The following is a 282,041-nucleotide window of genomic DNA, read 5'->3' as shown; positions in this document are numbered from 1 at the left end:
GGAGAGGGATACGTTACCAGGAAATGGGGATGTTTTGTAGAACCCAAAGGTAGGATTTGCAGCCAGGCCCCTTGTGGGACTAACACTGGGTATCTTGTGCTGGCTTCCCTTCATGGGTCTGCTCCTGTCACTGTCTTTTCATAGTGGCTTTTTCTGGCTTAGCTATTGTGTGGAATAAAGTGACCATCTAGTTCTTGTTCTCTGAGACTCACACATTCCTTGGCACTACTACGTGCTACATATTTTTGTTGTTTCTCTGTTGATACTCTTCTCACTTAATTTTCCCAGCATCCCCATCCTCAGTGAGTAAGGATAATAGGGCCATTGCAATGAACACCTCAGAAAATTCATTCATTCAGTTTAACAGATATACCTTCATTGTGAGATGCTGTTTGTTGCATTTTTTTCTTGATAAAAGTTCTTTCTTTTGTGAAGTGTTGATTTTGATGTTTGTGCAAATGTCTGTATGTGGCAAAATTGCTGTTTGGAGTTCCCTCCCAGTTTTTTATTTTTCAGTGGTTTATGAAATGTCGAAGTATGGAGTCACCACGTCTGCCCCTCACTCTGCTGCCCGGTTCCCTTAGGATTGAGTTTTTCCACTCGTATCTCCCATTCTTCTTTATAGCCTCCTTGTTTTGAGACTCCTGGCACCATACAGGGGAGTTCTCCATTTCCTCTGAGCACAGCACTTGGGAGACCAAGGTCTGATGCCTCAGAGTCCAATCCTAGCTCTACTCCTTGTCAGCTGTGTGTTCCTGGGCAAAGTACTGAACCCCTCTGTGCCTTAATTTTCTTTTTAGAATTTTTTATTTCTTTATACCCATGCCAGTGCAGAAAAGTGCCTCAATTTTCTCATGGGTAAAATGGGACAATAGGTGGCAAAAAAGGCTTACCTTTGTTTCATTGCACTTTGCTTTACTGCACCTAGCACTTACTGTATTTTTAGAAGTTGAATGTTTGTGGCAACCCTGAATTGAGCAAGTCTGTCCCAACCATTTTTCCAACAGCATGTGCTCACTTTTTGTCTGTGTCACATTTTGGTAATTCTTGCAGTATTTCAAATGTTTTTTATTCATATTATATCTATTGCGGTGATCTGTGATCACTGATCTTTGATGTTACTGTTGTAATTGCTATGAGGCACCGTGAACTGCACCATGTAAGACAGCTTTATCAATAAATGTTATGTTTTCTGACTGCTCCACTTACTGGCCATTCCCTCTCTGTCTCTCTCCTTGGGCTTCCGTATTCTCTGAGATACAACAATATGCAGTCAAGTCAATTAATAACCCTGAAATGGAAGCCAGATGCGCCTAATCCCAGCTACTCTGGAGGCTGAGATGGGAGGATTGCTTCAGGCTAGGAGTTCGAGACCAGCCTGGGCATCATAATAAGCCTCCATCTCTTTCACTTTTTGAATAAGCTATAACTCATATGCTGTGTTTTGCAAAAATCTTAAGAAGTCCATTCACTGAGGCCGGGTGTGGCGGCTTATGCCTGTAATCCCAGCACTTTGGGAGGCTGAGGCAGGTGGATCTCCTGAGGTCAGGAGTTCGAGACCAGCCTGGCCAACATGGCGAAATCCTGTCTCTACTAAAAATATGAAACAATTAGCCAGGCGTGGTGGTGCACACCTGTAGTCCCAGCTACTCGGGGGGCTGAGGCAGGAGAATCGCTTAAACTCAGGAGGCGGAGCTTGCAGTGAGCCGAGATCGTGCCACTGCACTCCAGCCTAGGCGACAAAAGGAGACTCTGTCTCAAAAAAAAAAAAAAAAAAGACAGAAGTCCATTCACTGAATTTTTGCTTATGTATATACCAAAGTAACTGCCACCTACATCAATACATAGGCGATCTCCAGCTCCTCATCAGGGTTTTATGCCCTCGATAGCCTCTTTAATTCTATTTGCTCGTATTTAGACTTCAAGAGCGCAGATTGGTTGGCTGTTGTTGAACTGCACAGTGCATATCTGTCTTTTGATCATCACATCTGTGTTATTCTTTTCACGTGTTTATATGCAGTCGGAGTTGATTCATTCTCAGTATGTTGTATTTTCTCATTGTATGTGAAACTGCCATTCATTTGTCCATTACTCTGCTGATGGATGTTCCTGTTGTTTTCAGTTTTTGGATATTATGAAGGATGTTGCTGAGAGTATTATTGTTCATATTTTCTGGTGGATGTAAATACTGGTTTCTGAATTTTCTGTTAACAGTAAATTCTGTTAGAATATACTCTAATGTGTGTACACATCAGGTCATGGAGTAGGTTGTATATTCAGCTTTCTTTTTTTCTTTATTATCTTTCGTAGAGATGGGGTCTCACTGTGTTGCCCAGGCTCATCTTGAACTCGTGGCCTGCACTGATCTCCCCTCCTTGGCCTCCCAAAGTGCTGGGATTATAGGCATGAGCTACCCTGTGTGGCCATGTTCAGCTTTAAAAGAAACTGCCCAGCAGTTCTGCAGAATGTACCATTTCACTTTCTGACCATGATGGACATGGGAAAGCTTCCAGTGCTCCACGTCTTCATCATCACTTGATAACATTGTTCCCTTTTGGGAGGTCTAGGCAGGCAGATCACTTGAGGTCAGGAGTTACCAGCCTGGCCATCATGGTGAAACTCCATCTCTACTAAAAATAAAAAAATTAGCTGGGTGTGGTGGCAGGTGCCTATAATCCCAGCTACTCAGGAGGATGAGGTAGGAGAATCGCTTGAGCCTGGGAGGTGGAGGTTGCAGTGAGCCAAGATCACACCACTGTACTCCGGACTGGATGACAGAGCGAGACCCCATCTCAAAAAAACAAACAAACAAAAAAACATCATTTCATTTTACTGTTTGAGTCCCTGTGGTAGGTTTCTCTGTATCACAGCACAGAAACCATTGTAAGGTCACTCCTTTCATTCCTAATTTTCAAATACAACAGTGACCGTAATGATAACTGATGATGGCCCACAATTTACCGATCTCTTATGTACTGTCTAGCACTGTGCCAAGTACTTTATAGAAATTTTCCCCTTTTTTAAGAGACAGGATCTTGCTCTGTCACCCAGGCTGGAGTGCAGTGGCACCATCGTAGCTTACTGTAGCCTTAAACTCCTGGGCTCAAGCAATTCTGCAAAGTAGCTGGAACTACAGGCTCACGCTACAATGTCTGGCTAATTTATTTATTTTTTTGTAGAGACGGGGTATTGCTATATTGCCCAGGCTACTCTTGAACTCTGGGCCTCAAGCAATTCTTCTGCCTTAGCCTCCCAAAAGTAACGGGATTACAGGCATGAGCCACTGTGCCCAGCCAAGAATTTTCCTATTTTAACCGTCATCACACCCTGTGAGACAGAATCTGAGAGTTTCTGTTTTTCAGATGAGGAAGTGGAGACTAGGATCAACTAAATCATTTCTCTGACATCAGCTGATTTGGTGCAGGCAAGATTTGAACTGAGATGTTCTGACTCCAGAGCTACACTCTTAACCTCCCTTTAGTATGAACTCACAATTCAGCACAGTTTTCCTATTTTGTGCTTCAGTATTGGGCCCTCTTAGATTCTTCTTTTCTATTCTCTCTGGACTTTGGTTCTCTTCTTACTCTGATCTTCACTTCTATGTTGGCTTCATGAGTTATCTCATAGCCAATCCTTGTTACTCTTAAATACTCTCCAAGGCTAATCCACACATTCTTTTTATTTATTATTACTATTTTTTTTAAGAGATGGGATCTGGCTATGTTGCCCAGGCTGGTCTCGAACTCCTGGGCTCAGCTTCCTGAGTAGCCAGGATTACAGGCAGTACCTTTCAGATTGTGTCTTTTTCTAGTGTTTTCAAGTTATTGTTTCTCAGGGTTGTATTGAATTTCTGCATCAGTTTTGAGAGAATTGATAACTTTATATTATCAATTTCTTCATTCAGGTAGATCTTTATTGTCTTGATATAAAGTTTTATTATTTTCTTTTTTTTTTTTTTTGTCTTTAGACGGAGTCTCACTGTCTCCCAGGCAGAAGTGCAGTGGCGCGATCTCGGCTCACTGCAAACTCCACCTCCCAGGTTCACGCCATTCTCCTGCCTCAGCCTTCCGAGTAGCTGGGACTACAGGCACCCACCACCACGCCCGGCAAATTTTTTGTACTTTTAGTAGAGACAGGGTTTCACCGTGTTAGCCAGGATGGTCTCGATCTCCTGACCTCGTGATCTGCCAGCCTCGGCCTCCCAAAGTGCTGGGATTACAGGCGTGAGTCACTGTGCCTGGCAGAAGTTTTATTATTTTCTTCTTTCAAGATCCAGTTGTTTGTTAGCCTTTTCGCCTATTTTTCACCCTGACACAGTGGATTCTATATGTCTACCAGGATTCTGTTCACCCTCTGTCCTAGGAGCTCTGTCCTAGGAGTAGCCGTGGCCATCCCTGGCTGTCCCTGAGGCAGAATCTTGAGCATCAGCTTCCTCTCTGCCCCTTCCTGTCACTGAATCCTGACCAGCCTTAACTTCTCATGGGGCTGCCTCCTCTCTGCAGTCCCCTAGATTCGCTGAAGACTCTGTGTCTTTGTATATTCTATGTCCTAAGGCTAATATGTGCTTCTCACTTTAAGCTCATGAAGCATCCTCTGGGAAGCTTCCTTGGCCTCTTCCTGTGCCTGCCCCATTTAGGCTACATTAAGTGCCCCTTCCCTGGCCTCCTGTAGTACCTTGACATGTTCTTGAGCAAGCTCACCATACAGTGTCATCATTATGTTGTCCACCTAGTCTCATCTTGACTGTGAGTAGGGATCTCTATTCCAGTCTGTACTCTGCTTGAGCTTCTCCCCCTGGGTTTCTCTTTAAAAATTTCAAGAGTTGGCCAGGCACGGTGGGTCACGTCTATAATCCCAGCACTTTGGAGGCAGAGGTGGGCGGATTACTTGAGCCCAGGAGTTCGAGACCAGCTTGGGCAACATGGTGAAACCCCATCTCTTTAAAAAAAAAAAATACAAAAAATTTAGCCAGGTGGGGTGGTTCACGCCTGTAATTCTAGCATTTTGGAAGGCCAAGGTGGACAGATTACCTGAGGTCAGGAGTTCCAGACCAATCTGGCCAACATGGTGAGACCCTATCTCTAAAAATACAAAAAAATGAGCCCAGCATGGTGGCGCACACCCGTAATCCCAGCCACTCGGGAGGCTAATTCAGGAGAGTCGCTTGAACCCAGGAGGTAGAAGTTGCAGTGAGCTGAGATCATGCCACTGCGCTCCACCCTAGGCAACAGAGTGAAATTCCATCTAAAAAAACAAAAACACAAACAAAAAAGCCAGGCGTGGTGGCATATGCCTGTAGTCCAGCTACCTTGGAAGCTGAGGAGGGTGGATCCCGGGTGATCCGCCTCAACCTCCCAAACCAAAGTGCTGGGATTTTAGGCGTGAGCCACCGCGCCTGGCCTTTTTTTGAGATGGGTTTCCCTCTGTCACCCAGGCTGGAGTGTAGTGGCTCAGTCTTGGCTCACTGCAGCCTCCGCCTCCCAGGTTCAAGCGATTCTTCTGTCTCAACCTCCCAAGTAGCTGGGATTATAGGCACCTGCCGCCAAGCCTGGCCAATTTTTGTATGTTTAGTAGACATGGGGTTTCACCATGTTGGCCAGGCTGGTCTCGAACTCCTGACCTCAAGTGATCCACCTGCCTCAGCCTCCCAAAGTGCTGGGATTACAGGCATCAGACACTGTACCCAGCCCATCAAATCATAGCTATTTTCAAATGATCACTATTTTCATCTTACTGTTCTCACCAAAATGGTGGTTTCATTTCTTCTATACTATCTTAATAAGCTCTTTTGTGTATTGTATTCCCTTCAGGTGACAGCACAAAACCTGAGACTGTAGAACCTATCCCTTCTCACCTGGCCTTGCCTGAGGAAGTCTCACTCCAGGAACAGCTGGCACACGGAGTCCCAGGATACTCCTATTTTGGGCAGACCATGGATCAGGATGGGCCATCTGAAATGCAGGAATACTTTCTGAGACCGGGGACAGACCCACAGAGTGAGAATCTCCATGGGAAAATGAGCCTTGAAAATGAAGGTTTGGCGACAGCTGATGGTATATGTTCAATGATGATACAGAACCAAGTCTCACCAGAAGATGCTCTTTATGGATTTGACTCATACGGACCAGTTACAGATTCCTTGATTCACGAAGGGGAAAATTCCTATAAATTTGAGGAAATGTTTAATGAGAATTGCTTCCTTGTTCAGCATGAGCAGATTCTCCCTCGTGTGAAGCCCTATGATTGCCCAGAATGTGGGAAAGCCTTCGGCAAGAGCAAACACCTCCTTCAGCATCACATCATCCATACTGGGGAGAAGCCCTATAAATGCATGGAGTGTGGGAAAGACTTCAACCGCAGGTCACACCTCACACGGCACCAGCGGACTCACAATGGAGATAAGCCCTTTGTGTGCAGCGAATGTGGAAGGACCTTCAACCGCGGGTCACACCTTACACGGCACCAGCGGGTTCACAGTGGAGAGAAGCCTTTTGTGTGCAATGAATGTGGAAAGGCCTTTACCTACCGCTCCAATTATGTTTTGCATAACAAGAGCCACAATGAGAAAAAACCCTTCTCATGCAGCGAATGTGGAAAAGGCTTTTATGAGAGTACAGCCCTCATTCAACACTTCTTTATCCATACTGGGGAGAGGCCCTTTAAGTGCCTTGAGTGTGGGAAGGCCTTCAACTGCAGGTCACACCTCAAGCAGCATGAGCGGATTCACACTGGTGAGAAGCCCTTTGTGTGCAGTCAATGTGGAAAGGCCTTCACCCACTACTCCACCTATGTCTTGCATGAAAGAGCCCACACTGGAGAAAAGCCTTTTGAGTGCAAAGAATGTGGGAAAGCCTTTAGCATTCGAAAAGACCTCATTCGACACTTCAACATCCACACTGGAGAGAAGCCCTATGAGTGTTTACAGTGTGGAAAGGCTTTTACCCGCATGTCAGGGCTCACAAGGCACCAGTGGATTCATACTGGAGAGAAGCCCTACGTATGCATCCAATGTGGGAAAGCCTTTTGTCGGACCACAAACCTCATTCGACACTTCAGCATCCACACTGGAGAGAAGCCCTATGAGTGCGTGGAGTGCGGGAAGGCCTTCAACCGCAGGTCACCCCTCACAAGGCACCAGCGGATTCACACCGCAGAGAAGTCCCATGAACGCATCCAGAGCGGGAACGTTTCTTGCGAGAGCACAGATCTCGTTCAACACTCCATCATCCAGACTGAGAGTAGCCCAGTGAGTGCAGTGAATATGGAAACGCCTTCAATTGCCGCTCATTCCTCCTCACTCGACATCAACGGATTCATCCTGGGAGAAACCCTACCATTGTAACACATGTGGGAAGACCTTTTACACACTTCAGTCAACATCCACAAATTCCTGTTAGGGAAAGAGTTTTTGAATATCACCACTTGAAGAAAATCTGTGGTGAGAGGAAACATCGTACTATCTGGTCATTCATACTGAAGAGAAGCTTCATAAGCATCATCTCTGTGTGAAAACCTGTTTTAGATAATCATTTGTCATCTAAACAATTATGTTAGAAATTGACACAGCCAAGAGTCTTATTCTACATCTGATAATTCGCCCATGAGAGAGACCCAGTGGTTATTGTGCACTTAGGAAAACCTTCAGCCACATCTTTCTTGTTAGTTTACAGTGAAATGTTATCTCAGGGACATTCAAGCAAAGGAGGAGGAGTCATAGGGAAGAGAAAGAAATGGAAGCACAGCTTCTTTCAGACTTCCCTGACAAGCCCATGGCAATTTGTCATCTCCTCATTATTTTATTTGGGAGAGGAAAATGTTTCAGAAACAAAAGAGCCTCATCCCCTTTATTTTCCCTGTGTATACATTCACTGCTGCCCAGTGCTGTAGACAAATGGTTTGTTTGAAAACATTTTGTGAAAGCCTACTTTGTTCCACAGCATTGTCTCCACTCTTGAGGAGCAGAAGCATATATCTTTATGAGAAAGATGGAGGCTTGAGTTATGAAATACTTTGACATTTAAGGAGATAAAGATGTACATATGAATGGGCACATTTTACTGCACACTTCAAACGCTTTGATTTTTTAAAAAAATTGTTTCTTCATGTGTCTTTAACCACCCGGTACACATACTTTTTTCTTGATCTGGATCTACTTGTAAATTTGTTTTTCTTTATTTTTCTGCGGGATGGAGATGATATTGTAGCTGTTTGTACATAATGTAATCCAGGGAATCCTAGTTCTTCCCTCTGATTGTGGTTTCTCAGCTTCTTTACTCCTCTTTAGAGAGAGTAAATAGTTAAAAGTTCACCTCAGCAATTTTCTAGAGGACATTTGGAACCAAAAATGAAATAAGACATGTAGCTAAATTAAAGGATTATGATAAACTCAGAAAATAAACACAAAGAAGGAATCTCATTTTTCAGTCTTACAGAAGATTGTGTGTAGGCTGACTATAAAGTGACTGGAATTTTAACAGGTGAACCTGCATGTGTATATGCAGGTAGTTGTCACTATGGATTTAGTCCAGTCATAGTAATTAATATGTTTAATCAGAATATTTTGGAATTTCTCTTTTGGTATTCTTTTTGTTTCTTTTATTGTTTTTAATTGACACATGTTTATGGGGTTCGGTGTGATATTTCAATATATGTGTGCTAAGAGTAATGATCAGGGTAATAAGCATATCCATCTCCTCAAGCATTTATCATTTCTTTGTGTTTAGCAACATTCACAGTCTGCTTTTCTAGCTATTTGAAAATATATAAAATGTATTGCCAATTGTACTCATTCTGCAGTGCCACAGAACACTACAGCTTATTGAAATGGAATCTCACTTGCTGTAATTTTGTATTTGTTAACCAATCTCTGTCTGCCTCCCTGCTATCCTTCCCAGCCTCTGGTTACCACCATTCTACTCAACTTTTTATGCTTCCATATGAGTAGAAACAGAGAGTATTTATCTTTCTGTGCCTAGCTTATTTCACTTAATGTCTTTCAAGCTCATTCATGTTGCTGTGAATGACAGGTTTATTTTTCATGGCTGAGTAGTATTCCATTGTGTATATATGCCATGTTTTCTTTCTTCAATCATCTGATAATGGACACTTAGATTGATTTCTTAGCTATTATGAATAGTGCTTCAATAAACATAGGAGTGTAGATCTCTCTTTGACATATGAATTTTTTTTTTCTTGGATATATGCCCAGTAGTGACATAGATCACTACCAGTGGATCATATGGTAGTTGTATTTTTAACTTTTGTTTATTTTTAATTTTTTAAAATGGGGTCTTGCTGTGTTATTCAGGCTGGTCTCAGACTCTTGGCCTCAAGCAGTCCTCCACCTCAGCCTCCTGAGTAGCTGGGAGTACAGGCACACACCACCATGCCTGGCTGTAGTTTTAGATTTTTGAGGAACATCCATACTGTTTTCCATATGGCTGTACTAATTAGCATTCCTGTCAGCCATATATAAGAGTTTCCCCTTTTCCATGTTCTCAGCAGCATTTTTTATTTTTTATCTTTGGTAATAGCCATCCTAACTAAGGTGAAATTATATCTCATTTTGGTTTTGATTTGCATTTCCATGTTTAGCGATGTTGAGCATTTTTTCATATACTTGGCCATTTGTATGTCTCCTTTTGAGGAATGTCTATTCACCTTACCCATTTTAAAATCAGATTTTCTATTATTATTATTATTATTTTTTTTTTTTTGCTATTGAGTTCCTGGTGTATTCTGGATATTAATCCCTTTCAGATGAATAGTTTGCAAATATTTTATCCCACTCTGCTAGTTGTCTCTTCATTCTGTTTCCTTTGCTGTGCAGAAGTTTTTTAGTTTAATGTAATCCCTTTATTTGTGCTTTTGTTACCTTGATTTTTAGGTCATCATAAAATTTTTGCTCAGACCAATATCCTGAAGCATTTCCCCTATGTTTTCTTCTAGTAGTTGCATAGTTTTTGCTCTTACATTTAAGCTTTTAAACCATTTTTAGTTGATTATCCTGAGAGCATAGATTCAAATTGCCCTAAAAATACATTCCCAATTTTTGTTTTTGCTTTTAAATTATTTTTTAGAGACATGGTCTCACATTGCCCAGCTTGGTCCTGAACTCCTGGACTAGAGTCAGCCTCAACTCAGACTTCTGAGTAGCTAGGATTACAGGTATGAGCCAGCATACTTGGTGTTTTGAGTTGATTTTTGTATATGGTGAGAGATGAATCTAGTTTCATTCTTTTGCATATGAATATCCAGTGTCCCAGCACCATTTATTGAAGAGACTATCCTCTTCCCAGTGAATGTTCTTTGTGCCTTTGTTAGAAATCAGTTGGCTGTAAATGGGATTTATTCCTGGGCTCTCTGTTTTGTTCCATTGGTCTGTGTGGTTTTTGAAAAATACCTGTACCATGCTGTATTGTTTACCATCACTTTGTAGTATATTTCAAGGTCAGGTAGTGTGAACAAAACTCCCATTTTGTTCTTTTTGCTTAGGATTGCTTTGGATATTCAGTATCTTTTGTGATATCATGAATTTTAGGATTACTCTTTCTATTTCTGTGAAAAATGTCATTGATATTTTGTTAGAGAGTGCATTGAATCTGTAGATCATTTGAGGTAGTATGTTCATTTTCTTCCATAAGCTATCTCTTACAGGAAAGTATGTTCATTTTTATAATATTAACCATTCTAATCCATGACCATGGGATGTTTTTCCATTTTTATGTGTGTCCTCTTTGATTTACTTCATCAGTGTTATATAGTTTTCCTTGTATTCTTATATTATTTTTGTTGAAGTATTATAAATGGGATGGCTTTCTTGATTTATTTTTCAGCTAATTCATTGTTGGTATGTAGAAATGCTGCTGATTTTTGCATGTTGATTTTATATCCTGCAACTTCAGTGAATTTATCAGTCCTAAGAGTTTTTTAGTGCCACTTTTGGAGTTTAGGGTTTTCTATATATTTGATCCTGTCATGTGCATACAGGGATAATTTGACTTCATCCTTTCTGATTTGCATGCCCTTTATTTCTTTGTCTTGCCTGATACCTCTGTCTCAGATTTTTTGTACTTTTGTTAAATAGAAGATGTGAAAGTGGGCATACTTGTTTTGTTTCAGATTATAGAGGGAAAGCTTTCAGCTCTTTCCCATTAAGAATGATGTTAGCTGTGGTATGTTATTTATTTCCTTTATTATGTTGAGGTACGTTCGTTCTTTTTTTTTTTTTTCAGACAGAGTCTCACTGTGTTGCCCAGGCTGGAGTGCACTGGTGTGATCTCAGCTCACTGCAAGCTCCGCCTTCCAGGTTCACACCATTCTCCTGCCTCAGCCTTCCGAGTAGCTGGGACTACAGGCGCCCACCACTACACCTGGCTAATTTTTTGTATTTTTAGTAGAGATGGGGTTTCACCATGTTAGCCAGGATGGTCTCGATCTCCTGACCTCGTGATCCACCCGCCTCGGCCTCCCAAAGTGCTGGGATTACAGGTGTGAGCCACCACACCCGGCCCGTTCTTTCTATTATTATGTGTAATTTGTTAAGAGTTTTCATCATGAAGGGATATTGAATGTTACCAGAGGCTTTTTCTCCATCTATGGAGATGATCACATTTTTTGTTCTTCATTCTGTTGATGTATCATGTTTGTTGTTTTGTGTATGTTGAACCATTGTTGCATCCCTGGAATGAATTCCACTTGGTCATGGTAAACAGTCTTTTTGATGTACTTTTAGATTTGGTTGGCTAGTATTTTGCTGAGGAGTTTTGCATTTATGTTCATCAGGAATAATTGGCCTGTAGTTTTCTTTTGCATGTATGTGTCCTTGTCTGGTGCTTGTGTCATGGTAATGCTGGCTTGTGGAATGAGTTTAGAATAATTCCCTCCTCTTCATTATTCTGGGAAAGTTTCAGAAGAATTCATATTTAATTCTTCTAAAATGTTTGGTAGAATTCAGCTGTGAAGCCATCAGATCATGGACTTTCCTTTGATGGGTGACTTTTTATGACTGATTAAATCTTGTTACTCAGAATTGGTCAGTTCAAGTTTTCTGTTTCTTCTTGGTTCAATCCTCATGGGTTATATGTGTCTAGGAATTTATTTTCTGTAGGTTTTCCAAATTTTTGGTTTGTAGTTGTTCATAATAGTCTCTAATGACTCTGTATTTTTGTGGTATCAGTTACAGTGTCATTTTTGTGTGCATTGATTTTGAGTCTTTTCTCTTGGTTAGTCTAATGGTTTCTTATCTTTTCAGAAAGCGAACTTCTCATTTTGTTGATCCTTTGAATTTTTTTTTAAGTCTCAGTTTTATTTATTACTATTCTAATCTTTGTTATTTCTTTCCTTGTAATTTTGGGTTTGATTTGTTCTTTTCTAGTTCCTTGAGAAGCATTGTTAGAATTTTTTTTTTTTTTTTTTAAGAGACAGGGTCTTACTCTGTTACCTAGGCTAGAGTGCAATGGCACAATCAACTCAAACTCCTGGGCTCAAGTGATCCTCACACCTCAGTTTTGAACTCTTGGGCTCAAGCAGTTCTCCCACCTCTGCCTCCAGAATAGCTAGGACTACTGGTATGCGCTATCAAGACCAACTAATTTAATTTAATTTAATTTTTTTTAAGAGATAGGGTCTGGCTATATGACCTCGGCTGGTCTTGAACTCCCAGCATCAAGTAGTCCTCCTACCTTGGCCTCCCAAAGCACTGGGATTACAGGTGTGAGCCACCATGCCCAGCCAGATCTTTATTGTTTTTGATGTAGGTGTTTATTGCTATATACTTTCCTCTTAAAACTGCTCTTGCTGCATCCCATACATTTTTATATGTTGTGTTTCTATTTTCACTTATTTTAAGACATTTAAATTTTTTTTCTTAATTTCTTCATTACCCATTGGTCATTCAGAATCATGTTATTTAATTTCCATTTATTTTTACTGTTTTAAAAATTCCTCTTGTTATTGACTTCTAGGTTTATTTCATTGTGATCAGAAAGGTACCTGATGTGATTTTAATTCTTTTAATTTTTGTGATTTGTTTTGTGGTTTAACATGTGGCCTCTCCTTGAAAATATTGTATGTGCTTATGGAAAAAAAATATGTATTCTGTAGCTGTTGGATGAAAAGATCTGTCAGTGTCTTTTAAGTCCATTTGGTCTAAAGTCAGTTTAAACTTGGTGTTTCTTCATTGATTTTCTATGTATATGATCTGTCCATTGTTGAAAGTGGGGTGTTGAAGTCCCCAAGTATTATTGTATTAGAGTCTGTCTTCCCCTTTAGATCGAATAATATTTGCCTTGCATATCTGGGTGCTCTGATATTGGGTGCATATATATTTACAATTGTTGTATCCTCTTCCTGATTTCATCCCTACTGTGTTTGATACAAGTCTCTTATCATAAGTATAGCTACTCCTTATATAGTCATGATTTAAAAAAAAATGGTGGTTAAAAAAAATGGTGGTTAAAAAAAAAAAGAAAAAAAGAAAAAAAATGTATAGCTACTCCTGCTTGCTTTTGGTTTCCATTTGCATGGAATATACTCTTCTCTTCCTTTGCTTTCAGTCTATTTGTGTCTTTTTTTTTTTTTTCAGACAGAGTCTCACTCTGTCACCCACGGTGGAGTGCAGTGGCGCTATCTTGGCTCAGTGCAACCTCTGCCTCCTGGGTTTAAGCATTTCTCCTGCCTCAGCCTCCCGAGTAGCTGGGACTACAGGTGCGTGCCACCACGCCCAGCTAATATTTGTATTTTTAGTAGAGATGGGGTTTCACTATGTTGGCCAGGCTGGTCTCCAACTGACCTCAGGTGATCCACCCGCCTTAGCTTCCCAAAATGCTGGGATTACAGGTGTGAGCCACTGCGCCTGGCCGTATTTGTGTCTTTAGAGGTGAAGTGAGTTTCTTGTAGGTAGCATATAGTTGGGTCATTTTAAAAATCCATTTAACTAGTATATATCTTTTAAGGTAGGAATGTAATCACCTCAAGGTTATTATTTTTAGGTGAAGACTCCTTTCATTTTGTGGTTTTCAGAATGTTTTGTATATCTTTTGTTCTTTTCTTCATTTCTTATTTTTTATCATTGTGTTTTGGTGGTTTTCTGTAGTGATAAGATTTGATTTTTTTTCTCTTTTTTCTTTGCCTGTCTGCTCTACCAGTGAATCTTATACTTTTATGTGGTTACATAATGATTATTGTCTTCTTATTTCCAGATATTGCATTCCCTTGATCATTTCTTGAAAGGCTGGTGTAGTGGTGATAAATTCCCTTAACTTTTACTTGCCTGAGACACACTTTATTTCTACCTAACTTCTCTCTCTTTTTTTTTTTTAAATGAAGTCTTGCTCTATTGCCCAGGCTGGAGTGAAGTGGCATGATCTTGACTCACTGCATCCTCCACCTCCCAGGTTCAAGTGATTCTCCTGTCTCAGCCTCTGGAGCATCTGGGATTATAAGCGCATGTAACCACGCCTGGTTAATTTTTGTATTTTTGTAGAGATGGGGTTTCACCATGTTGGCCAGGCTGGTCTTGAACTCCTGATCTCAAGTAATTTGCCCCCCTCAGCATCCCAAAGTACTGGGATTATAGGCATGAACCACTGTGCCTGGCTATTTCTACCCAGTTTCTGATCGATTGGTTTGCTGTGTGTAGGATTTTTTACTGATATTTTTTCTTTTCTTTCAGAATTTTGGATATGTCATCCTATTTTTTCTTGGCCTGTGAGGTTTCTGCTGTTAGTCTAATGAAGATTCCCTTATATGTGACTTGATGCTTTTCTTTTTTTTTTTTTTTTTTTTTTTTTTTTTTTTGAGACAGAGTCTCACTCTGTTGCCCAGGCTGGAGTGCAGTGGCCGGATCTCAGCTCACTGCAAGCTCCGCCTCCCGGGTTCACGCCATTCTCCTGCCTCAGCCTCCCGAGTAGCTGGGACTACAGGCGCCCGCCACCTCGCCCGGCTAGTTTTTTGTATTTTTTAGTAGAGACGGGGTTTCACCGGGTTAGCCAGGATGGTCTCGATCTCCTGACCTCGTGATCCACCTGTCTCAGCCTCCCAAAGTGCTGGGATTACAGGCTTGAGCCACCGCGACTTGATGCTTTTCTAGTGGTGCTTTTAGATTTTTCTCTTTGTCTTTGACTTTTGTCAGTTCAAATATAACGTGCCTTGGAGATGACCTTTTTGGGGATCTTTGAGCTTTCTGGATCTGAATGTCCATATCTCTCGCAAGACTTGGGAAGTTTTTAGCTATTATTTCATTGCCTTTTTCGTTTTTTTAATGTTTTATTTTTAGTCTTGCTATGATCTCCTTAGCAGCTATTTCATTAAATGTATTTTATTTTATCTTATTTTATTTTATTTTATTTTATTTTACTTTAATTTTTTTTGAGACAGAGACTCGCACTGTCACCCAGGTTGGAGTGCAATGATGTGATCTTGGCTTACTGCACCCTCCGCCTCCTGGGTTCATGTGATTCTCTTGCCTCAGCCTCCCAAGTAGCTGGGATTACAGGCACTCACCACCACATCTGGCTAAATTTTTGTATTTCTGGTAGGGACGGAGTTTCACCATGTTGCACAGGCTGGTCTGAAACTCCTGACCTCAGGTGATCCACCCTCCTCAGCCTCCCAAAGTGCCCAGCCTATTATTTTCTATGCCTTTTGTCATCTTTTTGCCTTCTGGAACTCTGATAATATGAAATTTTTTTCCCTTGATGTTATCTAATAAGTCTTGTAGGCTTTCTTCACTTCTTGTCATTCTTACTTATTCTTCTCTGACTGGGTAATTCCAAACAAACTCTATCTATCTTTTGCTTGAGTAAGTCTGCTATTGATGCTCTCTATTGTACCTTATATTTTATTCTTAAATTCCTCAGCTGCAGGATTCCTGTTTGGTGGTTTTAAAATATTTCTTAAATTTCTCATTCATGTTATGAATTGTTTTTCTGATTTTACTAAATTATCTTTCTATATTATCTTGTATCTTATTGAGGGTTTTTTTTTCCTTTTTTCTTTTTTTGAGACAGAGTGTCGCTCTGTCACCTAGGCTGGAGTGCAGTGGCGTGATCTTGGCTCACAACAATCTTTGCCTTCCAGGTTCAAGTGATTCTCCTGCCTCAGCCTCCCGAGTAGCTGGGACTACATGTGTGCGCCACCACGCCCAGTTAATTTTTGTATTTTTAGTAGAGGCAGGGTTTCACTATGTTGGCCAGGCTGGTCTTGAACTCCTGACCTCAAGTGACTCACCCACCTTGGTCTTCTAAAGTGCTGGGATTACAGGTGTGAGCCACTGCACCCGGCCTTACTGAGTTTTTAAAAGATCATTATTTTGAATTCCTTTTTGCTAATTGGTAGATTTCCTTCTAGTTTGTTACTGGAGAGTTACTCTGTTCCTTTCATGGTGACACATTTCCTTGCTTTTTCATGTTTCTTCCGTCCCTGCATTGATGTCTGTGCATCTGGTGGAACTATGGCCTCTTCCCATTTTTCTACAGTCACTTTCATAGAGGCTTTCACCTGCAGTCGGTCCTTACTGTGCTAGTTGAGATGGGTGTAGTAACTGTGTTTCCAGATAGGTTTTGAAATGGTGTAGTCTTTGTTCAGCTTTATCAACAGTATTCAATGTTGGCAGTAACTTTGCCTCAGTGGCCTAGGTTGTAAGTTTGTAGCAGTGGTGGTACAAGTTGTTAATGGCAAGGGCTTTTTGGAGTCCTCCTGTTTTCATTTGCCCCCAAATGAAGTTACTTAGTCATGAAGATACTACTTGCTGTCAAGTATGATACGGCCTATAGGCAGGTACAGTGACTCTGGGTTCCAGGTGCAGGTGTTCAGGGCAGCTGTGGGTCTGGGGTTCTAGGCTCAGCATCTGATGAACCTATTGTGGCCCCTGGGTTTTGAGCTATAGGTTTGCTTCATGTGGTAGAATTGGAGGTAGGTTTACCACAGAGCCAGGATCTGTGATTCTGATGTACGACCTAGCAGCTTGGGCCCAAAGGGCCAGGTTGTAGCTTTAATTTTGTTTCTGGCTGGCAGGGCACAGCACAGGCCCAAACTAGGGAAGAAGTGGTGCTTTGGAGTATTGGGCCAAGGAAGCAGAATACAGCTGCAGTTTGGTAATCTGAGCCATTCAGGCTCATTGGCAACTCAGGTTTCTGGCACAGCACAGTTTTTGTTTGGGCCTTGGGCAATAGGGAGCAGCCCAGTGATGACTCAACTCCCCAGGGAGAGAACTGTCTCAGCAACTCATACAGGGTGTTAGTCCAGCCCCCTGGCAGCTGGTTATCCAACTAGCTCCCTGAAGTGAGCACTAGAGTTGTTTGGCCTGTAGTGTGGGGTGTCTCATTTCATGCCCTGCTTTGTTTCCCTGGAATGTGAGGTCCCATGCCAGCTCAGCCCAGTATTGCATAGCTACTCAGTTTGGGCAAGGCACTGCATCCCCAGGGGGTAATGTGCCTCTTCAGCTCAGGTCTGGGGTGTGTGACCTTAGGCTGGCCCAGGCATCATTTTCCTGGGATGCAGGAAGCTGCTTCAGATTAGGTACTGGGCTGTGTGTCTGCTTGGGATGGCCAAGACGCTGTTACCTGGTAGGCAGGGTGCTGCTTCAGCTTAGGCACTGGGGAGGCATGACTGCTCTCGATGGCCCAAGTACTGTTTTCCCAGGAGGCAAGGTACTGCTTCAGCTCAGGTACAGAGGGGTGTGACTGCTCTGGATGGTCAATGCACTGTTTTCCCAGGATGCCTGGCATTGCTTCAGCTCTGGCCTAGAGGGGCAGGATGCAGCAGCAACTGGGAGGGGTAGGTGGAGGAGCTACGCCAAGGCATCCTTTCCTCAGGAGGCAGGGTGCAGCTTCAGTTCAGGTCCCTGGAAGCAGGGCAGTTTTGGGAGAAGTAGACTGAGAGAGGTAGATGGTGAGAGGTGGATGTTGGAGATCTGCCAAAGCATTGTTTTCCCAGGAGAGAGTGCACAGCTTCAGCGCTAGTCTAAGTTGACAGGATGCAGCCTAGTATAGGGACTTGAGGGGTAGGTGGAGCAGCTCTGCCACTGCGTGGCCCTACATGGGAAGGTGGAAAAGCTGCTTGTAGATGTTGGGCCACCAGGTAGGGGTGGTTGGTGATGGCTAATCTAAGGGATGAAGGGGTACCATTGGCACTCACCCCTGGAACCAGACGGAACTCCAGTAGTTCCCAGGTAACAGCACAGTAGCTCTGTGGGCCACAGGGGGCAAGACAGTGTCAGCTCCTTCCTCAGGAGCACAGCTGTGTGGACTCCAGGTGGGTCCCTCAGCTAAGCTTAGTGCCTGTGAAGGCTGTAGGGGACCCCAGTGGTGAGGACTATAGGTGTCCAAGGTGGTGATGGACGCTGCTAGTATGCTGTTGCTCACTTTTTCCACGTACAGAGAAATTCCTTCTGGTTTTCAGCTGATCTTGGCTGGGGGATGGAGTTGTGGAGGCCAGTTGTTTTCTTCCATTCTCTTGGCTATCCTGAGTTTCTGTGCTCACCAGAGTTTTTGTTATTCCTTTGACATATTCTGGTGCTTTTCTTTAGTTATTTGCATTAAAATGTAGTTGTTTATTTGTTATTTTGGCTGTGTGGGGGTGGGGAGGAGAACAGCATTTACAGACTGCTAATCTGCCTTCTTGCTGAAGTCACTCTCTTGCTACAGATATTTGGTTGGAAACATTTTCATTTGTATTCTGTAAATAACTAGGAGTAGAATTGCTGTGTCATATGATACATGCATATTTACCTGTATAGGAAACTGCCAAGTTGTTTTCCAAAATGGCTGTACCATTTTGATTTCTCACTAGTATTTTGTGGGAGCTCCTCTCTTGCATCTTTGTCAGCACTTGGTTTTGTTATACTTTAAGTTTTTCAATTTAACAGATATGTAGAGGTGTCTCATTGTGGATTTAAATTCCATTGCTGAAATGACTACTGATATTGAGCATTTTTTCATATGTTCATTGTTCATATATCTTTAGTTATCTGTCCAATTCTTTTTTTTTTTTTTTTTTTTTTCTTTTTTTCTTGAGATGGAGTTTCGTTCTTGTTGCCCAGACGGAGTTTCATTCTTGTTGCCCAGGCTGGAGTGCAATGGCGAGATCTCAGCTCACCGCAACCTCTGCCTCCTAGCTTCAAGCAATTCTCCTGCCTCAGCCTCCCAAGTAACTGGGATTACAGGCCCCCACCACCATGCCCAGCTAATTTTTTGTATTTTTTGTAGAGAGGTTTCACCATGTTGGCCAGGCTGGTCTTGAACTCCTGACCTCAAGTGATCCGCCCACCTCAGCCTCCCAAAGTGCTGGGATTACAGGCATGAGCCACTGCACCATACCCTATCTGTCCAAATCTTTTGTTCCATTTTAAACTGTTTTTTCTTCTTAACATTGAATTTTAAGAATTCATTTTATCTTTTAATATTCTGAATGCTAGTTATTTGTCTGATACATGTTTTGCAAACCATTTATTTGTATTTGGTTTTCTTTTTATCTTAGCAGTGTATCCTGAAGAGTAGTTTTAAAGTTTGATATAATCCAAAATATTTTGGTTGTTTGTGTTCTTTGGTATCCTATTTTTGTTGTTGTTGTTTTATAGATATGGGGGTGTCAGTATGTTGCCCAGGCTGGTCTTGATCTGAACTCAAGTGATCCTCCCACCTTGGCCTCCCATCCTTGTCTACCTAATTAGGCTTTGTGTAAGTCAGTGTTGCAAAGCTTTGACATCTGTTCGAGTTAATGTTTATATATGGTGTTACTTAAGGGTTTCACATTAAATTTAAACATCTTTATATTTTATAACCAAACAAGTCACGTTGGGGCATACTCATTAGGAATGAGTGCTTTCTTACACCAAAATACATGTATACAAAGATTTAAAATTGGCCGGGCACGGTGGCTCACGCCTGTAATTCCAGTACTTTGGGAGGCTGAGGTGGGTGGATCATGAGGTCAGGAGATCAAGACCATCCTGGCTAACACGGTGAAACCCCGTCGCTACTAAAAAATACAAAAAATTAGCCGGGCGTAGTGGCAGGCGCCTGTAGTCCCAGCTACTTGGGAGGCTGAGGCAGGAGAATGGCGTGAACCCGGGAGGCAGAGCTTGCAGTGAGCCGAGATCGTACCACTGCACTCTGGCTTGGGTGACAGAGCAAAGACTCCGTCTCTAGGAAGAAAAAAAAAAAAAAGCAAAAAAACACTTTTATAATAACAACTAAATAGTTCAATTGACAGTCATTTGTAAGATGTTTAAGTAAATTGTGAAACAGTAAGTAAATGGAGGAAAACAAACTAATTAAAACCGCTGCTTTTATCCAACAAGATGGATGAATTTCCCAGGAAAGAATGCTTGAGTTCAGGCCTGTTCAAGTCCCAACCTGTTTGTGGTTTGAGGTTGCTCTCTGCCTCATAGAGCAAAGTGGAGAGTTTATCTTCTGGGAAGACAAAGTTTTCTTCTTCTCTGAAAAAGTTTCCTACATAGTTGGCTTTGGCATTTGCAAGGAATGAAAGGTCAGGGATTGAGGCCTCATGAGTCTGGATTTCTAGCTGAGGCTGAGAGAAAAGGTAGTGATTGTAACCAGAAAATCCAGAGTGGGTGTAGTTACCTCCAGAACTCATCACTTTAAAAAAAAAAAAAATTTTTTTTTTGAACTGACACACTTGAGGCTTTTTTTTTTTTTTTGAGATGGGGTCTTGCTCTGTCCCCCAGGCTAGAGTGCAGTGGTGCAATCATAGCTCACTGTAGCCTTGGCCTCCCAGCCTAAGCAATCCTCCTGCCTCAACCTCCCCTAGTAACTGAGACCACAGGCGCATGCCACCATGGTTGGCTAATTTTAAAATTTTTTGTAGAGACGAGGTCTCTACAAAAGAGACTTATGTTCCCCAGCCTGATCTTGAATTACTCAGGAGGGCTCAAGTGATCCTCCTGCCTCAGCTTTCCAAAGTGTTGGATTACAGGCATGAGCCACTGTGCCTGGCCAGGGCTCATCACTGTTACCTCCGCCTGGGTTTCACAGTGGTCATGGAAATAGATTCGTTAATAATAACAAATATATAGTCTCCCTCTCAAAGAAACCTTGAGTGGTAGTGATACACCAGATACACAGTAGGAAATACTGTAGAATTATGTTGTTCATAACCAAACATCACACATGAGGATAAAAGACAAAATAACGGTCACATTTATGCAGTATTAACTGAGAGAGGGCAAATTTGTGCCTGAGAAGCTATTGGGAATGTTCTCTCTCTTTGCATTACTAGGAATTACATGGGAAACGCATGTAGACAGTCTTCTGGCTATTAAGATTTGTCCACTTAATCTTTACTTATACATGGATGAAAAATGGGAAAACATGATAAATGTAATAAAGTAATACACTCAGCCCTGCCCCTTGATTATAAAATAGAACAAAATCAGCATGCCCGCCATGAGACTGCCAGATTGCCAATTCCATCCTCCACTTCAGAGGATGCCACCATCCAGAATTTTGCCTTACTCATTTTGCTTTCACCTTAAATGTGTATTACTAATAGTAGCTTTACATTTCTGGCTGATTTAAAAATTGATATAAATAATGCTGTAGAGATGCTTTTTTGTATTAATTGGATACACTGTTATTCTTACAGATGTCTGAATATACCTTTCTAATTATCTTTTTAAAATAATACATTAAATGATACTGCTTTAGAATTCATGAACTGCATCTCATGAGAATATGTAGAGATGACATTGTGGGCATGTAAAGTAAAACTTCAGGTTGAATATCCCATGATAATTTAAAAACAACAAAACTGTGTGGTGAATAATAGAACTTGAGCACTTTAAGGCACCATAGGGACCCCTTCAATGTAATGATGACAATGCCGAGGTGCAGAGAAGTCAGGTAATTAGCCCAAGCCCCTACTCTAAGGGCAGACCCTATCTTCCTAATTTGTCAGAAGACTTCCTATTATACTGCTTATAAAAAGTCCTATGAAATTGGTATTGTCATTATTTTACAAATAAAATATTCTTCAATTTTTGTTTCTGCTATGCATGGGTTACTTAGTATTTTATAATTTGAATTTCAAGCATATTAAAAAATCAAACAGGTATCTAGGCTGAGCATGGTGGCTCAAGCCTGTAATCTCAACATTTTGGGAGGCTGAGGCAAGAGGATCACTTGAGGCCAGGAGTTCAAGGTATCTTTTGTTGATCTCTACACTGATTGTATTCTCTCTTTTATTCTATGAAAGTTAAAGATTTTTTTCTGATACTACATATTGTCAGTTTTTTTAATACTCAGTTTGTGTTTTAAAAGAAAACATTCGGCACCTGATGTCTGCTGTTCTGTATGTATCTATCAGTCCAGATTTGACCATTATGTTATATGAATCTAACAGAACCTCATCAATGTTATACCTGCCTTTTTCAAATCGTTACTGAGATAGCTAATATTAAAATATCCTGGTTTGTCTGTATATTTCTTTACTCTCATTATACTAAATTTTTTTTAATGTAATTTGAATTGATGTTAAAAATTGTATACAGGCCGGGCGCAGTGGCTCACACCTATAATCACAGCATGTTGGAAGTCTTATGCAGGAGGATTGCCGGAGGTCAGGAATTTGAGACCAGCCTGGGCAACATAGTGAAACTCTTCATCTTTATAAAAAGTAATACTAAAATTTTTAAAAGTGTATAAACGGTGTTTTCTTCCTTATTCCTACTTGTCAGATACAAATATACATTTTTGTGTGTTTGTGTTTAGTAGTTATAAGTATACATTTTTCATTCTATTTCATATATTTCTATGACATTATATCTTAGATGTGTAATTTATGAACTATTACTGGATTATTTTAATCCATTAAAATTACTATTCACACATTCTGTATTCAATTCATGTGATAGCTAATATATTTGGTTTTAAATGCATCTTATTTTGTGGTTTTCTTCTGGGCTGTTTTTTGTGCTTTAAAAAATGTATAGATTACTAACACTCTTAATTTTCTTTTAGTTTGAAATGTATATACTCATTTTATTCATTAGTCTAAGATAAGAATTATAACACTTCTCTAACCTATTATAGAATTGTTAATACCTTTACCCTTCTCTTGAACACATCAAAGGATGTCATTGTGTGTTAGTATTAGAGTATAGCATTTCTATTATTCTGCTAAATTAGGAGATACTGTTCATGTTGTATAGAGATAATAAGTAATTGTATTGATCTGCAGATGCATCCATCTCTTGGATTCTTATTCCTTCTACCACTGCAGACCTTTCACCTGTAATCACTTTCCTTTGGCCTTAAGGATAACTTTTAGAGTTACTTTTCTACTAAATTTCCAATTTTTGACCAGATATAATCTTATTTTGTGCTTTTCCTGAAAAATACTGTTGTTGTGGATAGAAATCTGGGTTGACCATGTCATTCCACTGTGTCCCTGGCCTCCTGTATATTGGATGTGAATGGAGACAATTTATATTGTGTTTATAGTTTTCCTGTGCTATTGGAACAGTATTTGAATCTGATGCAAAGGACAACACACCCTAGAGATTGTAACAGTGAGATGAACCCAGTGATTGGATGAGGTTTTGAGTTGCTGGAATAATGGAGTTACAGTGTACAATGCATAAGCAACATAATAAATTATGTATCTGGTGAACAAATGGATGAATTGTGCCATGAACTGGTTAGATGCTTACCTGCATGTCACAGAAGGTTTTCACTTGCAAGGAGGGTGGGAAATACTTCTTGGTCAACTCTCAACTTGTGCAGCATCAGGCCCCTTTCAGTGGGGAAGAGCCACACAGGAGCAATGAGAGTGGGAAGGCTTTTCACACTAGACAAAGGGATTCCAAGTACAGCAATTATGGGAAAGCCTTTTGCCACAAATACATACTTTTTCAGCATCAGAAAACCCATGCTGGAGTAAACCCTTATGAGTGCAGTCAGTGCTGGGATGCCTTTAATAACAGCTAACATTGTATAGTTACACAAGAGAATTCACAGCAAAGCTGTGCCTTATGAGTGCAGTGAATATGGGAAATTAATTGGCTCCAGCTCTAACGTCCATATACACCAAACAGTTCACACAGGATCAAGGCTTTAAAAGTGTGTTGGCCAGGTATGGTGGCTCACATCTGTAATCCCAGCACTTTGGGAGGCTGAGGCAGGTGGATCACACGGTCAGGAGTTCGAGACCAGCCTGGCCAACATAGTGAAACCCCGTCTCTACTAAAAAAACTACAAAAATTAGCTGGGCATGGTGGCACACACCTGTAGTCCCAGCTACTCAGGAGGCTGAGGCAGGAGAATCGCTTGAACCCAGGAGGCAGAGGTTGCAGTGAGCCAAGATCACGCCACTGCTCCCCAGCCTGGGCAACAGAACGAGACTCCATCTCAAAAAAAAGAAAAAAAGTGCTGAATGTGAGAAAGCCTCTATCATTAGACCTCATCTTGTTTAGCACCAGAGAATTCATAGTGGAGAAGACCTTATGAGTACAGATCACGTGGCAAGTTCTTTATAAAGACACATTTGTTGAGTACCAGGAAGTCCACACTGGAAAAATGTCTTCTCAGTGTGGTAAATGTGAGGAATTCTAAAGCCACAATTCCTACTATGGTTAGGCTTTGTGTCCCCACCCAAATCTCATCTTGAATTGTAATCTCCATAATCCCCAGTGACCAGGGTGGGACCTGGTGGGTGGTGATTAGATCATGGGGGCAGTTTCCCCTATGCCATCGTATAGTGAGTTCTCACAAGATCTGATGGAGTTTTTTGTTGTTGTTGTTTGTTTTGAGATGGAATCTTGCTCTGTTGGCCAGGCTGGAGTGTAGTGGCACAATCTTGGCTCACTGCAACCTCCGCTTCCTGGGTTCAAGTGATTTTCCTGCCTCAGCCTCCCGAGTAGCTGGGACTACAGGTATGCACCACCACCCTCAGCTAATTTTTGTATTTTTAGTAGAGACGGGGTTTTGCCATGTTGACCAGGCTGGTCTCGAACTCCTGACCTCAGGTGATCCACCCATCTCAGCCTCCCAAAGTGCTAGCATTACAGGCATGAGCCACCGCACCCCTCAATCTGATGGTTTTATAAGGGGCTCTTTCCTATTCGCTTGTTCGTCTTTCACCTGCCTCCATGTAAGACGTGTCTTTGCTTCTCTCTTGCCTTCTGCCATGATTTTAAGTTTCCTGAGGCCTCCCCAGCTATGCAGAACTGTAAGTCAATTAAACCTCTTTCCTTTATAAATTACCCAGACTCAGGTATGTCTTTATAGCAGTGTGAGAATGGAGTAATGGACTATCTTATATCAGAGAATTCACGGTGGAACAAGATCTTATGTGTTCAGGAAATGTGGGAAAGCAGAAGCTCCTACCTTGCTTGGCCAAATGAAAGTCAACCAGAAAAAGGCCTTTTGTAGCAGATAAAAGAAAGCATACAGTGAAGGCCTAACCTCATTAGGCATCAGAAAATTTACATTGGAGAGAGGCCTTAAGAGTTGATGGAATGTGCTCATTGTTTAACATGGCATGATCCTAAGAGAAAATCTCAGAGTAACCTTTGAGAGGGAGCTCTAAGCCAGGATTTGAACCTCAGACATATCTGCATTCACACTGTAGAGATTACTTACAACTGCATGAGTGATCAGAAACAAATGGGGTCCTCATCTCTTTCCTCAGTGGATTCAGTGTGGGTATGATCCAACTGCTGCCTAAAAGATCAGAGCTGGGGCCTGTTGTGGATTTCCAGAGGTCCCCATCCTTAATAAATAGTGTTGACCCCACATGGTAGCTGAGATGGATTTCTCCAACCAGCTTCCCAATCCACCAACCTTAGATATGCCCACCTCATGATGTTCTCATTTGTGCAGAGATAAGTGCCATAGTGTTTAACCCTTCAATCTGTTCTGTTCATTGTGTGTGACTGAGAAAAGAAGGGCTTTGCTAGCAGGGACCGCCAACTTTATGTGCCTCAGAGTGGACAGCAGGATGGTAGAGAGTAGCTCTAAGTCTAGTTTGGCCTGTTTTGCAATGCTGCCCAACGTCTCTTAGGGAAAACTGTAGGACATTGTGAGACTGAGCTTGTGACCTCGATATCAGGATCTCTGTGAGCCCTAAGGTCACCCTTATGAGGGAGTAGTTGGTGTAACAACCTCCAGTGCTCCTACAAACAGCATGAGTTGAGCCCTTTTTTCCCAGAAGATGTGTCATATTCCATCAATTCTGTTGAGGGGTGGCTGTCTCCTAGGACCTCTATGCAGAGGACATTTCCCCTGAAGTCTAAAATCTGGTAGGCATGTAAGACCTACAGGGGCTAAGTAGGAAACAGATACAGAAACACTACATACAGAAACACCGGATAGTAGGGAGTAGTGGAGACTGGGAAACTAGAAGGTATGTGTGTACTCTAAAGGGGGATACACAAATTTAATGTAACTATGACCCTGTGATGAGGGCGTACAGAAATTCTCAGGACCTGCTGAGCTCATTTTCTCCTATGGCAGAGACCAGTGTGAGAGCAAACAATCTGAAAGTTTGTGAATTCCTGTACTTCCTTGGGCTGTTGATATGTTAGTCATCACTGAACAGGCAGGCACCCCAGGACTGACAAAAGAGAGCTTGTAGTCCATGATGCATCTTTTGTGACCCAGCCAGCATGTGGGAAGTGATGGCCTTCATTGCTTTCTAGTTTTTACTGCCACTGAAGGAGGGCTGACTCAAGATACGGGAAGAGGGAGAGGGTTGAATAAATACAGGACTGATTGATTCAGATTTTTATGTGGAAACTTTTTTTCTTAACATATTAATGATATATAATTGGCATTCAATAAACTACCCATATTGAAATTGTATAATTTGATAAATTTTGACATGTATACACATGTCAGAAGTTTCCTCATGCCCCTTACTAATCTCTTATTCTCCAATTCTTTATCCCCATGTGACCATTGATTTAATGACACTATACATTAGTTGGCATTTTCTAAAATTTTATATAAATGTAATCATATGGTATGTGTTTATGTTTTGTCTTTCAGTAAACTGTTTCTTTTTAGATTTAGAGGGTACAAGTGCAGTTTTGTTATAGGGATATATTATGTACTGGTGAAGTCTGGGCTTTTAGTGTGACTGTCACCCAAATAGTGTACACTGCACCCAATAGACAATTTCTCATTTTTCACCTTTTTTTCCCTTGTTTTGTGGGTTTATTTTCAACTTTTATTTTAAGCTCAGGAGGTCCATGTGCAGGCTTGTTACATGGGTAAATTGCATGTCACTGGGGTTTGATGTACAAATGATTTTGTCACCCAGGTAGTGAGCATAGTACCCAATAGGAAGTGTTTATGTTTTTTGTTTTTCCCTTATCCATCTCCCACACTCACCCCGCAAGTAGGCCCCGGTGGCTATTTTTCCCATCTTTGTGTTTGTGTTCCCATTGTCTACCTCCCACTTATAAGTGAGAAGATGCAGTATTTGGTTTTCTGTTCCTGCATTAATTCATTTCTAATAATAGCCTCCAGCTCCATCCCTGTTGCTGCAAAGGACATGATTTTTTTTATGGTTGCATACGTACCATTTTCTTTATTCATTTCACTGTTGATGGGCATCTAGGTTGATTCACATCTTTGCTATTGTGAATAGTGCTGCAATGAACATACAGGTGCATGTGTCTTTTTGGTGGAATGATTTATATCCCTTTGGGTACCTACCCAATAATGGGATTGCTGGCTCACATGGAAGGTCTGTTTTAAGTTCTTTGAAAAACCTCCAAACTGCCTTCCACAATAGCTGCACTAATTTACTTTCCCAGCAGCAGTGTATAAGCATTCCCTTCTCTCCACAACCTTGCCAGTATCTGTTACTTTTTCACTTTAAAACAACCATTCTGACTGATGTGAGATGGCATCTCATTGTGGTTTGATTTACATTTCTCTAATCATTAGTGATGCTGAAACTTTTTTTCATATGCCCGTTGGCCACATGTATGTCTTCTTATGAGAAATGTCTGTTTATGTCCTTGGCTCAATTTTTAAAATAAGATTGGTTTTTGTTCTGTTTGTTACTTTGCTTAAGTTCCTTATAGATTCTGAATATTAGATTTATGTCCTTGGCTCAATTTTTAAAATAAGATTGGTTTTTGTTCTGTTTGTTACTTTGCTTAAGTTCCTTATAGATTCTGAATATTAGACCTTGTCAGATGTACAGGCTGTGAATATTTTCTCCTATTCTGTATGCTGTTTACTCTGTTGATGGTTTATTTCTCTGTACACTTCAGTTTAATTAGGTCCCATCTGTCTGTTTTTCCTTTGTTTCAATTGCTTTCAGAGACTTTGTCATGAAATCTTTGCCAAGGCCTGTGTCCAGAATGATATTTTGTAGGTTTCTTCAAAGGTTTTTTACAGATTTAGGTCATACATTTAAGTCTTTAATCCATTTTGAGCTGATTTTTGTGTATGATGAAAGGAAGGGGTCCAGTTTCAGTCTTCTGCATATGGCCAACCAGTTATCCCAGGATCATTTATTGAATAACAGTCCTTTCCCCATTACTTGTTATTGCTTACTTTGTCAAAGATCAGATGTTTGGAGATGTGTGGCTTTATTTCTGGGTTCTTTATTCTGTTCTAGTCGTGTATGTGTCTGTTTTTGTGTCAGTATCATGCTGTTTTGGTGACTGTAGCCTTTAAGTATAGTTTGAAGTTGGGTACTGTGGTGCCTCCAGTTTTGTTCTTTTTGCTTAGGATTGCCTTGGCTATTTGGACTGTTTTTTGGTTCCATGTGATTTTTACAATATTTTTTTTTCTGATTCTGTAAAAAATGACATTGGTAAAGTGATGAAATAGCACTGAATCTGTATATTGCTTTGGGCAGTATGGCTATTTTAACAATATTGTTTCTTTTTATCCATGAGCATGAAATGTTTTTCCTTTTTTTTTTTTGAGACGGAGTCTGGCTCTGTCACCCAGGCTGGAGTGCAGTGGCCGGATCTCTGCTCACCGCAAGCTCCTCCTCCCGGGTTTACGCCATTCTCCTGCCTCAGCCTCCGGAGTAGCTGGGACTACAGGCGCCCGCCACCTCGCCCGGCTAGTTTTTTGTACTTTTTAGTAGAGACGGGGTTTCACCGTGTTAGCCAGGATGGTCTCGATCTCCTGACCTCATGATCCGCCCGTCTCGGCCTCCCAAAGTGCTGGGATTACAGGCTTGAGCCACCGCGCCCGGCCATGTTTTTCCATTTGTTTGGGTCATCTCTGATTTCTTTCAGCGGTGTTTTGTAATTCTTGTTGTAGAGATCTTTCCACTCCCTGGTTAGCTTTATTACTAGGTATTTTATTCTTTTTCTGGATTATTGTGTATGGGATTGCATTCTTGATTTGGCTCTCAGACTGGACATTCGCTGTACATTATTGGTGCATAGAAATGCTGATTTTTGTACATTGATTTTATATACTAAAGCTTTACTGAAGTTATCAGTTCTAGGAGCTTTTATGCAGAGACTATGGGGTTTTCTAAGTATAGAATCATATCCTCTGCAAAGAGGGATAGTTTGACTTCCTCTCTTCCTATTTGGATGCCTTTTATTTCATTCTCTTGCCTGATTACTCTGGCTGGGACTTCCAGTACTATGTTGAATAGGAGTGGTAAGAGTGAGTACCATTGTCTTGTTCTGGTTCCCAAGGAAAATGCTTCTGGCTTTTGCCTGTCTGGTATGAATTTAGCTGTGAGTTTGTTATAAATGGCTTTTGTTGTTGTTGTTTTGAGACAGGGTCTTGCTCTGTCGCCCAGGCTGGAATGCAGTGATGTAATCACAGCTCATTGCAACCTCTGCCCTCTTCAGCTCAAGTGCCTCCCACCTCAGCCTCTCGAGCAGCTGAGACTACAGGTGTATGCCATCACATCTGGCTAGTTTTTGTGCATTTTGTAGGAACAGGGTTTTGCTATGTTGCCCAGGCTTGTCTCCGCCTCCCAAAGTGCTGGCATTATAGGTGTGAGACACTGCACCTGGCCCGTAGATGGCTCTTATTATTTTGAGGTCCGTTTCTTCAGTGCCTAGTTTGTTGAGGGTTGGAAGTGTTGTTAAATTTTATTGAAAGCCTTCTGTGCATCTATTGAGATAACCATGTGGTTTTTGTTTGTCCTGTTTATGTGATGAATCACATTTCTTGATTTGCATATGTTGAGCCAACTTTGCATGCCAGATATAAAGCCTGCTTGAGTGTGGTGATGGTGGTGGATTAGCTTTCTGATGTGCTGTTGGATTCAGTTAACTAGTATTTTCTTGAGAATTTTGCATTTATGTTTATCAGGGATACTGGCCTAACATTTTCTTTTATCATTTTGCTTCTGCCAGGTTTTGGTATCAGGATGATGCTGGCCTCACAGAATAAGTTAGGCAGTAGTCCCTCCTCCTTGATTTTTTGGAATAATTTCAGTAGGATTAGTACCAGGTCGTTTTACATCTGGTAGAATATGGCTGTGAATCCATCTGGTACAGGGCTTTTTCTGGTTGGTAGCTTTTTAATTACTGATTCAATTTCAGAACTCATTATTGGTCTGTTCAGGGTTTCAATTTCTTCCTGGTTCAATCTTAGGAGGTTGTATGTTTCAAGGAATGTATCCATTTCTTCTAGGTTTTTTAGTTTGTATGCATAGAGGTATTCTTAATAGTCTCTGAGAGAATTTTGTATTTCTGTGGGGTAGGTGGTAATGTCATCTTTAACATTTCTGATTGTGTTTACTTGCATCTTCTTTTTTTCTTTATTAATCTAGCTAGTGGGCTACCAGTGTTGTTTATTCTTCTGAAAAACCAACTTACGGTTTTTGATCTTTGTATAGATTTTCACATCTATTTTATTCAGTTCAACTCTGATATTGGTTTTTTTGTTGTTGTTGTTGTTGTTGTTGTTTTTCCTGCTGCTTTCCTTTCTTTTGGGGTTTTTTTTTTTTCTTTTAGTTCCTCTAGGTGTGATGTTATTTTGTTAACTTGAGATTTATCTAACTTCTCGATGTAGGCATTTTGCACTATAAACTTTCAATACTGCTTTAGCTGTGTCCCAAAGATTCTGGTACGTTGTATCTCTGTTTTCATTCGTTTTAAGGAATTTTTTTATTTGTCTTGATTTCATTCTTTACCCAAAACATATTCAGGAGAAGATGTTTAATTTCCATGTAATCGTATGGTTTTGAGAGCTCTTCTAGGTATTGACTTCTATTTTTACTGTGCTATAGTCTGAGAGTGTGGTTAGTGTGACTTTTTTTCGTTGTTGAGAAGGAGTCTTGCTCTGTTGCCCAGGCTGGAGTGCAGTGGCAAGATCTCCACTCACTGCAAGCTCTGCCTCCCAGGTTCATGCTATTCTCCTGCCTCAGCCTCCTGAGTAGCTGGGACTACAGGTGCCCGCCACCACACCGGCTAATTTTTTGTATTTTTTAGTAGAGACAGGGTTTCACCATGTTAGCCAGGATGGTCTTGATCTCCTGGCCTCGTGATCCACCCGCCTCAGCCTCCCAAAGTGCTGGGATTACAGGAGTGAGCTACCGCACCCGGTGACTTTTTTTTTTTAATTGTTGAGTATTGCTTTATGGCCAAGTATGTGATTGATCTTAGAATATGTGACATGTGCAGATGAGAAGAATGTATATTCTGTGGTTGTTGGGTATTCTGTAGATTTCTGTAAGGTTTATTTGGTCAAATGTCCAGTTTAGCTTCCAAATATCTTTGTTAGCTTTCTGCCTTGATGAAGAATCTAACACTGTCAGTGGGGTGTTGAAGTCGCCTGCTATTATTGTCTGGTTGTCTAAGTCTTGTTGTAGGTCTCTAAGAACTTGTTTTATGAATATGGGTGCTCCAGTGTTTGGCGTATATGTATTTGGGATAGTTAAGTCTTGTTGAATTGAATCATTTATCACTATGTGATGCCCTTCTTTGCCTTTTTTTGATCATTGTTGGTTTAAAGTCTGTTTTGTGTGAAATAGCAATCCCTGTTCTTTTTTTTCCCCCATTTGCTTGATCTTTCTCCATCTTTTTACTTTGTGCCTATGGGTTTCATTGCATGTGAGGTGTGTCTAATGTAAAGAGAGTACAGAGTTGGGTCTCATTTCTTTTTCCAACTTGCCACTTTGTGCCTTCTAAGCAGGGCATTTAGCCTATTTACATTCAAGGTCAATAGTGGTAAGTGAGGATTTGATCCTGTCATTATGTTGTTAGCTGGTTGTTATGTGGACTTTATTGTATGGTTGGTTTGTAGTATTGGCAGGATATGTGCTTAAGTTGTTTCTGTGGTGGCAGATATTCATCTTTTGCTCCCAGGTTTAGCACTGTTTTAAGGACTTCTTGTAAGGGAAGTCTGGTAGTATCAAATTCCCTTAACATTTGTTTGTCTGAAAAATATTTTATTTATCCTTCACTTATGAAGTTTAGTTTGCCTGGGCATTAAATTCTTGGTTCAACTTTCTTTCTTTTAAAAATGCTGAGTATAGGCCCCCAGTCTCTTCCAGCTTGTAAAGTTTCTGAAAGGTCCACTGTTAGCCTGATGGGGCTCCCTTTGTAGGTAACCTGTCACTTCTCTCTAGCTGCCTTTAATATTTTTCTTTTGTATTGACCTTGGAGAATCTGATGACTATGTGTCTTGGTGATGGTCATCTTGTATAAAATCATCTCACCTCACAGGGATTCTCTGAATGTCCTGAATTTGCATGTCAACCTCTCTAGTGTGGCTGGGGAAATGTTCATAGACAGTACCATCAAATATGTTTTCCAGGTTCCTTGTTGTCTCTCCATCTCTTTCTGGAATGCCAATGTGTTATAGGTTTGGTCTTTTTATATATCCCATATTTCTTGTAGGTTTTATTCACTTTTTAAAATTCTTTTTTCTTTATTTTTTTTCTGTTGCATTGGTTCGAAGGAGTAGTGTTTGAGCTCTGAGATTATTTTCCAAGCTTATTCTAGTCTGTTATTAGTGCTTCTGATTACATTGTGAAATTGCAATTGCTGTAGTTAATTTCTTATTTCCAGAAGTTCAGTCTGACTCTTTTTCTTTTTTTTTCTTTTTTTTTTTTTTTTTTGAGACAGGGTTTTGCTCTGTTGCACAGGCTGGAGTGCAGGGGCATGACCTTGGGTCACTGCAACCCCCATCTCCTGTCTCCTGGGTCCAAGGGACTTGTGCCTCAGCCTCCCGAGTAGCTGGGATTACAGGTGCCTGCCACCACACCCGGTTAATTTCTGTATTTATAGTAGAGATAGGGTTTCACCATGTTGGTCAGGCTAGTTTTGAACTCCTGACCTCAAGTGATCCACCTGCCTCAGCCTCCCAAAGTGCTGGGATTACAGGTGTGAGCCACCGTGCCCGGCCCAGTTTGGTTCTTTCTTAATATGGTAATGTTATATTTAAATGCTTGGATTGCTTTATTGGTTTCCTTGGATTTTTCCTTCCTTGCCATCCAGACTCTGAATTCTGTCATTTCAGCCATTTAAGCATGGTTACAAACCATCACTGGAGAGCTAATGCAGTCATTTGGAGACTTTTAGAGTTGCCAGAAATCTTGCACTGGTTCTTTCCCATCTGTGTGGGCTGATGTTCCTTGACTCTTTGAAGTTGCTGTCCTTTGGATGGGGCTTTCTGCTTTTATATTATTTGATGCCGTTGGGGGTTTTACTGTGGTATAAGTTGGGTTTAGTTGAATGGTTTCAATTATGGGTGCTCTCACAGGCCAAGGCTCAGCTGAGCACTCCTGAGCTGCATGCTGTAAACCTGCGGAGTGGGGACTAAGCCCTTGGCTTTGTTCTCTGGCTGCTTGGGGTGAAGCACCTGCTGTGCTGGAGGGGCTGAGGTGTTCTCTGTTTGCTGGCAAAAGTGCTCCAGCAGAACACTGTGGGGACTGCAGAGAGTGCACTGTGGCTGAGGGATGGGGAGGCCACAGGCAAGTGTGCACACTTGGGCAGTGCAGGGGGGCTACCTGCAAGTGTGTGCCAATGGGGTGGCATGGCCGTGGTGTGGGTGAGTGCAGCACCATGGTGTGAGGGGTCCCGACAATGCCTCCCATCTTTTTTAATTTCGTCTATTATGCCACTATTTCCATATGTATACATCATTTAGCTACCACTTATAAGTGATAACACGCAGTATCTGACTTTCTGTTTCTGAGTTATTTCACTTAAGAGAATGGCCCCCAGTTCCAGCCATGTTGCTGCAAAAGCCATGATTTTTTTTAAATGACTGAGTATTATTCCATGGTGTGTGTGTGTGTATATATATATATTTATCACATTTTCTTTATCCAATCATCTGTCAATGGACACTTAGGTTGATTCGATGACTTTGCTACTGTGAATAGTGCTACACTAAGCATGTAAGCACAGGCATCTTTTTGATATAATGGTTTATTTTCCTTTAAGTAGATACCCAATAGTGGAATTGCCAGATCAAATTACAGTTCTATTTTTAGTTATTTGATAAGTCTCCATACTGTTTTCCATAGAGGCTGTACTAATTTACATGCCCACCAATAGTGTATAAGCATTCCCTTTTCCCTGCATCCACACCATCTGTTGGTTTTTTACTTTTTAATAATAGCCATTCTGATCAGTATAAGATGGCATCTCAGTGTCTTTATGTGGTGTGTTTTCTCTCATCATCTCTCTCCATAACCTCAAACTCCTGAGCTCAAGCAATCCTCTTGTTTCAGCCTCCCATTGACCACTGTCTGGGACTACACGTGTATGCCATCATGCCTTGCTCTTTTTTTTTTTTTTTTTAATAGATATAAGTAAGATCTTACTATATTGCCCAGGCTGGTCTCAAACTCCTGACGTCAAGCAATTATTTTGTGTTGGCATCCCAAAGCACTGAGATTACATGAGCTACCTCCCTAAAAGAGGGAAAGTGAGCCAGAAGTTCTGGGCCCAGCCCATGATCTGAATCGGGGCGAATATCCCCGCCTCCTGACCTCAATTTTCCTAAGCTAGAAAGGACCTTTCGACCCTCCGACTTGTGCCCGTAGTAAAGCGGCGGCCCTAAGACGCCGCGGGGGTCTTTGTGCGCACTTACATGGAGTCAGCTGTGCTTGGTGAGTTCCCACACCCGGTAGATGTGAGGAAAAAACTGCCTTACTCAGAAGGCGTCGTCCCTTGCGTCCGCCGGAGACTCTGGGCCCACGACAGGGACAGGGGCATTTTCTGCGGGCCCGGGCGGCGAAGGCGGGACTTCCGCTTCTTGGCGTGACGTCATCTCCGTGAGCCGGGTTGGCGCTGAAACAGTGTGGGGCTTGGACCGCTGGGTGGGCGCGCCCAGAGGCCTGAGTAGGGAAGGGTAATGAGGCTGTTACGCCCCTTCTCCGCGTCTTGGCGGGAGCCTGACCCCCCACTTGTTCCCTAACGGGGTGTTCCGCCGGCTCCAGCCGGGGCCTAGGCCTCCACAGCCGCCCTCCGTCTCCTCAGCCCCGACGCTGCGCCCGCTTTGTGCGCATTTTTCTCTGGGGAAACTGAGGCTCTGAGTGCGAAAGTCAGCCGAGGTCGCCCCACCCAGGACAGAGAAGGGTTGGGGTCGACTGAGCCGCGGCATTCCCGGGCCCCGCTAGGGCTGCAGGGTCCCAGGATGGCAGCCTCGGCGCAGGTGAGTGGACGAGGTTTCGGCCTTGCTGCTGCTCTGCTACTTCTGGAGGCCTCCTGGGCAGGCGGAAGCCAAGACAGCCACGGGATTTTTCTTTGTCGCCGTCGTTTATTTAAGAGAAGTGGCCGTAGCTTGTCACTTCTTTTATCCGCAGTCCTGCAACAGTGTTGGCCTCCGACAGGTGCTCAGTCCTTGGTAGAAGTATGAATGATGCTTCCTTCCAGGTCTCTAATCACACTTCCCCTAAATCCAGCCTCCTCTGCTGCCTGCCAGCCCCTACCCCATCCACCTGGCCAACCACCCCTGACCTTGTCTCTCCATTTTTCCCTGGTCCTTTGCTGTTCAGAGTCACCAACCTGACCGTGCAGTCCTCTTCCATTTTCCAGCCTTTCTCTTTGCACTTCCCTTTACCTCGAACACTGCCCCTATAACTTCGCAGGGCCTTCCTCTCACATCCTTCTGGCCTCTGTCCAAATGTCACCTATTTGGAGGTGCCTTTTTTGGCAATTCCGGTTGAAGTGGCGCGTTACACACTTGCCCAGAGTCTGGCATTTTTGTATAGGGAATCTGACGATATTTAAAAAGCTTGCTGTTTGAGTTTGTCTAGGATATTATGTGAACAAAGAGAAAAGAAATAATTGCAAAGAGTGACAGCTGATCATCAAGAGTCCAATCATCAAGGCTAATTGGCAGGCATTATTTAACCCTCAGCTCATTTAATCCTGAACTCCTTAGAATTAGGTTCTCTTGTCATCACTGTTTTACACAAGAGCAGCTTGAGGCTCACACAGGTTCAATTACCTGCCTTACATCACTGTAGTTCTTAAGTATCAGAAACGAACAACTGGTATGTCTACCGTCACAGCCTGTGTTTTTACCCTCTTCTTTGCCCGCAATGGTTAGGGAGGCCTGGGATGATACCTAAAGTAAACTTTGCAAGGTGAGCAGGCCTCCTTCTAGCAGGTGGTCTTGGGTAATGGGAGTCATGGCATTTCATACTAGTGGAACTGTGTGGACTAAAAAAGAAAAAAAATGGTATATTGGTGGTTTAAGGGGACCCGTGTGGCTTCCGCAGTGGTTTCCTGAGTGGTTTTCTCCTATACTCTTGGGACACAAGATTTTGTGGTCTTTTGCTAGATGTGCCTTCCTCCTTAGCCAGGACAGACATCATAGCCAGTCAGGGGCCCATGTTCTGACTCTTGTTCCTTGCTCCTGAAGTAACCTGACCTCAGGGATACTTGCTGGTAGGACTCAAACAGGAAAAGGTAGTGATAGCTTGTTGTGGATTCTTCCTGTGAGAATGGGCATCTGTGAGGCCCAGAAGTAGTCTCCAAGGAAGCAGATGCAGGTCCAGGCCCTGCCACTTTTGAGGCAGGTGCCACCACCTCAGGTGACTCTTCTGTGAGGTAGGTGATTATGACTATGCTGCTCTGCCCATGTCCATGAAAATATTTTCAAGTGGCTAACGCCAGCACAGTGGCATGTGTCTGTAGTTCCAGCTTGGGAGGCTAAGGCAGGAGGACCATGAGTTCAAACCCAGCCTGGGCAAAATAGACCCTGTCTCAAAAAAAAAAAAAAAAAAAACCTGAAAATATTTTCAGAATGCCTCAAATGGATGTATTTCAATGTTTCCCATCCTCATTAACTGTGCATTAACTTTGCTAATGAAGGAGTGTCAGGTTGCATGATGAGCATATAGACCATAGGGCCCTGGGTTCAAATTCTGTTTCTTCTGATAAGACATGTGACTTTGGGTAGACTAGTAGAGGTCCTGGACCTCAAGTCTCTGAGTGTGACGTGGAGATGATGTTGGTGAACTCAGGGGCTGTGGCCCTTTGCCTTAATGTTTCCTTTACAGCTTTTCTTCAGCTCTTTTGACTATTCTTGGTGAAGTGGAAAACCCTGCTGTATTGACCTGGACATCAAAGCTCAGATAAATGAAATGAGATTTCCAAGGTCACTTAGCAGGCTTGTGTTGATTTCAGGAATTTGGTTTTAAACCTCAGGAGTCTGGCTCCTGAGCTGGGGACTTTTAGTCACTTGACCATGGCATGTAAAACCATTAGCATGAGGCAGGCTCACAGGCAGGATCAGTAAGACTCAGGTGCTGTTGTTATTACTGCTACTGGTGTTATTGTTTGTTATTATTCTTTCCCATTCCTCTGATGTCCCAGCACACTGACTGTCTGTGCCTCTCACTCCACTTAGGATTGTCCCAACCTTATTTCTGTGTCAAGTGTCTTCCTGCGTAGCTTCTCTCTCTTCACTGCTGTAATTTTTTTTTTTTTTTTTTTTTTGAGACGGAGTCTCGCTCTGTCACCCAGGCTGGAGTGCAGTGGCACAATCTTGGCTCACTGCAAGCTCTCCCTTACGGGTTCACGCCGTTCTCCTGCCTCAGCCTCCTGAGTAGCTGGGACTACAGGTGCCCGCCACTACGCCCAGCTAATTTTTTTTGTATTTTTAGTAGAGACGGGGTTTCACCATGTTAGCCAGGATGATCTCGATCTCCTGACCTCGTAATCTGCCCGTCTCAGCCTCCCAAAGTGCTGGGATTACAGGCGTGAGCCACTGCGCCTGGCCGACACTGCTGTAATTTATCCAAGGCAGTGTCCACATTCCCCTTATGCCTGGCACAGATCATGGCCCTCTGGAGATGCTTGGTGATTGGATTCTTGCGTCACTGTGCATCTTTTGCAGTGCTGGAGTGACAAGTTCTAATTGTATTCCACAGTTCCAAGGAAAACACTACTATCTCTGTTTAATTTTCCAGGTGTCTGTGACCTTTGAGGATGTGGCTGTGACATTCACCCAGGAGGAGTGGGGACAGTTGGATGCAGCCCAGAGAACCTTGTATCAGGAGGTGATGCTGGAGACCTATGGGCTTCTCATGTCTCTGGGTAAGGCCCCTTCTGATCCAGTCCTCACTTAGGATTGAGTTCTCCTACTCATATTCCCCTCTCTCCTCCACAGCCTACTTGTTCTGAGGCTTCTGGCACCACACAGGGGTGTTCAGCATTTGCTCTGAGTGTAGCACTTGGGAGACCAGGGTCTGGTGTCCAGGAGTCCACTCCCATCTCCACTGCTTATGATCCTTGTGTTCCTGGGCAAGTTAATGAATCCCTCTGTGCCTCAATTTTTCTCATGAATAAAAAGGGCCAGGCCAGGCACAGTGGCTCACTCCTGTAATCCCAGCACTTTGGGAGGCCACGGCGGATAAATCAGGAGGTCAGGAGTTTGAGACCACCCTGGGCAACATGGTGAAACCCCGTCTCTACTAAAAGTACAAAAAATTAGCCGGGTGTGGTGGCGGGTGCCTGTAATCCCAGCTACTCGGGAGGCTGAGGCAGGAGAATCACTTGAACCCGGGAGGCGGAGGCTGCAGTGAGCCGAGATCGCATCACTGCACTCCAGCCCCGGCGACAGTGTGAGAGAGACTCCATCTGAAAAAAAGGGGGGGGGGGGGGCAATATAGTATTTATTTCATAGGGCTAGTGTGAGGGCAAATGGTTCAGTACAGTGTGTTGTGGTAGGTGGGTGCAGGTTAGCAGTTGTGACCCCTGTTGCTGTCAGTGTTGTTACTGCTCTCTAAATTATTATCCTCATAATCAGCAGGATCACACTTGGACTCAGCATTTTTTGGAACAACTTTGTATAGTTCTGTGGTTAAATTGGCCAGATGCTTTTGATGACTCAACTCAGGTATCCATTTTAGCTTGGCCATTCGCCATTTCCCAGATTTTGGCAATCAGTTTCTCTGCCTGAACCTCGATTTCTTCATCTATAATGTGGTCCTGATTGCAGTACATTCTTAATGTGCATCCTGTGAAGAAATCCTAAAATTGAATTTTTCATGCTGGGCCCATAGGAGTAGCAATGTAATGCTTTGCTTAGAATGTAAAAAAAAGCCTTAGATCAGTGAAGAAACTTACCTTTCTCCTGAATGGAGATTCATTATCTCAAATATGTTATTTCTTTTCTAAACTAATGCCTAAATTTAATTCAGTGTTTATAAAATACAATGCATTTAAATTGCTTGGCATATTTGCTAGGTTATAGTTACATTGTATAAATATCAGTTATTGACTTACTATTAGGAGTAAAGTTCTATGGCAGGGTGGCATATTGATTAACAACTTGGATTCGAGAGCCACAGCAGGAAAGTCTCTCCAAGAAGTGACATTTGAGCTGAGACCCAAAGAGTGAGTTAATTAGAAGGAACAGGAGAGAGGAACAAGTAGTATCCTAAGTAGGCAGGCCGGCGTGTGCAAAGGCCCTGAGGTGGTGGTGAGCATGATCCTGAAAAAGCTGAAGGAAGGTCTGATTCACCTTTTCCACTTCACTGTCATTGAACTCAGTGCCAGGCACATAGCAAAAATGAGTGAACATTTGCTTAGAGATGATTGATGAATCCCACCTTGTGTTTTTGTGGGTCCTACTGCCTTGCCATTAACTTCTCTATAGAGTACTTATGTATTTTACCCCCTTATATGTTGAAAAGTTTTGGGCTATATGTGCAGATCAGCTCATACAGTATTAACCCTGAAGGAAATATATTATCTCACAGAATAAGCTTAGTGGTAAGGCTGGCTTCTGGGTTGGTGGGTGTCAAGCCAGTTGTCTTTCTTTGCTCCCACTTTCTTTTTTATTTTTTGGAGACAGGGTCTCACTCTGTAACCCAGGCTGGAGTGCAGCGATGCGATCTCAGCTCATTGCAACCTCGGCCTTCTGGGCTCAAGTAATCCTCCTACCTCAGTCTGCTAAGTAGCTGAGACCACAGGTGCATGACACCACGTGCAGCTAATTTTTGCATTTTTAGTAGAGATGGGGTTTCACCATGTTGCCCAGGCTGGTCTCAGACTCCTAAAGTGTTGAGATTACAAGCGTGAGCCCCTGTGCCCAGCCTCTTTGCTCTCTTCTCTTGGTAAGGTTTTTAGGCAGGTTCCCTCACAGAATTCCCAGGATGCTGCATGGCAGCAGGAGTGGCAGCCTCCCTCATTTAGCCCTTCCTGGAATGAAGGCTTTCTCTCTCTTTGGAGTGGCTGGTATAGGTCACCTGCCTACCTCAGAGTACAGATGATCAGGGTTGCCATTTGCAAGATGATGGAGACCAGGGCTTTTCTACCTGCCATGGGGACTAATTATAAAATCCCTTCAGAAAATTTGTCTGAACAGGGTTGAGATTTTTGTAGGATGGAGATTAAAAGTAATTGGTACTGTCACACAGCCAGCACTACTGCTTACAGTCTTTGGGGCCTAATGAAGATGGTTTTTTGTTGTTGTTGTTGTTTTTTTTTTTTTTTTTGAAACGGAGTTTCGCTCTTGTTGCCCAGGCTGGAGTGCAGTGGCGTGATCTCAGCTCACTGCAACCTCCGCCTCCCTGGTTCACCCTCCCGAGTAGCTGGGATTACAGGCGCCCGCCACCACACCTGGCTAATTTTTTGTATTTTTAGTAGAGATGGGGTTTCACCATGTTGGGCAAGCTGATCTTGAACTCCTGACCTCAGGTGATCCACCTGCCTTGGCCTGCCAAAGTGCTGGGATTACAAGCATGACCCACTGTGCCCAGCCAGTTGGGGTTTTTGTAGTTGTTTTATGGTCACAGTTTAACATTTTCTTTGCTTAGCTGAGAATAGCTTCATTCCATGGTCTTCCCCATCCTGAAGTCCCAGAACAGATTGAGAGGTTTCTTTCTTCTAACCTAACTCCCTGTGTCCTCTTTCGTTCTCCATGCACAGGCTGTCCTTTGTTCGAACCAGAGCTGATCTACCAGTTGGATTGCAGAGAGGAGCTATGGATTGTTAAGAAAGACCTCTCTTGGCCGGGCGCGGTGGCTCAAGCCTGTAATCCCAGCACTTTGGGAGGCCGAGACGGGCGGATCACGAGGTCAGGAGATCGAGACCATCCTGGCTAACACGGTGAAACCCCGTCTCTACTAAGAAATACAAAAAACTAGCCAGGCGAGGTGGCGGGCACCTGTAGTCCCAGCTACTCGGGAGGCTGAGGCCGGAGAATGGCGTGAACCCGGGAGGCGGAGCTTGCAGTGAGCTGAGATCCGGCCACTGCACTCCAGCCTGGGCTACAGAGCGAGACTCCGTCTCAAAAAAAAAAAAAAAAAAAGAAAGACCTCTCACAAAGCTCCTATCCAGGTAGGAGCCAGCAGCTGGGAAGGTGGGGATCATGGCAGCTTGCACATGGAAAAGTGAACACTGCCTCTGAATTTTGCGGGCAGTCTTATTGTGGTCTCTCTGGGTGCTTGGGATCCATGGAGCCTCTTTTTTTTGTTTTTTTTTTTCCTCAGACAGGGTCTCACTCTCTCACTCAGGCTGGAGTACGGTGGTGTGATCATAGCTCATGGCAGCCTCAACCTCCTGGGCTCAAGGGATTCTGCCACCTCAGCCTCCCGGGTAGCTGAGACTATAGGCATGTGCACCATGCCTGGCTGAGTATTTAAAATTTTTTATTGAGATGGTCTTGTTATGTTGCTGAGGCAGGTCTCAAACACCTGGGCTCAAGCTCTCCTGCCTCAGCCTTCGAAAATGCTGAGCCACCAAGCCTGGCCTCTTACATCTTAAATTTTTTTTTTTTTTTTTTTTTTTTTTTTTGGAGACGGAGTCTCGCTCTATCACCCAGGCTGGAGTGCAGTGGCCGGATCTCGGCTCACTGCAAGCTCCGCCTCCCGGGTTTACGCCATTCTCCTGCCTCAGCCTCCCGAGTAGCCGGGACTACAGGCGCCCGCCACCTCGCCCGGCTAGTTTTTTGTATTTTTTAGTAGAGACGGGGTTTCACCGTGTTAGCCAGGATGGTCTCGATCTCCTGACCTCGTGATCCGCCCGTCTCGGCCTCCCAAAGTGCTGGGATTACAGGCTTGAGCCACCGCGCCCGGCCACATCTTAAATTTAAGTACTTCCAAGTTAGGTCCCAGATGTATATACTTCACTAACCTATAATAAAAAATTATGACTAACATGTATTTATTTTTTACTCAGTGCCTTGCTCTCTGCCAGACATAGTATATGTAGTGTTTCACTTCATCTTCACTATAGTCCTATAAGGCAGACTCTATTTTTGGCCCAATTTTTTTTTTTCCCCTGAGATGGAGTCTCTCACTGTTGCCCTGGCAGGAGTACAATGGCACGATCTCAGCTCGCTACAACCTCCGTCTCCCGGGTTCAAGTGGTTCTCCTACCTCAGCCTCCCGGGTAGCTGGGATTACAGGCATGTGCCACCATGCCCGGCTAATTTTGTATTTTTAGTAGAGACGGGGTTTCTCCATTTTGGTCAGACTGTTCTCAAACTCCTGACCTTAGGTGATCCACCTGCCTCAGCCTCCCAAAGTGCTGGGATTACAGGCATGAACCACTGTCCCTGGCCTTTGTTTCTTCTATAATGCCATCTCTAATAAGCCTTTTTGTGTATTGTATTCCTTCCAGGTGACAACACAAAACCCAAGACCACAGAGCCTACCTTTTTCCACCTGGCCTTGCCTGAGGAAGTCTTACTCCAGGAACGACTGACACAGGGAGTCTCAAAGGACTCCCATTTAGGGCAAGCCAAGGATCAAGATGGGCCATCTGAAATGCAAGAAGTCCACTCGAAAGTAGGGATAGACTCCCAGGGGGAGAAGCTCCTGGAGAAAATGAGTTCTGAACGTGATGGTTTGGGGTCAGATGATGGTATATGTACAAGGATTACACAAAAACAAGTTTCAACAGAAGATGATCTCTATGAATGGGATTCACATGGACCAGTTACAGATTCCTTGATTCGTGAAGAGAAAAATTCCTATAAATGTGAGGAATGCGGGAAAGTGTTTAAAAAGAATTCCCTCCTTGTTCAACATGAACGGATTCACTCTCGAGTGAAGCCCTATGAATGCACAGAGTGTGGGAAAACCTTTAGCAAGAGCACTCATCTTCTTCAGCACCACATCATCCACACCGGGGAGAAGCCCTATAAGTGCATGGAGTGTGGAAAGGCTTTTAACCGCAGGTCACACCTCACACGGCACCAGCGGATTCACAGTGGAGAGAAGCCTTACAAGTGCAGTGAATGCGGAAAGGCCTTCACCCACCGTTCCACTTTCGTCTTGCATAACAGGAGCCACACTGGAGAAAAACCCTTTGTGTGCAAAGAGTGTGGCAAAGCCTTTCGAGATAGGCCAGGTTTCATTCGACACTACATCATCCACACGGGAGAGAAGCCCTACGAGTGCATTGAGTGTGGGAAGGCCTTCAACCGCCGGTCATACCTCACGTGGCACCAGCAGATTCACACTGGAGTGAAACCCTTCGAATGCAACGAGTGTGGAAAAGCCTTTTGTGAGAGTGCAGACCTCATTCAGCACCACATCATCCACACCGGGGAGAAGCCGTATAAGTGCATGGAGTGTGGGAAGGCCTTCAACCGCCGGTCACACCTCAAGCAGCACCAGCGGATTCACACTGGGGAGAAGCCTTATGAATGCAGTGAATGTGGAAAGGCCTTCACCCACTACTCCACTTTTGTCTTGCATAAAAGGACTCACACTGGAGAAAAACCCTATGAATGCAAAGAATGTGGAAAAGCCTTTAGTGATAGGGCAGACCTCATTCGACACTTCAGCATCCACACTGGAGAGAAACCCTATGAGTGCGTGGAGTGTGGGAAAGCCTTCAACCGCAGCTCACACCTTACGAGGCACCAACAGATTCACACTGGAGAGAAACCCTATGAATGCATCCAGTGTGGGAAGGCCTTTTGCCGGAGTGCAAACCTTATTCGACACGCCATCATTCACACTGGAGAGAAGCCGTATGAATGCAGTGAGTGTGGAAAGGCTTTTAATCGCAGCTCCTCCCTCACACATCATCAACGGATTCATACTGGGAGAAACCCTACCATGGTGACAGATGTGGGAAGACCTTTTATGACTGCACAGACTTCAGTCAACATCCACGAACTTTTATTAGGGAAAGAGTTTTTGAATATCACCACTGAAGAAAATCTGTGGTGAAAGGAACATCTTACCATCTGGCCATTCATAATGAAGAGAAACTTCATAAGCATCCTGTCTTTGAGAAAACCTGTCATAGATTATCATTTGTCATCTGAACAATCATGTTAGAAATTGAAGCAGCCTGGGGTCTTATTCTCCATCTGAGAATTCACCCATGAGAGAGACCCAGTGGTTACTATGCACTTAGGAAAACCTTCAGCCACATCTTTCTTCTTAATTTACAGTGACATATTATCTCAGGGATATTTAAACAAAGGAGAAGGAGATATAGGGAAGAGGAATAAAACACAGCTTCTTTTAGACTTGTCTGACAAGCCTATGGCAATTTGTCATCCCTTTTTTATTTTATTTGGGAGAGGGAAATGTTTCAGAAACAAAAAATCTCATCCCCTTTATTTTTCCTCTGTGTACGTTCACTGCTGCCCAGTGTCTGAACAGTGAGACGAACGAGGGTTTGAAAACATTTGGTGAAAGCTTGCCTAGTCCTGCAACATTCTTCACTCTTGAGGTGTAGGAGCATACATCTTTATAAAAAATATGGAGGCTTGAGTTATGAAACACTTTTATAAGGAGATAAGGAAGTACATATGTTTGGACACATTGTCCACTTCAGATGCTTGTTTAAAAAAACTGTTTCACCAGATGTCTTTACCCAATACACACACTGTTTCTTGATGTGGGTTTACTTTTTTTTTTTTTTTTAAAGTTTTCCTGGGATAGGGATGATAGTGTAATTGTTCGTGCACAGAGTAATCCTGGGCATCTTAGTTTTTTTCCTATGATTGTGGTTTCTCAGCTTCTTTACCTCTCCTTTGAGAGAGTTAGGTCCACCTCAGTTTTCTAAAGGTCAGATTAAGGCCCCCAGAAAATACAGTATGTAGCTGAATTCATTTAAAAGATCGTGATAATCTCAGAAAAACAAACACATAGAAGGAATGTCATTTTTAATCTTTTTAAACAGTGTGTGAAAATTCTCTTTAACTGGAATTTTAACACATAAGCCAGCATGCATATATGTAGATATGTGTGACTTTCACAGTTGTCACCATGGACTTAGGCTTGATTAAAATGATATACATTTAGAGCATTTTGGAATTCCTTTTTGATAACATTTTTAAGACTACATTTTGAGCCACATGTGATAGTATTACCTCATATTAAAAATGTATATTGTACAGTAGTAAAAATAATCATGTATTCACTTTGAACTCCTCAAAGCCTTATTTATTTATTTACTTACTTGGTTTAGGAGCAGAAGTTTAATAGGCAAAAGAAAGAGAAAGGAGGCCGGGCGTGGTGGCTCACGCCTGTAATCCCAGCACTTTGGGAGGCCGAGGCAGGCGGATCACGAGGTCAGGAGATTGAAATCATCCTGGCTAACTCGGTGAAACCCTGTCTCTACTAAAAATACAAAAAATTAGCCGGGCGCGGTGGCGGGGCCGGCTGCTCTGGAGGCTGAGGCATGAGAACGGGGTGAACCTGGGAGGCGAAGCTTGCAGTGAGCCGAGATCATGCCACTCACTCCAGCCTAGGGGACAAAGCGAGACGCTGTCTCAAAAAAAAAAAAAAAAGGAGACTAGCTCTCTGCTATGAGAGAGAGGGGTGTCCTAGTGGGACTTCCCTCTTCAGAGCCTTTTCTTTTTTTTTTTTTTTTTTTTTTTTTTTGAGACAGAGTTTTGCTCTTGTTACTCAGGCTGGAGTGCAATGGCACAATCTTGGCTCACTGCAACCTCTGCCTCCTGGGTTCAAGCAATTCTCCTGCCTCAGCTTCCCCGAGTAGCTGGGATTACAGGCATGTGCCACCACGCCCGGCTAATTTTTTATTTTTAGTAGAGATGGGGTTTCTCCGTTTTGGTCAGGCTGGTCTCAAACTCCTGACAGGTAATCGCGTGCCTTGGCCTCCCAAAGTGCTGGGATTACAGGCGTGAGGCACTGCGCGCAGCCCTCAGAGTCTTTTAATGACCACATGCATAGTTTTCTGTTATAGGCAAAACCATTTTGTATTGCATTAATTCATGTCATTATTTTGAAGACCTCTCTTGGTCCTTTTTTTTTTTTTCTTTTTGAGACAGAGTCTCGCTCTGTCGCCCAGGCTGGAGTGCAGTGGCCGGATCTCAGCTCACTGCAAGCTCCGCCTCCCGGGTTCCCACCATTCTCCTGCCTCAGCCTCCGAGTAGCTGGGACTACAGGCGCCGCAACCGCGCCCGGCTAATTTTTTGTATTTTTAGTAGAGACGGGGTTTCACCGTGGTCTCGATCTCCTGACCTTGTGATCCGCCCGCCTCGACCTCCCAAAGTGCTGGGATTACAGGCGTGAGCCACCGCACCTGGCCGGTCCTTTTTTTTTTTAATTGAGATGGAGTCTCGCTCTGTTGTCCAGGCTGGAGTGCAGTGGCGAGATCTCAGCTCGCTGCAGCCTTTGCCTTCTGGGTTCAAGTGATTCTCCTGCCTCAGCCTCCCAAGTAGCTGGGACTACGGGTGCGTGCCACCACACCCAGCTAATTTTTGTATTTTTAGTAGAGATGGGATTTCACCATGTTGGCCAGGATGGTCTCCATCTCTTGACCTTGTGATCTGCCTGCCTCAGCCTTCGAAAGTATTGGGATTATAGGCGTGGGCCACTGCGCCCGGCCCTCCTTGTCCTTTTTATGTCATGTCTAAGAACTCCACACCAGGTTTTAGGTCCTTAATATTTTCTATCGTATTTCCTCTTACAAATCTTATCTTCTACATTTGAATCTGATCCATGTTAATGTTCGTATTACAGTATGAACCGTAGTTGAGTGTCTTTTGTTGTTGCCCATGAATTTTTTTAAGCTCCGTTTGTTGAAAAGACTATTCTGTGTCTATTGAACAGCTTTTACATGGTAGCAAAAAGTTATTTAAGTATATTCATATTGGTATATTTCTGGGTTCTCTATGTTATGCCACTAGTCTTTGAGCCTAAACCTATGCCAGTACCACTCTATTTTGATTACTGTTGCTAGCTAGTAAATTTTAAAATAGGGTAAACTTATTCCTCACTCTTTGTTCTTTTTAAAAATTGATTTGGCCGGGCACGGTGGCTCAAGCCTGTAATCCCAGCACTTTGGGAGGCCGAGACGGGCGGATCACGAGGTCAGGAGATCGAGACCATCCTGGCGAACACGGTGAAACCCCGTCTCTACTAAAAAATACAAAAAAACTAGCCGGGCGAGGTGGCGGGCGCCTGTAGTCCCAGCTACTCGGGAGGCTGAGGCAGGAGAATGGCGTGAACCCGGGAGGTGGAGCTTGCAGTGAGCTGAGATCCGGCCAGTGCACTCCAGCCTGGGCGACAGAGCCAGACTCCATCTCAAAAAAAAAAAAAAAAAATTGATTTGAGGCCGGGCGCGGTGACTCATGCCTGTAATCCCAACACTTTCGGAGGCCGAGGTGGGCAGATCACGTGAGGTCATAAGTTCAAGACCAGCCTGGCCAACATGGTGAAACCTCATCTCTTAAAAAATTACAAAACCTAGCCAGGCAAGGTGGCAGGTGCTTGTAATCCCAGCTGCTTGGGAGGCTGAGGCAGAAGAATTGTTTGAACCCGGGAGGCGGAGGTTGCATTGAGCCGAGATGGTGCCACTGCGCTCCAGCCTGGGTGACAGAACAAGACTCTGTCTCAAAAAATAAATAATAAAAATAAAAAATAAAAATTGATTTGGCTTTCATATCAGTTTTTTCCTTTGGCTTTGCATATATATTGCATGTTTGTCTCTATGAAATATGTTGCTGGGATTTTGATATAAATTACCTTAAATCTAAAGATCATTTTGGTGGGAATTGACATCTTGTTGAGTCTTGCAGTTCATGAATATGGCACGTCCCTCTGTTTATTGAGGTTCTTCTTGATTTATTTCATAAGCGTTTGTAATGTTCCAGCTTATAGATTATGAACACATTTTACAAATCTAGACAGTTTCTTAGGGGGCCATTATATGTTGTATTGAGTTTTATTTTTATTTTTTATTTTTTTGAGATGGGTCTCGCTCTGTCGCCCAGGCTGGAGTGCAGTGGCACAATCTCGGCTCACTGCAAGCTCCGCCTCCCGGGTTCACGCCATTCTCCTGCCTCAGCCTCCCATGTAGCTGGGACTATAGGCACCCGCCACCACGCCCGGCTCATTTTTTGTATTTTTAGTAGAGACGGGGTTTCACCGTGTTAGCCAGGATGGTCTCGATCTCCTGACCCCGTAATCCGCCCGTCTCAGCCTCCCAAAGTGCTGGGATTACAGGCGTGAGCCACCGCGCCCAGCCTGTATTGAGTTTTAAATTTCAGTTTGCACTTGGTACTTGCAAATTATAGAGAAATATATAAATTATAATTTTTGTATGTATACTGTGACTTTGCTGAAGTCAGTAGTTCTAGCAATATTTTTTGATAGCTTTCTTAGGATTTTCTTTCTTATAAATATTAATGTTATTAGCAAACATCTTATTTCTTATTTCTCTTTTTTTGAGACTCTTGCTCTGTCACCTAAGCTGGAGTACAGTGGTGCCATCTTGGCTCACTGCAACCTCTGCTTCTCGGGTTCAAGCACTTTTTACCCTCAGCCTCTTGAGTAGCTGGGATTACCGGCACACTCCACTATACCCAACTAATTTTTGTATATTTTGTAGAGATGAGGTTTCACCATGTTGCCAGACTGGTCTCAAACTCCTGAGCTCAAGTGAGTCTCCTGCCTCAGCCTCCCAAAGTGCTGGAATTATAGGCATGAGCCACCACTCCTGGCCCAAACATCTTACTTCACCTTCCCAATCTATATTACTTTTATTTCCTTTTCTTGTGTTTATTGCACTAACTGGAACTTCCAGTGTGATTTTGAATAGAAGTGGTGAAAGAGGACGTACTTGCCTTTTTCTTGATGTTTGGGAGAAAGCATTCTGTGTAGATCGTGAAGTATGATACCTGTAGACTTTTATGTACGTGTTCTTTAGAAAGTCTCCCTTCTGAGTTGCTGAGGGCTTTTATTGTGAATGGGCATTTAATTTGCCAAATGGTTTTCCCCCTTCAATTGATATGATCATGTAATTTTTCTTCTTTAGCCTGTTAGGATGGATTGCTTTAACTGATTTTAGAAATTTTTGTTGTTTTTTTTTTTTTTTTTTTTTTTTTTTTTTTGAGACGGAGTCTTGCTCTGTCACCCGGGCTGGAGTGCGGTGGCCGGATCTCAGCTCACTGCAAGCTCCTCCTCCCGGGTTTACGCCATTCTCCTGCCTCAGCCTCCCGAGTACCTGGGACTACAGGCGCCCGCCACCTCGCCCGGCTAGTTTTTTGTATTGTTTTAGTAGAGACGGGGTTTCACCTTGTTAGCCAGGATGGTCTCGATCTCCTGACCTCGTGATCCGCCCGTCTCGGCCTCCCAAAGTGCTGGGATTACAGGCTTGAGCCACCGCGCCCGGCCTTTGTTGTTTTTTTAAGACCAAGTCTCACTCTTTCACCAAGGCTGGAGTGCAGTGATATAATCTCAGCTCACTGCAACCTCCGCCTCCCAGGTTCAAGTAATTCTCTTGCCTCAGCCTCCCGAGTAGCTGAAACTATAGGCGTACACCACCATGCCCAGCTAATTTTTGTATTTTTAGTAGAGGTGGGGTTTCACCATGTTGGCCAGGCTAGTCTCGAACTCCCAACCTCAAGGGATCCGCCCACCTCAGCCTCCCAAAGTACTGGAATTACAGGCGTGAGCCACCGTGCCCAGCCGATTTTTGAATGTAGGCCAGCCTTGCACTCCTGGAATAAACCCCATCAGGTCATAGATTATAATTTTTTTCTTTTTTTTTTTTTTGAGATGAAGTCTCCCTCTGTCAACCAGGCTGGAGTACAGTGGCACAATCTCAGCTCGCTGCAACCTCCGCTTCCCAGGTTCAAGCGATTCTCCTGCTTCAGCCTCCCAAATAGCTTGGACTGCAGTCACGTGCCACCACGCCTGGCTAATTGGAATATGATTTCTTTTAATTACAACATTCCATTTGCTAGTATTTTACTGAGAAATTTTGTATCTGAAATCATGAGTATTCCATCTGGCCAAATAATGTGGCTGGAATTTCCCCAAAAGTGGCAGAGGGGTTCCCACAAGGGACTGTTTCAAAAAGTCCTGAGATAAGACCTGTTGGAATTCCAAAGAAAGGAGCATAAAACACCAGGGTAATCAGTTCAAATCATTTCTTGGAGGAACTTTCATATGGGGTTGGGGGGCTGCAGTGTGTCCTTGTGTTGGACAGCAAACAAACAAAAAGCTCTACTTGCGTATGTCTGCGATGAGAAGTTTGGGTTATAAAGAGTATTTGAGGGTGTAAGGAACTTGGCTCAGATGCAGGGCCAGTTTCTACATGCTTAGCAACATGTTGGATCGCTCAGTATTTCGGGCAACAATGTAACTTTGTCAGTGCCTGGGCATTCCATTCCCTAGCTTACATTTAAGCCTGCAGGGAAGACACACAATTGGTCTGGGGTCACAGAGCTGTCGAGGCACCTTGCATTTTCTAGGTCAGGACACAGAAAACAGGGGAGTTGGGGACCACGACAATGAGCAATACTGGTCAGTAGTTTTATTTATCTGATTTTGGTGTTTGGACTAATACTGGCCTCCCAAAATAAATTGAGAAGTTTTCTTCCAGTGCCACCCCGGTTTTATTTGCATGACATTTGGTAGAATTGGTGTCATTTCTTTTAAGTATTTGATAGAATTTTTCGGTGAAACCATTTAAGTCTGGAGGTTTCTCTTGTGGAAGATTTGAATTACATAGTCAGTCAACTTAATAGGTACTCCAAGTATTTCATATGGGGTGGGTTTTGATAGACTATTCTTTTTGAGAAATTGTTTCATTTAATCTAAGTTTTCTAATTTAAATTTGTGGAGTTATTTATTTGAAGCATTCCCTTATTATTCCCTTCATGACAGAAGGTTCTGTAGTTGTATCCTTTGTTTTATTCCTAATAGTGGTTATGTGTCTTCTTTCTTTATCGTTGTTCATCTTAGATGTTTATAAATTTTATTGACTATTTCAAAGAACCAGTTTTCTGTGTCATTGATTTTCTATGTGTTCTGTCTTTGATTTCTATTCTGATCATCATTATTTTCTTTTTCTGCTTGTTTTGGTTGTTTATTGCTGTTTGTAGTTTCTTGAGGTGGGAGCTTAGATTATCATTACTTTATTCTAATGTAAGCATGTAGTTTTATAAGCTAAACTCAGCACTGTTTGATCTCCATCTTACATTTTCCTATATTGTAATTATATTTTCATTCAGCTTAACTATTTCTTGATTCCATTTAAGGAATTATCTGTGATACATGGGTTATTTAAAGTGTGCTCTTTCAGCCAGGCGCGGTGGCTCATGCCTGTAACCCTAGCACTTTGGGAGGCTGAGGCAGGCAGATCACGAGGTCAAGAGACGGAGACCATCCTGGCCAACATGGTGAAACCCCATCTCTACTAAAAATACAAAAATTAGCTGGGCGTGCTGGTATGCTTCTGTAATCCCAGCTACTCGGAAGGCTGAGACAGAAGAATCGCTTGAACCCGGGAGGTGGAGGGTGCAGTGAGCTGAGATCGCACCACTGCACTCCAGCCGGGCGACAGAGCAAGATTCCGTCTCAAAAAAAGAAAAGAAAAGAAAAAGAAAAAGAAAAAAAGAAGTGTGCTCTTTCATTCCCAAGTATTTAAAATATTCCTGTTATCATTTTGTTATTTTTAGTTTCACATTTGGCCTGAGAACAAGCTCATTTAATTTGAAAACATTTGTATTTGTTGAAGTTTGTTTTGGGCCCATAAACAAGAAACCCATAAACAACATGCTTATTGAGTATTCCGCAGGTACTTGTAAAAAGGATGTATATTCTGGTGTTGTTTGGTAAAATATTCTGTGTTTATGGATCCTGTTGATTAATGATGTTATTCAGACTTTCTATATTTTCCTTATTTTTTGTCTAATATTTTGCTAAAAGAAGAATGCTAAAAGAAGTCTCCAACTATAATTGTGGAATTTTTAATTTGTCCTTTCAGTTCTATCACTTTTTCCTTCATATATTTGAATGTTCTCTTGTTCGGTGCATATGCATTTATGATTATTATATATTCTTCATGTATTGACCCTCTTATCATTATGAAACTTTCTTCTTTGACCATTTTGATTTTCTGAGCTCTGAAGTATATTTTCTCTTATACTAATACAAGATATAACTGCTGCATTGTTAAAAGTTAACGTTTGAGGCCCAGCGCGGTGGCTTACATCTGTAATCCCAGCACTTTGGGAGGCCGAGGCGGGCGGATCACTAGGTCAGGAGATCGAGACCATCCTGGCTAACATGGTGAAACCCCGTCTCTACTAAAAATACAAAAAATTAGCCGGGCGTGGTGGCAGGTGCCTGTAGTCCCAGCTACTCAGGAGGCTGAGGCAGGAGAATGGCATGAACTCGGGAGGTGGAGCTTGCAGTGAGCCAAGATGGTGCCACTGTACTCCAGCCTGGGTGACAGAGCAAAGACCCCATCTCAAAAAAAAAGAAAAGAAAAAGTTAATGTTTGCATGGCTTATCTTTGTCCATTTCTTTTATTTTCAACCTGCCTACATCATTATATTTGCAGTAAATTTTATGTAGACAATATATAGTTGGGTCTTGCTCTTTTTCTTTTCACTTTGAAAATCTCTCTTACTTGGTATATTAAACCATTTATCTTTAAAGTGGCTATTGATACATGTTGCGCTAAATCTATCATTTTTTTCCTTTGTTTTTCTTTTTTTTTTTTTTTTTCTTGAGACAGAGTCTTGCTCTGTTGCCCAGGCTCCAGTACAGTGGTGTGATCTTGGCTCACTGCAACCTCCACTTCCTGGGTTCAAGCAATTCTCCTGCCTCAGCCTCCTGAGTAGCTGGGATGACAGGCATGTGCCACCACGCCTGGCTAATTTTTGTATTTTTTAGTAGAGATGGGTTTCGCCATGTTGGCTAGGCAGGTCTTGAACTCTTGACCTCAGGTGATCCGCCCACCTCGGCCTCCCAAAGTGCTGGGTTTACAGGCGTAGGCCACCACGCCTGGCCTCTTTTTCCTTTTTTTTTTTTTTTTTTTTTTTTTTCTGTTTTGGTTTGGTTTGATTTTGGGCATATTTTATTTTCTTGCCTTTTTCTGGATACCTGTACAATTTTAAGAATTCAGTTTTGATTTGTCTGTAGTGTTTTTTAAATTCCTAATTTAACAGCAAGCTCATCTTTAATATAGTGGGGTGTTTTTTTAGTGTATTTCTTGGTATAATTATTTTAGTGGTTACTTTATGTATTAAATGCTTTTATGTAACTTAGTCACAATCTGCTGGTTGTCAACATTACAGCAATTTGAGTGATTTGTAGAAATGTTACTTTTATTAGATGTCCTTATACTCTTTTTTTTTTTTTTTTTTTTTTTTTTGAGATGGAGTCTCGTTCTGTCACCGGCTGGAGCACAGTGGTGCAATCTCAGCTCACTGCAACTTCCACCTCCCAGATTCAAGAGATTCTCCTGCCTCAGCCTCCCAGTAACTGGGACTACAGGTGCTTGCCACTACACCCAGCTAATTTTTGTATTTTTAGTAGAAATGGGGTTTCACCATGTTGGCCAGGATGATCTTGATCTCCTGAGCTCATGATCTGCCCACCTCGGCCTCCCAAAGTGCTGGCATTACAGGCGTGAGCCACTGCGCCCGGCCCCATTATTCTTTTAATACAATTGTCTTAAGCGTTTGCCCTCCACGTGCTGTGCACCATATTGAATGATGTTATAATTTCTGCTTCTGTTGTCAAACCTATTTATTTGAAATCTCTAGTCCTATGTCATAATGTCAAACTTTGTTGAAAGGACAAGAATAGTCTCTTGGCCTGTATTTCGTACCCTTTCCATTGTTCTTCCATCTTGAAGCCTCCTTCTACCATTTTCTTTGCGTGTAGAGAACTTCCTGTAGCCATTCTTTTAGAACAAGTCTACTTGTGACAAATATTCTTTTTTTATTTTATCTGAGAATATCTTTATTTATTGATTCTTGAAGGAAATTTTTTGTGTGGTATAGGATTCATGGTTGACAAGTCTTTTCTTTTGGAAAACTTGAAAAACATTGCAGCAATTCCTGTGGCCTCTGGTTTTAAATGAGAAATCTGCTTCCATTTGAACTGTTGTTCTCCTTTACTAATGTGTCATTTCTTTCTAGCTGCTTTTAAAATGTTTGTCTTTAGTCTTCAGAAATGCGATTATGATGTGCCCTGGTGTGGAATTTTTTTGTGTTTATCCTGTTTCGTGATTGTTCAGGTTTTCAAGGCTTTAGGTGTATGCCTTCTGCCAAATTTGGGAAATGTTTGGCCTTTATTTCTTCAAATATTTTTATGCCCACTCCCTTCCCGCTTTTTGCAACTCAGAAAAACTGAGTGGGGTCTTTATTTTAATTGTTCCAAATGTTAGGTCTCTATTTTAACTGTTCCAAATGTCCTTGAAGCTCTCTTCTTTTAAGTTTTGTGCTCTTGATCTGTCTTTGGAGAGGGCTGCAGGGAGTGGAGTGCTAACAACTCTCACTACTTGCCTTGAGATGAGGTATCCTGGAAGTGAAAGTCTAATGCCAACCGGCATTGCCTTGCACTGCTTCCTCCTGCCTTGCTACTGGGTGGGGGTGGGAGTTTGACTCTGCTGCTGTGCAAAGGGAGGGAGCATGTAGGCTCTTTTAATCAGGTTGTTTAAAAGTGGGCCAAAGGGGAGGTGGAGCTTTTAAACTGGCAACAGTCAAATGTCACATATAAAAAATGGAGTCAGATTGGCCGGGCGCGGTGGCTCAAGCCTGTAATCCCAGCACTTTGGGAGGCCGAGACGGGCGGATCACGAGGTCAGGAGATCGAGACCATCCTGGCTAACACAGTGAAACCCCGTCTCTACTAAAAATACAAGAAAATTAGCCGGGCGCAGTGGCGGGCGCCTGTAGTCCCAGCTACTCGGGAGGCTGAGGCAGGAGAATGGCGTAAACCCGGGAGGCGGAGCTTGCAGTGAGCCGAGATCGCGCCACTGCACTCCAGCCTGGGGCACAGAGCAAGACTCCGTCTCAAAAAAAAAAAAAAAAAAAAAATGGAGTCAGAGGCCAGGCACGGTGGCTCACACCTGTAATCCCAGCACTTTGGGAGACCAAGGAGGAAGGACTGCTTCAGGCCAGGAGTTCAAGACAGGCACGGTGGCTCACGTCTGTAATCCCAGCACTTTGGGAGGCCGAGACGAGCAGATCACGAGGTCAGGAGATCGAGACCATCCTGGCTAACATGGTGAAACCTCGTCTCTACTAAAAGTACAAAAAAAAAAATTAGCCGGGCGTGGTGGCAGGCACCTGTAGTCCCAGCTACTCAGGAGGCTGAGGCAGGAGAATGATGTAAACCCAGGAGGTGGAGCTTGCAGTGAGTTGAGATCATGCCACTGCACTCCAGCCTGGGTGACAGAGCTAGACTCCGTCTCAAAAAAAAAAAAAAAAAAGCTTGGCCAATGTAGCAAAACTCTGTCTCTACTAAAATACAAAAACTTAGCTGGTCATGGTGGTGCGTGCCTGTAGTCCCGGCTACTCGGGAGGCTGAGGCACAAGAATCGCTTAAACCCGGAGGCGGAGGCTGCAGTGAGCCGAGAATGTGCCACTGCACTCCAGCGTGGGCGACACAGTGAGACTCTGTCTTTAAAAAAAGAAAAAAAAAAATGGAATCAGACTCTTGTACTTTTGGTTGGCTGAAAAATAGGGAAAAAAAACCTCAGCCTTATTTATAGACGGATTATCCTGATGTTTGGAGTAAGCTGCGAATAGACTGATACATGACATCCTGCCTTGAGTGGTTGTAATGTAGAGAGACCCTCTCCGTGGCCTGAAGTTGGACCAGTACAAGTGGGCATTACCTTTGTGTTGGGAGAAGTGCCCTGAAGTAAAGATATATGTGTATTTTTGTGGGAAATGGCTTATCTCCTTGTTCGGAAGCATCGCAGATCAGTGACAAGTATATATAGAACAAGGGCACGAAATTACTGGAGCGGGCAAAGCGAATGGATATTTATGTCCCATGTCAGAACCTATAAAAAGAAACCCACTGCAGAAGAGGGGAGGGGAACCTACTAGTTAAGGTTAACCAGGCTCAGTCCTCAGCCATCCCAATCCTTGCACTCTAGGGATATAAACATAGTCACCAAGGTGTTAGGGATGGAGGGTTTGTGTTTGTATTTTTTTTTTTTTTTTTTTTTGAGACAGAGTCTTGCTCTGTCACCAGGCTGTAGTGCAGTGGCACGATCTCACTCACTGCAACCTGGGATTACAGGTGTGAGTCACCGTGCCTGGCCACTAATAAAGTTTTATTGTGCCCGCTCTTCCATCTCACTGCCTCATTTTCACTCCTGTGCATCCTGAGTGCATATCTCGATAAACTCCCTGTACTCCATTAATCATCTCACAGTTTACTGCCATAGAATATCAAAAGTAAGAAATTATTTCTATTAATGAACACCCAATTTTCACACTTTCCTCTCTCTCTTCTGTAGATTGTCACTTCATACTCATTTTCTGAAATATCTTCTCCCTCTTTTTGCCCCATTCTGTGGCACTCACCATGCAAAGCTCTAAACCTAGGTTGGACATTAGTCCGACATTTTCTGAGGTGACCCAGGCTGTTTGGAAGTTCTGGGAAAAACCTTCACCCTACAGACCTCTCAGACCTCTTCCCATCCCTCAGTGAACTAAAATCTCTGGAGGATCCAGTTTCTCAGATGCCCAGTATTTTCTAGCCTTGTCATTGCCAGTTTTGGGGGGAAACCATTCATCCACACCGATTAAAGGAATGTCAGATGAGGTTTTCTGTTAGTCTTCCTAAATTGTGGCAGCCAGTGTCTCCCCATGAGTTCCGTGCAAACCCCACATGGCTCTGTACACCTTTCTCTTTGCAAAATTAATATTTTCAGTATATAAAATTATATGTCAGATGTATGGTTGTCTTTCCTAAATCTGTACCCCCTTCCCTATGTTTTCATTTACTATAAAGGAAGTTCAAATTTTGTATTATTTTCTTGCATGTTTTCTTTATATATCATTCTTTTTTTTTTTTTTGGACAGGTCTAGGGGAATATCTAAGGTGTAGTCTTGAATTATCTCTAAGTTTAAATATTCTATTAATTTTTTGCCTTATTTATTTATTTATTTATTTATTTATTTATTTTATTTTATTTTTTTTTTGAGACAGAGTCTTGCTGTAGAGCCCAGACTGGAGTGCAGTGGCCAGATCTCAGCTCACTGCAAGCTCCGCCTCCCGGGTTGACTCCATTCTCCTGCCTCAGCCTCCCGAGTAGCTGGGACTACAGGCGCTCACCTCCACGCCCAGCTAATTTTTTGTATTTTTAGTAGAGATGGGGTTTCACCATATTAGCCAGGATGCTCTCGATCTCCTGACCTCGTGATCCACCCGCCTCGGCCTCCCAAAGTGCTGGGATTACACGCATGAGCCACCGCGCCCAGCCAAGTTAAAGAGATTTTTGATGGTCCTGGCTATCTGTTCTCAGTTTTGTTCATATTCTGTTTGTGCTAAAACGTGCTACAATTGGTGTCTGTTACGTTATATGGATTTATCAGGCCAAATGTGTTCATCGTGATGTGTGAATCCAACAGAACTGTACCAATGTTACGGCTGCCTTTTTGATATTATTACTGAGATAATGAATATTAAAGCAGACTGGTCTGTTTAGAGATTTAACCCTTTATTCTCATTATACTAAAATTGTTTTATGTAATTTGAATTCATGTTTAAAATGATAAAGTATGTTTTCCTGCTGATGTTTTCTCCCTTATTTCTATGTGTCAGATACAAATCTGCATTTTTTGTGTGTTTGTGTTTAATAATTACAGGTATGTATTTTCTAGACTTCGACTTAATATATTTATATGACCTTATACCTTAGATATGTAAGCTATGAACCAATTATTACTGGATATTTTTAACTCATCAAAAATTACTGTCTACTTATTCAATAATTTATTCCATGTTCTTTTCATGTGATAGCTAATATATTTGGGCTTAAATGCATCTTCTTATTTTGTGCTTAACTTTTCTTCAGTTTTGTTTCTTGTGCTTTCTTTTAAAAACATGTATAGATTATTAATATTAATTTTCCTTTTAATTTGGAATGTATACACTCATTTTGTTAGTCTTTAAGCTGAAAATTATTGCACATGTATTTAACACATCAGGGTATAGAGTTATTAATACCTTTACCCTCCTCTTGGATAATATAAGGCAGGTTATCATGTAGTGGTATTGAGGCATAGTAATTCTGTTGTTCTACTCAACAAGGGGATATTGTTCATGTTTTATACAGATAATGAATAATTGTATTGATCCACAGATGCATTCCTTATATCATGCAGATCTTCTACCTGGAATCACTTTTCTTTTGCCTTAAATATAACCTTTGGGTTATATTTTACCTTCTTACCTAAAATTTTCATTTTTTACTTCATATGGTCTTATTTTATACTCTTTCTTGAAAAACACTATTGCTGTGAATAGAAATCTAGGTTTGCACTTATTTCTTCAGTAACTTCACCATATCCTTCCACTACATCCATGAGTCACTGTATACTGGATGTGAATGGAGACAATTTATATTGTGACTATAGTTTTTCTGTGCTATAGAAACAAAATTTGAATCTGATGCAAAGGAAAATACACCCTAGAGATTGTAACAGTGATATGGGCTCAGTGATTGGAGGATACTGAGTTGTGGGAATAATGAAGGAGTGACAGGGTAGAATGCATAGTAGAAATAATAAAATCTATATCTGGTGAACAAATGGATGGATTGTGCCATGAATTGGCTAGATGCTAACTAATCACATTTTCATTTGTTTGTTTGTTTCTGAACACCTGGGGGGAAAGCATGTTCCAGCTTTCCTTACACTTAATTTGGGGCCATGTGAATGAGCTGTGGACAATGGAATATGGGCAGAAGTGATTGTGAAATTGTGTCTTAATTGTGTTTTCATTTGTGCAGCATTCTAGAGATGTCTTCAGTGGTTCCCTTTTTCATACCTTCCCAAAATTTAGTGGTCCCATGGGAGCTGCAGGTTCAGGTGATGGGTTGATGGTGATGGTGTTTTGTTTTCGTTTTTGTTTTTGATACAGAGTTTTGCTCTTATCGCCCAGGCTGGAATGCAATGGCACGATCTCAGCTCACTGCAACCTCCGCCTCCTGGGTTCAAGCGGTTCTCCTGCCTCAGCCTCCCAAGTAGCTGGGATTACAGGGGCCCAGCACCATGCCCTGTTAATTTTTGTATTTTTAATAGAGACAGGGCTTCACCACATTGGCCAGGCTGCTTTTGAACTCCTGACCTCAGGTGATCCACCCACCTCAGCCTCTCAAAGTGCTGGGATTACAGGCATGAGCCACTGTGCCCAGGGGTGATGGTGAGATTTTTGTTTTTGTTTTTTGTTTTTTGTTTTGTTTTGTTTTTGCTTTTTTGGAGACAACAAGAGTTTCACTCTTGTTGCCCAGGCTGGAGTGCAATGGTGTGATCTCCACGCACCACAACCTCAGCCTCCTGGGTCCAAGCAATTCTCCTGCCTCAACCTCCCGAGTAGCTGGGATTACAGGCGTATGCCACCACACCCAGATAATTTTGTACTTTTAGTAGACACGGGGTTTCTCCATGTCTACATTTTGGTCAGGCTGGTCTCAAACTCCCAACCTCAGGTGATCTGCCCGCCTCGGCCTCCCAAAGTGCTGGGATTAAAGCCGCGAGCCACCACACCCAGCCGGTGATGTTTTGATGAGGACAGGACATTACCTATGTCTCTTAGTTTCAGGCACGACCCTCTCATGATCAAGTTTGTGATTGAATCTACTTGCTTGAGTGCCAGAAGGAAGAACAAGAGGTAGAGAGGCAGGTTTTGGTTACTGTGAATTAAAGATGAATAAGGAAGTGTCCTCTAAAGTCACAAACTTGAAACTGGATGAACTCTACCATCCACTTAGGTCCGAGGACAATTAGTCCTGCTATTTCCAAAATTTGAATCTTCTTTTTAAAATTTTAGTATTACAGACAGGGTCTTGCTCTGTTGCTCAGGCTAGAGTACAGTGGCGGGATCATAGCTCATAGCAGCTTTGAACTCCTAGACTCAAGCCATTCTCCCCAGCCTCCCGAGTAACTGGGACTACAGTCCCAAAATTTGAATCTTGTGGCCTGTAATAATGAGTCTCAAGTAGCATGCCTACCTATGGTTTTAGGAACACTTTTTCTGAACTGTTTAAGAAATAACCCAAATGTGTGCTTTCATGTAAAACCTTTAATCATACCTATGAGGCTAGCTGCTGAGTTAGGGTGTCATTGTATTTTATGTTTTGATAAATGCCAAGGATCCTGCTGAGGCTTAGCCTCCCACAGAGTATATGTGAAAGCATTTTGATGTTAATGCTAATGACAATAATAACAATAGTTCTTTTTAAAATTGAATACAATGGGATAACACTTTTTATGTACATTCCTATGAGGAGCAAAGTAGTATTTCCCATTTTAGTCACGGTATTGCCACGGATGCTGCATCCCATCCCTAGAGTTCCTGATTCAGTAGGGCCTGTGTCAGGCCACAGAGCCTGCATCTCTATCAAGTTCTCAGGTTATGAAGATGCTACTGGTCTAGGGACCACAACTTTGTAACCACTGAATTAAAGGCCCGTTTATTAATGTTACTGCCTGGTAGCTCCTGGAGCAAAATACTGAATTTATTTTTCATTTTAAATCTTGGACCCCAGCTCTGGGACAGGTGAAGGGGTGAGCCCAGGGCCACGCAGGAAAATCAGGAACGAATCTTCCCTGCCTCCAATAGCCACAGAAATGTGAGTACTCTGAGGTAAGGACCCCTGTGGTTGGAACCTTGGAACTTTACTTCCCCAATATTTCCTAGCGGTGCCACTTAACTTTACCCACAGAGAACCGAACAGGCACAAGCGCGTGGGAACATATGGGACTTTACCCAGAATTCCATTGCTTGCACTTTCTCACGAAGGTCTGAGCCAACGATAACTCAGGAGAGGATCGTTTCCTGTGGTATCAGGGAGGGACTTCCGGTTTCCCTTGGAAATAACTTTCTATGGTTGTATTTTCCGCTCCGGCCATGTGGTCCGTACAGCTATCCCAAGGTGCCCTCTCTGGGATGCTGGAGAAAGATCGAGAGCCCCAGCCCCGTCTCTGTCTCCCTGAGACTCAGCGTTCCAGACTGGCTCAGGTGGCCTGGCACCTCAGGTTTGCTGTGAGCCCTCCAGGAACATGCGTGCTCCGGTCCTGCATGGTCCCGTACCCACACTACGTTGCCATAGCCCCCCAAGCCGTGGCCTGAGCCTTGTACGCTTTTTTTTTTTTTTTTTTTGTTACAGAGCCTCACCCTGTCACAGGGGCTGGAGTGCAGTGGCTGATCTTGGATCACTGCAATCTCCACCTCCTGGGTTCAAGCGATTCCCCTGCCTGGCTAACACAGTGAAACCCCGTCTCTACTGAAAATACAAAAAATTAGCCGGGCATGGTGGTGGGCGCCTGTAGTCCCAGCTACTTGGGAGGCTGAGGCAGGAGAATGGTGTGAACTGAGGAGGCAGAGCTTGCAGTGAGAGGAGGCGGAGCTTGCAGTGAGCCAAGGTCATGCCAGTGCACTCCAGCCTGGGCGACAGAGCAAGACTCCATCTCCAAAAAAAAAAAAAAAAAAAAAAGATATATTGTAGTACCATCATTTGAAAAAAATATTACATTTTTAACTGTCTTTTGTGATGCAGGAGTTATTCAGTATCTTGTAACTTAATTTCCAAATGCTTCTTTTTATATTTTCCATGTATCTCTCTTATTGATTCGTATCTTGATAGCATCCTGTGTCTTATTTCACTCCATGTGAATTGAAGATACTTTTTAGTCATCTATATTGATAGTTCTGTAAATATTCAGTTGTACTAAATATAAGCATCCTATATTTGTATTTATTAGGCCAGAATTATCAATCTTGGCGTGAGAATTCACTAGAACTTTAACAATTTTATATTGGTTGTTTCTACTAATTGCTGAGATAACAGACATAAAAATGTTCAACATATTCATAGATTTATGTCTTTATCCTTTTTAAAATTGTTGCTTTATGTAATACAAGTCAGCATTATACATTACATACAGTTCAAAATATAATTTCTTGGTGATCGTTTCTTTCTTCTTTGTTTTCTTTCTTGCTTTTTGTTGTTGTTGTTGTTGAGATGGAGTTTAGCTCTTGTCACCCAGTCTGGAGTGCAATGGCATGATCTCTCGGCTCACTGCAACCTCCGCCTGCTGGGTTCAAGCTATTCTCTCCTCTCAGCCTCCTGAGTAGCTGGGACTACAGGCACCCACCACCACGCCTGGCTACTTTTGTATTTTTAGTGGAGACAGGGTTTCACCATGTTGGCCAGGCTGGTCTCCAACTCCTGATTCGCCTGCTTTGGCCTGCCAAACTGCTGGGATTACAGGCATGAGCCACCGCGCTTGGCCAGCAATTGTTTCTTTAATACTGATATTTTCTGATATAAATTTTCGTTTTCATGTGTTGATTCTTTGTTGTATGAAATATATTTTTCCCAAAGCTGTTTCATATGGTTTTCTAATATTATACTCTAGAAGTGTTTCTTGTATCCATACTACTGTTGGATTTTTTTTTTTTTTTTTTTTTTAGTGAGAGACAGTCTTACTGTGTCACCCAGGCTGGAGTGCCGTGACACCATCAAAACTCTCTGCAACCTTGGCTCAAGTCATCATCTTGGCTTAGCCTCCTAGGTAGCTAGGATTACAGGCTTATGCCACCACACCCTGCTATTACTCTTTTTTTTTTTTTTTTTTTTTTTTTTGGTAGAGATGGGGCCTGGCTATGTGGCTTAGGCTGATCTATTAATAGAATTCCTGACCTCAAGCAATTCTCTTGCTTCAGCCTCCCACATTGCAGAAATTATAGGCATGAGCCACTGTGCCTGGCCTTTTGGAAATTTTTAGCACATCAAAACTTACTAACTGCTAATTTGAGAATTTATTCCATACTCATTTCATGAGATAGCTGATATATTTGGGTTTATATAGATCCTCTGGTTGTGTGTGTGCTTTTCTTTGCCTTACTCATTGTGTGTACTTTATTTTTTCTTTATTTTTTTTAATGTTTTATTTCTTTACATCTCCATTTTTCTTCAAATTTGTAAGATATATGCTCTGATTCAGTTAATGTTTAAGCTTTAAAACAGTTATTTAATACATTATAGAGTTAATGTATTTGCTCTCCTCAAGAAATATAAGAAATTTGTACATTCGTTAATTTGCCCATATCAGTTTATATAGTATTGAGGATATGCATGGTAATTCCACCATTCTGTTTCCAGAAGTAAGTATTAATCTTTTATTTTATTATTTATTTATTTATTTATTTTTTATTATTTATTTATTTTGAGATGGAGTCTCACTCTGTTGCCCAGGTTGGAGTGCAGTGGCACAATCTCGGCTCACTGCAACCTCTCCTTCCCGGGTTCAAGTGATTCTCCTCCCTCAGCTTCCTGAGTAGCTGGGATTGCAGGCACACACCACCACGCCTGGCTAATTTTTGTACTTTTAGTAGAGACGGGGTTTCACCATGTTAAGCAGTCTGGTCTCGAACTCCTGAGCTTGTGATCCGCCCACCTTGGCCTCCCAAAGTGCTGGGATTACAGGCGTGAGCCACCATGCCTGGCAGTATTAATATTTTATAATGAGTGGTCTCATTAATCCACAGATGCACCCCTGTCTCAGATCCTCATTTCTTCTGTCATCACAGACCATTCACCTGGGATCACTTTCCTTCAACCTTAACAAGGATCTTAAAAGTTTTATTTTATGCCAGTTATTTTTATCCATTAAATTTCTCATTTTGGGCTTTAAATTCTTGTTTCAGTTCTTCTTAGTCAGTGCATTTGTTGTGCATAGAAATCTGTTGGCAGTTATATCTGTAACTGCTTCAGTATGTTATTCCATTGTGTCCCTGACACCTAAATTTATATTGGCTTTGAGTGGAGACAGATAATTTATATTATACATATATAATTATGTATGTGTGTATATAAATTATATATGCATATATGTGTATATATAAATTATGTGTGTATATATTTTTCTTTAAATAAAATATGAATTATTTCTATGTCATCTCATAAAATAAACCAGGTTATAAAATTTTAACTACAGTGACACCTAAGTGGACAGTGGAGTTAAAAACTAAGAAGAGCAATTAGTCTTAATAGTTCTGTGTTTTGAATCATATGGCCTATAAGAATGTGTCTTCTGGACGATAGACCTACCTGTAGTTTATGAAACCCTCTTGCATGTGATTTTTTTCAATTAAATGAGTCTAGTGATATATAGCTGTGTTTTTGTGCAAAAATTATAACCATTACTGAGCCGGGCGCCGTGGCTCACACTGTAATCCCAGCACTTTGGGAGGCCAAGGCTGGCGGATCACCTGAGGTCAGGAGTTTGAGAACAGTCTGACCAACATGGAGAAACCTCATCTCTACTAAAAATACAAAATTAGTCAGGCGCGGTGGTGTACACTTGTAATCCCAGCTACTCGGGAGGCTGAGGCAGGAGAATCACTTGAACCTGGGAGGCCGAGGTTGCAGTGAGCCGAGATCGCGCCATTGCACTTCAGCCTGGGCGATAAGAGCGAAACTGTCTCAAAAAAAAAAAAAAAAAAAAATTATAACTATTACCTATGATGCTACTTGATGAGTGAGGGAATAATTATACTTTTGTTGTTGTTGTTTTGTTTTTTGTTTTTTTTTGAGACCGAGTCTTGCTCTGTCGCCCAGGCTGGAGTGCAGTGGCTCGATCTCACCTCACTGCAAGCTCTGCCTCCCGGGTTCACACCATTCTCCTGCCTCAGCCTCCCGAGTAGCCGGGACTACAGGCGCCCGCCACGTCGCCTGGCTAGTTTTTTGTATTTTTTAGTAGAGACGGGGTTTCACCGTGTTAGCCAGGATGGTCTCCATCTCTTGACCTCGTGATGCGCCCACCTCGGCCTCCCAAAGTGCTGGGATTACAGGCATGAGCCACCGCGCCTGGCTGTACTTTGGTTTTGTTTTGTTTTTTTCAAAATCACCACTGATCCTGAAAAAGTGGATCTTTATCTTTCTAAAACAGTGTGTGTGAGAACCTTGTGTTGAGCAAGACTGATAGTAGCTTGTATGTATTTAGCACGATGTGCCAGCCCCAGTGTTAAGTACTTTTTACCTCACTTTCCATGTTTCCAATGAGGTTGGCTGTAGTATTTTTCATCTGACTGATTTTTGTTTGTTTTTTTGGCTAATGACTTCTAAAGACCTCCAGTTCCTGAACTCGAGCTAGGGTCCCATCCCCAGAGTTTATCAGAAGGTGTAGGTTGGGTCCAAGAATTTTCAGTTTTTATAAGTTCATAGTGAAGCTGATGCTGTAAAACCACGTATCAAATTGGGAATCAATGAATTAGAAGAGGCTCACGTTTTCGCCACGTTACGTGCAAGCTCCTCCGCTTTTCACCATGAAGTGCCCTGTGGCCTCACCAGAAGCAGATACCAGCACCATGCTTCCTGTACAGCCAGCAGAAAGGTAGCCAATTACATCTCTTTTCTTTATATGTTAAAAAAAACTAGAAGGACATTCAAGGTTTTACAAAAAGGTCCACAAACGAAATACAGACATCGTTCAATTTATTAATACGTTTCAATCCCCAAATCTGAGAGACGTGAAGCAGGTCTCCCAGGGCCTCAGAAGCAGGAGGATTAAAGAATGGGTCTCTTGCTGGCGACTTCGGTGCCGTGGCCTTGTCCCAGGTGGCCATGGAAATCAGGGTGCATACCCTTTAAAAGCAGCTTTGGCCTCCGAGACAGCGTTTTCCCAGTCTTTCTTCCCCTCCCTGCGCAACGCCTCTTGGTGGACATCCGGGAGAACCCGAAAGTCGCTCGTTGCCTGGTTGGATGCAGAGTACAAACTACATTACCCAGAAATCTGTGCCCAGCGCATTGGTAGCCGGAGTGCAGCCAATGACAGCCCAGAAACTGGGTGTTTCCTGCTGCTCGGGGAGGCGGGGCGAGACTTCTGGCGTCGCCGTCGTGACGTATTTTTCCTTTGCCCGGTCTGTGTATTCTGGTTGTGAAGGCTGAGTCCTAGATGGGGTCGCCTTTCTACTCGGCTCTCGCGGAACCTAGCAAGGAAAGACAGTGAAGGCTGCAGGACCTTCCTCCGCACTTTTGTTACAGTCCATGACCCCTGTCGTGGGAAGGGCGGTCTCTTGCGGAGGTGTCTGCCGGGGCTGGGCTCTTACCGAGGCCTCCACACACGCCCTCTTGTCCTTGTCTCCGCCGGAGGCAGCCGCCTTAGTCTTGTGAGCGTTTTTACACCGGATGGACTGAGACTCGCAGTGCTACACTCAGCCCGAGGGCGTCCAGCGCGGTGGAGGCGTGGGGTTTCGGCTGAGCCCACAGGGCACAGCCCGTTCACCCCTTTCTCACGTTCACCTGCTTCTCATGGCAGCGGCGGTGCTGATGGACCGGGTTCAGGTGAGTGGGGGAATCCCTCAAGTGCACACCGGCCTGGTTGTGTGTCCTGCGATGTTCGCTGTCATCGCGCACTTGTCTTGACCACCCTGGAGGGTGGTCACTGTCGCATTATGTGGAGGGGTTCCGCCCCCCCTTATCTATGGCATAAAGTATGGAACGGACTCGAAGGCGCAGGGCAGTTCGTACAAATGCATGCATGAAGATGAGAATGAGTTTGGAGAGTTCCGGGAACCGTCTGTGCCTGGTGAGAACAGGGACTGGGAGTCAGAGGTGGGACTGGGAGTCAGAGGTAGGCCTGGAATGGCAGCCCGAGGAGCTGGTCCTCTCTTCTAAGGGTGCTGGGAGTCATGCAAGGTTTGGTGCAGAGAAGGGAGGTCCTCTGACGCAGTTCTTAAAAGGCTTCCTCTGGCTGCAGGGTGGGTAGACTGGGGAATATAGGATAGAAGGGAAGATCAAGATGGAGTCTACTGAAATAGTCCAGGTGAGCGTTGATGATGTGGGCCAGAGTGGTGGCAGCAGAGGTTAGAGAATGTATGGGTTTTGTATGTATTTTATAAGTAAGGCTGACCAGATTCTCTGATGAGACATAGTAATGATATCCTGGGATTCTTCACATGTCTCTCTTCACTTGAGACTGGGGGCGGTGAATGGAGGTCATTTCTAGTTTAGTGTCCTGAATCTGGGCCATGAGTTGTATGGAGTTATGTGGAGAAGTCACCACCTGGCGACCAATGGGATGAGTACTGGAAAAGTATATCAGACCCAGGAACAGGTACGCTCAAATGCTTGTAGGATTGAGTTGGGAGCGCTCAGGGGACCTCAGGTCTTAATTACCTTTGTTGGAAACAGATATCAGAGGAAGGAGTGAGGCAGGAATGGCTGGTTGAGGAGCTGGACCCCTGTCCTGAGCGTGGTAAAAGTCGTGGGAGATTTGGAGCAGAGGAGGGAGATGATCTGACTTGGATTTTAACAAGCTCTCTCTGGCTTTCAGGTTGAGAACAGACTGTGAGCATGAGGGAGGAGCTACTGCAGTAGTGTTGATAGTATCTGGTCTAGAGGGGTGGCTGTGGAGGTGAGAGAAGTTGGTAAATTTTCTGTTTGTTAAGTAGGGTGATTGGAATTTTTGATGTGAAGGGTGAAAGAGAGAAGAGAGTCGTGGATGACCCTAAGGTTGGTTGGTTTTTGCTGTAGCTGGTAAAATTATGGAAATGCCATCAACTGAGATGGAGAAGCTGGCAGCAGGTATGATTTTTAGTGGTTGTATCAGGAATTAGGCTTCGGTCATGTTTAGGTTAAGAGGTCTCTTGTCGGCCGGGCATGGTGGCTCACATCTGTAATCCCAGCACTTTGGGAGGCTGAGGCAGGTGGATCACGAGGTCAGGAGATCGAGATCGTCCTGGCTAACACGGTGAAACCCCGTCTCTACTTAAAAAAAAAAAAAGAAAAGAAATTAGCTGGGCATGGTGGTGGGCGCCTGTAGTCCCAGCCACTCAGGAGGCTGAGACAGGAGAATGGCGTAAGTAAACCCGGGAGGTGGAGCTTGCAGTGAGCCTAGATCGCGCTACTACACTCCAGCCTGGGCCACAGAGCAGTGAGACTCCATCTCAAAAAAAAAGAAAAAAAAAGAGATCTCAGTAGACATCTTAGTTGAGGCCCCAAGAAGACACACAGGATTTTAGTTCTGGGGAAGGGTTCTGTTGAAGAAGCTGAAAAAAATGGTGGCCAGTGTGTGGAGTGGGATGGGGTATCTTCAAGTCATGGTGGTAATGCTGTTATTGAGTAAGAAAGTTGAAACTGGAGACTGAGAGAAAACCGGGTCTGTTGCTTAGGCACCTGGGCGGCAGTGGTGGATAGTGTGAAGACACCAGCCCTTCCTGGACACCGCACGCAGAGTGGGATGGGGGAGGAGAGATGTCATGGAGGTGCCTATGGCATGGACCAGTGGTGTTCGGGATCTCAGATGTGAGGAAGGTGTAGTCCAAAGAGTAATGTGCGCTTTGGGAGGAGTGTGAACCGATGGCCTTAAGAATCTAGTATAGGCAGCTCATGGGAGAAGATGGAGCTGAAGTTTGGTTGTGTTTAGAGGCATTGTCTGGACAACACCAGGAGAACTGGTTGGTAGGAGAGTGTTTGGGACCCTTCACACCAGACCCAGAGTTGAAACAGCATCTGTCTGCACACTTGCCTGGTTCTGCTCTGGGCTGGACACCGTGGGGAGAGGGACATGAGGAGAGAGCAGATATAGTGGTGCCAAGGTCTGTATCTCCTCTTAGTTGGGAGGCTGGGGAGGCGAGGGACTAAAGGGTGGGTGTGTGAGTGTATAGACTAGGGAGGAGGGAGTTCTGGGGAGAGATGCCGAATGTGGACTCAACCATACTCATCATGGCAGAGTTGTGTGACCTTCGAGGATGTGTTCGTGTACTTCTCTCGGGAGGAGTGGGAACTCCTTGAGGAGGCACAGAGATTCCTGTACCGTGATGTGATGCTGGAGAACTTTGCACTTGTGGCCACACTAGGTAAGTCTGTGTTTTAGTTGTCTAATGCTACATGGCAAATTATCCCATAGCTTAGTAACTTCAAACAATAAAAATTAATTATCTCTCCAGTTTCAGTGCACTGGGAATCTGGTCAGAGCATTTTTTGTTGTTTATTATTTTGAGGGTTTTTTTTTTTTTTTTTCTAGACAAAGTCTCACTCTGTCACCCAGGCTGCAGTGCAGTATTGTGATCGTGGTTCATTGCAGCCTTAAACTCTTGGGCTCAAGTGATCCCCCCACCTCAGCCTCCTAAGTAGCTGGTACTATAGGTGCATGCCACCAGTCCCAGCTATTTTTACTTTTTGCAGAGATAAGGTCTTGCACCTCTTTGTCTAGGTTCTCCCCTCATCCTCTGGATGACATTTCCTGGGGCCTGACTGTGCCAGAAATTTCAGGAGCTGACACAATCACTTCTTGTGGTGATGACAGGGCTGTCCTGGTACATCTTCCTTGGAGAGTATTTTTTCTAAACAGTCTGTTTTCTCTGTGGAGTGGGCCTACCTGCGCCACTCACCTGCCCTTTGTTTGCTTTACAGCTTTCATTTTCCCAGTCCCATGCAGTTGCCCAGTTGGAGAGGGGCAGAAAACCTTGGGTGCCTGACAGGGCAGACACCACTGCAGCCACAGTGAAGGAGACCTACAGAGGGCCTGGCCCTGCTGAATGGGAGCTGGAAGAGGGTGTCTGTTATGGTTGGGTTCAAATCGAACCTTCAACTTGTTTTATGTTTGTCAGTGTTTTGTTGCCAAGGCCCATAGTGATTCTTCACATCTACTTTTCTTTCCTCATTCTTGGCACTTTTCCCATTTGTCATTTCTCACCTGTCTTCCATCCTTTGGGTGTTTTCCCACTTTTTTGGCCTCCATGTTTCACTTCCTCTCTTCAACACTAGCTTACTTTAATGTGTTATGAGTTTTGCTCATTAAATAGTCCTTGAGAACTAGCTACTTACTTGGAGTCAGATTTTCCTGGGCATGGACACACCCATTTGCACAGAGCTCACTTGACACCAGCAGCTAAGGCCCTGCTGAAACCCTCTTGCAGAGAAATCAGCTAGAGGCTTAACCTCTACTCCCGGTCCTGTATGCCATTGTGTTTAGGTCTTTACCCCGTAGTTAGGGTTCCTCCATTCTGTGATCTGTACAGGCCCTGTACTGACAACCAACCCTTCTTTACACTGCTCCTGGCTCTCTTGTCCTGCCAACAAGCCAGTGGACTCGCATTGGTGTTAGATACACATTTGTGACGGGGCTGCGGCCTCCCACCACAGTCAGCGTGCACTTCACCAGCATCGTTTTGCTTTCAGGTTTTTGGTGTGAAACAGAAAATGAGGAGGCACCTTCTGAGCAGAGTGTTTCTGTAGAAGGAGTATCACAGGTCAGGACTGCTGAGCCAGGTCTCTTCCAGAAAGCACACCCGTGTGAGATGTGTGACCCACTCTTGAAAGACATTTTGCACCTGGCTGAACACCAGGAATCACACCCTACACAGAAACTGTGCACACGTGGGCCGTGTAGGAGAAGATTCTCATCCAGTGCAGACTTTTACCAGCACCAGAAGCAACATAATAGAGAGAATTGCTTCAGAGGGGATGATGGAGGGGCCTCATTTGTGAAGAGCTGTACAGTTTGCATGTTAGGGAGATCCTTTACCTGCAGGGAGGAAGGGATGGACTTACCAGACAGCTCTGGCCTCTTCCAGCACCAGACCACTTACAATAGGATGAGTCCATGCAGAAGGACTGAATGCATGGAGTCTTTCTCACACAGCTCCAGTCTCGGGCAACGCCAAGGAGACTATGATGGACAGATGCTCCTCAGTTGTGGTGATGAAGGAAAAGCCTTCCTGGACACCTTTACTCTTCTTGACAGCCAGATAACTCATCCTGAGGTGAGACCCTTTAGATGCCTACCATGTGGAAATGTGTTCAAGGAGAAATCAGCTCTTATTAATCACAAAAAAATCCACAGTGGAGAAACATCTCATGTGTGTAAGGAGTGTGGAAAAGCCTTCATTCACTTGCACCACCTAAAAATGCACCAGAAATTCCACACTGGGAAAAGACATTATACATGCAGCGAATGTGGGAAGGCCTTCAGCCGCAAGGACACACTTGTTCAGCACCAGAGAGTTCACACTGGAGAAAGATCTTATGACTGCAGTGAATGTGGAAAAGCCTACAGCAGAAGCTCCCACCTGGTTCAGCACCAGAGAATCCACACAGGAGAAAGGCCCTATAAGTGCAATGAATGTGGAAAAGCCTTTAGCCGTAAAGACACACTTGTTCAGCACCAGAGATTTCATACTGGAGAAAGGCCTTACGAGTGCAGTGAATGTGGAAAGTTCTTTAGCCAAAGCTCCCACCTTATTGAACACTGGAGAATTCATACTGGGGCAAGGCCTTATGAATGCATAGAATGTGGAAAATTCTTCAGCCATAACTCTAGCCTCATTAAACATCGGCGAGTCCACACAGGAGCAAGGTCCTATGTGTGCAGCAAATGTGGGAAGGCCTTTGGCTGCAAAGACACACTTGTTCAGCACCAGATAATTCACACTGGAGCAAGGCCTTACGAGTGCAGTGAATGTGGGAAGGCCTTCAGCCGTAAAGACACACTTGTGCAACACCAAAAAATCCACACTGGAGAAAGGCCTTATGAGTGTGGTGAATGTGGCAAATTCTTTAGCCATAGCTCCAACCTTATTGTACACCAGAGAATTCACACTGGAGCAAAGCCTTATGAGTGCAATGAATGTGGGAAATGCTTTAGCCACAACTCCAGCCTTATTCTGCACCAGAGAGTTCACACAGGAGCAAGGCCTTATGTGTGTAGCGAATGTGGGAAGGCTTACATTAGCAGCTCCCACCTTGTTCAACACAAGAAAGTTCACACTGGAGCAAGACCTTATGAGTGCAGCGAATGTGGGAAATTCTTTAGCCGTAACTCTGGCCTCATTCTACACCAGAGGGTTCACACTGGAGAAAAGCCTTATGTATGCAGTGAATGTGGGAAAGCCTACAGCAGAAGCTCCCATCTTGTTCGTCACCGGAAAGCTCACACTGGAGAAAGACCTCATGAGTGCACCAGTTTTGGTGACCCTTTAGCTGCATCTCTTAAACTTGTTTAACACCAGAAAATTCACACAAAGAAAAAGGCCTTATGAATGCAGAAAATATGTCATCTTCTTGGTCATCCTCATAGGATTCACACCAGAGCAATGCTCTGTGAGTACCCTTTGTGAGAGAACCATCAGCGGATGAGCATTGTATATTCATTCCACCCTGGGGAGATTCCTGATAAGCACCACATATGTGGGAAGCTTTCATGAGGCGTGTTGCACTTTCTAACTGTCTAGGGTTCTTGTTGGAATTATATCACTGCCAGTGCCTGTGGCGGAAGCCATCTTATTGCTACCAGCTGTATGTATCAGTCACTCCATTTTGCTCAGGAAAGGCAGACTTCTGTGCTTTCTTTCCTGTTCCCTGCAGATAATCATGAGTATTTTCAAGGACCGCGCCCCCCCCCCCCACACCTAACCTTCCACCATTGAGGGTCCTCATCTTTTCCCTCATGATTAGGTTCTGAGCAAACATGATCTAGCTCTGGCTAAAAGGACCTGAGCTAGGGTCTGCTGGGATTTCCTGACAAAATTTTGTCAGGAAACGTGATAGCTGTGACTTACTTGTCTTATTGCCAAATCGCCCAAATTTGGAACTGCTTGTCCCATGCTGCTCTAGTTTAGACAGTGATAAAGGCCTGTTGTGGCAGCCTTTACTCTTGGGGATTTTGTTACTGTGTAGAGTAGATTGAGAAAAGAATTGGGTTCTGTCATGAAGGGAGTAACACCTTTTGTGGGTACCACCTTTATGTGCCTCAGAGGGTATCAAAGGATGGCAGAAGACAGCTCTCAGTCTAGTTTGACCTAATTTACACCATTGCCCTAGGCCTGCTGGAAAGACTAAAAAAAATTTTGTGCCTAACTTTGTGGCCTGGCTGCCAGGATTTCCTGTGAGCCCAATGAGGGCATAGTTGGTGTGAAAATCTCCTGTGCTTTTAGAAGCACCATAAGTTGGGTCCCTTGACTGTCACGTACTCCCCAGCACTGTTGAGGGATTGCTGTTTTCTGTACCTGTACAGGATCAAGTCCCTGATATCCAGAATCCCATAGGCAAGTGACATTGACTGTAAGACCTCTAGGGCAATGTGAAAATCATGATTGGTACATAAACACTGAGAAAATGGAGTGGGGATGACTGTGGCAAACCAAAGGAGACTCAAACATTCTAGAGGGGCATCCACAAATATTGGTGCAGTTATGATGGTGTGGGATGGGGGTGCATAGAAATTCTCAGTACCTTCAGACATCTGTATCTCCTGTGGCCAAGGCCACTGTCAGAGGAAATAATCTAAATGTGGATTCCTGTGTCTCCCTGGGCAGTTGACCTTACAGCCATCACTGCACAGACAGGAACCTCAGCAGTGACAGAAGAGAGATCCATGGATGGGTCTTCTCTGACTCAGCCAGCGTCCCTAGTGACTGAGGTGGACACAGACTTCATTGCTCACCAATTTTTAGCAACATTGAGGCAGGGCTCACTCTCCTAAATTGTAGGGAAAGGAGTATGGTAGAGCCAAAATAGTTGACATCTAATTTTCCTAGTGGAACAGTATATATAGATTTTAATGAGGAACATTTATTTAACAGCTTTATGGAGGTATGATTAACATGCAATAAACTGCATATACGTAAAGTGTAAAATGTGCTATGTTTCAGCATGTGTATACACCTATGAAACCACCACAATCAAGATATCCAACACAACAAAAGATTGTCCCTTTATAATCCTGTGTCTTTTCTCATCTTGTTTTCCACAATTCACAAGCAACAGCAAACATTTTCTATAATTTTATAAATGAAACCATATGGTGTGTACTTTTTAGGGGGTGGGGCTCTGACTTTTTCAGTAAACATAACTATTTTAAGGTTAATCCATTATCTTGTTGCATGAATCAATTGTTTACTCATTTGTATTGCTAAGTAGTATTTCATTGTATACCACAAGTTTTCTTTTTTGTCAACTTAATTGTTACGGATGTTTGGGTAACTTTCAGATTTTGGCTACTACAAATAAACCTCTGAAGATTCGTGTACAAGTTATGGCTGAATGATATTCCGTTCTATAAATATACCTCAGTTTCTTTATCCATTTACTTATTGAAGGACAGTTGCTTTCAAGTTTTGGCAGTTATGAATAAATCTACTACATATTTGTATAGTTTTTCTGTAGACATGTTTTCAACTCATTTGGATACATGCCAAGGAGTGCAATTTTCTCTGTCATATAGTATGTTTAGTCTTGTAAGAAACTGCCAGGCTGTCCTCCAAAGTGGCTGTACCATTTTCATTTTATTATTATTATTATTTTTTGAGACAGAGTCTCGCTCTGTCGCCCAGGCTGGAGTGCAGTGGCATAATCTCGGCTCACTGCAACCTCTACCTATTTTAGTAGACACAAGTTTTTGCCACGTTGGTCAGGCTGGTCTCGAACTCCTGACCTCAAGTGATCACCCTCCTTGGCCTCCCAAAGTGCTGGGATAACGGGGGTGAGCCACTGTGACGGGCTGTGGCTGTACCATTTTTGCATCCAATTAACAATGAATGAACATTCCTCTTGCATCTCATCCTAGTCAGCATTTGGCATTTTCAGCATTTTGGATTTTAAAATGCCATTCAAATAGGTGTGTAGTGGTATGCCATTGTTGCTTTAATTTGCAATTCCCTAATAACACACAATGAATATCTTCTTTTTTAAGGCAGGGTTTCTTTTTTAAAGGCAGGGTTGTTTTGTTTTGTTTTGAAATGTACTGGGATTACAGGCATGAGTCACTGTGCCCAGCCTGACTGCGGTTTTTTTTTTATATGAGTTTCACACATCTGAGTAAGCGGCTTGCAGACAGAGAAGTTAACAACTTTGGCTGTCAGTTCGTACCTGTGATTTGTGAATACCAAAAAGACAAATACAGAATCTAAGAAAACACATAACAGTCCTGTATACACACGGCAGCTGGCAGCCCTATTCCCAGTGTGTCCCATGTACCTACCATTGACCTGAAACCCAGTTCATACATGCTAATTGAGCATTTTATAGAGCAGTAAATACACATCATCACACAGCTTCCCTATTCATATTCATTTTTATTTTTATTTTTTGAGACGGAGTCTCGCACTGTCACCCAGGCTGGAGTACAGTGGCGCTATCTCTGCTCACTGCAACTTCCGCCTCCTGGGTTCAAATGATTCTCCTGCCTCAGCCTCCCAAGTAGCTGGGATTATAGGCACCCACCACCATGCCTGGCTAATTTTTGTATTTTTAGTAGAGACAGGGTTTCACTATGTTGGCCAGGCCAGTCTTGAACTCCTGACCTTGTGATCTGCCCACCTTGGCCTCCCAAAGTGCTGGGATTACAGGCGTGAGCCACCGCACCCGGCCTTCATTTTTATTTTTTGACAAGTCTTTCCATTTATTATCTTTACTTATCCCTCCAAACAGTTAATAAGCAATGTTTTCAAGTATGAAAAAAGAATTATGGATAGGAGACAGAAGCATAATGTGTCCAAGGTTCCAGCACAGCCAGTCTCAACTTCATTCTTTGACTTCTTAGACTTTTGCTCAAACTTCACTGTAAGCTTGCTTTTTTCCCCCTTCACATGTCACAGATTTCTGTAGGACTATTTCTGCCACTTTTTTTGAATAGCAATATAATCATTGTTAGTCCAAACTGCACTGTCCTGTAAGCCCTCTGCCATTTCACAGACCTCGGTCAGAATGAAGCATTCCACGGAGTGAGGGCCTTGAGAAACATCCTGACCAACTGCCTGACTTTCTTATCACATCCTGCTGGGAAAAGGTCCAACGGAAGTCACTATCACACCCTGCCGGAAAAAAGGCCAAACTGCCTCAGGAACATCTTATGAACATCCTTCAGCCGGGCGCAGTGGCTCATGCCTGTAATCCCAGCAATTTTGGAGGCCGCAGCGGGCGGATGGCCTGACCAACATGGTGAAACCCTATCTCTACTAAAAATACAAAAAAATTAGCCCGGCGTGGTAAAGCCAGCTACTCAGGAGGCTGAAGCAGAAGAATCGCTTGAACTCCGGAAAGCGGAGGTTGCAGTGGGCCGAGATCATGCCATTGCACTGAAGCCTGGGTGAAAAGAGCAAGACTCCTCAAAAAACAAACAAACAAACAAAAACCCCACCATCCTCCTGGGCAGCAAGCCATACCCTCCCACCGCCCCCACCCCACCCCACCCCTTACCCCTCTCACCCAGACCTATAATTGCCCCAGCCTATAAGCGGTGGTGAGTTCTGGCAGTAAGCTAGTTCTCTCCATTGCAGGTCTAGTGCTGGACATAAAACCTGCATTGCTGTAGAGCTGCCAACTCTCTGCCTTTCTTTAACCCTCGCCTTCCCTTCAAAACCTAACAATCATTATTAATAGATTTCTGTAATTTTCATTTTACAAGTATTTTCACAATTTCAACTCCCTGTAGAACGATAACTCACTTCTCAGGAAGGAAATAGTCTTAGCCAAGCGTGGTGGAGGGCGCCTGTACTCCCAGCTACTCGGGAGGCTGAGGCAGGAGAATTGCTTGAACCTGGGAGGTGGAGGTTGCAGTGAGCCAAGATCGCGCCACTGCACTGCAGCCTGGGCGACAGAGTGAGACTCTGTGTTTTTATTGGGGATAATACGTGCCCTATGTACATATGCTCCAACTGTGGAATGGCACAAAATGTCCTGTCAGGAAATGGCATGTATCAGTCACTCTCATTTTCAGATAGGATTGAGACTTTTAAAATAAATGTAAAATATTTCAGACATGAAGTAATAAGTATTAATTTTTTTTTCTTTTTTTTTTTTTTGTGAGACCGAGTCTCACTCTGTCGCCCAGGCTGGAGTCCAGTGGCGCCATCTCGGCTCACTGCAAGCTCCGCCTCCCGGGTTCACGCCATTCTCCTGCCTCAGCCTCCCGAGTAGCTGAGACTACAGGCGCCCGCCACCTCGCCCGGCTAACTTTTTTGCATTTTTAGTAGAGTCGGGGTTTCACCGTGTTAGCCAGGATGGTCTCGATTTCCTGACCTCGTGACCCACCCGCCTCGGCCTCCCAAAGTGCTGGGATTCCAGGTGTGAGCCACCGCGCCCGGCCAGTAATAAGTATTATTAGAATAAAAGCATTGCACTCTTGGTAGGAACGCAATCACTGACTGTACAGACAGTAATGATGTTTTCTTTTGGATCCAGAGGCACAGCTTCACCCTTTCAATCTACGTCGATATCTCCTGTCATCTTTTGTGCAAATTCCCAGCCATGTAGTCTGTCTTTGTTCTCTTGGACCAAGCATATTGAAGCTTAATAAACAGAAGTCAAAGCTTAACTGTATGTGTATTTGAAAAGCAACATATGGCTGAGAGGCATGAGTAGACACAGAGTGCCTTTATGGTATGGGGTGTCCCTTTGGTGGGTGTAGCCATTGGGAACTTGCTGTGCTTCACAATCCGATATCATAGGTCCCTCATATTTCTGTGAGTATCCTAGACGTTACTTCAAGAAAATCTGATTATGTCGCCTTTAAGAGCAACCCAAGCCCCGTCCTGTCTTTGGAGTCCGGCACTCCGTTTACCAGCTCCCCTGACGGTGCCACTGAGCCTCTACCCGCCATATAAAGCCTGACCAACGCTCTAAGGCAAGTCCAGAAGCGGGGTCGAAACTTCATAACCCAGAAGACACTGCGGTTCTCGGAGGCGCAACTGACCCAATAAAGGTACAGGAAGGAATGTGTGCGTGCGTGCGTGCGTGCGTGCGTGCGCATCGTCGGAGGGCGGGACTTCCGGCGTCCTCCGCGGTAGTTGATTTGGTTCTCTCTGGTGTTTTCACTAGCTCCGGCCTTTGGCGCTCTATGACGTCACCGAAGTGACGGAGCGGAAAAGCGCGAGAAGCGGCTGGGTTCCCTCGGCGCAGAGGCGGTAGTGACACAGGCGCAACTGACAGTGGCAGAGGCTCAGCTGATAAGGACTGGGGACAGCGGTGTCCTTGTCTTGCCTTTGTCGCTCCCGCCCCTCTCTTCCCTGGCTGGGCTGGCGGAGTCCGCGCCGAAGAATCTAAGGTGGGTGCCCCACCCCAGGCCCCCCAACTCCGCCCGACCCCTCCTTCCAGTGCTGAAGCCCACAGAAGGGGCCCTGCCGGTCAGGCCCCTTGTCCCGAAGAGGGTGGCGTTCCTGTGTGGGGTCCCCGTATCAGCTGGTTTGATGCAGCCCCAGAGCTCCCCTTCGGGGACCTCAGGTTCAGGGCATGGAGGCGCTGCCGAGTGGGCCGCGTCGGGGAGCCCGGAGTGTGTGTTTTCTGCGGGAAAGAGAGGGTTTTGTGAATTCTCTCTTGGAATGGCAACCTGAGCAGCCAGTAACCATGGAAGGTTGTCAAGGGAGGACCAGTCGGAGGGGGCAGGTACAGAGTTAGAACGAGCAGGGTAGGCCATTGACACAGAGACCGAGAAGAGGCCACTGCAGTGGATCCCAGAGACTGCACCAGAGCCATGGTAGAAGAGGGGCTATGTGATGGGATTCTGGATAGACCTGGAAGATAGAGTCAACAGGTTTTCCTGCTGTATCAGATGTGTCCGTGAGCAAAAATAGGGAGTGAAGGGCCAATTTTTTTTTTTTTTTTTTTTTTTTTTTTTCTATTTTGCCTGAACATCTGAAAGAATGAAGTTGGGGAAATCAGCAGCATGAGGAGTAGGTTTCATGGAGAAGATCATGGGTTGCAGTTTGGCCAGTGTCATTCTCAGGCGTCTCAAGTGGAAAATGTCACATGGGTAGGGGGACAGAAAGGTCTGAAGTCTACAGAAGAGAGCTGGTGTAGTTTCTTCAAAAGAATAGAGGGTGGCCGGGCGCGGTGTCTCCTGCTGGTAATCCCAGCACTTTGGGAGGCCGAGGCGGGCGGATCACGAGGTCAGGCATTCAAGACCAGCCTGACCAACATGGTGAAACCCCATCTCTACTAAAAATACAAAAACTAGCCAGGCGTGGTGGCGCGTGCCTGTCATCCCAGCTACTCGGGAGGTTGAGGCAGGAGAATTGCTTGAACCCGGGAGGTGGAGGTTGCAGTGAGCCAAGATCGCTCCACTGCACTCCAGCCTGGGCGACAGAGCAAGACTCTGTGTCAAAAAAGGTGCAGAGCGCGGGTCTCTTCCGCGGAAACTGACATTGCGTTTCCGTTGTCGGCCTCCCGCTGCAGGAGCGATATATTGAAGACCATGTCTGGGAGCTTCTACTTTGTAATTGTTGGTCACCATGATAATCCAGTTTTTGAAATGGAGTTTTTGCCAGCTGGGAAGGCAGAATCCAAAGACGACCATCGTCATCTGAACCAGTTCATAGCTCATGCTGCTCTCGACCTCGTAGATGAGAACATGTGGCTGTCGAACAACATGTACTTGAAAACTGTGGACAAGTTCAACGAGTGGTTTGTGTCAGCATTTCTCACCGCCGGGCATATGAGGTTTATTATGCTTCATGACATAAGACAAGAAGATGGAATAAAGAACTTCTTTACTGATGTTTATGATTTATATATAAAGTTTTCAATGAATCCATTTTATGAACCCAATTCTCCTATTCGATCAAGTGCATTCGACAGAAAAGTTCAGTTTCTTGGGAAGAAACACCTTTTAAGCTGAATGCAGAAAATTCCAAAATAAATGATACCACCAGAGTGGTGTATACTCAGGAATGTGTACATTGTAAGTTACTTGATTAAATAGCTTGGAAAACTTTTGTGTATTCTCAGCTTATCTAAACTTAATGAAATTCCTTTTATGTTTACAAATAGTACATTCTGTCTCATGTCACATATCAATAGATCAATTGGTATTCCCTTGTGAACAGTGTTATAAAGAGCTTGTTATCAATAATAATGACTTTTTTTCTTTTTCTTTTTTTTTTTTGAGAAGGAGTTTTGCTCTTGTTGCCCGGGCTGGAGTGCAGTGGCACGATCTCAGCTCACTGCACCCTCCACCTCCCGGGTTCAAGCAATTCTTCTGCCTCAGCCTCCTTAGTAGCTGAGATTATGGGCTCCCGCCACCATGCCTGGCTAATTTTTTTTTGTACTTTTAGTAGAGACAGGGTTTCGCCATGTTGGTCAGGCTGGTCTTGAACTCCTGACCTCGTGATCTGCCTGCCTCGGCCTCCCAAAGTGCTGGGATTACTCGCGCCTGGCCATGAAATATTTTTACTTAAAAATTGGGAATAAGCTTTTCTTTCCTTTTTTTTTTTTTTTTTTTTTAAGATAGTCTTGCTCTTGTCATGCAGGCTGGAGTGCAGTGGCACGATCTTGGCTCACTGCAGCCTCTGCCTCCCGGGTTCAAGCAATTCTCCTTCTTCCCAAGTAGCTGGCATTACAGTCATATGCCTGGCTAATTTTTGTATTTTTAGTAAAGACGGGGTTTCGCCATTTTGGCCAGGCTGGTCTTGAACTCCTGAACTCAGGTTATCTGCCCGCCTCAGTCTTCCAGAGTGCTGGGATTACAGGCGTGAGCCACTGTTCCTGGCTAGGAATAAGCTTTTGACTTTCCCGATTCAGATAGGTTGATCTTTTGTTTTTTTCTGAGATGGAGTTTCGCTCTGTTGTCCAGGCTGGAGTGCAATGGCACTTGGCTCACTACAACCTCCGCTTCTAACTTCAAGTGATTCTCCTGCCTCAGCCTCCCAAAGTGCTGGGATTACAGGTGTGAGCCACCATACCCAGCCCAGATAGGTTGATCTTAATGTAACAATCCAAAACAAATGTCACAGTCAAGATTTGGTAGCTAGATTTAAAACTAAAATATTCTGCAGTTGGGAGTGAAATGTGTTAGCACATATGTGGACGTTATGCATTTAGAGATGTTATAAAAATGTATAGGCACTATACACAGCACTACTCAAGAAGCCAAAGAAACACTTGTGCAGTGCTAAGTGTCACATGTCTGCTTCTGCCAGAGGGTAGGAATAGTGATCCTGCTATAATGTGAGAACCTGAATCATGTTTGTAAAATAGGAGGCTGGGAGCAGTTCCAGGCCACAGTGAAGTGTGTTGCTTCTGTCACTTTATATTCTTATATTTCCTTTCCCTCAGACAGTAAACTGTTGATACCTGTACTTGTAAAAGTTTTAAGGCAATTTTTAGGATTGTTGTCAAAGAAAAGCTTGGGTTACATTAACATTTGTACTCAGTCTTTTAGGCAATACATCAGAGGGGGCTGGGAATTGTGTCTGTGTTCCTATGATAAGTAGATCTTACTGTAAAATAGTAAATGTCCATTGAAAAGCAAGTAATACAACCTGTGCTAATTGGGAGCACTTGAACACTTTTGTTCCATTCTGAATAACTTTTGAGCAAGTAATTCTAAGCTTTGTCTTGTATCCTTGTGTGAAATTGCTACCATCATTTTCACCCTATTTGATTTCTTAAATAAAGATGTTTGTTCAAGAAAAAAAAAAAAAAAAAAAGAATAGAGGGTGTAGATTGAACGGGGCCCTGAGGATCCAACTTGGTAGGGAAGTCTGAAGGTCATTGCCTGTGAGCTATGTGGTGAGGGAGGAGAGAGCTGATACTTGGGGTTCAGACCATAGGTGGAGTCATAAGCTGGACACTTACTTTAGAAAGGCACAGACCTGCCATAGGAAGGATTTTGTCCTCTGCCTAGAAAAAGGGAGGCATGGATGGAATAAGGAATGGGCTTGAGGATGGAGACTAAGGTTTCAGATGGTTTATATTCTGCACCTATAGGCTTGACTGACCCTCAGGGCCACTCTTTGTAGGAAAAGAAAAAAGTTACCCAGACTAGTAGAGCAGCTGGGTTCTAAACTAGAGCACTGCGTTTTCCCCTTCTCCACATACCAAGGCAAGATTGGATGATCTGCCCCAGTCAAGGTCTCCCAGCAAGCTCCCCTCAGAGCCTTATATAACAGGCAGGCCTGGTTGCAGAGAGGACCAGTAGCTGACCTACCTGCTCAGCCCCTCCCTACAGCTCATTAAGAATGTATGAGGCCAGGCGTGGTGGCTCACGCCTGTAATCCCAGCACTTTGGGAGTCCAAGGCGGGTGGATCACGAGGCCAGGTGATAGAGACCATGCTGGCTAACACAGTGAAACCCCGTCTCTATTAAAAATACAAAAAATTAGCCAGGCGTGGTGGTGGGTGCCTGTAGTCCCAGCTACTCAGGAGGCTGAGGTGGGAGAATGGCGTGAACCTGGGAGGCGGAGCTTGTAGTGAGCCGAGATTGCACCACTGCACTCCAGCCTGGGTGACAGAGCGAGACTCTGTCTCTCAAAAAAAAAAAAGTATGAAACACTTATTGGTATAAACACTAGCCAGTGTCCTTCTAAATGTGTACACATAGGTAGGCAGTTAGAAGTGAAGCTATTCATTGAGTTAAATTCCTGCAAATACTACATAATTGATTTGACCCAAATTTGCCTATAATTATCAACATACCATGGAAAATTTTAGTATCCTCTGAAATTTTAAAAGCTAAAACATACATCTCAGTTTTTGAAATTCTACTACATCATTTACACTGAAAACATATAGTAAACCATTAGTCCAAGAATAGTGATAGCTGATACATATGATGAGCTACCAGTGTTTGACACCGGTAAGAGTCCTATGGGGTGGGAGCCATTCTTACAACCTATTTACAGATGAGAGCACTGAAGCTCCAGCAGGTTCAGTTCTTTCTAGAGTCACAGTGCTGCTAAGAGCCAACGCTGAAGTCTGAGAAGCTGAGTTTATACAATCAACTTGAGATCAGTTTGCTTTAGGGTAAGGAAGAAGAGATGGTGGTCCAACTCTGCCTATAGGATCTTCCCACGGTTTCCCATTTCTCATGGTTTCCCTCTTCCCTCAGGGCCCCCTGGCGATGGCAGAAATGAACCCAGCACAGGTGAGTAGAGTGTTTTCTACCTTTCACCTACCAGTTATCTCATAGATGGTTTTGGCACCTCCATATAAAGAAAAGTGGTGTCCTGAGACTCTCTGTCTTTTTCCCTCTCTTATGTCTGAAAAGTGGGTGGTTCCACCAGTTCTAGTATCTTAAATTAGGTCTGGGATTTCTGTTTGATTGTTTGAAGTTTATTGTGACACCTTATGTGGATGGCCCTGGATTATATGGAGTGGTTCCCATTTTTGACAACTGACGTGATAACATCTGTCAGAGTGTCACGGGCACAAGATTAAGAATGTTTCAATGTTTGGAGGAGAGACTGAACTGGATTTTTAGTTAACTGCAAGTGTCTGTTACATCAGATAGGAATAGGGAGCAGAGTGGGAGGTGGCTAGAGACACACAAACATCAGGCCTGGAATGACAGCCTAGGTCCTGGGTCTCTAATCTAAGGGAGGTGGTAGATGGGGAAGATTCAAAGCAGAAGAGGGCAGTGATAGGACCCTAGCTTAAGGAACTTTCTTTGGCTTCTGAGGAGGACAGACTGTGGAGATGAGGGTAATGGCAGGGAGATCTGAGAGGATGTTCCTGCAGCAGTCTAGGTGGATGTTGGTGGTAACTTGTCAAGAGTAGTGTTGGCTTCAGGATGTGTTTTGAACTGGAGCTGCCCACATTTTATGATGTAGAGAGTGAGGCAGCTGGGGAGGTAGGATAGAAGGAGAATCAGGAGTGGCCCCATGGTTTTGTTTGGAATTATAGATGCTCCATTAGCTATGACGGGAGAAGTCAGCAGTAGAAGGAATTTTCAGAGTGAGTATGAGGAGTCAGTGTTTGTTCAGGCCACAGATGTCTCAGAGACTCCTGGTGGAGGAGTTCCGGTTGGAAACATCCACACCACAGTGGCTGTCATATAGACCAGGATGAAGCCGTGGATTCAGTTTAGGTGACAGCATCTCTAGGTTATGGTGGCAGTGCTGTTTGACAATAGAGAATTGGAATGGGGCATGAGAACGGGGTCTCTTACTGGGTACGTGTGTGGTGGCGGGGAGTCACTAGACAAATGAGGGAATGGAGTGTTTGTGGGGATGAGTGTATGTGAGATGGTGGGGTATAGGAGTGAGAAAGGCTTCTGAAGGAGAGTGGACATGATGGGGTTGATGAGGGGGTAATAGGGTGAGGTTGGAGAGTTGCTAAGCATCAGTTGGATTGAGGTGAGGATGGGAGTTGTATTAGTCCATTTTCATATTGCTACAAAGAACTACCTGAGACTGGGTAATTTATGAGGAAAAGAGGTTTAATTGACTCACAGTTCTTTTTCTGTTGTTTGTTTATTTTTGAGATGTGGCCCAGGCTGGAGAGCAGTGGCATAATCTCAGCTCACTGCAATCTCTGCCTCCCAGGTTCAAGTGATTCTTCTGCCTCAGCCTCCTGAGTAGCTGGGACGACAGACTCACGCCACCACGCCCAACTAATTTTTGTGTTTTTAGTAGAGATGGGGTTTCACCATGTTGGCCAAGATGGTCTTGATCTCCTGACCTCATGATCCACCCTCCTCAGCCTCCCAAAGAGGCAGGACACAGCTGAGAGTATGTGAAGTCCTCACATGGTTGGTTTGGGCTGCTGACAGTGAACTGAGAAACAGGGGCATGTAGGGAACCTTCAAAGCAGGGCTTTGGGCTGCCCCCGGTGCTAGGAGACTTTGGTGTTCTGGGGCAGGCCTGGGAGTGAACTGGATGCTGAGTGCATTTGCCGTGCACCACCTGGTTTCTGTGTGCAGTGTGGCCTGTTAGGAGGTGAAGGAAATGCCTGTGGTGTGGGCTGGGAGGTGTCTGTGGAATTGACAGGAGTGGAGGTGTGAGAGACGGGATTGGAGTGCTGACCAAAGACTGATGTTTAAGCAGGAGGAGTGTGAATGGAGGCCCCAGGCCCTGCCCCTGGTAGCTCAAGGGAGGAGGATGAGTCTGAGTTTGGTTGTCTTGGGAGGCAAGATCTGGGTGACTCCATGGAAACTGGCTGGCAGGAGAGGATGGATCCCCCCATGGGAGTCCCACATTCCTTTTCTCCCTTATCTTCCATCTGTTTCCTCTGTGCTGGACACGGTGGCCAATGTAAATATGGAGAGAAAAGTCGCTTGTGCCCCCTGGATGTTGTTTGTCTGCCACACTGGGAAGGTGTGGAGATTGAGGAAGGAATGGAGGTATAGGGGAGAGGGATGAGTTCCTGGAGAGAGAAATGTAGCAGTGATTGTACCCACTGGGTTTTTTCTTTTTCTCTTTCTTTTTCTCTTTTTTTTTTTTTCTTTTTTTTCTTTTTTTTTTTTTTTTGAGATGGAGTCTCGCTCTGTTGCCCAGGCTGGAGTGCAGTGGCACGATCTTGGCTCACTGCAACCTGCACCTCCTGGATTCAAGCAATTCTGCCTTAACCTCCCAAGTAGCTAGGACTACAGGCCTGTGCTGCCATGCCCAGCTAATTTTTGTATTTTTAGTAGAGACGGGATTTCACTGTGTTGGCCAGGCTGGTCTCGAGCTCCTGACCTCAGGTGATCTGCCCGCCTCAGCCTCCCAAAGGTCTGGGATTATAGGCATGATCCACTGTGCCTGGCCCCCATGGAGCTTTCATTTATGGATGTGAGTGAGTGATGCCAGGGACAGGCCAATGACACTGAAAGAAGATATTTATTCCTTACGTTTCCCTAAGGAGGGTGCACACCACATAACACAGGGCCACATGGTGAAGCGCCAGATTTGGTCAGGAGAAAAATTGCTGTGAGGAGAGTTTAGTTTAGTCCACAGATGCTCTTGGGATTTCAAAGGGAAACAAGGCAGGGCTGGGTGTCAGGATAGTTTGGCTAGTTTTAGTAATTCCAGGATGCCTGGGCTATTGGGACTATCCCTAGTTGAGCAGTACCTGTCCCTGGGTTGATTTAGAATATGGGAAATAGTGGCTGGTTTGAGAAAGTTAGAGATGGAGGTGGTTCAGAATATGTGCCCAGGATGGTAGGGGAGATGGAAACACATTTGGCTGTTAGTTTGGCCCTGTGTTTAATGGGTGGTAAATATAAGTAGAAAATAGAGAACGTAAGTAAATACAGCTTGAAAAGAAGCTACTCATGTATTCATCTTTCCCAATTTGGCAGGGCCGTGTGGTCTTTGAGGACGTGGCCATATATTTCTCCCAGGAGGAGTGGGGGCACCTTGATGAGGCTCAGAGGTTGCTGTACCGCGATGTGATGCTGGAGAATTTGGCCCTGTTGTCCTCGTTAGGTAAGGCCTTCATACTTGCCCAGTGTCCTGGGTTGGGCTGTGTTATCTCCTTTTACCTGAAGGTGGCTCTGCGTTTCCCACAGTGAGACCGTGGGTGCTGCTGCTTTTCCTTGTTTCCTGACATGTGTTCTGTGAGAGTCAGGACTGGGCTGTGTGCTGTGTGCTCCCTTTTTCCTAGCAGCCCCATCCCCTGCTGCTCCAATGCTTGCAAGAAAGGGCTCAGGATCCAGAAATGTTGAAGCTGACGTAGAAACCCACTGGCCCTGTGTTCTCGTCTAATGCACGGGACCTCTGTGCTCTGTTGTTCCCTTGCTCTTGCCAATATTTCTTTTTTTTTTTTTTTTTTTTTTTTTTTTTTTGAGACGGAGTCTCGCTCTGTCGCCCAGGCTGGAGTGCACTGGCCGGATCTCAGCTCACTGCAAGCTCCGCCTCCCGGGTTCCCGCCATTCTCCTGACTCAGCCTCCCGAGTAGCTGGGACTACAGGCGCCGCCACCTCGCCCGGCTAGTTTTTTGTAGTTTTTAGTAGAGACGGGGTTTCACCGTGTTAGCCAGGATGGTCTCGATATCCTGACCTCGTGATCCGCCCGTCTCGGCCTCCCAAAGTGCTGGGATTACAGGGTTGAGCCACTGCGCCCGGCCACTCTTGCCAATATTTCTTGGTGCCTTCTTGTTCCTGGAATTTCTGGCACTGACCTGATCACTAATTTGGTGAAGCACTGGCTTGATTGTGCAGGATGTAGAAATCTTCTGTGAAGTTCTGGTGATTATAGAATGTGGGATATCATCAGGTGGTCTCTCTGGGCGTGTGCTTGTCTCTTTCTGTGTCTTTCCCCTAGGACTGGTCTCTTTCAGGTCTCACAGACTGTCACCTTAAGCAATGGGGAGGGCCCTGGTACCCAAGAGGGTGGATATTACTCCCTGAAGGGCTATAGAGACTCAGAGGGACATGATCCTGGTTCCTGGGAGTTGGGAAAAGGTGTAATATCACAGGTTGGGTCATACCACACTAGGAACCTGTCCTGTGATCCCTGTTGTTTAGTTCAAGACCGGTTGCCACAACTCACTCTTCCTTTCCTTCCCGCATTGTCATTTCTACTCTGACTTCTAATCCCTGGCTTCCACCTGTTACCTATTCTCTTCGACTGCTCCCTTTGCAGTGCCCTCCAATGCATGACCTGTACTTGAGGTGAGGTCTGCATGTATTTGTCAGTAGTCCCTGAACACCGTCTCCTCTGTCACAGTCAGATCTCTCTGGGTTTAGACACAGCCTTCTACACACTGCTCACTAGTCACCAGCAGCCGTGGCTTGTGGAAAGCCATTTGCAGAGAAGTGATTTGGAGACCCTCCTTCTCCTCTCTGCACTGTACCCCTCTCTTGTGTTCTTACTTATCATCAGGGCTCTCCCATTATGGGTATTTGCCATGTCCAACTCTGCACAGCAGGCCTTCTTCTCATTGGCCTTCGTGTTTGTATTACTTCGTTCTCACTCTGCTATTAGGAAATACCCAAGACTGGGTAATTTCTAAAGGAAAGAGGTTAATTGATTCACAGGTCCCCATTGCTGGGGAGGCCTCAGGAAACTTACAATCATGGCGGAAAGCAAAGGAGAAGCAGGCATCTTCTTCACAGGGCAGCAAGACAAATGAATCCAAGCAGGGAAAATGCCAGACACATAAAACCAGCAAATTTCATGAGAATTTACTCAGTTTCATGAGAATAGCATGGGGGAAACTGTTCTCATGATTGAGTTATGTCCACCTGGTCCCACGCTTGACACGTGGGAATTATTGGCATTACAATTCAAGATGAGATTTGGGTGGGGACACAGAGCCTAACCATATTATTCCACCCCGGCCCCTCCCAAATTTTATGTCCCTTTCACATTTCAACACCAATTCCTAACAGTCCCCCAAAGTTTTAATTCATTCCAGCATTAACCCAAAAGTCCAAGTCCAAAGTCTCATCTGAGACAAGGCAAGTCCCTTCTGCCTATAAGCCTGTAAAGTCAAAAGCAAGTTAGTTACTTCCAAGATATAATGAGGATACAGGCATTGGATAAATGTACCTACTCCTAATGGAAGAAATTGGCCAAAACAAGGTCTACAGGCCCCATGCAAGTCCAAAACCCAGCGAGGCAATCATTAAATTTTAATGCTCTGAAATTACATCCTTTGACTCCCATCTCTCACATCCGGGGCACACTGATACAGTAGGTGGGCTCCCTCCCACTGTCTGGGGCAACTCTGCCCTTGTGGCTTTGCAGGGTATAGACCCCCTCTCAACCGCTTTCATGGGCTGGCATTGAGTGTCTCCGGCTTTTTCAGGCACACGGTGCAAGCTGTTGGTGGATCTACCATTCTAGGGGCTGGAGGACAGTGGCCCTCTTCTTGTAGTTCCACTAGGTAGTGCCCCAGTAGGGAGTCTGTGTGGGGGCTCCGACCCCACATAACCCTTCCTGCAGTGCCCTAGCAGAGGTTCTCCATGAGTTCCACCCCTGCAGCAAACCTCTGCCTGGACATCTGGCATTTCCATACATCCTCTGAAATCTAGGTGGAGGTTCCTTCCCAAATATCATTTCATGACTTCTGTGCACCCACAGGCCCAACACCATGTGCAAGCCACCAAGGCTTGGGGCTTATACCCTCTGAAGCAATGGCTGGAGCTGTACCTTGCCCCTTTTAGCCATGGCTGGAGCTGAAGCAGCTGGAATGCAGGGCACCATGTCCCAAGGCTGCATAGAACAGGGGGACCTAGGGCCAGCAGCTGGGAGGCAGGGCTCCACGTCCTGAGGCTGCACTAAACAGCCTGGGCCAGACCCATGAAACCGTTTTTCCCTCCTAGGCCTCTGGGCCTATGATGGGAGGGGCTGCCAGGAAGGTCTCTGACAGGTGTTGGAGACATTTTCCCCATCATCTTGGTGATTAACATTTGGCTCCTCGTTACTTATGCAAATTTCTGCAGCAGCCTTGAATTTCTCCCCAGAAAATGGGTTTTTCTTTTCTATTGCATAGTCAGGCTGCAAAATTTCCAAACTTTTCTGCTTTGCTTCCTCTTGAACACTTTAGCACTAGACATTTGTTCTGCCAGATACCCTAAATCATCTCTCTCAAATTCAAAGTTCCACAAATATCTAGGGCAGGGGCAAGATGCCACCCATCTCTTTGCTAAAGGATAGCAAGAGTCACCTTTACTCCAGTTCCGAACAAGTTCCTCATCTCCGTCGAAGACCACCACAGCCTGGACTTCATGGCCCATAGTGCTAAATCAGCATTTTGATCAAAGCCATTCATCAAGTCTCTAGGAAGTTCCAAACTTCCCCACATTTTCCTGTCTTCTTCTGAGCCCTCCAAACTGTTCCAACCTCTGCCTGTTACCCAGTTCCAAAGTCACTTCCACATTTTCAGGTATCCTTACAGCAGTATTTCACTACCTCGGTACCAGTTTACTACATTTGTCCGTTCTCACACTGCTATTAAGAAATACCCTGGCTGGGCGCGGTGGCTCACTCACTCCTGTAATCCCAGCACTTTGGGAGGCTTAGGTGGATCACCTGAGGTCAGGAGTTTGAGACCAGCCTGGCCAATATGGTGAAACCCCATCTGTACTAAAAATACAAAACTTAGCCGGGTATGGCGGCAGGTGCCTGTAATCCTAGCTACTCGGCAGGCTGAGGCAGGAGAATCACTTGAACCGAGGAGGTGGAGGTTGCAGTGAGCTGAGATCGCGCCACTGCACTCCAGCCTGGGTGACAGAGCAAAACTCTGTCTCAAAAGAAAGAAATACCCAATATTTGGCCGGGGTTGGTGGCTCACGCCTATAATCCCAGCACCTTGGGAGGCTAAGGTGGACGGGTCACTTGAGGTCAGGAGTTCGAGACCAGACTGGCCAACATGGCAAAACTCCGTCTCTACTAAAAATAACAACAACAAAAATTAGCCGGGCATGGTGGTTCATTCCTGTTATCCCAGCTACTTGGGAGGCTGAGACAGGAGAATTGCTTGAACCCAGGAAGCGGAGGTTGCGGTGAGCTGAGATCACACCACTGCACTCCAGCCTGGGGGAAAGAATGAGAGTTCATCTCAAAAAAAAAAAAAGAAAAGAAAAGAAATACCTGAGCTTGGGTAATTTATAAAGGAAAGAGGTTGAATTGACTCTCAGTTCTGCATGGTTGGGAGGTCTCAGGAGATTTACCATCATGGTAGAAGGCGAAGGAGAAGCAGGCACCTTCTTCACAGGACGGAAGGACGGAGTGAATGCAAGCAGGGGAAATGCAAGATGCTTATAAAACCATTAGATCGTCCGGGCGCTGTGGCACACGCCTGTAATCCCAGCACTTTGGGAGGCCAAGGAGGGCGGATCACCTGAGGTCAGGAGTTCGAGACCAGCCTGGCAAACATGGTGAAACCCCGTCTCTACTAAAAATACAATAATTAGCTGGGTGTGGTGGCACACGCCTGTAATCCCAGCTACTGAGGAAGCTGAGGCAGGAGAATCACTGGAATCCAGGAGGTAGAGGTTGCAGTTAGCAGAGATCGTGCCACTGCACTCCAACCTGGGCGGCAGAGCAAGATACAGTCTCAAAATAAATAAATAAATAAAACCCATCAGATCTCAGGAGAACTCAGGATCATGAGAACAGCCTGGGGGAACCGTCCCCATGATCCGGTTAGTTTCACCTGGTCCCACCCTTGACACGTGGGGGTTATGGAGATTACAATTCAAGATGAGATCTGGGTGGGGATGCAATGCCTAACCGTATTGTTCCCACACCAAACCGAGGGTGGGGCTGCTTATTCTCGCAGCCCAATAATGAGATGCAGATGAACTGGGAAAAAAGAGTTTTTATTTCTGTAACCGGTTACAGGGAGAAGGCCTGGAAATTATTGCCAGACCAACTCAAAAGCACAAAGTTTTCCAGAGCTTATATACCTTCTAAGCTATTTGTCTACATGTAAGTGTGCATTCTTCTAAAGATGTAAGTGATTAACTTCTCTATAACCAAGATCTGAGTCTTGAAGACCTTCCTCTGGAGCCTCAGTAAATTTACTTCATCTAAATGGGTCCAGGTGCTGGAGTGATTACCCTTGTCTCCTTCTAAATCATGGAGGTTTGGGGAGTTTCTTTAGAACCCCAATAAACTTATTCATTGAGGCCTGGGGAGTTTCTTCAGACCTCCAATAAAACATACTTAAAACGTATTTAATCCTAAACAGGTCCTGTTAAGAATTCCTTCTTGATCTTGTTGTCCTTCAAGGCCCAGGAAAGGCCTAGGCAAAACTCTTGGTGGACTTTTGTAACACTCCAGCCTGTGCATGAGAGCACTGGCACTATCAGCCTTTAATCAACTTAACCAGTCAGTGCTGAAACCGTTGTCATGGAAGCCTGCCTGCTCAGCTGTTAGGGAGACCTGGCCTGCCACAGTACCAGGGCTCATGCCTGTCACCAATTCCACGATCATTTTCATGGGGTGTCTGACTGACATTTGTGATGGGGTTGCCTCCGCTCATCACAGTCAACATGCACCTCACCAGCATTTTTATTCTTACAGGTTGTTGCCATGGAGCTGAGGATGAGGAGGCACCTTTAGAGCCAGGTGTTTCCATAGGAGTGTCACAGGTCATGGCTCCAAAACCCTGTCTATCTACCCAGAAGACCCAGCCCTGTGAGACATGTAGCTCACTTCTGAAGGACGTTCTGCGTCTGACGGAGCATGACGGAACACACCCCGAGCAGGGACTGTACACGTGTCCAGCACATCTTCACCAGCACCGAAAGGAGCAGGTTAGAGAGAGACTTTCCAGAGGGGATGGAGGAAGACCGACATTTGTGAAGAACCACAGCGTTCACGTGGCAGGGAAGACCTTCTTGTGCAGTGAATGTGGGAAAGCCTTCAGCCACAAACATAAACTGGCTGACCATCAGAAAATCCACACTGGAGAAAGACCTTATAAGTGCAGCAAATGTGGGATATTGTTTATGGAAAGGTCCACACTCAATAGACATCAGAGAACTCACACTGGAGAAAGGCCTTATGAGTGCAATGAATGTGGGAAGGCCTTTCTTTGTAAGTCTCACCTTGTTCGTCACCAGACAATCCACTCTGGAGAAAGGCCTTATGAGTGCAGCGAATGTGGGAAATTGTTTATGTGGAGTTCCACACTCATTACACATCAGAGGGTTCACACTGGAAAGAGGCCTTATGGTTGCAGTGAATGTGGGAAGTTCTTTAAGTGCAACTCAAACCTCTTTAGGCATTACAGAATTCATACAGGAAAAAGGTCTTATGGTTGCAGTGAATGTGGGAAATTCTTTATGGAAAGGTCTACACTCAGTAGACATCAGAGAGTTCACACTGGAGAAAGGCCTTATGAGTGCAATGAATGTGGGAAATTCTTTAGCTTGAAATCTGTCCTCATTCAGCACCAAAGAGTTCACACTGGAGAACGGCCTTATGAATGCGGTGAATGTGGGAAGGCCTTCCTTACAAAGTCCCACCTCATTTGTCATCAGACAGTTCACGCTGCAGCAAAGCAGTGCAGTGAATGTGGGAAATTCTTTAGGTATAACTCCACACTTCTCAGACATCAGAAAGTCCACACTGGATAAGGCCCTTATGAATGCAGTGGATATGGGAAAGCCTTCAGTTGCCAACATACTGTGGCTGGACAGCAGGCAGTACACACTGGAGAAAGACTGAGTGCCATGAATGTGGGTAATTATGTAGGTACAGTTCTGCAATCGCTACGTATCAGATAATTCACACTGCAGAAATGTGTGTTCAGCAAACTTGGGACATTATTTTGGTTTGACTCTCATCTCATTAGACATAGGAGAGTTTACACCGAAGAAGAGTCTTTTCAATAAAAGTGAGAGTCTTTTTTTTTCAAAAAAAGAAAGTGGTAAAGATTCAACATGCAAGATTGTACTTATTGGGCTTCAGAATATCCACACTAGTGAAAGTCTTCTGAGTACGGCAAATGTGTGACATTATTTTGCTACTACTTCACACTACTACTTCCGGTAGTTCACACTGGAGAAAGGCCACATATATGCCTTGAATGTAGCCAAGATGATGAACAACACCCAGAAATCTCTGATTTAGCACTGAGAACTAGTATCATATGTTTTTTAAAAAACAATGGTAAAGTACATGCCACATCAAATTTGCCATCTTGACTGTTGTAATGTCCTGTTTAATACTTGAAGTACATTCACATTGTTGTGCAAATAACATCCTGAACTCTTTATCTTGTAAAATGAAACTCTATAACCATTAAATAACAACTCATTCCCACATTTCTTCAGTCCTTGGCGACCACCATGCCAAAGTCATGAATCTGACTAGTCTTGGTACTTTACAGAAGAAGAATCTTAGAGTGTTTTTCATTATTTTTTTTTCACTAAGGATAATATCCTCAAATTTCAGCCATGTTTTAGCATGTGTCAGAAATTTTAAGGCTGAGCAATATTTCATTGTTGCCATTTGCCACATTTCCTTTATTTATGACATCTATTCATGGACACTTGGGTTACTTCTACCTCTGGCTATTGTGAATGTTGTCCCTACAAGCATAAGGGCACAAATATCTCTTCGAGACCCTGCTTTCAGTTCTTACTGGGTATACCCAAAAAAGTGGAACTGCTAGATCCTGTGGTAATTCTAACTTTAATTCTCTGACGAATCGAGAAACTTTTCCATAAAACTTGCACCGTTTTACATTCCTAGCATTTCACAAAAGTTGTGATTTGTCCTCATTCCAATCCATAGAAGGCAACATTTCTAACAAGTTTCTAGGTGATTTTGTTGTTGCTGATGCAGGGACTACATTTTGAGAACTGCCCTATCCCATTTTTATTACAATGCAGATATTCTGTAAATACCCCTTGTTTCTATGTTCTATCCTGTGAACCTTTTCATTTTGTTAATTTGTCCCAGTGTTTACAACCAGGAAATAGCTTGTCATCTTTGATATAAAACAGAAATCTTTGCAAAATACCAATTGCATTCTGTAGCCCTTGGATCAGTTTCTCCCCCAATCTATGTAGATATTTAGTGGCGTATAATCTTGTGTGAGAATACCTCATGGTAAGAATACATTTTAGCTGGGCGCGGTGGCTCAAGCCTGTAATCCCAGCACTTTGGGAGGCCGAGACTGGCGCATCACGAGGTCAGGAGATCGAGACCACCCTGGCTAACACGGTGAAACCCCATCTCTACTAAAAAATACAAAAAACCAGCCGGGCGAGGTGGCGGGCGCCTGTAGTCCCAGCTACTCGGGAGGCTGAGGCAGGAGAATGGCGTAAACCCAGGAGGCGGAGCTTGCAGTGAGCTGAGATCTGGCCACTGCACTCCAGCCTAGGCAACAGAGGGAGACTCTGTCTCAAAAAAAAAAAAAAAAAAAAAAAAATACATTTTAAAGGATCTTAAGTAAGGTCCCAAAATAACAGCAGTTTACCTGTGGACCTGCCCTCCACCCAGGCCATCCAGTCCCAACGACTGTGCTCTCACTGCTGCTTTCCAGGTGTGTACCTGTCATGGGGTGTGCATGCCGCTGACCATTCCTCTTAATGGGTTCTAGGCAACAGATAGATAGCTTAGATGCCAAAGCCGTAGAACCTGCCAGGGGTTGTGTCATTTTGAAAATTATGCAAACTTCTGAATGATCTTACATGGCAGCAGTCCCTAACGTTTTTGGCACCAGGAACTGGTTTCATGGGAGGTCATTTTTCCGTGGATGGTTTTGGAATGAAACTCTTCCACCTCAGATCATCAGGCATTAGTTAGATTCACATAAGGCCCACACCTAGGTCCCTCGCATGCACAGTTCAGAATAGGGTGTGCGCTCCTATGACGTCTAATGCCGCCGCTGATCAGGAGGTGGAGCTCAGCAGGAATGCTGGCTCCTGCTGTGCGGAGGCCTAGTTCCTGACAGGCCATGGACTGGTACAGTCTGTGGCTTGGGGGTTGAGGATCCCTGTTAAATGGGATTTGGGGAATTTTATTTGGGTTCTCTCTTTGACTACTCTATTGTCAAAGTTATCGCATCTAATTTTTCTAGAGTCAGCCAGGTTCTGTGTCACGTCATAGAACCACATAAACAGCAAGGGGCGCTATTGTGAACTGTGCCTGCGAGGGATCTCGGTGTGCTCCTTATGTGAATCCGAGCTAAAATCAGAAAAAAATAAAAATTGAGCCTATGAGGTTAGAAGCAAGACAGTCATGTTAGATTTCTGTCATTCATAGTTCGGCAAAGGTGGTTTCAGGTTCTGCATCAACCCAAATGTGCTCTTCCATCCAGCAGCATTTACAACCAAAGATGCAGTCAGGCGCGGTGGCTCAGGCCTGTAATCCCAGCACTTTGGGAGGCCGAGGCGGGCAGATCACGAGGTCAGGAGATCGAGACCATCCTGGCTAACATGGTGAAACCCCGTCTCTACTAAAAATATAAAAATTAGCCGGGCGAGGTCGCGGGCGCCTGTAGTCCCAGCTACTCAGGAGCCTGAGGCAGGAGAATGGCGTGAACCCAGGAGGCGGAGCTTGCAGTGAGCCGAAATCGCGCCACTGCACTCCAGCCTGGGCGACAGAGCGAGACTCCATCTCAAAAATAAAATAAAATAAATAAATAAAACCAAAGATGCTGTCCCTTAATTAGTTACTCTCACAATCCATTTTAATATTGGTTCCTCAGGAAACTATTTCAATCTATAAAAGTGAAACAGTTTCTTCACATTATACTCTCTGGTTTGAATAGTTACTTGGTTTTGCTCTTCCCCACATTGACTACCTTCTTGGTAGCCATAGGTCTCAGAGGCATTTTCTGTTGTCCCTAAATGATTCTGCCCTTGGTGGGGGTGGCTTTTAGGCTGGCTGGTGGCTTTCATTCAGATGGACAGAAATCTAAGCTTGATCTAGCATCAAGTCTGGACCCAGCACTCTCTATTTTTTTTTTTTTTTTTTTTAGCTATTATAGATAACAAAGGATTGAATAATTTGCTTTTGGCTTATTAGCTCGCATTTTCTTATGCATCCAGTGAACCAGAGATTGAATATTTTGCTTTTTGCCTATTAGTTTGCATTTTCTTATGCATCCAGTGTGCTAACTCCCTGGGAGTTGGATCCACCTCTAAATTTCATGGTAACTTTTACCTTTAGTAACTGAGCACAGACAGCCACATGGCCACCAAGGAATCAAAGGTTTTTCATCCTCCACCCATTTTTAAATAGAGGATTATTCAAAAGTTAAACAAAAAACTTTATTATCTCTTATTAATATATGAAAATTGTGTTCAAAATAGAAAGTGAACTTCTACTTTTTTTTTTTGAGTGGTGTGATCTTGGCTCACTGCAACCTCCACCTCCCAGGTTCAAGTGATTCTCCTACTGCAGCCCCCATGTAGCTGGGATTACAGGCACACACCACCACGCCCCGCTAAGTTTTCTATACGTAGAGATGGGGTTTCTCCATGTTGGCCAGGCTGGTCTCAAACTACTGGCCTCACGTGATTCACCCACCTCGGCCTCCCAAAGTTCTGAAAATTATAGGCTTGAGCCACTATGCCCAGTCCGAGATCTATTTACTTTTGTCTACATTATTTTCCTTTCATTTTGAAATGACCTTTACATAACCCCTAAACCTGAAATAATCCCTTTGTGTTTTTTTGGCTTTTTTGGGTTTTTTTTGAGAGAAGTCTCACTCTTGTCCCCCAGGATTGAGTGCAAAGATGGCTTGATCTAGGCTCACTGTAACCTCCGCCTCAGGGTTCAAACAATTCTCCTGCCTCTGCCTCCCAAGTAACTGGGATTAAGGCACCTACTACCATGCCCGACTAAGTTTTGTGGGTTTTTTTTTTTTTTTTTTTTTTTTGAGACGGAGTCTCACTCTGTCGCCCAGGCTGGAGTGCAGTGGCAGGATCTCAGCTCACTGCAAGCTCCGCCTCCCGGGTTCACGCCATTGTCCTGCCTCAGCCTCCCGAGTAGCTCGGACTACAGGCGCTGCCACCTCGCCTGGCTAGTTTTTTGTATTTTTTAGTAGAGACGGGGTTTCACCGTGTTAGCCAGGATGGTCTCGATCTCCTGACCTCGTGATCCGCCCGCCTTGGCCTCCCAAAGTGCTGGGATTACAGGCTTGAGCCACCGCGCCCGGCCGTTTTTTTGTTTGTTTGTTTGTTTGTTTTGTTTTGTTTTGTTTTTTAGGAGAGACGGGGGTTTCACCAAGTTGGCCAGGCTCGTCTCGAACTCCTGACCTCAGGTGATCTGCCTGCCTCTGCCTCCCAAAGTGCTGGGATTACAGGCGTGAGCCACTGCGCCTGGCCCAGAATTACTTTTTCTTTAGCAAAAACCACATCTTCATCTTTTAAATATAAGCTTCTTCACCAAAAACACATAGTAAACACCATGGCGCTGGGCTGCACAATACTTGGATAGAGCACATTGATGTAAAGACATTTTTTTAAGTGTTTAGACCATGCCTTTTATATCTAAACATGCAAGAAATGAGTAGGCTGCTGTAAACAACTGCCCCCAGCTGCCTCTGACACTGCAGCTCTTGCTTGTGACAGCCATGATGCACACCAAGGTCAAGTTCTTTCCCAGGACAAAGTAATCTCTGGTACCCCCAGAACCAATGATATCAGGTAACGCACTACAAAAGAAGGCAGAATTTTAGACCTGGGAGAAATCTGTCCTCTTAAAACTCTTGAGAGGGAGATATTTCCTCATCTGGTTAGTGTAGATAATAAGTTGGCTTCCTCAGCTGGTCAGTGCAGGAGTGGGTTAGAGTTCTGTTTTATATTTGGCTTGGCCATTGTTGATTTCTATAGTCAATTTCTTACATGTAAACAAGGAAGATACCTATAATATTGAGATTTCTTGTTCTCTTAACTGGTCTTAGGTTGAAAACTGATTTACTCTTCATTCTCCTCCCCTCTCCCCACACCATCCCATTCCTCTGCCTCTGCCAGATCTTCAGCTGGGTAGCGTTTTGGTTTTGTTTGTTTTTTAACCTGGAGGATGTCCCCAAATGTCAAAACCTGAACTTCTGATTCTTAGAAGTCCTCCCTTCGATGAGTTGCTAGTTTTATTTCTGAACATGAACTTACCAAAACATCCCCCAGCAATCCCCTTGTTTCAGACATAGCTCTCTATGCTTCCCATTCCATGGCAGCAACTAAGCTTAACTCATCCAAAGCAAGAAAGCAATGCCTTTTTGCTTAAGTGACACAAGGATCCCCAGATGAACAAGTAGCTGTATCACCCTCCAATTAAATGGAAATAATATTTACTTCTGCTGGAACCTCTCCTTCCTTGGAACAAAGGGCCCCCAACCAGCAGAATTTACAGTTAAGAAGAAGTGGCCAGGCACTGTGGCTCACGCCTCTAATCCCAGCACTTTGGGAGGCCAAGGCAGGCAGATCACAAGGTCAGGAGTTCAAGACCAGCCTGGCCAACATGGGGAAACCCTATCTCTACTAAAGATACAAAAAATTAGCTGGGCATGGTGGTGCATGCCTGTAATCCCAGCTACTCAGGAGGCTGAGACAGGAGACTCACTTTACCCCGGGAAGTGGAGGTTGGAGTGAGCTGAGATCACGCCATTGCACTCCAGCCTGGTCAACAGGACGAATATATCTATATCTATATCTATGTATCTATATCTATATCTATATCTATATCTATATCTGTATTAGCTGGGCGTGGTGGCAGGCGCCTGTAATCTCAGCTACTCAGGAGGCTGAGGCAGGAGAATCGCTTGAACCTGGGAGGCGGAGGTTGCAGTGAGCTGAGATCGCGCCATTGCACTCCAGCCTGGGTGATAGAGCAGATTCCATCTCAAAAAATAAATAAATAAATAAATAAATAAATAAATAAATAAGAAGGGTAGCAGAAATCCTGTGAATGAGTTATTAAGTTCAAAAATGAGGGTGCTCAACATAATCCATAGGTTCAGAAAAAAATGACGATGAAAAGAATTGTCAAATTTTGTAACGGATACTTGACCTGGTTAAATTTGAATTATTTCTAATTCCCCATGCAGTGAGATAAAAGATAAATATTGTATGTGACATATTCATCATAAAATTATTTGTTGTTTATCTGAAATACATTCTAAATTAGGGGTTCCCAACCCTGGGGCCACAGATGAGTACTATGGCCTGTTAGGAATGGGGCCATATAGCAGAAGGTGAGTGGCAGACGAGTGAGCATTGCTGCCTGATCCCCGCCTCCTGTCAGATCGGCCGCACCATTAGATTCTCATAGGAGTGCAAACCCTATTGTGAACTGCACATGAGAGGGATCTAGGTTGTACGCTCCTTATGAGAATCTAATGCCTCTGAAACCATCTGTCCCCACACCCCTCTCCCTTATCCGTGGAAAAATTGTCTTCCACAAAACCGGTCCCTGGTGTCAAAAAGTTTGGGGACCACAGTTCTAATGACATAACTCTTTTCCTGATAATTTGCCTCTACTTAACAATGCCTTGTTTTATAGAATTTGCTCACAGAATTCCTGCAGTTACAGTCTTGATGCCATTTATGCTGTGACAAACCTTCATCATTCGTCATATTCAACTTATTTCATTCCTTTATCTATTGGACATTCATTAATGAGAAACACACTCAACAGTAGCATTCTGAGCCTAAAGACTCATGATGATAAACAGTATAGAAAACACTACAAACTCTATTATAATTATCCTACCGCCTCCATCTGAATTTAACAAAAAAGTGATTTTGTCTCTTTCTTTGGAACTAGTTGAGATTAGGGGCGTGAGCCACCACACCCGGCCAGGTCATATTTTTTTTTTTTTTTTTTTTTTGAGACGGAGTCTCGCTCTGTGCCCCAGGCTGGAGTGCAGTGGCCGGATCTCAGCTCACTGCAAGCTCCGCCTCCCGGGTTCACGCCATTCTCCTGCCTCAGCCTCCCGAGTAGCGGGGACTACAGGCGCCCGCCACCTCGCCCGGTTAGTTTTTTGTATTTTTAGTAGAGACGGGGTTTCACCGTGTTAGCCAGGATGGTCTCGATCTCTTGACCTCGTGATCCGCCCGTCTCGGCCTCCCAAAGTGCTGGGATTACAGGCTTGAGCCACCGCGCCCGGCCAGGTCATATTCTTAAACTGTGTCCAGGTCTTAATTCATAATTAGCAATAACACAGTTCACTGCCATCAAAAATAAAGATTAATGTTACAGTTACCCTGGAAATAAGAGGCACTGCACACCACACAGGCCACAAGAAACCTTGTTACATACAGAGACCAGAAAGCAGAAAGAGAAAAGAGAGTAACTGGAACTATGTCTTTATAACTAAAGTGGCAGAGAATGATGTAGAGATATCGTCAATGGGCAGGAAGGAAAAACACATTTTAGTGTTTGTGGTGGGGGGGTTTTATACGAGTTTCATGCACTTAAGTGGCTTGCAAGAAAAAAAAGTAGACAACTTTGGTTCTATTAGTTTGACCCTGTGATTAATGAATATCAAACAGACAAATACGGAATCCAAGAAAACACAGAACAGTCCTGTATACACATAGCAGCTGGGAAACCTATTCCCAGTGTGTCCCATGCACCTATCATTGATCTGAAACCCAGTACATATGTGCTCACTGAACATTTACTAGATAAGTAAATACACATCATCACACAGCTTCTCTATTCATTTTTATCATGTGGCAAGTCTTTCACTTTATCATCTGTACTTACCCCTCTAAGCAGTCAATGAGCAATGTTTTCAAGTATGTTAAAAAATTACATTTTGGAAACAAAAGCATAGCATGTCCAAGTGTCCAGCACAGCCACAGGCTCAACTTCATTCTCTGACTTCTCAGAATTTGCTGTCTCTCACTTAAACATCATTGAGATCTTATCTTTTTCTCACCTCACAGATGGATTTCTCTAGGGCTATTTATGTTTTTTTTTCCTTTTGGAATAACCTATATAATTACTAATAGATTTCAGTAATTTTTTTATTTCACAATTGTTTTTCACAGATAATTTCAAATCCCTGTGCAAATACGGTTGTAAACACAGGGTGAAATTTTAAATCACTTCTGAGGAAGAAGATAACATCAAGGAATTCCACACCTTTTTTGAAGATGTGCATATGCTTCAACTATGAAAATGGTAGACAATGTCGTGTCCAGAAATGGCATGTATCAGCTGCTCTTGAGAAATAAAAGTAAAATTCTAAGCACCCCCTAACTAACTGAATGGATGCCCTCTTGACCATGAGAACCCTAGAATAACTTTGGAAGCTGAATTCACCACTACAGAGGAATGGGAAATCAGACACCCCTTGTTATATCCCCTACCTCACTACAATCATTAGATTTGCTTCCCTAAGGGCTAAATAGAAATCAGCCTTTTCAGAAGACTACTAGCTTATCTTCCAAGGTACAGAACAGAGAGAAGATGGGATTATTCATTCCTTCATCCTTCTCTGAGACATCTGCTTTCTCTATTCCCTTTTCCCCTCACGTGTTTATCTTATGTAAAATGTAGATTTACTAGGCACTAACTAAAGTTTCACATGTCTGTAATCATTTGTCTCACTGCCAACCCCTCTTCCTTTTTAAGGAAAATGTATAATAAATACTAAAACTCCTAAGAACCTCTTTGGAAAAATCAGTCACAGATGCTTCTGTGACTTACATTTTTCTGGATGTGCCTTTAGGCTGGTCCAGTAAACCTCCATGATTTGTGACTTATGCTTCAATCACTCATTTTGGTCATCACTCTCATTTTCAGATAGGATTGTGATTCTTAAAATAAATGGAAAATGTATATCAGATATGAAGTAGTAAGTATTATTAGAATAAAAGCATTGTACCCTTCATAGGAACACAATCGCTGACTCTACAGTTAGGTAAGATGTCTTCTCTTTGATCCAGAGGCATAGCTTCACCCTTTCAACCTACTTCAGTGCCTCCTGCCATCCTTCCTACAAATTCCAGTCCATAGCCCTAACTGTGTAGTCTTGTCTTTCTTCTTCTGGACCAAACATATTGAGGCTTACTAAACAGACTCCAAAGCGTAACTGTGTGTGCAACAATATGGCTGACAGGCATGAGTAGAGACCGAGTGCCTTTATGGTATGGGGTGTCTCTTTGGACGTGTAGTCATTGGGAATTAGCTGTGCTTAGTAGAGTCTTAAATAATAAGTTGCTAACATTTCTGTAAATATCCTACACTACGCTACAAAAAAATACCGTGTGTTGCCTTTAAGAGCAAGCCAAGCCCCCTCCTGTCTTTGGAGTCGGGGACTCCGTTTCCCAGCTCCCCTGACAGTGCCACTGGGCCTTTATCTGCCATATAAGGACTGATCAACGCTCTAAGACAAGTCCGGAAGCGGTATCGAAACTTCATAACCCAGAAGACACTGCAGCTCTCGGCGGCACGACTTACCCAATAAAGGTTTAGAAGGTGACAGCTGCGTGCGTGCGTGCGCACCGTCGGGGGGCGGGACTTCCGTCGTCCTCCTGGTGGTGGTCTTTTTGGTTCTCTCTGGTGTTTCACTAGGTCCGGCCTATGGCGCTCTCTGACGTCACCGAAGTGACGGAGCGGAAAAGCGCGAGAAGCGGCTTGGTTCCCACCGCGGAGAGGCGGGAGTGAGTCAACTGACAAGCGCTGGGGACGGCGGTGTCCTTGTCTTGCCTTTGTCGTCCCCGCCCCGCTCTTCCCTGACTGGGCTGGCGGAGGCCTTGCTGATGAACCTGACTGAGGTGGGGGCCGCGTCGCAGGCTCCCCCGCCTCCCAGTGCTGAAGCCCCTAGAAGGGGCCCTGCCGGTCAGGCCCCTTGTCCCGAAGAGAGGGGCGTTCCTGTGTGGGGTCCCCGTATCAGCCGGTTTGATGCAGCCTCAGAGCTCCCTTCGGGGACCTGAGGTTCAGGGCATGGAGGCGCTGCCGAGTGCGCTGTGTGGGGGCGCCCGGGGTGTGTGTGGTTTCTGCGGGAAAGAGAGCGTTTTGTGAATTCTCGCTTGGAATGGCAGCCTAAGCAGCCAGTAACCGTGGAAGGTCGTCAAGGGACGGACAGTTGGAGGGGGCAGGTCCAGAGTTCGAAGTTTCAAGTTAGGAAAACCAGGCTAGGAATGGATACGAGGAGACCGGCGAAAAGGCCCTGAATCCACTGCAGTAGACCCAGGAGAATTATGGTTGGGGCTGGACCAGTGACAGGAGAGGGAGATGTGATGAGATTCTTCATAGGCCTGAAGGATAGGGCCGGTGGGTTTTCCTGGTGCTTCAGTTATGTCTGAACAAAGGCAGTGAAGAGCCGTTTCAAGTGTGTGTTTGTTTGTTTGTTTGTTTTTCTGTTTAAACGTTGGAAAGAATGGAGTTGGGGAAGTCAGTATAAAGAGTAGATTTCCGGGAGAAGATCACAGGTTGGATTTTGGACATGACGGTTCTCAAATGTCTCAAGATGGATATGTCACACAGGCAGGTGGACATAAAGGTGTGGAGTGTGAGTAGGGGATTGGGTTGGCCATACCAGAGGGATGGAGGGCGTGGACTGGGCCGGAGCATGGTCTGAGGATCGGATTGAGTAAGGAGGTCTCTGGGATTTTCGTTTGTTTGTCTGCATAAATTTAAGGAGTCAAGTGGAGTTTTGTTATATGGATATATTGCATAGTGGTGAAGTCTGGGCTTTTAATGTATCCATCGCCTGAATAATGTACATTGTATCCATTAAGTAATTTCTCATCACCCATCTTTGTCTCATCCTTCTACCTGTTTGGAGTCTCCAGTGTCTGTCGTTGCATACTCTGTGTCCATGTGTACACATTATTCAGCCTCCACTTATAAGTGAGAACATTTGGTATTTGACTCCCCCCCCCCCACCCCCAGGCGGAGTCTCGCTCTGTAGCCCAGGCTGGAGTGCAGTGGCGCGATCTCGGCTCACTGCAAGCTCCGCCTCCCGGGTTCACGCCATTCTCCTGCCTCAGCCTCCCGAGTAGCTGGGACTACAGGCACTCGCCACCACGCCCGGCTAATGTTTTGTATTTTTAGTAGAGGCGGGGTTTCACCGTGTTAGCCAGGATGGTCTCGATCTCCTGACCTCATGATCTGCCCGCCTCGCCCTCCCAAAGTGCTGAGATTACAGGAGTGAGCCACCGCGCCCGACCGGTATTTGACCCTCTGTTTCTGGGTTGTTTCATTTAATAATGGCCTCCAGTTCCATCCACATTGCTGTAAAAGACATAGTTTCATTCTTTTGTGTGTGTGCATGTGTGTGTGTGTATCCCAGTGGTATTACCTTGTGTATATATATGCCCCATTTTCTTTACCCAGTCATACATTGATGAACAGTTACGTTAATTTCCTATCTTTGCTATTGTGAATAGTACTGTGATAAAAATACATGTATGTTTTTTATATAATGATTTCTTTTCCTTTGGGTAGATGCCCAGTAGTGGGATTGGTGGATTTGATGGCAGTTGTATTTTCAGTTATTTGAAAAATCTTCATACTGTTTTCCATTGAGGTTGTACTTATTTACATTCTCACCAACAGTGTATAAGCTTTTTCTTTTCTCCATATCCTGGGCAACATCGGTTATTTTTTGTCATTTTAATGATAGCCATTCTTACTGATGTAAGGAGATACTGTGGTTTTAATTTGAATTTGTCTGGTGATTAATGATGTTGAGCATTTTTTATATGTCTCTTTGCCATTTATATGTCTTTTTTTGAAAAATGTCTATTAATGTCCTATGCTTACTGTTAATGAGGTTTTTTTATTGTTTTATGTTTGTTGTTGAGTTCTTTGTAAATTCTGGATATTAATACTCTGTCAGATTCATAGTTTGCAAATATTTTATCCCATTTTTCAGGTTGTGCATTCACTTGGTTGATTAGTCTTTTTGCTATGCAGAAGCTATTTAGTTTAATTAGGTCCTATCTGTCTACTTTTCTTTATGTTGTTTGTGCTTTTGAAGTCTTATTCATGAATTTTTTGCCTAGACCATGTTCAGAAGGGGTTTCCCTGGGTTTTCTTTTCGTATTTTTAGTTTCAGGTCCTACATTTAAATCTTTAATTCATCTTGAGTTGATTTTTGTATATGGCAAGAGTAATTGGTCCAGATTCATTCTTCTTCATCTGGCAATCCAGTTTTCCCAGCACCTTTTATTGAAAAGTGTGTCCTTTCCCTAGTGTACGTATTTGTTGCCTTTCTCAAAGATCAGTTCGCTATAGATATGTGGCTTTATTTCTAGGAACTTTATTCTCTTCCACTGATCTATGTGTCTTATTTCTGCAGTCAAATGCTTTACCATTGAGCTATACTCCCTATGTGTCTATTTCTATACCATTACCATGCTATTTTCGTTACTACCAACTTGTAGTATAATTTGAAGTCAGATGGACTTAATTTGAGGGAAATCTTGGGGTTGTCATTTCAGGTGGCCTCTGTGGTGAGAGAGCAGAGGGCTGAGACTTGGGGGCCAGATCATTGGTGGCTCCACAGACATCATACTCTGTTCAGAAAGGCACAGACCTGGCCTACCAGGGATTCTGGATTGTATCTGTAAAAAGGGAGGCCTGGACTGGGTAAGCAGATAGCCTGGGATGGAGGCTGAGGTGTGAGGTGGTTTCGATTCTACATGTGCAGGCTTGGTTGACCCTCAGGACCACTCTCTGTTGAACAAGAGAAATGTTATTGAGACTGGTGGAGTAGCTGGGTTCCAGACCAGAGCACTGCTTTTTCCCCTTCTCTACATGTAAAGGCAAGAGGGGATGATCTGCTGCTCCAGCCAAGGTCTCCTGGCAAGCTCACTTTAGAAGATTCTGCAGCAGGTAGACCTGGTTGCAGAAAGGACCGGTACCTGACCTGCCTTCTCTTCCCCTCTCTATAACTCATTAAGTTAATAATGTACGAAACACATACTGATTTAAACCCTAATTAGACAATATCTTTTTAAGTGTGTGCAAACAGGTAGGCAGTTAATAGTGAAGTTATTAAGTTAAATTTCCAAAAGTGGTTCATAATTGGTTTGATGTTAATTTATCTCATTTGCTTTCCATGGAAAAATTTAATATCACATCCTCTAAAATCTGAAGCTAAAAACATACATGAAAATTTCAAAGCCCCACTATTTCATTTGTACTGAACACATGTACAAAAGCATTAATTCATGGACCCTAGCAGCTGATATATGGTATATGCTACTGATGTTTGATACTAACATGAGCCCTGTGAGGGGGCAACTATTCTTACAATCTATTTACAGATGGGGACACTGAAGCTCAGGTGGGTTCAGTTCTTTTCCATGGTCACAGAGCTGCAGCACTGAGGCCTGAGGAACTTTATGCGGTGAATTGAGATCAGTTTGCTCCCAGGCAGAGCAGAAGAAGTGGTGGTCCATCTCAGCCTGTAGGATCCTTCCATGGCTGTCCATTTCTCATGGCCTTTCTCTTCCCTCAGGGTCCCCTAGTGATGGCAGAAACGGACCCTACACAGGTGAGTAGAGTGCTTCCTACCATCCACCCACTCCAGTTGTCTCCCAGATGGTTTTGGCAGGTGCCAGAACCTCTTTTCCTGTCTTTCTCTTATGTCTGAAGAGTGGGTGCTTTCACCAGTTTCAGTATTGTAAGTTGGATGCTGGGTTACATGGACTGGTCCCCGTTTTTGAGAATTGATCTGATAAGATATGTTAGGGCCTCCTGGGCACAGGATTCAGAATGTTTCAATGTTTGGAGGAGAGACTGAGCTGGATTTTTGGGGAACTGCAAGTGTCTGTTACATCTGGTAGGAATAGCGAGCAGAGTGGGAGGTGGCTAGAGACACACAAACATCAGGCCTGGAATGACAGCCTAGGTCCTGGGTCTCTATTCTAAGGGAAGTGGGAGATGGGGAAGATTTAAAGCAAAAGAGGTAGTGATAGGACCCTAGTTTAAGGGACTTCCTTTGGCTTCTAAATGGAGGACAGACTGGAGGTGAGGGTAATGGCAGGGAGATCTGAGAGGATGCTCCTGCAGAAGTCTAGGTAGATGTTGGTGGTGGCTTGTCAAGGGTGGTCATAGCTTCAGTTTTAACTTGAGCTGCCCACATTTTATGATGTAGAGAGTGAGGGACCTAGGGAGGTGGGATGGAAGGGGAATCAGGAGTGGCCCCATGGTTTTTGTTTGGAAGCATAGATACTCCATCAGCTAAAATGGGAGAAGTCAGCAGTAGAAGGAATTTTCAGAGTGAGTATGAGGAGTCAGTGTTTGTTCAGGCCACAGATGTCTCAGAGACTCCTGGTGGAGGAGTTCAGGTTGGAAACGTCCACACCATGGTGGCTGTCATATGGACCAGGATGAAGCCGTGGATTCAGTTTAGGTGACAGCATCTCTAGGTTATGGTGGCAGTGCTGTTTGACGATAGAGAATTGGAATGGGGCATGAGACCTGGGTCTCTTACAGGGTACGTGTGTGGTGAGGGGGAGTCACTAGACAAATGAGGGAATGGAGTGTTTGTGGGGATGAGTGTATGTGAGATGGTGGAGTATAGGAGTGAGAAAGGCTTCTGAAGGAGAGTGGACATGATGGGGTTGCTGAGGCAGGTAATACGGTGAGGTTGGAGAGTTGCTAAGCATCAGTTGGGATGAGGTGAGGATAAGAGTGGTATTAGTCCGTTTCCATACTGCTATAAAGAACTACCTGAGACTGGGTAATTTATGAAGAAAAGAGGTTTAATTGACTCACAGTTCTTCAGGCTTACCAGGAAGCATAATGGGGAGGCCTCAGGAAACTTACAATCCTGGCGGAAGGTGAAGGGGAAGCACAGCACATCTTCCCATGGTGGGGCATGAGAGACGGAGAGAATGAAGGGGGGAGAGACACACACTTTTAAACGACCAGACCTCGTGAGAACGTACTGTCATGAGGAAGGCAAGGGGAAATCCGCCCTCATGATCCAGTCTCCTCCCACCAGGTCCCTCCCCTGACATGTGGGGATTACAATTCGACATGAGATTTGGGTGGGGACACAGAGCCAAACCATATCAGGAGTGGAAATGTGGAGGTCAGTGCAGCTGGGCTTGGAATGAGGTTTTGGTGGAGAGTGATTTTCCTGGGTATGGGCCAGAGTGTGCCATGAGGCAGGACACAGCTGAGAGTATGTGAAGTCCTCACATGGTTGGTTTGGGCTGCTGACAGTGAACTGAGAAACAGGGGCATGTAGGGAACCTTCAAAGCAGGGCTTTGGGCTGCCCCCGGTGCTAGGAGACTTTGGTGTTCTGGGGCAGGCCTGGGAGTGAACTGGATGCTGAGCATATTTGCCGTGCACCACCTGGTTTCCGTGTGCAGTGTGGCCTGTTAGGAGGTGAAGGAAATGGCTGTGGTGTGGGCTGGGAGGTGTCTGTGGAATTGACAGGAGTCGAGGTGTGAGAGACGGGATTGGAGTGCTGACCAAAGACTGATGTTTAAGCAGGAGGAGTGTGAATGGAGGCCCCAGGCCCTGGCCCTGGTAGCTCAAGGGAGGAGGATGAGTCTGAGTTTGGTTGTCTTGGGAGGCAAGATCTGGGTGACTCCATGGAAACTGGCTGGCGGGAGAGGATGGATCCCCCCCATGGGAGGCCCACATCCTAGATGGTGGTTTTTTACCTTGTCCTTCATGTGTTTTCTCTGTGTGCTGGACATGGTGGCCAATGGAAATGGGGAGAGAAAAGTCACTCCTGCCACCGGGATGTGGTGTCTCTTCCACACTGGGAGGGTGTGGAGGAGATTGAGCAAGGAATGGAGGTATAGGGGAGAGGGATGAGATCCTGGAGAGAGAAATGTAGCAGTCATTTCACCCATAGGGTTTTAATTTATGGATGTGAGTGAGTGATGCCAGGGACAGGCCAATGACACTGAAAGAAGATATTTATTCCTTGCATTTCCCTAAGGAGGGTGCACACCACGTAGCACAGGGCCACATGGTGAGGCCCCAGATTTGGTTAGGAGGAAAATTGGAGTGAGGGGAAAGTTTAGTTTAGTCCACAGACGCTGTTGGGGTTTCCAGGGGAAACAAGGCAGGGCTGGGTGTCAGGATAGTTTGGCTAGTTTTAGTAATTCCAGGACACCTGGGCTATTGGGACTGTCCCTAGTTGAGCAGTACCTGTCCCTGGGTTGACTTAGAATATGGGAAATATTGGCTGGTTTGAGAAAGTTAGAGATGGAGGGTGGTTTAGAATATGTGCCCAGGATGGTAGGGGAGATGGAAACACATTTGGCTGTTAGTTTGGCCCTGTGTTTAATGGGTGGTAAATACAAGTAGAAAATAAATAGAGAACGTAAGTAAATACAGCTTGAAAAGAAGCTACTCATGTATTCATCTCTCCCAATTTGGCAGGGCCGTGTGGTCTTTGAGGATGTGGCCATATATTTCTCCCAGGAGGAGTGGGGGCACCTTGATGAGGCTCAGAGGTTGCTGTACCGCGATGTGATGCTGGAGAATTTGGCCCTGTTGTCCTCACTAGGTAAGGCCCTCACTCTTGCCCAGTGTCCTAGGTTGGGCTGTGTTATCTCACTAGGTAAGGCCCTCACTCTTGCCCAGTGTCCCAGTTGGGCTGTGTTGTCTCACTAGGTAAGGCCCTCACTCTTGCCCAGGGTCCCAGTTTGGGCTGTGTTATCTCACTAGGTAAGGCCCTCACTCTTGCCCAGTGTCCTAGGTTGGGCAGTGTTATCTCACTAGGTAAGGCCCTCACTCTTGCCCGGGGTCCCAGTTTGGGCTGTGTTATCCCTTTTTACCCAAAGGCAACTCTGCGTTTCCCACAGTGAGACCGTGGGTGCTGCTGCTTTTCCCTGTTTCTTGGCATATATTCTGTGGGAGGCAGGGCTACGCTGTGTGTTCTATACCCCCTTTTTCCTAGCGTCCCCATCCCTGCTGCTCTGAAGCTTACAAGAAAGGGCTCAGGAACCCAAAATGTTGAATTTTGCATAGAGACCCCACCAGCCTTGTCTGTCCCTGATCAGTTTACTCTGTCCAAACACATGAGACCTGTGTTCTGTTGTCCCCTCTCTCTTGCTGCTATTTCTTGGTGCCTTCCTGTGGAATTTCAGGCACTGCCCTGGTCACTAATTTTGGGGACTACTGGGTTAATTGTGCAGGACATAGGACTCTTGTGTGAAGTTCTTAGGATTGTAGAATGTGAGATGCCATGGGCTCGATCTCTCTGGGCATGTGCTGTTTACTCTTTTTCTCTTTCCCCTAGAGAGGGCCCTAGGCACCTGAGAGGGTGGCTAGTACTTCAGCAATGGCGTTAGAGACTCAGGGACATGGTCCTGGTGCCTGGGAGTTGGGAAAAGGGTTGATGTCACAGCTGAGGTCAAATCACCCTGGGAACCTGTCCTGTGCTCACCATTGTTTGCTGTCAGGGCCAGTGGCCACAAATTTCTACCTTTTCTTCCCCATTATCATTTCTAGTATGATTGCTGGCCCCTGCACCTCCAATGCCCCACAGTCTGTACTTCTGGGGCCACCACCCCTCACCCATTGTTTTCCACTGCTCCCTTTGAATGCCTGCCAACACGTGACCTGTATTTAAGGTAGCATGAAGTCTGCATGTATCCCTGAACACCAGCTCCTCTGTCACAGTCTGATTTCTCTGGGTTTGGAGAGAACCTTCTACACACTGCTTTCCAGTCTCCAGCAACAATGGCCTGTTGATGGCTGTTTGCAGAGGAGTTAGTTGGAGATCCTGCCTTCTCTCTCTGTACCATATCCCTCCTTTGTATGCTTACCATCATCAAGGCTTTCCCATTATGGGCCCTCGCCAGGCCCAGTCCTGCATATGGACCCTCCTCTCACTGGCCTTAATGTCTATGATGTCCCCAGTCCCTTGACCTTATTTGTGTGTGTGCCTGACACACATTTGTGATGGAGCTGCCTCCTCCATCAGAGTGAGCATGCACTTCACCCGCATTTCTGTTCTGACAGGTTGTTGGCATGGAGCTGAGGATGAGGAGGCACCTTCACAGCAAGGTTTTTCTGTAGGAATGCTGGAGGTTACAACTTCAAAGTCCTGTCTGTCCACCCAGAAGGTCCACCCTAGTGAGACATGTGACCCACCGTTGAAAGACATTCTGTGCCTGGTTGAGCACAGTGGAATTCATCCTGAGCAAGACATATATATTTGTGAGGCAGAGCTTTTTCAGCACCCAAAGCAGCAAATTGGAGAGAATCTTTCCAGAGGGGATGATTGGATACCTTCATTTGGGAAGAACCACAGAGTTCACATGGCAGAAGAGATCTTCACATGCATGGAGGACTGGAAGGACTTACCAGCCACCTCATGCCTTCTCCAGCACCAGGGCCCTCAAAGTGAGTGGAAGCCATACAGGGGCACAGAGGACAGAGACGCCTTTCAGACTGGACAAAATGATTACAAATGTGGTGAATGTGGGAAAACCTTCACCTGCAGCTATTCCCTTGTTGAGCACCAGAAAATCCACACAGGAGAAAGGTCTTATGAATGTACCAAATGTGGGAAATTCTTTAAGTACAGTGCCAATTTCATGAAACATCAGACAGTTCACACTAGCGAAAGGACTTATGAGTGCAGAGAATGTGGAAAATCCTTTATGTACAACTACCGACTCATGAGACATAAGCGAGTTCACACTGGAGAAAGGCCTTATGAGTGCAGCACATGTGGGAAATTCTTTCGGTACAGCTCCACATTCGTTAGACATCAGAGAGTTCACACTGGAGAAAGGCCGTATGAGTGCAGGGAATGTGGGAAATTCTTTATGGACAGCTCCACACTCATTAAACATCAGAGAGTTCACACCGGAGAAAGACCTTATAAGTGCAATGACTGTGGGAAGTTTTTTAGGTACATCTCTACACTCATTAGACATCAGAGAATTCACACTGGAGAAAGGCCTTATGAGTGCAGTGTATGTGGGGAATTGTTTAGGTACAACTCCAGCCTTGTTAAACATTGGAGAAACCACACTGGAGAAAGGCCTTATAAATGCAGTGAATGTGGGAAATCATTTAGGTACCACTGCAGACTCATTAGACACCAAAGAGTCCATACGGGAGAAAGGCCTTATGAGTGCAGCGAATGCGGGAAATTCTTTCGTTACAACTCCAACCTCATTAAACATTGGAGAAATCACACTGGAGAAAGGCCTTATGAGTGCAGAGAGTGTGGGAAAGCCTTTAGCCACAAGCATATCCTTGTTGAGCACCAGAAAATCCACAGTGGAGAAAGACCTTATGAGTGCAGCGAATGCCAGAAGGCCTTTATTAGAAAGTCTCACCTGGTTCATCACCAGAAAATCCACAGTGAAGAGAGGCTTGTGTGCTCTATGAATGTGGGGAATTCTTTAGCTAAAACTCCAACCTCATTAAACATCAGAGATTTCACAATGGAGAAAGTTTACCATTGACTATTGTAATTGGGTAGTAATGTTATATAAATTCCACATTTTTATGCAACTAATCTCCAGAACATTTTTCCTCTTGCAAAAAAAGTAAAATGCTGGACCCATTAACAACAACTCATTCCCCTTCCCTACTTCCCCAGAAATGTCTTAACTATATTTCTATACTCTGTCTATGAATTTGATATCTATTGGTACCTCATATAAGTGGATTCATACAGTATTTATCTTTTGAGACTGGCTTATTTCACTTAGGATAAGGTCTTCACGGTTCACCCACGTTGTATAATGTGTCAGAATATCCTTCCTTTTTTAGGTGAAAAAATATTCTGTGCTATTTATATACTACATTTATTTATCCATTCATCTGTTAAGGGATGCTTAGGTTACTTCCACCTTTTGCCTATTGAAATAATGCTGCTGTGAAGATGAGTATACAATTGTCTACTCAAGATTCTACTTTCAATTCTTGTTGGGTATATACTCAGAAATGGTAGTGCTGGATCATACAGGATTTCTTTTGTTTTTTTTTTTTTTTTTTTTTTGAGACGGAGTCTTACTCTGTCACCCAGGCTGGAGTGCAGTGGTGTGATCTCGGCTCACTGCAAGGTCTGCCTCCCAAGTTCATGCCATTCTCCTGCCTCAGCCTCCTGAGTAGCTGGGACTACAGGTGCCTGCCACCAGGCCTGGCTAATTTTTTTTTTTATTTTTAGTAGAGATGGGGTTTCACCATGTTAGCCAGGATGGTCACGATCTCCTGACCTTGTGATCCACCTGCCTTGACTTCCCAAAGTGCTGGGATTACAGGCGTGAACCACTGCGCCTGGCCAGGATTTCTATTTTTAATATTTTTGAGAAAATTTTTTCCATAGTACCTGTGCCATTGTACATTCCCACCAGCAGTGCACAAGGATTGCAATCTATATATATCCTCACCAACATTGTTCATTTTTCTATTTCTGTTTTTTGGGTTTTTTTGTTGTGCCTTTTGTTTTGGATAGCAGCTATCCTGTTGGATGTGAGGTGGAATCTCATAGTGTCTTTCATTTTTATTTTGTGAATGATTAATGATGTTAAGGATCTTTTCATGTGCTTGTTAGGCATTTGTGTATCTGGAAAAATATTCAAGTCTTTTTTTCCATTTTTAATGGGACTCTTTGCTTTTTGTTGAGTTGTAGAAATTCTTAATACATTCTGGATGTTAACTCCTTACCAAATATATGCTTTTGACGTATTACCTCCCAGTCCATGGGTTGCTTTTTTGCTCTGTTGATTGTGTCCTTTGATGAAATTTTAAATTTTGATGTACTGTTGACTCTCTCTGTCTCTGGGGTCTGTATTCATGGATCGAAGCAACCATGGATCAAAAGTATTTGGAGCATCCATGGATTGCACTGATCATTAATCAGAAATATTTGGAAAACAAAAAGGGTAGTTGGATCTATACTAAATACGAACAGACATTTTTTCTTGTCATTATTCCCTAAACCATATATTATAATAAATATTTACATAGCATTTATATTGTATTAGATATTATAAATAACCTAGTGATTATATAGGAAGATGTGTGTAGGTTATATGCAAATACTATGCCTTTTTATGTGAGGGAACTCTTGAGCATCAGATGATTTTGGTATCCACAAGGGGTCCTGGAATCAGTCCCCCACGGACACCAAGGGATGACCGTAGTCCAGTTTATCTATTTTTACCTGTTACCTAGGCTTTTGGTGTTATATATATATATAAAAAAATTAGTATCAAATCCAATGCCAAGCATTTTCCCTATGTTTTAATCTAAGAATTTTATATTTGTAGGTTTTACATTTAGGTCTTTTTTTTTTTTTTCTTTTGGAGACAGAGTCTTGCTCTGTCACCAGGCTGGAGTGCAGTAGTGGAATCTCAGCTCACTGCACCCTCCACCTCCTGGGTTCAAGCCATCACCCCACCTCAGCCTCCCTAGTAGCTTGGATTACAAGTGTATGCCACCACACCTGGCTAATTTTTGTATTTTTAGTAGAGATGGGGTTTCGCCATGTTGGCCAAGCTGTTCTTAAACTTCTGGCCTTAAGTGATCCCCCCACCTTGGCCTCACAGATTGCTGGGATTATAGGCAGGAGCTGTAATGCACTGTGCCTGGCTACATTTATATCTTTAATCCACTTGGGGTTCATTTTTGCATATGGTTTAAGGCAAAAGTCCACTTCATGTGGCTATCCAGTTTTCCAAGCACTGTTAGTTGAAAAGAGCGTCTTTCCTCTGTTGAGTAGTCTTGGCATACTTGTCAAAATCATTTGTCCGTATGTGCCATGGTTTATATGTGGATTCTCTATTGTATTGGTCATATGTCTGTCTGTATGTCAGTACCACACATTTGAGATATGTGTATGAGACTCAGTTTTGAGGACAAGGCTAGTGGGCTTTCACACTCCAGACTGCTGTATTCCAGCCCGAATTATTCAAATTAGCCAATCCACGGGGAACATGGAAAACATAGCTAATGCAATCCCCTTGCCTTCCCTAAGTTGTCCCCTGCAGCCTCAGGTTGCTGTTGTCTCAGATGCACCCCTCTGTGGGACCTTACCCAAGTTCTCTCATTCTTAGCTATAGGTAATAAATAGTTCTGATTTTGTGTATCCAAGTGACATTGGGTTGTTTCTTGCAATGAGAAAAACCCAGAAAGGTACTATGAGTCTAGTGAATGTTGGAAAGCCTTTAGCCATTAGCCTAATCTCATTTCGTGCCAGCACGTTCACCCTAGAGAAAAATAGAAGTGAAGGCAATGTGATCTTTCCTTGTTAACATAATAACTCGGTAGAGCAATGCTTTGGAGATTAGTTTTTTAGGGAGAGAGCCAGCAGTTGAGCCTCCTGCATCTAAACATCCACACTAGGGATATTGTCTATACTGCCAGATATATGGGAAGATTTTGTGAACTGTGTTGCTCTTTTCAACTTGACTGGGGCCTTTGCCAGAGTTATGCCCCTGCCAGGGCCTATTAAAAAAGTCATCTCTTTTCTACCAAGTGGCAAAGAGCCATGGTGTGTAGCACTTTAGTCACATTAAAACGCAGTTATGGCAGCATGCTGTGTTCTCTATCTGAAGAATTCTCTAGTCACTTGAACACTTTGGAGGCCTCACCCCCTCTCCTATGATTGATTAGGGCATAGACATCAGCCTTGGACAGAAGACATGGACTGGCTTTGGCAGGCAGATTGCAGAAATTTCCTTTCTCCAGGGGAAAGTATTGGTTATCTCATTGATAGTGGTAGGACACAGATAAATTCCTAGGCAGACTAAGGACGGGTCCCTGGTGAAACCCAAACTTTAAGCCAAAGACAGTTTAAAGCCTGAAAATTGAGCTGCCAGTTCCAAGTCCATGACGAGTGAGAACTTCCTCAATGCCTTTTAGCCAATCGAATGGTGCTTTTTCCAGGCCCACCCATGGCCCAATCAGTATGCAGTCCCCATTCTGAGCCCATAAAAACCCTGGACCCAGCTACACACTGGGCTACCCACTTTCGGGTCCCCTCTTGTTGTTGAGAGCTTTTCTGCCACTCAATAAAGTTCCCTGCCTGGCTCACTCTCTGATGTCCACATAACGTCATTCTTCTTGGTTGTGGGACAAGAACTCGGAAACTGCCAAATGGTGGGTGTGAAAGGAGCTGTAACACTGTAGCCCTCCCGCCTTCCACCAGCCCCAGGCAGCCACCCCATGTGACAGGAAGCAGTGGCAGCAGGGCCAGGCCAGCCCACACAGGGTGGCAGGACCAAACCAGCTGTGCCACACCCCCATTCTCTGAAGTGTGTGGACGGTAGGAATGGACAAGCGGTAACACAAATCAGCTGTAATGCTTCCTTGGGGCTCAGACCTTGGGATTCCCTGAGCAAAACCTGTAACACCCCTTGGGGCTCCATGGTTGCTGGCGTCTCTGAGTTTTTGGGCGCTACTGTGTCCCCCTTGTCCAGACACCAGCTCCCAAGGCAGAAGCCGGTCGCAGCACGCCTGGACCAGCTGTAGGCCAAGCACAGAGCCATAGTGGGCACAGGATCTGGCTGGTAGCATGAGCCAAGCACAGCCTGCTGGACTGAGTGGGTGGAGTGAGCCCAGCAGGCCAAGTGATGTCTGGGCAGAGGTGCTTCGGCCATGGAGGTTTCTGGCTGGTGAAGTGGCACTGAAAGTATCCTGTGTCATCATGACACTTGGGATGGAATTTTCCAACCTGCCAGTCACCTACACTGTGAACTCCTTCTCACCCCAAATGCACACACATACCCTGGTTGGTTTTGTGATAATAAAGGTCACGTTGTTTAAGCTACCTTAACTCTTGGAAATCTAGTCACTGTCTGCAGTGGGTTTTGAACAGAATTGGTCTCTGCTAGAATAAAAGCATGAATGTTTTTTCTGTGGGACCTTTGTGAGCTCCAGAGGGAGTAGTAGGAAGCAAAAGCTCAGCTCTCATGCAGATTTGGACCAATTTGCATTGCCATGAGAAGCCTCCTGGGAAAGTCTGAAGGACTTCTGCACAAAATCTCAAGCCCTGAGTACAAAGGTTATTTGTATTCAGAAGAGTACAATTTGAGGAGAAAACAGTTGCCTTGATGTTTAAGACATTGGGCAACAGTATGCATTGGGTATCCCTACACAGATATCCCGTATTTCCCCTGCACTGAGGAGGGATAGCTGTCTCTTGTGACCTGCTGGGAGCTATGTGTCCTGAAGTAAAACACTATCTAGGTGTATGTTCCTAGCTATTGACCTTTAGGGCCAGATGGAAACCATATTCGTTTTTTTTTTTTGGACGGAGTCTCGCTCTGTTGCCCAGGCTGGAGTGCAGTGGAACGATCTCGGCTCACTGCAACCTTGCTTCCTGGGTTCAAGCAATTCTACCTCAGCCTCCCAAGTAGCTGGGACTATAGGTGCATACCACCACACCCGGCTAATTTTTGTATTTTTATTAGAGACAGGGTTTCACCATATTGGCTAGGCTAGTCTCGAACTCCTGACCTCGTGATCTACCAACCTCGGCTTCCCAAAGTGCCAGGATTTACAGGTGTGAGTGACTGTGCCCAGCTGGAAGCCATATTCTATGATAGTGGGCCGGGCGCGGTGGCTCAAGCCTGTAATCCCAGCACTTTGGGAGGCCAAGGCGGGTGGATCACGAGGTCAAGAGATCAAGACCATCCTGGCTAACACGGTGAAACCCTGTCTCTACTAAAAAATACAAAAAACTAGCCGGGCAAGGTGGTGGGCGCCTGTAGTCCCATCTACTCGGGAAGCTGAGGCAGAATGGCACAAACCCGGGAGGCAGAGCTTGCAGTGAACTGAGATCCGGCCACTGCACTCCAGCCTGGGCAACAGAGCAAGACTCGGTCTCAAAAAATAAATAAATAAATAAATAAATAGTGGTTGGATTAATAGGACATGGGAGAGACTGCAGTAGGGTGGTTCAGTCCTCTCTAAACGAGCACTCACAAATGTCCCAGTAACTATGGCTATGTGGGGTGCGGTATTACAGGAATTCCAAAGACCTAAGGACCTGTGTACCTCCTGTAGCCAAGGTCAATGTCAGAGCAACTAATTCAATGATTTTATGAATTCCTGTACCCTCCCTGGGCTGTAAGTTTCAAACCATAGTTGCATCATCTGCATAGGGATGGGCCTCGAGCCTTCCCTAAAGATAAAAAGCCCACGTAGGCTGTGCTGCCCCATCACCTGTGTGTTGGAACGTCTTCCTTGTTTCAAGCTAAATGAGTGCTTTTTTGTTCTGTTGAAGTGTGTCATGTCATGCCTGGTGAATTAATAAATCTATCCTCTGTAACTGAAGCATTCTTCCACTGTGAAACAAAAGGGTTGTGTATAGGCTGTGTTTAACTAACTGGGAGTTAATTAAACCTTTTTACTTTAAAAATTACTCAGTCTTGGGCCGGGCGCAGTGGCTCACGCCTGTAATCCCAGCACTTTGGGAAGCCGAGGCAAGCAGATCACGATGTCAGAAGATCGAGACCATCCTGGTTAACACAGTGAAACCCAGTCTCTACTAAAAATACAAAAATTAGTTGGGCGTGGTGGTGGGCGCCTGTAGTCCCAGCTACTCAGGAGGCTGAGGCAGGAGAATGGCGTGAACCCAGGAAGGGGAGGTTGCAGTGAGCCGAGATCGCACCATTGCACTCCAGCCTGGGTGACAGAGTGAGATTCCACCTCAAAAAAAAAAAAAAAAAAAAAAAAAAAAATTACTCAGTCTCAGGCAGTTCTTTATAGCAGTATGGAAATAGATGAATACAGGTATGTTGAAGTGTTTTGGCTGCCTTTGCCCCTGTGGTGAACACTGGTATCTGAACTGTGGGAGAGCACCCCTGCAAAGCCAAATACTGGTGTGGGCAACAATTTGGTGACTTCTTGAGGGCATTACATTAGACTACCAACTTGTGCTGGACTGCTTGCTCCCCCAGGAACAAGTGGCAGTGGTGGAATACCATGCTTGGGGTGCAGCTGTTGGGGGACTGTTTCCTGCCTAGAGAACCTCAGTCCTGGCCAGGTGCAGTGGCTCACGCCTGTAATCCCAGCAGTTTAGGAGGCTGAGGCGGGCAGATCACGAGGTCAGGAGTTCAAGAACAGCCTGGCCAACATGGTCAAACCCCGTCTCTACTAAAAATACAAAAAGTAGCTAGGCAAGGTGCCACACACCTGTAATCCCAGCTACTCAGGAGGCTAAGGCAGGAGAATCACTTGAACCCAGGAGGCAGAGATTTCAGTGAGCCGAGATCATGCCACTGCACTCCAGCCTGGGCAACAGAGCGAGTCTCCATTTCAAAAAACAAAAACAAAAACAAAAAATCCACCTCAGTCCTTGTATCTCCACATTATGATCAGACTGTTAACAGTCTGATCTGTCTGTCTTTCCCCACATATGAGAGTCCCCAAAGACATTCCATGGTGCCCATTCAGACTGTGGGAGCTGCACAGGGCTGGCTGGACCCAGGGTGGCGGCAAGGTTGCCAGTGGTCTAGCCCTTAGGGAGTGCTGCTCCAGAGGGATAGTGCAGCATACCAAGATAGCACTTCTTGGGACAAAGAAAACCAGAGCCCGTACTTTCCAGTGCCCAAATACCTCCCTTTTGCAGGCTGTGAGAGATGGCGCTGCCTCCAGCAAAGATGTGAGCACAGTGATCAGCTCTGTAAGGGAGGGGTGTAGTTCTGTCCCAGCAGCCAAGTGGCCCCATTGCTCAGGCCCAGGTGTGGAGAGGGAGACTTCTCCCCACTCTGCCCACTGCTACAGACATCACTGCGACTGTCCCTGTTAGGTTTTGAAGGGAAGGCGAGGGTTAAAGAAAGACACAGAGGGCTGGGTGTGGTGGCTCATGCCTGTAATCCCAGCATCTGTGGAGGCTGAGGCGGGTCGGATCACTAGGTCAGGAGATCTAGACCATCCTGGTTAACACGATGATACCCCATCTCTACTAAAAAAAAAAAAAAAGAAAAGACACAGGGAGGGCAAATTGACTCAACAGTAACACCAGCTGATTTCAAGAACCTGCAGAGGGGGACCAGCTTAGTGCTGGAGCCCACTGCCACTTACAGGCTGGGGTAAATAGGGGTCTGGGCAGGAGAGGTCTGGGTGGTATGGTTTGCTGCCCAGGGGGATGTTGATAAGGATGTTCTTGGGCCTTTGCACAGCAGTATGTGATAAATAAGTCAAGTGGTTGGACAGGATGTTACTCATGGCCCAAGCGCCTGTGGAATATTTCACTCTGATCAGGGTCTGTGAAGTGGCAGGAGGTTTACAAAATGGTGCGGCTTGGACTGACATGCTTGCCTTTTACTTTAGTATAAAAGGACATTGTTGATTATCTGGCTGCTTCCTGCTGAACAGGGGTGCTGTAATCAGAGTTTGGATTTTGAAGCAGTGGACATCTGGCTTCACAGCTGCTTTCCTGGAGGCACTGATACCTGGAGGCACTGATACCAGACTTGGCGGAAGAGAAGGATGGTATTAATATGTTTCTGGGTGGTTGTTTGGACAAGGGAGTTCAACCTTCAAGAGATAAAGTGGGATATAAAATGTGCATGAGCCAATTGGTACTATTAGGAGGAGGAAGATTAGGGGCTTTAAGCAAGGGGCAACCTGCTATTCTGGTGCCCAGTGTAGCAGAGATGCTTAGTCCTGTAAACAGGGGAATGAAGCGTACAGCCTGCTTGCTGTGTGTGAAGTAGGAAATAGGGATTACTAAAGGAACCTGAATGGTTTGGTTGTTAGGCAAAATGTTAATGTCTGGAGATGGAAACCCTAGGGTGCACGTTCCTGACCAACTTTTTGGTAGGCAAAGATAAGAGTTTGAGGCCGGGTGCGGTGGCTCATGCCTGTAATCCCAGCACTTTGGGAGGCTGAGGTGGATGGATCATGAGGTCAGGAGTTCGAGACCAGCCTGGCCAATATGGTGAAACCCTGTCTCTACTAAAGATACAAACATTAGCCAGATGCAGTGGCGGGTGCCCGTAGTCCCAGCTGCTCCAGGGGCTGAGGCAGGAGAATCACTTGAACCTCAGAGGTGGAGGTTGCAGTAGGCCGAGATCACACCATTGCACTCCAGCCTGGGCGACAGAGGGAGACTCCATCTCAAAAAAAAAAAAAAAAAAAAAGGAGTTTGTGCCACACAGAAAGAAAAGACGAGGGGTTGACAAGCAAAAGGTTGTAAGTGAAGCCAGTGAGCCATGAGAAGGTGGAGGAGGTGGGGAGGGCTGTTTGCTTTTGGAGAAAGAGGAAGAAATGGGCTTTTGTTGACTAATAGCCATTGTGGTCCTGACAGGGCAGAAGGATAAAGGTTGCAGTTGGGGGAACTTTTTGTATATTTTTTCCAGGGAGTGCCCTTAAGTTGAATACAAGGAGAGTGGTGCTGGCAGAGAGGGGAAAGGTTGGTAACGAGTGAGGGTAGAATTACAAAGGGATGGGGAAATCTGTCCAACAAAGGCATCATGGGCCGGTTTAGGGTAGGTTTGGCTGAGACATAAAAAGGCCAAGAATACAAGTAAATTTGGGGTAGATATAGGATCCCCATGGGTGCATTATGAAATTTGACTTGTAACATATTTAGTTTAGAGATTACGAGGTGAAGGAGGGTGACAACCCTGCATGTGACGGTATGGGTGAATTTGATGGATTGGGGGAGAAAGGTGTTTAGCTGAGCAAAATTCTAAACAGGTTTTGGGGATAGATTGGTTGAGTAGGTGAGATACAGGTTTGTTTTTGACTGGGTCCATGTGCACGGGTTAACAGAAAGAGATGTGAACCACTGGATTTGTGTGAGAAATTGAAGTGGACTATTCAGGGACTTAGGGAAGGGATGCCAGGAAAGATCTGAAACAAGGTTTGAGATAAAAGATTTGAAATTGGAGGTGGAGAGTTAAGGACCAGGGCCTCCTGGATTTGCAACTTTTGGAATTTTTTTTTTTTAAGCACAGCAAGGTTGGTCCTGTGAGAAAGGAAGAATATTTTTGGGGTAAGAAAATGTTTGGATGTGGGTCTGGTGCTGGTTTTAGTTTGGAATAGTGAGTGTGGAGAGGATGTTAGCTTTGCCACCATGGGAGTCGCTAGGGTAACCTGGTGAGGACCCGTTCACTTAGGTTGGAGAGGGGAGGAGTCTGTGATCCAGACTCAGTCCCATGGTTCTAGGGGCAGGAAAAAGTATTTGGAGAATGGACTTTCAGGCTTGGGCAAGTAAGCGTTAGCGTACTGTCTTATTAGATGTTGAGTGAGGAGTAATGCCGGCCAGGGATCCTGTATAGGAGATGGGGAGATACAGGGAGATTCTGGAGGAAACAAGGGCATCCACACATGAATTAAAATGGGCTTAGGCTGAGGGGCTTGCAGGGAATGGCTTGTAAACACATGAGGACCAATGGGAAAAGTGAATCACAGTGAGGACCAATGGGAAAAGTGAATTACGGGCCATTTAACCTCTTAGGGAGAGTTTGGCCAGTTGTTGCTTTAAAAGGGCATTGGCCTGTTCAACTTTTCCAGAAGATTGGAGGTGGTAAGGGATACGGAAGTCCCATTTAATGTTTAGAGCCTTTGCCAGCTGTTAGTTAACCTGTGAAACAAATGCTGACCTGTTGTCTGACTGGATGGAAGAGGGGAGTTTAAACTGGGGAATAATATGGGTGAGGAGAATAGAAGTGATGATGTATGCCTTTTCGGTGGTGGTAGGAAGAGCTTTTCTTCATTCAGAGAATGTGTTTACTATGGTCAGAAGGTACTGGACTTGTTTTATGGGAGGCATGTGGGTGAAGCTGATTTGCTAGTTCTGCCCTGGTGTCTTTGGTGTGTGGGGAGAGGAGGTGGTCTGAGAGCTCCCTGAGGGGAATTTTGAGTGCAAATGGAACATGCCTTAGTAATACCTTTGAGACTGGCAGCCATGGTGGGAGAATGTATCTAAGGTTTTGTTGTTGTCGTTGTTTGTTTGTTTGTTTTTGAGATGGAGTCTCGTTCTATCGCTCAGGTTGGAGTGTAGTGGTACAATCTTGGCTCACTGCAATCTCTGCCTCCCCATTTGAAGCAATTCTCCTGCCTCAGCCTCCCAAGTAGCTAGAACTACAGGCACACACCACCATGCCCAGCTAATTTTTGTAGTTTTAGTAGAGACGGGTTTCACCATGTTGGCCAGGATGGTCTTGATCTCCTGACTTTGTGATCCGCCCGCCTCGGCCTCCCAAAGTGCTGGGATTACAGGCGTGAGCCACCACGCCTAGCCAAGGGTGGCTTCATCCATGCCAACTAGGAGTTATTATATGGCCTCATTTCTGTTTGTGGAAATTATCTGATAATCCCAACAGGGGTTAGTTCTGGGGACAGCTAAGGTTCCTGTTGCATTATGAGCAGCATCTTGTTGGTGAAGGCATCATGCAGCATCATGCTGTCTGCCTGGGCCTGGTGGCTGTCCAGATATGTTCCCTGTCCTCCAGGGTGAGGGAGGAGGAGAGGACAACATAAATGTCATGCCGGGTAAGGTCATAAGATTGAGTGACATAGAGAAATTCCTTGTGGAAGGAGGTGGGATTTGTGAAAAAGGAGCCAGATCTCTTGTCAAGGTGGGAGAGGCTGGCTAGGGAGAAAGGAACATGAACTTGGACTATGCCTTGGGCCCCCACGACTTCCCTCAAGAGGAGAACTTTGGAGGCCCTTTGGGCATGTGTCTGGTTTTCAGTGGAAGGGGGCTTGATACAAGATTGGGCATGACTGGGAGAGGGAAGGGAAGATGGAAGACAGGGATAAGGGGGTATGTGAGCCGAAGGGGGAGGAGGAGGAGAGGGTGGTGGAAGTTGGGCTAATGGGGTGGTTTCATCAGTGGGATCAAAATCGGAGGAGGAAGGTTTGTCTGGAAGAGGAGGCATTTTGGCAGGTTTCTCATTTAAGAGCAGAATCTGTAATGTGAACAGGACCTACAGACGGAAAGGCACAAACGAAGGCAAGCAAAAGCCTGGATGTAGGGTACCTTGGACCACTTGTCATTGCGTTGGAGGAAATTTTCTAAATCACGTTAAATTGGAAGTTGAATGTTTTGTTTTCCGGCTGTTGACTATTATTGTCCAGTTTACATCGGGGGCTAGGCCACATTTCAAAGGAACATAAGGTGTTTGGTTTTAATGGAGTCTGCCAAGCCTAAGGCTCAAAGGTCTTGGATGTTTATACTGGGGCCAGGCCCCATTACAGAGGAAAATAAGGTGTTCGGTTTTAATGAAATCCACGAAGCCTAGGGCTTGGAGGTTCAGGATGAGACATGTGAGAGGGGTGTTTGGAGGGGTTTTAAGGAGGCTTTTCTCATACTGGGGGCCGGGAGGGAAAAAAACATAGAGGAGGGGAGTGAGCACCCCGATTCCAACCACCAGAAGGGAAGTGGAGGAACCGGGGCATCCTCACAGCTCTTTGTGTTCCCTCGGGGCTGCAGTGGCTGGAGCGTGAGCATTCTGAGGGCATCCCCGGAGAAGGCAGGCCAGGGTCATCCAGCGGTGATCATGAGTCCTCTTACCCTCAGGGGCTGCAGCGGCTGGGGCGTGAGCGTTCTGAGGGCATCCCCGGAGAAGGCAGGCCAGGGTCATCCAGCAGTGATCAGGGAGTCCTCTTACCCTCAGGGGCTGCAGCGGCTGGGGCGTGAGCGTTCTGAGGGCATCCCCGGAGAAGGCAGGCCAGGGTCATCCAGCGGTGATCAGGGAGTCCTCTTACCCAGCGCTGGGATGTTCTGGCTAACAGGCAGCAGATGGCGCTCGCAGGCAGGAGATGGCTGAAGTGGGCACAATAGGGTGTTTAGGCCTAACCTCAGTGCCCTAGGAGGAATGCTCAGGTGTTTCACATGGTGGACTAGGTTGTGCAATCTCTGGGGGATTTTAAAAGTTTATTTTGCAATTGAGAATGGGATGTTTAGAATTTTTGTCTCCTACAGATTAAAGGTAGAGTATGGGAAAAAATTCAAACAAAACTAGGAGTTTAAAGAAAAGGAGAGAGAAGAAAAAGAAATGAAGATACAACAATACAGAAAGAACGGAGGAGAAAACTTCATTTATATTTAATACCTATGATGTGACATGCCCGGAGTTAGGAGCATTCATAAGCACCATCTCATATTATCCTCCAACCAAGCTACTCACGTCAGAAAAAATTAAAATTAACAAAGGTCAAACAGGGAGTAAGAAATAGAAAATGGAAAGAAAACAATTTTAGAGGGAGACCCGCAAAATAATCTCAGAATTCACCCTCTGATAAGTCTTTCTTTGATCCCAGAGCACACAAAATGTTACATGAAAAACAAATTAATATAATTAGATGTAAATTTCAAGCTTTCCATTTCATAAAGATTATAAGTCAAAATTGAGTGAGTTCAGGGACTCAGAGAAGACGTTTGAAATATTTAAGTGTGCCCAGTTTTATGGTTTTAGGCACGCAAGTTTTAGATTTTTTTGCTTTTTTCTTGAGACAGGATCTCACTCTTTCACCCAGGATGGAGTGCAGTGGCGTGATCCTCACTCACAGCAGCCTCCACCTCTCAGGTTCAAGCAATCCTCCCACTTCAGCCTCCCCAGTAGCTGGGACTACAAGTGCACACTACCATGCTTGGATAATTTTTAACTTTTTGGTATATATATATATATATTCAAAGATATGTGGCCTGTCACCAAGTGTTAGATGGATGTTTGGGCCAGGCAAGGTGGCTCATGCCTGTAATCCCAGCACTTTGGGAGGCTGAGGCGGGTATATCATCTGAGGCCAGGAGTTCAAGACCAGCCTGGCCAATATGGTGAAACCCCATCTCTACTAAAAGTACAACAATCAGCCAGGCGTGGTGGCCATGCCTGTAGTCCCAGCTACTCAGGAGGCTGAAGCAGGAGAACCACTTGAACCTGGGAGGTGGAAGTTGCAGTGAGCTGAGATTGCGCCATTGCACTCCAGCCTGGGCGACAGAGAGAGACTTTGTCTAAAAAAAAAAAAAAGTTTGTTTAATTTCTCTTGGTAAACATCTCAAAATAAATTGTAGGATGGTAGGGATGTATTGTTGGTAAATCATTAACATATTTTTAATTTTCAATTTTTTCAGAGATGGGGATCTCATTATATTGCCCAAACTGGTTTTGAACTCATGAACTCAAGTAATCCTCCCGTCTTAGCTTCCATGTAGCTGGCACTCCTGAGCAGCTTTAACTCTTCCAGACCTTCAGTTGGGTGGTTTTTCTTTTCTTTTCCTTTCCTTTCCTTCTTTGTTTCTCCTTCCTTCCTTCTTTCTGCAGGAGAGATCACAAGACTATGTCTATATCTTTATTTGTAGGGGTATGATTTTCAGCTAACATAACCACTAAGTGATTTAATTTACAATTAAATTTTATTTTAATAAAATTTATTTTACAATTAAATTAATTTAACATAGCCACTAAGTGATTTAATTTATAATTATAGTGGTAGAAAAATAGCTCTGACTTCTGAGGTTTTGTAATTTATTGTAAAAAGCTGAATACAGGACATTTAAAGTGACCTGACAAAGTCAATACAGGACTGAGGACTAATTCATTAAATATGTCTTACATGTCTTATTGGATCACAGACAGCTGGCAACCCTATTCCTGATGTGTCCCATGCACTTAGTATTGTACCTGGCATCTAATGAGTGTTCATCAAACATGTTAGAGTAATAAATGCGACAGCACAGTTTTCCTATTCAGTTTTACTTTTCTGGTAACTCTTTTAATGTATAGTCTTTACCTCTCCCTTCAAGCTGTTAATGCACAATGTTTTCAAGTTTGAAAAAGAATCAGATTTTGGACACCAAATTTGAGTGTGTCCAAGGTTCTAGGACAACCTTAGCTTTTTTCCTCCTATCACAAATATATTTCTCTATAACTGTTTTTGCCAGTTTCTTTGGATAACTACATAATCATCATCAATAGTTTCAGTAATAGCCATTTCACAAGAGTTATTCAGAGACGATTTCAACTCCCTGTGCAGACACTGTTGATACAATTTCAGGCGAAATGATAAATCACTTTCCAGTAATGAGATGAGATCATGCATTCCCAAACCTTTATCTCAGGAGTAAGATGCTTTCTTTGCACAAGGGCTTTGACTGGTGGAAGGCCACACTATTCTGGCAGATAATGGTAGATAAGTCGCTTTTCCTTTTCAGTTAGGTTTCAGTTTCTTAAAGTAAGTGGAAAATATCTCAGATATAAAGTAATAAGTATCATGTGAATAAAGTGTTACTGGGTAGGCTGAAAGACAGTAACTGATTATTCAGAAAGGAAAGATATTCCTCCTCAAACTCCCCATCATGCCATGTCTGGGTCTTTTCTTGTCCCAGCAGAGCACATTGAAGATCATAAAACAGTCTCCAGAGCTTCGTTCTGTGAGTATTTGGCAAGCACAAAAGAGCTGATCGCTATGCGTGGAAGACCAGTTCATTACGGTTGGCCATGTTCCTTCGGACGTTCATCCTTTGGGAACTTGCTGTGCTTTACAGAATCTGAAAGGACAGGTCTCTGAAACATTTCTCTGACTTGTTCTAGACTGCCTTCCGGGAAAATCTGGATGCTTGCCGTTTAAAAGCCAGTGAAGCCCCTCCACGCCCTTGGAGCCCCGTAACTGCATTTCTCAACACCTCTGGAGGATCCTCCTGGCTTTCATCCTGAATGCGAGTTACCTAGGTTCACAGGCGGGGCAGGCAGCGGCGTGGGAACTACATTACCCAAAAGACACAGCGGCGGACACAAGCAGCGAGTGTAGCCAATGAAGGCCTAGCAGAGAGGCGACTACGAGAGTTCGCAATGCGTGTGGGCGGAACTTCCTGCAACGCCCCATGGTATTGTCAATATGGCTGAGCTGGGATCTGTTCACCCTCAGGCTGAGTGGAGACTGAGGTGAAAGAGCGGAAAAACGCGAGAAAAGGTTTCCCCGTTGTACAGAGGCTAGAGTGAGGCTTGACTGACTCGGTTGTAGGCGTCGGTGCCTTCGTCAGCGTCCAGGTCACCGCCGCTCCCGCCCCTCTCTTCCCTGGCTGTGCTAGCGGAGGCCGCGCCGATGAACCTGACTGAGGTGGGTGCCGAGTCCCAGGGCGCCCCGCCAGACCCCTCCTCCGAGTGCCGAAGCCCCGAGGAGGGGCCCTGCAGGTCAGGCCCCTGTGTCCCAAAGAGAGGGGCGTTCTCGTGTGGGGTACTGGTGTCCGCGGTGCTGTGAGGCGGGGGAGCTCCTGTCAGGGACCTGCACTTGCGAGGCTTAGAGGCGCTGCAGAGCGGGCGGCACTGGGGAGCCCGAGCGTCTTTGTCTCCACGGAGCTGAGGGTGAGGCGGAGTCTCGCCTGGGAGGGCCGCGGAGCCGCTGAAAGCCATAGAAGGCTGTGCAGGGAGGGTTATGCCCAGAGGTAGACGTTTAAAGTTGGGGAAAACAGGATGTTAAAGTAGGACAAGGGGACCGCTGAGGAGACCCCTTGAGTTATGGTAGGAATGGGCCAGAAGAGTTGCAGTAGAGGGGAAGTGTGATGAAATTCTGGGTGGATCTCAGAGAGACAGTCGACAGGATTTCCTGGTGCATCAAATATAGCAGTGAGGGTAGTGAAGAGTCTATTCCATGGGTTTTGTTTTGGCCTGAATATCTGATAGAATGGAGTTGGAGAAATCGGCTTAAGGTGCAGGTTTCAGAGAGGATTACAAGTTGCATTTTGGAGGACTGAGTTTTGGAAGGCAGATCATGGTTGGGTCCATAAGCCTGACACTCCCTTTAGACAGGCGCAGACCTGTCATAGGAAGGATTGCGGCCCGTGTCTGCAAAAACGGAGTTCTGAATGGGTTAAGGAACTGGCCTAGGCTGAGACTGAGGTGTGAGGTGGTTTAGATTTCGGCACCTGCAGACCCAGCAGACCCCCAGGCCCACTCTGTGGAACAACAGGAAGGTCATCCAAACTAGTGGGGAAATTGAGTCCAGACGTGGGTAGGGCTTTCTCACATCTAGTCAAGGGCCTGCAGTGATCTTCCAGCAACTGAATTTGTAGCAGGCAGGCCTGGTTGCTGATGGGACCAGGAACTGACCTGCTTGCTTATCCTCTCCCTACAACTTATTTATGAATGTATAAAACATTTCTTTAACCACTAATGAACCAATATCCTTCTAAATATGTACACATACGTCGGCAGTTAGAAATGAATGTAACCAATAGTTAAATTTATTCACTTAATAGTTGTTGAATGTTAATTTTTCTTTTTTTTTTTTTTTTTGAGACGGAGTCTCGCTCTGTCGCCAGGCTGGAGTGCAGTGGCTTGGTCTCGGCTCACTGCAACCTCTGCCTCCCAGGTTCAAGCGATTCTCCTACCTCAGCCTCCCGAGTAACTGGGATTACAGGCATGCACCACCATGCCAGCTAATTTTTGTATTTTCAGTAGACAGGGTTTCAGCATGGTTGGCCAGGATAGTCTTGATCTCTTGACCTCGTGATCCGCCCGCCTCGGCCTCCCAAAGTGCTGGGATTACAGGCGTGAGCCACCGCACCCGGCTGAATGTTAATTTTTCTATTTGCTTGCAGTGGAAAGTTCTATGTATCACATTTGCTTAACACTGTAAGAAGTGGGAAAAATACACACCCAAAATTTCAAAACCCTTCCATGATATTTGTGCTGAAAACATGTACAAAATATTTAATCCAAGAGAAAGAAATTGCTGATACATAGTGTGTACTACTTATGTTTGGTGCCAATATAAGCCCCATTAGTTGGCAGTCCTTTTAATCTCTATTTTACACACAAGGGCACTGAGACTCAAGGAAGTTCAATCCTCGTCAAGACTCTGAACCCTGAGGACTTATTGTGTAGCCCGAGATAACTTTGCTCTAGTTGCGGGGCCAGAGGTGGTTGTACAGTCAGCCTGTAGGATGCTGCAATGCTGTCTTAATCCTCATGGCCTGCCTCTTCCCACAGGGTTCATAGCAGTGGCAGCAGTGCTTATGGATGCTAGACAGGTGAGTGGAGAGTGTTTCCAGCTTTCACCCATCCCAGATGGTTTCAGCATGCTAATATAGGGAATGGTGTTATCCTGAGACTGTTCACCTTTTCTTCTTTCTCCCTTGGGTCCAAGGAGAGCCTGTAGTTTCACCAGACCTGGGTTCCAAACTCAGTCCCTGGTTATATAGAGTGGTTCTAGTTCTCACAACTGACGGTTTGAGATTTGGCAGGACATCTCAAACACAGGATCCAGAATGTTCAAATGCTTGATGGTGAGACTTAGATGGGATGCTTAGAGAACTGTGGCTTAATGTTCTAGCTGGCAAGGATAAGGAGCACAGCAGCAGGGCAGGAGGTCGGGGCATGCAGGGATCAGGCATGGAATGGCAGCCTGAGGTTGTCTAGGTTTTGTTTTTTGTTTTGTTTTGTTTTTGAGACAGAGTCTCGCTCTGTCGCCAGACTGGAGTGCAGTGGCGCAATCTCGGCTCACTACAACCTCCGTCTCCCGGGTTCAAGCAATTCTCCTGCCTCAGCCTTCCGACTAGCTGGGATTGCAGGCATGAGCCAACACACCTGGCTAATTTTTGTATTTTTAGTAGAGACGGTTTCACCATGTTGGCCAGGCTGGTCTCGAACTCCTGGCCTCAAGCGATCTGCCTGCCTCAGCCTCCCAAAGTGCTGGGATTGCAGGTGTGAGCCACTGTGCTTGGTGGTTCTAGGTCTTTAATCTGAGGGGGTTAGTAGCTAGGGAAGGTTTGAGAAAGAAAAAATAGGTCATTTGGCCTAGATTCTAAGAGGCTTCCTCTGCCTGCAGAATGGAGGACAGAGTGAGGGTTAGAGAAGAACCAAGGATACCTGGGTGATAATTCCTGCCACAGTCCAGTGGAGGTTAGTGGTGGCTGGACACGAGTGGTGGCTGTGGAGGTGGAAGGGGTGGGTGGCTTCTGTAGGTTTTGATCTAGAGCAGCTCACATTTTTTGATGTACAGAGCAAGGAAGCTGGGGAGGTAGGATGCAAGAGGGAGTCAGGAATGGCCCCATAGTTTTGGCCTTGTTGAGAAGATTGGATGTTCCAGCAACTAAGATGTGGTAAATTTTGTAGTAGGGGGAGTGTAATAGAGCAGATGAAGAACCAGGTTTGGGCCAAGTCAAAAATGTTCCAGAAACTCACGTAGAGGTGCCAGGAACACACAGAAATGGAGTTCATTGGAGGTGTTCAGGATGGAGACATCTACTACGTGATAGCTGGTGTGTACACCATGGTAAATCTATGGGTCAGATTTAGGAAGAAACATCTTTAGATTCTGGAGGTGATGCTGTCAGGGAGAAGGAAGGGGAAGGAAGAGGCTGAGGACTGGATCTTTCTATTGGGCACCTTGGTAGTGTTGCTGGGCATCACAAAGATGAGGGAGTTGATGGACTGAGGATACGTGTGTGTGTATTTGTGTGTTTATATTGGGGACGGCCTTTGGAAAATAAGAGGCTTTTGAGTGGGAGAGGGCATGTAAGATGGATGGTGAGGCGTCTCCACAAAAGAGGTGAGATGGTAGTGAGGTCTGGGAGGGGCTTATTACCCTGTTATGGACTCAGCAGGGTTTTGTGACAAGTCTTGGTTGTACCTGGGTAGTTTCATGTGAACTCTGAGACTATTTTGGCAGAAGATGGCATCAGCTAGAAGCATTGCTAGGCCTGGGGTGGGGATGGCGTTGGGGAGGTCAGTGTATCTGGGCTTTGGATTAGAGCTGGGGGATAGAGAAAGTCGTGACTGCTTGTGGGACAGCATATACATGTAGAAGTGGGAGACAGCCAAGATCTGGAAATCAAAGGAGGTGTGCAAGAATATGTGGGTTTGGAAAGCCGAGGTCAAAGCAAGAAACAGGACTGGGTTCAGAGACCTTCAAAGCAATGTTTCCTAAACATTGCATTCTGGTCAGTCCAGGGACAAATAGGATTCTGGTTGCATTTGTCATGCACTGCAGGATTTCATGTGCAGAGTGGCATGGTAGCAGGCCATGGAAATAATCCCGGTTGGGCTGTGGTGGTTGTTAGTGTTGGAAGAGTGGAAGTGTTGGATACATGTGGAAGGTGCCATCCAAAGTGTGAGTAGAGGAGCATGAATAAATGGTTCCACCTCTGGCACTGGGCACTTAAGGGAGGAGGGTGAGTCCAAGTTTGGTTATCTGAGAGGCAAGATCTGGGTGACTCTAGGGAAATTGAGTGACAAAAGAAAGGTAGGCCCCCATGTGCGAAGAGTTTTGTTTTGTTTTGGTGTTTTTTGAGATGGAGTCTAGCTCTGTCGCCCAGGCTGGAGTGCAGTGGTGCAATCTCGGCTCACTGCAACCTCTGCCTCCCAGGTTCAAGCAATTCTTCTGCCTCAACCTCCTCAGTAGCTGGGATTACATGTGCCTGCCACCATGCCTGGCTAATTTTTGTATTTTTAGTAGAGACGGGGTTTCACCATCTGGGCCAGGCTGATCTTGAACTCCTGACCTCATGATCCACCTGCCTCGGCCTCCGAAAATCCTGGGATTAGACATGAGCCACCGTGCCCAGCCATGTGCCGGGTTTTGATGGTGCTTTTCAGTCTCTCCCCACTCATCTTTGTTTTATGCTGGAGTCAGTGATCAGTGGCAATGAGAGGAGAGCAGGTACAGGTGCCATGAAGACCTGGTGTCTCTTCATCCTTGAGAAGTGGGTGGAGGCTGAGCAGGGGATGGATGTGTGTGGATGTGGTGAGGAGCACTGAAGGTCTTGGAGAGGGAAGTGTATCAGTGATCGTATCCAGAGGATACAATCTTGTTCAATCTATGAACAAGAGTGAGTGATTACAGAAAAGCCAATGACATTGGAATAATTTTTTTCTTTGATTGGTGAGAAATCATATCTGGATGAAATGATTTTTATTCCTTTCATTTCCTGAGTGAAGGGGGCATGCCACACAGCCTAAAGCCACAGAGGAAATCGTGGATTTGGTCAGGTGGCAGATGCACAATTGAAGGGACAGCATACATCAGAAGCTTTATTGGGGTTTTGACTGGAAAGGCATGCAGGGGAGAGCAAAGAGCTTAAGACCGGGTGGTTTGCATGATTTTGGCAGCCTTGGGTATAGGGACTATCCCTCCTTTTGTGGTACAAGCCTTGTGTTGATTTAGGGCAGGAGAAATAATCATGTGTGATTGTTAGATAGGAAGCAATTCAGACTATGGGATCTGAATTATAAGAGAAATGTTAAAACGCTGGTTGTTATTTTGGTCCTCTGATTCTTAGATTTCAAGTAGATAAATACAGATCTAAGGAAAGAGAATAATAAGTTGCTCGTGGACCGGGCATGGTGGCTCATGCCTGTAATCCCAGCACTTTGGGAGGCCGAGGCAGACAGATCACGAGGTCAGGAATTCTAGACCAGCCTGAACAACATGGTGAAACCCCGTCTCTACTAAAAATACAAAAATTAGCCAGGTATGGTGGCGCATGCCTGTAATCCCAGCTACTCAGGAGGCTGAGGCAGGAGAATTGCTTGAACCCAGGAGTCAGAGCTTGCAGTGAGCCGAGATCGCACCACTGCACTCCAGCCTGACGACACAGCGAGACTCCATCTCAAAAAAAAAAAAAAAAAAAAGTTGCTCATGGACTAAACTGTCATAATTTTGGCAGGATTGTATGGTTTTTGAGGACGTGGCCATACATTTTTCCCAGGAGGAGTGGGGGATTCTTAATGGCGTTCAGAGACACCTGCACAGCGATGTGATGCTGGAGAACTTTGCACTTTTGTCATCAGTAGGTAAGGCCCTGACACCTACGTCAGTGTCTTGTGCTGAGCAATGTTTTTTCACTTTTTTCCTTGGCAGCTCTGTCTCACACCAGATCATGGATGCTGCATCCTCTCCTAGTTTCCTGGCATATGTGTTGTGGCAGCCACAGCTGGGCTGTGTGACCTGTATCAGTTTTCCTTAAGAAGCTTAGCTCTTGTCACTCTGAAGCCTTATGAGGCTCAAAAGTCAGAAGTCTTCAGGTTTCTCAAGAATATCCTGATGACCTTGCCTGTTCCTGGTTAGTTTACTCTGTCCAAATGCATGACACTTTTCTCTGTGCAAGGCTTTCTCCATTCTTCTTGCCGACATACCTGGGGGATACCTCGTGTCAGGAATTTCAGGGACCTACCTGGTCACTGCTTGTGAGGACTGTGGGCTTATTTCTGCAGGACTTTCCACTAGAAGTTCTGGTAACTTTAGAATGCAGCATGTCATGGGCTTATTGCTCTGTGTACATGCTGTCCCCTCCCTTTCCCTGTCCTTCCCCTAGCTTGGCTAACGCCACACCTAGATAGTTGCTTACCTTCAGCAAAGTAGAGGTCTGTGGGTGCCTGACAGAATGGATGTTACTCCATTGATGACAAGAGATGCTCAAAAGGACTTGGCCCTGGTGAGTGGGAGCTCAGAAGGGGTGTGATGACAGGGCTGGGTTCACATCACACTGGGAATCAATCCAGTTTGATGCCTCTGCCAGTGGCCACACCACATGTCTCTCTTTTCTTCCCTATTGTGATTTCTTTTTTGACTTTCATCTCCTGGCTCCCACCTCTGACCCTACCTCTTTGGCCTCCACCTCTCACCTGTTCCCTTTTTTTTTTTTTTTTTTGAGATGGAGTTTCGCTCTTGTTGCCCAGGCTGGAGTGCAATGGCACACGTGATCTTGACTCACTACAACCTCCACCTCCCGGGTTCAAGCGATTCTCCTGCCTCAGCATCTTGAGTAGCTGGGATTACAGGCATGGGCCACCACGCCTGGCTAATTTTGTATTTTTAGTAGAGACGGTGTTTCTCCATGTTGGTCAGGTTGGTCTCAAAGCCCTGACCTCGGCTGATCCGCCCTCCTTGGCCTCCCAAAGTTCTGGGATTATAGGTGTGAGCCACCGCACCCAGCCACCTGTTCCCTTCTGTTCCCTTTGTAGTGTCCTCCAACATGTGACCTGTGCTTAAGGTGTTGTGAGTTCTGGATGTATACTTCAGTCGTCCCTGAACACCAGCTCTACTGTCACATCAGATCTCTCTGAGTCTGGACACAGCCTTCTACACATTGTTCATCAGCAGCTATGGCCTGTTGAAAGCTATTTACTGAGGAGTAACTTGGGGACTCCACTTCTATGCTCTGCACTGTGCCACTCCCTATGTTGTTCCCCATCATCAGGACTTTCGTTATGGGTTTCTGTCAGGCCCGGTTCTGCCCAGAAGGCTTTTCTCTCACTGGCTTTAGTGTCCCATGCCTTTCACCAATCCCGTGGTCTTATTTGTGAGTTGGTCTGACAGACATTTGTTCGGGAGCTGCCTCCTCCCTCCAAAGTCAACATGCACTTCACCTGCATTTCTGTTCTTAGGTTGTTGGCATGGAGCCAAGGATGAGGAGGCACCTTCCAAGCAGTGTGTTTCTGTAGGAGTGTCACAGGTCACAACTCTAAAGCCAGCTTTGTGCACCCAGAAGGCCCAACCCTGTGAGACATGTAGCTCACTTCTGAAGGACATCCTGCACCTGGCTGAGCATGAGAGAACACACCCCAAGCGTACAGCTGAGCTTTACCTGCACCAAAAGGAGCATCTTAGAGAGAAGCTCACCAGAAGTGATGAAGGGAGACCTTCGTTTGTGAATGACAGTGTTCACCTGGCAAAGAGGAACTTCACATGCATGCAGGGTGGCAAGGATTTTACTGGTGATTCAGATCTTCAACAACAGGCTCTTCCCAGTGGGTGGAAGCCACACAGGGACACTCGTGGTGTGGAGGCCTTTCAAAGTGGACAGAATGATTACAGCTGCAGCCAATGTGGAAAAGACTTTTGCCACCAGCATATGCTGTTTGAGCACCAGAAAATCCACACAGAGGAAAGGCCTTATGAGTGCAGTGAATGTGGCAAATTTTTTAGGTACAACTCCGACCTTATTAAACATCAGCGAAATCATACTGGAGAAAGGCCTTATAAGTGTAGTGAATGTGGAAAAGCCTTCAGCCTCAAATATAATGTTGTTCAACACCAGAAAATTCACACTGGAGAAAGGCCTTATGAGTGCAGTGAATGTGGGAAAGCTTTCCTTAGAAAGTCTCACCTACTTCAGCACCAGAGGATTCATACCAGGCCAAGGCCTTATCTGTGTAGTGAATGTGGGAAGGCTTTCCTTACACAGGCTCACCTTGTTGGTCACAAGAAAATTCATACTGGAGAACGGCCTTATGGGTGCAATGAATGTGGGAAATACTTTATGTATAGTTCAGCACTCATTAGACATCAGAAAGTTCACACTGGAGAAAGGCCTTTTTATTGCTGTGAATGTGGGAAATTCTTTATGGACAGCTGCACACTCATTATTCACCAGAGAGTTCATACTGGAGAAAAACCTTATGAATGCAACGAATGTGGGAAATTCTTTAGATACCGTTCCACACTCATTAGACATCAGAAAGTTCACACTGGAGAAAAGCCTTATGAGTGTAGTGAATGTGGGAAATTCTTTATGGACACTTCCACACTCATTATTCATCAGAGAGTTCACACTGGAGAAAAGCCTTATGAATGCAGCGAATGTGGGAAATTCTTTAGGTATTGCTTCACACTGAATAGACATCAGAGAGTTCACTCTGGAGAGAGGCCTTATGAATGCAGTGAATGTGGCAAATTCTTTGTGGACAGCTGTACACTGAAGAGTCATCAGAGAGTTCACACTGGAGAAAGACCTTTTGAATGCAGCATTTGCGGAAAATCCTTTAGGTGTCGCTCCACACTTGATACACATCAGAGAATTCACACTGGTGAAAGGCCTTATGAGTGTAGTGAATGTGGGAAATTCTTTAGGCACAACTCAAATCATATTAGACATCGGAGAAATCACTTTGGAGAAAGGTCTTTTGAGTGCACTGAGTGTGGGAGAGTTTTTAGCCAAAATTCCCACCTCATTCGGCACCAGAAAGTTCACACTAGGGAAAGAACTTACAAATGCAGCAAATGTGGGAAATTTTTTATGGACAGCTCCACGCTTATTAGTCATCAGAGAGTTCATACTGGAGAAAAGCCTTATGAATGCAGTGAATGTGGGAAAGTCTTTAGATACAACTCCAGCCTCATTAAACATCGGAGAATTCACACTGGAGAGAGACCTTATCAGTGTAGTGAATGTGGGAGAGTCTTTAACCAAAATTCTCATCTCATTCAGCACCAGAAAGTTCACACCAGATAAAGAATGTGTATATAAAGCAGATATGGAAAGACTTCACACAGAAATCTACTCTGATTTAGCACTGGGACCAAGGTTTTTAAAAAAGTATTCTTGTAGAATACAGATAACATAAAATCTAACATCATAACCATGTTAAAGTGTATAGTTCAGTACTGTTAAGTCATTCACATTGTGCAATGAATATCTAGAAGTCTTTTCAATTTATGAAACTAAGTCTATACCTTTTAAAACCTTATTCCCCAGTCCACCCAGCCTCTTGACAAGCACCACTCTGTATGAATTTTACTAGTCTGGGTACCTCATATAAGAAAACTTAAGTTTTGGTCTTATGGATTATTTTGTGGCTTATTTTGCTTAACATTATATTTTTAAGGTTTCATATTCTAATCCATTAGAACTTCCATCCTTTTTAAAGGCTGAATAAAATTCTGTTACAGTCATGTGTTACAGTAACAAAGGGGAAGTGTCCTGGGAAAAGTGTTATTAGGTGATTTTCTTTCTTTTTTTGGAGGGGGAGTGGGTTTATCAATGCCTAGGCTGTATGGTATATCCTATAGCACCTTGCTACAAACTTGTACAGCATATTACTGTGCTGAATACTGTAGGCTGTTGGAACACGTGGTAAGTCTTTTTAAGTATATCTAAACAGAAAAGGTACAGTAAAAATACAGTATAAAAGAAAAAATGATAGACATACAGAGAACTTACCATGAATGGAGCTTACAGTATTGAAAGTTGCTGTAAGTGAGTCAGTGAGTGGTGAGTGAATGTAAAGGCCTAGATTGTTAGTGTGCTGTAGACTTTATAGACACTGTATGCTTAGACAACACTACATTTTTATTTTTATTTTTATTTTTGAGACAGAATCTTGCTCTGTTGCCCAGGCTGGAGTGCAGTGGTGCTATCTTGGCTTCCTGCAACCTTCACCTCCTGGTTCAAGCAATTCTGCCTCAGCTTCCCAAGTATCTGGGATTACAGGCATGCACCACCACCATGCCCCGCTAATTTTTGTATTTTTAGTAGAGAACGGGGTCTTACCATGTTGGCCAGAGGGGTCTAAAACTCTTGACCTCAAGTGAGCCACTTGCTTTGGCCTCCCAAAGTGCTGGGATTACAGGCATGAGCCACTGCACCCGGCTGGACAAAATAAAATTTATAGAATATTTTTTCTTTAATATATTAACCTTAGCTGACCATTTTTTACTTCATAAGCTTGTATTTTTAAAGACTTTTTGACTATTTTGTAATAATGTTTTGCTTAAAACATTGTACAACTGTACAAAAATATTTTTTATATCCTAACTTAAACTTTTTTTTGTTAAAAACTAAGATACACACATTCGTCTAGGCCAGCACAGGATCAGGCTAATGTCATTGTCTTCCACCTTCACATCCTCTTCCAGAAAGTCTTCTGTGGCAGTGACACACATGGACCTGTCACCTAAAATAACAATACCTTTTTCTGGAATACCCCCTGAAGGACCTGCCCGAGGCTGTGTTACAGTTTGTGTTTGTGTGTATATACACCTGTATATTTATATACATACACACAACTCCATATATACTCTACTGTTGGAGAATACCTAATGATAAAAAGTGTCGTATACTAAGAACATAAGCTAGTAACTCATTTATTATTATATACTGTACTTTATTGCATATGTTATACTTCTGCATGACTGGCAGCACAATAGGTTTGTACCAGAGTCACCATGAACATGTGATCAATATATTGCCTTACCACTGCTGTCATGTCATTAGGCAATAAGCATTTTTCAGCTTCATTGTAATTTCATGGGACCACTGTCATGCCTGTGGCCCATTGTTAACTGAAAAGTGTGGTGCATGCTTATATATGTATGTGCCACTTTTCCTTTCATTAGTGGACATTTGGGTTGTTTCCACTCAGCTGTTGTTAATAGCAGATGAGCATGAGAGTACAAATGTTTCTTTGAGGCTGTGCTTTAAATTCCTTTTGAGGATTTACTCAGAAGTAGAATTGGTGCTTCCTATGTTTTGGGTTTTTTTTGGTTTTTTTTTTTTGAGACTGAGTCTCACTCTGTCACCAGGCTGGAGTACAGTGGCGTGATCTCAGCTCACTGCAACCTCTGCCTCCCAGGTTCAAGCAGTCCTCCTACCTCAGCCTCCCAAGTAGCTGGGACTACAAGCACATACCACTACACCTAGATAATTTTTGTATTTTTAGTAGAGTCGGGGTTTCACCATGTTGGCCAGGATGGTCTCAATCTTGACCTCATGATCCACTCACCTGGCCCCCTATGTTCATCTTAAAAATATTTTTAATTTTTAAAATTTCTTTCTCACAGTGTTCCCATCCTATGTTAATTCTATTTTAATTTTTTTGAGGACTCTTTTTTATAGCAGTTGCATCACTTTTAACTTTATTAATTTTAACTTTATTAATTTTTTTTAGTAGTAGCCTTACTACTGGGTTGAGTTTTTTTTATTTTTTGTTTTTGTTTTTGTTTTACTTCTCTAGGGTTATTTGGTTTTGTTGAAATGTAGGAGTTTTTTAGTATATGTGGGGACTTCAGAAAGTTTGTGGAAACATGAAAGTAAAAGATAACAAAAAGAAAACATAAGTTTTATTTCTCAACAGAAGCTCCATCAAGTTCAAGACAATTTTATAAGTGATAATACCAGGCATTTAGTCCATCCCTAAAGAAGTGAGGTTCCTGGGAATTTAACCTTGTGTATGCAATCTTTTTAAATATTAGCTAAAGAAAAATGGGTGCCCTTTAAAGATTTTTTTTTTTTTTTTTTTTTTTTTTTGAGACAGAGTCTCGCGCTGTCGCCCAGGCTGGAGTACAGTGGCCGGATCTCAGCTCACTGCAAGCTCCGCCTCCCGGGTTCACGCCATTCTCCTGCCTCAGCCTCCCGAGTAGCTGGGACTACAGGCGCCCGCCACTTCGCCCGGCTATTTTTTGTATTTTTTAGTAGAGACGGGGTTTCACCATGTTAGCCAGGATGGTCTCGATGTCCTGACCTCGTGATCCGCCCGTCTCGACCTCCCAAAGTGCAGGGATTACAGGCTTGAGCCACCGCGCCCGGCCAAAGATTTTTTAAAAGTAGGAAACAAGAAGTCAGAAGGAGCCAAATCAGGACTGTAAGGTGGATGCCTTAGGATTTTACATCAGAATTTTCATAAAGTTGCAGTTATTTGATGAGAGGAATGAGCAGGAGCGTTGTAGTGAAGGAGTCCTGGTGAAGCTTTCCCAGGGGTTTTCTGCTAAATCTTTAGCTAACTTTCTCAAAACAATCTCATAGTGGGCACAGTGGCTCACGTCTGTATTCCCAGCACTTTGGGAGGCCGAGTTGGGCAGATCACCTGAGCTCAGGAGTTTGAGGCCAGCCTGACCAACATGGAGAAACCCCCTTCTCTACTAAAAAATACAAAAATTAGCCGGGCATGGTGGCACATGCCTGTAATCCCAGCTACTGGGGAGGCTGAGGCAGGAGAATTGCTTGAACCCAGGAGGTGGAGGTGGCAGTGAGCTGAGATCACGCCATTGCACTCCAGCCTGGGCAACAAGAGTGAAACTCCATGTCAAATAATAGTAATAAAGTCATGTTTCATCTGTACAGTTCTTCAAAGAAATGCTTCATCTTGATCCTACTTGCTTAACATTTACATTGAAGGTTCTGCTCTTGTCTGCAGTTGATCTGGATTCGGTGGAAAACTTTGGCACTCATTGAGTGGAAAGTTTGCACAACTTTAATTTTTCAGTCAGAATTGTGTAAGCTGAACTAGTACAGATGTCTGTGGTGTCAGTTATTGTTTGTGCTGTTAATCATCAGTCTTCTTCAGTTAGGTCATCAACAAGATGAATTTTTCCTCGCAAATTGATGTTAATGGTTTGCCACTGTGGGCTGTGTGGTCATCATCTCATCTCTTTTTTTTTTTTCTTTTTTTGAGACGGAGTTTCACTCTTTTTGCCCAGGCTGGAGTGCAATGGCACGGTCTCGGCTCACCGCAACCTCTGCCTCCCAGGTTCAAGCAATTCTCCTGCCTCAGTCTCCCTGGTGGCTGGGATTATAGGCATGTGCCACCACACCCAGCTAATTTTGTATTTTTAGTAGAGACAGGGTTTCTCCATGTTGATCAGGCTGATCTCGAATTCCCAACCTCAGGTGATCCACCCGCCTCAGCCTCCCAAAGTGCTGGGATTACAGGCGTGAGCCACCGCGCCCAGCCCACAACCCCTTATCTTAACCCAGACAACTATTTCTACTGATTCCAGGTCTTTTAGATAAAAGCTATTTCAACCAATTGCCAATCGGAAAATCTCTGAACCCACCTGACCTGGAAGCCCCGCCCCTCCCTTCCAGTTGCCCCGCCTTTCCAGAGGGATCCAATGTACATTTTACATGTATTGACTGATGTCTTATGTCTTCCTAAATTGTTAAAACCAAGTTGTAGATGGGCCATCTTGGGCATATGTTCTCAGGATCTCTTGGAGCTGTGTCATGGGCCATTAGTCACTCATATTTGTCTCAGAATAAATCTCTTCAACTATTTAACAAAGTTCCACCCTTTTCGTCGACAGAAAGATATTCCTCCTTCAACTCCCCATCCCATCCCGTGGGGGTCTTTTCTTTCTTGTCCCAACAGAACACACTAACGATCAAAAAACAGTCTCCAGAGCTTCAGTATGTGTGTACTTGACAAGCACAAAATAGCTGACCGCTATGAGTGAAGGGCCAGTTCGTTATGGTCAGCCATGTCCCTTCTGATGTTCTTCCTTTGGGAACTTGCTGTGCTTCATACTGTAGCAGGACGAGCCACAGACAAAACTCCCCAGACACTGGATTAAAGAAGGAGGAGGTTTTTTATTTGCCTGGGAGCGTCGGCAGACTCGTGTCTTAAGAGCCGAGCTCCCCGGAAAAGAAATACTTGGCCTTTTAAAAGGCTTACAACTTTAAGGGGTCCACGTGAAAGGGTCATGATAAATCGAGCAAGCGTGGGAAACGTGACTGGGGCCTACATGCATCAGCTAACAGAACAAAGTTTTACAATGCTTTTTTCATACAGTGTCTGGAATTTACAGATAACACAAATAGTTTAGGCCAGGGATTGACGTTATTATTATTACTTTAACTCCTAGGGCCGGGTGGTGGTGCCAGGATTGTCTGGCTATTTATCTGACTTTTGTTTCTTTTTCTCTTTCCTCCTGTCTTGTGAACTAGGCAAGGTGGGGGGAGGAGGGCCGCAGGAGTAGTAGTGGTCTCCTTCCTTAATACAATCTGAAACGACAGGGCTCTGAAATATTTCTCAGACTTATCTGAAATATTTCTTAGACTGCCCTCTGGTAAAATCTGGTTACTTGCAGTTTAAGAGTCAGCAAAGCCCCTCCACGTCCTTAAGAGCCCCGGAACTGCATTTCTCAACGCTCCTCCAGGGGCCTCCAGCTTTTTTCCGTAAGGTCAGCGCGCTCTACATTATGAGGCGGGGCAAGCAGCAGCGTGGGAACTACACTACCCAGAAGACACCGCGGGGGCACAGCAGCGAGTGTAGCCGTCGGTTTAGCAGAGAGAGGACTAACGAGGTCTCAGTTGTGTGGGCGGGACTTCCGGCGGCGCCCTCATGGTTATGTTAGCGTGGCTGCCTAGAGATCTGTTTACTGATTTAGAGAGTTCCAGAGCTCTGGGTCGGGACTGAGGTGACAGAGCAGAAAAAGGAGAAGCGGTGTTCCTTCTACACAGAGGCTAAAGTGCGGATCGGCTGAGTCGGCTGCAGGCACCCCTGCCTCCCTCAGCGTCCAGGTGACCGCCGTTCCCGCCCCGCTCTTCCCTGGCTGGACTGGAGGAGGCCGCGCCGATGAACCTGACCGAGGTGCGTGCAGCGTCCCAGGCCGCCTCGCCCAACCCCTCCTCCCAGTGCTGAAGTCCGAAGGAGGGGCCCTGCAGGTTAGGCCCTTGTGTCTCTAAGAGAGGGGCGTTCTTGTGTGGGGTGCCCGGGACTGGGACTGCGGTGGGATGAGGCGGGGGAGCTCCCGTCGGAGACCGACACGTCTCTGGGGCTTGGAGGCACTGCAGAACGGGAGGCCCGAGCCTCTTTGTCTCCAAGGAGCAGAGGTTGAGGCGGAGTCCCCCCTGGAAGGGCGGTGGAGCCGCGGAAAGCCATAGAGGGCTGTCCAGGGAGGACGAATGGGAGGGTCACGCCCAGAGTTAGAAAGTTTGAAGTTGGGGAAAACATGATGTTGAACGGGGGCAGGGGGACCGCCGAGGAGACCCCCTTGAGTTATGGTAGGGCTGGGCCAGAGGAGTTGCAGTAGAGGGGAGATGTGATGAGATTCTGGATGGATCTCAGAGGATTTCCTGCTGCATCAAACAGCTGTGAAAGAAAGTCGGTAGTGAAGGGTGTCTTCCGTAGGTTTTGTTTTGGCCTGAAAAATCTGAAAGAATGGAATTAAAGATATCAGCTTAAGGAGCAAGTTTCAGACAGAAGATCCTGGGTTGGATTTGGGGTGACATCACATGGGTAGGTGGACGTAATTTCTAAAGGTCAAGGAAGGTAGCTGGCCTGGAGCTTTAAATGAGTTAGAAGTTGTGCACTTGAGAAGTTGGCCTGTGGATCAGATTGAGAAGGAAGAATCCTAACATTGTTTTTTAGTATGGGCTGAGGGAGGGGAGGGCTCAGATTTGGAGGAAAGACCATGGTAGGGAGGGCATCTCTGGTACTCCCTGCAGAAGGGAGCAGATACGGGCTAAGAGTTTGGTCTGTTTCAGTTGAAAAAGAGGCCTGGATGGATAAGGAGTTGCCCTGGACTACAGAGACTGAGGCATGAGATATTGTAGTCACTCCACCCTTCTAACTCAGCCAGCCCTGAGGGCCACTCTTTGGGGAACAAGATAAGGCCATGGAGCAAGTGGGTCCAAAACTAGGCAGGGCTTTCTCATATCCTCCACCACAGTTAAGGGCCTCCAGCAAGCTCCCTTTACTGAATTATCTGGCAGGCAGACCTGTTTGCTGAACGGACCAGTAACTGATTGATTGCTCAGCCCCATCCTGCAACTCATTAACTTAGGGATGTAAAAACAGGTAATTGACTTAAACACTAATGAACTGTATCAATCTTAAATAACCAAGCAAGTCAGAATCTAGTTTAAAGAGAGTTCACATGTTGATAATAGCCATCTGAGACCCTAGATTCAAGTTGTCCTGAATATACACTTCAATTAGCAGCAGTGACTTTCTTTTTTTTTTAAGGAAAAAAGCAGCAGTTTCTGAGTTGTTTACCAATAACTTATGTTAAAGTAACGTAAGTTTTTATTGGCTATACATTGTTCTTTATATTATAGATTACAGAAACACGAAGATAATAGGTGAGACAGCTAGTCAGGAACAAAATGTCTTTAAACAGTTGTTCTCAGGCATCGGTTCAGGGATGTGATTGACATCTCATATTCTTGCCTGTCTGAGCCTGATACATTTTGTGTAGGTCAGACAGCTCTGGGCTATTTTTTGTTTGTTTGTTTCTCAGCCAATATCCTTCTAAATATGTACACATAGGCAATTGGAAATAGATGTAATCAATAATTTAAACGTATTACAATATTTATTGTTAGAATGTTAATTTACCTGTAACTCTGCTTATAGTACAAATCTTTTTATATATCACATTTCCTTAAAACATTAAGAAGTGGGGGCTGGGCACAGTGGCTCACACCTCTAATCCCAGCACTTTGGGAAACGAAGGTGGCAGATTACGAGGTCAGGAGTTCGAGACCAGCCTGGCCAACATGATGAAACCCCGTCTCTACTAAAAATACAAAAATTACCCGGGCGTGGTGGCGGGAGCCTATAATCCCAGCTGCTGGGGAGGCTGAGGCAGGAGAATCGTTTGAACCTGGGAGGCGGAGGTTCCAGTGAGCCGAGATTGTGTCATTGCACTGTAGCCTGGGCAACAGGGCAAGGCCCCGTCTCAAAAAAAAAAAAAAAAAAGTGGGAAAAATACTCAAATTTTCGAAACCCTTCTACTTCATTTGTGCTGAAAACATGTACAAAACCATTAATCCTGTAGAAAGTAATGCTTATACATAGTGTGTACTACTTATGCTTCTTGTCAGTATGAGCCCTATGAAGTGGGAACCCTTTTAATCTCCATGTTACACATAAGGGCACTGAGGCTTAGAGAGGTTCAGTCCTTGTCCAAAGACACAGAGCTGCTAAGAGGCAGCACTGAACTTAGGACTTGCTGTAACTTCAGATTACTTTGCTCCAGTACAGGGCAGAGATGGTTGTACAGCTCAGCCTGTAGGATGCTGCAATACTGTCCTGATACTCATGGCTTGCCTCTTCCTGTTACAGGCCAAAAGAATGAGGGTTGTGATCAACTGAGTATACCACTGGAGGCCATATGAGTAAACAGCAAACTGTTTCTCATGAAAGCAGGATGTTGGCAAACTGACAAACTGCGTCTGCCCCTCAGAAGGAATGCTGAAGGTAGTCACAACCCAGGCACAAGTGAATTTCTTGTGATTAGGCATAATTGAAGCCTGTTAACAATGTGAACTTGTGATCAATTAAGCGGCTGACCAGTCGTTACCTCCTCCTCCTTTTCATTCTACCCAATAAATGCGCAGGGCTGTGGAAGCTCAGGGGCTGCCTTTGCTCACTAGAAGCAGGGAGCTCTCTTCTTCCTCGGTTCGCCTTCTTTAAAACAGTTTCTTTTGTCTTAAGTTTTCATTTCTACATTCGTCCCCCTTCATTCAGTCTCGTAATGATGGTCTCAAGTAGTAACTGTACAAGTCTGTCACATCTTCCCACAGGGTCCATAGCAGTGGCAGCAATGCATAAGGACCCTGCACAGGTAAGTCAATGGTTTCTCAGGCTCTCTCCCCCAGCCCCCTACCACTTATCTCTCCAGTATTTTAGGCATGCTGATATAGGGAAAGGTGGTGTCCTGAAACTTCATGTTTTTCCCTTCCTTGGGTCTGAAGACTGTGGTTCCACCACAACCAGGGGTCAGAACTCAGCCCCTGGTTATAGAGTGGTCCTGGTTCCGACAACTAATGGTCTAAGATGTGGCAGGGCATTCAGGCACAGAATATAGAAAGTTCAGATGCTTACTGGTGAGACTTAGCTGGGATGTTTAGTGAACTGAAAATTCATGTTCCATCTGGTCGTGATAGAGTATGGCAGCAGGGTAGGAGGTTGGGGCATGCAGGGATCAGCATGGAATGGCAGTCTAAGGTTCTGGGCTTTTCATCTGAGGGTGATGGTAACTGGGGAAAGTTTGAGCAGGGGGGAAAAAGGTGTCTTGACTCAGATTTTAGTGGCTCCCTCTGCCTGCAGAATGGAAGATCATGTGGGGGTGAAGATGGAGCCACAGATACCTGGGTGATCGGTCCAGCAACAGTCCAGGTGGAGGTTGTTGGTGACTGAACCAGAGTGGCGGTGGTGGAAGTGGGAGGAGTGGGGGGCTTCTGTATGTGTTTGATCTAGAGCTGCCTGTATTTTATAATGTAGGAAGCTTGGGAGCTGAGATGGAAGAGGGGGTCAGGAATGGCCCCACAGTTTTGGCCTTGTTTGGAAGGATGGATGTTCCAGCAACTAAGATGTAGTAAGTTCTGTAGTAGGGGGAGTGTTTATGTAGTAGAGCATATGAGGAACCAAGTTTTGGCCAAGTAAAAAATGTTCCAGTGGCCAGGCATGGTGGATCACACCTGTAATCCCAGCACTTTGGGAGGCAGAGGTGGAAGATCGCTTGAGGTCAGCCTGGGCAACATAGGGAGACCCTGTCTCTACAAATAATAATAAATAGCTGGGTGTGGTGGCGTCTGTCTGTGGTCTCAGCTAATCGGCATGCTGAGGCAGGAGGGTCACCTGAGCCTGGGAAGTAAGGCTGCGACGAGCCATGATTGTGCCCTGCACTCCAGCTTGAGCAACAGAGTAAGACCCTGTCTTCAAAAAAGCAAGCCAAACCAAAAACAAAAATCGAAGCCAAAACAAAAACAAAAATACACAAAAAATGTTTCAGAGACTTTGAGTGGAGGTGCCAGGCTGGCAGTTGTACACACATTAATGGAGTTCAGTGGAGATGTTTAGGATGGAGACATCCACTACATGATAGCTGAACTGTTGTGAAACTAGGTCAGACTTAGGAAGCAATGGTGTTAGTGGGAAGGAAGGAGAAGGAACAGACTGAGGACTGGGTGTCTCCATTGGGCACCTGGATGGTGTTGGTGGGTATCACAAAGACAGATGAGAGTGGATCGACTGAAGGTACGTGTGTATGTTTGTGTGTTATGTTGGGGGCGGCCTGTGGAGTATAAGGAAGGGCTTTTGAGGGGAGACTTATGAGGTGGATGGTGAGGCATCTCCACAAACTCACCAGGGTTTTGTGGCGAGTCTTGCTTGGACCTGGGTAGTTTCATGCAAACTGTGAGACAACTTTAGGGGAAGATGCGATCAGCAAGGAGCATTGCTAGGCCTGGGGTGGGGATAGCATTGGGGAGGTCAGTGTATCTGGGCTTTGGATTAGGATTATGGGGATAGAGAAGGTTGTGACTGCTTATGGGACAGCATGTACATTGCAAAAGAGAGAGACAGCCAAGATCTGGAACTCAGAGGAGGTATGCAAGAACTATGAGGTTGTCACTTGGGTTTGGAGGGCTGAGGTTAAACCAGGAAACGGGACTGGGAGGGGAGACCTTCAGAACAGGGCTTGGTGCTGCCCCAGGCACTAGGAACATTACATTCTGGGCAGCCCAGAGGCAAATACGTTCTGGTGCACTGCAGGACTCCATGTACAGAGTGGCATCTTGAGAGGCCATGGAAATGCTCCTGGTTGGGCCAGGGCTGCTGTTAGTATTGCAAGAGTGGAGGAATTAGATACATGAGAGATGTACTGTCCAAAGCGAGATATGAAGGTGAGGAGGAGCGTGAATGCATGGCCCCTGGCAATGGGCACATAAGGGAGAAGAGTGAGTCTAAGTTTGGGTGTCTGGGAGGCAAGATTTGGAGACCCCAAGGAAACGGGGTGATAAAAGAAGGTAGGGCTGGCCAGGCGCAGTGGCTCACGTCTGTAATCCCAGCACTTTGGGAGACCAAGGTGGGTGGATCATGAGGTCAGGAGTTTGAGACCAGCCTGCCCAACATGGTAAAACCCCGTCTCTACTGAAAATACAAAAATTAGCCAGGAGTGGTGGCAGGTGCCTGTAATCCCAGCTACTCAGGAGGCTGAGGCAGGAGAATTGCTTGAACCTGGGAGGTTGCAGTGAGCCACTGCACTCCAGCCTGGGCGACAGAGCGAGACTCCCTCTCAAAAAAAAAAGAAGAAGAAGAAGATAGGCGCCCTGGGCTAGGCTTTGATGATGCTTTTGCTTTCTCCCCACCCATCTCTGAGCTGTGCTGGACTCAAAAATCAGTAGCAGTGGGGGTGAGAGAAGTGCAGATGCTACCAGGATGTGGAGTCTCTTCCTCCTTGGGAAATAGGTGGAGGCTAAGCAGGGGATAGATATGTGTGGGTATTGGGGAAGCACTGAAGATTCTGGAGAGGAAAGTGTATCAGTGATTGGCCCACTGGATTTTAATTTTTGGAAAATGAGTGATGACAGAGAGGCTAATGGCATTGAAATAATTTTTATTACTTTCATTTCCTTAGTGCAGGGGGAATGCCATGCTGTACCAGGCCACAGAAAATGCTAGATTTGGTCAGGAGGCAGAGGCATGACTGAAGGGAAAGCATACATCAGAGACCGTATTGGGGTTTTGGCAGGAAAGACATGCAAGGTGGGATGAGGAGCTTCAAACTCGGTGGTTTGCATAAGTCTGGCAGCCTTAGGGCTTAGAGATTATCCTTTATTGTGTGGTGACAGGGCTTGTGTTGATTAGGATAGGAGAAATAATCATGTATGAGCATTAGATAGTGCTTCAGCATATGGGATCTGGATTGCAAGGGAAATATAAAAACAATGGCCGTCAGTCTGGCCCTCCAATTCTCAGATTTTAAGTAGATAAATACAGGTCTAAGGAAACACAGAAGAAGAAGTTGTTCACAGACTGAAGTGTCATAATTTTGGCAGGAGTGTATGGTCTTTGAGGATGTGGCCATATATTTCTCCCGGGAGGAATGGGGGATCCTTAATGATGCTCAGAGACACCTGCACAGCAATGTGATGTTGGAGAACTTGGCACTTTTGTCATCAGTAGGTAAGGCCTTCATACCTACTCTGGCGTCTTGTGCTGGGTGCTGTTTTTTTGCTCTTTTCCATGACAACTCTGTGTTTCTCACACCAGATTGTGGGTGCTATGTCCTGTCCACTCCTGGTTTCCTGGCAAATGTGATGAGGCAGCCAGAGCTGGGCTGTATATACTGTACTACCTCCCCTTAGGCAGCCTCAGCCTCTGTTGCTCTGAAACTTTACACAATAAGGTTCGGAAGTCAGAAATCTTCAGGTTTTTTTTTTTTTTTTGAGACGGAGTTTCACTCTTGTTGCCCAGGCTGAAGTGCAATGGCATGATCTCGGCTCACCACAACCTCTGCCTCCCAAGTTCAAGCGATTCTCCTGCCTCAGCCTCCCGAGTAGCTGGGATTACAGGCATGTGCCACCACGCCCGGCTAATTTTGTATTTTTAGTAGAGACGGGGTTTCTCCATGTTGGTCAGGCTGGTCTCGAACTCCCTACCTCAGGTGATCTGCCTGCCTCGGCCTCCCAAAGTTCTGGGATTACAGGCGTGAGCCATCGCGCCCAGCCCAGGTTTCTTTAAGATACCCTAATGGTGGTGCCTGTCCCTGATTTGATTACTCTGTCCAGATGCATGAAACCTCCATCCAAGGGTTTCCCTGTTCCCCTTGCTGACATACTTGGAGACAGTGTCTGTGCTAGGAATTTCAGGCACCTCCCTGGTCACCACTTGTGAGGATTGTGAAGTTATTTCTGCAGGACTCTCTACTGTATGTTCTGGTAACTTTAGAATGCAGCGTGTCCTGGGTTTATTGCTCTGTGTACATGCTGTCCCCTCCCTTTCCCTGCCTTTCCCCTAGCTTGATTTATGCTGCAGCTAGATAGTTGCTCACCTTGAGCAAGGGGGAGGTCTCTGGGTGCCTGGCGGAGTGGATAGTCCTCTATTAATGGCAAGAGACACTCAGAAGGACTTGGCCCTGGTGGGTGAAAGCTGGGAAAGGATGTGATATCAGGGCTAGATTCAGATCACATTCAGAACTTCCTTGTGACCACTATTGTTTGTTGCAGGGCCACTGGCCACCCCTCACTCTTCCTTTCCTTCCCTGTTGTTATTTTTACTCTGACTTCCAACCCCTGGCTTCCACCTCTGACGCCTCCTATCCAGCCTTCATCTCTCCACCATTCTCTGCCACCACTCCCTTTGCAGTGCTGTCTAATGTATGACCTGTACTTTAGGTGTTATGAGGTCTGCATGTATCCTTCAGTAGTCCATGAATACTCGCTCTCACACAATCAGATCTCTCTGGATCTGGACACAACAGTCATGGCCCGTTGAAAGCCATTTGTAGAGAAGCGAGTTGGAGACCCCGCCTGCCCTCCCTGCTTGGTACTTCTCCCTTGTGTCCTTACCACCAGGGTTCCCCCACTACACACACTTGACAGGCCCACCTCTGAACAGTGGGCCTTCTTCTCACTGGCCTTATTTCCTTGCCTGTGACCAATCCTGTGCCCTCATTTGTGGGTGTGTCTCACAGACATTTGTGATGGGGCTGCCTCCTCCCTCCAGAGTTCACATGCACTTCACCAGCATTTCTGTTCTTACAGGTTGTTGGTATGGAGCCAAGGATGAGGAGGTACTTTCCAAGCAATGTGTTTCTGTAAGAGTGTTACAGGTCACAGCTCCAAAGCCAGCTTTGTCCACCCTGAAGGCCCAGCCCTGCAAGACATGTAGCTCACTTCTGAAGGACGTTCTGCAGCTGGCTGAGCACGACGGAACACACCCTGAGCAAGGGCTGGACACGTGTGCAGCAGAGCATGACCTGCAGCAAAAGGAGCAGGCTAGAGAGAAGCTCACCAGAAGTGATGAGTGGAGGCCTTCATTTGTGAACTACAGTGCTCACGGGGGAGAGAGGAACTTCACATGCACACAGGGTGGCAGGGATTTTACTGCCAGCTCAGACCTTCTCCAGCAACATGTCTTGAACAGTGGGCAGAAGCTATACAGGGATACTCAGGATGGGGAAACCTTTCAAGGTAAACAGAATGATTTCAACTCCAGCCAAGGTGGGAAAGACTTTTGCCACCAACACAGGCTGTTTGAGCACCAAAAAACCGATAATGGGGAGAGGCCTTATGAGTTTAGTGAATGTGAGGAATTGTTTAGGTACAACTCCAACCTTATTAAATATCAGCAAAATCATGCTGGAGAAAGGCCTTATGAGGGCACTGAATATGGAAACACCTTTATTAGAAAGTCCAACTTAGTTCAGCGCCAGAAAATTCACACTGAAGGCTTTCTTTCAAAAAGGTCTGACCCCATTGAACATCAGGAGATTCGCAGTAGACCAACACCTTATGAATGCACCCAGTGTGGGAAGGCTTTCCTTACACAGGCTCATCTGGTTGGTCACCAGAAAATCCATACTGGAGAACAGCCCTACGAATGCAACAAGTGTGGGAAATTTTTTATGTATAACTCCAAACTCATTAGACATCAGAAAGTTCACACTGGGGAGAGGCATTACGAGTGTAGCGAATGTGGGAAATTGTTTATGGACAGCTTCACACTTGGTAGACATCAGAGGGTTCATACAGGAGAAAGGCCTTTTGAATGCAGCATATGCGGAAAATTCTTTAGTCTCCGTGCCACACTCAATATGCACCACAGAGTTCATACTGGCAAAAAGCCCTATAAGTGTAACGAATGTGGGAAAGCCTTTAGCCTCAAACATAATGTTGTTCAGCACCTGAAAATTCACACTGGAGAATGGCCTTATGAGTGCACTGAATGTGGGAAGGCCTTTGTTAGAAAGTCCCACCTAGTTCAGCACCAGAAAATCCACACTGAAGCATTTTCAAAAAGTCTGACCTCATTCAACATGAGAGGATTGACATCAGGCCGAGGCCTTATGGGTGTAGTGAATGTGGGAAGGCCTTCCTTACACAGGCTTATCTTGATAGTCATCAGAAAATCCATACTGGAGAACAGCCTTATGAATGCAGTGAATGTGGGAAATTCTTTTTGGACAGCTACAAACTTGTTATTCATCAGAGAATTCACACTGGAGAAAAGCCTTATAAATGCCGCAAATGTGGGAAATCCTTTAGATATCGCTGTACACTGAATAGACATCAGAAAGTTCACACTGGAGAAAGACCTTACGAGTGTAGTGAATGTGGGAAATTTTTTAGAGATAGCAACAAACTCATTATTCATCAGAGAGATCATACGGGAGAAAAGCCTTACGAGTGCAGCAACTGTGGGAAGTTTCTTAGATACCGCTCTACATTCATGAAACATCATAAAGTTTGCACTGGGGAGAAGCCTCATGAGTGCAGTAAATGTGGGGAATTGTTTAAGATTAAATCGAGCCCTATTACACATCAGCAGTCTCAGACTGGAGAAAGTCCTTTTAAGTTAAGGGAATGTGGAAAAGACTTCAGTAACAAATGTAATAATGGTCAGTGCCAAAAAATTCACACTGGAGAAAGGTCTCATGAGTGTGGTGAATGCAGCAAAGTGTTTAAATACAACTCCAGCCTCATTAAACATCAGAGAATTCACACTGGAGAAAGGGCTTAGGGCAGTGAATGCAGGAAAGTCACCAAAATCATCACCTCATTCAGCATGAAAAAGTTCACATCAGAGGAAGAACCTATTAGTATATGTAAATCTAATGTTGAAAGAGTTCAGACAGAAATCTGCGAGGATTTCCTGCTGGGAACTACGTTAAAAACATTTATGGCCAGGCGTGTGGCTCACGCCTGTAATCCCAGCACTTTGGGAGGCAGAGGTGGACGGATCACCTGAGGTCAGGAGTTTGAGACCAGCCTGGCCAACATGGTGAAGCACCCATCTCTACTAAAAGTACAAAAATTAGCTGGGCATGGTGGCGGGTGCCTGTAATCCCTCAGGAGGCGGAGCTACTCAGGAGGCTGAGGCAGGGAGAATCACTTGAATCCAGGAGGCAGAGGTTGCAGTGAGCTGAGATTGTTCCATTGCACTCCAGCCTGGGTGACAGGGTGAGACTGTCTCAAAAAAATAAAAAAATAAAATAAATTGTGGCAAATTATAGGTAACTTAAAATCTATCATCTTAACCCATATTTAACTATACTGTTCAGTAGCGTTGTCAGTCACATTGTTGTCAATTAATATCCAGTAGTTTTTTCAACTTTACGAAACTAAAATATTATACCCTTTAAACCAGGGGCCCACAACCCCCAGGCTGCAAACTGGTACCAGTCTGTGGCCTGTTAGGAACCGGGCCAGCATCACCACCTGAGCTCCACCTCCTGTCAGATCAGCAGCAGCATTAGATTCTCATGGGAGCGTGAGTCCTATTGTGAACTGTGCATGTGAGGGATCTAGGTTGTGTGCTCCTTATGAGACTCTAATGCCTGATGATCTGAGGTGGAACAGTTGTATCCTGAAACTATCTGCCCCCTCCTCTGTCCCTGATGCATGGAAAAATTGGCTTCCATGAAACCAGTCCCTGGTGCCAAAAAGGCTGGGGACCGCTGCTTTAAACCACTCCTCATCATTCCCTACTCCAGCCCCTGACAACTACTACTGTATGAATTTTACTACTTTAAATATCTCAGATAAGTTTTAGTCTTTTGTGACTTATTTTGAGGCTTATTTCCCTTAATGTCCTCAAGGTTTCCATGTTATAATTTTCATCTTTTTTGTTTTTTGCTTTTTTTTTTTTTTTTTTTTTGAGACGGAGTCTCACTCTATCGCCCAGGCTGGAGTGCAGTGGTGCGATCTCGGCTCACTGCAAGCTCTGCCTCCCGGGTTTACGCCATTCTCCTGTCTCAGCCTCCCAAGTAGCTGGGACTACAGGCGCCCGCCACCACGCCTGGCTAATATTTTGTATTTTTAGTACAGGCGGGGTTTCACCGTGTTAGCCAGGATGGTCTTGATCTCCTGACCTCGTGATCCACCTGCCTCGGCCTCCCAAAGTGCTAGGATTACAGGTGTGAGCCACCATATCCAGCCCTCATTCATTTTTTTAGTGCTTATACTAAAGATATGAGGGGTTCACACACCACAACTACAGTATTAGAATATTCTCAATTTGTCTATTTACTTTTGCCAGTAAGTTTTATTCCTTCAGATGATTTGTTGTTGCACATTAGCATTCTTTTCTTTCAGATTGATGAACTCTCTTTACTATTTCTTGTAAGACAGACCTGGTATTGATGAATTCCCCCAGCTTTTGTTTGCTGGGAAAGCTTTTATTTCTCCTTCATGGTTGAAGAATATATTTGATGACTAGAATATTCTTGGTTGAAAATGGTTTCCTTCAGCACTTTAAATATGTCTTCTCACTTTCTTTTTTTTTTTTTTTTTTTTTTTTTTTTTGAGACGGAGTCTGGCTCTGTCGCCCAGGCTGGGGTGCAGTGGCCGGATCTCAGCTCACTGCAAGCTCCGCCTCCCGGGTTTACGCCATTCTCCTGCCTCATCCTGCCGAGTAGCTGGGTCTACAGGCGCCCGCCACCTCGCCCGGCTAGTTTTTTTTGTATTTTTTAGTAGAGACGGGGTTTCACCGTGTTAGCCAGGATGGTCTCGATCTCCTGACCTCGTGATCCGCCCGTCTCGGCCTCCCAAAGTGCTGGGATTACAGGCTTGAGCCACCGCGCCCGGCCGTCTTCTCACTTTCTTCTGGCCTACAAGATTTCTGCTGAGAAGACTGCTGCCAGATGTACTGGAGTTCCTTTATATGTTATTTGTTTCTTTTCTGTTGCTACCTTTCCTTTTTTATGTATTTGACGTTTGAGAGTTTGATTGTTATATGTCTTGTGTTGAATCTGGTTGGCATTCTTTGACTTTCTTATGCCTGGATATTCATATATACATATATATATATGCATATGTGTGTATATATATGTATATATGTGTGTGTATATACATACATTTGGAAAGTATAATTATTTCTTTGAATAAACTGTCTATCCCTACATCTTTCTCTACACCCTTTTTAATCACTCTTAGACTTGCCCTTTTGTGGCTATTTTCTGTATCTTTTAAGCACAGTTCTTTTTCTTTTTTCTCCTCTATTTTCAATAGCCTGGATTTAAGCTAACAAATTCTTTTTTTTTTCTTCTCCTTCTTTTTTTGAGATGGAGTCTTGCTCAGTCGCCCAGGCTGGAGTGCGGTGGCGAGATCTCAGCTCACTGCAAGCTCCACCTCCCACGTTCACGCCATTCTCCTGCCTCAGCCTCCCGAGTAGCTGGGTGCCCGCCACTACGCCCAGCTAGTTTTTTTGTATTTTTAGTAGAGTCGGAGTTTCACCGTGTTAGCCAGGATGGTCTTGATCTCCTGACCTCATGATCCACCCGTCTCGGCCTCCCAAAGTGCTGGGATTACAGGCGTGAGCCACCACGCCCAGCCACTAACAAATTCTTCTGCTTAATCAATTATGCTGTTGTTATATTCCGAAGTATTTTTCAGTTCATCCATTGTCTTTTTCAGCTCTAGGATTTCTGTTTTTTTTTTTTTTTTTTTTTTTTTGGTAATTATTTCAATCTTTGTTAAATTTCTCTGCTAAAATTCTGAATTCTTCATGTTTTCTTTGAGCTTTTTCAAGACAGATATTTTGAATTCCCTGTCTGAAAGATATTCCCTGTCTGATAGATCTCTATCACTCCAGGGTTGGTCACTGGGCAGCTTATTTAGTCCATTTGATGAGATCACATTTTCCTGAATGTTCTCAATACTTGTGGATATTTGCATATGACTGAACACTGAAGGGTTTATTTATTCCTGTCTTCACAGTCTGGCTTTGCTTGTACCCGTTCTTCTTCAGAGGGCCTTCCAAGAATTCAAAGGGTACTGAGTGCTGAGTTGCCTAAGCTGTAGTCACTGCAGCCATTTCAGCACTAGAGGTTACCATAATCCCAAGTATGCAATAAATCTTGCAGACTCCTAGATACCCAGACTTGATACATGTGGGAAAGAGAAGAAAATGTTCTGGGTTCCCAGAGCCCACTCTCTTCTCTCTCATTCCCCCAAGTATAAGAAGTCTCTCTATATATACCAGGCTACCTGTAATTGGGGGAGAGGTGACAGGGACTCCTGTGTTCATCACAGCTGGCATCACAGTAATGCTAATCTAAACCCATGGACTCTACGACCAGCACAGGACTGGAGTTGGGGGAGGGGTATGGCACACTCCCTTGGCTGCTACAGCTGGTGTCATCCTGGGTCACATGCACCTAAAGTCCACAGCCTTAGAGACCACTGCTGCACCAGGGCTTGCCCAAGGACTGCAGTCCTTGTGACCTAATTGCCACTCAAACCTATTCTGGGCCCCAGGCCACTTCAGTCAGCTGTTGGTGGTGCCAGCTGAGACTCAGGTTCCTTTCACGGGGGTTGAGGATTTGCTTCTGGCCCCAGGCTGGTCTAAATGCTCTCTCCATGGGCACAAGTAGAATTGTGCCGAGTTGTGTTCTTCCATGCCTGGGCAGCACCGGTTCCAATGCAAAGTCCCACACACACTTCACGCTCTCTTCTATAAGCACACAGATTTTTCTTTGCATGTTGGTCTGCCAAAGGATGGGGAAGGGGTGGTTTGGGCAATGCAAGACCACCTTTCTTACTTCAATGCCTTTCTTCTTGACATTATGTTAAAATCAGGTACCCTGATAATTCATCTAGTTTTCTGGTTCTTATGAATGTGCTTTCTTGCATAGTAGTTGTTCAGCTGGTGTTCCTGTTAGGAGAAAATTATGAAGGTTTCTCTTTGGCCTTCTTGCTCCACTCTGATTTTTCTTTTTCTAGATTTTTACATAAATTGAATGATACTACATGCAATCATCTGCATCTGGCTTCTTTCACTGAGCTTAAAGCTTTTGAGATTCGTCCATATTATGTATAGACATCCTTTTATATTGCTGGATAGTGTTCCACTTCATAGAGATGCTACAATCGATTGCTGCCATGGACATTATTGTGTATACCCAAAATTTACACGCTGAAATCCTAATCCCCTAGTACCTCGAAATGTGATGTATTTGGAGGTAGGACTTTAAAGAGGTAATTAAGTTGAAATCAGTCCATTAGGTTGGACCCTAATCTGACCAGTGCCCTTATAAGAAATTAAGACACACAGACACCAGGGGTACACATGCATAGAGTGATGGCCTTGTGAAGAGACAAAGAGGGCAGCCATGTGCAAGCCAAGGAGAGTGGCCTCAGAGAAATCCAACACTGCCAGCATCCTAATCTTGGACTTTAGAATTGTTAGAAAATTAATTTCTGTTGTTTGAGCCACCCAGTCTGTGGTATTTTGTTATGGCAGCCCTAGAAAATTAATACAATTACTCATTCACCTATGGATGGTCATTTGAGAATTTTTTAAAAATGTTCTAGTTATTGGTTAGATGTGAAGTTTCCACACCTTCTCCCCACAAAGTCAAGGCACATTACCCTCCTGGTACATCATGTTCACCAACCAGGAAACTCCACCAAGCCTCTGCGTCAAGAGTTTTAAGTTGGTAGGGAGGAACGAGGAGGGGGTATCTCATTTTGTAGCTGTGATTAAATCACAACCACATGGCTGACTTCAATCTCTAGTTCCTTTCCTCTCCCCAAGGTCAATCTGGCTCAAAGTTTCAACCCTCTTATTACACGGTTGGTCTTTCTGATGAAGAGCCCCCATTCTGAACCTTTCTAGGAGTCTAAAATGAATTACTTCGTTAGTATAAAAAATACACTCCTCTTACTCAAAGAATTACAAGATTTTTGTAGCACTAAGCCTGGGACAAAGATCCAGATATATTTATTATTACACCACAGCTTGTATTTAATATAATAGATTAATAGATTTTCTATTGTTAAACCAACTTTAAAATCCTAGCAAATCTTGAGGCTGGGTGCGGTGGCTCATGTCTGTGATCCCAGCACTTTGGGAGGCCGAGGCAGGCAGATGATGAGGTCAAGAGATCAAGACCATCCGGGCCAACATGGTGAAACCCTGTCTCTACTAAAAATACAAAAATTAGCTGGGCATGGTGGTGTGCACCTGTAATCCCGGCTACTCAGGATCATGAGGCAGGAGAATTGCTTGAACCCAGGAGGTGGAGTTTGCAGTGAGCTGAGATAACGCCACTGCCCTCCAGCCTGGCAACAGAGCGAGACTCCGTCTCAATAAAAAGAAAAAAAAAAATGCTAACAACTCTCACTAGAATATGACTTATTCTTTCTCTCTAAGAGACATACAGATACACAGATATAGATATATGTATTAAATATCTTTAGTAGAGGATTTTTCAGATCTCTTGAGTGAGCCTGGTGAGTTGGTATCTTTCAATGGATTTTTGTTTTCCGAGTTTCAACTTACTGAGAAAGGATCCATTATATGTTTCAAGGTTATCTAGTATTATACTATGTTTCATTGCTCATATCTGTAATATGTGATTTATGTTTTTTCTTTCTGATTAAATAAAGGAGACACCTTGAATAAATTATTAAAATTGACAGACCTTCCACTATATCAGAAAGAAAAAACATAGGTTCATAGATTTTCTCAAAAAAGAAAAAACTAAATAAGGTTACTGTGAAAATTAATTCCGAGGCCCTAATACAAAGATGGAGAGCTCAGACAGAGCCCAAAAGTCATCCTGTGTTAAGGAGACATAGCTAAGAGTCTGGGTTTGCCAAGCTAGCTGGAGTCTATAGAGCAGAGTATACGAGAGAAAAAACTTCAGAGATATAGAGGGCCATCCTCAAGTATTCAGCTGAGTATAGTCTGTGTTTGCATACAGTAAAAGACCAGAGGATGGGTAAAGAACCACATGAGGCCAGGCGCGGTGGCTCAAGCCTGTAATCCCAGCACTTTGGGAGGCCGAGACGGGCAGATCACGAGGTCAGGAGATCGAAACCATCCTGGCTAACACGGTGAAACCCTGTCTCTACTAAAAAATATGAAAAACCGCCAGGCGAGGTGGCGGGTGCCTGTAGTCCCAGCTACTCAGGAGGCTGAGGCAGGAGAATGGCGTGAACCCGGGAGGCGGAGCTTGCAGTGAGCCGAGATTGCGCCACTGCACTCCAGGCTGGGTGACAAAGCGAGACTCCATCTCAAAAAAAAAAAAAAAAAAAAAGACCCACATGAAAGGATTATACGGGAAGCAATTCCCAAGGCTTATACAGAAAACATGATAGTTCTCATTCCAACCAGCTTGAGTAAAAAACCTCGTAATTCATAAGCATTAGGTAGAGAATATAGGAAGGTTGTGTCTCAGTAATGGGAGAGGAATTTGTCTTAAAATGTATGCTGCAATAGTCTCATCCAGAAATGCTTAGAATCAAGACCCCCCCAAAAGATCATATTGTTGCCAAGTAACTTAACCATGTAACAGAAAAAAAAATAATCAAGAATATCTATAGAAATTAAAAAAAAAAAAATCAGTACCTAAAATTCAGTGTCCAATCAAAATTAAACCATGTTAACAGTATCAGACAAGGGAGATTTTAGAGGAAGAATATTATCAGAGATTAAGAGGATCACAATGATAAAGTGGTCAAAATATCAAGTGGACATAAAATAGGAAATATTTATTCACCTAATAAAAAGATACCAAAATATGTGAAGCAAAATCTGACAGAACTGCAGAGAAGTAAATCCAATTTAATATTCAGAAATGTCAACAATCCTCTTAAAATAATTGCTAGAACCAAAACAAAACCACAGAATGTCAATAAAGATATAAAAAACTTAAATAACATTATCAACCATTTTTACCTGATCAACACTTGTAGAACCCCTTCATCAAACGAGAATACAGTATACATTTCAAGTGAACATGTAACTCATACCAAGATAGCCCATATTCTGGGTCACAAAGCAAATCTCAATAAATATAAATAATTCAAGTCTTAATGTACTCTGACCACAATGGAATTATTGCAGAAATTACCAGAAAGATAAGCAAAATCCCCAAATATTTAGAAATTAACATACATTTAAAAAGAGCCGTGTGTCAAGAATTTTTTTAACTGGAAAACATCCTAAACTCAACTAAAATGAAACCACATTGGCCGGGCACAATGGCTCACGCCTGTAATCCCAGTACTTTGGGAGGCCAAGGCAGATGGATCACGAGGTCAGGAGATCGAGACCACCCTGGCTAACACAGTGAAATCCCGTCTCTACTAAAAATACAAAAAATTAGCCGGGCATGGTGGTAGGCGCCTGTAGTCCCAGCTACTTGGGAGGCTGAGGCAGGAGAATGGCGTGAACCTGGGAGGAGGAGCTTGCAGTGAGCCAAGATTGCGCCACTGCACTCCAACCTGGGTGACAGAGCGAGACATTGTCCCCCCCCCCAAAAAAAAAATGAAACCACATCAAGCTTGAGGGGAGGTAATTAAAGCAGTTCTTAGATAGATTTTTAACATTAACATTTTCCCCCCATATTAGGGGAAAAAAACACAAAGGTTTGAAACGAAGGACCTCAGCTTCCATGTCAAAAAGTAGCAAAAGAAATGAAATCCAATAAAAGCAGAAGGCATTAGTAAAAGTCAAAATGGAAAAAAAAAATATATCACAAAACAGAAAATTCAATAATACCAAGTACTTTGAAGATCAATAAAACTGTAAAATTGATAAATCTCTACCCGAACCAATCAAGGTTAAAAGAGAAATACAGACATTACCAGTATCAGGAATAGAAGAGGTAGCACCACTACAAATTCTACAAGTATGAAAATAATATTTTGAAAAATTTGAGTACTTAAATGAAACAGACAAACTCCGTGAAAGATACAAACCATCAAAGCTCACTCTAGAGATGGATGGATGGAGAGACAGATGGACAGACAGACAGATGTATATATAACTAGTATAGCCCTCCATCTACCATGGAAATCAAACTTGTAGTTAGATGCTGTCCTACAAAACACACTTCAGGCCCAGAGAGACAGACAGACAACACACACACATAGATAGACGGATGTCTATATAACTTGTACAGCCCTCTGTCTACCATGGAAGTCAAACTTGTAGTTAGAAACTTTCCTACAAAACAAACTCGAGACCCAGACAGCTTCCTTGGTGAATTCTACCAAACATTTAAGGAAGAAATAATACCAATTATTCACAAACTCTTCCAGAGAATTGAAGAGCAGGAATACTTCCCAACTTACTCTATAAAAAGCTGGCATTATGCTGATACCAAAGCCAAACCTGGGCAAGATATAAAATTAGAAAGAAAGCAAGCAAGTAAGCAGGAAAGAAGATTAGAGAGAAATACCACTCATGAACATTGGTGCAAAACTTGTTACAAAAAAACCAAACACAAAATAGCAAATCAAATTCAACAATATACTAAATGACTAATACATCATGATCAAATGAGTTATTCCAGAAATGCAAGATTAGCTTAACATTTAAAAAAATTAGTCAATGTAATTCACATTAAACAACTAAAACAGAAAAAGAAAAAAAAACCACATAGGATTATGGTCACCAGAGTCCAAGAAAACGCCCCACAAATCCCTATTTTCACCTTTGTGTAGTTCTCTTCCACTTTTAACCAGGATTAGCTAGGGTTACTTATGAAATATAGCACAAATAATGGCTCATCACTTTCAGTTTAAGGTAATGACAGATACTGTGGCTTTGTTCTTGTGTGAGCTCTCTCCTGCATCACTTGCTTTGGAACTACTTCTCTACAATGGAATACTCTTAGCAAAGTACAAATGAAAAGGAATGAACTATAAAACACAGAACACCACCATGAACCATAATTTCAGAGTTGAAGAAGCCAAAAACATTAGAATACATATTAAATTACTGCATCTCTGTAGGAAATACAAACCAATCTACAGTGACAAAAGATCAATGGTTGCCTGGGGATGGGTGAAGGAAAGGGAGAAAATATAAAAGGAATCAGGAAACTTTTGGTTTGAGAAGTACCAACATGTATCAAAACTTATCAAATGGTACACTATAAATATGTGCAGTTTATTGCAAAAATGTTTACACTGACTTCTGGACAGTAACCTTAGCCATAAGAGACACAGGTATGGGAGTATTTCTGTAAACCCTCATAATGGAGCCAAAGTAATGGAAACACATGTGAATGCACCTTTAGAAGGGTCATATTCCCTATAGTTTGCTGCAGTTTTCTCAATCCCTTATTAATCTGGGTCTCTGCACCAACTATGATTCCTACCTGGGCCTTCTGGAGGACAGCCAGCATCAACTGCTTACTGAAAAAGACTTCAGAGATCTTGGCATGTCCCATGAGTTCAAATTCTCCTCAAGAAGCCTTGGGAGTATGAAGTATCCTCTGGGAACAAGGGACCTAATTCATGTTGCTCCCAGACGCACTAGAGATTATTACAACAAATGCCCACTGCTTAGGGTGACCTCAATTACACAAAAAAATCTTAACATATAGACCAAAAGATTAGGGCTGCAAAGACTGGCATTCTTTCCTAGGAGAGCTTAAGCAGTCAAGTAACTTAGCTTGACACTAGAATAAGAGCTAGTCTTTGCCATTCTACTATCACCTCAGAGATACAGACAGTTGGAGCTCTCACAAAAGCTGTTCATCCCTTCATACTGGCTTAGCCCAATTCTGTTCTCAACCCAACCCACAAAGCAAACAGAATCCCCAAGATTTAAGATAGTCTAAAAATTAAGGCATTTGTTGCAAAACCAGATAAAAGGCAGCCAATTTCAGTTTAGGTGTCTTGGAGGCTGGAAAAATCCATTGCAAGTGCCATGTGAGATCAACTATATCCATGAAGGGAAACCTCTGCCAGTGGTCAGAACAAAGCTCCCATCTTTCTGGCTAAAACTGGGTCATGCTCATGCTTAAACCAGTTGTGGGGCAGAAAAAAGTGAGAATCCTTCATGGCCTCAGGCTACTGATGATTCCCTCCAGGAAAGGGAGAAGTACAGAGGTCTTTTGAAGCACATTGGGGTTACTTTTGCACAAAGCAGGACTTTTCCAGCACAAAGACAGATGGCTTCTATCAGAGGAACTGCCTTGACAACATTCCAGCAAGGGTCTAGAAAATTCAGCACACCTCCAGAAGGCTTCCCATATAGCTGGCACTCAGAAGAACCTCCCCAGGGTGAGTGAGTGTATCAAGTTCTACTTCTGGCTGCTGGCTACACATAAAGGCTACTCTTGGAGCTTCTCTCTGGTGTCAGTTATTATGTTGAACAACGAAATGGAATTATGTATCTCCCATCCTAAGGCCTTTCTCCACTGTGAATTTTCCAGTGGCGGATGAGGGAAGCCCTCTGCCTGAAGGCCTTTCCACATTCACTGCACTTATATGGCCTTTCTCCAGTGTGAATTCTATGATGCTGAACAAGTACATGTTTGTGGCTAAAGGCTTTTCCACACTCACTGCACACATAAGGCTTTTCACCATTATGAACTCTTTGATGTGCAATAAGGTCAGAGCTTTGGCTAAAGAACTTCCCACATGCGATGCACTCATAAGGCCTTGCTCCAGTATGAACACTCCAATGTTTAATGAGTCTGTATTTGTGACCAAAGTATTTTCCACATTCACTGCACTCATACGGCCTTTCTCCAGTATGGATACTCTCATGCTGAACAAGTGTAGATTTGTGGCTATAGGCTTTCCCACATTCACTGCACTTGTAAGGCCTTGCTCCAGTGTGTACTCTTTGATGTACAATAAGGTTAGAGCTATGATTAAAAACTTTCCCACATATGCCACACTCATAAGGCATTTCTCCAGTGTGGATTCTCTGGTGCTGAGCAAGTATGGGTTTGCGGCTAAAGGTTTTCCCACATTCACCACACTCATAAGGCCTTTCTCCAGTGTGGACTCTCTGGTGCTGAACGAGTGAGTCTTTGCGGCTGAAGGTTTTCCCACATTCGCTGCATTTGTAATGCCTTTTTCCACAGTGAGAGGCCTCCTCGCACTTGGTGTTGCTGTGTGGCTTCCACTCACTGTGAGGGGCATGGTGCTGGAAAATGCTTGAGCTGGCTAGGAAGTCCTTACAAGCCTCCCCTGTCACAAAAGACATCTCTGATGATTGGACAGTGCAGTTGTTCACAAGAAAGGCCCTGCTCTTATCCCTTCTAAAGGGTTTCTCTCCACTGTGCTGCTTCTGGTGCTGGTGAAGGTTTGCACTGAACCAGAACTGTTTCCCACACAGCACACACATGTATGGTTTCTGCCCTGGGTGTGTTTCCTTGTGCTCAGCCAAGTGCAAAACGTCTTTTAAGTCCAGGCCACATGTCCCACAGGGGTAAGCCTTCTGAGTAGAAGGACCTCCCTTGGGAATCCTGATCTGTGACATTCCTATAGAAAAGCTCTGCTCAAAAGGTATCTCTTCATCCTCCATTCCATGCCAACAACCTGAAAGCAGAGAAATGCTGGTGAAGTACAAATTGACACAGGTGGAAGAGAGGAAGCCTCATTACAAATATGTGTCTAATGCAACTAAGACCAAGGTCATATGACTGTTTTAGGACAAGGGTCCAAACTCAAGTTCAGCAAATGTGTACTATACAGTAGTTGGCATCTAAATGTCATTGAATGGAGAAGGCCTCAACTGGGAGAGGACAAAGATGTGGGGTACAGCACGAAAATGAGGCAGATCTCAAAGTCATTCACAATCAGATTTTCTTGGCTGCTGGGGACAGGTGAGAGTGGTGCAGAAGGTTATGGTCCACACCAAAGAAAATCAAATTGCTACTCAGTAGTTGGTGTTTAAGGACTATTTGGGCTACATATCTCATGAAACACTAAGTACAGGCCAATGTTGGAAGGCACTGTAGAACAAGGCATGGAGAGGAACAGGTGAGACATGGAGGGAGAGGTATGGAACATCCAGAGGCCAAAGGCCAGAGTATGAAAGGCAAGTGTATAAATCAGAAAGTAGATAAAAATGAAGTACGGCCCAGTGGCCTTAGCACTAATACAACTGTAGACACAAAGAGGCTATGGAACAATATGAACCAGCCCTGACATCACACTTTTCCCCAGTTCCCACTCACCAGGGCCACTCCCACCTGGAGTCTCTGTGGCAACAGGTAGGGTCATGTCCACCCAGTCAGGTACCCAGGGCTCACTACCCATCACCAGTGAGGCAACTATGTGGGACATGAAAGATGTATGTCCTAAGGGAAAGACAGAACAGCACTGGTCTGGGTAACCTAAATAGAAAACTAAACATTATTAAAATAATCTCAGAGTAGGGTCTTGCAGGAATAGCACAGTGGTCCTAGCAAGTAGCGACCATAATGGTCCCTACAATTCCTGGCATAGGCAGGCCACAGGAAATCTCAGCTAAAGGAAGAGTGCAGAGTCCCAGGCACAGAGGTGTCATGGATACAGACAGAGGAATTCAGACAGGGAAAGGACAAGATGGGTATGACCCACTGGGCTGACAATACAGTGCATAACTCCTAAATCCATCCCTGCAAGGCTCTGAGACAGCAAGTGCTGGGAATGCTCAGAAGGAGGAGGTAGGAGTGCACACAGCCCAAGCCCAGCACTCACAGAACCTACTCCAGGAACTAAGAAATGAGGCAGTGTCCATGGCTCTGATGTAGGAAGGACAAGGATGCCCTGAAAAAAAGGGGAAGGGCAGGGCCCAGTCCAAGTCACTGGGGTGGATGTGACGGCCTTACCCAGAGAGGCCATAAGTGCAAAGTTCTCCAGCATCACATCACGGTACAGGAGCCTCTGAGCCTCATCAAGGAGCACCCACTCCTCCTGGGAGAAGTACACGAACACGTCCTCAAAGTTCACCTGCCCCTGCCACAATTGGGAGAGCCAAGTCCATGAGCAGCATCTCTCCCAAGAACCCCCATCCATGCCCCCACACATCTCCCTCCTGTATACCCTCCTACCTAACTTCTCAAGAAATATCAGGACCAGATGTCATTGGTGTCTTCTCTCTCCTCATGGTCCCAGTGATCACTCTGTCTACCCATAGCAACCACAGGCAGGTGAAGAAGTTGTCACCCTCTAGGCTCTGTGCCTAGCATACAGGGCCTCACCCTTCTGTAAGCAAATTCCTCTGGGGTCACTAACATCATGCTTACCAGACAACCAAAGATGGGCTTGCCTTTCTCCTTTAAGCCCAGAGGTCATCAGTCTACACTTCTTTCCATATGTACATCACTCTTTGGATCACAGTTATCTCACAACTCTGGCTCTCCACCATCATTTTCCTGGCTCACTAAATGCACTACCACTGTGAAATGAATATTCTCTTTTAACTCTCAATCTACATAATTAATCATCTCTAAGCCATTTCAGGATGATTCCCGCCCCCTTGCTCTTGGTTCCCATCAGACATGACAGAGACCTGCAATTTCTTGAAAACTCCCATCTCAGTCTCACCTCTAAGTATTTGCACAGGCTGGTTCCTGTGCCTGGAACAACCTTCCAACCTTATTCCAATGGTTGGCAGAAATGGAAACCCCTCCATAAAACCCCTGGCCTGGAGTCAGGACCCTGGGCTTAGGGCTTCTCCAGAGTCCTCAGACCCAAGAAACTGGAGAGTAGCAGGAGAGTGTTCTATATAACACCACAATGCTGGACAGCGTGTTGGGTGGGGGTGGGATCGGTGAGAGCATGGACATTCTCCCCTCACCTGTATAGGGTCCATAATTACTTCTGAGTTCATGGGAACCTGTGGGGAAGAGGGAGACTGTGAGAGCCAAGTAATCTTGAGGGAACCCCAATGGCTCAACCCCATCCCATATTCCTACCCTGTTACAATGTGCCTGGGAGTTGAATGTCTGCCCTCTGTGCCTCCGTCTTCAAGGATGCCTCTTAACTGTGTTACCTCGGAACAGTGCTCTTTATCTGCCCCCATGGCCAACAAGAGTCTGCCCTCCATGAGCAGTCTATGGAATACTTTTTAAACCCTCGAATTCTGGCTCTCCTCTGTTCAGAACCTTCCATGGCTCCCATCACCCTCAGAATACAGACCCAGCTGCTCAGGATGATATTCCAGGTGCGATCACTTATAAAGCACTCTGATCCTTTCAGACACCAAAGGCCCAGTTTTCCCCAATGCTCCAGCTGTGAACCATCTCTGACTCTTTGCATACACTGGTCTCTCTGCCTGGAACGTCCTTCAACTCCTGCTGTCAAAATGGGTCCCAAGCACGAGCGCCCCCACTGTTCTAGATTCAGGGGCCTGAGCTGCAGTAACCCGAGGAGCGATTCATTCGAAGCTTTAGGATTCAGAGATGGGGGTCAGCGCGCACACTTGCAGACGCAGCACCCACCTGTGCCGGGACCATCGGCTCAGCTGCCGCCATCAGGCCTGTGGACTACGGAAGGGTGGCGACAAGCGCAGGAACCTGGGATCAGCCGTCCAGGGCCCAGTCCAGCGGTTAGGTCACTCGGGCAGCGCCACTGTCGAGCCTCAGGCCCACCCCTCTTCAGGGAAGAAGACACTCTCTCACGTTTTCCCTTTTCTGTCACCTCAGGTCTGACATTGCGTTCCGGAGACTAAACCAGTGGATTAATGGAAAAGCAAACAAAATGTCCACCCGAGGATAGTAGAGGAAGTCCCGCCCTGACGTTGTCCTCACCAACGGAAACGCCTATTTCCTGGGCTTTCATTGGCCCAGAGCCGCCACGTTTTCTGGGTAATGTAGTTCCCACGGCACCAATACTAGTAAGCGGCGTCTCGCGTCACTTCCAGGTCAAAAGCCTAGAAAAGACCGCCAGGGGAGCCTGGAAATGGTGTCCCTCGTCTCCAAGGACCAGACGGAGCTTAGCATCCTCTTGAAGGAGCCATATCTGTATTTCTGGCGAACGTAGTCTGTGACATCAAAGAAATGTTTAGAGACATGATTTCAGGCTTCCTTACGCAGAGAATGCTCATCAAAAAATAAAATGGACACACCATACACCAATGTCACCCAGATTTCTATAGCTGGAAGTTAACAAATATTGTTTGCAAATGCTTGTAGCCTGAAGCTCCAGAGTTAGTTTGGCGAGCCTCAGCATTTTCTGTCAGGCACAAGAAAGAAAAGACTCAGACACCATCACCATGTGGAACATGGAGTGGGGATGTTAGGTGGCCTTGAAGTAAGTGAATAATGCTTCTGTCTCTGGTTACCAAAGGGAATATTTCTCCTACTTATACAGCAGTGATTGTGTAAGACCCAACAAGTAATACTCTTGTTCAAGATAGTATGTCATACTCCATATACAGAGATGTATTCAATATTTTAAGTGTTTTACAAGTATCTGAAAAGACAGAATTCATCAAATGCCATATGGCAATGAAAAGGGCAACAAGAACACTTTCTGTAAAGAAGAAGTAACCACCAAACTAGATTTCTATACACAACACAATGTCTTTTATGAAAGTGTGATATAAAACTATTTGAAACCAAAAACAATAAATGTAATGGAAATACATTTACACAGAAAATAATTTTTAACTAGATTCAGTGGGAATGGATGTAGTGGGACAACACATAATTAAGGGTTGACATAATTTTTTTAATCAATAGTTGTGTGTTGTAAACAATAGTCTAGCATTCTACCTACCTGTGAGGAATTGGCTTTATATTTGGAAATGGAAGAGCAGTGGGAACATGGAGCAGAAAGGGATGAAGGAGAGAAATTGAGGGGGAGTTGGTTTATGGGTTTGCCACCTATTGTTGTGCCTGTACACCAATGTTGGGTCCTTGAGGAAGGAAAGAGCACAAATGCGCATGGGGTGAAGGATGAAAGTAAATCCTTGGGCTCCCCTACTCTGTCATCACCTACCTCCAGAATTCAGAGCCTTTTCTTATTATCATATATCAGGCATTGCTTCGCCACCATTAGTTTTAATATTGGGTGTCCCTTTGTCAAGGGAAATTTGGGCATGTATACGTGGCTCTGCCCAGAGAAACCTCTTTATTGTGGCTCTGAAGATCCTCTGAAAGTCCTTCAAAAGAAGGAAAGATTGGAGTATCAGTTGCAGGTAACTGAAATCCAGGCCCATCTCCAATAACAGCAGCTTCAGGATGAGTCCGAGAGAAGTTCTCAACCCTAATTTCTCCTCCATCTCCTATTCCGTTACCTCCATCTCCATCTCCATCTCCATCATCATCTCCATCTCCATCATTATCTGTCATCTCCAATCTCCATCTCCGAATTTATGCCCACTACCTCCAAGTGTGGAGCCATGGGAACTACATTGTCCAAAAGGCGCCACGCCGGGAGGCGGAGATCCTTGGCCAATAAAAAGAGGCCTGCTCGAGCGTGCGACGCGCAATGGGCGGGATTTCCGGCGTCCCTCTTTGGCGTTCACGTTCGCGACTCTCAGGTGAACTGAGCGCGCGGAAAGCTGGTGGTGGGTTGAGGCGACCAGCGCCGGAAGGGGCGGTGGCGACGTGCTCTGTTCTCGCCGCTCAGAGGCGGGTCTGAGGCTCGGTGGCGGCGCCCAGGGTCGCCCTACCCGCTCTACCCACAGGCTCGGATGGCGGCGGCTGCGCTGAGGGACCCGACTCAGGTGAGCGCCGCGTCCTCCCGGCCTCCCTGGAATCCTAAAGCCCTGTGAGGGCCGCCTGCTCAGGTCCCCGGGTGCAGAACTGTGGGGCGTTCGTGGGCGGGGTCCCGTTTCTGACACGCAGTGTGATGGGGTGGGAATGGAGGGCAAGGGGTCCGGCTCGCAGACATGTGAGGCGCACTCAGCGAGTCCCGAACCTGAGGCCTCCGGGTGTCTGTAGTAGGCAGCTTGGGAAGGGACCAGTCGCGTGTGGCGCGACAGCCCGAGCAGCTGCCCCTTCATCCTGAGGGCACCACAGTGGCCGCGGAGGGCTAGAGACAGAAGAGTGACACGATCTGTATCTCAAAGTTTGCCAAAGTCCCCTCAAGGCAAAACACAGTGGGGTGGGGGTGAGGCGGCTTAAGACAGACCTGTGAGTAGGTAAATTCAGTAGACTGGTGGAGAGTCTACTGGAACTGGGCCACAGAGGAGGGGAAGTGATCAGATCTTGGATGGATTTCAAAAACTGAACAGACAGGAATTCCTGCTGCATCACATGTGACTATGAAAGAAAGTAGGGAATGAAGAGCCATTCTGGATTTTTATTTGTGTTTTTGTTTGTTGGTTCCTGAATATCAGGAAGGATGGAGATGGGGAAGGCTGTGCAGGGAGTAGGTTTTGGGCCTGGTGATTCTGAGATGACCCAGAATGGAGGTGTCGCGTCCACATGGGCAGCTTGCTCACTCACATCTGGAGGTTTGGGGAGGGATCTGGGCTGGAGATATCCAAGAGGTGGTGGGTAGAGGCCTGGACTAGGGTAAGGCGTAGGACTCCTATTTAGGAGGGAGAATCTTAAGGTTTCCTTTCAGATGGGCCCTAAGGTGAGAGAAGGGAGAGATGGCCCTGTAGGACGGGGCAGCCTCTATAGCATGGAGTTTTGCTGTCCCAAGTGGTTCTGTCTGGTGCCTGCAGGAATGGAGGGTTATAGAGTATGAAGACCCAGGACTGGATGGAGACTGCAGTGTTGGGTAGTATATAGGTTTGCCACTCTAGGCTCAGCAGTTCCTCATGTCCAGTCCATGTGGAGAAAAGAAAAGGTCAGCCAGGCTGGTGGAGCAGCCCCTTTGGTGCCTAAGTTTCCCTAGCCATCAGCACAGGAGGGATGATCAACTGCTCCAGTAGAAGGGCTGTCAGCAGGATTGCCTTCAGGGGAGTATATAGCAGGCAGCCAGGTTGCCAAAAGGAATGGTGTCCGCTCAGGTTTCTCAGACCCAGGTCCCAGTTTATTAATTTGTGAATTTAGGAGGTACGTACTTATTTAAGCGCTAATTGATCATAGTTCATATACACACAGGGGCAAATAAAACTACACGGATTTATTAAGTTAAACTGATGTAAGCACTTCATAATTGATTATAAACTTAATATACTGGAAAGTATTTGATTAAAACACCCTAAGTATCACATTCTTAATTTAAAAGTAAGTTTAAGAAACCCATCTTTTCTTTTCTTTTCTTTTCTTTTTTTGAGACAGAGTTTCGCTTTTGTTGCCCAGGCTAAACTGCAATGGTGCAGTCTCTGCTCACTGCAACCTCTGCCTGCCAGGTTCAAGAGAGTCCCCTGCCTCTGCCTCCTGAGTAGCTGGGATTACAGGCATGTACCACCACACCCAGCTAATTTTTATGTTTTTAGTAGAGACGAGGTTTCACCATGTTAGCCAGGCTGGTCTCAAACTCCTGATCTTAGGTGATACACCCACCTCGACCTCCCAAAGTGTTGGGATTACAGGCTTGAGCCACTGCGCCTAGCCAGAAACCCATATTTTCAAAACCTACCAGTTTATTTGCACTGAAAATGTTTACAGAAGCATTAATTATGTGTACAGTAGGAGTTGTACTTAGTCCTAGACACATAAGAATGAGTTTGATACAAACAATAGTCCTATTGAGTGAATACCATTATTATTGCCATGTTGCAGATGGCAACACCAAGGCACAGGGAAGCTGAGCATTTTTGCAAGGGCACACAACAGGTAAGAGGCATCACTAAGAACCAAAGCCCAGATTGTAGATACTCAGGCACACCTGACTTCAGGCTAGATGAGGGGGCTTGGATGATCCTTTGGCAACATCACTATCTGGTTCTCATTGCCTTGATTTTCCGTAGGTTCTTGTGACTGCAGGGTTACTTACATACCATGAGGAGGTAAGTGAAGGATGTCTCAGGTCCTCACCCTGCTCAACTCCTACCTACATGGTCTTCAGAATTATGGTGTCTTGAGGCTTGCTATTCTCCCTATCCTTCCAATTGAGTTCCCTGGAAGATAGACACACAAAGTTAGGGCCCTGAGTCCAGACCATATTATTATTATTATTTTCTTTTGAGACAGAGTTTTGCTCTTGTTGCCCAGGCTGGAGTGCAAAGGCACGATCTCGGCTCACTGCAACCTCTGGCTTCCGGGTTCAAGCCATTCTTCTGTCTGAGCCTCCTGAGTAGCTGGGATTACAGGCATGCATCGCCACACAGGCTAATTTTGTATTTTTGGTAGAGACAGGTTTCTCCACATTGGTTAGGCTGGTCTCAACCTCTCGACCTCAGGTGATCCACCTGCCTCAGCCTCCCAAAGTGCAGGGATTACAAGCGTGAGCCACCATGCCCAGCCCAAGTTATATATTATATGGAGAGGTTCTCATTTCTGGCAACCAATGACAGGAGGTTTAGAAGGTTTAGTGATCAACATTAGAAAATACCTGTAGGTAAGGTTGAACTGGGAATGCTTAGGCAACCTTAGATATCCATTATGTCTGGCGGAAGCATCAGCAGGTATAAGGCAGACCTGAAGTGGTTGAATAAGGAGCCGAGCTGAGATGCCCAGATATGCGTGCAGTTCCAAGTAGCTGAAGATAAAGCAAGAAAAAGAACCGGGTAGGGAGGCCTTCAAAGTGGGACTGAGGGCTGCCCCTGGCAGTCAGTGCCATTGGAGGTCTGGGATAGCATGGAGTTCTGATTGCATTTGGTAAGTGCCCTCTGGATGCCATGTGTAGACTAGAATATGGTGACACTAGGGGAGGCACATAAGGTGGTGTAGGGGGCACTGAATGTGGTACAGAGTATGTGCACATTCTAGTGAGTGTAAACAGGTGTGCCTAGGACCTTGTATTGGGGGCTTCAGGGAGAACACTGACACAAATTTGATTGTATTTGGTAAACAATCTTGGAATCCAAGGTCAGTTGTCTGACAAGAGAAGAGTAGGACTCTGCATACCATACTCAGAGCTGAAATGGACTATATCTGCCTACCTGCCTGTGCTTGCTCAGTGGGAACATGAGGAGAGAGTGGGCATCAGTGGTTCTGGGGCAGGGTCTCTCCTCTGCGATGGGGATTGAGGAAGAGGGTGAGCAGGGGTGGATGTTTAGGGCGATGCCTAAATTCCCCAGTAAGGAGGCCACAGATAAACTCAACTCTCTCCATCTTAGCAGGGCTATGTGACCTTTGAGGACGTGGCTGTCTACTTCTCCCAGGAGGAATGGAGATTGCTTGATGAGGCTCAGAGGCTCCTCTGCCACAATGTGATGCTGGAGAACTTTTCACTTCTGTCCTCTCTGGGTAAGTTTCTCACAGCCCACCCCAGCATCCTGGGCTGGACTTGGCTCTTCCTCCTTTTCCTAGTGACAGGTCTGTTCTTCCCGAAGCTGAATTGTGGGCACTCATTCCTTCTCCAGGATCTTGAAGTAGCTACTGTAGTCAGCCTGGGCTGCGTATACTACCATCTTCTCTCCCCGAGCTGCCCCAGAGAGCTGTGCAGGAAAGGGTTTGGGGGTCAGGAGTCTTTCAGTCAGCTTGATGGATCTTAACCCTGGTGGCCTCTCTGTGGCCTGGTGACACTGTGCAGATCTGTGGTAATTCTATTCCGCTACATTCTGCCTGTCTCCTCTAGCCAACATACCTGGGTGTCTGTCTGTGCCAGCAATTGAGTCACCAATGTGATTGCTGTTTGACTGGGTAGTTCCTGTAAGACCCTTCTCCAAGGTTCTTTCTGTACTATTTTGTTTTCTTTTCTGTGGTCCATGATGGGATAAGTCATTCTGGCTCAGTGCTGCCACTCACCTGTTGTTTTCCTTAGGACTTGCATCTTCCAAGACCCATGATATAACCCAGCTGGAGTCATGGAAGGAGCCCTTCATGCCTGCCTCGGAAGTTGTGACTTCAGCCATACTGAGAGGTACTTGGTGGGTGGAGCTCAGGGAGGTATGAACTCGGGGATGGGTTCATATCATACCAGTAGGCCCAGATATTTTGATACTAAGGCAAGGAGTCGTCGCTGATTTCTGTCTTTTCTTCCTCAGTCACCCATTTATTTCTATTCTGATATTTGACCCAGGGCCATTCCCCACCTCTCTGTTCTCCATGTTTCACCCAATCCTCAGCAGCACCTTTCAGCAGTGGCTTTCACTGTATGTGTGGTGAGGTGAGCGCTTATCCTTGCATAGTCCTTGAGCACCAGCTGTTTGGTTGCAGCTGATCTTCTCTGGACCTGGACATAACCTTCTGTGCCGTGTTCCTGTGCCTCCAGCAGCCAAAGTCCTGTGGAAAGCCATTTGCAGAGGACTGTGTTGGGGACTGTGCCTCTCCTCCCTGTGCTATACCCAATCCTTGCATCCTTGGTGCTCATGAGGCCTCCCCAAATCCTTGAGCTGGCCAGGTTCAGCACTGCATAGCAGGCCCTTCCCTGCTGAGAACTAGCCCCCCTCATTTCTGCCAGCAGCCCCAGGTAATAATTACTGGGTATGTCAGACACATTTGTGAGATTGCTGCCTCCTCACACCAAAGACTACGTTTACTTCATCAACATTTCTCTTCTTTCAGATTGTTGGCATGGAGCCGAGGTCGAGGAGGCTCCTGAGCAGACTGCTTCTGTAGGACTGTGCAGTTCAAACGTTCAGCAACACCAGAAGCAGCACTGTGGAGAGAAATCCTTAAAAAGACAAGAGGGCAGGGTCCCAGTTTTGAGGAGTTGCAAAGTTCAACTATCAGAGAAGTCCTTGCAAAGCAGGGAGGTTGGGAAGGACCTCCTGACCAGCTCAGTTATTCTCAAGCACCAGGTGACTCACACGGGAGAGAAGTCACATAGGAGCTCCAAAAGTAGGGAGGCCTTTCATGCTGGAGAAAGGCATTTCAAATGCAGTGAATGTGGGAAAGTCTTTGGTCAGAACTATTTACTTGTTCAGCACCAGAGACTACACACTGGGAAAAAGCCTTATGAATGCAGTGAATGTGGGAAGTTATTTAGAGATATGTCCAACCTTTTTATACACCAAATAGTTCACACTGGAGAAAGGCCTTATGGGTGTAGTGACTGTGGAAAATCCTTTAGCCGTAATGCTCATCTCATTGAACACCAGAGAGTTCACACTGGAGAAAAGCCTTTTACATGCAGTGAATGTGGAAAAGCTTTCAGGCATAATTCCACACTTGTTCAGCATCACAAAATCCACACTGGAGTAAGGCCTTATGAGTGCAGTGAATGTGGAAAATTGTTTAGTTTCAACTCCAGCCTCATGAAACATCAGAGAGTTCACACTGGAGAAAGACCTTATAAGTGCAGTGAATGTGGAAAATTCTATAGCCACAAGTCCAACCTTATCAAACATTGGCGTGTTCACACTGGAGAAAGGCCTTATGAGTGCAGCGAATGTGGGAAATTTTTTAGCCAAAGCTCAAGCCTTATGCAACATCGAAAAGTTCACACTGGAGAAAAACCTTTTAAGTGCAATGAATGTGGGAGATTTTTTAGAGAGAATTCCACCCTTGTTAGACATCAGAGGGTTCACACTGGAGCAAAGCCTTATGAGTGCAGGGAATGTGGGAAATTTTTTAGCCAAAGCTCAACCCTCATGCAACATCGAAAAGTTCACATTGGAGAAAAGCCTTTTAAGTGCAATGAATGTGGGAGATTGTTTAGAGAGAATTCCAGCCTCATTAAACATCAGAGAGTTCACACTGGAGCAAGGCCTTATGAGTGCAGGGAATGTGGGAAATTTTTTCGCCACAACTCCAGTCTTTTTAAACATCGAAGGATCCACACTGGAGAAATGCAGTGATTGTGTGAAATCCTTTAGCCAGCATTTCAACCTCATTCAACACCAGAAAGTTCACAGTGGAAAAAAGTCCTGAAGATAACAGATGGAAATCCCTTAGTCACACCTCCAATCTCATTCAACACTGGACAGTTCGCAAAGTGGACAATGTAGTGAGTATAGAAAAGGGTTTCAGCCAAAGGCCTAACCCTATTCAACACCAGAAAGTTTAGACTGGATAAAGGCCTTAGGGTGGCGGGTTATATACTGTCTCTGAATCAATATGACCTCACTTAAAACAGAAACTCTGAGGATGGCCTTTATGAGGGAGCTGGCAATTGAACATCATTCATCTAAATATGCACACTGGAGGCAGGATGAGAATTCCTGGCAGATTGTCTCTCTGGAGAAGATAGCCCTCTGCCTTGGAGCTCCGGAGAGAGGGAGCCCTGTATTCTTGGCTGCACCAGTCGAATGGAGTTTTAATCTCGCTGAGTTTGGAGTTGGGGGAGGAAAGGAGTGGTCTTGGTTCAGATGTGACTGACTTTTGCTGTTCTTGTGAATGTTAGATCTTTAATAAATATTTATTTGCCGTACACCCTTGTGACCATTTCCAGAGACTGAATTGCGTTTTTATATTTTTCACCCTTTTGGCTGTGTAACAGGGCCGCAAAGTTCCTCACTCAGTTATTCTGTAAGTGGATCCAAATGTTTGAAATTTTAAAAGCTTGCCAAATTATGTTCTAAATGGTTAGCATTTCATATTCCCTCCTGGAATACATTAGATTTTCCATTTCTTCACATTACTGACAATTTATATACATAGAAGTCATAGGCCATTCATTTTAGCCATTTTACTAAGTGTGCACTAGTATTTCATTGTAGTTCTTAATTTGTATTTTTCCAATGACTCAGTTTTGAGCATTTTTTTTTAATGTGCTTGTCACTCGTATATCTTCGTTGTAAAATATCTGTTGGTGTTTTTTGCCTGTTTTTTAAAACATTTGGTAGGTTACAAGTTCTTAATATTTCTGGAGACAAATCCTTTATTTGATACAAGCATTGCCAATGTTTTCTCACGGTCCGTGGCTTTTGTTTTCTTTTTTAAAATTTAGAGATGAGGTCATGCAATGTTGCACAGACTAGTCTCTAACTCCTGGCCTCACGTGATCATCCTGCCTCAGCCTCCCAAAGTGCTGGGATTACAGGCATGAGCCACCATGCTTGGCGTTGTTTTCAGTTCTTAACAGTATCTTCCCTAGAACAGATTGTCTTAATTTTATGAAGCCCAGTTTATCCATTTGTTATTTTATTCATTGTGCATTTGGTGTTGTATTCTCTCTTTTTTTTTTTTTTTCTTTTTTTTTTTTTTTGAGACGGAGTCTCGCTCTGTCGCCCAGGCTGGAGTGCTGTGGCGCAATCTCGGCTCACTGCAAGCTCCGCCTCCCGGGTTCACGCCATTCTCCTGCCTCCGCCTCCCGAGTAGCTGGGACTACAGGCGCCCGCCACTGCGCCCGGCTAATTTTTTCTATTTTTAGTAGAGACGGGGTTTCACCATGGTCTCGATCTCCTGACCTTGTGATCCGCCCGCCTCGGCCTCCCAAAGTGCTGGGATTACAGGCGTGAGCCACCGCGCCCGGCGGTGTTGTATTCTCTTACTATACCACATCTTTGCCTATAAATAAAAGCCTTATGTGAGTATGCTACTGTAGTCTTAAGAATCTTTTTAAATACCCAACTTCTGAAATATTTGTAGGTTTAACTACAGATAAAGAATTCAATGTATAGATAAATGTGTACATATTCCCTGTCTTTACTGAGACAGCCTAGCAAGCCATGGCATTCCAGTAGCTTTGAGCATATTTAATACCCAGTTACTGGTTTATATAATTTTTTAATAAAAAGAACCAGGCCGGGCGTGGTGGCTCAAGCCTGTAATCCCAGCACTTTGGGAGGCCGAGACGGGTGGATCATGAGGTCAGGAGATCGAGACTATCCTGGCTAACACGGTGAAACCCCGTCTCTACTAAAAAATACAAAAAATTAGCCGGGCGCGGTGGCGGGCGCCTGTGGTCCCAGCTACTCGGGAGGCTGAGGCAGGAGAATGGCCTAAACCCGGGAGGCGGAGCTTGCAGTGAGCTGAGATCCGGCCACTGCACTCCAGCCTGGGCGACGGAGCGAGACTCCGTCTCAAAAAAAATAAATAAATAAAAATAAAAATAAAAAGAACCAGAACTCCTTAGAGAAGAGGCTGTTTTCAAGTTGTGGCAGAAAAGGTACAACATGATTCGAGGAAATACCGCATTGGAAAACAAAGAAATGCTCACAGAGTAATGTTGATGTATTAGCTTTCTATTGCTATCCTGGCAAATACACCACAAACTTAAGGTTTAAACAACACAAATATATTATCATAAATATGACAGGGGTCTCACTGGGTTGAAATCAAAGTGTCGGCATGATTGTGTTCCTTTCTAAAGTCTCAGGGAGAATCTGTTTCTTGCTTATTTCAGTTGTTAGCATATTTAAGTTCTTTGTGGTTGTAGGACTGAGATTCGTTTTTCTTGATGGCATCAGCTGAGGGTCATCCCTAGAATATGTAAGAAGTTTTATGAAATATTAAATGAAGAAGTAATACCAATTGTATACAAACTCTTCCAAAAAGACAAAGGTTCAGACAATTCTGGACTACATGAAAGTTAGCATTAACAAGACACTAACGCAGGCAATGACATTAGACAAAACTATAGACCAATAACCACATGAAGACACGGAGCCTTAAGAAAGTTTTAGCAAATCGAGGCACTTGTCCATCAAATCACCCCCTTGGGTCTCTTCCAAGCATACTTGCCTTTCTTTCCTGTTCTAAAGGCTTTTAAAATAAACTTGCACTCGTGCTAAAACAAAACAAAAAGACATTTAGCAAATTGAATCCAGCCATATACAAACAATAGTAAATCATAACCTAGTGAGGTTTATCAAGAATACAAATTTGGTCAAACAATTCAAACTCTCTCTTAATCTATGTTAACAGACAAATGAAAATCTCAAAATGTAATAAAAGTATTTTACAAAATTCAAAACTAGGTTATGATATACGCAGCAAACTAGAACAGCATGGTGATTTCTTCCACCTGATACAGCACATCTATGAAAAACAAACAGCTAACAGCACATTTGATATATATGTGATCAAATATTTGATAAGCTGATGTTCCCCAACATTAGGAATAACGTAAATATGTCAACATTCATCACTTCCCATTAAAAAAACAAATCTATTGTAAAGGCAGAACCCAAACTGTCTTTATTTACTTATGACCTGATAATGTTGGAAATTCTAAATTATCTACTAAACAGCTACTAGATCTAATAACTGAGTTTAGCAAGGTCCTACGATAAAAAGGCCAGTGTATAAAAAGTAGGTGTCTCTATACTAGGTTGGTATATAGCTAGCAAATACCTGCTTGGCAACTGAAAAAAAGTACTTTGCAATAGCATAAAAATATGAAATATTTAGAAATAAATTTAACAAAATATGTTCAAGAACTTTAAAATATTCCTGAGAGACATTAAAGAAGGCATAAATAAATGACACAAGAAGTTCCTGAATCTGAGCCTTGATACTTCCAAGTTGTCAGTTTTCCTTTAACTGTTCTATAGGTTGAGACAATCCCGATGAAAACCTTATCTTTTAAATAAAAATTTACAAATGTATTCTAAAAAGTTACATGGAAATACAAAAGGCCTGGACTAATTGCCAAAACAATTTTATAAATAAGAATAAGTCTGAAAATCTTTATGACTTCAAGACATATAAAGGTACAGTAATTGAGAGGGTACAGTATTAGCTAAAGGACAGACATAGAAATGAACAGAAGAGAATAGAGAACCCAGAAATACACTCACACAGTAATCTATTGTCAATCTCTTCAACAAAGTTGCAAAAGTAGTAAAACAACTTCAGAAAACAGTGTAGCAGCTTTAAAGGTAGCATAACCTTGCCATATAGCTTAGGAATCTTACCTATAGGGATATCCCCATGAGAACAAAAACATATGTCCTAGAAATACGCTTGCATGCTCAGCAGTTTTATTTATAAAACCCAAACACCAGAATTTGTTTTTAAAACACACACACGCTCACAAACTAAAATGTCCATGAACAGAAGAATGAATAATCAATTATGGCATATCCTTAACATAAAATACCATTCAACAACATAAAAGAATAAACTATGAATACAAGCAAAACCAGCATAGATAAATCTGAAAAGCCCTGAGCTAAGTGGAAGAAGCTAGACGCAAAAGTTGACATCCAGTATCATTCCATTTATATGAAATGAAGAAGCTGCAAAACTAGAGTAAAATAATGCAGATCACTGGTTTTTGAGCCTGGGCTCTGAGGGGGAAGGTTCTGACTGAAAGAGTACAGGAAAATATTATCAGGCAATGGCAATTTTTTCTATCATGACTGTTGGTGGTTTCATGACAGTACAGCTGACCCTTAAATAACACAGGTTTGAAATGCATAGGTCCAATTATATGTGAATTTTTTTCAATAAATATATTGGATATATGTTCTTGAATATTTGAGACAATTTCAAAAAACCAGAATTCATTGAAATAGGTATACCAAGAATGCATAACACAAAATATATGTAGCTTCTATTTTATCATTTACTACCATAAAATATATATAAATCTGTTATAAAAGGTTAAAATTAGTCAATAGTCACACAAACACAGACTGTACATGGTGATCCCAGAGAAATGTAAACAAATGTAAAGATACAGTATTAAATCATAATCGTGCGTGGGTGTGTGTGTGTTTTAATAGGGTCTCCCTCTGTCACCCCGGCTGGAGGGCAGTGACATGATCATAGATTGCTGCAGACAGAAATTCCTGGGCTCAAGTGATCCTCTTGCCTCGGCCTCCCCAACAGCTGAGACCATAAGCACATGCCACTACACTGGCTAATTTTTAAATTTTTCCATAGAGGCTGAGTGTGGTCGTTCACACCTGTAACCCCAGCACTTTTGGAGGGCGCGCGGGTCTCAGAAATTTGAGACCAGCCTGGGAAATATAGTGAGGACCCATCTCTACAAAAAAAAAGAAGAAAAAGAAAAAAGAAAAATTAGCTGGGTATGGTGCCACCTACCTGTGGTTCCAGCTATTCAGGGGGCTGAAGTGGGAATATCACCTGAGCCTGGGAGATCAATTTTGTAGCCATCTCCTGTTGCTCACAGTGTTGTGAGTATTCACTTAAAGAACCTCGTGATGTTAATCATCTCCACGTGAGCAGTTCATCGCTCCAGTAAATCACATATTGCAGTAAAAAGTGATCTCTCAAGGTTCTAATCTATTTTTCATAGTGTTTAGTGCGATATTGTAAACTTTAAATAACACTGTGAGGCCTATACGAAGTGCCAATAGTGATGCTGGAAGTGCTTCCAAGAAGCAGGGAAAAGTCGTGACATTAGAAGAAACAGCTGAATTGTTTTGTACTATATGTACAAATAGACCGTACATATGTACTATAGATTGAGGTTTGCAGCTGTAGTTGCCCACCATTTCAAGATAAATTAATCCAGTATAAGAATCATTGTTAAAAACAAACGAACAAAAAAGGAAATAAAGACATTGCTGTGGCTATGCCCGCAGGCACGAAAATCTTGCACTTTCTGCAAAATATATTTTTATCTCATTTGAAAATGCAGCTTTCATGTGGGTGCAGAATTGCCATGGGAAAGGCATACAGAAAGACTCGATAATGGAAACAGTCATATGACAACTGAAAGCAAAAGGAAGGTGAAAGATCTAAAGCTGGAGAATTTAATGCCAGCAAGGGATAGTTTGATAATTTTAGGAAGATGTTTGGCTTTAAAAATGTCAGGATCAAGGCTGGGTGCGGTGGCTCACGCCTGTAATCCCAGCACTTTGGGAGGCCAAGGCAGGTGGATCACGAGGTCAGGAGTGCGAGACCAACCTGACTAACATGGTGAAACCCCCTCTCTACTAAAAATACAAAAATTAGCCATGCTTGGTGGCGCATGCCTGTAATTCCAGCTACTCAGGAGGCTGAGGCAGGAGAATCGCTTGGACCTGGGAAGCAGAGGTTGCAGTGAGGCGAGTCGTGCCATTGTATTCCAGCCTGGGCGACAAAGCGAGAGTCCATCTCAGGAAAAAAAAGAAAAAGGAAAAAAAAAAGTCAAGATAGTAGAAGAAGCAACTTCTGCCGACCAAGGGGCAGTCAACAATGTCTCAGGTGCCATTAAGAGAATCACTGACAAGAAATTATATCAACCTGAACAGGTGTTTTGATTTTTTTGTTTGTTAGTTTATTGTTTTTTGTTTTTGTTTTTGTTTTTTTGAGACAAGAGTTTTGCTCTTGTCTCCCAAGCTGGAGTGCAAAGGCGCAATCTTGGCTCACTGCAACCTCCGCCTCCGGGCTTCAAGCGATTCTCCTGCCTCAGCCTCTGAAAGTATCTGGGATTACAGGCACCCACCACCATGCCCAGCTAGCTAGCTAGCTATTTATTTACTTATTTTTGTGATGGAGCCTCACTCTGTTGCCCAGCCTGGAGTGCAGTGGCATGATCTTGGCTCACTGCAACTCCCGACTCCCAGATTCAAACAATTTTCTGCCTCAGCCTCCCGAGTAGCTGGGATTGCAGGCACTCGCCACCACGCCTGGCTAATTTTTGTATTTTTATTAGAGATGGGGTTTCACCATCTTGGCCAAGCTGGTCTTGAACCCCTGACCTCGTGATCCACCTACCTCAGTCTCCCAGGGTGCTGGGATTACAGGCATGAGCCACCGTGCCTGGCCTAAATGGGCTTTTAATGCAAATAACGTGCCCTATTTTGGGAAAAACTGCCACAAAGGACATTTATTAGTAAGTAAGAGAAGCACATACCAAGATTTAAAACAGAAAGGGATAGGCTAACTCTAGTGTTTTGTTCAAATGTAGTTGGTTTTATGATAAGGACTGCCCTTATCTATAAAACTGCTAACCCCAAACCCTTGCACAAGCTGTCAGTCTTTTGGTTGTACAGCAAGAAGACCTGGACAATGAGAACCTTTTTTTTCTGGGTTGTTCCCATTAATGCTTTGTCCCTGAAGTCAGGAAGTCCGTTGACAGTAAGGAACTGCCTTTAAAGTTCTTTTGACGTTGGACAATGCCCCTGGCCAGCCAGAACCCCATGAGATCAACACTAAAGGTATAGAAGTGGTCTACTTGATCCTAAACACCCTCTAATTTGGCCTGAAGATCATGGAGTCATAAGAACCTTTAAAGCTCATTATACACAGCATCCCTAATCCCCACATTGTTCAAGGGTCAACTGTATATATTGACCAGTATTCATTGAACTGTACATTTGAAATTGGCAAATTTTATTGTTTGTAAATTACACTTCATTAAATCTGTTTAAAGAGAAAAAAATAATCCATGAGTCCACAGACATAAATGAATGAATGAATGAAGTAGGAAAGAAAAAGTTATACTTTATAGTAAGGTGTCAATTAAAATAGATAGAGATAGAAAATTGTCAATGAGAGCTAAAACTGGTGAAGTAAAAGATTAATGAGGAACAGAAGTTTTATATATTTCTAAAGAATCTTTCTTCTATTTATTTGCATTTATGTAGGAAAAACACTAGAGAGAATGGAAACAACCCAGTCAGGAGGAGACTCCCAACACCAAAAAAAATTCATGACTACCATATTTACATGTTTTAAAATCATATTTTGTCAGAATTAAATTTTATTTCAGAATGATAGAAATGGTAAAAATGATTTTGCATTTTCTCACAGTACCACAAAATATTTTAATGGAGCAAGAGATTTATTTTTTATTTTATTTTTTTATTTTTGAGAACAAGTTTTGCTCTTGTTGCCCAGTCTGGAGTGCAGTGGCCCTATCTTGGCTCTCTGCAACCTCCACCTCCTGGGTTCAGGCGATTCTCCTACCTCATCCTCCCGAGTAGCTGGGAGTACAAGCATCCACCACCACACCTGGCTAATTTTTTGTATTTTTAGTACAGAGGGGTTTCACCATGTTGGCCAGGCTGGTCCTGACCTCCTGACATCAGGTGATCCATCCACCTTGGCCTCCCAAAGTGTTGGGATTACAGCCGTGAGCCACCATGGATGGCAGAATAAGAGATTTCTAACCATAACTAAGACTTTGCTTATTCGTATAACTTAATGGTTTATGTTACAAGATAAATAAAAATGATTAGTAATTGATTAAAAAGTTTAGGCCAGGCATGGTGGCTCACACCTATAATCCCAGCACTTTGGTAGGCTGAGGCAGGAGGATCACCTGAGGTCAGGAGTTTGAGACCAGCCTGATTAACATGGTGAAACCCTGTCTCTACTAAAAATACAAAAATTAGCTGGGCATGGTGGCACGCCCCTGTAATTGCAGCTACTTAGGAGACTGAGGCAGGAGAATCACCTGAACTTGGGAGGCGGGAGTTGCATGAGCCAAGGTCGCGCCATTGCACTCCAGCCTGGGTGACAGAGTGAGACTCCATCTCAAAAAATAAAAATAAGTGAAAACAAAAATAAATATTTTTAGATTAAAAATCTAAAAATATAATAATTTTTAGAATAATGCTCTAATAAACATTTTACTTGTAAAAAGAAAACTTATTTCCACTCTATGCTACAAGTAGACATCTAAGAAAAGATCATTTTTACAGTTCAAAATCTTAAATATTACATAATATTTTAGAATGTGACCAGATTATTCTTCCAGTTGCTTACAAAAAATACTGACAGAATCATCCCTCTTTTGTAGACTGAAGATCCTAGTAACTAAATAGTTCCAAACTTTGACTTAGATACAGATTAAGAAACAGTTGGTGGCTCACACTTGTAATTCCAGCACGCTGGGAGGCCGAGGTGGGTGGATCACCTGAGGTCGGTTGTTTGACACTAGCCTGACCAACGTGGAGTGCCTAACGTGGAGAAACCCTGTCTCTACTAAAAATACAAAATTAGCCAGGCATGGTAACCCATGCCTATAATCCCAGCTACCTGGTAGACTGAGGCAGGAGAATCGCTTGAACCCAGGAGGCAGAGGTTGCAGTGAGCCGATATAGGGCCACTGCACTCTAGCCTGGGCAAAAAGAGCAAAACTCTCTCTCAAAAAAAAAAATAAATAAATAGAAATAAGGCATTGCTACACAAAACAAGGGTGAATCGCAAATGCATTACACTAAGTGAATGAGGCCAGACAGAAAAAGCTACATGGTGTTGGATTCCACGTACATAACTCTGGAAATGTGTATTCCTAAAACTCCAAGGAGACAGAAATCACATCCATGACCCTGGGGCCAGGAGTAGGAGAACAAATTAACCCCAAAGTGGCATGAGGGAGGAGGAAAGAGCTGCAAACTGACTACTGAATGCACAATCATGTCCAGTTTCTCACATCGCTGCTTTCCGCATGCCCTGGCTCAGCCACCGTCTCCTCCTTCCTGTTACTGCAATTCACCAAGTTTTCTCCCATTGCATCTCTTTGACACTTTCTCTACCTTTTACCCGAATATTTTAAACTTTGTTCTTTCATAGCTGCCTCCTTCTCATTTTTGGGGGGGTAGTCAACTCAATTATCACCTTCAAGAAAGCCACCCACATCCAGCTCATCTGAATGGGCACTGTCCTCAGCCTTCAGCTTAAACATTTCCAACTCTGTCCTCGATACAACTGCCATTCCCTCACATTCTCCCCTTCATTTCCCCTATTATTTTCACCACTACTTAGAACAACTCCTGGCATTTGTTATTTATGTTTGTTTGTTTGGTTGATTTTTTTACCATTCTAGGTTCAGTTCCCAGGTAGTATATGGACTTAGCAAATTCTACAAAACCAGACCAATATTTTCAAGGCTTGACCTGGGAGGAGAGAATGGTGTATTTGGGTGGTATGTCCTGAGGAAAAGTTTCATATTTTCAGTCACTTTTTGGTGAGTCAGTGTTCAGCAGAGCAAGGACATCCAGATAAGTCTCAAAGATGCGGTATCTGTGGAAGAGTAGATTACTATAGTGGTTAGAAATAGCTGTACTCTTGAGTAGTTGGTGATCCTGGCTCCTTGGTTCCACTGAAGCTTCACAGGAGTTTGTAATCATCACATCTGCTAGGATAGTACCTTTGAACATAAGACTGTGTTTGGGCAATAAGAGGACATAGGACTGCTTACCTGCTGTGGAGCAGAACTGCTCTTCTGAAATATTAGGCTTCTTCCTCCTTGAGGACACGGTTATATTTTCCCATCCTGTGGCCTCATCTTCCTCCCTACTTTTCCTTATAAGGATAGTTCAGATGGGAAGTTAGTCTTTGCTCTCTAGCTGAGGCAACCAGACTTCAAGTGTCTAAGGACCAGGTGGTCATCTCCATGGAAGTCCAAAGTTTCCACAGCTGCTGGGTCGTGACTCCTTCTATTAAGCTCTAAACTTGCGGATGGCAGGAGATGTCATCAAAATTTGTTTAGTTGGTTACAGTCCTCAGCCTTCCCTCATTCCCTGCAGCTGCTCATGTGTTGAGGGTTGACTTGTGATTAGACCCTGAGGCACATCTGCTTTTCATGCCATCTTGGGTAGGTTAGGCTTCCCAAACACAGAGGAATGTGCTTGCCAGTCCTGAAGGAGATATAGCCAAAGGTAGAGTCTTGGACCCAAACTTTGATGTTCCCACTCCTTATAGACATGTAAATATTCCTAAAGGTTGGAAATAAAAATGGATTCCAGAAGATAGAGAGAAAACATATAACCCAGCATATGTTGCTTTTAACAACAACAACAACAACAAAATAGCTTCATGGGATTTGTTTTGTGCGTTCAAAGAGCTATAAGTGAATTTTTTATGTAGATAATGATTTTACCTAAACCAAATGATTAAATAGTCTACTGTGTCCTCACTAATCATGTTATTTGCAATTCTACACACGACTGTGTTTTAGTTGGTTGTCTCTTCCTGTAATAATACTAAATTGTCTACATATACTGTTTATTTCAAAACCATCACACAATTCACTATAATGTTCATATGACATATAGTTTTTTTAAATTAAAACCACATCTGTAAAACAGAACCAGTGGTGATAAAGCATCGTTTCTTTCCTTTTTTTATTTATTTTTTGAGACAGAGTCTCACTCTGTCACCCAGGCTAGAGTGCAGTGGTGTGATCTCAGCTCACTGCAACCTCTGCCTCCCAGGTTCAAGCGATGCTCCTTCCTAAGCCTCCCAAGTAGCTGGATTACAGATGACTGCCACCATGCCTGGATAAAAAGCATACTTTCCTAGGCATCTTCTCTTTTCACATTGCCTCACATGCCTGACTCACCCCATCAAGCTAACATTTACGTGACATTTTTGTTAATCATTTTGATAATCATTCTATTAATGTCTTTGTAGTTTTACCACATACATATGTTTTCCTAAATGACATACTCTTTCTTATTGCCAGATTCTGAATTTTCTGTATGTTTTGTACTGTGTGACTAGATTCTGTAATATGTTTGTTAGGTTCATTCACAAAGGTTCATGTCATGATGGCCAGCTAATTTTCATGACTGACTCATAATCTATTAGATGAATAATCCAGAATCTGTTCTTCTAATAGATGTTCTGAAGGAAGTGAAACATTTATTCCTGTGCTTTGTTTCAGAAGGAGGAGATTATCTACACATTGTCCCACTCCTGTCATGGATTCAGCTCTCCTCACTCTCCTCCTCCCCTCCGTTCCACATGCCACATAATGGTCTAACTGAAATAATTAATGCCATAGTTGCCATGGAAGGGGTAAAGAACTTGTGTCTCTCTCAATTCTACTATGTTCTCAATCCCAATATTGACTCCCATCCTTTTCAGAGTCAATTAGTACTGAACACCCAGTTCTAGAAAGCTCCAAGAAGGAGGGAAGGCTTCATTTTCTCTTGTCCTCATGAGTCACTCCAAGACTGTGTCGAAATTGATTATTCAGCCCACAGATGGAAGGGGCAGGAAAAGAAGTAGGGAAATTAGATTGACACGAGGACTAGATTCAATGGGAATGGATGTAGTGGGACAACACATAATAAAGGTTTGACTTTTAAAATCAATAGTTGTGTGTTGTAAACAACAGTCTAGCATTTTAACCACCTGTGAGGAATTGGCTTTATATTTGGAAATGGAAGAGTAGTGGGAACATGTTGGAGGCTGAAAGAATGAGGGTTGTGATTAACTCAGTATACCACTGGAGGCTATATGAGTAAACAGCAAACTGTTCTCATGAAAGCAGGTGGTTTGCAAACTGACAAACTGCGTCTACCACCCTGAAGGAATGGTGAGGGCAGTCATGTCCCAGGCACAAGTGTTTCTTGTGATTAGGCACATCTGAAGCCTGTTCACAATAATCTGAACCTGTGATCAATCAAGCAGATGACCAATCGTTAGCTTCTCCTCCCTGCTCTTTCTACCCAATAAATATGAATGGCTGTGGAAACTCAGGGCCATTACTCACAAGAAGCAAGGAGCCCCTGACCCCTTATTTAAAACAGATTATTTTGTCTTATGTTTTCATTTCTTGTTCATCCCCCTTCATTCAGTCCCATAGTAACCATCGCAAGTGGCGCCCAAACAGGGACCTGAAGAGACCTGCAGGGACAAGTAGGGATGAATAGACATGAATAGGGAAGAAAAGGGACTTGAAGGGACTTGCAGGGACTCACAGGGACTAACAGGGACCTACAGGGACCATAAACAATGAAAGTCTACTGGAGCTGAAGAACTGAAACTGATCAGACAAATGAGAAACTCCAGGATGAGTCTGCCGGCAGTGGATGTAAGGCCAGTGTCCTAAAGAGGTACTGGTCAGCGTCCTAAAGAGGTACAGAGAATGGGAAATTTTTGAATCAAGGTAACATGGGGCAGGATTTGTTTTTTCTGTTTTGTTTGGAATTTGTTGTGTTCTGAATTTCAAAATTTGAGAGTCTTTTGCCCCACCCACAACTCCTATCAAGGTTGGTGAACAGGAGGGAGGATGAAAACTTGCCTGTACTACTCCCTCCAGCAGCGGGAACACGTGGAAGTGCAGGATTAGACCTCCCAGTCAAAGAACAGGTTACATTAGTTGGAGGAGACAAACCCACCAAGATTCCCACTGGTATTTGTGGACCTTTGCCAACAGGATATATGGGATTAATTTTGGGCAAAACTCATCTTAACTTACAGGGTATTACTGTAGTCCCAGGAGTTGCTGATTCAGATAATGAGGAGAAATTCTAGTAGTGGTGATGTTGCAAGATCTTTGGGTTTTTGAACCAGGAGACTATATTGCTCAACTGTTGCTTATTACCTGGAAACTGAACCCTTCTCCACGAAGGGAGAAATGAGGGAATCAAGGACTTGGAAGTACAACTACATGGCAGATTTATCTATCAGAACCCATAGCATCTAATAGACCCACATGTACAGTGTAAATTAAAGGAAAGAAGTTTTATTGGCTTATGGCTATGGGAGCTAATGTGTCATTAATATCTAAGAACAATTGACCCCCGTCCTGGCCTCTACAATTAACTTCTACATCCCTAGAAGGAGTAGGAACAGCTCAAAGTGTTCAAAACAGTGCTGAGATTTTACCCTGTCTCAGTACCAGTTGTACTTTTCAACCTTATGTTGCAAATATGTTAATCTATGGGGTTGAGATTTACTTACAGCATGGGATATGAGACTTACGAATGAAACTATTAACAAACCAGGATTTAAAATGTTAAAAAAAAATTGGAGTATCAGAGCGGAAAAGGCTTAGGAAAGTCCATACAAGGAAACCCTGATCCTATATCAATAACTAGAGAAAGATGAAAAAGGGCTAGGTCGTCAGGATTTCTGATGGGGGTCATTGGTATTTCTCCTCTACCCACTGCTTTGCCATTAGAGTGGCTGACTGACAAACTTGTATGGATGGTTCAATATCCTCTATCACAGGAGAAACTGATTCAACTCCATCAGTTAGTAGAAGAGCAATTGGAAGCAGGACATATGGAAGAGTCAGCCCTTGAAATTCACCAGCATTTGTGATTCCAAAACAGGTAAATGGCGATTGCTACATGATTTGAGAGCTATTAATGCACAGATTAAGCCAATGGGTGCATTATAGCAGGGTCTGCCATCCCTGGCAGCCATTCTAAGAGACTGGCCTCTCATGGTGGTAGACCTTGGGGATTTTTTTTTTTTTTTGCTATACTATTGCACAAGAAGGATAAACCTCAATTTGTTTTCTCTGTGCCTTCTGTTAATCCTTGATTTGCTATCGCTATGCCTTCTGTTAATCAGAAAGAGGCTGTCTTTCGTTATCAGTGGAAAGTTTTCGGTAGATTTACTAATGTGGAGATGAGGGTATGCTTGTGTTTTTACAGGAGATGGACAAACCATGTGGATACCCTCAAGGTGTGTGCGACCATGGAAGGGGAGACTGGGATTCCAACCATGGGCCTGGTTCTCCCAGTGGAAGCCATGAGCCAGCTGAATCTGAATGCGAAGACGGCATGAGGACTGACTGGAGTCACACTGGCATCAATCTCCATAACATAGGGACACATCTTATTCAATTAATTCAAAGACAGAAAGGGGGAGATGTTGGAGGCCGAAAGAATGAGTGTTGTGATCAACTCAGTATACCACTGGAGTAAACAGCAAACTGTTCTCATTAAAGTAGGTTGTTGGCAAACTGACAAACTGCGTCTGCCACCAAGAAGGAATGCTGAGGGCAGTCACGCCCCAGGCACAAATGTTTCTTGTGATTAGGCACATCTGAAGCCTGTTTGCAATAATGTGAACCTGTGATCAATCAAGCAGCTGACCAATCATTAGCTCCTCCTCCCTGCTCTTTCTACCCAATAAATATGAAGGGCTGTGGAAGCTCAGGGCCTTTGCTAACTAGAAGAAAGAAGCCCTCTGACCCCTTCTTTAAAACAGATTTATTTTGCCTTTGTTTTCATTTCTGTGTTCATCCCCCTTCATTCAGTCCTGTAGTAATGGTGAAAGGAATATGGAGCAGAAATGGATGAAGGAGAGAAATTGAGGGGGAGTTGGCTTATGGGTTTGCCTCCTATTGTTGTGACTGTACATCAACATTGCGTCCTTGAGGAAGGAAAGAACACAAATGAGCATGGGGTGAAGGAGGAAGGTAAATCCTTGGGCTCCCCTACTCTCTCATCACCTACATCCAGAATTCAGAGCCTTTTCTTATTATCATACATCAGGCATTGCTTGGCCACCGTTAACTTTAATATTGGGTGTCCCCTTGCCAAAGGAAATTTAGGAAGGTATACGTGGCTCTGCCCAGAGAAACCTTTATTGTGGCTCTGAAGATCCTCTTTGAGTCCTTCAAAAGAAGGAAGGATTGGAGTATCAGCGGTAGGAAACTGAAATCCAGTCCCATCTCCAATTACAACAGGCTCCAGATGAGTCCGAGAGTTCTTGACACTCATTTCTCCTCCATTCTCCATTTCCTACTCCATCTCCATCTTCTCCATCATCCCCATCTTCATCATTATCTCCATCTCCATCATCTCCATCTCCATCATCATCTCCATCTTCATCTCCACCATCATCTCCATCTCCATCTCCATCATCTCCACCTCCATCTCCGTCATCATCTATCATCTCCAATCTCCATCTCCGAAGTTAGCCCACTTCCTCTAAGTTTGGCGCCAAGGGAACTACACTGCCCAGAAGCCTCCGCGCCCGCAGCTGCAATGCTTGGCCAATGAAAAGAGGCCTGCCCGAACGTGCGACGCGCACTGGGCGGGACTTCCGGCGTCTCCCCTGGGCGGTCACTTTCGCTGCTCTCAGGAGAACTCAGCCTGGTAGAAGCTGATTGTGCGCTGGGGCAACCAGCACCGGAAGGCGCGGTGGCTCCGCGTTCTGTTCTCACCGCTCAGAGGCGGGTCTGAGGCTCGGTGGCGGCACGCAGGGTGACCCGGGCCCTCTCCTCGGTTATTGTCTCCCCGCCCGCTCTACCCACAGGCTCGGATGGCGGCGGCCGAGCTGAGGGACCCCGCTCAGGTGAGCGCCGCGTCCTCCCGGCCTCCCTGGAATCCTAAAGCCCTGTGAGGGCCGCCTGCCCAGGTCCCCGGGTGCAGAACTGTGGGGCGTTCGTGGGCGGGGTCCCGTTTCTGACACGCAGTGTGATGGGGTGGGAATGGAGGGCAAGGGGTGCGGCTCGCAAAGATGTGAGACGCACGCAGCGAGTCCCGAACTTGAGGCCTCCGGGTGTCTGTAGTAGGCAGCTTGGGAAGGGACCAGTCGCGCGTGGAGCGACGGCCCGAGGAGCTGCGCTTTCATCCTGAGGGCGCCACAGTGGCCGCGGAGGGCTGGAGACAGAAGAGTGACACGATCTGTTTCTCTCAGTTTGCCAAAGGCCTCTCAAGGCAAAACAGACTGGAGTGGGGGTGAGGCGGGTGAAAACAGACCTGTGAGTAGATAAATTCAGTAGAGTAGTGGAGAGTCTACTGGGACTGGGCCGTAGAAGCGGGGAAGTGATCAGATCTTGGATGGATTTCAAAAACTGAACAGGAGGGAATTCCTGTTGCATCAGATGTGACTATGAAAGAAAGTAGGGAATGAAGAGCCATTCTGGATTTTTATTTGTATTTTTGTTTGTTCCTGAATATCAGGAAGGATGGAGATGGGGGAGGCTGTGCAGGGAGTAGGTTTTGGGCATCGTTTCCTGAGAAGTCCCAGAGTGGAGGTATCGTGTCCACATGGGCAGCTGGAAGGCCTGGGGCTCCTATTTAGGAGGGAGAATCTTAAGGTTTTCTTTCAGATGGTCCCTGAGGTGAGGGAAGGGAGAAATGGGCCTGTAGGCCGGGGCAGCCTCTATAGCATGGAGTTTTGCTGTCCCAAGTGGTTCTGTCTGGTGCCTGCAGGAATGGAGGGTTATAGAGTATGAAGACCCAGGACTGGATGGAGACTGCAGTGTTGGGTAGTATATAGGTTTGCCACTCCAGGCTCAGCAGTTCCTCATGTCCAGTCCGTATGGAGAAAAGAAAAGGTCAGCCAGGCTGGTGGAGCAGCCCCTTTGGTGCCTAAGTTTCCCTAGCCATCAGCACAGGAGGGATGATCAACTGCTCCAGTAGAAGGGCTGTCAGCAGGATTGCCTTCAGGGGAGTATATAGCAGGCAGCCAGACTGCCAAAAGGAAACCCACATTTTCTTTCTTTCTTTCTTTCTTTTTTTGAGACAGAATTCTGCTGTTGTGATCTGCCCACCTCGGCCTCCCAAAGTGTTGGGATTACAGGCTTGAGCCACTGTGCCCAGGCAGAAACCCATATTTTTAAAACCTGCCAGTTTATTTGCACTGAAAATGTTGACAGAGGCATTAATTATGTGTACAGTAAGAGTTGATACTTAGTCCTAGACACATAAGAATGAGTTTGATACAAACAATAGCCCTATTGAGTGAATACCATTATTATTGCCATGTTGCAGATGGCAACACCAAGGCACAGGGAAGTTGAGCATTTTTGCAAGGGCACACAACAGGTAAGAGGCATCACTAAGAACCAAAGCCCAGATTGTAGATACTCAGGCACACCTGACTCCAGGCTAGACGAGGGGGCTTGGAAGATCCTTTGGCAAGACCACTGTCTGGTTCTCATGGCCTTGATTTTTCCATAGGTTCTTGTGACTGCAGAGTTACTTACATACCATGAGGAGGTAAATGGAGAATGTCTCAGGTCCTCACCCTGCTCAACTCCTACCTACATGGTCTTCAGAATCGTAGTGTCTTGAGACTCCTTACTTGCTATTCTCCCTACCCTTCCATTTGAGTTCCCTGGAAAACAGTCATACAGTCAGGATCCTGAGTCCAGACTATATATTTTTATTTATTTATTTATTTTTGAGATGGAATTTAGCCCTTGTTGCCCAGGCTGGAGTGCAATGGCACGATCTCAGCTCATTACAACCTCCGCCTCCTGAATTCAAGCAATTTTCCTGTCTGAGCCTCCCAAGTAGCTGGGATTACAGGCATGTGCCGTCACGCCTGGCTAATTTTGTATGTTTTGTAGAGACAGGGTTTCTCCATGTTGGTCAGGCTGGTCTCGAACTCCCGATCTCAGGTTATCTGCCCACCTCTGCCTCCCAAACTGCTGGGATTTTAGGCATGAGCCACCACGCCTGGGCCAGATTATATGTTCTATGGAGAGGTTCTCATTTCTGGCAACCAATGACAGGAGGTTTAGAAGGCATAGTGATCAACATGAGAAAATACGTGGATTTAAGTTTGAGCTGGAAATGCTTAGGCAACCTTAGATCTCCATTATAACGGGGGGAACGCATCAGCAGGTATAAGGCAGACCTGAAGTGGTTGGCTGAGGAGCTGGGCCTCTATTCTTTGTATTTTTGTTTGTTTGTTCCTGAATATCAGGAAGGATGGAAATGGGGAAGGCTACGCAGGGATTATGGCCTAGTCTGTTTTTTTTTGCTTTTTTGTTTGTTTTGAGACGGAGTCTCACACTGTCGCCCAGGCTGGAGTACAGTGGCGCATCTCGACTCCCTGCAAGCTCCGCCTCCTGGGTTCAGGCCATTCTCCTGCCTCAGCCTCCCGAGTAGCTAGGACTACAGACACCCACCACCATGCCCGGCTAATTTTCTTTTTTGTATTTTTAGTAGAGATGAGGTTTCACCGTGTTAACCAGGATGGTCTCGGATCTCCTGACCTCGTGATCTGCCTGCCTCGGCCTCCCAAAGCGCTGGGATTACAGGTGTGAGCCACCGCGCCCGGCCTGGAGTCTGTGTTTTTTAAGTAGATATGAGCAGATTTTCTAAAGTGTAGGGTGGGAGAAAGAGGTTAATGGTAAGAGTAGTTTTCAGTGGGAATAATTAAGTTAGGTTTTGGCCATGTTGATATGAGATGTTCCAGAGACCCTTGAGTGGATTCATTGAGTGGGCACCTGGACAGAGAAGTCTGGAATTCAGGTGAAGGGTTCAGATTGGAAATACACACGATACAGTTGGTGTGTGCACCAAATGGAATAGTGGAGCAGATTTAGGAGGGAGCATCTTGAGGTCCTATTGGTAATGCCATTAGGTAATAAGGGAGAATAGGGGCGAAGAACTGATTCTCTTGCTTGGATACCTGGATGGGAGTGGTAGGCTTCACAAGGACATGAGGGAGAATGGTGGCCATGGGGAAGGGGATGTAGAGGTGAGGAGGGTCTGATTGGTCTGAAAGTTCCTGTGGGGGTAAACATGAGATGGACATGAAGATGAAGCTATAATGACGTCAGATGACAGGAAGGCAGGCACTGCTGCTTATACATCCAACTGTGGGATCACAAGGCTTTTGTTCTTACCTGGAACCTGGGGAGCTTCTCAGGCTGCTGGATTAGCTCAAGATCAAATGAGGTCATCTGGGAGAATTGCTGGGCCTGGTTTGGGAGACTTGGGCTTCTTTTTTTTAATTTTAATTTTTATTTATTTATTATTATTATTATTTTTTGAGATGGAATTTCACTCTTGTTGCCCAGGCTAGAGTGCAATGGCAAGATCTTGGCTCACAGCAACCTCTGCCTCCTGGGTTCAAGCTGTTCTCCTGCCTCAGCCTCCCGAGTGCCTGGGATTACAGGCATGTGCCAACACGCCCAGCTAATTTTGTATTTTTTGTGGAGACGGGGTTTCTCCATGTTGGTCAGGCTGGTCTCGAACTCCTGACCTCAGGTGATCCACCTGCCTCGGCCTCCGAAAGTGGTGGGATTACTGGCGTGAACCACCACACCCGGCCTGGCCTGCAATTCTAATGAGAGTCAGAGGAAGGCTGACATTGGGAAGGGACAGCTTCTCAACACAGATATGGAAGAGTGCCAAAGGTGTCCAGATATGTGTGCAATTCCAAGTAGCTGAAGGTGAAGCAACAAAAAGAGACAGGTAGGGAGGCCTTCAAAGTGGGGCTGAGGGTTGCCCCTGGCAGTCAATGCCATTGGAGGTCTAGGATGGGATGGTGTTCTGATTGCATTTGGTAAGTGCCCTCTGGATGCCATGTGTAGACTAGAATGTAGTGACACTAGGGGAGGTACATAAGGTGGTATAGGGGGCAGTGGTTGTGGTACAGAGTATATGCACATTCTAATGAGTATAAACAGATGTCCCCAGGGACCTTGTATTGGGGGCTTCAGGGAGAACACTGACACAAATTTGATTGTATTTGGTAAACAATCTTGGAATCCAAGGTCAGTTGTCTGACAAGAGAAGAGTAGGACTCTGCATACCATGCCCAGAGCTGAAATGGACTATATCTGCCTACCTGCCTGTGCTTGCTCAGTGGGAACATGAGGAGAGAGTGGGCATCAGTGGTTCTGGGGCAGGGTCTCTCCTCTGCGATGGGGATTGAGGAAGAGGGTGAGCAGGGGTGGATGTTTAGGGGGATGCCTAAATTCCCCAGTAAGGAGGCCACAGATAAACTCAACTCTCTCCATCTTAGCAGGGCTATGTGACCTTTGAGGACGTGGCTGTCTACTTCTCCCAGGAGGAATGGAGATTGCTTGATGAGACTCAGAGGCTCCTCTACCGCAATGTGATGCTGGAGAACTTTTCACTTCTGGCCTCTCTGGGTAAGTTTCTCACACCCCACCCCAGCATCCTGGGCTGGGCTCGTCTTTTCCTCCTTTTCCTAGTGACAGGTCTGTTCTTCCCGAAGCTGAATTGTGGGCACTCATTCCTTCTCCAGGATCCTGAAGTAGCTGTTGTAGTCGGCCTGGGCTGCGTATACTACCATCTTCTCTCCCCGAGCTGCCCCAGAGCTGTGCAGGAAAGGGTTTGGGGGTCAGGAGTCTTTCAGTCAGCTTGATGGATCTTAACCCTGGTGGCCTCTCTGTGGCCTGGTAACACTGTGCACATCTGTGGTAATTCTATTCCCCTATGTTCTGCTTGCCTCCTCTAGCCAACATACCTGTGCCAGCAATTGAGTTACCAACGTGATTGCTGTTTGACAGGTTTGTTCCTGTAAGACCCTCCTCCAAGGTTCTTTCTGTACTATTTTGTTTTCTTTCCTGTGGTCCATGATGGGATAAGTCATTCTGGCTCAGTGCTGCCACTCACTTGTTGTTTTCCTTAGGACTTGCATCTTCCATGACCCATGATATAACCCAGCTGGAGTCATGGGAGGAGCCCTTCATGCCTGCTTGGGAAGTTATGACTTCAGCCATACTGAGAGGTACTTGGTGGGTGGAGCTCAGGGAGGTATGAACTCGGGGATGGGTTCATATCATACCAGGAGTCTTTGCAGTGGGCTCAGATATTTTGATACCAAGGCAAGGGGTCATTGCTGATTTCTGTCTTTTCTTCCTCAGTCACCCATTTATATCTATTCTGATATTTAACCCGGGGCCATTCTCCACCTCTCTGTCCTCCATGTTTCACCCAATCCTCAGCAGCACCTTTCAGCAGTGGCTTTCACTGAATGTGTGGTGAGGTGGGAGCTTATCCCTGCATAGCACTTGGACACCAACTATTTCTTTCCAGTTGGTTTTTTTTTTTTGAGACGGAGTCTCGCTCTGTTGCCCAGGCTGGAGTGCAGTGGCTTGATCTTGGCTCACTGCAAGCTCCTCCTATCAAGTTCATGCCATTTTCCTGCCTCAGCCTCCTGAGTTGCTGGAACTACTGCCACCACGCCTGGCTAATTTTTTGTATTTTTAGTAGAGGCTGGGTTTCACCATGTTAGCATGAATGGTCTCAATCTCCTGACCTTGTGATCCACCTGCCTTGACCTCCCAAAATGCTGGGATTACAGGCATGAGTCACCACGCCCATCTTGCAGTTGATTTTTTCTGGACCTGGACATAACCTTCTGTGCCATGTTCCTGTGTCTCCAGCAGCCAAAGTCCTGTGGAAAGCCATTTGCAGTGGATTTTGTTGGGGACTCTGCCTCTCCTCCCTGTGCTACACCCCATCCTTGCATCTTTGGTGCTCATGAGGCCTCCCCAAATCCGTGATCTAGCCAGGTTCAGCACTGCACAGCAGGCCCTTCCCCACCAAGCGCTAGCCCCCTCATTCTGCCAGCAGTCCCAGGCACTAATTACTGGGTGTGTCAAACACATTTGTTAGAGTGCTGCCTCCTCACACCAAAGACTACATTTACTTCATCAACATTTCTCTTCTTTCAGGTTGTTGGCATGGAGCTGAGGCCAAGGAGGCCCCTGAGCAGACTGCTTCTGTAAAAGTGCCCAGTTCAAACGTTCAGCAACACCAGAAGCACTATGGAGAGAAACCCTTAAAAAGACAAGAGAGCAGGGTCCCAGTTTTGAGGAGTTGCAGAGTCCACCTGTCAGAGAAGTCCTTGCAAAGCAGAGAAGTTGGGAAGGACCTCCTGACCAGCTCAGTTATTCTCAAGCACCAGATGACTCACACGGGAGAGAAGTCACATAGGAGCTCCGAAAGTAAGGAGGCCTTTCATGCTGGAAAAAGGTATTACAAATGCAGTGAATGTGGGAAAGACTTTGGTCAGAAATATTTACTTGTTCAGCACCAGAGACTACACACTGGGGAAAAGCCTTATGAATGCAGTGAATGTGGGAAGTTATTTAGCCATAAGTCCAACCTTTTTATACACCAAATAGTTCACACTGGAGAAAGGCCTTATGGGTGTAGTGACTGTGGAAAATCCTTTAGCCGTAATGCTGACCTCATTCAACATCAGAGAGTTCACACTGGAGAAAAGCCTTTTACATGCAGTGAATGTGGAAAAGCTTTCAGGCATAATTCCACACTTGTTCAGCATCACAGAATCCACACTGGAGTAAGGCCTTATGAGTGCAGTGAATGTGGAAAATTGTTTAGTTTCAACTCCAGCCTCATGAAACATCAGAGAGTTCACACTGGAGAAAGACCTTATAAGTGCAGTGAATGTGGAAAATTCTATAGCCACAAGTCCAGCCTTATCAATCATTGGCGTGTTCACACTGGAGAAAGGCCTTATGAGTGCAGCGAATGTGGGAAGTTTTTTAGCCAAAGTTCAAGCCTCATGCAACATCGAAAAGTTCACACTGGAGAAAAGCCTTTTAAGTGCAATGAATGTGGGAGATTCTTTAGTGAGAATTCCAGCCTGGTTAAACATCAGAGGGTTCACACTGGAGCAAAGCCTTATGAGTGCAGGGAATGTGGGAAATTTTTTCGCCACAGCTCCAGTCTTGTTAAACATCGAAGGATTCACACTGGAGAAATACAGTGATTGTGGGAAATCCTTTAGCCAGCATTTCAACCTCATTCAACACCAGAAAGTTCACAGGGGAAAAAAGTCTTGAAGGTAACAAATGGAAATCCATTAACTACACTTCCAAACTCATTCAACACTGGACAGATAGTTCACAGAGTGGACAATGTAGTGAATATGGAGAAAGGTCTCAGCCAAAGGCCTAACCTTATTCAACACCAGAAAGTGTAGACTGGAGAAAGGCCTTAGACTGTCGCTGATTCAATATGATTCACCTTGCCGGGCACGGTGACTCACACCTGTTAATCTTACCACTTTGGGAGGCTGAAGCAGGCGGATCACAAGGTCAGAACATCGAGACCATCCTGGTTAACACGATGAAACCCTGTCTCTGCTAAAAATACAAAAAATTACCAGGCGTGGTGGCAGACGCCCATAGTCCCAGCTACTCAGGAGGCTGAGGCAGGAGAATGGCGTGAACCCGGGAGGTGGAGCTTGCAGTGAGCCGCGATCGCACCACTGCACTCTAGACTGGGTGACAGAGCGAGACTCCATCTCAAAAAAAAAAAAAAAAAAAAAAAAAAAACAGAAAACAAAAACCAGGCGTGGTGGCAGGCACCTGTAGTCCCAGCTACTTGGGAGGCTGAGGCAGGAGATTCACTTGAACCTGGGAGGCAGAGATTGCATGGAGCCAAGATCACGCCACTGCACTCCAGCCTGGGTGACCGAGCGAGACTTCGTCTCAAACAAACAAATAAACAAAAAACCCAGAAACTCTGAGGATAATTTTTATGAGGGAGCTGGCAATTGAATGTCATTCATCTAAATATGCACATTGGAGGCAGGATGAGAATTCCTGACAGATTGTCTCTCTGGAGAAGATAGCCCTCTGCCTTGGAGCTTCGGAGAGAGGGAGCCCTGTATTCTTGGCTGCAGCAGTCGAATGGAGTTTTAATCTCGCTGAGTTTGGAGTTGGGGGAGGAAAGGAGTGGTCTTGGTTCAGATGTGACTGACTTTTGCTGTTCTTATGAATGTTAGATCTTCTTTAATAAATATTTATTTGCCGTACACCCTTGTGACCATTTCCAGAGACTGAATTGTGTTTTTATAATTTTCACCCTTTTGGCTGTGTAACAGGGCTGCAAAGCTCCTCAGTTATTCTGTAAGTGGATCCAAATGTTTGAAATTTTACTTGCCAAATTGTGTTCTAAATGGTTAGCATTTCATATTTCCTCCTGGAATATATTAGGTTTTCCATTTCTTCACATTACTGACAATTTATATGTATGGAAATCATAGGCCATTCATTTTAGCCATTTTACTAAATATGCAGTAGTATTTCATTGTAGTTCTTAATTTGTGTTTTTCCAATGACTTAGTTTTCAGCTTTTTTAAATGTGCTTATTTGTCACTCATATATCTTCGTTAGTAAAATGTCTGTTGGTATTTTTTGCCTGTTTTTTAAAATATTTGGTTGGTTGCAAGTTCTTAACATTTCTGAAGACAAATTCCTTATTTGATATAAGCGTTGGGAATATTTTTTCATTGTCTGTGGCTTTTGTTTTCTTTTTTAAAATTTAGAGGCGTGGTCTTGCTGTTACATAGACTAGTCTCTTAACTCCTAGCCTCAAGTGGTCATCCTGCCTCAGACTCCCAAAGTGCCAGGGTACAGGCATGAGCCACCATGCTTGACCTTGTTTTCAGTTTGTAACAGTATCTTTCCTAAAGCAGAGTGTCTTAATTTTATGAAGCCCAGTTTATCCATTTGTTATTTTATTCAATATGCATTTGGTGTTATATTCTCATACTATACGATATCTTTGCCTATAAATAAAACCCTTATGTGAGTATGCTACTGTAGTCTTAAGAATCTTTTTAAATAACCAACTTCTGAAATATTTGTAGGTTTAACCTACAAAAAAAAGAATTCAATTTATGTAGATAAAGAATTCAATTTATATAGATAATGTGTACATACTCCCTATCTTTTGTGAGATATCCTAGCAAGCAGTGGCATTCCAGTAGCTTTGAGCATATTTAATGCCCGGTTATTGGTTTGTATAATTTTTTAATAAAAGGAACCAGAACTCCTTAGCAAAGAGGCTGTTTTCTGATTGTGGCAGAAAAGGTACAACATGAGTCGAGGAAATACTGCATTGGCAAGTAAAGAGATGCTCACAGAGTAATGTTGATGTATTAGCTTTCTATTGCTATCCTGACAAATCACCACAAACTTACGTTTTAAACAATACAAATATATTATCTTACAGTTCTTTAGGTCATAAGTATAATAGAGACATCGGCCGGGCGCGGTGGCTCAAGCCTGTAATCCCAGCACTTTGGAAGCCGAGATGGGCGGATCACGAGGTCAGGAGATCGAGACCATCCTGGCTAACACGGTGAAACCCCGTCTCTACTAAAAACACAAAAAATGAGCCAGGCGTGGTGGCGGGCACCTGTAGTCCCAGCTACTCGGGAGGCTGAGGCAGGAGAATGGCGTGAACCCGGGAGGCGGAGCTTGCAGTGAGCTGAGATCCGGCCACTGCACTCCAGCCTGGGCGACAGAGTGAGACTCCGTCTCAAAAAAAAAAAAAAAAAAAAAAAAAATAGAGACATCACTGGGTTAAAATCAAAGTGTTGTCATGATTGTGTTCCTTTCTAGAGTCTCACGGAGAATCTGTTTCTTGCTTATTTTGAGTTGTTAGCATATTTAAGTTCTTTGTGATTGTAGGACTGAGGTTCCTTTTTCTTGATGGCATCAACTGAGGGTCATTCCTAAAACATGTAAGAACTTTTATGAAATATTAAAGGAAGAAATCGTACCAATTATATACAGACTCTTCCAAAAACAGAAAGATTCAAACACTTCTGAACTATATGAAAGTTAGCATTAACAGGACACCAAAGAGGCAATGACATTAAACAAAACTAGACTAATCACCACATGAATATAGACAGAGCCTTAACAAAATTTTAGCAAATTGAGGCACTTGTCCTTCAAATCGCCTCACTGAGGTCTCTTCCAAGCATACTTCCCTTTCTTTCTTGTTGTAAAGCCTTTTTTAAATAAACTTGCACTCATGCTAAAACAAAACAAAAAGACATTTAGCAAATTGAATCCTTCCATATACAAACAATAATAAATCATAACCTGGTGAGGTTTATCAAGAATACAAGTTTGATTCAACAATTTAAACTCTCTTAGTGTAATCTATGTTAACAGACTAAAAAATCTCAAAAATATAATAAAAGCATTTTACAAAATTCCAAACTAGATTATGATAAACTCTGCAAACTAGAACAAGACAGTGATTTTCTCCATCTATTGCTGCACATCTATGAAAAACAGCTAACAGCACATTTGACATATATGTGATCAAATATTTGATAAGCTGATTTTCCCCAACATTAGGAATAACACAAATGTCAACATTTATCATTTCTCATTTAAAAAAAAATTTTTTTATTATACATATTCTAGGGTACATGTGCACAATGTGCCGGTTTGTTACATATGTATACATGTGCCATGTTGGTGTGCTGCACCCATCAACTCATCATTTACATCAGGTATAACTCCCAATGCCATCCCTCCCCCCTTCCCCCTCCCCCCTCCCCACAATAGGCCCCAGTGTGTGATGTTCCCCTTCCCGTGTCCAAGTGATCTCATTGTTCAATTCCCACCTATGAGTGAGAACATGCAGTGTTTGGTTTTCTGTTCTTGCAATAGTTTGCTGAGAATGATGGTTTCCAGCTACATCCACGTCCCTACAAAGGATACAAACTCATCCTTTTTTATGGCTGCATAGTATTCCATGGTGTATATGTGCCACATTTTCTTAATCCAGTCTGTCACTGATGGACATTTGGGTTGATTCCAAGTCTTTGCTATTGTGAATAGTGCCACAATAAACATACGTGTGCATGTGTCTTTATAGCAGCATGATTTATAATCCTCTGGGTATATACCCAGTAATGGGATGGCTGGGTCATATGGTATTTCTAGTTCTAGATCCTTGAGGAATCGCCATACTGTTTTCCACAATGGTTGAACTAGTTTACAATCCCACCAACAGTGTAAAAGTGTTCCTATTTCTCCACATCCTCTCCACCACCTGTTGTTTCCTGACTTTTTAATGATTGCCATTCTAACTGGTGTGAGATGGTATCTCATTGTGGTTTTTATTTGCATTTCTCCGATGGCCAGTGATGAGCACTTTTTCATGTGTCTGTTGGCTGTATGAATGTCTTCTTTTGAGAAATGTCTGTTCATATCCTTTGCCCACTTTTTGATGAGATTGTTTGTTTTTTTCTTATAAATTTGTTTGAGTTCTTTGTAGGTTCTGGATATTAGCCCTTTGTCAGATGAGTAGATTGTAAAAATTTTCTCCCATTCTGTAGGTTGCCTGTTCACTCTGATGGTAGTTTCTTTTGCTGTGCAGAAGCTCTTTGGTTTAATTAGATCCCATTTGTCAATTTTGGCTTTTGTTGCCATTGCTTTTGGTGTTTTAGACATGAAGTCCTTGCCCATGCCTATGTCCTGAATGGTATTACCTAGGTTTTCTTCTAGGGTTTTAATGGTATTAGGTCTAATATTTAAGTCTCTAATCCATCTTGAATTAATTTTCATATAAGGAGTAAGGAAGGGATCCAGTTTCAGCTTTCTACTCATGGCTAGCCAATTTTCCCAGCACCATTTATTAAATAGGGAATCCTTTCCCCATTTCTTGTTTTTGTCAGGTTTGTCAAAGATCAGATGGCTATAGATGTGTGGTATTATTTCTGAGGGCTCTGTTCTGTTCCATTGGTCTATATCTCTGTTTTGGTACCAGTACCATGCTGTTTTGGTTACTGTAGCCTTGTAGTATAGTTTGAAGTCAGGTAGCGTGATGCCTCCAACTTTGTTCTTTTGACTTAGGATTGTCTTGGCAGTGCAGGCTCTTTTTTGGTTCCATATGAACTTTAAAGCAGTTTTTTCCAATTCTGTGAAGAAAGTCATTGGTAGCTTGATGGGGATGGCATTGAATCTATAAATTACCTTGGGCAGTATGGCCATTTTCACAATATTGATTCTTTCTATCCATGAGCATGGTATGTTCTTCCACTTGTTTGTGTCCTCTTTTATTTTGGCTCACTGCAAGCTCCACCTCCCGGGTTCACGCCATTCTCCTGCCTCAGCCTCCTGAGTAGCTGGGACTACAGGCGCCCGCCACCACGCCCAGCTAATTTTGTTTTGTATTTTTTAGTAGAGACGGGGTTTCACAGTGTTAGCCAGGATGGCCTCGATCTCCTGACCTCGTGATCCGCCCACCTCGGCCTCCCAAAGTGCTGGGATTACAGGTGTGAGCCACCACGCCCAGCCAGATTACTTTTTAAAAATAAATGAAAGCGATATTTAAGAATATGTGAACTTTTAGAAAAACACAAAGAAGAATAAATGTGACAAAGGTTGAATGAAGTAAGACTTATTTATTTATTTGTTTATTTTTGAGACGGAGTCTCCCTTTGTCGCCCAGGCTGGAGTGCAGTGGCGCTCTCTCCGCTCACTGCAAGCTCTGCCTCCCCGGTTCACACCATTCTCCTGCCTCAGTCTCCTGAGTAGCTGGGACTACAGGCGCCCACCACAACACCCAGCTAATTTTTTGTATTTTTAGTAGAGACGGGGTTTCACCGTGTTAGCCAGGATGGTCTCGATCTCCTGACCTTGTGATCTGCCCGCGTCGGCCTCCCAAAGTGCTGGGATTACAGGTGTGAGCCACTGCGCCCAGCCCTCATTCATTTATTTTTTTGAGATGGAGTCTCACTCTGTTGCTCCGGCGGAAGTGCATTGGCACCATCTCTGCTCGCTAAAACCTCCGCTTCCCAGGCAGAAGTGATTATCCTGCTTCAGACTCCCGAGTATCTGGGATTACAGGTGCATGGCACCACACCTGGCTAATTTTTGTATTTTTGGTAGACAAGGTTTCACCATGTTGGCCAGGCTGGTGCTGAGCTCCCAATCTCAAGGAATCTGCCAGCCTTGGCCTCCCAAAGTGCTGGGATTGAATTAAGTAAGATGTAAGGGCTCATAAATTTGCTATAAAAAGTAATGGTATTGACATTTCATAATACAGATTCTAATTACAGAAGTTATATAGATAAATACAAGGAACTTGCACGATTCACCAGGAATTTTCACGTATTAAAATATAAAATGAAAATGCTATAAGTAAACAAGAATATGATCAATGTACTAGCAGAAAATAGAACTTTCAACAAAGAGCTTTTTTTCTCTTTTGAATTTGGTCATTTGTGTAAAACAAACTGAGGAAAACATTTTGTAAATATTAGAAACTTAAAGCCAGCCATTAGAAAGTAATAATGCTTTTCCTTGAAAGATTAATTAATAAACAATCTATAAAATTTAAGGTATTATTAACTAAACAAACTTTTAAATTAAATATTTTTAAAAATAATTTTTAATGTCAACTGATATTTTAATCCAGATTGAACTAGCTCATGGATTTGTCAGTTTCTTTAAACAAATTCTCAGATTTCTCAGCCTGTCCTAAGAGTGTACCTACAAACTTCCTTTCTACATTCATATTCTGCTACTCTACTCTCTCTCTACATTCCAGACACATACAATTTCTTCCAACTCCTTAAGGCCGTATGGGATCATTCTAGGTGATTTTCCCCCTGTCAGAGAGAATTGGACCCAATTATGTTTCAAAATATATATTTTAAAAAATTTTCCATGTATCCTTTAGAGATTTCTCATAATTCTCTAAAGTTAAAATTTTACTTCTGTAACACTATTTCAAAATTTCCTGAACTTCTCTTCTGAAGATCCTAACATAATTAGATTGGATAATCTTTGTATAATTGAGATAGTCATTTTAGTTCTATTATAAGTTCCCCCATGTGGGCAGGACTATAACTGCTGTTACTTGCCATTGCATCCAAAATTTCTACCATTTAATAGTTTGCTACATGTTAACAAATATTGAAATGAATGATTACATGCCATGAAGAAAAAAGACTCATAGCCCTGTAATCAGATTACAAAATCAATTTTTCTTGGTCCTACAGGCAAAGCAGAATTGGGAGACCTGGGTGTCACTGCTGATGAGCACAACGGGGTTGAATGCTGTGAAGCATGAGACCACTGGCACAGAGATGCTCACCATTCCAATGGCCTGGGATTGCAGCTGAAGTCATCCTAAAGTTAACACGCTATAGATTGAATAAAAGGTGAACAAGGAGCAGACCAGGATTAGGGTAGTGTATGTGGCTCTGGCCTCATGGGAAAGTCTGGAGGAGAGTCTGTGATTGTGAATGTGTTGGACTCGCTGCTTGTGCCTGTGCAGGACAAAGACCACGGAGCCACTGGCCCGGACCATGAAAACCAAACTCACAAAGTCGGGGTAAAAATATGTGATTGCATAGAATAAGCCAAATCTGTCTTGAATTGCACAGGAACAGACTCTATAATTCGTTTCTTCATTAAGGTTTTTCCTGTTCAATGGACCAGTCACTATTTTAAGAATACATGTGTTCATCAAGAGATGCAAAATCCAGCACAAGGAACAAGAGAAGCCAATGACCTTTGGGGATCTAATCTTGAGGTCCATCACCTCCATATCCTGGGGGTGAACTTAATGGCTTGGAAGCCATTGAGGAGGCAGATACTGCTGAAGGAAACCCCTGTGCCTAGTCTGTAATAATAAAAGAAAGTTTACATCCTGCATCATCCAGGAAATATTTTGACCCAAAGGCCTCCATTATTTGAGGTATCCCTTTGTAGGAAAGGACCAAGCAGTTGCCTTAGGTCAGTTGGTTGAGAATCAGGTCTGTGGGTCTCAACTTCTGTCCAGTGAGCAAAGGGAAGCTGTAAAGACAAAGGAGTGAGGAATTTCCCAGGATCCCAATTACAGTCTGTACAAGGAAGATTTCAACTTTTCAAACTAAATTACCTCGATATCTAGGATGTGTTGATTTCAGTTGAAGTCAGAAGAATAAGTAGGGGAGAAAAAAATAGATGTCTTACCATCACCATGGAGAGTACTTTTCTGTGCTTATCCTATTGCATATTTCCCACTTTAATTGAGCATTGACACTTTATGGATACTTGCCCAAAGGCAGTTCCTGAAAAACTGCATTGGAAATAGCCTCAGTGTCCATCTACAAGAGTCTGGGTGAATGAATGAGAGCAAAACTGCACAACACATCACCACAATTTTAGAGATTAGTAAAGATCTCTGTATATCTGTCCCATCAGTATTGTTTCAGGATTTTCCCAACACCATTGAAAAATTAGGAAACACCTTGAACACAACACAAAATTTGTGATTGTTCCTCGTTGCTTTGTCTGCAGGAAAGAGATGAATGCAGAAAACTGTATCCAGCTAAAATAAGTTTTGTAGGAATATAAAAACTCGTACAAGAACACAATTTGAAAATCTACTGGTAACATCAGTTCACCCAATGGTGTGAGCTAAACCCATCCATATTAGTGTTACACTTTCCATCTGATTTTATGTAATTCTCCTACCACCACTTCACAGTAACTCACAAGCTGCAACCCTTGACTCCCACTTTCACAGGCAAAATTCAGGCTTTTTAAGTAAAGCGCCATATTTATCATATTAGTTATTTATTAAATGTTTTACATGTGTAAAATTGTGTTTTATTATACTTCTATATTTTATCTTTCACAGATGATATTTTGTGTCTCCATAAGTCCTGTGATTTTATTTTGTATTTTGCATAATTCCATGTTTTTCAAGAATGCGTACGTTGCATTATTGCAGAACTGACTTAATGGAGTTTCTCCAGGGTATATTTTGCATTGAAAAATTCACATTCCAGAATTGTGTACATATTTTTTGAAGCAAGTAAAAACATATAAAAGGACAGAGTGCTGATAGACAAAGGGGACAGAACTGATACTTTATACAATTTTGTCAACAGTTTTAATGTACTGAATGCAATATATGTCAACTTTTGTGTTGAGAAATGAAGATCAAATCGTATTCTTTTATCATGTATATGTAATAGGCTTTGCTGATCCTAGTTCGACGGGTTTTTTCCTTTGTCCTCACCCTCTTGGATTGCGTTCTCAGGGCGCTGCGGACTGCGGCGTGGTAGGAACTACACCACCCAGAATACTGTGCGCCGAGCGTGCCGTGGCCTTGGACCAATCGTTGCCCAGGAAAGAGGCACCTGCGTAAGGGCGCAATACGCCGGAATCTTCCGGCGTCTTTCCGGTGGTGGTCATTTTGGCTGGAGGGGAGTGCGTCCGCCGGTAGGCGGTTCCGGCTGGCTGGGTCCGGGCCAGGTAACTGGAGCCGGAAACCGGTGGAGGTGGTGTCCGCCTGCAGAGGAGCTGGCCTGGTCTCGGTCTGAGCGTCGCCCAGCGATTTGCCACCGCACGCCCGCCGGATCCCGGGCTTTACGGCGCGCGTCTCCAGGCCCCGCCCCGCCCAGAGTCCCATGGCAGCGGCAGCGCTTGTGAATAAGCCGCAGGTGAGAGCGGCGTCCTCGGATCCTCACCCGGGTCCTCAAGCCCTGGATTGGGGTCACCTGCGCGGGACTCTGCAGTTCAGGGCCCTTGACAGCGAGGCGTTCTGGGTGGGGTCCTCAGAGCTGACGGGCGGCGAGGTGAAGAAGGGAGAGCGTTGCGTGCCGTGGGAGCTGCACGCTCAGAGCCTGGGAGGTGCGCCAGGGTCGCGAGCATTCGGAAATCTGGGGGCCGACCGGTGTCTGCAGGGAGCAGAGAGAATGAGGAGAAGGCACGGCTGCCATGGCAGCCTGAGCAGCCGGGTTTTAATTCTGAGTCGTTGGGAGCCACGGAGGGTTGTGAACTAAAGGAGAACACGATCTGAGTGAGGGTCTGAAAAAAAATTTCAGAGGCCGTGAGTGGAGAGAACAGACTGTTACAGAGTGATAAGGGTGGACGCAGAGATATTGGTGAGGAGACTGCTGTAGTAGACTCCAGGAGGATTATGGTGGATTCTGGATCAGACGGATGGCTGAAGAGACCTAAGTAATAAGAATCTTGGTAGATCTTAAAGGTAAAGCCAGCAGAATTTTCTGCTGCATCATTTGTGCTTGTGAGCAAAAGTGGGAGTGAAGTATGAACCCAAGTTTTTCTTTTACCTGAACACCTGCAAGAGTTGACAAATCTGGTGGGTGAGCAGGTTTCAGGGAGATAGTGGGAGTTGAATTTTGGACGTGGTGTTTCTAAACTGCCACAGAGTGAAGTTGTTACATGGGCAGCTGGAATCATAAGTAGAAATTTCATGGGAGGAGAGCGACTCAGTGACGTGTGAATGGTGACAGGCTGGGGCCTAGACTCAGGTCAAGCCTTAAATTTAAACGGGAAATCTTAAGGTTTTACTTTGAGATGAAGAGAGGGAGGGCTGAGGCTGGGGAAGTGTGGGTCGGCCTTGCGAGGCTGCCTGCATATAGGAGGGCCAAGGGGTTCCAGAGGTACTTCCAGAGGGAATGTGTAAGGAATACACACTGCATAGGATGGATTTGAGGGTGGGACACTGTGTAGAGTCACCATTCAGAAGACTGGGTGAGCTGTTCACTCTGTGTGGAGCCAGAAAAAGATCAGCCAGACTAGCGGAGCAGCCCAAGCCCAGCAAGAGCAGCTCTCCCAGGAAAATACAAGTTTAGACTGTAGAGATTCAACGGATTAAATTTATGCAAGCAATTAACCGATTAAAATGCCACTAATAAATATGTTTGCTTTTTGTCATGCTTTCCTGGCACGGAATTCCTAAAATCCTTGTAATTTCCTCAGTGAAAAGTGTCTTGTGATAAGTCATGTACCACATAACAGTGTTGACCACATCAATGACGATGGTCTCATAAGATTATGATACCATATTTTTACTGTACCTTTTCATTTTCTTTCTTTCTGATCAGGAGGCAAATTGCATTTTCTAAGTTTGTAAATGTTTAAATGCACAAATAATTATCACTGTGTTACAGTTGCTGACAGTATTTAGTAACTTGCTGTACAGGTTTGTAGCCTAGGAACAATAGGCTATACCATTTAGTAGTTGAACAATGAATGTCTGAACAGTAGTTCCCCCGTGTCCTCAGAGGATACTTTTCAAGACCCCCACTGGAGGCTTGAAACTGCAGATAGTACCCAACATATATATACTATGTTTTTTCCTAGACTACATACCTATAATAAAATCCAGTTTATAAATTAGGCACTATAAGAGATGAACAATAAATAACTGGAAATAATATAGAACAATTATACTTTATAAGTTAATAAAAGTTATGTAACTGCAGTTGAGACAATAAAAAACCAAAAATTAAATTATAAAAAACGTTATGTGAATGTGGTATCTCTCTAAATATGTTACTGTACTATTCACCCTTCTTATTTTGAAGAAGGGACTAAACTCGAAAGAGTGAGATTTCCTCATACTACTTAGAATGGTGCACTATTGGCTGGGCGTGGTGGATCACACCTGTTATCCCAGCACTTGGTGGATCACGAGGTCCGGAGATCGAGACCATCCTGGCCAACACGGTGAAACCCCGTCTCTACTAAAACTACAAAAAATTAGCCGGGCATAGTGGCAGGCGCCTGTAGTCCCAGCTACTCGGGAAGCTTAGGCAGGAGAATGGCGTGAACCCAGGAGGCGGAGCATGCAGTGAGCTGAGATCAAGCCACTGCACTCCAGCCTGGGCGACAAAGCGAGACTCCGTCTCAAAAATAAATGAATAAATAAAGAATGGTGCACTATTTAAAACTTGAATTGTTTATTTCTAGAATTTTAATATTTAATATTAAAATTTTAATATTACTATTTTCAGGCTGAAGTTGAAATTTAATACTTATAATTTTCACACTGAAGTTGAATGTGGGTAACTGAAACTGCAAATAGCAAAACAGCTGATAAGGGAAGACTACACTTGAGTTTTATGAGATGGCTTAGGGTGTGCAGACGGGGTGGAGTCAGTCACCAGACAAATCAAGTGATTATAGAATTTGAACTTTAAGTCGTACCTCTGGCCTCCAGGGAGGGGTACAGAGATCTGGAGATTAGGTTATATAAAATCTTTAACAGTGAGTTCTGGAAGCTTCAAGGTTGTGAACACTTGGAAATGCTGGGAGAGTGGCATAAGAGAGCATGGAAGTATTCTGCTTTACCCCCTCTCCCCAGTACCTTGCCATATGCATCTCTTCCATTTGGCTGTTCCTGAGTTACATCCATTATCATAAACTGGTAAACATAAGTAAAGTATTTTCCTGAGTTCTGTAAGTGGTTCTAGCAAATTATTGAACCTAAGGAGAGAGGTCATGGCAGCCCCCAAATTTGTAGCCAAGTGGAGAAAATTACAGTGGTCTGGACATTGGCTTGCAATTGGCGTTTGAAGTGAGGACAGTTTTGTATGACTGAGCCCTTAAACCTGTTGGTTTAGATGCAACTCCCAGGTAGGTAGTGTTAGAATAGGATTGAATTGTAGGACACCTAGTTGGTATCAGAATCAGAGAATGGTGTGGGAAAAGACACTACGTATTTATTGTCAAGGAATCACAGAAGCCTCTAATAATTTGAAAAGATACCACATTCACATAAAGACTTAAATGGCAAGTAAGAAACATCAAAGTTTTAAAAAATGTTTACAGAAATCTTAATGCCATAGTCAGTACTAACTAAATCTTAGCATTGGATACGTATGAATGAGTTTGATGCCTACAATAGCACTACGAGATAGCCACCATTAAGTGTTTCCATTTTATAGATGAAGGCAACCTCAGAGAGGGTAGGTCTTTGTCTAGTGTCACACAGTTGGCAAGAGCAACTTACCTTTGTACATGCCACCGTGAACACCTTTATTCATAGCCTCCTTCTTCCTACAGATTCCCATGGCAACAGAAGAGTTTGTGAAACCATCACAGGTAAGTGGAAGAAGTCCCAGGTCTTCACTGACCCTGTTCCCTAAAGCCATGGTTCTGACCCACAGACCCAGGTGACACTGATGTCCTAGGACTCTTTTTCCTTCGTGTTGGGTCCCTGGGGTCACCTCAGGCCCAGGATGATTAATCAGGGTCAGGAGTTATGCAGAGATGTTCTCATTTCTGCATCCAATAGGATGAAGTGATGAAAGGTTTCCTGGGCATAGGCTCCAGCGTGTCCAAATGCTTAGAGATGAGAATGATATGGGCATATATAGGGAACTGCAAGTCTCCGTGCACTGTGGCCAAAACTCTTACAGTTTGAGCTGTGACAGAATATGAGTTTCCTTTTCCTTCTTTATAATCTCACAGATACATGATTTGTCCTTTTTGTAGATCTTAGCAAACTCAGAGTACGATTGTTTTTTTTCTTGTTAAGAATTCTAGGCCAGGCACAGTGGCTCACGCCTGTAATCCTAGCACTTTGGGAGGCCAAGGTGGATCACGAGGGTGGATCACGAGGTCAGGAGATCGAGACCATCCTGACTAACATGGTGAAACCCTGTCTCTACTAAAAATACAAAAAAAGTCAGCCAGGCGTGGTGGCAGGCGCCTGTAGTCCCAGCTTCTCAGGAGGCTGAGGCAGGAGAATGGCATGAACCCGGGAGGCGGAGCTTGCAGTGAGCCAAGGTGGCACCACTGCACTCCAGCCTGGGCGACAGTGTGAGATTCTGTCTCAAAAATAAAAAAAAACTCCCACCTTTTCACTTACAGGAAGTACTTCACAGGTTGTCTTTTACATATCTGAATGGCTGGTATTATTGCTCTTGTGCTTTGGGGGTATTAAGTAAAATAAAGGGTTACTTGAACACAAGCACTGTGATAATGAGACAGTTGATATGATAACCAAGATGGCCACATAGTGACTAACAGGCAGGTAATGTATTCAGCGTGGATCTACTGGACAAAGGGATGATTCACGTCTTGGGCAGAACAGCATTGGACAGTGTAAGATTTTATCACACTGCTCAGAAAAGCACGTCATTTATAACTTTTGAGTTGTTTTTTTCTGGAATTATCCATGTAATATTTTCGGACCACAGTTGACCACTGGTGAGTGAAACCATGGAAAACAAAATAGTGGCTAAGAGCGGGGACGGCTGTATATGTATTCAGTGCTATAAATTTTATTCTAAGCACTGCTTCCACTGCATCTCACAAATTCTAAGTTGTGTTTTCATTGTCATTTAGTTAAAAATATTTTTAAATTTATCTTGAGTATTTCTTCTTTGTTCCATGCATTAAGTCTTGTTTACATCTCCCGGGTATTTTTGGATTTGCCAGCTTTACTGCTTTCTAGTTGAATTCCATTGTGATCACAGAGCATTGTATTATTTCTATTAAATGTATTAAGAGGTATTTTATGACTGTGTATTGTAAACTGGGGAGTAAGTGCCCTTCGTGGGGTCTCTAGGATCATTCCAGCACTGCCATGGAAATGAAACTCTGAGAGGCGTAAAGGATTTGTTACATTCATAGGTCCTCATAGAGGGTGGCACAGCAAACCATGCATGGAGCCATATGGAAGGAGCTCTCAGGGAGTGGACTCAACCAAGCAGGCAGGGAGCCAACAGGGAGAGCAAGGACCTGTGGGCAGGCGCCTTTCCTAGTGTGTCTGAATGTCATTCAGTCACTGTCAAAGGAGGAAAGAAAGGGGAGGTTGTGACAGGGACCAGTCTTAGCATGCTGGGTATGTGGTCACCGGGGTGGGTTGCTCATAATGTATTGGGGATGTTGAAGCATCAGGAAAATAGGAAGTTTTAAAGATTTAAAAAACAGGCCCAGAATGTGGTCTGTCTCGTTGAATATTCCATGTGAGCTTGAGAACAGCGCATATTCTGTTCTTGTTGGACAAAGTAATCTAAAGATGGTGATTATGTCCTGTTGATTGATGGTGTTGTTGAATTCAGCTAAGTTTATTGGTTTTCTGCCTACTGTATCTGTCAGTAACAGATAGAAGAGAGTGTGGAAGACTTCAATTATGATGGTGGATTGATCTGTTTCTCCTTGAAGATCTGTCAGTTTTTGCCTCATATAGTTTGATGCCCTGTGGTCAGGCATGTATGTGCTAAGGATTCTTACATCTTTTTGGAAACGGCTTCAACCTCCCGAGTAGCTGGGATTACAGGCGCCCGCCACCACGCCCAGCTAATTTTTGTATTTTTAGTAGAGACAGGGTTTCTCCACATTGGCCAGGCTGATCTCGAACTCCTGACCTCAGGTGATCCACCCGCCTCGGCCTCCCAAAGTGCCTGTGATGTTTTCTCGATAGCTAGACATGATGAGCTCAGTAAAAGGAATTGCTGTAAATAGGCCTTTAATAATGTAGCGGTGAGGTGTGTCAGCAGGCAGGGCAAGCATTTTAAGTCCCGCCGTTAGGTCTCTGTTTTAGTGAGCCTGTTCCTCTTGACTGATATTCTCATGTGTTTCTAAATAGTGTTTTGTTATGCTTTTTCTCTCCCCTTATGTGGAAGAGGATTACTAGAGTGGGTTGTAGTTGGTTATTTCCCTTCCCTCAGATAGATTAGGCTCTGATAATAACCTCCGTAGGCTGGACTTTGGTTAACTGTTGTCTCCCAAGGGCAAGCTTTGTTTAGAGGAACACATTGCTATGGCATATTTTAAAATGATTCATTTTCCCCTCTCTGGTGGAAGCACAAGGGGATTTTTTTTTTCCCCCAGTATTCATCATAAGAACTTGGTTAAGTTTCTGGAGGTAAATATTGCAAGATTGTGGGGGCCCCTTATAGTGATAAGTGCCTCTTGAATTTTCAGCTCACAGAATTGTCTACACAGAGCTTCCAGCAATTTATGTATTATAGATTGGGTTTTCTTAACCTGGCACTGGTTTGCATGATGGTTTCCTTTCCTGAGTTTCTGCTCCTGTGAGCCTTGATTCCCCTGTATTCCCTTGTTTATCTCTCCAATCTTGGGGGCAGTGGTGTGTCCTGTGCCCTTATCTTTCCTGTGTGGATCCTAGAAGAACTGTCCATTTTTTAGTCTGTTTAACTCTTTACTTGCTATTGTGATAGAGTGGCCACTTCCAAGCTCCTTACATGCAGAATCGGAAACCAGAGTCCAGGAGTTAGGCCTTCACAATGTGGAGTCTCATGTTGGGACTTCTTGGTGGTGGTGTCAGGTGCACAGCAAGAGACAGACACGTGGAGTTCAGGGAAGGGATCCAAGTGAAAGCTATCCATCAGCCAGTGGCTGGCCTGTGGACCATGGCAAATTTAAGAGGAACACTCTTCAGGTCATAGTGGCAATTCCATCAGTGAGGAAGGATGTAGAGCGTATTCTCTAACGACTGGGTCTCTTGCATGGTCACCTAGAGGTGGGAACCATCACTAAGACCGATAAAGAAGAGTAGTAACCATGGATGTGTGGGGGTAGGATGAAACGGGTGTCCAGCTGCTGGCACAGTCTTTAAATGGGGAATGGTTAAGAGATTCATTCAGAGGCAAAGCAGTACTGGAGGTCAAATGACACCAAGGCCAGGGCTGGTGCTTTTTCTCCCTTCTGCTGGCTCAGACTTTTGTTGGTAACTCTTGGTGGGGCCTGAGTAGTTTCAGACAGGGGGACAGATTAGGTTAAGAGCAAATGAGATTGACTGGGAGACTCATTCAGCCTGTGGTGGGAGCAGCTGGGGACCAGGCTTTGACTGAGTATAGGTGGAGAGAGGAAAGATGTGACGGGTGTGGGGGCAGCACAGACAACACTGAGGAGGAAGTGGACTTCGGCAGCATGAGCTCACACAAGGTCTGAGTGGCTGAAATTGGAACAAAGAGCCAGGCCAGATGGGGAAGTCTTCATAACAGTCCTGAGACTGCCTCTGGCTTGGGTCTAACAAAGATGTGTGGTGGTGCTGGATCCGTGTTGCATTTAGCAAGTGCTGCCTGGGCCCCTTGAGCAGAGTGGCATGTGGAGAAGCCAGTGAAGTGCCAGCATCATGGATGCTGAGGGTGGTGGAGTTCAAGGTGTAGCAGCCATGATCTGGAGATGTGTTCCCATGAATGGTGTGCAACTGGGAGGGAGTATGGCTGTACTCAGGATCCTTGTACTGGCACTTTAAGCCAAGACAGTAAGCACAGGTTTCAGTATATCTGGGTCTCCAGCGAGATGAACCAGCAGGAGCATGGATAAGATTCCATGATGTAAGGCCCAGAGGGAGATACTATAAGGACCTGGTATCTCCTCTGAGTTGGAGAACTAGGGAGGAGGGAGATTTACTGGGATTCCTGGGGATTGAGTCTGCTCATGATCTCACCTGCCCCCATCATGCAGGGCCATGTGACCTTTGAGGATATTGCTGTGTACTTCTCCCAGGAGGAGTGGGGCCTCCTTGATGAAGCTCAGAGGTGCCTGTATCATGATGTGATGCTGGAGAACTTTTCGCTTGTGGCCTCAGTGGGTAAGATCTCTTAAAACCACACCATCGACCTCTGTTGGACTTTGCTCTTCCCCTTTTTCCAGGAGTTTCCTGTCTTTCCCAGAGTTGGACATGGGCCCTGCTTCTTTCCTTGGTTCTTGACCTGTGGAAGACATAGGCGCTGTGGTTGCCAGGCCTGGGTTTTTTTCTGCCCCAACATCTACTGTCCTGAAGCCTTTTAGTTAAGAGTTTGGGCTCTTGTAACTTGCCCAACCGATACCACTTGGTTTTGCCACTCCTTGCTAAGGTTCACTTCTGTGGTGGACCTGTGTTACAGGTTCTCCCCCTGCCTTTAGTAGACATGTCTTTGGACCTGCCTTTCTCAGGAATTATAGGTACTTACATGGTTGCTATTTGTAGGGAACCCTAGACTATGACAGCAACACCCACTCCCAAGGGTTTTTTTGTAAAAAGTTTCCCTCCTGTAGTCTGTCATGGGTTGGGGCACTCTGGGCCAGTGTCGTTGATCCGCCTCCCTGTTTTTCCCTTAGGATTGCTTCTGCCTTCCAGGACTGAGATAGTCTCCTGACTTAAGCTGGGGACAGGGGAAAGGCCTGTGTTCCTGAAAGGGTAGTGAAGTCTTTAGCCATAGCAAGGGGGGTTAACGAGGTTTGGGACCTGTGACTAGGAGCAGTGGGAGGTCATGATTTCAGGGCTGAACTCAAATCATACCAGGCAGATGTCCTATGTTCCCCACTATTTTGGTGCCAGGGCTCATGGCCATACCTCATTTTTCTCTTTTCTCTGCCTGCTTGACAATTTGCCTGCTTGTCGTTTCTACAGTGATTGTCTCCTACCTCTGTTCTCCACATCTCTCCAGTTCCTATTCTGCAGTGTTCTCCAACATTAGCCTATACCTAATGTATTTAATATTATGAGCTGTGCAGATACAGATGTTCCTCAGCTCATGATGGGGTTATATCCTGGTAAACCCATTGTGAGTTGAGAATACCATAAGTCAGAAATGCATTTAATACACCCAACTTATTAGACATCCCAGCTTAGCAACACAGTAGAGTATCAGTTGTTCAGCCTTGTGATTGCATGGCTTACTGAGAGCTGCAGCTTGCTACCACTGCATCACAAGGGTATATACACACTGCCTATCACTAGCCTGGGAAAAGTTCAAAATTTAAAGTATGGTTTCTACTGAATGCACGTCACTTTTGTATCATCATAAAGTGGAAAAATCATAAGTTCAACCATTGTAAATCAAAGACTATCTACTTAAGCTCTCAAACATCAGCTATCCAGTTGTAATTGCATTTTCCTGGGGTGACACACATTCTATGCAGGTCTCCCCTGTCTCCATCAGACAACGTCCTATTGAACACCATTGACAGAGAAGGGAGTTGTATGCCCCCTGCCTCTCTTCCCACCACAGTACCCGATTCCTTGTTCTCCTGCTGGTTATGGGTCTTCCCCTACATGGTAACCTTCAGAGCCCTTATACTACAAGTATTATGTTCCTTGACCTGACTCCAGCTCCCTTGTCCTGAAAACAAACCCATAGCCTGGGTGCGATGGCTCATGCCTATAATCCTAGCACTTGGGGTAGCTGAGTTGGGAGGATCACTTGAGGTGAGGAATTTGAGACCAGCCTTGGCAACATAATGAGATCCCTGTCTCCACAAAAAATTCTGAAAAATTAGCCAGGCATGGTGGTATATGCCTGTAGTCCCAACTACTTGGGAGGCTGAGGTGGGAGTGTCACTGGAGCTTGGAAGGTCAAGGCTGCAGTGAGATGTGACTGCAATTGCACTCCCATCTGGGTGACAGAGCAAGACTCTATCTCAAAAAAAAAACAAAACAAAACAACAACAACAAAAAACAAAACGTGGACTCATCCGTCCCTGTGTTCCATAGGTATTTGTAATGGAGCTGTTCCCTTCCACCAAAGTCTGCATATACTTCACTTGCATTTTTATGCTTTTAGGGTGTTTACATGGAATAGAGACTGAGGAGGCCCCTTCTGAGCACACTATTTCTGCACAAGGAGTGTCACAGGCCAGGACTCCAAAGCCAGGTCCTTCCATCCCAAACGCTCATTCTTGTGAGATGTGTATCTTGGTCATGAAAGACATTTTGTACCTCACTGAGCACCAGGGAACACTTCCCTGGCAGAAACCTTATACTTCTGCGGCCAGTGGGAAATGGTTTTCATTTGGTTCTAACCTGCAACTGCACCAGAACCAGGACAGCGGAGAGAAACACATCAGAAAGGAGGAGAGCAGTGCCTTGCTTCTGAATAGCTGCAAAATTCCTCTGTCAGGCAGTCTCTTCCCATGCAAAGATATTGAGAAGGATTTTCCAACCATCCTGGGCCTTCTTCAACACCAGACCACCCACAGCAGAGAAGAGTATGCACAAAGAAGCAGGGAGACCTTTCAACAAAGACGTTACAAATGTGAGCAAGTTTTCAATGAGAAAGTTCATGTTACTGAACATCAGAGAGTCCACACTGGAGAAAAAGCTTATAAGCGTAGGGAATATGGGAAATCCTTGAACTCTAAATATTCATTTGTTGAACACCAGAGAACCCATAATGCAGAAAAGCCTTATGTGTGCAGTATATGTGGGAAATCATTCCTCCATAAACAAACACTCGTTGGGCACCAGCAGAGAATTCACACTAGAGAAAGGTCTTATGTGTGCATCGAATGTGGGAAATCCTTGAGCTCCAAATACTCACTTGTGGAACACCAGAGAACCCATAATGGAGAAAAGCCTTATGTGTGCAACGTATGTGGGAAATCATTCCGCCACAAACAAACATTTGTTGGGCACCAGCAGAGAATCCATACTGGAGAGAGGCCTTATGTATGTATTGAATGTGGGAAATCTTTTATTCATTCCTATGACCGCATTCGACACCAGAGAGTTCACACTGGAGAAAGGGCTTATCAGTGCAGTGAATGTGGGAAATCCTTCATATACAAACAGTCACTTCTTGATCACCAGAGAATCCACACGGGAGAAAGGCCTTATGAGTGCAAAGAGTGTGGGAAAGCATTCATTCACAAAAAAAGACTTCTTGAGCACCAGAGAATTCATACTGGAGAAAAGCCTTATGTGTGCATCATATGTGGGAAATCATTTATCCGCTCATCTGACTACATGCGACACCAGAGAATTCACACTGGAGAAAGGGCTTATGAATGCAGTGACTGTGGGAAAGCCTTCATCTCCAAACAAACACTTCTTAAGCATCACAAAATCCACACTAGAGAAAGGCCTTATGAATGCAGTGAATGTGGGAAAGGCTTCTACCTTGAGGTTAAACTTCTTCAGCACCAAAGAATCCATACTAGAGAACAACTTTATGATTGCAATGAATGTGGAAAAGTCTTTAGCCACCAAAAAAGACTTCTTGAGCACCAGAAAGTTCACACTGGAGAAAAGCCCTGTGAGTGCAGTGAATGTGGGAAATGCTTTAGACACCGCACCAGCCTCATTCAACACCAGAAAGTTCACAGTGGAGAGAGGCCTTATAACTGCACTGCATGTGAGAAGGCCTTTATCTATAAAAACAAACTTGTTGAGCATCAGCGAATCCACACTGGAGAAAAGCCGTATGAATGTGGTAAATGTGGGAAAGCCTTCAACAAAAGATATTCCCTTGTCAGGCACCAGAAAGTACATACAACAGAAGAGCCCTAGCAATTGTTGACATGTGCCATTGTCTTATTCACCATAACACACCAGAGAGCCGACTTTTCAAGGGATCCGACAGAAATTAAACCTCATATATCTGTGTATCAGTAGTTGAAAGATTCACTACAAGGTCCAAGTACTTGGGAAACTTTCCAGAGATTATTACTTGTACTTTCTAATCTGCCCAGTGTTACAACAGACACTACCATGTGGCATATCCTCACATTTTTCATCAGTCACTCACATGTGCTCAAGGAATGCAGACCACTGTGCTCGCCAAATTCTGAAAGGAGTAATATAATAAAAGCCTATTGAGGGTTCTCTTCCATTTTGCTGAACTGTTCAAGGCATAGACAAAACCCAAATTTGACGAAGAGCAATCTGGATTATTGTAGCCCATGGAGGTTTACCTTCTTCATAGGTTTTTTTTTTTTTATGTGATTGCCATAGTGGGATATTCCCTCCCCCACATTACCCAAGAGGGACATGGGGTGTCTCACCATGTGCTGATGTATATGTTCTGCCAATGTGAAGAGTGAACAGCTCCAACTTTATGTGCCCCTAGGGACATAGTATGAGCTCAGAAAATAGTTTAGTCCTATTTGTCTTAATTTTTATTGGTTTCCAAGGTCTCCTAGGAAAGAGCAGAGCTGTGTGGTCCTAATCATGGTGTCGATTTTATGCCAGATTTATTTGTAGCTCCAGAGGTCTCCCTGAGAAGAGGCATTTGTGACAAACTCAAGTGCTGGGGTCTGCATGAATTGTTTATTTGCAGTGATGCTCCATATTTCCTAGCACTGTTCATGGCATCTTATTTCCCAGGTCCTTCATTGTAGTCATGGGCACTGAAGGACAGAATTGGTAGGCAGGTCACTGGTTGTAAGACCTACTGGGGCCAGGTAAGAACAGTAATTGGCCCAGACAGGTAGGTGTAATAAACAGAGAGTGGAAAATATTGTAGCCAAGAAGAGTGGATGTGTCCCATCCAACGGTGCATCCAAAACTGTCTATGTTACTATGGCTTCATGGTTTGGGAGTATATAGAAATTCTCAGGACCTCAGACCTTTGATTCTCCTTTGGCAGCACACATCGTCAGCATAAGTCATCTAAAGGTTTTGTGGACTCCCATAACTTCTGTACTGTGTTTGAGATGATTGCTGCATGAGCAGGAAAGCAGGATTTGAGAGAACATACACCTTGCCTTCCAGATATGTGGTTTTTGTGATTCACCCAGATCTGTTATGCCAGTTAGAAATTACCTTTATTACTTCCCATTTATTGCCACTGCTGAGAAGGCTGTCCTTCCTAACTTGTGAGGAGATGAATCCTTAATAAGTAAATATTGTGTTACCCTATAGTCTGGTTTTCCAAAAGGAGAGGTAGATGCATATTTTTGTGTGGAACCATTTATCTTAAAACATTGAGGTGCAGTTTTTATACACAAAACCTTCTTTTTAAGAATTGTTTGTATGGTTTATTGCCTAATTAATGGGTTTTGATATTCATGTAATCTCAGTAAGTATCTTGTCTTAGAAATATGTGTGTATAGGCCGGGTGCAGTGGCTCACGCCTGGGAGGCCAAGGCAGGTAGATCACCCGAGGTCAGGAGTTCGAGACCAGCCTGGCCAACATAGTGAACTCCAGTCTCTACTAAAAATACAAAAATAGCCGGGCGTGGTGGTGTGGATCTCTAATCCCAGCTATGCAGGAGGCTGAGGCAGGAGAATCACTTGAACCTGGAAGGTGGAGGTTGCAGTGAGCCGAGGTCATGCCATTGCACTCCAGCCTGGGTGACAGAGTGACATTTTGTCTCAAAAAAAAAAAAAAAAACAAAAAAACCAGAAATATGTGTATATATTCTATTTTGCGTCTTTTCATTCACCTTACTTCATTCAGTCTTCCAAATAAAATGTTCTTAATTTTGATGAAGTCTAATTTGTCTGTGTGTTCTTTTACTATTATTTTGGTGCTATTTAAAAAAATGCATTCCTCGGCTGGGCGTGGTGGCTCACGCCTGTAATCATAGCACTTTGGGAAGCCAAGGTGGGTGAGATCACCTGAGGTCAGGAGTTTGAGACCAGCCTGGCCAATGTGGCAAAACCCCATCTCTACTAAAAATACAAAAAGTAGCTGGGCATGGTGGTGGGTGCCTGTAGTCCCAGCTACTCAGGAGGCTTAGGTGGGAGGATTGCTTGAACCTGGGAGGCGGAGGCTGCAGTGAGCTGAGATCTTGCCACTACATTCCAGCCTGGGTGACACAGCAGGACTCCCATCTTGGGAAAAAAATAAATAAATAAAAATAAAAAAGTGTAATTATAGAAACCTTGGAAAGATTGTTATTTAACTGATATTACATAAGGTATTTATTTTGTAAATTAGTTGCAATATTAGAATTTCTATGTCAGTCTAGAGTATTTATTTCTCTGCTGTTACTGTGACCTTAACACATTGAAAGAGTTCTTATTTTGCTTTGCCATCCCGTACGCATACTTAATTTTTGTTATTTTCCCAAATTCCAATTATCTTTACAAGATCATTTTCTTTGTGTGTTTTTTTTTTTTTTTTTTTTGAGACGGAGTCTCGCTCTGTCGCCCAGGCTGGAGTGCAGTGGCCGGATCTCAGCTCACTGCAAGCTCCGCCTCCCGGGTTCATGCCATTCTCCTGCCTCAGCCTCCCGAGTAGCTGGGACTACAGGCGCCCGCCACCTCGCCCGGCTAGTTTTTTTGTAGTTTTAGTAGAGACGGGGTTTCACCGTGTTAGCCAGGATGGTCTCGATCTTCTGACCTCGTGATCCGCCCGTCTCGGCCTCCCAAAGTGCTGGGATTACAGGCTTGAGCCACCGCGCCCGGCCCATTTTCTTTGTTTTTTAAAAGAGCTAACCAGACAAGAAAATTTGCCCTTGTTATTCCCACTTATACAGCTTGTCTGCCAAACGCTTTATGCCATTATTCTCATCAGTCTCATTCTCAGGGGTTTCTCTGAGCAAATCCATACAGAAGTGGAACTATGTGACACTTCCTGCTCCATTCTCATGCTTCATCTTTAATAGGTAAATTTACCATTTTAAATAGTTTTAAAATTATCTTCACTATGTGTACTTTGGATTTAATCCTACTAATAATTAAGAGGCTCTAAGAATCAATGGATTTAATCCTACTAATGATTAAGATACTCTAAGAATCAATGTAAAACTAATTTTAAAGCCAGTAGCATAATTTTGTGAGTTATGCCTGAGTATTCAAAAATCCTAACAAGTCAAAAATATTAATATATTTAATCTTTCCATTTAAATACTTCCATTCCATAAACTTCAGAACCAAAGTTAGATACTAACAAGAGACTGTAGATAAGTAGTGTCAGTAGTATCCAGGGACTAGCCCATATACTTGAAAATCTTATTAATCATCAATAAAGTACCCCGCCATAAACAAATACACAATAAAAAGTTAAGATACAAATAAAGACAGGCCAGTATATGAGTAGACCATTGACAGAAGAGGAAAAACAAAAGGGAATAAAAGGATATGAATTAATGCTCAAACGTATTTCAATCTGAGAAACAGCAGATAATACTGTATATCACTTTAAACTTCTAAAGAAAGAAAAACTGGAAAGCTGGGTAATTCTAAATATTGTCTGGGACACAGTGATACAGAAACACTTCTGTCCATCTTATGGGAGAGGAAAGGGCAACCTATAACATAATTCCAGTTACATACTAGATCACCATATGACCTAGCTATTCAGCTCCAAGGTACATTTTTCTTTTTTTTTTTTTTTTTTTTGAGACGGAGTCTTGCTCTGTAGCCCGGGCTGGACTGCAGTGGCCGGATCTCAGCTCACTGCAAGCTCCGCCTCCCGGGTTTACGCCATTCTCCTGCCTCAGCCTCCGGAGTAGCTGGGACTACAGGCGCCCGCCACCTCGCCCGGCTAGTTTTTTTTTTTTGTGTATTTTTAGTAGAGACGGGGTTTCACCGTGTTAGCCAGGATGGTCTCGATCTCCTGACCTCGTGATCCGCCCGTCTCGGCCTCCCAAAGTGCTGGGATTACAGGCTTGAGCCACCGCGCCCGGCCTAAGGTACATTTTTCATGTATGTCCATAAGTTTATTTAGAACATAACACTGATGACCTTATTTTTAAGGTTGAATTAAGCTAGTGGTAATATATTTCATAGCAGGAGAATGGAGGAAGTACATGTCCATAATCACAAGATTTGAATAAAGGATGAAAGCTTCATGATGTAAAACATTACATGGCAGTTAAAAACCATTGGCTAGGCCGGGCGCGGTGGCTCACGCCTGTAATCCCAGCACTTTGGGAGGCTGAGACGGGCGGATCACGAGGTCAGGAGATCGAGACCATCCTGGCTAACATGGTGAAACCCCGTCTCTACTAAAAAATACCAAAAACTAGCTGGGCGAGGTGGCGGGCGCCTGTAGTCCCAGCTACTCGGGAGGCTGAGGCAGGAGAATGGCGTGAACCCGGGAGGTGGAGCTTGCAGTGAGCTGAGATTCGGCCACTGCACTCCAGCCCGGGCGACAGAGCGAGACTCCGTCTCAAAAAAAATAAATAAATAAAAATAAACCATTGGCTAGAGGTAAGCCCATGAAATACAGGATAGACTATATTTTGTTGTATTTTGAGTGAAAAAGATAGATAAAAAGAATTGTGAGATCTACAATTCAATAAAACATGATAATTTAAAAATAATACCAGCCGGGCACGGTGGCTCACGCCTGTAATCCCAACACTTTGGGAGGCTGAGGCGGGCAGATCACGAGGTCAGGAGATCGAGATCATCCTGGCTAACACGGTAAAACCCCGTCTGTACTAAAAATACAAAAAATTAGCCGGGCGTGGTGGCGGGCGCCTGTAGTCCCAGCTACTCGGGAGGCTGAGGCAGGAGAATGGCGTGAACCCGGGAGGCGGAGGTTGCAGTGAGCCAAGATCATGCCACTGCACTCCAGCCTGGGCAACAGAGCAAGACTCCGTCTCAAAAAAATAATAATTTAACACCACAAAACTCCAAACCAAAGAAAAAACCCCAAACAACCCAGACACTTCTTACTAGAACACGTTCCATGCTTTTCTCTCGGTTTCTGGTAGCCCCATGTGTTCCTTGACTTGACGATGTTCTTCCTGTGTCTTCACATTGTCTTCCCTCTGTACATCTGCCTCTGTGACCAAAGTTCCCTTTTTTTTTTTTTTTTTTTTTTTTGAGATGGAGTCTGTCGCCCAGGCTGGATGGAGTGCAGTGGCATGATCTCGGCTCACTGCAACCTCCGCCTCCCGGGTTCAAGTGATTCTCATGCCTCAGCCTCCTGTGTAGCTGGGACTACAAGCGCCTGCCACCACGTCCAGCTAATTTTTTGTATTTTTAGTAGAGATGGGGTTTCACCCTGTTAGCCAGGATGGTCTCAATCCCCTGATCTCGTGATCCAGCCGCCTCGGCCTCCCAAAGTGCTGGGATTACAGGCGTGAGCCACCCCACCATGCCCAAATTTCCCATTTTTGTAAGGACACAGTTATATTCAATTAGGAACTAACCTAATGGATTAATTAACATGATTACCTGAGGTTCTGAGGGTAACGACTCCAACATCTTTTTTGGAGACACAAACACTTAACATTGCCCTATGAATTTCTGCAGTTCTTTCAAAGGCAGAGTGAATAGTAATCACAGCAATTTCAAGATAAACAGGCTTCCATTGTGAGATGGCTTGTTTAAAGAAACTATTAATTCTCTATACTCTTCTGATCACTCTGTTGTTCACATTCATTTTAGACTTTCTCTTCCAAATCACTTCTGGTGCTTTCCTTCCTGCTTTCATTTCCTTCAGTGTTCTAGTTCTGTTATGTTTTTATTCCATCAGCAATTTCTTAAATTTCTCTTTTCAACCTTAAGTGGTTTTTCTGAAATTATAAAATTTACTGTGAACATTTCAAACATTTCCACGTGTGCATGAAGTTAAAGTGAATGTTCACTCTGACACTCCCCTCTGCCCCATCCCTTCCCTCCCTCTACACCCAAGGAGCAAATATCATTTAACTGGGTGAAAATCCTTCCAGACACATTTTTTGTCTGCTTACAAACATTAAGATTTCTAAGTCGTCTTTGCATGACTGACTTGCCAAGTGAATTCACTGTCCACATTTCCTCTGTGAGACTAACTGAAGTGCACCAACTGTGAATGGTCATAACTAGTCCCACCCCCACAATCATTTCTCACAGATTAAACACCATAAGAGCATAGTGCTTTTTATCTAATTTGTTCATTAAATGTAACAAAGTTACAATAACAAACATGAACAAGAAAACATGTTTTACCTTTACCTCCGCCGGGCACAGTGGCTCACGCCTGTAATCCCAGCACTTTGGGAGACTGAGGCGGGTGGACTACCTGAGGTCAGGAATTCAAGACCAGTCTGGCCAACATGGTGAAACCCCGTCTCTACTAAAAATTCAAAACTCTTAGCCGGGCGTGGTGGTGGGCGCCTATAATCACAGATACTCAGGAGGCTGAGGCAGGAGAATCCCTTGAACTCGGGAGGCAGCAGTTGCCGTGAGCTGAGATGGCACCACTGCACTCCAGCCTGGGCAACAAAACTCTGTCTCAAAAAAAAAAAAAAAAAAAATTTTTTTTACCTCAATCATAAACTGAGTATTTGTGGAAAACATACAGAAGTTCATAAGTTTTACTGACTTAAAAATGGGTGCTAAACAAGTTTACGTCAATATATTGCACCTGTTCTCATGTGTTTTTCCTATACTAGACAGTAAGTTCCTTCCCTGCTCAAGGGTAGGACCCATAGCCCAGCCATCCACTGCATCCTACTCTTCCAAATATGAACACAACAGTGAGTGGCCATGGAGCTAAATGACAGGTGTCTCATGAGATTCTTGCCTATCACAGCAGCAAGTTCATAGTAGATCCTTTTACCAAACACTGTAAGACTGTACAGAAAGAGTTGAAAGCTAAGAAAAACCCCAGGCTGTCCTTTATCCCATGGAAAACATCACTCCTGCTTTGGGACAAACTGGGGCCTAGGTCCTCAGGCCTGGAAAGAACCCTTTGATGACAGCCAATATGTTTCTAGAGGGATTTCTCCAACTCTCTTGAACCCAGGGCCTTAGGTACAAGTACAGCCACAGCTACAATACATGCAGCCTTCCAGAGAGAGGGTGCAGGAGGGTGGTGGTCCTCAAGAGTCAACTCTCCTTCCCAGAGGAAAGGAAACTGTGCACTCTGTCCTGAAAAAACAAAAACAGAGAACTCTTCACTCACCAAGAATTGTATTTATAGTATGTGCAAAAGGACCACAGTAAAAGGTACATGCCCACTATGAAAACATGAAATACATATGCAGTGCTTTAAAAGTTTGTGAGGAAAGCTCAAAGTGAGAAAATAATTTTCTGTTTTTCACACAATACATGTTTTAACCTAACATTGTCTCATGTAGCTTGAAAACTAAAAGAAAATCTCACAAAAGGAATTTCAAATTACCATATTCAGGCTAAGTGCTCACACCTGTAATCCCAGGATTCTGGGAGGCTGAGGTAGGTGGATCACCTGAGGTCAGGAGTTTGAGACCAGCCTGGGCAACAGGGCAAAACCCTGTCTCTACTAAAAATACAAAACTTAGCTGGGGCACGGTGGTACATGCCTGTAATCCCAGCTTCTCGGGAGGCTGAGACAGGAGAATTGCTTGAACCCGGGAGGCAGAGGTTGCAATGAGCCAAGATCGCACCACTGCACTCCAGCCTAGGCAACAGAGTGAGACTCCATCTCAAAACAAAACAAAACTAATTACCATATTCAATGCTAGCACCAAGGGAATAAGGTCCTGGTGGTTAACTATGAAACTCACGTAAACCTGCACACATATATCCTGATTCACCTGTTAAAATGCTAGGCACTTTATTTTGTAGTAAAACTTCACACAAATGTTTACAAGATCAGACAATGAGATTCCATGTTGTTTTGTTGGGTTTACTGGGTTTACCATGGATTCATCTTAGCTGTGTGTTTTATTTTGCCTGTTTTAGCTGTAATTCAGTTCCTAGAAATATGCTAAGGGAGACCTGAAAATACCTCTCTACACAGGCTTAAAGAACCTGAGAAATACCAGAAAGAATTAGGACTCACCTGAGAGGGCCAAGCAAGTACAAAGTGATCACTATGTTGCCAGAGAAAATAAAGACAACAAATAGAATGGAATCAGGAAAATGTGAGAGTGCTGAGCATCTGAAACCGTATTAGGCTAGGTGTGGTGGCTCACACCTATAATCCCAACACTTTAGGAGGCTGAGGCAGGATGATCACTTGAGTCTAGCAGTTTGAGACAAATCTGGGGAACACAGCAAGATCCTATCTATACAAAATAATTTAAGGCCAGTTGCAGTGACTCACACTTGTAATCCCAGCACTTTGAGAGGCCAAGGCAGGTGGATCACTTGAGGTCAGGAGTTCCAGACCAGCCCAGCCAACATGGTAAAACCCTGTCTCTACTAAAATTACAAAAATTAGCCAGGCATAGTGGTGCATGCCTGTATCCCAAGCTACTCAGAAACTTGAGGCAAGAGGACCATTTGAGCCCAGGAGTTCGAGGTTACAGGGAGCTATGATCATTCCACTGCACTCTAGCCTAGGTGACAGAGCAAGTCCCTATCTCTTAAAAAATAATGTTTATTTAAAAAAAGCCTTAAACAGTCTTAAGTGATGCACATTTTAATGTGGCCATCTGTACATGGGTTCTTCTCACCCTAGATATAAAATAGAAGTGTCACATGAAGACATTCTCAGTATTCTAATTTCTTGTAAATTCATGAATCTCATGACACACACCTTCATATTTCTCACAAAGAATTTCCTCATGGGCATCCTCCCAGAGAGGTCTGGGTCAAAGGCAGCTTCCAAGGCGTCCTCCCAGAGAGGTCTGGGTCAAAGGCAGCTTCCAAGGCATCCTCCCAGAGAGGTCTGGGTCAAAGGCAGCTTCCAAGAAATGTTTGAAGAGCTGCCCTCACTGTCCAACTCTGATGATGGCAATGAATGTATGTTTAAAAAAAAAAGGGGGGGGGAATAAAACCCCTTTACCTCTCAAACATTCCCCTACCAAAAAATAAAACTGATCTTACAGGGAAGTCTGTAAGGACATAAAGCAAGAAGATACCTGTGACTGAAGGTTTTCATAAGTTCATAGAGAAAATCCCGAGGTGGGTCACATTCCAGCATGGCTCTTTATAGGACAAGTAAGTGACAAACTGGTCACAGAAAGTTTTCTCACATCAATGACAATTATGTAGTAACTTTTCATTATGATGCTCGGATAGTAAGATTTTTCCTCTGGCCAAAGACTGTCCTTAAGAGTTATATTTGGAATGTTTCTCCAGCCTGAGTCTTCTGATGTTGATAGAGTGCCTTCCACATTTCCCTCTGACATGAATCCTTCTGCAGTGAGTGAGAACTGAGTGGTGACTGAAAGGATCCTTACATTCACTGTATTCACAGCGTTTCTCTCCAAAGTGATTGCTCATGTGTTAGTTAAGAAAGAGCTGAGGAAAAAAATGAAGTTTCCTGACATTCTTTGCACTCGAAGGGCTTCTTCCTCCAGTGTGGGTCCCATTATGAATGATAAAATAAGAACAGTGGGTGAAGGCTTTGCTATATTCATTGCAACAATAGGGTTCTGTCATGTATGGACTCTTTGGTGCTGTAGAAGGTGTGACCTGCGTTTGAAGGCCTTCCCACACTCGATACACTTGTAGGGCATCTCCGCAGTGTGGATGACAGAGTGCTGAATGAGGTATGTGCTCCGGTGAAAGGCCTTCCCACACTGGGTGCATTCATAGGGCTTCTCCCCAGTGTGAATCCGCTGGTGCTGTATGAGTTCTGAGCTGCATCTGAAGGCCTTTCCACACGCCATGCAATCATAGGGTTTCTCTCCAGTGTGGATGATGTAGTGTTGAATTAGGTGGGCCCTATTGCTAAAGGCTTTCTTACATTCTTTGCACTCAAAGGGTTTTTCTCCGGTGTGGGTCCTGTTATGGCGAATGAAAGTAGACCGGTGGGTGAAGGCCTTTCGACATTGACTGCACTCATAGGGTTTCTCTCCAGTGTGGATTGGATGGTGCTGCATGAGGTACGACCTGCGTTTGAAGGCCTTTCCACACTCAAGGCACTTGTATGGTTTCTCCCCAGTGTGGATGAGGTAGTGCCGAATGAGAGTTGAGCTCTGGCTAAAGGCTTTCCCACACGCGTTGCATTCGTAGGGTTTCATTCCAGTGTGAACCCTCTGATGTCGAACAAGATACCACTTCCTGTTAAAACCTTTCCCACACTGCTTGCATTTGTAGGCGTTTGTCCCTGCATGAATCAAGGCGTCTTTCCCTGGTTGCTGTGAGTCACATTCATGGAGAACATCTGTTGATAACCATTCTTGTAATGCCCTGGAGTGCAGACCATCATCTGTCCCCAAACCTTCACCTTCAAGGCTCGCTTTCCCAGGATGGGTCTCCTTGTGGAGGTCTGTCTCTGGTGTCATTTCCACAAGCCCTTCCTTATCCCTAGATCTCCCCAACCTCGAGTCACTTGAGGTTGAAGATTCCACAGTCAGGCTTCCCCGGACAAAGGCCCGCTCAGATAAGTCTGGCGGGTAAGTGGTTGGCTCTCTGGTATGAACTTGTGTTCTGTCACCTGAAGGGCATCAGCAAACAAAGGAGGGGTCTTTTAGTGATTACATATAGAAAAACACAAAATAACCACTTCAGTAGGAAAATGAAGATGAAAACAGTGCCTATGATAACTGCTGCATTTTTACATCTCTAACCCAGGCTACCAAATACTTCTTATGGTACTTGTATCCTTGACACCATTAAAGCGAAAATCTAGAGATCAGGCTGGACCAGGGGACAGAGGATCTGAAGTAAAGACATTCCTCTTTACAGTTCAGAGTAAGGAAGAGATAATAGAGTTTTGATGACATTGTCTGAAGGGCATTTGCTTCCAGAATTGAACCCTTACATCCATCTGACAAGGGATCAATAACCAGAATATATAAGGAGCTTAAACAACTCTATAGGAAAAAAATCTAAGAATCCGATTTAAAAATGGGCAAAAGATCTGAATACACATTTTTCAAAAGAATACATACAAATGGCAAACAGGTATATGAAAAACTGCTCAACATAACTGACCATCAAAGAAATGCAAATCAAAACTACAATGAGATATCATCTCATCCCAGTTAAAATGGCTTTTATCCAAAAGACAGGCAATAACAAATGGTGGCAAGGATGCGGAAAAAAGGGAACCCTCATACACTGTTGGTGGGATTTTAAATTACTACAACTACCATGGAGAACAGTTTGGAGATTCCTCAAAAAACTAAAAATAGAGCCACCATATGATCCAGCAATCCCAGTGGAGGTATATATCCAAAAGAAAGAAAAAAAAAAATCAGTCCATCAGAGAGATCTGCACTCCCATGTTTTACTACAGTACTATGCACAACAGCCAAGATTTGGAAACAATTTAAGGGTCCATCAACAATGAATGGACAAAGAAAATGTGGTGTGTATACACAATGGGGTACTATTTGGCCATAAAAAAAAGGAGATCCTATCATTTGCAACAACATGGACGGAACTAAAAATCAAAACAATTAAAATCATGGAGAGAGAGAGTAGAAAGATGGTTACCAGAAACTGGGAAGGGCAGTAGGGTGGAGTAGGGAGGAAGTGAGGATGGTTAATGGGTACCAAAATAAAGTTAGGAAAGAATGAGTAAGACCTGGTATTTGATAGCACAACAGGGTGGCTATAGTCAACAATAATTTATTGCATACTTTAAAATAACTAAGGGTATAACTGGATTGTTGGTAACACAGAGAAAGTATAAATGCTTGAGGTGACAGATACTTCCTTTACCTTGATGTGACTATTATGCATTGTATGCCTAAATAAAAATCTCTTACGTGCCCCAAATATGTGTACACCTATGTACCCACATAAATTAAAAATTAGCTGGGCATGGTGGTGCATGACTGTAATCCCAGCTACTCGTGAGACTGAGACAGGAGAATCGCTTGAACCCAGGAGGCGGAGGTTGCAGTGAGCTGAGATTGCGCCACTGCACTCCAGCCTGGGCAACAAGAGTGAAACTCTGTCTCGAAAAAGAAAAAGAATTGGAGCCTTTTGGTGCTATGAGAGTTTAAGGAAGTGGCACTTAACAAGACTGGAAAGAAAAAGAGATCATGGAAGGCTTTCTAGAGAAGGTGTCCCATAAGCTGAGGCCTACAAGAGAAGCCAGAATCATTGCGAGAGAGAGGAAGTGGGAAATGGGTTGAAGACGAGGAAGTAAAAATGGTTTGATTCACCCTTTGGGCACCAGATGCCTGGTGAAACCAGTATAAAAGGGTGCTTAGAGTTGGAGGAAGAGAATGAAGATCCAGCACAAAAGGGATAGAAGGACACACAGGAACAAATGGTAAAAAAGGTCTAGCAATGGTAAGATCTGACAAGTTTCTGCTGTGTCAGGAGGCACAGTGCATGGCGGACAAGAGGGTACTGGAGACAGAATGACTCAATTCAAATCCTGCATCTGTCAAGTGGGTTGATACTGGAGGATGACTTTCTCCACCAGATCTCAAATTCCTCAACTAAGAGTCATGAAGTTAAATGAGAAAATGCACAGTTCTTGATGCAGCACAAGTGTTCATTAAATTGTGGGACATTGGCCGGGCACGATGGCTCACACCTGTAATTCCAGCACTTTGGGAGGCCAAGGCGGGCAGATCACGAGGTCAGGAGATTGAGACCATCCTGGCTAACATGGTGAAACCCCATCTCTACTAAAAATACAAAAAAGTAGCCAGGCGTGGTGGTGGGTGCCTATAGTCCCAGGTACTTGGGAGGCTGAGGCAGGAGAATGGCGTGAACCCGGGAGGCGGAGCTTGCAGTGAGCCAAGATCGTGCCACTGCACTCCAGCCTGGGCGACAGAGCGAGACTCCGTCTCAAAATTAAAAAAAAAAAAATTATAGGACATTACCCTTATTATTATTTTCACTGCTACACTGGGCAATTTGGGTAAAGGAAGTGACGTGAGCAAGAACAACTTCAGTGCTGTGATCTGAAGAACGTAGCAGCTATGCTTCATAAAGTAGCCAACATCACATGCTTAGAAGACCCGAGTGCAGCAGTCTCATACCTGGCTGGTGGGGATGGGAAATGGTGCGGCTACTGTGGAAAAATATTTGGGGGTTTGACTTAAAGCTAAACACAGATCTGTCTCTTGACTCCACCAGTCATCTCCTGGGTGTATATGCAACAGAAATGAGTGTTTATATCCACTAAATATTATGGAAAATAGTATTCATAGCAGCATTCTTCATAATCTCCAAATAATGTAAAAAATACCCATGCCAACCAATAGGAGAGTGAAGAAATAGATCCTGATGTTTTCACACAATGTTATGGTACACAGCATACAGGATAAATCCAGCTCATGGACACAGTGATGGTGAAAAGAAGAAATACTCAAAAGAGAAAATGCTTTGGGGCTCCAATTATGCCCATTCATAACCAATTAAAAACTAATCCCTAGGGAGAGAGTCTAAACGGTGGCTCCCACTGCAGGAGGAGCTACTGACAAAGACAGGGTGACAGAAACTGCCAAGGTGCTGGAAATATTGTAAATTTTGACCTAGATGAAGAATTCAATTTGTAGAAATGTAAAAATTTAAGCTGAGCCCTTCAAATTTGTACTTATTATTGTATACATAAGATTTTTTTTTTTACTTTGAGAAATTTTAAACAAAAAAATATTAAAGTCAAGTGTAAGCATCTCTTCCAAACATGAGATAACTCCAAGAAGCCTGGCTTTACAAGTGGGGCCAACACAAGTTACAGGGTGTTGTAAGTGAAAAAGCATTTTGTCTGTTTCCCCCAAGTGTAAGCAATTTGACTACACTTTGTTTTTTTTTGTTTAAACTTATATTCACTTTCTGGTTTTGTATTGAGCACACTTTCTATGTTGAATACAGAGAAGTTGAAGGCACAGACAAAGCAGAGATTTTTTTAAAAAGCAAGTTCCCTGAGAACACAACAGGTGTGATGCAGGCACTGGCAAAGACACTGACTGTGACTAGAGGTAAGATCTCCTCCACAGAGGACAAGAGAAGCCAGGTATGAGACTGCGCAGATCAATCTTTAAGAACATTAAATACACATCCTATTTTTAACATGAAATTAATTATATACTGAAACATCAGCTGCTGGGGAAGTGCTGAAAATCTGAAACACATCTGAGTGGCTGCAGGATCTGGTGCAGGGACAAGAGCTGCCCAGAGGAATGGGGCAGATGTGGGGAGACCTGTTAAGAGCCTCTGGTATGGCTCAGGCAAAAGATGACGAGAGCCTGGACTAGGGTGCTGGTGAAGGAGCCAAGAAAAGCAGTGGAAGTGATGGACTCAGGAGATATGGATTATTTAAAATGAGCAGGACTAGGGATGAATGGATGCTGGGTTTGATGAAGTTAGGTGGAGTCCAGGAGCTATGTGGCATGTGTCCAGCCTTCTAACCTGCTCGGATGGTAAGACATTCTCTGAACTGAGTGTCTTTTTAGGCATCAGGAGCTAAAGGTGCCTCTGAGACACTGAAGTGGAGATGTGGGATTGAGGGAATGGGAAGGGGGGTATTTGGAACACAGGGTTGCAGATGGGGCTGGCCAAGAAGCCCAAGGGGAGAGCCCGTGACTCAGTGGTGATACAAATCCACAAGGCAGATGACTCTAGCTACACTCATCAGCACATATGTAGGGCAGGGAAGTCCAAATGTCACATTAGTGTTTTTCAAGACAAGAGGGGCAGGAAGACATGGGGCAAAGGGCTGCTTCCGAGTCTCTGATGGTCTAGCTGGAGGATGCATGAGTGGATGGAGAAGGTGGAAAAGAGTGGGATTCAGGGCATAATGCCGACAGTAATATCAAGGGGAGGAAAATCCCCTTTCTCTGAGTCCAGAAAGAAATGTGTGACACTACATTTATGATGATTAAAACTGTTCATGCATAATACCAACTAGCTGACATTTGTTGATCCTTTGGACCAAGAACTAAGCAGTGTCATGCGTTATCTCTACATCCTCTAACAACTCAATGACACAGAAATTATCTCACTCCGATTTTTTTTGAGTAGAGGAGCCTGAGGTGATGTAAACCAAATCCATTAATTCTTTTCCATGGGCACACAGCCAAATCACATTTATCCTGAGCATCCAGGTGGCCAAACGCCTAGTTCTTGTCAAGATTATGTGGTTGCAAAGTATGTGTACAACGGGGTATGACTTCTCCCCTTCTTCTTGTTCGCCTTCTACCAGCTGGATTGAGCCAGAGCAACCATAAAGATTCCTGTTCACAGCAGAAGGTAACTGTGTCTCTGAATAACTGTGTGGCTCAGTGCTCACCTGAGGATAGACACCATACCCCAAAGTGAGTCAGAAACCACCAGGCCCCCAGGAGGCCACAAGGAACAGTTTCACACAGAAATTCAGAGGTGGTGGTGCCCTCACATTCGAAGACTGCCATGACTCCACCTGACCAGCTGGTGGCTGCTTACCTGCACAGGTGGGGTGTGAGAGGCCTCTCTTCACTGTCCACAGCTCCTGCCCATGCTCTAGCAGGTGGACCAACTCTGGTTTGGGAACCCGATGCCCTGTTGATAGCAAAAGAAATAGAATAGAGGTAATCTAATGAGAAAATGAAAGTATCTCCATCCTGCCTAGGACTTCATGACAGGGGCCAGACATGAATGAAGCTGCTACCAAAGTAAGCCAAATGCTGATGTGAGACCTGAAAATCAAGTGAGTGAACTGTGTTCCCCATAAAAGTCATACGTTGAAGTCCTAACACCCAACGTGACTGAATATGGAGACAGGATCTTTAGAAGGTAATTAAGATTAAATGAGGCTATAAGGGTGGAGCCTTAATCTGACAGGATTATGGCCTCATATAAAAACAGGAGGAGAGGGAGAGAGATCTATCCTGTGTCCCTCCACCATGTAAGAACACAGCAAGGCAGCCATCTGCAAGTCAGGAAGAGAAGTCTCATTAGGAATCGAACTTGCTGACGCCTTGATCTTGGACTTCCCAGCCTCCAGAAGCATAAGAAAATAAACTCTGGCTGCTTAAACCACTCAATCCATGACATTTTATTATAGCGGCCAAGGAGATAAAGACAGGTACAAATCCCATTGTTGGGCTACAACTGCCATGGAGAGTAGTGCTATCTGTCTACACAACACCCACTGCCCATGACCTCCGTCTATGGAAGCCAACATTGTTCAGGCACACAACACTTTGACAGCCATGGGAAACTGCAAAGGTGAGCTGCTTCCTCCGGAAAGCATTTTCTTTCTTTCTTTTTTTGAAACAGAGTCTCATTCTATTGCTCAGGCTGGAGTGCAGTGCTCGGCGCACTGCAACCTCCGCCTTCCAGGTTCAAGGGATTCTCGTGCCTCAGCCAACCCAAGTAGCAGGGATTACAGGCATGCAAAACCACACCTGGCTAATTTTTGTATTTTTAATAGAGACTGGGTTTTACAATGTTGGTCAGGCTGGTCTCGAGTGCCTGGCCTCAAGTGCTCCTCCTGCCTCAGCCTCCCAAAGTGCCACTGCACCTGGCCCAAGAAGGCATTTTCTAACGAATCTAAATCATTGCTTCTCAAACACCTCATGCTTTCAGAACCACTTGGGGATGCCTGATTCCAACCTCAAACCAAATGAAACAAAATTTCTTCATGTGAGACCTGGGCATCAGTACTTTCAAAATGTGCCCCCCAAAATTCTGGGACCCAGATGGAGCCGAAAACCACTGGCTGAGGCTGGACATGGTGGCTCATGTTGTAATCCCAGCACTTTAGGAGGCCGAGGCAGGAGGATCACTTGAGACCAGGAGATTGAAACCAGCCTGGCCAACATGGTGAAACGCCATCTCTACCAAAAATATAAAACATTAGCCGGGTATGGTGGTGTGTACCTATGGTCCTAGCTACTCAAGGGGATGAGGTTAGGAGGATTGCTTGAGCCTAGGAGGCAGAGGCTGCAATGAGCTGAGATTATACCACTCCAGCCTGAATGACAGGGCAAGACTCCATCTCAAAAAAAAAAACAAAAGGAAAAGAAAAACCACTGGTTGAAATAAATTGGTAAATGCAAGAGTCTTCATTAGGCAGGTGACCAAAGCTGGATTCTCATTGTGAAAAGAAAGCGTTTATTCCAGGGTGGGAGGAGGGACTGACCATGGGGGCCGGCTGCCCCAGTCAAGGCTGCAGCATCCAGCATCCCTGTGAGGAGCCAGCCTGAGGACAATACAGAAGCCTGAACCAAGAAGAAGGAACAAAGAACTCTGACATCCTTGATGGCATCACGGGGCTGCGGCACTGAACAAGCCTGGAGCCAACCACACCTCAGGCTTCTCATCAGGCGAGTTGGTGAATTTCCTTCCAGGTGAAGCCAGTTTGATCTGGTTTTCTGTTATATGCAGCCAAATGCTTTCCACTAGATGTGGTGAGTAAAAGACAGGAGGATTCTGTATGGAAGACCAATGACTGAGGTACAAGGACCCACAGAAATAACAACTGGCAGATTCTGAACCATAGCCCAGGATTCCTTCAGACATGTCACAGTAAGGTCCACCAATGTGTGCTACGTGCCTGGCTTTGAGTTCTGGGACAGGGCTGTGGGAAAGGTGAATCAGACGATCCTTTGGCTCTCCCAAGAGCTGAGCTCCCTGTCACTTTTCACACACTGGTTCCTCCACCTGGAACACTGTTCCCCTCCTCTACCTCCTTCCATCCAGCTAACTCCTACTCAGCTTTCAGGTCTCAGCTCCACTGTCACTTCCTGAGATGCCCTCTTTGGAACACCCACAATAGGTTATGATGTTCTGCTTATTTATTCCTAAATTCCCCTCATTTTTCTTTCTAGAACTTATTTCAGCTGTCATCTATGGATTGATACCTACCTTCCTAAATGAACTCAGAGTGTGCCATCATTTCTAATAACTTCTTTATCCTGACCCATTTTTGTTAAATATTGTATTCTAAAAGGGAACCTTGTTTTGCTGTGGTAAATGAGAAAGTCAGTTTCACTTACTACAAATAGAAGTCTGCAATCACAACAAAATCAAAACAATGCCACTAAGTCCCAGCAAGCCCACGTACCTTTCTCAGGGCTGAGTTGGAGGCTGTCCCCTCTGTTAAAAAAAAAGAAATGAACTGCACTGGGGCAGTGAAAGGAAAATGAAAGACTCAGCGCTGATCTGAGACTTTATTTTTTTATTTTATTTTTTTTGAGATGGAGTCTTGCTCAGTCACCCAGGCTGGGGTGCAATGGTGTGATGTCGGCTCACTGCAACTTCTGCCTCCCGGGTTCAAGCGATTCTCCTGCCTCAAACTCCCCAGTAGCTGGGATTACAGGCGCGTACCACCGCGCCCGGCTAATTTTTGCATCTTTAGTAGAGATGGGGTTTTACCATCTTGGCCAGGTTGGTATCGAACTTCTGACCTCGTGATCCACCCGCCTCAGCCTCCCAAAGTGCTGGGATTATAGGCGTGAGCCGCCGCACCCAGCCAATCTTAGCCTTTTATGACAACAATTAGCATGCTGGACAAAGAAAGTAAAAGGAGGCCGGGCGCGGTGGCTCAAGCCTGTAATCCCAGCACTTTGGGAGGCCGAGACGGGCGGATCACGAGGTCAGGAGATTGAGACCATCCTGGCTAACCCGGTGAAACCCCGTCTCTACTAAAAAAATACAAAAAAAAAACTAGCCGGGCGAGGTGGCGGGCGCCTGTAGTCCCAGCTACTCGGGAGGCTGAGGCAGGAGAATGGCGTGAACCCGGGAGGCGGAGCTTGCAGTGAGCTGAGATCCGGCCACTGCACTCCAGCCTGGGCGACAGAGCGAGACTCCGTCTCAAAAAAAAAAAAAAAAAAAAAAAAGAAAGTAAAAGGAATGGCTTTATCACGGTTTCAACCCATGCCATTTGAGGACATTCCTGTGTACTCTCTAAAAACACCTTCTGGATCAACACAGCATGGGTATCCAGCATCAGAAAACAACTAATGGCCATGCAGGCACCCAGATGCCTTTTTACAGATTTTGTTGCTTAGGAAGATATCCGAGGGGCACTGAGGACAAATGTCTTCTGGGGGGCTGCCTGACTCACCCCCTTCTCTAAGAACAGCCCATCACCCATGGCTCCTGCTTAACGGGGCTGTGGCCACAGCTGACCCCACCAGGATAGCCAACCAGTTTCCTTCTTATGCAATCTGGATTAAGGACCTCAGAATGGGCTGAGCACTGGAGTGAGGGTTTGTGTTAAAAGGACATTTTCTACCCCAACAATCTCTGATGCAGACAAAGGGAGACCAGTCAGGAAGAGGTGGGACCAGAAAATTGCAGGGTCTGTGAAGAGAAAGGTGGGCAGTTCCAGTGACCTTTTTGCCTGGCCAAGAATCAAGAAGAAGATTAGGGTCCTCCTCAGGGATGAGAGGTGAGCCATTACCTAGTGAAACCAGAAGCCCACAGGTCTCCAGCATCACCTCTCGGTACAGGGTCCTCTGGGTCAGGTCCAGCTGTCTCCACTCCTCCTGGGTAAAGGTCACAGCCACATCCTTGAAGGTCACCAACATCTGGAAAGTTCAACAGAAGTAATGCTATTGGCCTTGTGTTGTCGGATAGGATCAGAACCTGTCACTCAGTCTCTAGTCAATGTGCAGAGAGATCCAGGTCTGAATCAACTAGGTCTCCTTAGGGCTGACTTCCATGCAGGACTCAAAGGGGAGGCAGATACTGCCTTTTGACATAACGCAATTGTGCCTGAGAGAAATGCCTTCTATGGGAAGCTGTTGAAGATGACACAAACAATGGCAATCCCATGAGGACTATGGGAAGCAGACAGTAAGTGCTCTGGCATATTAAAAGAATGGAGGAAAATGATACTAATCCAACCATGATAAGAGCAACAGCAGCAGCTAAGTGTGGGGGAAAGAAAGAAAGATCAGACTGTTGCTGTGTCTATGCAGAAAAAGGAAGACATACGAAATTCCATTTTGATCTGTACTAAGAAAAATTCTTCTGCCTTGAGATGCTGTTAATCTGTAACCCTAGCCCCAACCCTGTGCTTGCAGAAACATGTGCTGTATTGATTCAAGGATTTAGGGCTATGCAGGATGTGCTTTGTTAAAAATGTGTTTGCAGGCAGTATGCTTGGTAGAAGTCATCGCCATTCTCCAGTCTCGAGTACCCAGGAACACAATGCACTGCAGAAGGCTGCAGAGACCTCTGCCCAAGAAAGCCTGGGTATTGTCCAAGGTCTCCCCTCACTGAGACAGCCTGAGATATGGCTTACAAGAAGGCAAAGACCTGTCTGTCCCTGAGCCTGACACCCATAAAGGGTCTGTGCTGAGGAGGAGGAATGAAAGAGGAAGGCCTCTTTGCAGATGAGATAAGAGGAAGGCATCTGTCTCCTGCTCGTCCCTGGGAATGGAATGTCTCTCGGTGTAAAACCTGATCATACATTCTAGTTACTGAGATAGAAGACCGCCTTATGGCTGGCGGCAATACTGCTCTTTACTACACTGAGATGTTTGTGTAAAGTCAAACGTCAGTCTGGCCTATGTGCACATCCAGACACAGCACCTTTCCTTAAACTTATTTATAACACAGAGTCCTTTACTCACATGTTTTCCTGCTGACCCTCTCCCCACCATTACCCTATAGTCTTCCCACATCCCCCTCACTGAGATGATAGAGACAGTGATCAATAAATACTGAGGAAACTCAGAGACTGGTGCCGGTGTGGGTCCTCCGTATGCTGAGCGCTGGTCCCCTGGGCCCACTTTTCTTCCTCTATATTTTGTGTCTTACTTCTTTTTTCAGTCTCTCGTCTCCACCTTGCGAGAAATACCCACAGGTGTGGAGGGGCAGACCCCCTTCACTAAGTCCTCTGGTCCTCACTGTGTCCCTGTCAAGCTAAACCTTCCTTAGCTGTGGTAAAGCAAATAAATCTGACACTTGCCAGCTATGTGACCACGATGATGTCACATGATCTCCCTAAGGATCGATTTCCGAATCAATACAATAATTATTCCCATCTCAGCAGGCAGCTCTAAGAACTAAACAGAAAATGTTTACTTAGGCAATCAGTGGCATGCCTAGCACATGTAAGTGCCTGATGTGTTTGGGAACTTTATTAATCCCTGACAGGCCCAGAGGTAAATGTCGTTATCACTTCCATTTCACAGCCAGCAACCAAAGGCTCAGGGAGCTTTAGAAGTCACGCACAGCTTCATGTTTAAAAAGCAAAAGCAGCATTTGAGCACCACTAAAACACCTCACCAAGCTGCCAGAGGGCAGGCAGGTGGGAGTGAGGGGTGCTTTTAGCTAGAGCCAGCACTGCCAGGATGGGTGTAGAGGGGCAGCCCTGTAGAGACCTGAGAACAATGTCCTAGCCAAAGGGAAGTGCAAGGGCAAAGGCTGAAGAATGGGAAAGAACTTGGCAAGCTCAGGACTCCCTGGATGAATGCAGTGAGAAAGGGGAGAATGGAAGAGCAGAAGGAAGATATGGTCAAAAGGGCAGACCAAGCAGAGCCTTGCAGACCATGCTGGCAGGAGGGGGTGGATTTACTGGAAATGTGATGGGAGTCCCTGAAAGAGAAGCCTATTCAATCAACAACCATTTATTAAGTACAATATATGTACTTAAGCCTGGCTGTTCTGAGTCTTGGGAGAGGGAAGCAACAGGCACTCACATTCTAGGGTTGGAAAAAGATCGTAAACAGGCAACTAAATAAATGAGTAAGGCAATGTCAGATGGCCTTAAAGATTCAGATGACAAGGAAACAGAGCAAGGAGACCAAAGAGATTTGGTCAGCTTTAAACAGTGCAACAGACGAGGCCTCTTTAAGCAGCGGACACCAGAGGGAGTCGGAAATAAAGCGAGGGAGGGAGATGTGGATGAGAAATCAACTACTACGACAGGAGCTGACAGTAATCTGGGCTATCATGAAAGTCGTCAGGGTGACTGCTAGAGAGTAACCCTGGGCCTCATGTGTTATCTCCAAAGGGACACCACATCCTACATACCATCACCTCTGAACATTTTAATGGACTCGTTTTTCACCTGTAAGTAAATGTCTTAAACAGGAAAATATACTGTTAGTTGCAACCCAGCGTCACTTGCCCCAAACTGAAAGACAAATTCCTCAGCCTGCCCTGCCACCTTTTCTGCCCTGGCTTAGCAGCAACTGCAAAAACGCTCCTCCCACCTCCTTCAGCCGCTGCCCTTCGTTTTGTAGAGACAGGAGGCCAAGGAGGCCAGAGGGTCAGACTCCTGCTGGGGTTGAGTTTCTAAACCTAGCACATGCCCAGGGAGCATCTCCGGAAACAACATCCTGAGCGACGTCCCTGGACCGTGCTGTGCACTGCAACGGACGCACAAACATCACCCAGGGAGCCGTTCAAGCTTCCTCAACCCAGGGGAGAAAAGAGTAAATATTTCTACTTTCAGTGTGCAAAAATGAAGGACGAGGACAGTAACGGGACTTGTTCAAGGTCGCAGGCCCGGAAAAGGACACGGCTGGAAGTCACAAGGAGGACCGCGGTCGCTCCTCTTACCTGTGAGGTGTGCCGGGTCCCTAAAAGCCCTATTGCACACCCCAACGCCGCACCCCAGAAACGGGGACGCTCCCCACGCCACCCCGGCCCTGCATTCCGGACTCAGGGCCGCTCGACCCCGTTCTAGGCCTCTGAGAAGCAACGGCAGGGATTGCACTGCGGAGGATCCCGAAACGCCGTCTTCCCGCTCGTGGGGCCCTGCACGCTGAGGCCGGCTGGCCGCGGGAGCCGAGCCCATCTGCTCACCTGCGCTGCGTCCTTCGCCTCTGCCATCCGACCGTTGGCAGGACGAGGCCGCGTGGGGCAGCTCCCACGGACTCAACACCCTACCCCGGGTCCTACAACGGTGCGGAAGTGAGCCCCAGTCTCCCCACCATCCTTCCCAGCACAGTTCCGAGAGTGAGGACCAACGCGCCACCCCACAAACGTCCACGCCAGCGAGGCCAGAAGTCCCGCCCCTGTGTCGCGACCGCCTGTCACGCCTGTTCCTGTGCCGACGTTGGTCCGGCGCACGCGTTGCCCCACTACCTTCTGGGTAATGTAGTCTTGTCCGGTGACGGGCCAGGCTTGGCTCTTTTTCCATTTTTATGATGCACAGCATGATTGTGTATATCTCAGATGATCTTAGTGGAGCAAGTGTACACATTGGATTGTACATTTTTAAAACTTCCTATTGCTCGGATGCCTCAACGTCCCTGCAAGCAAGCTATGAGCACTCGCCCAGGCACCCAGGTGAGCGAGTTTGATAAAGGGGACCCTGCCTCGAGGTTCCCTGCTTGCCTCCTCTGAGTGACCCAGTGACATTCCCATGTACTAGTAAAATCTTACGCCTGGTTACTGCGTCCTCCTCCACCCTGACCCCAGGCACTGTCCCTGGGACTGGCGTCGATCTGGATCCCCGTTCCTGTGTGGAGCCACTTCCGGGACGTGCTCATGGGGTTCCCTCTGTGGGACGTCTGCGTCCTCTGGGAGGACTGGTGTTGCCCAGGGCTCGGGAAGGTCTCCAGGGGCCGTGAGACCCCCCCCCACTTCCGGAGCCCAGCTTCTTGACACCATTGCGAGAAAGAATTCAGGGACAAGTCAAAATGAAGCTAACGGCGAAAAGCTTTTATTGAGAAGGAAAAGTACACATTTCTGAGAAGAGTGTACTTTTCCCAAGAGAGGAGGGAAGTGCGGACGAACGAGGGAGAGCGGGTCATGCACAATGGAGTTTGGGTTTCTAATTTTATGGGCTCTTCTAATTAGGGGGTGGAATAATCATGAGGTTTTCCTAGGAAAAGATGGAAATTTCTTAGAATTGGGGTTCCAACCATCTTTATACTAAATGTGGGCGTGCTTGGCTTGGCCTGGCACTGGTGGATGTGTGATTTAATGCGGCGATAAGTGTATAATTAGGTCTGGGGTAGGAAATAGGTCAAATCTAGCATCATGGGGCAGCCTAGCCCCCGTCCAGTTTGTTAAGGTCTCATCAGCCCAGTCCCCTTGTTGGGGTAGCTAGTTTTAATAGCTTGATGTTTTCCCCCTTCTCCTGTGACCACACAGCATTCCTATTTTGTGAGTGTTTCTTTAATTAGAGAGTGGAATAATTATTACGTATTCTGGAAAAGGAAGGAAATTCACGGATGCACCTGGTTACTGCCCCCTTTCTCTCTTATTTGATTTTGCCCAGAAGAGTCATGGACGTGTCATCCCCACTGGGATTTTGGCCATTCTCTCTCTTATTTTGGGTTTTCTGTTATCCTGTGGTTTATTTGCCTAGTTCTTGTTTTTATTTGTTGTTTGAACTTTTCCATCATCCTGCAACCACCCAGTGCTATTCCTATATCACTGTGAGTATAAACATCCTTTAACCTTATAGGCTTCTTGAAGTATAATTCCCAAGACCATGTTGCAGTGGTCCTTAAAGAACAAATAAGGCAGAGAGAAACAAACATGTTCCAAATTTTGTTCACAGAAGTAAACCTTACTCTATTGTTAAAGGTTGTAGCTAGCTCAAAAGAGGTTTCCTTGACTCTGAAAAACAAAACATGGATCAGCAATGTTCCAAGAGAAAGTCAAAAATATTATTTTAGTTTTTCTATTAGTTCAGCCTATTCTGTTAACTGTTGTTCTGCTTGATATTTATAAACATTTTAGCTTTTCATGAGTCCTGTATGTTTTTCAGTTATCAGAAACCTGCATTTAAGAATACGTGTTAAAGTCCTACATCTGATTATGAACCATATTTTGAAGAGGATTAAAACAAGATAACAATTGTCTGTAAATTACAAAATGTCCAGAGTGGTTAGTCAAAAACATGATTGACCAAAAAATTTGGTTATCTCTGTGGTTTACAATAACTTAACATAACAACCTTAATTGTGGTTGATAGCATATACTTTGACATTAGAATTTTCAAAATCCTGTGCAATTTTGGAACACATATTAACAGTATTTGCTGAAATATAACCTGAAGAAGATTAGACATCATTTTGGCAATCCCATGTAACTAAACATGTCAAATAATTCTGCTTACCTCTTTTCTGGATGCCCCCGGGGGCCCTCTGTAGCATCCAAAAGCTAGGTATCAGGAAAGACAATTGATTTGTGGAAGTCTGTTAAATATGTTAACAGGCTTAAAATATTTGATGTTATGTAATAGAATTCCAGATTACTATGTTATTTATTTTGCCAAAATGATGACTCAAAAGTTTGAAAAAGCAAAAACCTTTCATTAGCTGTTACTATTACATGAAAATTGTGTTCAAGAGAGAGAAAGTCAAATTTCACCCTTACATTGGTGTACTATTAATGTCAACGACAATTTTTTTTTTTTTTTGAGACGGAGTCTTGCTCTGTCGCCCAGGCTGGAGTGCAGTGGCCGGATCTCAGCTCACTGCAAGCTCTGACTCCTGGGTTTATGCCATTCTCCTGCCTCAGCCTCCCGAGTAGCTGGGACTACAGGCACCCGCCACCTCGCCCGGCTAGTTTTTTGTATTTTTTAGTAGCGATGGGGTTTCACTGTATTAGCCAGGATGGTCTCGATCTCCTGACCTCGTGATCCGCCCGTCTCGGCCTGCCAAAGTGCTGGGATTACAGGCTTGAGCCACCGCGCCCGGCCGTCAACGACAATTTTTAATGAAACCTTATAGGCAGTTCTATCCAATCTTAACCAATTTGACAATGAGGTGAGATTTTCACAAACCTTTTATAACTCTTTACAAATTTTGCTAGAGTAGATTCGTGCATTAAGAATTACTTCTTGTGCTTTTATATCAATGCTCAATTTACAGAAAATCATATAATACCCTTTTGAATTTTGTCAATATGTTCACACAGAGTTTCCTTTGCAAGATTAATTCTTACAATTTTGCCCCAATTTGCTTAAACCTTCAGCTGTATTTTATCTACTTTAAAAAATTATTTATCCCTAGGCAAAATGTACATTGCCATGCCTTCTTATAATTTTTTATAAAAAACACATTTTGCTGTTTTTACACACCTTGCATGTAAATCTATTTCAGTAGTCTCAATTACGGGTCATAATGGTAACTCTTAGCAATTTTTTTTTTAAGACAGTCTTGCTCTGTCACCCAGGCTGGAGTGCAGTAGCACAATCTCAGTTCACTGCAACCTCCACCTCCCAGATTCAAGCGATTATCCTGCCTCAGCCTCCCAAGTAGCTGGGACTACAGGCACGTGCCACCACACCAGGCTGATTTTTTGTATTTTCAGTAAAGATGGGGTTTCACCACATTAGCCAGGATGGTCTCAATCTCCTGACCCCGTGATCCGTCTGCCTCAGCTTCCCAAAGTGCTAGGATTACAGGCGTGAGCCACCACACCTGGCCCTACCTCTTAGCAATTTTTAACTTTAATGTAAAACCTGATAAGTTGTTTTAATTATGTGCTAGGTGCAGATAAAGTTTAACTCCTTCCAGAATAAGTTAGGTGCATGGTTACTTCCATATGTCCCCAGACTTTACCCATTGTGAAGCAGGCAAGTTGAACAGTTCTTAAAGGCCAAAGGAGCAGTACAATCTTAAAACATTTAGCAAACCTAGTATCTGACCTGCGTAATTTAGACCACATATTTACATCCTGAATACATTTGTGTTTTACCAATAATCCCTAAGACTGTTTTAGTTTTAAAGATTAAAGTCACATGAACTAAGAGGAGTTACAGTTTTTACTATTCTTTCAAAAAATATTTGATCGGCCAGGTGCAGTGGCTCACACCTGTAATCCCAGCACTTTGGGAGGCTGAGGCGGGTGGATCACGAGGTCAGGAGATTGAGACCATCTTGACCAATATGGTGAACTCCCGTCTCTACTAAAATGCAAAAAATTAGCCAGGCATGATGGTGTGTGCCTATAATCCCAGCTACTTGGGAGGCTGAGGCAGGGCAATCACTTAAACCTGGGAGGCAGAGGTTGCAGTGAGCCAAGATCGCACTACTGGACTCCAGCCTGGTGACAGAGTAAGACCCTGTCTCAACAACAACAACAAAAAATTGATCTAAGTGCTTATAAACCAATCATTTAGAGCTCTTTTTTACAGACATCACACAACACATATATGACTACACAGACAGACAGAAGAAGATCCAGAAGCTCAGGGTGGAGCCCTTTAAGAATAAGGCTATGAAAGCATGTAGTTTCTGGGGCCTAATAAACAGGCATAGCTTGAAGGCAAAAACAGATTTTGAGAGGGATTTATCCATCTCTAATTATTGGGGTTCCATGAGGAAAACAGAGATTTCCCCCAAACTGAATCTGTGGCACCTTGTCTGTTTTCTCAAATAGTCCAAGGCCACCAGAAGTCATCCTTGAGCCTTTCATGCATGCATGAAGATTGGCAAGACAGAGTGGAGAAAAGTAATTCAGTTGACTGAGATACAAAACTTTTCCAGAAAAAACAAGATCTAAGAAGAGAAAAACATAAAGGTGTTTCAAGTACATCTATAACTTGGGTATCCACTTTTAATTAAGCTGAGTGCTCTTTCAGAAAATTCTTCTTCATTAATTAAAACTTTACAGATAATATAAACAGTGATCCTTATCATTTTTTTTTTTACTGGTGTGCATCACTCTCTGTTGACAATCATGTTCAGCTTCTCCAGTTTACTTTTGGAGAACGTGGCTGGGTTCAGGCAACGACAGGTTTTTACTGGACTGTAAATCCCTTTAACAGCAAAGCCTGATATTTGAGGAGGCGATTGTCTGTTAGCCAGAGACTTACCTTAGAGGATAGCAGTCCTGCTATATTATGTGGGGTCTAAACAGTTATTTTCTGGCTGGGCTTGGTGGCTTACACCTGTAATCCCAGCACTTTGGGAGGCTGAGGCAGGTGGATCACAAGGTCAAGAAATCAAGACTATTCTGGCCAACATGGTGAAACCGCATCTCTACTAAAAATATGAAAATTAGCTGGGCATGGTGGTGCATGCCTGTAGTCCCAGCTACTCAGGAGGCTGGGGTAGAAGAATCACTTGAATCCAGGAGGCACAAGTTGCAGTGAGCCGAGATCACGCCACTGCACTCCAGCCTGGTGACAGAGTGAGACTCCATCTCAAAAAAACAAACAAACAAAAAAACAGTTATTTCCCATGATTAACTTGGTGGCCTCTGGCACAAGCAGAGCCACCACTGCAACTTCTTGGAGGCAGGCTGGCCATCCTTTAACCACCAAGTCAAGTTCCTTGCTTAGGTAATCCACTGGCTTTTGAGCAGGACGTCGAGCCTTAGTTAAAATTCCCTGGGCCGTTTCCTTTTTTTCTGATACATAAAGATTAAATGCCTTCCCTATGAGAAGACTGAGGGCTGGTGTTTTAAGTAATACTAGTTTTTGCTGAGACCAGCTCAGTCAGGGAGACCCTAACCCAGTGGCGCTAGAGGAATTAAAGACACACACACATAAATATAGAGGTGTGAAGTGGGAAATCAGGGATCTCACAGCCTTCAGAGCTGAGAGCCCCAAACAGAGATTTATGCACATATTTATTAACAGCAAACCAATCATTAGTATTGTTTCTATAGATATTAAATTAACTAAAAGTATCCCTTATGGGAAACGAAGGAATGGGCTGAATTAAAGGAATAGGTTGGGCTAGTTAACTGCAGCAGGAACATGCCTTTAAGGCATAAATCGCTCATGCTATTGTTTGTGGCTTAAGAATGCCTTTAAGCAGTTTTCCGCCCTGGGTGGGCCAGGTGTTCCTTGCCCTCATTCCTGTAAACCCACAACCTTCAAGCTTGGGTGTTAGGGCCATTATGAATGTATCACAGTGCTGCAGAGATTTTGTTTATGGCCAGTTTTGTGGCCAGTTTATGGCCAGATTTTGGGGGGCTCGCTCCCAACATGTTTTAGCTGGTTAAAGGCTTTTGAGTTTTACGTTTCCAAGTTAGGGAGTGAGTGTTAGCTGCTTGAGTTTATTTTATGAGGTGGTACAAAGAGCGAGGTATTTCACCATATCCAGGTATCCACAGTCTGCAAAATTCAGTAATGCCTAAGAATCCCCTTAACTGTTAAAGGAAATTGGCTTAATCCTTTCCTTACCTGGTGCTCTCATCCCTTCTGATAAGACTAGACCTAGGTACTTTACTGAAGTCTGACAGAGCTGAGCTTTAGATTTTGAGGTCCTATATTCCATTTCTGCTAAGAAATTGAGGAGAGCCTCAGTGCCTTCCTGTTACTTCCTTGGTTGGAGCACAGAGGAGGGTGTCATTTACATGCTTCAAAGTTTAAACGTGAAGGTGAGAAAAATTACAAAAACATTTGGACAGGGTCTGTTTCAGCAACTTCCTTCTGATATCAGGGGGTGCCTGAGTAATAAACGTGCTCTTTATTGAATTGGGAGACAGGGAGGTGTGTTTCACAAAGGCCTCTCTCAGCCTTTCCATAATGGCTGAGGGATTTTCATCTGGTTTTGATTTAACATGGATTGTTTAGAGTAATTAAGAAGTTTTGTTTTGTTTTTTTGCTAACCTTTTAAAATGCACATCAGAAAGTGTTTTCCACTCATCTATGGGATGTCTAGTCTCCACTTAGGGTTTTCAAGGGGAATTGCTTCTCTTCCTATTGGGAATGGGAATCCTGTCTCTTTTTTACCCTCTTTCCCTTTTTGACTGGGTTTCTTTTTTGACTGGCTATAGGATACATGCTGTTTGTCTCTGAATCTCTCTGCTGCCTTAGGGCTGCCTGTTTCTCAGCAGCAGTTAGAGTTTGGCTTAGGAGTAACATAACATCTCCCCATGCAAGATCAAACATTTGGATCAGATTTTAGAAAGACTCTATGTATCTATCAGGGTCATCAGAAAACTTGCCTAAGACCCCCTTTATTTGTCGAAAGTCCTGCAATGATATGGGAAATTGAATTCTAGTAGCACCACATCCATTGGGCATTTCCCAATGACAGTCAACAGTGAAGTTGGGGTTTCTTGTGTGGCACAGCTGGAGGAGCTGATGATTTGACCCCAGATGATGATTGGAGGCCCCAGATAAGGCTGGGGAGGTAGAGCATCCAGAAGTTGGATTTGAATGTTCCCCCAGGGCGTTTTCTGACTTTGGGGTGTTGTCCACTGTGGGCTTGTCTGATATGACTGTTAAGAGGGCAGAGTCAATTTTGTAGTGCTTACAAAGAGGTGGGCTGTTTCACAGGGCAAAGAAGGCTTGCAGATAGCGGACCTCAGAGTTTTTGCCCTCCCATGTACAGAAAAGATCTAGTTGTTGGATATTATTGAAATTAACACCTCCCTCAGCAGTCCAGGCCTATCGATCCTGGAGCTGGTAAGATGACTCTGTCCTTGTACAGAAGAATATAAGCTGTTTTACTTCAGTCTCAGGGTTAAAAGAGTCTCAGTGTCTCAGGATGCACTCAAGAGGAGTGCAGACTGAAGATGGTTTGTTACCTGTTTTAAAAAGATTACGAGAAAAGGTGTCCCTTGGTCTTTTTCCTCTTTTTGGAGTGACCCAGGTTGGAGAGAAAGATCGAAAGTGCATCCCACTTCTCTTTCTTCCCATATTCTGGGTCCCGGCTACCATCATAGGCACCACCAATGGATGCAAGCATGACCTTCACCCGTGGATCTGGAAGAGCTCGTTGGGTGTAATAGTCACACTTACCTGTATGAGAACCTACCTCTCCACCCTGCTGGTTTCCTAGTCCCACATGGCCCATAAGGCTCCCAGGATACCCTAGCGATCTGGGAGATACTGTATTTGGGTGAGACCCTTTAATGGAGGGAGTGTTTTAATATTATCTCTGGCTTCCCTTGCTATAGCCCTAGTAAAACATTGAAATCCCATAGAATGGTACCGATTGACTTCCAAATATGAAATCTTCTTTTTATTTAAATACCAATGTAGTTCAATGCAAAACAGGTGACTTAAAAGAACATAAGGATTGAATGGCTGTTCTCCCAACTGTTAAAAGTACAGCTTTGCTGTTAACAGATGGGACATGGAGCTTAGTCCCTAACAGAGGCACATAGGAGGGAGAGGAATCGGGGAACTAAAGGTTTTGCACAGAGGGCAGACAGGACTCCTTATGGAGAAAAAATCCTATTTCACTTGGTGATGCTGTAAGATCTGAAATGTTAAATAAGAACTCTGACTCCAAATTCTTTCCAGGAAGAAGTTAGAAAGAGAGGTTTGGGGATTAATAGGTTGTCCCCATTGTATGCCTTCCAGAAGAAGAAAATTAACTTGTCTCATAATGGAACTGTCTAGATTCATTGAGCAGTCCTCAGTTTTTACATGGAGGAAAAACACAACCCAAATGGAGAGGGAGAAGAGCATTCACTCAGGGTGAAATATCCCCCTATACAGTGCCATGAATATCTATCATTAGGGACATAAAGCTCTCACTAGGTGAAAGTTTAGACAGAAATCCTCAAATTGTTCTAATTAGATCAAACCTCTATAGTAAACATTTCAAAAATTATAGTGTCAGGGAATCATCTTCATGGTTGCTGGACTTGTCATCAACATCCCCAGGATCTAGAGTTCCATCTTCTGGCCTATCTGGAAGATCTCACAGCCATCTGCCCAGTACTTCTAACTAACCATAGCAATCCCAAAGTACCTAAACCCCTACTTATTCAGTGGAACTCTCCTCCACTTAATGGATTCCACCTGAACGTCCCCTTCCACACTTGCCATTATACCTGGACTTGAAAAGTTGAGTATATCTCCAGTGCATTAACGATTCTTTTGCACCCACTACTGTGTTAATGACACAAAAGCAGACGTTTCCTTGTGATGCTCTAACTATAGTTACCAAGTTTCCAAGGCAAAAGCAAGGTAAATGGCAAGGAGACCATATATGCCACTTGCAGGCAAGGAGACCATATATGGTGTCTTCTCTCAGACTAGAACATACAGGGAAAAAAACGACTGCCTAATCTAGGAGGGTTTGCTTCTGGAAAACAAGGTTTGTTTGACCACCCCCATTGGAACAGGGGAAGAATATCTCTATAGACCAAACTTGGCAGCAAAGGATAGACATCATACCCTGTAGGGCCTCTATTTATGCTCCAGCTGGACTCATTTTTGTTTGTGGCCATGAATGAGAAGTCACATGCTGTAACTACTCCTGGCTCCCCAGGGAGCCATCTGTTCTTTCAGGAGTAGCTTTCCCTTATATATCTAAAACTTGGAACAAAGATAAATATATGTTGGCCACCCTTGCCCCTCCAAGGGTCACAGTCTATAACCCAATAAGGCCCAGGAACACCAGAAGTTAACAAGCAATAGGATTGGTTCTGGTGGGAATCAGGGCAGCCATAGGACTAGCAGCACCTTAGGGTGGCTTTGCCTACCACAAATCAACCCTAAAGAACTTGACTCAAACTCTAGAATCTTTAGCCACCAACACAGGTCAGGCACTACCAGAAATTCAAGAATCTCTAGACTCTGGCAAATGCAGTTCTCGATAACAGACTGGCATTGTATTATCTACTAGCAGAACAAGGTAAAGTCTGTGCAGTTATTAATAAAACCTGCTGCACATATATTAGCAACTCTGGATAGGTTAACATTCAAAAGACCTATGAGCAAGTGACCCTGTTACATATTTTCTTTGACCCTTGCTTGTTTAACCTCTCAGTAAAGTTTGTGTCTTCTGGATCAACAGTCTCTAACCTTTTTGGCATCAGGGACCAGTTTCATGGAAGGCAATTTTTCCACAGATGGGGTATGTGGGGCTGGGGCTGGGGAGTGGTCTCAGGATGAAACTCTTCCACCTCAGATCATCAGGCACTAGATTCTCATAAGGAGTGTGCAACCCCAGTCCCTCACATGCACAGTTTATGTTAGGGTTAGCACCCCTATGAGAATCTAATGCTGCCACTGATCTGACAAGAGGTAACACAGGCAGTAATGCTCGCTCACTGACCACTCACCTCCTACTGTGCAGCCCAGTTCCTAACAGCCCATGGACCAGTATCCACAGCAGAGGGGTTGGTGTATCTAGTTCCAGGTGAAGACAATGCTGGCACAAGTTTTCCAACCCATCTTTATCTACTGTCCCAGAGAATGAAAGTGTTCTGCCTTTGGGCACCTTAGATGTGGTATCCAGGGATCTTTACTCCTTTAGTGCTAGGCAGGGCCTATGCCCATAAAATCAGCAGCAAGCAGTCACAGAAGATGGACCTCTGCCCTTCCTCAGCCCCCTTAAGATTAAAGAGGAATATCTAATCTCTGATGGGGGAGTGAGATAGGAGGCAGGACTCCATACGAGACTGAAGACTGGCTGAAACAAGGAACAGGCACTGAGAGCATCTCTACATAATACACACCCACCAGTGCCATGGCAGTTTACCATTACCTTGACAACACCTGGAAATTACCATCCCTTTTCTCGAAATTTCTGAATAACCCACCCTTTACTTTGCATGTAGTTAAAAGTGGGTGTAAATATGACTGCAGAGCTGCCCCCTGAGCTGATACTCTGGACGCAATGCCTATGGGGTTGCCCTGCTCTGTAGGAGCAGCCACAGAGCTGTAACCCTGCTGCCTCAACAAAGTTGTTTTCATCTACCACTAGCTTGCTCTTGAATTCTTTCCTGAGTGAAGCTAAGAACCTTCTTGGACTAAGCCCCAGTTTGGCGGCTCAACTGCCCTACAACAATGCCACCTGATGTCATACCTCTGTGCTCTCTAAAACCATCTCCCTTACCACTGGAAGAGTATAACAGGCCTCAGGAAGTGAGGACAATTCATGCTGACACAAGGAGCTCTTTAAAAAAATAAGCAACTGGGCGTGGTGGCTCACACCTGTAATCCCAGCACTTTGGGAGGCCAAGGCAGGTGGATCACCTGAGGTCAGGAGTTCAAGACAAGCCTGGTCAACATGGCAAAACCCCGTATCTACTAAAAATACAACAATTTAGCTGGGTGTGGTGGTGCACGCCTATAATCCCAGCTACTCAGGAGACTGAGGCAGGAGAATCGTTTGAACCTGGGAGGTGGAGGTTGTGGTAAGCCAAGATCATGCCACTGCACTCCAGCCTGGGGCGACAGAGTGAGACTCCAAAAAAAAAAAAAAAAAAAAAAAGGCAGTATTATATAATAAGATACCTGGGGGATAATGATGGACATACTACCTTGGCGGTCTGCCTAACTCAGCCCTTTCTTTGAGAACAGTCCACCCTCACAGTCCTGTTAACTGATCTCTGGGGATACCTGACCCAACCAGGCTGGATCAGTAAAGTTTTCTTGCCTGAATTCTGGAATAAGGACCTCAAAGGGCAGAGTGTGCTGGGCACTAGGGTGAGGATTTGTGTTTAAAGGGCCGTTTCTACCCCAGTGATCCCCAGTGCTGACACAGGGAGACCAGGCAAAACAATGTGAGACCAAAACAGAGAATACAGCAGGACCTGTGGGTAGAGGCAGAAGAGCTTGAGATGCCTTTCTCACCAGGCAGGTGTGTGCAACAGGATGGAATCAGAGGACTAGGGTCACCCAAATGGGACACAAATAAAGCTTTACCCAGCAAGACCAAGAGCCCACAGTTCTCCAGCCTCCTATCTTGGTGCAGCATCCTCTGGGCCAGGCCCAAATATCCACATTTCTACCAGGTGAAGGTCAGAGCCATGACCTTGGAAGGCACCAATGCCTGGCAAGTCAGAGACAGAAAGTTGACCTCAGACTGTTGGATATTAGGACCTATTGCTTCGTCACTAGGAAAGTTGCAGAGAGCCAGGACATCTGAGGGTTGAGCTCCAAGTAGGGCACAAGGGCAAAGGACTCTGCCTCTGAAAATGGGGTAACTGTGGCAGAGCGTAAAGCCTATGATGGGGGATGTCATTTCCAAGTTAGGGTTTCTGCTACCCAGGCTCCTTCTGATTCTCTACCTCCCGTGTGTCCTCCTGCACTCACATTGAACCATCCCATGGAAGCCTCCAGGTTGCTTGCCTGGCTCCATGCTCTGACAATCACACGGAGAATGGAGTTGTTCCCTCTAAGCCGGGCTATGGCTACACTGTCACACCTTGTACAAGAAGATTGCGTTGCGAAAATAAAGACACAGCCAGTTACTAGATGTGTAGATGCACTTTTACCACAGGCACACTTGTCTTGCTACAAGCTCCTCCACTTTCTATTAATCATACCCAAAATTTCTGTACCAATTATGTCCAATGCTTAGCTCCCATCAGCTTGAGTCCCGCCATCTATGGAATCATGGGCATCAGGGCACGTGGTTCCTTTGCAGAAGCTGGGAAAAAGTTTTGTCTCAACAGTGCTGGGCATTACAGCCTGTGGGAACAATGCCACAAATCCATCTTATTCTCCAAAGCACAGGAGCCTGTCATAACAGCTGACTTGTCCTCGGAATGACCTGTAGTCCAGAGAAAGTGTAGGGATACAGGCCAGAAATTAGGACAATAAAATTATTGCATTTTTCCCTAGGAGGCCTTGGGCAGCAAGGCAAACTGGACTAAAACCAGAATGAGAACTACTCTCTGTCGTTTTATTTTTCCTGCACAGACCAACGACATTGGGGCCCCACAAAAGCTGTCCATTCCTTTATGTAAGAGCCCAAGTGTGTTTTCCAACCACCTTACACAGTAAACCAAACCCTAAGACTACACAGATTTAAAAATAAGGCCTTTATTACCACGCAAACCAGAGCAATGTGAGGCAGCCAGTTACGAGGTGGTGACTTGGAGGCTGGAAAAACTACCAAGTGTCGTGTGAGAACAAGAATTTCCACGAAGGGAAGCCTTCCACATCAGCTTCCAGCAGAACCCAGGCTGGGTCCTTCTGGCCAAAACTGGTCAGATGTATGCTGTAATCAGTCAGAAAAGGGAAGGAATTCCCCTTAAAGGCTCAGACTGCTCAAGGAGTTTCCTCCAAGGAATGGGAACACACAGGTGTATCTGCCTCGCCTTAGTACACAAGGGTGACTAATGATTTAACTCCCGCAAAGCCCTCCAGTTTAGAACATGCAAAGGAGCTCCTGCAAGACACATGTGCCTGGAACTCCTGGGAGTCTCACCCATCTGGAGGTCTACCAGTATAAGGTTTAACTTTAGGCAGATGGCTCCTTCACAAAGACTCTCTACAGCCATAACACTGAAGAAAGAGATGGCACATTCCCTGCGGGTCTAAGCCTTTTCTCAGGTGTGGAGTTTCAGGAGTTAAACAATGTTAGCTCTTGGGCTGTAGGATTTTCCGCATTTGCTGCTGTCACGAGGCCTCTCCACAGTGTGAGATTTTCGGTGGAGAATGAGGCCAGAGTGTTGTGTAAAGGACTTCCCACATTTGCCACACTCATATGGCCTTTCTCCTGTGTGAACCACCTGGTGTTGAATGAGGCTAGACTTTTGGATAAAGGATTTCCCGCACTGTCCACAGTCGTAAGGCCTTAATCCAGTGTGAATTTTCTGGTGTTCAACAAGGGTATAGCTTTGTCTAAAAAATTTCCCACATTCACTGCACTCAAAAGGCCTTTCTCCAGTGTGAGTTCTCTGGTGCCGAACAAGTTTAGATTTGAACATAAAAGCTTTCCCACATTCCCCACATACATAAGGCCTTTCTGCAGTGTGAACTTTGTGGTGTTTATTGAGGGTGGTTCTTTGGCTAAAGGATTTTCCACACTCGTCACACTCAAAGGGCCTAGCTCCACTGTGAATTAACTGGTGCTGAATGAGGCCACACTTCAGGCTAAATGATTTCCCACACTGGCCACACTCATAAGGCCTTGCTGTAGTGTGAATTCTCTGGTGTACAACAAGGCTGAAGCTTTGTCTGAATAATTTCCCACATTCACCACACTCATATGGCTTTTCTCCTGTGTGAGTTCTCTGGTGCCGAACAAGAGTGGATTTGGACCCAAAGGCTTTTCCACATTCATCACACTCATAAGGCCTTTCTCCAGTGTGAATTCTGCAATGTTCAATAAGGTTGGAACTTTGGCTGAAAGATTTCCCACATTTACCACACTCATAAGGCCTTTCTCCAGTGTGAACTCTGTGATGTTTAATGAGGGTGGCTCTTTGGCTAAATGATTTCCCACACTGATCACACACATAAGGCCTTTCTCCTGTGTGGATTCTCCGATGATCATTCAGATGAGAGGTTTGGCTAAAAGTCTTCCCACATTCACTGCACTCATAAGGCCTTTCTCCAGGGTGGACTCTTTGGAGCTGAACAAGGGAGTACTCACAGCGGCAGGCTTTCCCACATTTGCCAGATTCATAAAACCTTTTTCCAGTGCAGACTCTAGGGTGAAAAAAAGTTTGTTTGTGGCTGGACTCTTTCCTGCATTCACTCCACTTGTAATGACTTATTCCAACATGAAAGGCCTCCTCACATTTGCTGATTTTGTTGGGTTGTTCGTAGATAGCAATAGCCTGAGGCTGAAGAACACCCAGTGGGGCTAGGAAGTCCTTCCCAACCTCAATGCTGGTGAAAGGCGTTCCTGACTCAGGGAATAGGCAGCACTGCACAAATGAGGCCTTGTCCATGTCACTTTCCAAGGGTTTCTCTGCACTATGACGCTTCTGTTCCTGGTGAAAGACTGCACGTGCCCCAGTCAAGCATGGTTTCTGCCCAGGCAAATTGGTCAGGTGTAAAATGTCGGTCAGGAACGGGACACACATGTCACAGGATTGGGTCTTCTGGGTGGATGGACTGGCCTCTGGAGTCCTGACCTGAGGTACTCTTTCTACAGAAACACTTGGCTCAGGTGTCTCTTCATCCTCCATCCCATGGCAACAAACTGAAAGCAGAGAAACACTGATGAAATGCACGTTGACTATGATGGCAGTGTATTAACCATTTTAAAAAAAAACTATTTTCTGAATAATTAATGTTCTGATATCTTAAAAACTTTGCTGGCCTAGGCCGGGCGCGGTGGCTCAAGCCTGTAATCCCAGCACTTTGGGAGGCCGAGACGGGTGGATCACAAGGTCAGGAGATCGAGACCATCCTGGCTAACCCGGTGAAACCCCGTCTCTACTAAAAAATACAAAAAACTAGCCGGGCGCAGTGGCAGGCGCCTGTAGTCCCAGCTACTCGGGAGGCTGAGGCAGGAGAATGGCGTGAACCCGGGAGGCGGAGCTTGCAGTGAGCTGAGATCCGGCCACTGCACTCCAGCCTGGGCGACAGAGCGAGACTCCGCCTCAAATTAAAAAAAAAAAAAAAAAAAAACTTTGCTGGCCTGAGCTCAGGAGTTTGAGACAAGCCTGGGCAATATGGCGAAACCCTGTCTCTACTAAAAATACAAAAAATTAGCCAGGTGTGGTGGCGGGTGCTACTCAAGAGGATGAGGCAGGAGAATTGCTTGAACCCGGGGGGTGGAGTGTGCAGTGAGCCCAGATCGCACCACTGCACTCCAGCCTGGGAGACAAGGTGAAACTGTCTCAAACGCAAAAGAAAACAAAATAAAACACTTTGCTGGCTGGGGAGAGAATGGTGCTTCCAGAGTGAGCCAACTCTTAAGAGATAGCAAATGGCTCAGCAAGGAGCATAACAATTACAAAATCAATTCACAGCCCCATACTCCCAATCACATTTTCTATGTGACTTGGATGTTTCAGGAGCTAATATTCCTCTGCTCTAATCATCCCAAGGTCAGGCAGCAGACAACTGAGCCTAGTGAGCCCTTTTGCCCCAAAGCAAACTACTCAAATTATCCAATCCCAAACTGTTTATCATGTCTCGTGTTATCTGCAGAAACCCCAATAAAGGCTGTGGCTTAGTATTTTCCCTTCTCTCTTGTGGCCCTGCATGGCACAGTGCTCACATGCTCTTGCTACTGCAGGTGATAAATTCCTATGTCATTGACATTAACCTCTCTGTATTGGCACTCTACCACCTCCATTAATTAAAACCCTGTGGATACATAACAGGAAAGGGGAAGCACCTTCACATAGACATCAAGGAATGAATTCACTGTATTGCTTTGAAGCAACATTGAGGAACTGAAAGCAGGATAAGAAAGGGGCTGCCTGGCAGTAGGGGGCCTCTAAAGATCACAAAATGGGGAGGCCTCACCAAACACAGGATATCAAGGAAGCGGTGCAGCACATAAGGACAGACAGGGTCTCCAATCTACTCCTTTGCCAAATCCTGTGGCAAGATCTTGTCAGCTGGTGGCATGTGTATGCTGTGCTGAAGGCTGGCATTATTCAGGCCCAAGATAATGCAACTGGAAGTGAGTGAGAGATTCCAATTGCAATCTTGTGTTCAAGAAATATTTAATGGCATATGCACAACTCACAACATATTGGGAGTGGGTCAGTGTTGGAAAACATGCTGGGAGGCAGTGCAGAGAAACTGGTGACACATGGAGGGCAGGAAGATGGGGCAGCATGAGGCCAGATGTCCCAGATGAAGCAATAAGCCAGCAAAGTGTCAAGGAAGAGGAAGAAAACGTAGAAATGAGGTGTGTCCAGTGGCATTAGCACCAAACTCTGGATGACACAGGGCAAATTCCTGGTAAGATTAGAAAACAGGCTGGATGCCATGTCCTCACCCAGGTGCCACTGACTGAGGCCAGGCTTCCTCTGAAGCCATATTCCCATCTTCACCCTTTCCAACAACCAGGGCTTTCCCGGCACCTCTAGATGTGCCACTGCTTGGGACTTGAATGAAGCAAGTCCTAAGGGACAGCTGGGACAGGTGAGTATCCTGCAGTGGCCCAGAGCAAGTCAGCTTCCTTGAGAACACAAGAAAGAAAATTAATATCACACAGATCCTGAAGGAGGTTCTGGCAACAACAGCTCATGGTCCATATAAATACTGATGAGGAAAATTCTGCAAATTCCTAACACAGGTAGTCAAAGGAAATGTCATCAAGGAGGCAGAACCTGAGACACAAAGTACCATGAATATGAACACAGCCACACAAAGAGGAAGTGAAGAAGTAAACTGAGATGCATTAGGGCTGACTCAAGACACCTAACACCCAGACCCATCCCGGTGCGTTTTGGGACAGCAAATATCAGGGCTGATTAAGGAGTGCAATGATTTCATTCCTTACACCACAGCACATATGCCAAGACAGTGGGGAAGTCAGCAGAGCCCATAGTCCGACAGAGCTGCCTCTGGGGAGAAAAAGGATAGACAAAGACCAGGAGATGAGAGTGGTTGTGAGGGCCTTACCCAGCGCAGTTGTAAGTGCAAAGTTCTCCAGCATCACATCACGGTACAGGAGCCTCTGAGCCTCATCAAGGAGCCCCCATTCTTCCTGGGAGAAGTAAATGGCCACGTCCTCAAAGGTCACAGAGCCCTGCCATGATGGGGACAGATCTTTCCATGATCAGATTCTCTCCTAGGACCCCAAGTTCATGCCCCCCACGCATCCTTCCCCTGCTTACCCCCAACCCTAAGCCCCACCGCAGAGGCGATACCAAGCCCTGGTGGCACTGATTCCTGCCCTCTCCTCGTGGTCCCATCATCACTGTGTCTTCCCACAGCACCAACAGGCAGGTGGGCCAGGAAATGCCATTTAAACTCTGGGTCTAGCATATAGGGTTGGATTTTGTCTTGTCAGACAATTCTCCTGGAGTTTCCAAAAGTATGCCTCTCACATACAAGCAACGATGGGGTTAGCCATCATTCTTATATCCTCAATGCCATGGCCATGGGTTGTTCAGTTCACACTTCCTCTCCATATGCATATCATTCTTTGAAGCACACACTCAAACAATCTCACTCCCACAGCGATTTCCACCCTGTTGCCCCACACCATAGGTAGCTCTCTTGCATCCCCACCATACTTGGAATGCAACATCCAGAAAGTGCTTGGCAAACTGAAATGAGGTCCAGTGCTACTCAGAGGCTGAATGTCCCCACTACCAAAGGCAGCCCTTCAGAGCCCCATCCTGCTCTGAAGGCCTACTTGCCTGACTCTGTCCCTTGCTACATCCTCAGTCACCCAGAAATACCTGGGGTTCTGACACCCATGGCCCTCTTCCACTAGTGCTGCACTTGATGTCCTCTCTTAAGTCACAGTCTTTCTCTCCTGTTAACCCTCATTCAAAGTCTGCCCCAGAGGACTCCCACACCTCAGGCCCAGTAACTCTCCCAGATGACCACCTGTGACCCTCAACTTACCCACCTCCCTGAAATTCCTGACACCTCAAGGGTTACCACAAAACCCTGGAAGATAGATCCAGAGTGCTGAGAAAGCACTAGTTCTGGTCTCAAGTGTCATCTTGTCTGGATTACTTCCAAGCATTGATCTCATGCCCACTCTTCTCCTAGATCTTTGGCCACTTGCCAGATTCCTTGCTCTCACACCCTACCATGGCTACTTCTCTCTCATACCTGTCTTTGTGATTCCCACCATGATCAACCATGTCGCCAAGCAGAAGACATAGTAGTGACCCCCAACCTCCCTTCCCTGGGCTGGTAACAGCATTACCAGAGTGATCAGGATTCCACCTCCTAATTGTGTCCCAAGCTATACCCCTAGGCAAGTAGTGGCCACCTTTTAAATGTCTCCATCCTGAATCCCTCCCCACAGTTCTAGTCCTGTAGGATATACTATCCACTTGATGTCTAAACTAACTGTTCTTTGAACCATCTCAGACTCTAAAGATGTCCCACTGGGCCATGTTCAGATGATGATTAAAAAAAAAAAAAAAATTTAAAAATAAAGATGTTCCAAATCAAAATTTCTGATTATCTCTAGAGATAACTGACTCTACTACCAATTTTACAATCCTCGCTAGTGGAGCTTCCATATTTCCAGCTGCTAAACCCAAACAACTTGAATCCTACTTTTCTATCTCTTGCCTTCAACATCTCAAAATCCAGGCTTCCCTACTTAAAAAACTGTTCTAGAATCCTACTACCACCTCCACAGCCACCACAGAAGTCCTGCCACCAGTAACACTCATCTGGACTACTACAGCAGCCATCTTCACTATCTTCCTATCTCATACCTCACACTCAGCCTGTTCTCTCAGCTTGGCCACACAGGGAACCTGATGAGACCTGGATCAGGTCACATACCTCCTCTGCCCACAAACTGTCATTGCTCATCACACACTCCAGAAGAAACACCCAACAACTGAGAGCCATTTTTTGTCTGATTCCTGCATCCCAGCTTTCAGTTCCCATGAGAAAGAAAAAAGTTTTAGTTCCCTAAACCAGCTCAGCTTGACCTTCAAGCACTTGCTCATCTAGTACATAAGCCTAAGACAACGTTCCACACCTTACTTTGCTGGTTCCCAGCAATAGGAACCGTTCTATACCAGCTTCCAGACTGGATGTATGACCCTGGGATTGATGTTTGTTCAGGGTTCCTAGAACCAAAGACCCAAAGAGTGCCAAAAGAAGAGTCCCAGAACACAATCTCAGAGACAAACACTGGGGTCAGCACCAGTGAGGTCCCGAAACACTCTCCACTCACCTGTGTGAAGCCCGTAACTTTAGCTTCTGCAGTCACGGGAACCTGCGGGAAGAGGAAGGCTGTGAGACGCAGTTAACTATGGTGGAAGGTCCATGGGCTCATGTCTCCTTGTTTCCCTGCGCAGCCCTGAAGACAGGTGACTTGGTGATGACTAAATTATCATTGCGCCTCAGTTCCGTGTGATTCTTACCTGCTCTGGGACCTTGCACAAGGACTCAACCTCCCTATGCCTCGGTGTTATCCCCCTTCCAGGCTGTTCTAACTCTTAACTTTAGGAGAATTTTCAAAAGTCTAACTCAGACCATGTGCCTCATCTGTTAACAACCACCCATGGCTCTCAGCGTCTTGAAAAGAAAGAGCCTCACTTTGCCATTCCGGCGTGAACGCTCCTGGCTCAATCGCCCCAACAAGAGTCACAGAAACCGGCCCCTCCGCCTGCCACACCCTCCACAGCCCACGACACCAGGCTTGTAAATGGGAGCCCCACCCGCGAGGGCCTCACAGTCCTGGACTCGGGCCGGGCAGCAGGGACTAAAGCAGGCGCTCCTCACGCAGGGTGTTGGATTTCCGGCGGGGAGGGCAGGTGAGGCCGGGGGGACGTAGCACTCACCGAAGTCGAATCTCTCAGCACGGCCGCCGCCATCGGATTGTGAGCGGAGCGGGGCCGGGAGTGGCGGGCGACCCGGGGCGGGAACCCAGGCACAGCTGCCACCAGCGACAACGACCCACGGGCTGCAGCGTAGCGGGGCGACCCCCGCTCTGTGCCGGGGGCAGCGTTGCTAACTCAGGCGGCGTGGGCTGAGGTAGAGAACCCCCAAAAAGACCATCTCGGAGGGGTGCCGGAAGTTCCGCCTTACCGTTGCAACAAACGGAGACAGGCCCGATCCTGGACGTTGATTGGCTCCGCGTCTTTGCAGCTTGGCGCTCAGCATTATGGGTAATGTAGTTCTCAGACGCCCAGGGTGCCGGTGCCCTCCCCGAGATTCACCCCGAACGAGAGCCAACCGGCCGCACGAAGGTCGCTAGGAAAAGGCGCGACACCAAGAGCGAGACAGGGCCTTGCCGCTCCTTAAAGGGGCCGCTGGCCGATTTCCGCGGTCCCATACCCAGCTAAGTGCCCACGTGGCTAGAGACGTTGATTCAGGTTCAGGAAGCAAAGGCTCCGGATCCACACGGACGCGTCACTCCACGGGGCCGCGTAGACACCGCGGCCGCAGCGCGGGAGGGTCCTTGCCTCATCCCCCTCACGTGCGGGGCCGAGGCGTTTGAGGCCGTTTCGGGGACCTCAGCGGATACATAGGCGGCAGAAGCGACCTACGGGTCAGGCTCAGGGTCGCCGGTCCGGGAGGCCACTTGGGGGCCACGCCCCCTGGCCGCTCCTACCCTGAGCCCCTTGATGGACCCCAGGTGCAGGAGACTGGGCCGAGAAGTTCCTGGGGCAGGGTTCCTGGGTGGCTTCACCCAGGGCACACCTCCTCCAGGGGGGCCCTCCCTGGGCGAGCTGGGAAAAGGGCGTGTCCTTGACTAGCAGGCCACGTGAAACGCAGAGAATCGAGTGTCACCACGAATGAACACACAAAGGGACTGTACGCTGGGAAACATGAGGACAAAATCATAGAGGTGTCCACCAGCCACTGACCTGGAATAACAAATAGTCATCCAAACGTGCAAAAGAGAGAAGAGTGAGAAAAAGGAAAAAAAGGTGCTCACAAAGATCAAAATGGTGCGTGTGGCTCTGGCCTCTTGAGAAGCTCTGAGGAGATTCTGTTGCTGTGAATGTGTTGGATTCGCTGCTTGTGTCTGTGCAGGAAAAGGACCATGGAGCCACTGACCCAGATCATGAGGCCCAAACTCATAAAGTCAGTTGCAGAGAATATGAATACGTATTGACTAGAAACTTTATACATCTAGCTGGTTTGAGCAAAGAACAGTATACACAATTTATTTTCACACTTACATTTTTGTTGTTTATTTGACTAGTCACACTCATAGGAACAAAGATATTCGCCAACAGTTGCAAGATCTAGCAGAGAAAACAACAGAAGCCAATGAACTTTAGGGATCCCATTCTGAGCTCCAACCACCTAGAGAAGCAGGGACAAAGTTTTATGGCCTGGAAGCCACTGAGGAGACAGGCGGTGCTGAGGGAAACCCTTCTGGCCACTCTGTGAAAATAGAAGAGAAGTTTGCATCCAGCCTTATCCAGGAAATAGTTCAATCCAAAAGCTGCTATTGTATGAGGGATCCCTCTAGAGAAAAGCACAAACAAATTGGCAAAGGCCTGCTGGTTGAGAATAAGATCCGTGGGTCTAATCTTGTGTCCAGTAAGCAAGGTGAAGTTACAAAGACAAAGAAAGAAGGAGTTTCCAAGGATTTCCACTCCCATCTGAGTGAGAAAGGTAAGCCCCATTTGCAGATTGGCAGGAGCCATCACATTAATATCTATAAGACTTGATTTTAATTGGTACCAGAACAATGAGGAGTTCAACAAGCAAAAAGAAATACATTGGCCAGGCATGATGGCTCATGCCTGTAATCCTAGCACATTGGGAGGCTGAGGCAGGAGGATTGCTTGACACCAGGTGTTCGAGACCAGCTTGGGCGATATAGCAAGACCCCATATCTAAAAAAACAAATAGCTGGGCATAGTGACATTGAGGCCAACGAGCTAGGATCACACCACTGCACTCCAGCCTGGGTAACAAGGCAAGACCTTGTCTCTTTTTTTTAAAAAGAAAGAAAAAAAAAAGAAATTGTCATACCATGCCCAATAACCTCCAGTACTAAACCTAACATGTATTTTTCTAGTTTAAGTGGGCCTTAAATATGTGTGCTTACGGGTGCAGAAGTTGTCTCTCCTTTAGTTATAAAAATATCTCTATCAAGTGGTTGCTCCACAGCCTGCTTGATTTCCTTTCCCAAAAAAAAGGCTTTTTCTTTCTGTGCCACATATCAAGGCTGCAGATTTTCTTTTTCTTTTTTTTTTTTTTTGAGATGGAGTCTTGCTCTGTCGCCCAGGCTGGAGTGCCGTGGCGCAATCTCGGCTCACTGCAAGCTCCGCCTCCCAGGTTCACGCCATTCTCCTGCCTCAGCCTCCCGAGTAGCTGGGACTACAGGCGGCCACCGCGCCTGGCTAATTTTTTGTATTTTTAGTAGAGACGGGGTTTCACTGTGTTAGCCAGGGTAGTCTCGATCACCTGACCTCGTGATCTGCCTGCCTCGGCCTTCCAAAGTGCTGGGATTACAGGCATGAGCCACCGCAACTGGCCATGGCTGCAAATTTTCTAATTTTTTTTCTCTGCTTCTCTGTTAAATATAAATTATATCTTTTGGTAATTTATTTGCTCTAGCATCTAGCACAGGCTTTTAGGAGTAGCCAGGCCACATCCTGAAAGCTTTGCTGCTTAGAAATTTCTTCCACCAGCTATCCTTGGTCATTACTCTAAAGTCCAAACTTCCATAGATCTTTAGGGCATAGGCACAATGCAGCCAAGTTCTTGGCTAAGCCATAACACGTCTGACCTTTGCTCCAGTTCCCAATGCGTTTCTCATTTCCATCTGAGACATCATCGTTCTGAACTTCCCTGTCCACATCACTATCAGAATTTTGGTCACAACCATTTAACCAGTGTCTAAAAAGTTCCAAACTTTCCCTCAACTTCCTGTCTTCTTTTGAACCCTCCAAACTCATTCAACCTCTCTGCTCATTACCCAGTTCCAAAGTTGCTTCCACATTTTCAGGTATCTTTATAGCAATGCCCCACTCCTCTGTACCAATTTTCTATGTTAAGCCATTCTTGCATTGCTATGAAGAAGTACCTGAGACTGTACTTAGAAAAATTAGAAAATTTGCAGCCATGGAGGCTGGGAAGGGTAGCAGAAATGGAAGGGAAAGTGGGGATAGTTAATGGATGAAAAAATATAGTCAGATAGAAGGAATAAGATGTAGTATTTGAAAGCACAACAGGGTGACTACAGTCAACAATAATCTATTGTAGAATTAAACATAATTAAGAGTATAACTAGAATGCTTATAACACACAAAAAAGATAAATGCTTAAGGTGATGGATACCATTTATCCCAATGTGATTATTACAGACTGTATGCCTGTATCAAACTATGCCATGTAACTCATAAATATATACACCTACTCTGTACCCCTAAGGACTAAAGATAAGAAATAAAAAAAAATAAAGACAGGATGGAGCTAAACCTGGGCCCTCTGGTATGTTCTACCTGCAGGTGGAGCTGGCCTCTGCTGTCTTCATTCCCTTGCTAGATGTCATGGTCATTGAGGTTAACACTCCCCCATACCATTTGGTACCTGTGGAGTCCCTTGGGATTAACTGGGTGAACAGCAATAGAAGTTAGTAGACTTTATGAATGACACTGCCAAGCTGTACTTGAATAGCTGTGCCAAGGAGACACACACAGAAAGAAAACACAAAACAACCCATGCACATCCTAAGGGCTTCACACTTTCTTGCACTCTATCTTCAATGTTTTTTAGCTTTCTCAGATAAATTTAACAAAGAGATTGAAATAATTAAAAGGATTTTCAAGGCTGGGTGCGGTGGCTCATGCCTGTAATCCCAGCACTTTGGGAGGCCGAGGCGGGCGGATCACAAGGTCAGGAGATCGAGACCATCCTGGCTAACACAGTGAAACCCCGTCTCTACTAAAAATACAAAAAATTAGCCAGGCTCGGTGGCGGGCGCCTGTAGTCCCAGCTACTCAGGAGGCTGAGGCAGGAGAATGGCCCTGTGAACCGGGGAGGCGGAGCTTGCAGTGAGCCGAGATCGCCCCACTGCACTCCAGCCAGGGGGACAGAGCGAGACTCTGTCTCAAAAAAAAAAAAAAAAAAAAAAAGAAAAGAAAAGCAAACCTTTATTGCAAATCCACAAACAAGAAGACAGGAGTCCAGGTCAAATGCGTCTCCCCAGTATGGGGTTTGGGACAGCTTTTAAGGATTAGGAAGGACAGGTTGGTAAGCACTGGAAGGGTGGATTTTGATTGGAAGGACTTCAAACAAATCTATTGATGGCAAGGTGGGGACAGGGGTGTTATCACCCAAGATTCAGAGACAACAGACCCCTTGCTTTCAGAAGTGTTTCAACACTTGGGTTCTGGCCATAACCTGGGATTTTGGTTTGCTGGTGGTGGCAGGGTGGAGTCTGGTAGGTGAGACTTCAGTTCCAGGTGTTGGGTCAATGTTTTCTTTTCTTTTCATTTTTATTTATTTATTTACTTATTTATCGAGACAGGGTCTGGCTCTGTTGCCCAGGCTGGAGTGCAGTGGCATAATCATAACTCACTGTAACCACGATCTCCCGGGCTCAAGCGATCCTCCCACCTCAGCATTCTGAGTAGCTAGGATTACAGGTGCACCACCACACCCGGGTAATTTTTTATTTTTCGTAGAGACGGGGTCTGGCTATGTTGCCCAAGTGATCCTTCCACCTCAGCATCCCAGTGTGCTTGGATTACAGGAATGAAACACCGCGCCGGGCCTGACATTTTTCTTTTCTGCACATTCTCTAGCTGTGTAACTTGCAACTCCTCAGCTCTGTGCCTGCAAAATAACTAGATATTCTGTTACCAACAGAGGATGGCCAGATGAGACTGGTCCAGCGGTTATACCTGCACGTTCGTGGAGGCCACTAAAAGTATCCCTATAGGCCGAGTCAGCTGCTGTAAGGCAGAGCATAGATTTCCCCTTGGGGACTAAATCCCATTCTTGAGCTCCAGAGGCCTTGTTCCTACCACTGTACGCCACCGCGTGGGGTGCCCTGGGAACCCGCCTACCTCCCTACTGCCCTGAGGGCGGACGGAGATGGTCCTAGCAGGTGTGGGAGATGAGGTAGGCGATGTCTTCAGTGGGGTCCAAGGCTCATCTGGACCCAGTTCTCAGCCAAGGGGCGGTGAAGGGGGGTCAGAAAACGCAGGAGCGGCTCCCAGACCCAGGAGGGGACTCAGGGAAGCAGAGGCACTTTCCTCGGCCGCTCCGGGGCCTCCCCAGCTTGCCCTCCCCAAGAGAAGTCCCCGGGGTAGAGCTGCCCAGGACCCCCTCCCATGGGACGTCTCGGCCCCGCCGCCCTCATCTAGGGACAGTCAAGGGACTCAGAGCAGGAGTAGCGCGTGCGCGGCCCCCACGTGGCCTCCCAGAACACCTGCCCACAGCGGGACAGCGCGACACCTAGATCGCTCCTGTCTTCCACAGAACATCCTCGGCCCCGGCACGGCCTCCAACGCCTTGACCCCGCAGGGGAGGGGGACGAAGCTCCTTCGCTCCCGCAGGAGCGTCGAACACCTGTGGATCCGGCCTCAGCTTCCCGAGCCTGAATCAATGCCTCTAACCACGTGGGCGCTCAGCCGCGACGGGACCACAGAAATGCACCAGCGGCCCGTTTAAGGAGCGACAAGGCCCAGCCCTCTCCTGGACTGTGGCGACGCCAGCTCCCTGCGCCCCCAGCGCGGCCGCTTGGCTTTTGTTTGAGGTGACTCTGGGCCGCAGCATCCTTCCTTGAGTCCTGGGTACCGGCGGGACTACATTACCCAGAAGGTTTTGTCTCCAGCCGCAGAGATGCTGAGCCAATCCGCGCTGAGAAAAGGGTCGTTTCCGCTTTGGGACCAATAGGTCGGGGAGGTACTTCCTGTATCACTTCAGTGGCGGTCATTTTTGCAGCGCTTGGGTGCATCCAGACCGTCAGAGCTTTGGGAGCGCTTTGTTTGGCGAGAGAGTCGGAAGGCGCGAGGGGAGGGGTCCTCCCGCTGAACAGTCGGGGGTCTAAGGGTCGGCGGCGGCGGGGTTGACGGCTTTGCCTAGGTCCCCGGGCCCGTCGCTGTCGGGTCCCAGCCCCGCTCTGCCCAGACTCCGATGGCTGCGGCTGCGCTGAGGGCCCCGACTCAGGTGAGCGCTGCGTCCACTAGACCTCACCCTCCTTCATCCTCACTCAAATTCTAAAGCCCAGTAAGGGGTGCCTTCTTGGGTCGCTAGGGTCGAGATCCTCATGTCCAGTACAGTGGGGGCTCGTGGGTGGAGTCCCTATTTCCAGAACTTGGGTGATGAGGCATGGAAGAAGGTGACAGGCAAAGGGACCGGCGTTTCTAAACTATTGGAGATGGAGTGAAGAAGGTTCATACCTGGAGTGCCGAGGTGAGGAGTTTTCCTTCAATTCTTAGGATGCTAGGAGCTGTGGAGGGTTGTATACAGAAGCGGGGTATGGTCTGAGTTAGGTCTTTCTAAGTTTTCCAAAAACCTCATGGAGTTAGACTAGAACAGAATGGAATAACACAGAATCACAGGGAGATTGAGTACTTGTGCAAGGTCCCACAGTTGCTAAGAGTTAGCACTGAGGACTGGAAAGCTGAGGCTCAGAAATAATGCAGACATCATCAGTCCATCTGGCTCTGGCCTGGTCAGGAATCCAGGGAAGCCTGAATCAGTAGATCCCTGTATGGTCACCTGCCTTTCATGATCTTTGGCTTTCCACAGGTGACTGTGTCTCCAGAAACACATATGGACCTCACAAAGGTGAGTGGAGGGTGTCCCAGGCCCTCACTGGTCCTGGCCCCATCCTGGGGTTTTTTTCATGTATCTTTTTTGCCACCATCCAGTTCTTTGACTTAAGGACTCTTCACAAACCCCAAGCTTGACATCCTGATTCTAGACTGGTGGTTATTTGTAGAAGTTCTTATTGCTGGCAGACAATGGAATGAGGTGTGAAAGGTTGTCCCGCCTAGGTACAATAATGTGTAAAGTTGGCAGTGAAGCTGAGCTGGTTCAGGGGAACCCAACTCTCCTTTCTTTCTCATGGGAACTCAGAGCAGCAGGGCAGGACTCAGGTCTGGAATGGCTCTGACAAATTGGGTGTTTTTTTCTGGAGGTGATGGGAACAATGGGAGGTTTAGAGAAGAGGAGGGAGGTTATCTGACACTGGTCTTATCAGGTTCACTGTTAATGCAGCGTAGAGAATACTCTGTGGGTGTGATGGAGGCAACCAGGGAGGAGGCTACTGCAGTGGCCAAGGTGAGTTTTGATAGTGGCTTCACCAATATGGTGGCTGTGAAGGTAGAAGAAGTGGCTGGATTCTGGGTCAGATTTTTAATTAGGCCTGCTTTCATTTTCAGATTTTGAGGGTAAGAGATAGTAGTCAAGCATTACTCCAGGCATTTTGAGTTTAGCATCTGGGAGGATGGAAGCTCCATCAAATAGCATGTAATAGGATTGATTTTATTTTTATTTTATTTTTTTTTAGACAGAGTCTCACTTTGTCACTCAGATCGAGCAGTGGCTCCATCTCAGCTCATTACAACCTCCACCTCCCAGGTTCAAGCGATCCTCCTGCGTCAGCCTCCTGAGTGGTTGGGACTATAGACACATAGTACCATGACCTTTTTTTGTCTTTTTTTTTTAGTAGAGACAGGGTTTCACCATGTTGACCAGGCTGGTCTCGAACTCCTGACCTCAGGTGATCCACTCGTCTTGGCCTCCCAAAGTGCTGGGATTACAGGCATGAGCCACCATGCCCGGCCAATTAATTTTCATTAAGGATAACAGGAGTTCTGTCTTTAGCTATTATCATAGTCTGAGATGCTCCAAAGAATGATATATGGAGACATCAAGTGAGTAGCTGTCCATGTACATCTGGAATTCTAGAAGTGGTTTAAGACAGAGAAATCCAAAAAGTGGTGGCCAGCGTTTGGCCCAGAGTAGCTGTGGGTCACAATTAGGAGTGGGTAATCCTGGTCATGAAGGTAATGCTATTAATAACCCAGGAAAGGGCTGGGCGTGGTGGCTTACACCTGTAATTTCAGCACTTTGGGAGGCCAAGGCAGGTGAATCACTTGAGGTCAGGAGTTCTAGACCAGCTTGGCCAACGTGCTGAAACTCTGTCTCCACTAAAAATAAAAAAATTTGCCAGGCATGGTGGCAGGCACCTGTAATCCCAGCTACTACGGAGGCTAAGGCAGGAGAATTGCTTGAGCCTGGGAGGCGGAGGTTGCAGTGAGCCAAGATCACACCACTGCACTCTAGCCTGGGTGACAGAGTGAGACTCCATCACACATACAAAATAACAAACAAACAAACAAAAAACAGAAAAGGAAAGATCAGGGCTATGACTGTGTCTCGTGCTTGGACACGTGGTAGAGGTGGTGAACATCACAAACAGTTGTGGAAGAAAAGTGGTCATGGGAAGATTGTAGGAAAGAGGATGATCTGGTATATTAGTCTGTTTTCACGCTGCTGATAAAGACAAGTCTCTAGGAAGTTCCAGACTTTCCCACATTTTCCTGTCTTCTTCTCAGCCCTCCAAACTGTTCCAGCCTCTGCCTGTTACCCAGTTCCAAAATCGCTTCCACATTTTCAGTTATCTTTACAGCAGAGCCCCACTTTACTCATACTGATTTACTATATTAGTCCATTTTCATGCTGCTGATAAAGATGTGCTCGAGACTAGGTAATTTGTAAGGAAAAAGAGGTTTAATGGACTCATGATTCCACGTGGCTGGGAAGGCCTCGAAATCATGGTGGAGGGCGAAAGGCTAGTCTTGCATGGCAGCAGACGAGAGAATTTGTTCAGGGGAACTCCCCCCTTATAAAACCATCAAATCTTGTGAGACTTATTTACTATCATGAGAGCAGTATGGGAAAGACCTGCCTCCATGATTTGATTACCTCCCACCAGGTCCCTCCCATGACGTGAGAATTGTGGGAGCTACAATTCAAGATGAGATTTGGGTGGGGACACAGCCAAATCATATCATCTGGTAAGTGGTCAAGGCTTCCAAGGCATTGAGGACATAAGACAGACATGGAGACAAAGAAATAATTGGTAGAAGATGACACTGAGGCCAGGTACAGTGGACTGTGTCCCTGCAAAATTCATATGCTTAAATGCTAATTCCAGTGTGATGGTATTTGGAGGTTGGGCCTCTGGGAGATAATTAGGTCATGAGGGTGAAGCCCTAATGAATGGGATTAGTGAGTGCTCTTAAACAAAGAGGCCAGAGAGCTACTACCTAGTGCTCTTTCCACCAAGTGAGGATATAAGAAGTCAGCAGTCTACAACCTGGAAAGAGCCCCCACCAGAACCTGGCCATGCTGGCACTCTGATCTCAGGCTTCCTGCCTGCAGATTTCTGAGAAAGAAATTTCTGTTGTTGATAAGCCACCCAGTTTGTGGTATTATGCTAGCAGCCCAAACTGACGAAAACACTAGGACTAGTGCTTATTCACCATGGTAAAACCTCACCAGGAATTTGTTGTGACCCTTGATGTGTCTGGGGAAGGTATCAGTCAAGCAGTTGAATAAGTTTAGTAGTACAAGTGTTCATCTGTATGAGTCATAAGGTTGGAGGTAGAGAGCCACTGAGAGTCTGTGCCACCGAGGGCACTGATTTTGAAAGAGGGTTAAGAGGTGAGAGGAAAGTTGTTGACTGAAGAGGGGACATCAAGTGCAGCACAAGTGGAGGACGGTCATCAGTGTCTGACATCAGTGATTCTTGGTGGATAAGGTTGAAGTGAGGAACAGAGTCAGGAAGATAGCCCTTCAGAGCAGGATGGGGGCTGTCTATGACAGTAGGAACCATCAGAGGTCTGTGTAGCGCTGAATGCTGTCTCAATTTGGTGGGCAGAAGGGTTGAGGTGGCTATGGGAGTGAGACTGAGCGAGAATGGTTCAAAGAATGATGTGCACATGGAGAGGGAGTGTGAACTGAAGGACCCAGGCCCCTGGCATTGAGGACTTAAGAGTGAAAGGTGAACCCACATTTGATTGTGTCTAGGAGGCACTATCTGAAAGATTCTTGGGGAACTGCCTGACAAGAAGGGATACACCCCTACATACTGGGCCCAAAGTTTCGATGTGGTGCATCCTGCCCACCTCCTGGTTGGTACTGTAGAAGGATACAGTGATCACTGGACCATTAAGAGAGAGTGGGCATCTGTGTCACCAGCGTATTTTCTTAAGGTGGGGATGAATGAGTGGGTGGATGAACTTGATGTGGAGGCGTTGATTGTGGAGTGACCTGTCCCCATCACGACAGGGCTGTGTGACCTTTGAGGACATCGCCATTTACTTCTCACAGGAAGAGTGGGGACTTCTTGATGAGGCTCAGAGACGCCTGTACCTTGAAGTGATGCTGGAGAACTTTGCCCTTGTAGCCTCACTGGGTAAGGCCCTAACACCAACTCCAGTGTCTTGGTCTGTCTCTGCTCTTTTGCTGACTTCCCCACTCTCTTGGGATATGTGCTATGGGAGCCAGCACTGTACACTGCCTGAGCAGCCCTAACACCTGCTGCCCAGTGGTCTGGGAAGTGGGTGTTCTTCAGTCAGCCAAATGGATCCCTCTTGCTTGCTCTCTTGACTGGGTGTCTGTGTTCAGATCCATGGCACCTTGTGTGCCAAGTTGCCTGCACCCCCATCTGCTAGCTGACATTTTCTTGTGGCTACCTGTGTCATGATTGTAGTCATTGTCATGGTCTATACCTGTGGGGACAGCGGGCTCTTCTTACTCACTCCTTCTAGTTTGTTTAATGATATTAACTTTCTTTCCCATGGGCTGTTGTGTGCTGAGTTGTTCTGCATCAGTGCTGATCACTCACATGTTCTGTCTTTCTGGTAGGACTTGGCTTCATGAAGGTCCCACACAGCTAGACAACTGAGGGTGTGCGAAGAAACCTGGTTGCTTTATAGGGTGAACATGGTCTCAGAGAAGGCCTGGGCTTGTTGACTGGCAGCTAGTTGGGGGCATGATATTCAGGGTGTTTTCAGGTCACATAAGGAGCCTGTCCTGTCTTCACCACTGTTTGGGTGCACATGCCACTGGCCAAACCTCATTTCTATATTTTCTTCCCTGTACTTGATACTTTTCTGTCTTATTATTTTTATCTATGACTTCTAGCACCTGGCTACCTCCACCTTTCTGATCTTCATGCATCATCTGCTCCTCTGCACTGCTCCCTCTGCAATGTTTTCCAACATTGACATAAACATAATGGCTCATGAAGTATGTATATATGATTACATGAAGATATGTGATCATATGACTTGCTACTCAGCTTCAGTTGTATTTTCCTGGGCTTGGGCACAGTCAAGCTTCCACACAGCATGCAGGTGTCACCAGCAGACAAGGTCCTCCTGAACACTATGTGGTGAGTTTTAGGAATTGGAAGGCTACTCAAGGATAACTTCTGAGGCTGTCGGTAGAGGAATGGTTTGAAGACAATGCCATTCCCTGTCCTCCATCCCATCCTTGTGTACTTTATTTGGTGAGGCCTCCCTCATTCTGTGATCTTTAGAGATCCAGTATTGCAAAGCAACCCCTTCCTCAACCTGCCCTCAGCTCCATTATCCTCAAAACAAACCTGGTGAATCATTCCTTTGGTATGTGTGTAACGGGGCTTCCTGCTCTCAGCACAGTGAATGTACATTTCATCAGCAGTTCTCTGCCTTCAGGTTGTGGCCATGGAACAGAGGACGAAGAGACACCTTCTGAGCAGAATGTTTCTGGAAGAGTGTCACAGTCAACGGCAGGTTCATCCACACAGAAGACTCAATCCTGTGAGATGTGTGTCCCAGTCCTGAAAGGTATTTTGCGTCTGGCTGATCTCCCTGGGCAGAAACCATACTTGGCTGGAGAATGTACAAACCATCACCAGCAGCAGAAGCATCACAGTGCAAAGAAATCCTTGAAGAGGGACATGGACAGAGCCTCATATGTGAAGCGCTGCCTATTCCGTATGTCATTGAAGCCCTTTCGCAAATGGGAGGTTGGAAAGGACCTCCCAGCCATGTTGGGGCTTCTGAGGTCCCTGGTCTTTCCTGGAGGCAAGAAACCCAACACAGTTACTGAATGTGGGGAGGACGTTTGCAGTCAAAAAAGTCATTACAAATCAGGTGAATGTGGGAAGGCTTCCAGGCACAAACACACTCCTGTTCATCCAAGAGTCTACACTGGAAAAAAGCTTTATGAGTGTAGCAAATGTGGGAAAGCCTTCCGGGGCAAGTACTCACTTGTTCAGCACCAGAGAGTCCATACTGGAGAAAGGCCTTGGGAGTGCAGTGAATGTGGAAAATTCTTTAGCCAGACTTCCCACCTGAATGACCATCGGAGAATCCATACCGGAGAAAGGCCTTATGAGTGCAGCGAATGTGGAAAATTATTTAGACAAAACTCCAGCCTTGTTGACCACCAGAAAATACACACTGGAGCAAGGCCTTATGAGTGCAGCCAGTGTGGGAAATCCTTTAGCCAAAAAGCCACCCTTGTTAAACACCAAAGAGTTCACACTGGAGAAAGGCCTTATAAGTGTGGTGAATGTGGGAATTCCTTTAGTCAAAGTGCCATTCTTAATCAACACCGAAGAATTCACACTGGAGCAAAGCCTTATGAGTGTGGCCAGTGTGGGAAATCCTTTAGTCAAAAAGCTACCCTCATTAAACACCAGAGAGTTCACACTGGAGAAAGGCCTTATAAATGTGGAGAATGTGGGAAATCCTTTAGTCAAAGCTCCATCCTTATTCAACACCGGAGAATTCATACTGGAGCAAGGCCTTATGAGTGTGGCCAGTGTGGAAAGTCCTTTAGCCAAAAGTCAGGCCTCATTCAACACCAAGTGGTTCACACTGGAGAAAGGCCTTATGAGTGCGACAAATGTGGGAATTCCTTTAGCCAATGCTCCAGCCTCATACATCACCAAAAATGCCATAACACATAGAGGCCTCATGAATGCAGCAAATATGGAAGCGCCTTCAACTCAAGATCTATCATCATTTAGCTCCTGAAAGTCCACACTTAAGTAGAGCCTTAGACCTACAGGGAATGTGCTGTCTCTGTAGTACTGTAGCAGTAGAGGGCCTTTGTGAGGGAGCCATCTGCCTAAAGTTGAACCTCATTCTTCCTTGTTTCTCTGGTAGAAACCATCTACCCTCTGCCACCTTGCACAGTGGGCACTGGTCACGCTGATGTGCTAAGGCAAGGCAGGCATTTGTGTGTTCTCTTAGTCTTTGGAGGAAATCTTGAGCAATCTAAGCCTTTAGAGAAAATTCATTCTTTTTTCTGACTGATCACAGCATACATGTGACCCAGTTTTGATCAGGAGGGCCCAGCCTTGGTTCTGCTGGATGCTTATGTGCAAGGATTCCCTTTATGTAAATTCTTGGTCTCACATGACACCTGGTCGTTATTCTAGCCTCCAAGTCACCTGGTGAATGGCTGCCTCACATTGCTCCAGTTTGTGCACTAATAAAAGCCTTATATTTGAATCTACTTGTAGTCTTGGGGTTTTGTTTACTGTGTGGGGTGGCTAGGAAACAGACTTCAACTCTGTACGAAGGAATGGACAGCTTTTGTGGGCCTCTGCAGGAAAAGTAAGATGACAGAGTAATTCTCATTCTGGTTTTGGTCCTACTTGCTTTGCTACCTAAAATCTCCTAGGAAACAATGCAAGGTTTTGGTTATTCTAATTTGTGGCCTGGATCCCTATTTTTTCTGTGAGACTAGAGGCCATCCTGAGGAGAGGCCAGCTGTTATGACAAGCACCTGTGCTTCAGGGAATAGGACAATTTTATTCCATTGTTTCTAGAGGATGTCATATGATGCCCAGCGCTGTTGAGAAGATTAAGATTTTCATGGGGTTCTATAAGGAGGCATGCCCTGATATCAAACATTCCATAGGCTGATGTCGCTCAGAAGACAACGGGAGTCACATGTGAACTCTGTGTACTGTAGCAAGCTAGTTGGAATGTGCCTCTTGTAAAAGTACATTTACAAATCTTCCCGTGACTGTGGCTTTGAGCAGTCATAGGACCTAGAAATCTCTGTCTGTCCAATAGCTTAGGTTATTGTCAGCAAAAATGAAGGGTGTTTTTTTTGTTTTTTTTGTTTTTTAATTGTTGGCTTTCTAGGTTGTTCACCTCAAGTTCATTGCTGTAGAGGTAGAAAAAGGAGGATAAAGATAATAGAAGTCCTATAGGCCAGGGATGTATTGATAGCTCTTGTGATTTCCACCAGTGTTGCTGTTGTCTCAAATTGCCGCAGCCTTCATTGCTTGCCAATATTTCCCGCATGGAGGGACGCATGGTTGCCCTTCCCCAGGCCTGAAGAGAGAGTGCGGTCAACATGAGATTGCAAGGCATTCTGGTTTTTGAAAGGTGGGAGATCAGATACTTTACTTTGAAACATGTTTTACGAACTTTCTTGATGTATAAGTGACGTGCCATAGTTTACATCCATTTATGGTGTATAATTTGAAGAGTTTGTCATATAAGCCTGTGAAACCATCATAATCATGATCATGAACATATTCGTGATTCACCTTTTGTTGTTTTACAATCTCTGCGTGCACTTTCCAGGCCTTCAGGAGTCCCGTCATTTACTTTCCCTACAGGAGAATAGTTTGTGTTTTCTAGGATTTTATGTGAATTGAATCATAAAATACTACATTTTTCCTGATGAAGCACTATATATATATATATATATTTTTTTTTTTTTTTTTTTTTTTTTTTTTTTTGAGATGGAGTCTCACTCCGTCACCAGGCTGGAATGCAGTGGCACGATCTTGGCTCACTCCAACCTCTGCCTCCTAGGTTCCAGCGATTCTCCTGCCTCAGCCTCCTGAGAAGCTGGGACTACAGGCACGCGCCACCATGCCCAACTAATTTTTGTATTTTTAGTAGAAATGTGGTTTCACCATGTTGGCCAGGATGGTCTCGATCTTTTGACCTTGTGATCTGCCAACCTCGGCCTCCCAAAGTGCTGGGATTACAGGCATGAGCCACTGCGCCAGCCGATGCACAATTATTTTTAAGATTTACCAGTATTAGGCCAGGCGCGGTGGCTCAAGCCTGTAATCCCAGCACTTTGGGAGGCCGAGACAGGCAGATCACGAGGTCAGGAGATCGAGACCATCCTGGCTAACATGGTGAAACCCCGTCTCTACTAAAAAATACAAAAAACTAACCGGGCGAGGTGGCGGGCGCCTGTAGTCCCAGCTATTTGGGAGGTTGAGGCAGGAGAATGGTGTAAACCGGGAGGCGGAGCTTGCAGTGAGCTGAGATCCAGCCACTGCACTCCAGCCTGGGCGACAGAGCGAGACTCCTTCTCAAAAAAAAAAAAAAAAAGATTTACCAGTATTGCTTATGTGAATAGTTCATTTGTATTGCTGAGAAATATTCTGTGGCTATGTCACAATTTGGATAAACAGTTGGATGCTTTCCAGTTTTGGGCTGTTGCAAATAATGCTACTATGAACATAGGCATATAACACTTAGTATGCAGAACTGCTTTATTTCTCCTGTGTCAGCAGTACAGTGTATGTGAATGCTTCACTTTTAAAGACACGACCAGACTATAACCTGACTCTACCATCTGCATTCCCATCAACAGTATGTGAAGCTTCCCATTTCTCTACATTCTTGCCATACTTGGTATGGTTAGTCTTTTTAATTTTAGTTGTTTTAATAGCTGTATAATAGCATCTCTCTGTGATTTTATTGCATTTTTCTGGTATTTTATGGTATTGAACATTTGAACATCTTGTGTCAAGTTGCCACCTGTATATCTTCTTTGGAAGAATGTTTATTAATGTCTTTTGCTTATTTTTAAATGGATGTTGGTGATATTTTCTTTTTCATTAATAAATAGACATATATAACAAAGACGTTGGAACTTTACTCACTCTTCAGTAATGTGATGCACTTCTTTGCTAAATGATAAAATTGTTTTCAAATACTGGGAAAATACTTTCTCAATTTTTTGGTCTATTCTATTCACAGTGTAACAACCTCAGCCGGGCGCAGTGGCTCACACCTGTAATCCCAGCACTTTGGGAGGCTGAGACGGGTGGATCACCTGAGGTTGGGAGTTCGAGACCAGCCTGACCAACATGGATAAACCCCATCTCTACTAAAATTACAAAATTAGCCGAGTGTGGTGGCGCATGCCTGTAATCCCAGCTACTAGGGAGGCTGAGGCAGGAGAATCACTTGAACCTGCGAGGTGGAGGTTGCAGTGAGCTGAGATTATGCCATTGCACTCCAGCCTGGGTGACAGAGCGAGACTCCACCTCAAAAAAAAAAAAAAAAACAAAAAAAACACCTCAGACACTATATACCTGAAACACTACCTTCATTTACAAATTCTCCTTCACTTTCTTAGGTCTAACCATTCAATGAAACAAATAAGCCCTGGCTTTTAATATTTGCCAATTTCCCTGGTGAAATTCTCCCACCATGGCCAATTACAAGTTGTCAAAATAATGTCATTGAATATGAATTGAGAAGAAGTGGGTAGTGTCACACCATTGTATTCTATTTTCACCATGCCGATACAGTAGCCGCAGATAACCTCAAGAACATGTATGTAGGAACATACAGCCTGTGGTGTGGCAAGACTGATGCCATCTTGAAGTGAAGATGTCATGGTCAGCTATGTTCTGAAGCAGTAGCATAGGTATCATCAAAATGCTTCTCTCCCCCAGTGGTCATGAGTCTTGGCAAGAAAGTCTGAAGATGTCAGCAGCTTCACGTTTTACCCTAAAAACTCCAGGCCGGGCGTGTTGGCTCACGCCTGTAATCCCAACACTTTGGGAGGCCAAGGTGGGTGGATCACAAGATCAGGAGATGGAGACCATCCTGGCCTCCATCTCTACTAAATGGTGAAACTCCATCTCTACTAAAAGTACAAAAATTAGCCAGTTGTGGTGGCCCATGGGTGCCTGTGATCCCAGCTACTCGGGAAGCTGAGTCAGGAGAATCACTTGAACCCAGGAGGTGGAGGTTGCCGTGAGCCAAGATCGTGCTATTGCACTCCAGCCTGGCAACAGACAACAGAGGTGAGACTCCATCTCAAAAACAAAACAAAACAAAAAAACCTCCAGCCTTGTTGACCACTATAAAAAGAGTCCTAAAAAGGATGTAAAGGATACTGCTTTCTGGAGGGCAGATACAGGGATCCATTGTCTCACAGCTGCACAAGACATCACTTCTGTTCATGATTCCCTATGAAATATTTCTGAAAACAATCTCTTAGCCTCTTTCTCCTTCTTTGGCCTCTCACCTTCGTTGGCCTTTGGGATAGGCCTGCTCACTGCAGAACAATGTATATATAAGAGTAAAACAGTAAAATGATTAGGAAGTGACAATTTTTTCATATTTATTACTTGTGTTTTTAAAAGTGGCTTAAGTGAAATCTAGTTGTCTTAAATTCTGCATATTTAAAGTACACAATTCCTATGTTAATACATACTTAAACCCCTGAAACTATAAGTTTCCACCTGCCCTTTTTAGTCCATCCCTCTTAACAAGTAATGGGTACAAAAACATATTTTTCCTCTTCTAATGGATATTTTCAAGTATATACACAAATGGAAAAGACTATTCAGAAGCACTATGAAACCTTCCTAAATTGTCCATATTACTTATCATTTAGTAGCTGTTCTTGTTTCAACTCTTTTCACACATAATTATTTTACTTACAATTCCCACATCTTGTCATTCAATGCTGCATCTCTTCAGAATGCATTTCCAAGCATAAGAGCTCTTTCATAATTCCTATAACTTTATCAATCATTATTTAAGGCATCATAAAATATATCATCAGTGCTCAGTTGCCT

At 44.7% G+C, this 282,041-nt stretch overlaps 16 protein-coding genes across 47 annotated transcripts in view; 12 read left to right on the top strand and 4 right to left on the bottom strand.

Moving 5' to 3' along the window:
• ZNF460 (zinc finger protein 460) overlaps positions 1–23,639 on the top strand; it is a 28,945-nt gene extending 5,306 nt beyond the window's left edge. For all 3 annotated transcript variants that reach the window (XM_007998285.3, XM_007998284.3, XM_007998283.3), the window contains exon 3: positions 5,811–23,639. In XM_007998285.3, coding sequence (XP_007996476.1) covers positions 5,811–7,342 — 1,532 coding nt within the window. In that variant the 3' untranslated portion in view covers positions 7,343–23,639. The remainder of the gene's footprint in view (positions 1–5,810) is intronic.
• Positions 23,640–35,203: 11,564 nt separating this feature from the next.
• ZNF543 (zinc finger protein 543) lies at positions 35,204–58,370 on the top strand. 2 transcript variants are annotated; one of them, XM_073015861.1, is made up of 4 exons: positions 35,204–35,573; positions 38,341–38,467; positions 41,306–41,392; positions 43,001–58,370. In XM_073015861.1, exons 1-4 carry the CDS (start codon positions 35,556–35,558, stop codon positions 44,560–44,562), a joined length of 1,794 nt encoding a protein of 597 aa, XP_072871962.1. In that variant the 5' UTR covers positions 35,204–35,555; the 3' UTR covers positions 44,563–58,370. The 2 variants fall into 2 exon arrangements, with proteins under 2 accessions (XP_072871962.1, XP_072871960.1); XM_073015859.1 differs by lacking the exon at positions 41,306–41,392.
• An 8,126-nt stretch (positions 58,371–66,496) lies between these two features.
• ZNF304 (zinc finger protein 304) lies at positions 66,497–74,837 on the top strand. The gene is made up of 3 exons (XM_007998292.3): positions 66,497–67,147; positions 69,537–69,663; positions 70,988–74,837. The coding sequence occupies exons 1-3, from the start codon at positions 67,115–67,117 to the stop codon at positions 72,808–72,810; spliced, it is 1,983 nt and encodes a 660-aa protein (XP_007996483.3). The 5' UTR covers positions 66,497–67,114; the 3' UTR covers positions 72,811–74,837.
• A 3,907-nt stretch (positions 74,838–78,744) lies between these two features.
• TRAPPC2B (trafficking protein particle complex subunit 2B) lies at positions 78,745–80,531 on the top strand. The gene is made up of 2 exons (XM_007998297.3): positions 78,745–78,848; positions 79,976–80,531. The coding sequence occupies exon 2, from the start codon at positions 79,995–79,997 to the stop codon at positions 80,415–80,417; it is 423 nt and encodes a 140-aa protein (XP_007996488.1). The 5' UTR covers positions 78,745–78,848; positions 79,976–79,994; the 3' UTR covers positions 80,418–80,531.
• Positions 78,747–94,218, top strand: ZNF547 (zinc finger protein 547). 2 transcript variants are annotated; one of them, XM_007998294.3, is made up of 4 exons: positions 78,747–78,848; positions 83,628–83,663; positions 86,799–86,925; positions 92,476–94,218. In XM_007998294.3, exons 2-4 carry the CDS (start codon positions 83,640–83,642, stop codon positions 93,531–93,533), a joined length of 1,209 nt encoding a protein of 402 aa, XP_007996485.3. In that variant the 5' UTR covers positions 78,747–78,848; positions 83,628–83,639; the 3' UTR covers positions 93,534–94,218. The 2 variants fall into 2 exon arrangements, with proteins under 2 accessions (XP_007996485.3, XP_007996484.3); XM_007998293.3 differs by lacking the exon at positions 78,747–78,848 and adding an exon at positions 80,374–80,480 and having other exon boundaries at positions 92,476–93,644.
• A 9,165-nt stretch (positions 94,219–103,383) lies between these two features.
• ZNF548 (zinc finger protein 548) lies at positions 103,384–114,508 on the top strand. Of its 6 annotated transcripts, none has more exons than XM_007998304.3 (4): positions 103,384–103,529; positions 107,339–107,374; positions 110,231–110,357; positions 111,818–114,508. In XM_007998304.3, exons 2-4 carry the CDS (start codon positions 107,351–107,353, stop codon positions 113,275–113,277), a joined length of 1,611 nt encoding a protein of 536 aa, XP_007996495.3. In that variant the 5' UTR covers positions 103,384–103,529; positions 107,339–107,350; the 3' UTR covers positions 113,278–114,508. The 6 variants fall into 6 exon arrangements, with proteins under 6 accessions (XP_007996495.3, XP_007996491.3, XP_037862339.2 ...); XM_007998300.3 differs by having other exon boundaries at positions 103,384–103,643; XM_038006411.2 differs by having other exon boundaries at positions 103,384–103,643; positions 107,145–107,374.
• Positions 114,509–128,593: 14,085 nt separating this feature from the next.
• Positions 128,594–138,287, top strand: ZNF17 (zinc finger protein 17). Of its 2 annotated transcripts, XM_007998306.3 has the most exons (4): positions 128,594–128,839; positions 130,711–130,751; positions 134,388–134,514; positions 136,108–138,287. In XM_007998306.3, the coding sequence occupies exons 2-4, from the start codon at positions 130,737–130,739 to the stop codon at positions 137,952–137,954; spliced, it is 1,989 nt and encodes a 662-aa protein (XP_007996497.1). In that variant the 5' UTR covers positions 128,594–128,839; positions 130,711–130,736; the 3' UTR covers positions 137,955–138,287. The 2 variants fall into 2 exon arrangements, with proteins under 2 accessions (XP_007996497.1, XP_007996499.1); XM_007998308.3 differs by lacking the exon at positions 130,711–130,751.
• A 5,475-nt stretch (positions 138,288–143,762) lies between these two features.
• LOC103247080 (zinc finger protein 773) lies at positions 143,763–177,975 on the top strand. Of its 8 annotated transcripts, XM_073015852.1 has the most exons (6): positions 143,763–143,808; positions 146,748–146,788; positions 168,560–168,721; positions 174,040–174,169; positions 174,687–174,785; positions 175,430–177,065. In XM_073015852.1, the coding sequence occupies exons 4-6, from the start codon at positions 174,136–174,138 to the stop codon at positions 176,662–176,664; spliced, it is 1,368 nt and encodes a 455-aa protein (XP_072871953.1). In that variant the 5' UTR covers positions 143,763–143,808; positions 146,748–146,788; positions 168,560–168,721; positions 174,040–174,135; the 3' UTR covers positions 176,665–177,065. The 8 variants fall into 8 exon arrangements, with proteins under 8 accessions (XP_072871953.1, XP_072871952.1, XP_072871955.1 ...); XM_073015851.1 differs by lacking the exon at positions 146,748–146,788 and having other exon boundaries at positions 143,782–143,882; XM_073015850.1 differs by lacking the exons at positions 143,763–143,808; positions 146,748–146,788; positions 168,560–168,721 and adding exons at positions 170,342–170,586; positions 172,729–172,767 and having other exon boundaries at positions 174,043–174,169.
• ZNF749 (zinc finger protein 749) lies at positions 143,781–153,690 on the top strand. Its single transcript, XM_073017213.1, is given in 5 exon segments — positions 143,781–143,882; positions 146,748–146,788; positions 150,006–150,132; positions 151,713–152,966; positions 152,969–153,690. Coding segments are annotated over 4 exon segments (2,124 nt in total). The 5' UTR covers positions 143,781–143,882; positions 146,748–146,767.
• ZNF772 (zinc finger protein 772) lies at positions 154,837–168,561 on the bottom strand. Of its 6 annotated transcripts, none has more exons than XM_007998310.3 (5): positions 168,356–168,561; positions 167,713–167,751; positions 166,742–166,868; positions 166,106–166,228; positions 154,837–165,464 (listed from the first exon to the last, which is right to left on the bottom strand). In XM_007998310.3, exons 1-5 carry the CDS (start codon positions 168,386–168,388, stop codon positions 164,317–164,319), a joined length of 1,470 nt encoding a protein of 489 aa, XP_007996501.1. In that variant the 5' UTR covers positions 168,389–168,561; the 3' UTR covers positions 154,837–164,316. The 6 variants fall into 6 exon arrangements, with proteins under 6 accessions (XP_007996501.1, XP_072871956.1, XP_007996503.1 ...); XM_073015855.1 differs by having other exon boundaries at positions 166,742–166,862; XM_007998312.3 differs by lacking the exon at positions 166,106–166,228.
• A 14,456-nt stretch (positions 177,976–192,431) lies between the features above and the next one.
• LOC103235574 (uncharacterized) lies at positions 192,432–201,698 on the top strand. Its single transcript, XM_073015848.1, is given in 5 exon segments — positions 192,432–192,700; positions 197,117–197,246; positions 197,750–197,848; positions 198,798–199,848; positions 199,850–201,698. Coding segments are annotated over 5 exon segments (1,398 nt in total). The 5' UTR covers positions 192,432–192,667; the 3' UTR covers positions 199,935–201,698.
• A 7,051-nt stretch (positions 201,699–208,749) lies between these two features.
• ZNF549 (zinc finger protein 549) lies at positions 208,750–222,838 on the top strand. The gene is made up of 4 exons (XM_007998323.3): positions 208,750–209,350; positions 212,724–212,762; positions 217,104–217,230; positions 219,185–222,838. Exons 1-4 carry the CDS (start codon positions 209,318–209,320, stop codon positions 220,906–220,908), a joined length of 1,923 nt encoding a protein of 640 aa, XP_007996514.3. The 5' UTR covers positions 208,750–209,317; the 3' UTR covers positions 220,909–222,838.
• Positions 217,264–245,810, bottom strand: ZNF550 (zinc finger protein 550). Of its 3 annotated transcripts, XM_073015846.1 has the most exons (7): positions 243,820–245,810; positions 240,461–240,587; positions 236,515–236,610; positions 229,751–231,598; positions 227,233–228,156; positions 226,477–226,817; positions 217,264–217,351 (listed from the first exon to the last, which is right to left on the bottom strand). In XM_073015846.1, the coding sequence occupies exons 1-4, from the start codon at positions 243,844–243,846 to the stop codon at positions 230,595–230,597; spliced, it is 1,254 nt and encodes a 417-aa protein (XP_072871947.1). In that variant the 5' UTR covers positions 243,847–245,810; the 3' UTR covers positions 217,264–217,351; positions 226,477–226,817; positions 227,233–228,156; positions 229,751–230,594. The 3 variants fall into 3 exon arrangements, with proteins under 3 accessions (XP_072871947.1, XP_007996535.3, XP_072871948.1); XM_007998344.3 differs by lacking the exon at positions 217,264–217,351 and having other exon boundaries at positions 226,427–226,817; XM_073015847.1 differs by lacking the exon at positions 217,264–217,351 and having other exon boundaries at positions 226,427–226,817; positions 230,076–231,598.
• Positions 245,811–256,646: 10,836 nt separating this feature from the next.
• On the bottom strand, positions 256,647–264,811 carry ZNF416 (zinc finger protein 416). Of its 3 annotated transcripts, XM_038006418.2 has the most exons (4): positions 264,034–264,811; positions 263,424–263,465; positions 261,167–261,293; positions 256,647–258,779 (listed from the first exon to the last, which is right to left on the bottom strand). In XM_038006418.2, exons 1-4 carry the CDS (start codon positions 264,064–264,066, stop codon positions 257,197–257,199), a joined length of 1,785 nt encoding a protein of 594 aa, XP_037862346.2. In that variant the 5' UTR covers positions 264,067–264,811; the 3' UTR covers positions 256,647–257,196. The 3 variants fall into 3 exon arrangements, with proteins under 3 accessions (XP_037862346.2, XP_072871946.1, XP_037862347.2); XM_073015845.1 differs by lacking the exon at positions 261,167–261,293; XM_038006419.2 differs by lacking the exons at positions 263,424–263,465; positions 264,034–264,811 and adding an exon at positions 260,538–260,720 and having other exon boundaries at positions 261,167–261,271.
• A 73-nt stretch (positions 264,812–264,884) lies between these two features.
• On the bottom strand, positions 264,885–266,165 carry VN1R1 (vomeronasal 1 receptor 1). The gene is given in 3 exon segments (XM_073017212.1): positions 264,885–265,180; positions 265,183–265,313; positions 265,478–266,165. Coding segments are annotated over 3 exon segments (828 nt in total). The 5' UTR covers positions 265,942–266,165; the 3' UTR covers positions 264,885–264,947.
• Positions 266,166–269,645: 3,480 nt separating this feature from the next.
• On the top strand, positions 269,646–277,692 carry ZIK1 (zinc finger protein interacting with K protein 1). Of its 6 annotated transcripts, none has more exons than XM_007998333.3 (4): positions 269,646–270,334; positions 270,920–270,958; positions 274,472–274,598; positions 275,884–277,692. In XM_007998333.3, the coding sequence occupies exons 1-4, from the start codon at positions 270,302–270,304 to the stop codon at positions 277,143–277,145; spliced, it is 1,461 nt and encodes a 486-aa protein (XP_007996524.1). In that variant the 5' UTR covers positions 269,646–270,301; the 3' UTR covers positions 277,146–277,692. The 6 variants fall into 6 exon arrangements, with proteins under 6 accessions (XP_007996524.1, XP_007996526.1, XP_072871945.1 ...); XM_073015844.1 differs by having other exon boundaries at positions 269,648–270,334; positions 273,114–274,598; XM_007998336.3 differs by having other exon boundaries at positions 269,648–270,580.
• Positions 277,693–282,041: the final 4,349 nt, after the last annotated feature.

The sequence above is a fragment of the Chlorocebus sabaeus genome, chromosome 6 (assembly GCF_047675955.1).
Source record: "Chlorocebus sabaeus isolate Y175 chromosome 6, mChlSab1.0.hap1, whole genome shotgun sequence".
NCBI lineage: Eukaryota > Metazoa > Chordata > Mammalia > Primates > Cercopithecidae > Chlorocebus > Chlorocebus sabaeus.
This window is presented reverse-complemented; position numbering and strand designations above follow the sequence as displayed.

Bases quoted from the DNA above. Each gene is read 5' to 3' on its own strand.
- ZNF543 (XM_073015861.1), top strand. The intron at 38,468-41,305 runs GTAAGGCCCCTT...CTCCATGCACAG, and splicing joins TGGGCTTCTCATGTCTCTGG to GCTGTCCTTTGTTCGAACCA. The intron at 41,393-43,000 runs GCGCGGTGGCTC...TATTCCTTCCAG, and splicing joins GAAAGACCTCTCTTGGCCGG to GTGACAACACAAAACCCAAG.
- ZNF304 (XM_007998292.3), top strand. From the start codon at position 67,115: ATGGCAGCGGCGGTGCTGATGGACCGGGTTCAG. The intron at 67,148-69,536 runs GTGAGTGGGGGA...TCATCATGGCAG, and splicing joins TGCTGATGGACCGGGTTCAG to AGTTGTGTGACCTTCGAGGA. The intron at 69,664-70,987 runs GTAAGTCTGTGT...TTTTGCTTTCAG, and splicing joins TGCACTTGTGGCCACACTAG to GTTTTTGGTGTGAAACAGAA.
- TRAPPC2B (XM_007998297.3), top strand. From the start codon at position 79,995: ATGTCTGGGAGCTTCTACTTTGTAATTGTTGGTCACCATGATAATCCA.
- ZNF547 (XM_007998293.3), top strand. From the start codon at position 80,439: ATGATACCACCAGAGTGGTGTATACTCAGGAATGTGTACATT. The intron at 80,481-83,627 runs GTAAGTTACTTG...CTCTTCCCTCAG, and splicing joins TACTCAGGAATGTGTACATT to GGCCCCCTGGCGATGGCAGA. The intron at 86,926-92,475 runs GTAAGGCCTTCA...TTATTCTTACAG, and splicing joins GGCCCTGTTGTCCTCGTTAG to GTTGTTGCCATGGAGCTGAG.
- ZNF548 (XM_038006411.2), top strand. From the start codon at position 107,318: ATGGCCTTTCTCTTCCCTCAGGGTCCCCTAGTGATGGCAGAAACGGAC. The intron at 107,375-110,230 runs GTGAGTAGAGTG...CCAATTTGGCAG, and splicing joins CAGAAACGGACCCTACACAG to GGCCGTGTGGTCTTTGAGGA. The intron at 110,358-111,817 runs GTAAGGCCCTCA...CTGTTCTGACAG, and splicing joins GGCCCTGTTGTCCTCACTAG to GTTGTTGGCATGGAGCTGAG.
- ZNF17 (XM_007998308.3), top strand. The intron at 134,515-136,107 runs GTAAGGCCCTGA...TTCTGTTCTTAG, and splicing joins TGCACTTTTGTCATCAGTAG to GTTGTTGGCATGGAGCCAAG.
- ZNF772 (XM_007998310.3), bottom strand. From the start codon at position 168,388: ATGGCGGCAGCTGAGCCGATGGTCCCGGCACAG. The intron at 167,752-168,355 runs GTGGGTGCTGCG...TCTTCCCCACAG, and splicing joins AGCCGATGGTCCCGGCACAG to GTTCCCATGAACTCAGAAGT. The intron at 165,465-166,105 runs GTGAGTGGGAAC...CTCTGCTTTCAG, and splicing joins TCCAGGTGGGAGTGGCCCTG to GTTGTTGGCATGGAATGGAG.
- LOC103247080 (XM_073015849.1), top strand. From the start codon at position 170,554: ATGGCGGCGGCTGCGCTGAGGGACCCGACTCAG. The intron at 170,587-172,728 runs GTGAGCGCCGCG...GATTTTCCGTAG, and splicing joins CGCTGAGGGACCCGACTCAG to GTTCTTGTGACTGCAGGGTT. The intron at 172,768-174,039 runs GTAAGTGAAGGA...TCTCCATCTTAG, and splicing joins TACTTACATACCATGAGGAG to CAGGGCTATGTGACCTTTGA.
- ZNF549 (XM_007998323.3), top strand. From the start codon at position 209,318: ATGGCAGCGGCAGCGCTTGTGAATAAGCCGCAG. The intron at 209,351-212,723 runs GTGAGAGCGGCG...TTCTTCCTACAG, and splicing joins CGCTTGTGAATAAGCCGCAG to ATTCCCATGGCAACAGAAGA. The intron at 212,763-217,103 runs GTAAGTGGAAGA...CCCATCATGCAG, and splicing joins AGTTTGTGAAACCATCACAG to GGCCATGTGACCTTTGAGGA.
- ZNF550 (XM_073015846.1), bottom strand. From the start codon at position 243,846: ATGGCAGAGGCGAAGGACGCAGCGCAG. The intron at 240,588-243,819 runs GTGAGCAGATGG...TGAACTTTCCAG, and splicing joins AGGCGAAGGACGCAGCGCAG to ATGTTGGTGACCTTCAAGGA. The intron at 231,599-236,514 runs GTAAGCAGCCAC...GATGCCCTTCAG, and splicing joins CTCACACCCCACCTGTGCAG to GTGACAGAACACAAGTTCAT.
- ZNF416 (XM_038006418.2), bottom strand. From the start codon at position 264,066: ATGGCGGCGGCCGTGCTGAGAGATTCGACTTCG. The intron at 263,466-264,033 runs GTGAGTGCTACG...CTCTTCCCGCAG, and splicing joins TGCTGAGAGATTCGACTTCG to GTTCCCGTGACTGCAGAAGC. The intron at 258,780-261,166 runs GTAAGGCCCTCA...CTCTGCTTTCAG, and splicing joins TGCACTTACAACTGCGCTGG to TTTGTTGCCATGGGATGGAG.
- ZIK1 (XM_007998333.3), top strand. From the start codon at position 270,302: ATGGCTGCGGCTGCGCTGAGGGCCCCGACTCAG. The intron at 270,959-274,471 runs GTGAGTGGAGGG...CCATCACGACAG, and splicing joins CACATATGGACCTCACAAAG to GGCTGTGTGACCTTTGAGGA. The intron at 274,599-275,883 runs GTAAGGCCCTAA...CTCTGCCTTCAG, and splicing joins TGCCCTTGTAGCCTCACTGG to GTTGTGGCCATGGAACAGAG.